General features: G+C 44.1%; 4 protein-coding genes and 1 long non-coding RNA gene across 9 annotated transcripts in view; 3 read left to right on the forward strand and 2 right to left on the reverse strand.

Moving 5' to 3' along the window:
• Nucleotides 1-1445: 1445 nt before the first annotated feature.
• Nucleotides 1446-21724, forward strand: agpat4 (1-acylglycerol-3-phosphate O-acyltransferase 4 (lysophosphatidic acid acyltransferase, delta)). 3 transcript variants are annotated; one of them, XM_029685400.2, is made up of 9 exons: nucleotides 1446-1541; nucleotides 6855-7032; nucleotides 14622-14791; nucleotides 14991-15152; nucleotides 15497-15650; nucleotides 18415-18517; nucleotides 18735-18810; nucleotides 20045-20243; nucleotides 20785-21724. In XM_029685400.2, exons 2-9 carry the CDS (start codon nucleotides 6855-6857, stop codon nucleotides 20865-20867), a joined length of 1125 nt encoding a protein of 374 aa, XP_029541260.1. In that variant the 5' UTR covers nucleotides 1446-1541; the 3' UTR covers nucleotides 20868-21724. The 3 variants fall into 3 exon arrangements, with proteins under 3 accessions (XP_029541260.1, XP_029541261.1, XP_029541263.1); XM_029685401.2 differs by having other exon boundaries at nucleotides 1448-1541; nucleotides 6789-7032; XM_029685403.2 differs by having other exon boundaries at nucleotides 1452-1536.
• Nucleotides 19621-120840, reverse strand: LOC115144388 (mitogen-activated protein kinase kinase kinase 4-like). Of its 3 annotated transcripts, none has more exons than XM_029685397.2 (28): nucleotides 120566-120840; nucleotides 79131-79339; nucleotides 73359-73948; nucleotides 72582-73241; nucleotides 71546-72067; nucleotides 61779-62042; nucleotides 61341-61493; nucleotides 54877-55034; nucleotides 54606-54722; nucleotides 52929-53028; nucleotides 52556-52639; nucleotides 52045-52329; nucleotides 51631-51780; nucleotides 50810-50971; nucleotides 49813-50025; nucleotides 49639-49717; nucleotides 49275-49368; nucleotides 43988-44131; nucleotides 42050-42150; nucleotides 41656-41739; nucleotides 41121-41312; nucleotides 40807-40877; nucleotides 40544-40660; nucleotides 33162-33321; nucleotides 31636-31755; nucleotides 30122-30228; nucleotides 23405-23584; nucleotides 19621-22538 (listed from the first exon to the last, which is right to left on the reverse strand). In XM_029685397.2, exons 1-28 carry the CDS (start codon nucleotides 120838-120840, stop codon nucleotides 22518-22520), a joined length of 5412 nt encoding a protein of 1803 aa, XP_029541257.2. In that variant the 3' UTR covers nucleotides 19621-22517. The 3 variants fall into 3 exon arrangements, with proteins under 3 accessions (XP_029541257.2, XP_029541259.1, XP_029541258.1); XM_029685399.2 differs by lacking the exon at nucleotides 120566-120840 and adding an exon at nucleotides 120271-120444; XM_029685398.2 differs by lacking the exon at nucleotides 43988-44131 and having other exon boundaries at nucleotides 120566-120829.
• A 1564-nt stretch (nucleotides 120841-122404) lies between these two features.
• Nucleotides 122405-140633, reverse strand: LOC135561232 (uncharacterized). Its single transcript, XR_010459341.1, has 3 exons — nucleotides 140542-140633; nucleotides 136872-139211; nucleotides 122405-122800 (listed from the first exon to the last, which is right to left on the reverse strand). It is a non-coding gene; the product is annotated as an uncharacterized LOC135561232 (long non-coding RNA).
• Nucleotides 140634-142325: 1692 nt separating this feature from the next.
• kcnk1b (potassium channel, subfamily K, member 1b) lies at nucleotides 142326-176326 on the forward strand. The gene is made up of 3 exons (XM_029685404.2): nucleotides 142326-142894; nucleotides 147321-147716; nucleotides 172970-176326. Exons 1-3 carry the CDS (start codon nucleotides 142540-142542, stop codon nucleotides 173239-173241), a joined length of 1023 nt encoding a protein of 340 aa, XP_029541264.1. The 5' UTR covers nucleotides 142326-142539; the 3' UTR covers nucleotides 173242-176326.
• Nucleotides 176327-204327: 28001 nt separating this feature from the next.
• Nucleotides 204328-244633, forward strand: part of LOC115125331 (zinc finger matrin-type protein 4-like) — a 224209-nt gene continuing 183903 nt past the window's right edge. The window contains exons 1-2 of the mRNA XM_065002590.1: nucleotides 204328-204418; nucleotides 227196-227300. Coding sequence (XP_064858662.1) covers nucleotides 227196-227300 — 105 coding nt within the window. The 5' untranslated portion in view covers nucleotides 204328-204418. The remainder of the gene's footprint in view (nucleotides 204419-227195; nucleotides 227301-244633) is intronic.

Genomic DNA, 244633 nt, shown 5'->3' on the forward strand with positions numbered 1-244633 from the left:
GTCCATAATTAACCTATGCGGCTCTGGATCCATTGTCTTACTTACTACTGCAACAACTTGTGTCAATTATTTGCCCATAAGGCTCTGGTCAAATGTAGTGCATTAGTTGTGGGGAATAAAGTGCCCTTTGAAATGTATTCTGCCTGTTGAGCCACACCCTGCCTATTGGAAATAATTTCTCCATCTCATTCCAGTTAATCAAACGAAGATGAGATGCTGTGACTATAATTGATGTAGTAAATGACTTTCCTTGTCAATGACTTTATAAACTTCCTTTATTGTGTATGTGTGTCCCTTTTGAAGGTTTAATAAAACCTTCATTCAGCCAAGAAATCCATATTTTCATTGATGTAATATTCAACAGACTGAAGAGTCATGTACCAATGAGATGAATTAGTTGCATTGCAGTTGTGTGTGGTGTTGTTGCCATTCAGCATCATCTGGCCTTGGTATCATCTAGCCTTGGTATCGAATAACTTATAACTGACAAAATACTTCAGCCATAGCAAATCATTGTTGAAAGAAGTCACAGTTCCTGTTTGCGCTAATCATTATTTGACTTGCTGTAATATGGAGACACAGAGTGTATAAAAGCATGCATTCAAGAACCTATGGTCAGATGGAGAAGTAGAGAAAGTGCCAGTGGAGGCAGCAACAGGCAGGTAGAGGGGAGCTAGGTGGGCCAGGCCCAACCAGGTGTCAGGCCAGGGTGTCCTCAGTTGCAGTCTAAGTGCCTCAGACCCTCCAGAAGGGTTAGTTAGAGCATGGCTAAGATCATAGTACACCACATGCAATGGGGGTATTGGATAATCAATAGTGTTGCTGTGGACACTGGATAATCTAACACACACCTGTTTAACCTTGCTGTGATACTGTAGACTTACTTATGTTACTTTTCTGAGTCAATTCAGGTAGCATTCAATGTCCTGTGTTTGTGTTAACCATGTCAGCCAGCTTTGTAAATAAAGAGATGTGCAGTGTCTGTGGATCCTTTCCCCTTTAATGCATTTGTCATGTCAGCCAGGCCCATATTTTCAAAGAAACACAATTTATTTCAGTCTCTAGCTGAGAAAATGTATGTGTCTATTGATTCAGTCCTTGTTTCTTTTTCACTTATTGTTACCTGGTAAATAACCAAGAACCATGGAAACCAGATGAACCCAATAATTTAGGTAGCCTAGTAAATGATGCGCCCCTTTGGTATGTTCTATAGGGAACTGTCTGGGAGTCGTTTCCTGTTTACTACTCAAATATATTTGACTCAATAAGTCTAAAACGAAATGAACTGCAATACACTGGTCTGAAATATATTAGCATAACTAGTCTACACAGAACAAAAGCGGACCCATTGTAAATTGAGAGTCTTTTTTTGTATCCCAGTGCAACATGCCTAGCTCTGCCCACTGGGGCGTGGCTTACCGAGCACTCTTTGAAATGAGCGCTCGCAACGCCGTGTTCCAACTGATCGAGTTATCTCAACACATCGGTAGTATCTGGGCCGCGTTATCGCCACAAAATAACCAAAGCCTGGGACAAGTAAGGTAACACACTTTTATTCATGTAATCTAAACGTTTTTTTCACACTGTCTTATTATTAGGTTACTCCTGAATGTTCTTATTTTTCGTATACTACAAATAGTATACATATAGTTCCTTGGTCAGAATATTGATTATAAATTAAAACCTAGTTTGTTAGATTTCAATCAATGAAAAAAGCTTTGTGATTTTGAACTATTAACTTAGTGTTATCATAACCAAAAATAACCTGTTGGGGAGACTCAAATATGTTGGCTGTCGTTTTAAATTATATTTTTTCTAAATAATTTTGCTCTTATGGAATGCTATTCATTGAGCACTTCAGATAGAAACCAAGTGCTATTTGGAATCAGAAGATGTCATGGGATGCATTTGCTTAGAATGAGAATGAGAAACAATTTTCCTCTCCTGTCCTGACATTTCCACAAAAGCATAGGTGCGATTTGACAGGCTACTGTACACCAGCACTCCCCTGAAGTAAATTCCTCCATACTAGATTGTATTGTATTGTGGTGCAGTCAGGTAGGGCCAGCCAGGCCAGTCAGCTCTTGGTACACTGTAGTAGTTCCCATGGAGTAACCTAGCAGGGTGTGTCATCAGCATAGTATAATTATCAGATAGCCAGTCAGACAATGTTTACCTGCCAGCACAGTTGTCTGCCTAGAGTTGTGCCCAGTCCTGTTGGGAAGTTGGCTAGTGGAAGACAGTTAGATTAGATTAGAGGTGTTCCACCTCAAAGAGCACAAGAAATAGGACTTCAACACCCACTATCTCGGATAGTTCTGACGTTGTTTCTGTAGTTACTAACAGATACGATTAGCATTTCTGAAACTTTATTTTGTTGAAATATAATTTGATCTCTGAGAAATTAAGATATTTGATTGCACCCAAATTGGCCATTTTAATGCCAATTAAATGCCATTTTTTATTGGTTTCAGATATTATTCAATAAATATAGTACTCAACATCCCATTTGAACCAAACTTCTTCCTACCAATGACTAAGACATGAGGAATAAATCAAAAAATGGTCAAAAGCCACCCACGGACCACCCACACCCCACTTTTATCCATTTTGCTGTTGTCTTTTATTTATTAAATAGATCACATTTTCCTTTGTAACTTTGGGTTGAAAACCAATAGATATGGCTCATTATGAAAATAAATTGTTTGGTCACAATTCAAGCCAGTCCTTTATGAAAGCTGTTCAGTTAATAGGAGGTTCAACACCTGAGGAAGTGGACACACAGAACACATTAGATTGCTAACTTTAAATACAATACCCACTGCTAGTAGCCATGTATTCATCCAACAGTAAATGTAATGTCCTAAAAAAGACTTTGACAGTAGACTACTACCCATGATACCTATAGGCCTATGCCCTCGCAATGGCCAATGCACATTTTGCGCACGCAAAGCTCCATATCTCCAAGCCATATCAAATATCTTTGTTGTAAAATAGTTGCTATTGAGTTGAATATTGAGAGTTGAGAAATCCAAATTATATCTAATAGAAAGCTGAGACCCTCCTCTCTAAGACCCGTTTAAATAAAAAAACGAACCATACAGTATATAGACAAAAACAATAAACAACTTAACATAGCATGCTAGCAGACAATAGACTTTCAGTCATTGTGCTAATGCTAGCTAGCATTGGCTCAATAAACTACCTCTAACTTGCTTCTTTTATTTATTTTTTTACAACAAACAAAAAAGATACATGGACAAAAAACATTAACAACTTAACATTACATACATTTCCACAAACATGAATGACATCACACTTGTTCAGACCCACATGTTCCCACTGTATCCACACCCATTCTTTCTAATACTTGTAAGACTCTTCCCCATATGATTTCAAATTGTGTTATGATGTTTTTGTCTGTAGAAAGATTATTATTAGATTCAATATTTAAATAATAAAGAATATGATTATTCTATTCTCTTAAGTTTGGAGTATCATTTGGCTTCCAGTATTTAAGTAATAGCTTCTTCAATATAAGTGTTGAAAAGAATATTGTCCAACCCTTTGTGTATCTCAATGCACCCCCATTAGCCATGTCTTGAAATATGCGGATAGACGGATTAAAAGTACATTTACATTGTAAAACTTCTGACAGACTGTTTTCTAACACTCCCAGAAGACATGAATTATTGAGTCATTGTTAGTTTTCCACTTAAGACATGACATTGCTGTTTTGCTGTAGACTTTGTGATTGTTGTCTCTTGTATAATACATTCTATACATTAGTTTATACTGGATTAAGCATACATTTTCTTTAACTGTAATTTTGTGCATTATGTTCTAACACTCCCTCCATCTTGTGCCAATATCAGTTCCAAAGCTGTGTTTTTCATTTGCATTTTGAAACGTTATAGCCTACAATCAGAACACATTTTTCTCTTGAGTTCATGGGGGGAGAGGAGAGTGGCTCACTTAATCCAGCAGCAGGCTCCAGTAAGGGCACAGGGGCTGGGCAGACACTTTGATTACAGGAATCAGGAGGATAATGCACTTTACTCTTTGACCAAATCATGGTTTTCGGATCAATAGGAAGTTTTAAGTGAGGTAGAAAGAGCATATTTTAAATTGTCACATTTATAGGCACCATTTCTATTTTTTAATATACATGATCTTAGCTGTCTAACTGATGACAGACGTGGAGCAGGTCTCTTGCTGACGTCCCATGTTGATAGGTGGCTGGTCGTTGCCCACTGTAACAGAGAAATATGTATAACAGAGAAATTGCACAAGTAAGGTAACACAAAAAATAAATAATGAGCTTCCGGCCATGTCACCTTTTTTCATTCTTTTACTTTTAGATAAAATTATATTTTTGTGTCAATTTCAAGCAGCCCACCCCCCCAAAAAATGGTCCAGCCCATCAAGGCATTTGCCAGATGGCAAATCTGCCACTGGACCTTTATGGATTGTGGTGACAGGCCTACATGTCTCCTTTTAGATCAGTACAGTCTTTCTTTCGTAGACCTCAATGACTTCTATTCAGCCAAGATGGGAGGAAGGGAGAGAGATCAAGAAGTGGAATAAAAGGAGCTTTATTTTTCAACAGCCAGCTCTTTGGAGGGCAGTGAGCGCTTCACTGTGTCAGTCAGGGTCAGGATAACACAACTCTGCCAACTGTAGTGGAGCGAGGATGGGGGACCTTTGCCCCATTAACCATCCAGTGACTAGCTTTTGTAATTCACCTTCTGAAATATTGAACTTCAACTATTTGAAGTGGCCAGTGAGACTAAATACTGTGAATAAAATAACATTTGAACTTACTCAACTGGTTGTCTGGGTGGTTGGTTCTCCTACCTCTGGGGAATTTGAGACCACATATCCACAGGTAGGCCTAAGTATTATTAAACAGACTTTTCAAAACTCTGGTAGTGCATTCAGATTTCTGTCAGCTGAAGCATGCGCACATGATGTAAATACATGTGAGCTATGCATGCATAGTAGTTGAGCAAGGGTGATCTATAGTGTAACTTTCAGTCATCAGTATCTCATTAATGTGTATCCTTGAGACTTGTCTGTACAACCTGGTCTCAGAGCATTTAGTATTATTCTGTACGTAAATCCGAAACACTCCATTTAGTATGATATGTTACGTTTTGTGGGGTATGTATTTAGTTGTGGATGTCCATCACCAATTTTGTTTGTTAGGGGGTTAAGTTTAGGAGTTAGGTTAAATGTTAACGTCAGCTTGACAAAGGAGCTGATCGGGGACTACAGGAAACAGAGGGCTGAGTATGCCCCCATTCACATAGTTGAGATGGTTGAGAGATTGAAGTTCCAGGGTGTCTACATCACTTAATTTATTTATTTTTATTTACCCTTTAATTAACTAGGCAAGTCGGTGAAGAACAAATTATTATTTACAATGACAGCCTACCCAGGCCAAGCCCTAATCCGGACAACGCTGGGCCAATTGTACGCCGCCCAATCACGATTGGTTGTGATGCAGCTTGGAATGGACACCTCTAGCACTGAAATGAAGTGCCTTAGACCGTTGCACCACTCAGGAGGCCACTAAAGACCCATCATGGTCCAAACACACCAACAGTCGTGAAGAGGGCACAACAACGCCTCTTCTCCCTCAGGAGGCTGAAACAAAAATATTTGGCATGGGCCCTCAGATCCTCAAAATGTTCTACAGCTGCACCATTGAGAGCATCTTGACTGTCTGCACCATCGCTTGGTATGGCAATTGCTCGGCATCCGGCCGCAAGGTACTACAGAGGGTAGTAGTGCGTACGGCCCACTACATCACTGGGGCAGAGCTCCCAGTGATGGGAGCATGCATCAGCAACCACTGCTAATGAAGTCACTGAAACCCTTTACAAAGAGTTGCAGTCTGTTTTGGAATGGGTGGCCAGTAATAAACTGGTCCTGAACATCTCTAAAACTAAGAGCATTCATTGTATTTGGTACAAATCAATACCAAAGTTCAAGACCTCATCTGAATCTGGTAATGAATGGTGTGGCTGTTGAACAAGTTGAGGAGACTAAATGACTTGGCATTACCTTAGATTGTAAACTGTCATGGTCAAAACATAAGGATTCAATGGTTGTAAAGATGGGGAGATGTTTGTCCATCATAAAGATGCTCTGATTTTTTGACACCACACTCCAAAAAGCAAGTCCCGCAGGTTCTAGTTTGATTTTATCTTGATTATTGTTCAGTCGTGTGGTTGAGTGCTGCAAGGAAAGACCTAGTTAAGCTGCAGCTGGCCCAAAACAGAGAGACTGACTGCATCACTTCTTCTTTATAAGAAACATTAATGTGTGGAAAATGTCATTGTTTTCATAGTCAACAGCTCTGACACACACACTTACCCCACCAGACATGCCACCAGGTGTCTGTTCACAGTCCCCAAATCCAGAACAAATTCAAGAAAGCGTACAATATTATATAGAGCCATTATTGCATGGAACTCTGTTCCATCTCATATTGCTCAAGTGAACTGCAAACCTGGTTTCAAAAAACAAATAAAGCAACACCTCACGGCACAAGGCCTCTCCCCTATTTGACTTAGATAGTTTGTGTGTATGTATTGATATGAAGGCTACGTGGTGCCTTTAAAAAATATATATATTTGATGGAGTTCTTTCCTTTAGCTGTTCTTGTCCATTAATGTTCTATGTTATGTAATGTTTTGTGTGGAACCCAGTTAATGCAACAGTTGATGGGGATCCTAATAAAATATCAAATACCTCCGTTCCCCTCCCCTGAATGCATTCAGTTGTACAACTGACTAGGCATCCCCCTTTCCTCTTCCTTTCCCTTCCTCCCCACTTCTCTCCTCTAGATGGGTCTGGTACAGTGGTTGAAGGGCCAGTTCTTGTGTCATCTGGTCATCTGCTATGGGTTCTTTGTCAGCGGTCTCCTGATCAACCTATTACAGATCTGCACTCTGCCCCTCTGGCCAATCAACAAGCAGCTGGCCAGGAGGATCAACTGTAAGCTGGGATACTCCCTCACCAGCCGTGAGTAGGATCTATTCTACTGTTCTTTACTTCCACTGTTCTTTACTTCTACTGCAGGCCTTCTCTTGGCCTGAAATACAACCTGAATATCGCTCTCTTTCCCTATTGTTTCACTTCACTGATTTAAAGGGGCAATCTCAGGCTCAGACACGAGGTATGTGGCAGGAACCCCAGACAATCACAGATTATAAAGGGAAAGCCAGCCACGTTGCAGACACGGACCCCTCACTTCCGGACAAACTAAACACCTTTGCCCTCTTTGAGGAAAAAACGGAGCTGCGGAAGTGGGCCACCAGCTCTAACGAGGACAGTGAGCTCTCGTTCTCCGTGGCCGACGTTAGTAAGACATTTATGCGTGTTAACCATTGCAAGGCTGCTGGCCCAGACGGCATCCCAAGAGCATGTGTAGACCAGCTGGCTGGGTTGTTTACGGATATATTCGATATCTTCCTATCCCAGTCTGTCGTCCCCACTTGCTTCAACATGTCCACCATTGTTCCTTTACTCAAGAGAGCAAAAGTAACTGAACTAAATGACTATCGCTCAGTAGCACTCACTTCTGTCATCATGAAGTGTTTTGACAGGCTAGTTAAGGATCATATCACCTCCACCTTATCCGGCACCCTAGACCACACTACAATTTGCATACCGCCCCAACAGATCCATGGGTGTGCACTGTCCTATCCCTTCTGGACAAGAGGAATACCTACGTATGTAAGAATGCTGTTCATTGACTTCAGCTCAGCCTTCAACACCATAGTGCCCTTCAAGCTCATCAATAAGCTCGAGGCCCTGGATCTGAATCCCACCTTGTGCAACTGGGTCCTGGACTTCCTGACCGACCTACCCCAGGTGATGAAGTTTGGCAAAAACACACTGATCCTCAACACGTGGGCCCCACAAGGGTATGTGCTCAGCCCCCTTCTGTACACCCTGTTCATCCATGACTGCATGGCCATGCACATCCCCAACTCCATCAAGTTTGCTGACGAAACAAAAGTGGTAGGTCTGATTACCAACAACAAGACCGCCGACAGGGAAGAGGTGAGGGCCCTGGCGGAGTGGTGCCAGGAAAACAACCTCTCCCTCAACGCCAACAAAACAGAAGCTGATTGTTGACTTCAGGAGGCAGCACGCCACCATCCACATTGACGGGGAGCGGGTGAAATGCTTCAAGTTCCTCTGTGTGCACATCACTGACAACCTGAAATGGTCCATCCACACAGTGTGGTGAGAAGGCGCAACAGTGCCTCTTCAACCTCAGCAGGGTGAAGAAATTTGGCTTAGCCCCCAAGCCACAGACTGTTCACCCCGCTACCATCTAGAAGGCAGAGACCATACATGTGTATCAAAGCTGGGACAGAGAGTCTGAAAAGTCAGCTTCTATCTCCAGGCCGTCAGACTGTAAAATAGTCACCTATAGCCGACCTCCGCCCAGTACCCTGCCCTCAACTTAGTCACTGTTCCTAGCTGGCTACCACCCAATACAATACCCTGCACCTTAGAGACTGCTGCCCTATGTAGTCATTGAACACTGATTTAATAACGGGGTGGTATGAGCCATAAATTCTGATACCACAGGTATGACAAAATGTTTAGTTTTGCTGCTCTAATTATGTTGGTAACCAGTTCCTGTTTTGATGTCTTTACTATTATTGCAGACTGATGAGAGAAAAATAAATTACCTGGACTGATGCATTGCACACAGACTTATACACAAAGCCCACAGATCGCAATACCCTGCTATGTGCGGATAGTATGCATCATCTTCCCCTCAAGAATGGTCTACCATATAGCCAGTTGTGCAGGGTTAAACGAACCTGTGGCCACCAGACAGATTTTGACAGCAATGCTAAAAAAAATGACAGAAATTGAAAATGAGAGGCTACAAGGACAAAACTCTTGATGCTGCAATGATGAAAATAACTCAAAAACCAAGAGAGGAATTACTAAACTCAAACAAAGAAGAAAAACAACACAACTGTCTTTTGCACCAAGTACACCAAGAGTTCAGAGAAAATGAACGCAATCCTGAAAAAGCACTGGCATATTCTACAATTGCACACCTCTTCAAGGATCCCCACTGGTGGTCTATAGGTGTGGTTGCTATATTGGAGATCGCTTGGTGAGATCTGACCTGCCCCCTGAGCCCACTCAGACACTCAAATCAAATCAAACTTTATTTGTCACATACTTACTATGAAATGCTTACTTACAAGCTCTTAACCAAAAGTGCAGTTCAAGAAGAGTTAAGAAAATAGTTACCAAATAAACTAAAGTAACACAATAACAATAACATATACCGAGTCAGTGTGCGGGGGTACAGGTTAGAGATAATTTGTACATGTAGGTAGGGGTGAAGTGACTATGCATAGATGATAAACAGCGAGTAGCAGGGGTCAATGTAATAGTCCGGTGGCCATTTTATTATTTGCAGTATTCTGGCTTGGGGGTAGAATTTGTTATGGAGCCTTTTAGTCTTCGACTTGGCGCTCCGTTACCGCTTTCCGTGCCATAGCAGAGAAAACGGTCTATGTCTTGGGTGACTAGAGTCGCTGACAATTTTATGGGCTTTCCTCTGACACCGCCTATTATATAGGTCCTGGATTGCAGGAAGCTTGGCCCCAGTGATATACTGGGCCGTATGTACTACCCTCTATAGTGCCTTACGGTCAGATGCAGAGCAGTTGCCATACCAGGTGGTGATGCTACCGGTCAGGATGCTCTGGATGGTGCAGCTATAGAACTTTTGGAGGATCTGGGGACCCATGCCAAATATTTTCAGTCATCTGAGGGGGGAAAAGGTTTAGTTGTGCCCTCTTCACGACTGTCTTGGTGTGTTTGGACCATGATAGATCGTTGGTGACGTGGACACCACGGAACATGAAACTTTCGACCTGCTCCACTACAGCCTCGTTGATGTTTCCTGTAGTCCCCAATCAGCTCCTTTGTCTTGCTCACGTTGAGGGAGAGGTTGTTGTCCTGGCACCAAACTGTCAGTTCTCTGACCTCCTCCTTATAGGCTGTCTCATCGTTGTCGGTGATGATGCCTCCCACTGTTGAGCAAACCTCATTAAGCAAACTTAATGATGGTGTTGGAGTCGTGTTTGGCCACGCAGTCGTGGGTGACCAGGGAATACAGGAGTGGATTACGTACACACCCCTGAGGGGCCCCAGTGTTGAAGATCAGCGTGGTAGACGAGTTGTTGCCTATCCTTACCACCTGAGGGCGGTCCATCATGAAGTCCAGGATCCAGTTGCAGAGGGAGGTGTTCAGTCCCATGGTCCTTAGCTTAGTGATGAGCTTTGTGGGCACTATAGTATTGAACGCTGAGCTGTAGTCAATGAACAGCATTCTCTCACATAGGTGTTCCTTTTGTCCAGGTGGGAAAGGGTAGTGTGGAGTGCGATTGCATCACCTGTGTATCTGTTGGGGCGTTATGCGAATGGGAGTGGGTCTAGGGTATCTGGGAGGATGCTGTTGATGTGAGCCATGACCAGCCTTTCGAAGCACTTCATGGCTACCGTCATGAGTGCTACGGGGCGGTAATCATTTAGGCATGTTACCTTCGCTTCCTTGGGCACAGGGACTATGGTGGTCTGTTTGAAACATGTAGGTATTACAGACTCAGTTGAAAATGTCAGTGAAGACACTTGCCAGTTGGTCTGCGCATAAAGTACACATCCTGTAATCCAATTGGCCCCACGGCTTTGTGAATGTTGACCGGTTTAAAAGTCTTGCTCACATTGGTTACCGAGAGCATTATCACACAGTCATCCAGAACAGCTGGTGCTCTCGTGCATGCTTCAGTTTTGCTTGGCTCAAAGTGAGCATAAAAGACATTTAGCTAGTCTGGTAGGCTCGCGTCTCTGGGCAGCTCGCAACTGGCTTTACCTTTGTAGTCCGTAATAGTTTTCAAGCCCTGCCATATCTGACGAGCGTCCGAGCCGCTGTAGTAGGATTCAATCTTAATCCTGTATTGATGCTTTGCTTGTTTGATGGTTCATCTGAGGTCATAGCAGGATTTCTTATAGGCGTCCGGATTAGTGTCCCGCTCCTTGAAAGCGGCAGCTCTAGCCTTTAGCTCGATGCGGATGTTGCCTGTAATCCATGGCTTCTGGTTGGGATATGTACGTATGGTCACAGTAGGGATGATGTCGTCGATGCACTTATTGATGAAGCCGATGACTGAGGTGATGTACTCCTTAATGCCATTAGATGAATCCCGGAACATATTCCAGTCTGTGCTAGCAAAACAGTCCTGTAGCGCAGCATTCGCGTCATCCGACCACTTCAGTATTGAGCAAGTCACTGGTACTTCCTGCTTTAGTTTTGGCTTGTAAGCAGGAATCAGGAGGACATAATTATGGTCAGATTTGCCCATCTCTGCAGGGGAGAGCTTTATGTGAGTCTCTGTGTGTGTGGAGTAAAGGTGGTCTAGAGTTGTTTTTTTTCTTTCTCTGGTTGCATGTGACATGCTGGTCAAATTTTTGTAAAACTTATTTAAGTTTGCCTGCATTAAAGTCCCTGGCCACTAGGAGCACCGCTTCTGGGTGAGCATTTTATTTTTTGCTTATGGCCTTATAGAGTTGGTTGAGTGCGGTCTTAGTGCAAGCATTGGTCTGTGATGGTAAATAATAATAATCACAGTAGTTGTCGAGGGTGCAACAAGTCAGCACCTCATGAGTAACTGTCAGTTGGCTTTTCATAGCCGATCGTTAAAGAGTATCTCTACCGCTCCTGCTGTCTCTAGAGAGTTGAAAACAGCAGGTCTGGGACAGGTAGAACATCCGGTGAACAGGTCAGGGTTTCATAGCTACAGGCAGAACAGTTGAAACTGGAGCAGCAGCACGGCCAGGTGGACTGGGGACAGCAAGGAGTCATCATGTCAGGTAGTCCTGGGACATGGTCCTAGGGCCCAGGGCCCAGGGCACAACAACGCCTCTTTTCCCTCAGGAGGCTGAAACAAAAAGATTTGGCATGTGCCCTCAGATCCTCAAAATGTTCTACAGCTGCACCATTGAGAGCATCTTGACTGTCTGCACCATCGCTTGGTATGGCAATTGCTCGGCATCCAGCCGCAAGGTACTACAGAGGGTAGTAGTGCGTACGGCCCACTACATCACTGGGGCTGAGCTCCCAGTGATGGGAGCATGCATCAGCAACCACTGCTAATGAAGTCACTGAAACCCTTTACAAAGAGTTGCAGTCTGTTTTGGAATGGGTGGCCAGTAATAAACCAACCCAGACAGGATGACCACATCAGTGAATCAACCCACTCAGGTGACGCACCCCTTCCAGGGACGGCATGAGAGCGCCCCAGTAAGCCAGTGACTCAGCCCCTGTAATAGGGTTAGAGGCAGAGAATCCCAGTGGAAAGAGGGGAACTGGCCAGGCAGAGACGGCAAGGGCGGTTCGTTGCTCCAGAGCCTTTCCGTTCACCTTCCCGCTCCTGGGTCAGACTACACTCAATCATATGACCCACTGAAGAGATGAGTCTTCAGTAAAGAATTAAAGGTTGAGACCGAGTTTGCGTCTCTGACATGGGTAGGCAGACCGTTCCATAAAAATGGAGCTCTATAGGAGAAAGCCCTGCCTCCAGCTGTTTGCTTAGAAATTATAGGGACAATTAGGAGGGCTGCGTCTTGTGACCGTAGCGTACGTGTAGGTATGTACGGCAGGACCAAATCAGAGAGATTGGTAGGAGCAAGCCCAGGTAATGCTTTGTAGGTTAGCAGTAAAACCTTGAAATCAGCCCTTGCTTTGACAGGAAGCCAGTGTAGAGAGGCTAGCACTGGAGTAATATGATCACATTTTTTGGTTCTAGTCAGGATTCTAGCAGCCGTATTTAGCACTAACTGAAGTTTATTTAGTGCTTTATTCGGGTATCCGGAAAGTAGAGCATTGCAGTAGTCTAACCTAGAAGTGACAAAAGCATGGATTAATTTTTCTGCATCATTTTTGGACAGAAAGTTGAGACGACTGTACTACCATCAAGATTCATTGTCAGGTTCAACAGAAGATCTCTTTGTTTCTTGGGACCTAGAACAAGCATCTCTGTTGACACTGAGATCCTGCTACTACAAAGGGAGGCTTACTGAATATCTTGTCTAAAAACATTGACCCCTATTGGTAGAATATTCACTGATCTCAGGCCACAATTATCTCTTTGAATAGGTCTTATAAATGGTTATATTCTTTCTACAGTTTATCAGCATACTCCCAAAATGTTCCCCCAGTTGATGATGCTTATTATGCATTATGGTTGAACCAAAGGATCACATCTAACAATTGTTTTTTAATGAAATAGGAAACTTAAATATAAAATGTGAAACTGTATTAAACAATAATGTATAGGGCTTCCCGGGTGGCGCAGTGGTTAAGGGCGCTGTACAGCAGAGCCAGCTGTGCCACCAGAGACTCTGGGTTCGCGCCCAGGCTCTGTCGTAACCGGCCGCGACCGGGAGGTCCGTGGGGCGACGCACAATTGGCCTAGCGTCGTCCGGGTTAGGGAGGGTTTGGCCGGTAGGGATATCCTTGTCTCACCGCGCACCAGCGACCCCCTGTGGCGGGCTGGGCACAGTGCACGCTAACTGAGTTTGCCTCCGACACATTGGTGCGGCTGGCTTCCGGGTTGGATGCGCGCTGTGTTAAGAATCAGTGCGGCTTGGTTGGGTTGTGTATCGGAGGACGCATACCTTTCAACCTTCGTCTCTCCCGAGCCCGTACAGGAGTTGTAGCGATGAGACAAGATAGTAGCTACTAAAAAAACAATTGCATACCACAAAATTAGGGAGAAAAAGGGGTAAAAAAAAAAAGAATCTATGTTGATGCTAATATTTGCAGAAATTCAATTGTGTCTATGTATACGATATCACACATAATTGAATTTCTGTAAATAATATTAGCATCAACAAACTGTTTTTTTAACAGTTTCACTCAATTAATTCTAATTCCCTTAATTATGACACACCCCTCACTATTGTCACTATTTGTCTACACAATCTGGTTCAAGCATTCATGACATTACCCTGAAGGCACAGTGATGCGGAAATATTGGTGATTTACCTAATAAATTACAGGGTGTTTATATATAGTGTGTGCAACTCTATTTATTTTTTATAGCTTGGAGCCATACATTTTTTTTTACACCTGCAAAATATGTGTACGCCACCAATAAAATTGGATTTCATCTGCAGTTCAAACAAAAACAAAGTGGACACCCCGCCATTGGGATGGTAAAAAGCTGAGGGATGGCAGTTCATGACCATCCATGAAATCAAAATGATAGTTTCAACCATCTTTTGAGGATATACTGTTTGTTTTGGTGGGGATCGACAGTTGAACTAAGCTCGAGGTATTTATGTTATATTCTTCAAGAATCAATGGGTATGTATCACCCATTTAAAAGTAGTAAAAAATTGTACCAATTGCAGATTGCCCCTAAGTGCACTGATGCTGCAGGAGGGCTATGCTCTCTGCATTGCAGTTATTGCACAATGTTAAAGTCACTGTACCTGCTGACAGTGGTATATATATATTTATTATTATTTACACTTTTCTCTGTTATGCTACGTGTATTCCTCAGAATCTGTGGCTCTCTTAGAGTGGTGGTCTGGCACTGAAGTCACGCTCTACACAGACCCAGACAACTACCAACTCTACGGTAAAGAGAATGCCATCGTCGTCCTCAACCACAACTTTGAAATAGACTTTCTGTGTGGCTGGACCTTCTGTGAACGATTCGGGGTCCTTGGGGTAAGAGAACAGGGCGCTTTCTCGATTCATCGATCTCAGATTCCTTGCATTCTCTCTCCTTGGACCTTCTCATCCAATACTGTTGAGAAGGAGGTGAGGAAGGTGGGAAGCAAGGAATTGCTTGAGAAAAGACCCAGATTTTCTGAAGTTCTTTGATGCCCTCTGTACTCAAACACATTAACAATCTTTCCCTTTCCAGGCCTCCAAATGTTTAGCCAAGAAAGAGTTGTCGTACCTGCCTGTGATTGGCTGGATGTGGTACTTCCTGGAGATGGTGTTTATTAAGAGGAAGTGGGAGGAAGATAAGAGCAACTTTGTCCAGAGTCTTCAGAACCTACGGGATTACCCTGAGAACTTCTGGGTGAGCCATCAATCAACCAACCAACTAGTAAAGTAATTGATCAATCAGTCAATCAGTAATGACACTTAATAGTCCAAAGTTGATTAAGACATGTATAGTTCATGAGAGGATGTGATGTCTTTTTAAATTCCTTATTCCAGCTTTCTTCACAACTAACATGAGTATGCAGTTTGGTTGTTCTAAAAGATTGCATTGATTGACACAATCAATAGTATGTCACGAGTCTAGGAAGGATAATAATGTGAGAATATAATGATACTCACCTTGTAAACATGAGCATGCAGGTTCGTTGGTAAATCTAAACACAGTTTTGATGCTACAGTGAATCTCTAATTGTGTGCCAGTTCTTGCTCCACTGTGAGGGAACACGCTTCACAGAGGAGAAGCATCGGGTCAGTATGGAGGTGGCAGAGAAGAAAAGCCTGCCCAAACTCAAACACCACCTCCTGCCCAGGACCAAGGGTTTCTGGGTAGCCGTCCAGAACCTCAGGGGGACAGGTGCGGAACCCTGTAGAGCTCCAGAATGACCAAACGCTACACGTCAAACTCATGAGCAGAGTTGGGGAGTGACTAATTACATGTAATCTGATTACATTAAAAACTGTAATCAGTTAGGGTTCCAACAAAAATATTGTAATCAGATACTTAAAAAAAAACTGGATTACTTCTTGGATTACTGTTAAAATCCGCAAGGATGTTAGTGAAAAAATGAATTGACAACTTTCTGTTTTCTCAATGATATTCAATTCAGCATTTAAAAAAGGTGCAAGTTTAAGTTTGTTCCACCTGGGTGAGTCTGACCACAAGTCAGAGACTACTATGATGATACACCAAATGTGTTTGGTGGATCCTTTTTGTCTTCTTTGAATGGAAAGTAATCCAAAAGTAACTGAAAGTAATCAGATTGTTACTGATTGCAATTTTGGACAGGTAACTAATCTGTAACGGATTAAATTTAGAAAGTAACACTACAGCGGAGTATTAGGGACAAGTGAAGAGAAAAAATAAGTAAGTGATGGGTGGTGGTACTGGTTTGCACAGATAGTACTTTAAAAACTTGAAATACTTTCACAATAATGTTTAAATACATTTTCGGGAATATTCAAAATACAATTTTGTCAATATTTTAATTAGAAAGTAGCAATATTTTGAGAATAAGGGGCAATATTTAGAGAATAAAGTCGCAGTTGTATATGGTTATTAATTGCATGCCTTCCTGGCTCCCTGTTGCTGTGCGCACCACTGTTGAAATGCCTGAGATGACTGGTGAAACTACACTTTAAAATTGGCTTTAGTAACAAGGAAATCCTTGCTCTTTTAGAACATAATAACCACATTATTATAAGTATTAGAACCTGGAAGAGGTTGTGCCATGGTGGCGTGCACAGCAACAGGGAGTAAGGCAGACATGCAGTTAACCAAATCCCCTACTATGATCCCCTACTATAATCCCCTACTATAATATACAGTCGTGGCCAAAAGTTTTGCGAATGACACAAACATTAATTTTCACAAAGTCTGCTGCCTCAGTTTGTATTGATGGCAATTTGCATATACTCCAGAATGTTATGAAGAGTGATCAGATGAATTGCAAAGTCCCTCTTTGCCATGCAAATTAACTGAATCCCCCCAAAACATTTCCACTGCATTTCAGCCCTGCCACAAAAAGACCAGCTGACATGTCAGTGATTTTTCTCGTTAACACAGGTGTGAGTGTTGATGAGTACAAGGCTGGAGATCACTCTGTCATGCTGATTGAGTTCGGCTTCACAGGCAAGGATATTGCTGCCAGTAGGCTTCAGGGCGCCCAAGAAAGTCTAGCAAGCTCCAGGACCGTGTCCTCAAGTTGATTCATCTGCGGGATCGGGGCATCACCAGTACAGAGCTTGCTCAGGAATGGCAACAGGCAGGTGTGAGTGCATCTGCACACAGAGAGGCAAAGACTTTTGGAGGATGGCCTGGTGTCAAGAAGGGCAGCAAAGAAGCCACTTCTCTCCAGGAAAAACCTCAGGGGCAGACTGATATTCTGCAAGGTACAGGGATTGGACTGCTGAGGACTGGGGTAAAGTCATTTTCTCTGATGAATCCCCTTTCCGATTGTTTGGGGCATTCGGAAAAAAGCTTGTCCGGAGAAGACAAGGTGAGCGCTACCATCAGTCCTGTGTCATGCCAACAGTAAAGCATCCTGAGACCATTCATGTGTGGGGTTGCTTCTCAGCCAAGGGAGTGGGCTCACTCACAATTTTGCCTAAGAACACAGCCATGAATACAGAATGGTACCAACACATCCTCCGAATGCAACTTCTCCCAATCATCCAGAAACATTTTGGCGACGAACAATGCCTTCTCCAGCATGATGGAGCACATTGCCATAAGGCAAAAGTGATAACTAAGTGGCTCGGGGAAAAAAACATCGATATTTTGGGTCCATGGCCAGGAAACTCCCCAGACCTTAATCCCAGCATGCCAGGGCGGAATGCAGAGGTCTTGAAAAAGAAGGGTCAACACTGCAAATAGACTCTTTGCATCAACTTCATGTAATTGTCAATAAAAGCCTTTGACACTTATGAAATGCTTGTAATTATACTTCAGTATTCCATAGTAACATCGGACAAACATATCTAAAGACACTGAAGCAGCAAACTTTGTGGAAATTAATATTTGTGTCACTCTCAACTTTTGGCCACGACTGTACTACTATAATCTTGAAATATAACTGCAATATTATATCTTATATCTGGAAATATAACTGTAATATTATTAACTTTATTTAAAAAAATTGGCTTTATTCTTTAAATATTGCCAATTTATTCTCAAATGATCGCCGCTTTATTCTCGAAATATTGCTACTTAAGTACTATCCGTGCAATTACCACCACAAGCAAAAAAAGTATCTTCACTTGGCCCTAATATGGGGGCGGCAGGTAGTCTACTGGTTAAGAGAGTTGGACCAGTAACCGAAAGGTTGCTGGTTTGAATCCCAGAGCCAGAAAGGTGTGAACATCTGATGTTCTGCCCTTGAACAAGGCAGTTAACCTGTAGCAACAACTGACCCCCGGGTGCCGATAATGTGGACATTGATTATGGCAGCCCCCCGCACCTCTCTGATTCAGAGACATATTTCAGTTGAATGCATTCAGTTGTGCAACTGACTAGGTTAATACTTCCGTACAACCCTGCTCATGAGTGAATATCTAAGTAGTATTTGTTTATATTTTTTAAATATATTAAAACATATATTTTTTCTCTGTTACCCCTTTAGTTGCTGCTGTGTACTGTTGTACATTAAATTTCAGAAACAACGAAACTCCAACCTTGTGGGGGGTTCTCAATGGGGAAAAGTATCATCCAGATTTATATGTAAGGTATGGATAATATGAATTCCTTTTAAACCTGCAATTTCTATCGCAAGTTGGGCAAGTGGTATGAGTGGGACCTGGAAGGGCCAATGGTTAGAGGCATAACTCACTGATCTCAAAGCCCACATATTGTCTTATTGGACTGTTTGTTTTTACTGGACCATAAAGTTATTTTGAATTGGACAGCTAAAATAAATGTTTTCTTCTACATTTCTGTCTCAAGGAGAATCCCACTGGAGTCCATACCAGAGGATGAGGCTGAGTGTTCTGCCTGGCTTCATAAACTCTACCAGGAGAAGGTGGTGTTCTTATTGGGGAGAGGGATTACAATTCACTAACTATTGGTACAAGGTGCAGTTTGCATCTATTTGTTCATTAAGGGATACAACACAAAGGACCAAGTTAAACTCTCTTAATTTATACTTTATCTTCATGTCAGTACCTACTCTTCACCCTTAAATTATAACTTTGTTCTGTCGCCAATGTTTAATTCAAACATTACACCAAGCACTTTCTTCGATCACTTGCATAATCTGACCCGTATGTACATTAACTGATGAAAAATGGCCCTTTGGCCCGTTAGATTCATTTTGATTTGATTATTATAGTGTCATGCGTCTTTAATGATGCCCAGCCCAAATGGATAAGATTAGATGGTGCTTTGTCTGTTAGTCACAGATGTGTACTACGTACAGACATTCCCACTCCTGTTGAGCAGTTAGCAGGTGGAACTGAGTGAGTTTCCAATACTACAGTACATTGTACAGGCAACCCAATTATGGGCAAATGATCTGACTTGTCAAAAGATCAGAATTGGGCTGACTTTGTAAACACAGCTATAGTCATATTCACAGTACTCATGCTTTGAACAGGTTGCCACTGCAGTTGTCTGCATTTAATGATTGTGGTCATTCTATAAGAAGTTCCTATTAAACTATTAAAAAGACTATTGGAACTAAGACAGTTTATTTCCTGGTTCTAGTGTGAGTAGGTAGTCAACCTTTATGGATAGTGGTGACAGGCCTACGTCTCCTTTTGTATCAGTAGTCGTTCCTTTGTAGACCTCAAAGACTTCTATTCGTCTAGGAAGGAGGGAGAGAGAGATGAAGTGGAATGAAAGGGTTGCTTTATTTTTGAGCAGCCTGCTCTTTGGAGGACAGCAAGCACCAAGGACAAAGCTGAAACTCTCTCACAATATCTTAATGTCAGTACCTACTCTTCACCCATACATTGTTGTTCTGTCCCCAATGTTTAATTCACAAACATTGCACCAAACACTTGCACAATCTGACCCGTTTGTACAGTAACTGATGTAAAATTGCCCTGGTTAGATGAGATTAGATAGTACTTCATAATACTTAATTGCACTGTTAGAGATCCACTAAAAAATACACGATATATACAAGATCAGAGACCTACAGTTCATAAAACACACCCCTCCCGTCCCACTTTTTTTATGGTCATGGCTGTGAAGCCAGTTGTCTATGCTCCTGTTTGTAAGATAATCGATGTGGTCATGTATTGTTGTTCCAGGACAAGTTCCAGGAGGACTACAGCCAGACAGGGTGTTTCCCAGGCCCCAAAGTTACCCCACCATGCAGGCCCTGGGCCCTGATCAACTGGCTGGGCTGGACCTGCCTTCTCCTATACCCCCTCTGCCTCCTCCTGGTCCAGCTGGTCAACTCTGGGTCTATTCTCACCATCATGGCCACAGTGGCTTTCTGCGCTGCAGGTGGGTGTTATTGGAATATTTGATCAACTAGTGGCCCCCCGAGACAAATGTGCTGCAAAAGTCACCAACCAGGATAACTTTGGCGATAAGGGTCTCTATTCAATCCGTGCCACGAAAGATCTGCGTTGTAGTGTGATTGACATTTTAAAAGGTAATTTACAGTTGGACCATCATATGTAGTGTTTACCTTGAATGCAGTCACGTTGCCTTCAAATTGCACTACAATAGATGTTCCGTGTTACAGATTGAATTGATCCCAAGGTGTACTTATTTGTACCTTCTCCCTAAACTTAGCTATTAACCATCTAATCTTTGTCCAAATATTTGAAAGGCAGCAACCAAGTCTGATACTGATCAAGAGCTTGTTCCTTACTCTTGGAAAGTAAATTATAATATTGCATGTCTGTAAATGCATTGGTACTAGCCCTCATCTCACAAATAATTCCATTGACAAACATCTACACTGGATGCTGTAACCACAAAGATGTCATATGGCCCTCAGCATACAGTATGTTCAAGTCACTTTCTTCTCTATTCTCAGTGTCATTTGGTGTGCGCTGGATGATTGGACAGACGGAGATTAAGAGAAGCTCCAGCTATGGGGTCCCACTGAACAACAAATGAGGGGATGACCTTTTTAAAACTTCAATTTACAATTGCAAGATTTCTTTCCAGCACCAGAGAGTCACTCACATTACTAATCTGAGAACTACAGCACAGTTCACTTCAAACAGTTGAGAATTCATCCCAAGAAATACTTGGTAACTCGTCAGGGAAAGCATTGAAGTCAATTGGTGCTGAAGTCTCATGTGGCCGTCTTCATCTTGTCGATACATGGGAATGTACTGAACCTATACAAAGCACAGATACGTTCAGGGCATGCATCCAGCATCTTTGTTGTTCAAGATGTATGACTAAAATTGGCACTGTTGTGACTTTGTTAAATGCACTTTTATTAGTTGTGATTTGATATGGACTCAATTGACAATGTTTATTTGCAATAAAATAAGGACCAAAGAACGAAAGCTGTAAAACGCACCAGAGACCACTTTAGATTGATGCAGTGTGTATGTGCAATCCATTCTATTATAAAGCTCCTGTTATCATTACAATGCCATGTTTGATTAATCTAACCTTAGGTCATGACACAATTTATTAAAAAAAGATTTATTAATATCGTTTGTACATAGCAAACACAAAGAGCAGAGGACCAGAATGTGTGTTCTCAGCAGCAGGGAGTGAGCGCGCAACTTTTGTCTTCTCTCATTGGTTGGATATGCGCCAGCTGTCCAACTGACCATCAATCCATGCCTGAAGCCTATAGGATCATGCCCACATCCCTGCACCCAAATGGCACACTATTCCCTATATAGTGCACTACTATTTACCAGGACCATAAGTGCATAGGGTGCCATTTGGGATGCACTATAGGCTTAAGCCCCACATTACCATTGGAATCCTCTCCTTACAAAAAATATATTTTAAAATAAAATCTTTCCTTCCTGGGCTCTCTACAGCCTTTGAGTGTTAATTTGCATGGAAATAGTTTCTTACAGTTGCAGCATCCCCTGCTTCTGTGCAATGAAGCTCACCTCATGAAACAAGGAAAGGCAAGACAATATCTGCCTCGACCAAACCTGGGGCAAATTCAGAAGGGCATAACATACATGCCTTGACATTTCTAGCTGCAATGTTCCACAACATGTCTACTGAACGAGACCCAGATATCTGAATTCCTCCCCTTACTTGTCCCCGCGTAGTCACTGAAAGGGGAACAGTAAAAAAAAAAAAAAAAAAGTGACAGCTGTATTTCCCCCCCCCCCCCATCTTATCTTCACCAGTGAGAGAACAAGATGTGGCTATATTTATTACTCAAGCTTTACAATATTGTTTATACAAGGAAGGATCCAATCCTATTATTATAGTATGTACAATGCAATACATTCCCCGCTATCCCCTTCCAGAAAATGCATGACCTGTCACCCGACTACAGGGTCATGTTCATTAGGACACAACGTAGCCAAAACAATTCAAAGACAAAACTAAAACAAGCCGTTCTAATTGAACACGACCCAGGTGATCCATCTGAAATGTCCTAAGAGTTCCTCAGTTTAGCTCCATGTGCCTGCAGTTATCATTTCCTGTTTCCTATGTTCACAAGCCCCTCTCCTTGTGTCCAAAGCCCCTCTATCTGGCTGTGTCGAGTCTCTGGCCAACATCATGTACAGTAGTGCTATAGTTTGTAAACGTGACAGCCACAGGGTCCGTTCCCCCTCACTCTTCATCTGTGCAAACCTAGGAATAAAAGACAGATGAGCTGTAGGTTAGTTTTCACATGTGATCTCCAATTTCCCCTTTAATCTAGACTACAATTTAATTTTTTTTTTTTTTTAAACCTTTATTTAACTAGGCAAGTCAGTTAAGAACAAATTCTTATTTTCAATGACGGCCTAGGAACAGTGGGTTAACTGCCTTGTTCAGGGGCAGAAGGACAGATTTGTACCTTGTCAGCTCGGGGATTCGATCTTGCAACCTTTCGGTTACTAGTCCAACGCTCTAACCACTAGGCTACGCTGCCACCATGTGACTGTCTGCATACATGCACTCTTCCCTTGCACTGAACTGTATGTGCGTGTGTTTATGCATGTTTTGCCAATCTGGTACACAGGGGAAAAAGCTGATTTCAGAGTGATTGAGGAGCTAAAATATTAACACACCACCATGCTTCTCAAAAAGATTTTGTAGGTAATTATAAGCACAAAGTTGAATAAAGATAACATGAAAGTACCTAGAGGTGGGACTAAAAACCAAAAATGATCAACACCAACCATACACAGGCATTTTGCTGACATGGTTCATTACGATAAGTAGCCTATACTAGAGAACAGTGAGGTTTTAAATGTAATACTATTGCTAATATGGGTGATTGTTCATGGAACAATAGATGGCTACAACCATCAAACTAGAAATAGTAGTTTAAAGGATAATTGAACAAAAACTGTGGTGCAAATTCACGTTAAGCTTATTTATCGTTATCGCATCAATTCAGGCAATTTATCACAATATGGATTTTTGTCCGTATGCCCAGCTCGAATAGTACCTCGACGTCCAATGTGTTCTATTCATATTTTTTTTGTAATGAAATATGTAATGTTTCTGACCTTGACGAATGGGTGGTCTAGCAGTGTACTGGCAGTCCAGCGTTGTTTGGGCTCGCTCTCCAGACAGTGACCCAGGAAATCCTTCCCCTCTGTGGACAGCTTCTCTGGGATGGGGGGCTTGTGGCCCATACCCACCTTGTACATGATCTGAAAGTTGTGCTCGTACTCGTGCCACGGCCTCTGCATGGTGGGAGAGGGGAGGAGACATCAGACTCGAGATTATTCAAAACACAGACGTTTCTTTTCAAACTGCTTAACTGCAGGCAAATGCACAGGGTTTAGATTCTATATTTTGATGAGAAATCATCATAGCCTACATACAAAAGAGTTTGGGAGGGACAGAGGATTGAAGAGGGACACAGAGACAGTGTGAGAAAAGAGGACATGCAGTCAAGACATTTGTAAACAACCTTGAATACCTGTAAAATAATGGATTTATACTTCCCCCGAAGCATTCACATAGTGATCATAGTAATAATCATAGTAATAGTGACAAGTAGTGGTTGTAGTAGTGGTAGTAGTGATACCAGTGGTAGAAGTAGTAGTAATAGTAGTTGTGATCATAGTAAGTGACAGTAACAAGTGTTTGTAGTAATAGTAGTAGTAGGGATGTTAGCAGTATGGGTAATAGTAGGAGTAGTAGTGATAGTAACAATAGAAGTGGTTGTAGTAGTAGGGATGTTAGCAGTATGGGTAATAGTAGGAGTAGTAGTGATAGTAACAATAGAAGTGGTTGTAGTAGTAGGGATGTTAGCAGTATGGGTAATAGTAGGAGTGGTGATCATAGTAATAGTGACAGTAACAATAGAGGTGGTTGTAGTAGTAGTGGTGATCATAGTAATAGTGACAGTAACAATAGAGGTGGTTGTAGTAGTAGTAGGGATGTTAGGAGTAGTAGTGGTGATCATAGTAATAGTAGTAATGCTAGTAGTAGTGGCAGTGCTACTAGTAGTGGTAGTAATAGAAACAATAGTGGTGATAGTAGTAGTAATAATAAGTGGTAGTGATAATAGTGGTGACAATAGTAGTAGTACCAGAAGTAATGATAGCAACAAGCGGTTGTCGTAGTGGTGGTAGTAATGCTAGTATTAGTGGTGCTACTAGTAGTGATAGTAGTAGTGACAGTTGTGATAATAGTAATAGTGACAGTTGTAATGGTTGTAGTAATAATAGTAGTAGTGACAGTTGTAATGGTAGTAGTAGTGACAGTTGTGATAAGTTGTAATGGTAGTAGTAGTGACAATAGTTGTAATGGTTGTAGTAATAATAGTAGTAGTGACAGTTGTGATAATAGTAAAACAGCAGTAGTAGTGGTGATAATGGTAGAAGAAACAAGTGGTTGTAGTGGTGATAGTATAATAATAATAATAATAGTGGTACTAGTGATAGTAGTAGTACCAGTGCTACAAGTAGTAGTGGTGATAAGTGGTAGTGATAACAGTAGTAAACTCAGCAAGAAAGAAACGTCCTTTCACTGTCAACAGCGTTTATTTTCAGCAAACTTAACACAAGATTCAGACAAACTGAACAAGTTCCACAGACGTGTGACTAAAAGAAACTGAATAATAACACAGAACGAGCAGTATGGCTGGTGGCATGCTGAAGGGTCATGTGGTACCCTTCCTGCAGGTTCATCCTGATATGAGGGAGGATGTCGTCTTCCCTGTAACGCACAGCATTGAGATTGCCTGCAATGACAAGCTCAGTCCAATGATGCTGTGACACACCGCCCCAGACCATGACGGACACTCCACAATTCCGCTCCAGAGTACAGGCCTCGGTGTAACGCTCATTCCTTCAATGATAAACACGAATCCAACCATCTCCCATGGTGAGACAAAACCGCGACTCGTCAGTGAAGAGCACTTTTTGCCAATCCTGTCTGGTCCTGCGACGGTGGGTTTGTGCCCATAGGCAACGTTGTTGCCGGTGATGTCTGGTGAGGACCTGCCTTACAACAGACCTACAAGCCTTCAGTCCAGCCTCACAGCCTATTGCGGATAGTCTGAGCACCGATGGAGGGATTGTGCGTTCCTGGTGTAACTCGGGCAGTTGTTGCCATGATGTACCGATCCTGTGCAGGTGTTGTTAAACGTGGTCCTGTCTCCCTGTAGCGCTGTCTTAGGCGTCTCACAGTACGGACATGGCAATTTATTGCCTCCTTGCAGCATGCCTAAGGCACGTTCATGAGCACTTTCATGCAAATGAGCATCCTGGGCATCTTTATTTTGGTGTTTATCTGAGTCAGCAAGGCCTCTTTAGTGTCCTAAGTTTTCAAAACTGTGACCTTAAATGCCTACCGCCTGTAAGCTGTTAGTGTCTTAATGAACATGCACCTGTGGAAAGGTCGTTAAATGTTTATGGTTCAATGAACAAGCATGGGAAACAGGGTTTAAACCCTTTACAATGATGAAGGTCTGAAGTTATTTGGATTTTTTACGAATCATCTTTGAAAGACAGGGTCTTGAAAAGTGGACATTTAGTTTTTTGCCGAGTTAAGTAGTGATAGCGGCAGTAGCAGTAGTGCTAGCAGTAGTAGTAGTAGTAGCAGTGATAGCAGTAGCAGCAGTAGCAGCAGCAGCAGTGATGGCAGCAGCAGCAGTAAGTGATGGCAGCAGCAGCAGGTAGTGATGGCAGCAGCAGCAGGTAGTGATAGCAGCAGCAGCAGGTAGTGATGGCAGCAGCAGCAGGTAGTGATGGCAGCAGCAGCAGGTAGTGATGGCAGCAGCAGCAGGTAGTGATGGCAGCAGCAGCAGGTAGTGATGGCAGCAGCAGCAGGTAGTGATGGCAGCAGCAGCAGGTAGTGATAGCAGCAGCAGGTAGTGATGGCAGCAGCAGCAGGTAGTGATGGCAGCAGCAGCAGGTAGTGATGGCAGCAGCAGCAGGTAGTGATGGCAGCAGCAGCAGGTAGTGATGGCAGCAGCAGCAGGTAGTGATGGCAGCAGCAGCAGGTAGTGATGGCAGCAGCAGCAGGTAGTGATGGCAGCAGCAGCAGGTAGTGATAGCAGCAGCAGCAGGTAGTGATAGCAGCAGCAGGTAGTGATAGCAGCAGCAGCAGCAGGTAGTGATAGCAGCAGCAGCAGCAGGTAGTGATAGCAGCAGCAGCAGGTAGTGATAGCAGCAGCAGCAGGTAGTGATAGCAGCAGCAGTAAGTGATAGCAGCAGCAGTAGTAGTAGTGATAGCAGCAGCAGCAGTAGTGATAGTAGTAGTGATAGCAGCAGTAGTAGTGATAGCAGCAGCAGTAGCAGTGATAGCAGCAGCAGCAGTAGCAGTGATAGCAGCAGCCGCAGTAGCAGTGATAGCAGCAGCCGCAGCAGCAGTAGTGATAGCAGCAGCCGCAGTAGTGATAGCAGCAGCCGCAGTAGTGATAGCCGCAGCAGCAGTAGTGATAGCCGCAGCAGCAGTAGTGATAGCCGCAGCAGTAGTAGTGATAGCCGCAGCAGTAGTAGTGATAGCAGCAGCAGTAGTAGTGATAGCAGCAGCAGTAATAGTGATAGCAGCAGTAGTAGTAGTGATAGCAGCAGCAGTAGTAGTAGTGATAGCAGCAGCAGTAGTAGTAGTGATAGCAGCAGCAGTAGTAGTAGTGATAGCAGCAGCAGTAGTAGTAGTGATAGCAGCAGCAGTAGTAGTAGTGATAGCAGCAGCCGCAGTAGTAGTGATAGCAGCAGCCGCAGCAGTAGTAGTAGTGATAGCAGCAGCCGCAGCAGTAGTAGTAGTGATAGCAGCAGCCGCAGTAGTGATAGTAGTAGTAGTGATAGCAGCAGCCGCAGTAGTGATAGCAGCAGCCGCAGCAGTAGTAGTAGTGATAGCAGCAGCCGCAGCAGTAGTAGTAGTGATAGCAGCAGCCGCAGCAGTAGTAGTAGTGATAGCAGCAGCAGCAGCAGTAGCGATAGCAGCAGCAGCAGTAGTGATAGCAGCAGCAGCAGCAGTAGTGATAGCAGCAGCAGCAGTAGTAGTAGTAGTGATAGCAGCAGCAGCAGTAGTAGTAGTAGTGATAGCAGCAGTAGTGATAGCAGCAGCAGCAGTAGTGATAGCAGCAGCAGCAGTAGTAGTAGTAGTGATAGCAGCAGCAGCAGTAGTAGTAGTAGTGATAGCAGCAGCAGCAGTAGTAGTAGTGATAGCAGCAGCAGCAGTAGTAGTAGTGATAGCAGCAGCAGCAGTAGTAGTAGTGATAGCAGCAGCAGCAGTAGTAGTAGTAGTGATAGCAGCAGCAGCAGCAGTAGTAGTGATAGCAGCAGCAGCAGTAGTAGTGATAGCAGCAGCAGCAGCAGTAGTGATAGCAGTAGCAGTAGTAGTGATAGCAGCAGCAGCAGCAGTAGTAGTAGTAGTGATAGCAGTAGTAGTAGTGATAGCAGCAGCAGCAGTAGTAGTAGTGATAGCAGCAGCAGCAGCAGTAGTAGTGATAGCAGCAGCAGCAGTAGTAGTGATAGCAGCAGCAGTAGTAGTAGTGATAGCAGCAGCAGTAGTAGTGTGATAGCAGCAGTAGTAGTAGTAGTGATAGCAGTAGTAGTAGTGATAGCAGCAGCAGCAGTAGTAGTAGTGATAGCAGCAGGAGCAGTAGTAGTGATAGCAGCAGCAGTAGTAGTAGTGATAGCAGCAGCAGTAGTAGTAGTGATAGCAGCAGCAGTAGTAGTAGTGATAGCAGCAGCAGTAGTAGTAGTGATAGCAGCAGCAGCAGTAGTAGTGATAGCAGCAGCAGCAGTAGTAGTGATAGCAGCAGCAGCAGTAGTAGTGATAGCAGCAGCAGCAGTAGTAGTGATAGCAGCAGCAGCAGTAGTAGTGATAGCAGCAGCAGCAGTAGTAGTGATAGCAGCAGCAGCAGTAGTAGTGATAGCAGCAGCAGTAGTAGTAGTAGTGATAGCAGTAGTAGTGATAGCAGTAGCAGCAGTAGTAGTAGTGATAGCAGCAGGAGCAGTAGTAGTGATAGCAGCAGCAGCAGTAGTAGTGATAGCAGCAGCAGTAGTAGTAGTAGTGATAGCAGCAGCAGTAGTAGTAGTGATAGCAGCAGTAGTAGTGATAGCAGCAGCAGCAGTGATAGCAGCAGCAGCAGTGATAGCAGCAGCAGCAGTGATAGCAGCAGCAGTAGTAGTGATAGCAGCAGCAGCAGTGATAGCAGCAGCAGAAGTAGTAGTGATAGCAGCAGCAGCAGTAGTAGTGATAGTAGTAGTGATAGCAGCAGGAGCAGTAGTAGTGATAGTAGTAGTGATAGCAGCAGGAGCAGTAGTGATAGCAGCAGGAGCAGTAGTAGTGATAGCAGCAGCAGTAGTAGTAGTAGTGATAGCAGCAGCAGCAGCAGTAGTAGTGATAGCAGCAGCAGCAGTAGTAGTGATAGCAGCAGCAGCAGTAGTGATAGCAGCAGTAGTAGTGATAGCAGCAGCAGCAGTAGTAGTGATAGCAGCAGTAGTAGTAGTGGCAGCAGCAGTAGTAGTAGTGGCAGCAGCAGCAGTAGTAGTAGTAGTGGCAGCAGCAGTAGTAGTAGTAGTGGCAGCAGCAGTAGTAGTAGCAGTAGTAGTGATAGCAGCAGTAGTAGTAGTGGCAGCAGCAGTAGTAGTGATAACAGCAGTAGTAGTAGTGATAGCAGCAGTAGTAGTAGTGGCAGCAGCAGCAGTAGTAGTGGCAGCAGCAGCAATAGTAGCAGCAGTAGTAGCAGCGGCAGCAGCAGTAGTAGTAGTGGCAGCAGCAGCAGTAGTAGTAGTAGTGGCAGCAGCAGCAGTAATAGCAGTAGCAGTAGTGGCAGCAGCAGTAGTGGTGGTCGTAGTAGTAGTAGTAGTGGTGGTCGTAGTAGTAGTAGTAGTGGTGATCGTAGTAGTAGTAGTAGTGGTGATCGTAGTAGTAGTAGTAGTGGTGATCGTAGTAGTAGTAGTAGTGGTGATAGTAGTAGTAGTAGTGGTGATCGTAGTAGTAGTAGTGGTGATCGTAGTAGTAGTAGTGGTGATCGTAGTAGTAGTAGTGGTGATCGTAGTAGTAGTAGTGGTGATCGTAGTAGTAGTAGTGGTGATCGTAGTAGTAGTAGTGGTGATCGTAGTAGTAGTGGTAGTGGTGATCGTAGTAGTAGTAGTGGTAGTGGTGATCGTAGTAGTGGTAGTGGTGATCGTAGTAGTAGTGGTGATCGTAGTAGTAGTGGTGATCGTAGTAGTAGTGGTGATCGTAGTAGTAGTAGTAGTAGTGATCGTAGTAGTAGTAGTAGTAGTAGTAGTGGTAGTGGTGATCGTAGTAGTAGTGGTAGTGGTGATCGTAGTAGTAGTAGTGATCGTAGTAGTAGTAGTAGTGGTGATCGTAGTAGTAGTAGTGGTAGTGGTGATCGTAGTAGTAGTAGTGGTAGTGGTGATCGTAGTAGTAGTAGTAGTAGTGATCGTAGTAGTAGTGGTGATCGTAGTAGTAGTAGTAGTAGTGGTGATCGTAGTAGTAGTAGTAGTAGTAGTGATCGTAGTAGTAGTGGTGATCGTAGTAGTAGTAGTAGTGGTGATCGTAGTAGTAGTAGTAGTGGTGATCGTAGTAGTAGTAGTAGTAGTGATCGTAGTAGTAGTGGTGATCGTAGTAGTAGTAGTAGTGGTGATCGTAGTAGTGGTAGTGGTGATCGTAGTAGTGGTAGAAGTAGTAGATATGCTAGAACCAAGGGGGGAAACAAGATGGATGGTATGAGGACCATTGTGGTTAAATATCAGCTCAAAGTTCCCCTTGAGTGCAGAAGAGAGAGTGTGTGTGTGCATTCTTACTTTCCCAGTCACCATCTCTATGAGGACACATCCCAGACTCCAGATGTCAGCTGCTCGTCCATGGCCTTCGCCCTTTGCCCTGGTAATGACCTCAGGTGCCATATATGCTGATTAAGAGAGTAGGAAAACAGCAGGTTAACTCAACTAGGCAAGCAATGATCTTTTGAACTTACCAATGCACAGAAAACATGACATTCTCCATTCTTGAGTAGACATTGACAACTGTACAGCAGGGAGATACAACAATGACAAAGGAGCACAGGGATGGCCACAGACTCACAGGGATGGCCACAGACTCACTATGAAAACAAATGACCCAGGCTTTTGTAAACTCACATTTACTCATTTACTCTTGTGAGTACTTTCATCAGAAGAGAAATAGTGACCCTGCTGGTGCCAACGGGTGGTGACATCACATTTAAATTTGAGTAATTTACACAGGTGAAACTTCTTCAGGGACCCCCTTATAATCAGAACACAACTTGAGTAAAATAAAAATAGCATACAAGGAGTTTTACTTCGGCAGTGCATGGCTGGACGAATCAAGTCTCAAGCATAGGTCTCGAGCCCTGAGAAGAAACATTTTAAAGGCCCGCCTCTTGGCATTGGAGAGAACATTTCAAGCTAATTTCCTGTAATTCTACAATATTTTGTCATGGGCAGAGTTTGTTGTTGTTGTTGCAGATAAAGCTAGTATCCTGCAATTCTAAAAAAAAAAAAATGAGGCAGAGAACAAACTTAAGTTTAAGCTTAAAGTACAGTGCATTTCTGTAATTTTGGGGGAACAAGAAGTATTGAGTTGAAAAATATTTACCTGGTGGATTGCTGTGGATACCAATATCCCCGTGAGACTTCCAGGCTCATGTTCAAGGTAATAATTCAAACAAATATATATTTGGAGATCTGGCCTTCAGAACCCGATTTAAGCTCTTTTCCAGAGCGACTTACAGTTAGTTAATTACAGTTAGCTAGGTGAGAACAAGCACATTAACACGGTCAATGCTATCCAGGGTCCTCAAGACGTCTCTAACCTAAACAACAACTCCCAGCTTTACCCGAACACTAAATATTTTAAATGCCAATTTAAAAAATGGGTTAGTGAGGTCCCAAGGACCCTGGATAGCATGGACCGACCATATTACTTATCAGTCATAGTAAGTCAAAGCTGCTGTCAGCAAAGTGCAGGTGTTAGTGCAAGGAAGGCAAGGGTGTTTGTATATTAATCATTATAAACTGGGTGGTTTGAGCATTGAATGTTTATTGGCTGACAGCGGTGGTATATCAACACATTTATTTTTACTGCTCTAATTACATTGGGAACCAGTTTAAAATAGCAATACGGCATGTTGGTTTTGTCTAAGAACAGCCCATAGCCGTGGTATATTGGCCTTATACCACACCCCCTCTGGCCCCCAAAAATATACTTTTTTTTGTGAAGAGGTAGGTTGTCAGACGTTATCAGGAAGATGGACATTTAAAACGGAAGTACTATTTGATTTATGTGGCTCCCTCACCTGCCGTGCCCATGGTGCTGTTAACCTCTCCGGGCATGGTCTGTGCGTTGTTCAGCTTCACAGAGCAGCCAAAGTCCCCCAGCTTGATCAGGCCGGACGACGTCAGGAAGATGTTGGCTCCTATGGTAGAGAGGGGGAACGGTAACAAAGAATTATGATAGCTTTAAACCCCCAGCCAATTTCACTGATGCTAAAATACATGACCTGATTAATAAGGTGCCTGGCATAGCCCTGCCATTGACTTGAGAGACAGAGACCATAGCACTCACATCTGTAGCCATGAAATGCTTTGAAAGGCTGGTCATGGCACACAACACCGCCATCCCAGACACCCTGGACTCCAATTTGCATACTGCCCCAACAGATCCACAGATGATGCAATCTCTATTGCACTCCACATTTCCTTTTCCACATGGACAAAAGAAACACCTACGTGCAAATGCTGTTCATTGACTACAGCTCAGCGTTCAACACCATAGTGCCCTCAAAGCTCATCACTAAGCTAAGGGCCCTGGGACTGAACACCTCCCTCTGCAACTGAATCCTGGACTTCCTGAAGGGCCGCCCCCAGGTAGTGAAAGTAAGCAACACATCCGCCATGCTGACCCTCAACACGGGGGCCTCTGGGGTGCATGCTCAGTCCCCTCCTGTACTCTCTGTTCACCCAAGACTGCGTGGCCACGCATGACTCCAACACCATCATTAAATTCACCGACTATATGACGCTGGTTGGCCTGATCACAGATGAGACAGTCTCTATAGGGAAGTCGGTGACCTGGCAGTGCGGTGCCAGGACAAATCCTCTCCCTCAAGGTCAGCAAGACAAAGGAGATCCACAGATTGTGGACTACAGGAAACGGAGTGGCGAGAACGCCACAATCCAGACGGGCTGTAGTGGAGTGGGTCGAGAACTTCAAGTTTATTGGTGTGCACATCATTAAGGATCCCAGGAGGCTGAAAAGATTTGGCATGGGCCCTCAGATCAAAGGTTTTTAGCTGCACCCCTGAAAGCATCTTGACCGGCTGCATCACCGCTTGGCATGGCAACTGCTTGGCATCCGACTGCATGGCACTAACGAGGGTAGTGCGCATGGCCCAGTACATCACTCGGGCCGAGCTCCCTGCCATCTAGGACATCTATACTACGCGGTGTCAGAGGAAGGCCCTAAAAATCTCTAACCTCTCTCTGCTACCGCACAGCAAGTGGTACTGATGCAACAAGTCTGGAACCATCAGGACCCTGAACAGCTTCTACTACCAAGCCATGAGACTACTAAATAGTTACCTTCAGATCTTCTGCATTGGCCCTTTCTGCACCAACTGACTCATCACATATGCTGCGGCTGTTCATTACTGCTACTATTATTTCCCTCTGCATTGTTGGGAAGGGACCGTAAGCATTTCACTGTTAGTCTACACCTGTTGTTTACAAAGCATGTGAAACTAAATTTGATTTGACTAGACCAACAGTATGCTAGAGAGAAAGAGACGTCTCCTCCAGAGAGAGGTGCTGACTGCTAACTGACCCTTGATGTCTCGGTGCACAATGCCGTGTTCGTGGAGCACGTTGATGGCCGTGGTGGTCTGTTTGCTGTACAGCCTGATGACGTGTTCCTGTAGGCCAAGCCTGGACACCTCCTCCAGGGTCCCTTCATCACAGTACTCCATGAAGATGTACATCTCCTCCTGGTGGGGACACACACAATCAGACAAATACCATTTATGTAGCACGTATACAGTTAATGCATACATCCAAACTGATGATAAAGCCCATTCATACATGGTTTCATCTCATTCTTACACAGACTAACTGAAATTGAACTGAACTTTGAAATTTTCCCAAAGTTCGCTGGCTTTTCAGAAATTCTGGTTGTAGGATTCCCTCTTAATTCGGGGAACCTTGAACTAGAATTTTGTAACCCATACATGCATGCGCTTACCCAGTCTCAAGAAAATAACTTTTTGGCTCACCTGCCAAGCATATGTTTTAACCGGCCAAAATAATGAATTGCCTTTTTGTGTCACATGTACATTTCACTGAGATAATAAGTTATGTTGAATACAAACTTAAGAGACCAGAGCAAAATTTGAAACAAAATTATTTTAATATATTGATCAACGGTTAATCAAGTCAAGTTTATTTGTAGAGCACATTTAAATACAACTTAAGTCTTGAACTCAAAATTCTACTGAAGTATTTGCTATTAAATGTACTTAAGGATCAAACATAACAGTACATTTGAAGGTTTTGTAAACCTATCAGATGCTTAATCATTTAAATAAACTTAAACCTCAGACTCCTCCCTCTCTACTACAATCACCCTCTTTTGCACGGTCCATGAAGTCTGGCCTCCTACTCCTGACAGAGTCCTGGTGCCACAGCATCACAGCTTTTATCGGATCATACTCCCTGATCTCTAGAAAGGACAGCTGGACCATAAGATCTGACATTGTATCAGACTTTAGGTTGGACCGCCAATCGGTTTTCACCTGTTTCATGGTATTAAAACCTCTTTCACATTCAGCTGTGGAGGCAGGGAAGGACGGGACCAGGACAACCAATGCCAGCTAATCAGGGCAGGACTGCTGATGGCTACTGTTGACCCCAAACCAGGACATCTTCTGCAGGGGACTGGGGCTCTTGGTACATCAGCACTTTCAGGACAGTCCACTGGTCAGGGATCCTTTCAACATGGATACCAGAGGTCTCCAGGACAAGAAGTGGTTCACCAGGGTGTCCAGTGTCTCCAAAATATAGAATAATTGTATGCATTACAACAAGCACAATGCAGTTTTAATTCTCAAACTTAAAACATTTGTACCTGAACCCAACCACCCTGTAATACAAAACAAAGTAACCTGCTGCTTAATCTCCCGACTCTGGGCAGTTGGTGAAGCTGACCAGCTTGGTGGCACACAGGACCACTACACTGGTGAAGCTGACCAGCTTGGTGGCACACAGGACCCCTACACTGGTGAAGCTGACCAGCTTGGTGGCACACAGGACCCCATACACTGGTGAAGCTGACCAGCTTGGTGGCACACAGGACCCCATACACTGGTGAAGCTGACCAGCTTGGTGGCACACAGGACCCCTACACTGGTGAAGCTGACCAGCTTGGTGGCACACAGGACCCCTACACTGGTGAAGCTGACCAGCTTGGTGGCACACAGGACCCCATACACTGGTGAAGCTGACCAGCTTGGTGGCACACAGGACCCCTACACTAGTGAAGCTGACCAGCTTGGTGGCACACAGGACCCCTACACTGGTGAAGCTGACCAGCTTGGTGGCACACAGGACCCCTACACTGGTGTCCTGGAACCTGTCAGTCATACTCTCCACTAGCGTGTCAAGTATTTTGTCCTGTGATGTAACGAGGGTCTTGCTCTCACCTCTGACCAGCAAAATTCCCTCATCTCTGTTGGTCATTGTGGCCTTCATCATGGGCCCTTCTCTGACGATAACAGGCTCATCTTACCATCCTTTCAGAATTTTCCTCTCTTAAGGTAAGTAGTTCTTATTGCAGCTTAACTAAACATACCTGGTTTTGTACTTAAGTAATGCCTGTGTTGAGCACAAGGAGCTGCAGACAGGCTGCTGTGGTGAACCTCTGCAGACAGGCTGCTGTGGTGAACCTCTGCAGACAGGCTGCTGTGGTGAACCTCTGCAGACAGGCTGCTGTGGTGAACCTCTGCAGACAGGCTGCTGTGGTGAACCTCTGCAGACAGGCTGCTGTGGTGAACCTCTGCAGACAGGCTGCTGTGGTGAACCTCTGCAGACAGGCTGCTGTGGTGAACCTCTGCAGACAGGCTGCTGTGGTGAACCTCTGCAGACAGGCTGCTGTGGTGAACCTCTGCAGACAGGCTGCTGTGGTGAACCTCTGCAGACAGGCTGCTGTGGTGAACCTCTGCAGACAGGCTGCTGTGGTGAACCTCTGCAGACAGGCTGCTGTGGTGAACCTCTGCAGACAGGCTGCTGTGGTGAACCTCTGCAGACAGGCTGCTGTGGTGAACCTCTGCAGACAGGCTGCTGTGGTGAACCTCTGCAGACAGGCTGCTGTGGTGAACCTCTGCAGACAGGCTGCTGTGGTGAACCTCTGCAGACAGGCTGCTGTGGTGAACCTCTGCAGACAGGCTGCTGTGGTGAACCTCTGCAGACAGGCTGCTGTGGTGAACCTCTGCAGACAGGCTGCTGTGGTGAACCTCTGCAGACAGGCTGCTGTGGTGAACCTCTGCAGACAGGCTGCTGTGGTGAACCTCTGCAGACAGGCTGCTGTGGTGAACCTCTGCAGACAGGCTGCTGTGGTGATGGTGAACCTCTGCAGACAGGCAGACAGGTTGCTATGGTGATGGTGAACCTCTGCAGACAGGCAGACAGGTTGCTATGGTGTGTTAGTGTGTCATGCAGGAAGCCACAGAAGCAGACAACAGCCTCTCTCGTAGGACTGTAGTATTTCCTGGCCTTGGACTGCTGGACACCTCAGACATTTTGGACATCAGCAGATTGTTCTTTATGCATTTCAGATTCAAAGACACACAAATAGACAATTGCTGTCCAAAAAAAACAACTAAATTAGACATGACATTTTATCAGTGCATAAAGCATTGAAACACGATGTTACCAATTGTAACAGTGTTTGTTGTTATTTACAGGACATTACATATTGATGACTTTTGGAGAACTTAACATAGCAATCTAGAGCCACTACCTGTTCCAGGTGCTGGACATTACATATTGATGACTTTTGGAGAACTTAACATAGCAATCTAGAGCCACTACCTGTTCCAGGTGCTGGACATTACATATTGATGACTTTTGGAGTACTTAACATAGCAATCTAGAGCCACTACCTGTTCCAGGTGCTGGACATTACATATTGATGACTTTTGGAGAACTTAACATAGCAATCTAGAGCCACTACCTGTTCCAGGTGCTGGACATTACATATTGATGACTTTTGGAGTACTTAACATAGCAATCTAGAGCCACTACCTGTTCCAGGTGCTGGACATTACATATTGATGACTTTTGGAGAACTTAACATAGCAATCTAGAGCCACTACCTGTTCCAGGTGCTGGACATTACATATGGATGACTTTTGGAGAACTTAACATAGCAATCTAGAGCCACTACCTGTTCCAGGTGCTGGACATTACATATTGATGACTTTTGGAGAACTTAACATAGCAATCTAGAGCCACTACCTGTTCCAGGTGCTGGACATTACATATTGATGACTTTTGGAGTACTTACATTTACATTTAAGTCATTTAGCAGACGCTCTTATCCAGAGCGACTTACAAATTGGTGCATTCACCTTATGACATCCAGTGGAACAGTAGTGCATCTAAATATTTTAAGGGGGGGGGGGGGGGTGAGAGGGATTACTTTATCCTATCCTAGGTATTCCTTAAAGAGGTGGGGTTTCAGGTGTCTCCGGAAGGTGGTGATTGACTCCGCTGTCCTGGCGTCGTGAGGGAGTACTTAACATAGCAATCTAGAGCCACTACCTGTTCCAGGTGCTGGACATTACATATTGATGACTTTTGGAGAACTTAACATAGCAATCTAGAGCCACTACCTGTTCCAGGTGCTGGACATTACATATGGATGACTTTTGGAGTACTTAACATAGCAATCTAGAGCCACTACCTGTTCCAGGTGCTGGACACACCCCATGTAACCTCGCAGGAAGTGGTCCAGTGCACGCAATAGGTGTCCTACCCATCGGGTCCCGCCAATTCTGGTGGGCACCAGTGGTGTGCCCCCAAGAGCCTGGAAGCTGTTTACCAGGTTTTCACTGTTCAGTGGGCTGGTATAGAGCCCATTGGGGAGGTATTCTACTTTCTGAAACATCACGTTGGACCGGATGGCATCAGAAAAGGTCAATTGAAGGTGGTGTGCCATACAGTGGATGCCAATGATGGCCCTGTCCCCCTTCAGCCGGATGACCACACCATCCTTGGCTCCGGTCATCACAGCAGCTCCTTCTGTTCCCAGAGCGAATAACTTGCTCCCCCACTCATCACACACTCCCTCCACGATGGCACTGACCGCCCCACTCATCACACTCCCTCCACGATGGCACTGACGGCCCCACTCATCACACACTCCCTCCACGATGGCACTGACGGCCCCACTCATCACACACTCCCTCCACGATGGCACTGACGGCCCCACTCATCACACACTCCCTCCACGATGGCACTGACGGCCCCACTCACACACTCCCTCCACGATGGCACTGACGGCCCCACTCATCACACACTCCCTCCACGATGGCACTGACGGCCCCACTCATCACACACTCCCTCCACGATGGCACTGACGGCCCCACTCATCACACACTCCCTCCACGATGGCACTGACGGCCCCACTCATCACACTCCCTCCACGATGGCACTGACGGCCCCCTCACACTCCCTCCACGATGGCACAGACCGCCCCACTCATCACACACTCCCTCCACGATGGCACTGACGGCCCCACTCATCACACACTCCCTCCACGATGGCACTGACCGCCCCACTCATCACACACTCCCTCCACGATGGCACTGGCCCCACTCATCACACTCCCTCCACGATGGCACTGACGGCCCCACTCATCACACTCATCCACGATGGCACTGACGGCCCCACTCCCTCCACGATGGCACTGACGGCCCCACTCATCACACACTCCCTCCACGATGGCACTGACGGCCCCACTCATCACACACTCCCTCCACGATGGCACTGACGGCCCCACTCCCTCCACGATGGCACTGACGGCCCCACTCATCACACACTCCCTCCACGATGGCACTGACGGCCCCACTCATCACACTCCCTCCACGATGGCACTGACGGCCCCACTCATCACACACTCCCTCCACGATGGCACTGACGGCCCCACTCATCACACTCCCTCCACGATGGCACTGACGGCCCCACTCATCACACACTCCCTCCACGATGGCACAGACCGCCCCACTCATCACACACTCCCTCCACGATGGCACTGACGGCCCCACTCATCACACACTCCCTCCACGATGGCACTGACGGCCCCACTCATCACACACTCCCTCCACGATGGCACTGACGGCCCCACTCATCACACTCCCTCCACGATGGCACTGACGGCCCCACTCCCTCCACGATGGCACTGACGGCCCCACTCATCACACACTCCCTCCACGATGGCACTGACGGCCCCACTCATCACACACTCCCTCCACGATGGCACTGACGGCCCCACTCCTCCACGATGGCACTGACGGCCCCACTCCCACACTCCCTCCACGATGGCACAGACCGCCCCACTCATCACACACTCCCTCCACGATGGCACTGACGGCCCCACTCCCACTCCCTCATCACACGGCCCCACTCATCACACCCTCCACGATGGCACTGACGGCCCCACTCATCACACTCCCTCCACGATGGCACTGACGGCCCCACTCATCACACACTCCCTCCACGATGGCACTGACGGCCCCACTCATCACACACTCCCTCCACGATGGCGTTGCTTATGTGTGCCACGTCTGCCTTCTCCACCGACTTGATGCCAACAAACTTGACTCGATCTTGCCCTTATGACAGAACTGTCTGTGGAGCCATCTGACATGGAGAGAAATGTGGTGTTTTTCATATTCTCTCTGATGTTGTTTCTCTCCACCTCTGCAATATGGTGCATAAACTCTTTGGCCTGCTTCTCGTTTCTATATGTTGAGCCCACAGCGATTCCTTGGTCTTTCATCTAAACTGCAAAAATCAAACATCAAATTAATTATATAGTTAAATATACAACCATATTATCCAATATAGCTGGCAGATGATTGTGCTAAATTAGCCTTCTACCCTTTGTTTACTTCAGGATCAACACTATAAAGGCTGGTAAAGTCAATTGTGTCAATGCTTTAAAATGTAAACAGCATTTGGAGACAAACATTAAAATAGAATATAACAGAGCCATAGGAAAGCATGGAGATCCATGTCAGCGTCAGTAGGCCTATAATGTTATGATATTTATACACTATTTGGATGTGAACCAAAGCTTATCAAGAGCTGAGAAATAACCTACAATACTGGACCACATCTGCTAAATAGACTTGAAAAAACTAGCTACAGAAGTATTAGTCAAGCTACAAGAGTAACAACATTTTCACTTACTCACACATCCAGTTGAAGTCAGAAAGTGGTCTCGTCTTCTTGCCAATGGCATGTACAGTCCTAAACAGTATCTTCATCTTCGTGCTGGTCTGCTCTGACATTCCCATTAGCGCCGTCACAGAGGGTGTCAAGAGGAGAGGCTCCGGGACACGATTTAGTCCGGGACACGATTTAGTCCGGAACACGATTTAGTCCGGAACACAGACACGTAGGCAATGTGACACTTGCTGTGTTCATGGTCACGAATGTTCTCCAGCTTCATTGTTTTATTTCTTGATGACAAATGAGTTGTTTCTGCTTTTATCTTTAGCATACTGGTGACACACAGAACGCCTCAGCATCATACTGTAGCCAGCCTCTTGAAACCACGATCTCCAATCCTCCATTTTTCACAAAACGTTCTTTTTTAATGTGATTTGTCCTTTTCGTCTGCGTGTTTTCATTTCAAAGGTTGGCTTACTTCAGGTAAATGTCGCCACATAACAGCTATTTAATGAACAGTAGCTAGCAGCAGACCCGTGGCAAGTGAGCGATGTCGAGTAGCTGATGTACCGTGCGGTAAACAGTGAAACTAGGAGCACTAGAGACAGTCTGTGGCTGGCAAACATAATTTCCTCCGAGCCATCATGCCAGATATTATTACATTACTATTTTGGTACAAACATTTACCCGCCAGTGTGGCAGATAGCCTTCTGAGATTTACTCGCCAAACAGAAGTGTTCATTTCAACCCTGCTCTTACCCGATGCAGCTCAACACCAAAGTAGCGGACCAGGTTGGGGTGTTTGATGCCCTCAAAGATCTTCAACTCATCTGCTGTCTCCTTTATTGTCTTATGGTCATTCGGCTGGAACCGGATCTGATCAGGAAAATAAACATTACCTTCAATTCAGGGCCTTCTCCTTTAATAATAAATAAAGGTAAGCCCGCACATGTTATATGCTGCTAGACTCTTGCACCAACATTCATAACACTACAAAAGCCTTTGAGGTCATGGCCACCTACCTCCTTCATAGCCATCAGTTCTCCAGTATCCACATTGATGCAGGTGTACACCTTGCCATACTGGCCCTCGCCTGTAGAGGGAGACAAGTCACAGGCGATCAAACACCATGGGAGTGACATAAACCAGGGCCTACTCCAGGGAAAAATCGGAAATGGCAACATATTTCCTTTATTGTGCATAACTGTTGGCTAGGGCCTCATAGGCAATACAGAGGATAGGGTTTCATTCCGGGGAGATGGGTTCAGTGGAGGCTCTGGCTAAAAGTAGTGCACTATAAAGGGAATAGGGAGCCAATGGGGTGTACAGTACATACCTATCTTGTTGCCCCTCTGCCACTTGAAGGTGACCTTGCGGAGGCCGACGTTTATGACGTTGTCGTAAGACTTGGGGGTGTGGCACACCTGGCCAATGATGTTCCTCTGCTTCATGACCGCGTAGCGGTTGTCCTCGAAGGAGCGTATGGAGCGACGTACAGCTTCCATGGGGCTCTGCCTGGCTGCCGTGTCTGAGGGATATGGAATACCGTGTTCGGAAGGAGAGACAGAAACAGACCAGGACACTTTCTCAATTGTCTTAGGGTAAAGGTGGGGAATGGGAATTGCATAGAACAGACCCACTCTATTCTGGAGCGGTTTAGAGGTTAAGTGCCTTGATCAAGGGCACAAAGGCAGGAGATTGCACCTAGCAGTCATCCCGACACAACTTTTGGTTTGAACTTGCAACCCCTCTCTACCCCCCTCATCAAATCAAATCAAATTTTATTTGTCACATACACATGGTTAGCAGATGTTAATGCGAGTGTAGCGAAATGCTTGTGCTTCTAGTTCCGACAATGCAGTAATTCTCACCTTTTGATTGACTGATGAAGGTGCGGAGCTCCCAGCTTCTCCTGGCCGTGCTGCTGGGGTCTCCTCCCTTAGGATAGGAGGGTTCTGATGTGTGGGAGTGAGTGAGAGCGAGGAGAATAGACAAGACAAGCAGCAAGATGGGAGCCATGTCAAGTTAGAAAAACCATACACAGGTTAAGTGACTACTCCTACTTTCCAATCCAGATACATTTTATTTCATCCTTGTTCAGTCGTATAGACTGAATTATGCTATTTGGTATTTTATTAGGATCCCCATTAGCATGAAACATGACATAATACAGAACATTAATAGACAAGAACAGCTCAAGGACGGAACTACATCAATTATGCAGAATGCAGTTACATTAAGACAATATTTTAAACAACTCAATACCTTCCCTGTCATCAGTGGGACTGGAGTGTCGGCTCAGAGACTTGAACTGCAGCTCGGCCGCTACAGACGACAGCCTGTCGTTCTCGTGGAGGTTGGCCCCTCTGCACAGGGAGAGGCAAGCGCAGTACAATTTAACTAGGGTCAACTACAAAGGAATCAATATACCCGAGTTGTCAGGCATCAGAGGGGTATACTACAAAGCAGAATCAATGAGTTAGCAAGCTAACTTTGATAAGCAACCAGAAATAACTTGATTTTCTGGTTCATAAAAAAAAGGAAAGCTTAGATGCGTTTGTTGAATCAATTAAACATTAAACCATGCCCATTTCAAGCTTATCTTACTAAAACAGTAAAAGGTGTATGAGAATATTTAGGCAAGTTGAACCCCTAACTCCTTGATCCTGGTTTGAAGTACAGCCCTCCGGTCCCAGACTAGGCTGGTTCCAGATCAGTTAGTGCCTCCTATGGTTATTGTGATGCCATGATAGTGGCGAGACCGCTCATCCAGATCTGGGACCAGTGGTCAACCAATATCAGTCCCCCCAAAAATGTAAAGTCTTCTTAATGAAGATAGTCCTCTCGCTTTCAGAGGGAGGTTTGTGATTACTGAGCTGGCGGAACATGACATACATACAGCTCATAATAATGTCCAGAACAGTGAATGAAATGACACACAATGGAAACCATGTATTTGATACCATTCCAGAGATTCCTCTCCAGACATTACCACAAGGCCATCCTCCCCAACTAAGGTGCCACCAACCTCCTGTGTTCTACATCCAAACCTCTCAACCCCACCACCATAGAAATAGAACCCTAGATGATATGTCTATGTGCCCATCAAAGCTGACCTTCATACTAAAGGTTTAAAAGATCAAACACAGACAGGTCAGATGTCAGAACGCATGCTTTCATCCCAATAGGACTGACACCAAAGGAGAAAAATATTATGAAGAGCGAGCCATCAGATGCTTAGAGCAAGGCCACACTATTAATGTGGATTAATAGCAGAGTAACTCTCACACTGCAGGTTGATGTTTATTGTCATGAGTGTCATCCTAGAGGCAGAACTGAGCAATTTCCCCTTAGGCCAGCTGCAAAGTCAAAATTGTCTACATTGTAAAAATCCATTAACAACAAAAAAAAGTGCTTTGTCTTAATTTAAGGTTAGCAGTGTTGTTAGGAGTAGGGTTAAAAACTGAATGGATGACTTTTGGGCTGTGTCAGCTAGTGACCACTGCAGAGCTGCCTCCAGAACAAGATTCATGATAAAAAAAACACTAACCTGATCTCGCCCTATTTTCTCCTCTCCATGAGGTAGCTAGCATGCTGTTGTGTTTCCATCTCTCACACTAAGAGAGTTGGAGAAAATGTGTATTGTGTTGTGTGACACTGGCTAGGTGGACAAAACAAAAGTGTGGATTAAGGTCTCTCCACATCCGTAGACTGCATTCAGAGTTAGGTAACACATTTGAGCGAAGTATCCCTTTAAAGGATGGCCCTTATAAAAAAAAGTGTAGTTTTCATATTGTGTTAAATAGCAGTCTTTTCAAATCAATGCAGATTTCTGTCATAGGCAAAACAAAATGGCCAAAGCCAATACATCTGGATGAGCATGCAGAACATGCTACTCAAGGTTCGCTCCAAATAGAGACGGCATGACAGGGGTGCAGGGTAAACCACAGGGAGCATGACCACCTGAACCTCCGGTGGAATATTTTGGAAGTGGGATATGGGATATCAGCCTGCTGCTGGGGTGCCCTGGGTTGACAGTGGGTGGTCCTTACAGAGAACCCGGTTGGAGGATTCCCCGCTTGCTTATTCCCTCATGATTCCGGGATCCTACAAACAGGATTTCTGGGAAAACCTGGGCACATTCGCAAAACCCTGGTAGTACTTGGTAAGTACTGAAACTTAGGGGGGGGGGGTTGGGGCTACCTGACGTCATTGGGGGTGGACCCAGGTGCTTTGGATGGGCAGTGTTCCCCGGGGGCAGGGCCTGGGGCCTGAGGGGCGGGGACTGGGCGGGGGCCGGTAGGTAGACACAGCTGGGTCCGTAGGTCGCAGGGGAGACTCCTAGAGCTGTGGTGGTGACAAAAACACACTGAGGATCTCTGGGAAGCGCCTTGGAGATGAGGGTTTGTGTCAGATACAGGGGCACTCATTCTCAACACAAATGCACGCACACACACACACAAGCAATCACACACTCACTCTGTGTAATACCCTTTCTAGCGAATAGGAATGAGCATTTGACATTTTTTTAACTGTACGAATAGTCGCAGGATTTCTTTTCTTCAAGTTCTCAAATACTAAAAAAAAATATATATTTTTAGAACACAAGGCCCGCACTGGAAAGAAATGTGCTTCCTATGCCAACAGTGCAAGACAATGCCTAATTTAGCATAACCATTACAGATAACTAATTGCTAAATTGCACCATATACAGTGCCTTCAGAAAGTATTCACACCCCTTAACTTTTTCCACATTTTGTTGTGTTACAAATTGGGATAAAAATTGATTTAATTCTTCTTTACAATCCACAAAACATTTTATTTAACTAGGCAAGTCAGTTAGGAACAAATCCTTATTTTCAATGAAGGCCGATTGTGCGCCGCCTTATGGGACTACCGATCGCAGCCGGTTGTGACACAGCCTGGGAACGAACCAGTCTGCAGTGATGCTTCTAGCACTGCATATTTACCCATTATTATTTTTTAAACTCTTCAAGTTGATAGTCATATTACTGCTAGACAGCCATTTCGAAATCTTGCCATGGATGTTCAAGCTGATTTAAGTCAAAACAAACTAGGCCACTCGGGAACATTCGATGTTGTCTTGGTAAGCAACTCCAGTGTATATTTGGCCTAGAGTTTTAGGTTATTATCCTGCTGAAAGGTGAATGTGTCTCCCAGTGTCTGCTGGAAAGCAGACAAACAGGTTTTCCTCTAGGACTTTGTGCTTAGCTCTATTACATTGCTTTTTGTCAGCCCAAAAACCTCCCTAGTCCTTGCTGATGAAGAGCATATCCATAACATGATGCAGCCACCACCATTCTTGAAAATATGAAGTGGTACTCGGTGATGGTAGATTTTCCCCAAACATAAAAAGTGCAATTTGCCACATTTTTTGCAGTATTACTTTAGCGCACTGTGCAGAGTTCCTTCTCGCTCTAGGTTAGTATTGTGGAGTAACTACAACAGTCATCCATCTTCAGTTTTCTCCTATCACAGTGATTAAACGGAGTTTGGAAGGACCCCTGTATAGTGATTGGATGTATTGATACAGCAGCCAAAGTGTAATTAATAACTTCTCCATGCTCAAAAGGGATATTCAGTGACTGCTTTTATTTTTACCCATCTACCAATAGGTGCCCTTCTTTGTGAGGCATTGGTCTTTGTGGTTGAATATGTGCTTGAAATTCACTACTCGACTATGGAACTATACATAATTGTATGTGTGGGGTACAGAGACAGGGTAATCATTCAAATCTGGTTAACCACTATAATTGCATACAGAGTTCATGCAACTTGTGTCTTAAGCAAATTTTTACTCCTGAACGTATTTAAGCTTGTAATAACAAAGGGTTTGAATACTTACTGACTCAACATTTCAGCATTAAAATGTATTATTTGGTACAAATTTCTTAAAACAAAATTTCACTGTGTGGTATTGTGTGTAGAATAGAGGCACAAAATGTGGAAAAGGTCTGGGGGTGACTAATTCAGTCAAGCAAGTGCCATTTAAGATTCAATTATTGAAACGAATATCAACTGGTTGTATCATGGAACACAATCTGCATAAACATATGAACCTGTTAATTTAGCTCTTATTTCCCGAGCCCTTATCAGGCAAGACGCCCAATTTACAGTCAAAAAACATGTAATAAAATCAATTGTGAAAAAACGTTTGCCGCTTTGAAGGGATGTGCATCTTGCGTCTGGAACAGTTATTCTCAAAGGAGTGATCATTTGAAACGGTTCTCAAATGGCGAGAATCATTTTTTTATGATGAATTACGGCAACGACATCTGTGAATTACGAGTAGGCCTGGGCTTACCGATTATCAAACAAATGTTTTTGTGTCTTTTCACTGTGGAACCTGTGTAGATTTAGGTGGTTATAGCTAGGCTAGCCAACTCTAAATGGCACCAGCAATTCACAAAGTAGCCTTAAGCGGTACAAAGGGACAATTACTCCAGAACTGCAGCTCGTTGATGGAACATATTTCCTACTTCAATCAACCAGTCCATTTTGCATTTGTTGATAAAAAACTGTTGTCATTTGGCAAGGAAAGTAGCTTGTGTCTCCCATCATTTAGAGACATTTACTTCTGTAGGCCTAACGGGAGCTTGTGTATCCCATCATTTAGAGACATTTACTTCTGTAGGCCTAACGGGAGCTTGTGTATCCCATCATTTATAGACATTTACTTCTGTAGGCCTAACGGGAGCTTGTGTATCCCATCATTTATAGACATTTACTTCTGTAGGCCTAACGGGAGCTTGTGTATCCCATCATTTATAGACATTTACTTCTGTAGGCCTAACGGGAGCTTGTGTATCCCATCATTTATAGACATTTACTTCAGTAGGCCTAACGGGAGCTTGTGTATCCCATCATTTATAGACATTTACTTCTGTAGGCCTAACGGGAGCTTGTGTATCCCATCATTTATAGACATTTACTTCAGTAGGCCTAACGGGAGCTTGTGTATCCCATCATTTAGATATGTTTTTAATAGACATTTATTTCAGTAGGCCTAACGGGAGCTTGTGTATCCCATCATTTAGAGACATTTACTTCTGTAGGCCTAACGGGAGCTTGTGTATCCCATCATTTATAGACATTTACTTCTGTAGGCCTAACGGGAGCTTGTGTATCCCATCATTTATAGACATTTATTTCTGTAGGCCTAACGGGAGCTTGTGTATCCCATCATTTATAGACATTTATTCCTGTAGGCCTAACGGGAGCTTGTGTATCCCATCATTTATAGACATTTACTTCTGTAGGCCTAACGGGAGCTTGTGTATCCCATCATTTATAGACATTTATTTCTGTAGGCCTAACGGGAGCTTGTGTATCCCATCATTTAGAGACATTTATTTCTGTAGGCCTAACGGGAGCTTGTGTATCCCATCATTTATAGACATTTATTTCAGTAGGCCTAACGGGAGCGTGTGTGTGCACTCAGCATGCATGTGTATAGAGAGTGGACAGAACGCAATTGAGTGAAAGAAAGAGGGAGAAAAGGGACTATAGGGAGAAGAACGGTATGATGCTTGGCTTGGTATCTTTTTTGTTGTGCCCCTTCAAATGCACATTTACAAATGGAACACAAAGCAAATTAACGTGGTCTTCAAGAATAAATCTATTTTTGGGGGGTTTCACTTCACTTCACTTGCCCTTTCAAGCAGCCACAAAGCACGTTCCACCAAATAGTTTTACAGTATTTGAAAAAAATGACATCTCTGGTTGAAGATCAAGCTTTGACATCTGTTCAAGCACTTGAGTCCTCAATTACTCATGTCCATCCCTACTAGCCAAATGTGTTACAAGTTACACATAACACACACATTTAAAAGCCATCAATTACTGTACAAGAGCAGAGAACATGAGGAATATTAGAACATGCAGGAAAACATACTGTACATACATTACACACATTATAAAACAACATTATAATAAGTGGTACAGTGGGGCAAAAAGTATTTAGTCAGCCAATTGTGCAAGTTCTCCCACTTAAGATGAGGCCTGTAATTTTCATAGTAGGTACACTTCAACTATGACAGACAAAATGAGAAAAAAAAATCCAGAAAATCACATTGTAGGATTTTTAATGAATTTAAGAGGCTCCTCTGTCCTCCACTCATTACCTGTATTAATGGCACCTGTATTAAAGACACCTGTCCACAACCTCAAACAGTCACACTCCAAACTCCACTATGGCCAAGACCAAAGAGCTGTCAAAGGACACCAGAAACAAAATTGTAGACCTGCACCAGGCTGGGAAGACTGAATCTGCAATAGTAAGCAGCTTGGTTTGAAGAAATCAACTGTGGGAGCATTTATTAGGAAATGGAAGACATACAAGATCACTGATAATCTCCCTCGATCTGGGGCTCCACGCAAGATCTCACCCCGTGGGGTCAAAATTATCACAAGAACGGTGAGCAAAAATCCCAGAACCACACGGGGGGACCTAGTGAATGACCTGCAGAGAGCTGGGACCAAAGTAACAAAGCCTACCATCAGTAACACCCTACGCCGCCAGGGACTCAAATCCTGCAGTGCCAGACGTGTCCCCCTGCTTAAGCCAGTACATGTCCAGGCCCGTCTGAAGTTTGCTAGAGAGCATTTGGATGATCCAGAAGAAGATTGGGAGAATGTCATATGGTCAGATGAAACCAAAATATAACTTTTTGGTAAAAACTCAACTCGTCGTGTTTGGAGGACAAAGAATGCTGAGTTGCATCCAAAGAACACCATACCTACTGTGAAGCATGGGGGTGGAACCATCATGCTTTGGGGCTGTTTTTCTGCAAAGGGACCAGGACGACTGATCCGTGTAAAGGAAAGAATGAATGGGGCCATGTATCGTGAGATTTTGAGTGAAAACCTCCTTTCATCAGCAAGGGCATTGAAGATGAAACGTGGCTGGGTCTTTCAGCATGACGATGATCCCAAACACACCGCCCGGGCAACGAAGGAGTGGCTCCGTAAGAAGCATTTTAAGGTCCTGGAGTGGCCTAGCCAGTCTCCAGATCTCAACCCCATAGAAAATCTTTGGAGGGAGTTGAAAGTCCGTGTTGCCCAGCAACAGCCCCAAAACATCACTGCTCTAGAAGAGATCTGCATGGAGGAATGGGCCAAAATACCAGCAACAGTGTGTGAAAACCTTGTGAAGACTTACAGAAAACGTTTGACCTCTGTCATTGCCAACAACGGGTACATAACAAAGTATTGAGAAACTGTTGTTATTGACCAAATACTTATTTTCCACCATAATTTGCAAATAAATTCATTAAAAATCCTACAATGTGATTTTCTGGATTTTTTTTTCTCGTTTTGTCTGTCATAGTTGAAGTGTACCTATGATGAAAATTACAGGCCTCATCTTTTTAAGTGGGAGAACTTGCACAATTGATGGCTGACTAAATACTTTTTTGCCCCACTGTAAATGGTTCTTAGTGCTTCACTGTAACCACGAACTTCCACCGACCTGAAGCCCTCTGCATTGGGGATGAACAGGTGGGGGTTGGGGGGGTCGCTATGGCAACGAGGGACCTTCACTGGTCGAGGACTGTTCCTGGGGGCTGAGTGGAGAACAGAGAAAGGGTCAACAAGGCCAAGCTATCCGACTAAATCCATACTTCAGTTCTATTTCTACACAGACATGTTTACCACTTAGACCCAACAGAAGCTTAAATCTAAAGCCACTTACAGAACAGTGAGTACACATTTGTTGTTATGTGCATGTGATCCATGCTTAGATTGAACCCACAACCTTGGCATTGCTAGTTTCACACTCTTACCAACTGAGCCACACAGGACCACATATTTGTTCAGATGAGCCAGGGTCTTACCTAGGTACAAGCCACTGACTGGGCTGTGAGGCTTCCCGATCACATGACCAATGCACTCATTCATCAGAGCTTGCAAATTCTGCAGAGGGAATGATTTCCATCATCACAATACCATTCCACAAAATACAAAATCAATCAATAAAGTAATCAATCAAATAAGTAGTATGGTTTTACCAGGAAGTCGTCCTCTGGTAAAGCAGAGATGAAGGCAGGTTCAATGGCTTGGAGGAAATCAAAGCCTTGAGTGGCCCAGCGGGGTCTGGTTCCCCGGCCACTTTCACACTTGGTGAGGACGTAATTCATCCACTTCCTGGCGAAGGCGATATAGCATTCCCCAATCCGCTGACGGAACTCCCCCGACATCAGACGCACCACCTCCTTGTGGTACTACGGAGAACAAAAGTATATTTAAAGGTGCTCTTCACTTGACCAGTATAACATCTACATCAGAAAAGGAGAACCACGACACTCTTCCTCGTGGTGCTACTGTGAGGAACAATATGGCAGTCTGTTGGACTCTGGTTTAGGGGTTAAACTGGTTTCGGTGTTAGACTGGTCAGCCAAAAACACAAGGAGGACCAAGCCACTCTTGCGATTACCAATTTTGGTGGCATGCTCAATAGAACGGATTGTATTTGGTTGTCTGCCTTCCTCAGTAAAGTTGACATTAGTCTAACCAGATATCTGCTGACAGTTAACCCCAGTTTACAGCTTCCCACTGTACTAACACAACCCTCCAAGACAGAACATTTATCAGTTGCAACACTGTCTAGAAAGACAGACCGCTTTACAATCATTCCCATAAACAGTTTAATTATTTTTCCATACTTTTTACAACACTAGGGTTACTGAGGAAATATTTATATTGCAGGCCTAAAGCAAGACTCCAAAGGCCGACCTAAAGTAACCCCCCACCCCCATGTGGCCACCAGTCACCTATAGTTGCATCATGGCCGACTAATATAACCAATATCGCTAGTTAGCCCACTGCTCCCCTCCACCCCTACAGCCACCATTGACACCTAACCCCTGCAGACCTCGAAGGCGAAGTTATATCCCTTGATCCTGGCTTTTCTCTAGTACTGCTGCAACCTGGCCGACATTGATATCGCTAGGTAACATCTTCATCATACTGCCCACCCCCAACGACCCAGAACCCTTGAGCTCTAACCTCGAAGGCGAAGTTGTATCCCTGGATCATGGCCTCTCTGTAGTACTGCTGCAGCGTGGCTGATTCAGATTCCTCCACCTCGGCCTCAAACTCTGACGTGAACATGAACTCCACCCGGTCAATGGCCGTGTTGATCTTTCTACAGAGCTGTAAGGCTTCGTTCTGTGTGTGTGTGGGGGGGGGGGGGTAGACGAGCGAGTGAAGAAGAGGGAATGAGAGAGCAAGAGGAAGAGATAAAGACGGAGATAGTGAGTGTGTGTGCGTGTGGGGGTCTCGACTCCCTCTCCAAGTAAAGAAGAAAGAAACCCTTTGAGGGCTGCTTCAACCACAGCCTTGCCACACAGGAAAAGCCTTATTGAGAAGAGAGGAAGCTAACAGCTTTTGAAACCAGGCCTCCAATGTGAGGAAGTATAGGAGACAACAGTCATGGGCATGACTTTTGGTTTCACAGCAGTATAAACATGACATTTGTGCAAAGTAAATGTGGTATTGGAACTGACCCTGTATTTTGCTTATTACTTCCTTGTGCTCTTATTTCTATTTCTCCTGTGTTTTAATTCTACCTTGAATTACTTGTAATGCTACACTGTTAATGATCACTGCATTGTTGGTTTAGAGCATGTATGAAATGCATTTCACTGTACTTGTGACATTAAAAAAGTGACATTTGAAGTCCTCTTGTGCACTGCACCCGGGCCCCAATAGCAGCTCAATAAACTTGGGCTTAATAGTGGATCTTCTACAGTAAATGAATTGTAATTCAGGGAAACTTAGAGCATTTAAAGTAAATGATCAGAGTGAATAAATATAGTGGATGGTACCTTGAGTTGCTCCAGGGAGCGGGCGATGAGGGGCTGGCTGGAGGTTTGCTCCCTGCTTAGGGTGAGCAGCTCGTCCATACTTTGCTGGAAGGTCTTACGCTGGGCCACAAGGTGGGCTGACTGCATCACTATCAGGAGCAGGTTCTCCACCTGAGGAGAAAGAGAGTCAGGACGGAAAGACATGGTAATTCTGTCATTAGCATCATGTGTGCTCCTCGTAAAAACATAGTACAGCAACCTTATCAAGAGGCTGAGGCACTTGGTGGTAAGCGTCTTGGTTAAGGTGTTGAGATGACAGTTGGCGGGACCAGGGTTTGAGTCCTGGTCCGGCTACCCTCCACATTCACTGCAATATCTAGCTCTTCAAAATACACAAAGGAAGTATCACTTGGATTAACTACATATCCCACCCACCTTCATGGCCCGTAGCGTGTCCACAGTCTCCATCTGAGGCACCAGTTTGACCAGCTTCCCATCCCAGTGCCACTGAACCCCGGCCTGGCCTGCCCCCCCAGGCGGGTCCCCTGCTCCATGCTTGCTCATCAGCAGGTAGGCCTCGTCCTCTGCCATCATCTCGTCGGGCTCCTTACTGCAATCCTTACCGGCTGCTGCGTTTAGAAGCTGCAGGATGAGGTCACGCTGGTGCATCAGGGCACATGGGACAAACACCTCCAGCTCCTCCAGCCCTGGGATCTGGACCTGCAGACAGACACAGACCGGTTAGCTTGTTCATCCATCAAAGAGGAAGGAAAATTCAGGTAGCAAACAAATTCCAATTGAATTGAAAACGCAATGAAGAACATTGGAGTTGGAATTTCACTTTAGTTCCTGAATGGATATTGACCATGGGTTGAATACATGGGGAGGAAAGAGAAGAAAAATAGCACGGAGGGTGATAAGGAACTAAATGTGTCATTTGAAGCACCTTGACATAATTTCTCTCCTTGAGGGCCTCCAGGAGGCATGGCACCCCACTGGTAATGCTGAAATCAGCAGCAATCTCCAGGTCCTGCAGAGAGAAAGAGGGGCCCAGAGAGAAGGGAGGGGGGCAAAGAGAGATAGAGGGGCACAGATATAGGAGAGAGAGAAAGAGAGAGAGAGAGAGATCAGAGCACTCTGAACACCCAATTCTTTTATTTTGATACTTCCTATATTCAACCTGGGAAGTCACATTGAGATGGACATCTATTTTTCAAATGAGCCCTGACCAAGAAGCTACATACATTTAGTAACTTACAAAATACAATATTTCCCAAATAAAAATGAACAGGAGGCAAACTGGGGGCAGCGTCTCTCACCTTACGGAGCATTTTGGCAAATCCCAGAGCTTTGGATGCCCTCTCTCTAGCCTCGTGGAACAGCTCCTTAAGTGACCGGCTCGTCTCAATTACCGACCGGCTAGAACGACAAAAAAAACTGCTTAACATGAGCCTCTTACAGCAAGATTACCTTATTTTCCCAACAGCGGGAATTTAATTGAAAAACACATTCTGGTGCAGTCGGAAAGTATTCAAACCCCTAGACTTTCTCCTCGTTGTCACGTTACGGCTTTATTCTAAAATTAATTCAATAAAAACGTTAAATCCTCAAACTTCACACAATACCCCATAATGACATTTTTGCAAATGTAAAAATAAAAACAGAAATATCACATTTAAGTATTTAGACCCTTTGGTAGTGATTACAGCCTCGACTCTTCTTGAGTATGACGCTACAAGCTTGGCACACCTGTATTTGGGCAGTTTCTCACATTCTTCTCTGCAGATCCTCTCAAGCTCTGTCAGGTTGGATGGGGAGCATTGCTGCACAGCTTTTTTCAAGTCTCTCCAGAGATGGGTTCGTCCAGGCTCTGGCTGGGCCACTCAAAGACATTCAGCGACTACTTGTCCCGAAGCCACTCCTGCATTGTCTTGGCTGTGTGCTTAGGGTCATTGTCCTGTTGGAAGGTGAACCTACTCCCCAGTCTGAGGTCCTGAGTGCTCTGGAGCAGGTTTTCATCAAAGCTCTCTGTACCTTTCTCCGTTCATCTTTCCCTCAATCCTAGTCTCCCAGTGCCTGCCGCTGAAAAACATTCCCACAGCATGATGCTACCACCACGCATTACCGTATGGATCGTGCCAGGTTTCCTCCAGGCGTGACGCTTGGCATTCAAGCCAAAGATTTCAATCTTGGTTTTGTCAGACCAGATCATCTTGTTTCTCGTGGTCTGAGTCTTTAGGTGCCTTTTGGCAAACACCAAGTGGGCTGTCAAGTGCCTTTTACTGAGGAGTGGCTTCTGTCTGGCCACTCTACCATAAAGGCCTGATTGGTGGAGTGCTGCAGAGATGGTTGTTTTTCTGTAATGTTCTCCCATCTCCACAGAGGAACTCTGTCAGAGTGACCATTGGGTTCTTGGTCATGTCTCTCCCAATTGCTCAGTTTGCCTGGGCGGCCAGTTCTAGGAAGAGTCTTGGTGGTTCCAAACAACTTCTATTTAAGAATGATGGAGGCCACTGTGTTCTTGGAGATCCTCAATGCTGCAGACATTTTTTCGTTACCCTTTCCCAGATCTGTGCCTCGACACAATCCTGTCTCGGAGCCCCACGGACAATTCCTTTGACCTCATGGCTTAGTTTTTGTTCTGACATGCACTGTCAACTGTGGGATGTTATATAGACAGGTGTGTGCCTTTCCAAATCATGTCCAATCAATTGAATTTAACAAGGATCCTCCAATCAAGTTGTAGAAATGTCAAGGATGATCAATGGAAACAGGATGCACCGGAGCTCAATTTCAAGTATCATAGCAAAGGGTCTGAATACTTAAGTAAATAAGGGTATGTTATTTATTTTCAATAAATTCACAAAAAAAAAATCTAAAAACCTGTTTTTCTTTGTCATTAAAGGGTATTGTGTAACGTAACTAAATGTGGAAAAAGTCCAGGGGTCTGAATACTTTCCGAATGCACTGTATGTGAAACATAAAACAAGACACACCGGATCTCATCTGAGACTGTACTGTCGTCGGCACTTTCCCAGAATTCATCACCACTCTTCTGCAGGCCCGTGTCCAGGAAGTCCCCTGTGGACTTGAGCAGCATCCCAGCAATGTCACTGTGAGAGAGAAGAGGAAGGGAATATTTAGCTAAGTGGCGCTAACTAAATACAATGTGGAAGAGGGAGTGAGTTGGATGCTCCCAAGGAGAATAGACGCTTAAAATTAGATGGAGAAACAATGAATCAATGAACAAAAAAATCAAACACTTACCAGAAGAGTTTCCCAGACTGAGCCTCCCCTCGTCTGATGTAGGGAGTGATGACCTTCGAGAAGTTCCACTCCTCCTCTAGAAGGTTCTTCAGGCTGTGTGAGGCCTGGGGAAGCTGCTGCAGCATCTGGATCCAGCTGTGCATGTAGTCAAAGTACACCTGCAGACAGAGAGATATCTCTACTGATTAAACAGGTAGGTGTGCAGCAGGGTTTTCATTAGCCGGTAACAGCAGGATTTTGACTGATAAAAAAAAAATGAATAGCCGATAAATAAAATTGCCGCCAGCCAGTCGATGTAAATGCATTTGTCCGGTCATGCTTATCGGTGTATAGGTTCATTTACAACATTTAGTGGAATTAAATTGGCCAGTGTATTTTCATGAGTTATTATGGGTCTTATTTATCATACGAGCACAGCATACAGATATGGAGCCTAGAATGAGCGGAAACATCTGTCAGACAGCAGGAGAGCTGTTGCTACAGTTACGTGAATCATGCTTTTATAAGCCCAATCTTTACGCAACCATTTTAAATGCAAGCACCTGTTAATTTTTGGGGGATGTCCACGATTAAAGAGCTACTATTTTTATTTCTCAACTGGTAATTGAAGCACACTTCCCATTAACCATTCAAGTGCGTAGGCAACGGAAGGCAAGCTTCAGTTGGTTTGCAATCCAAGCTTTTAACTTCCTATTATGAGGCATGTTTCACCTTTCTTCAAAGTAGCCTAACAAAAATACAACTAAAGACTTACATATGCCATTGAAACAAGTAGCCTCTCTCTCAGTAGAAACCATTACACTCAACGGAACGACTTGATTAGTGTAGTGTCAACAACGCAGACACTGCCAGCTAGCCTACATAGTCAACAACGCAGCCTCTGCCAGCTAGCCTACTTCAGCAGTACTGTATCATTTTAATCATTTTAGTCAATAAGATTCTTGCTACGTAAGCTTAACTTTCTGAACACTCGAGACAGTGTAGTCCACTTGTCATTCCAATCTCCTTTGTATTAGCGTAGCCTCTTGTGTAGCCTGTCAACTATGTGTCTGTCTATCCCTGTTCTCTCCTCTCTGCACAGACCATACAAACGCTCCACACCGCGTGGCCGCGGCCACCCTAATCTGGTGGTCCCAGCGCGCACGACCCACGTGGAGTTCCAGGTCTCCGGTAGCCTCTGGAACTGCCGATCTGCGGCCAACAAGGCAGAGTTCATCTCAGCCTATGCCTCCCTCCAGTCCCTCGACTTCTTGGCACTGACGGAAACATGGATCACCACAGACAACACTGCTACTCCTACTGCTCTCTCTTCGTCTGCCCACGTGTTCTCGCACACCCCGAGAGCTTCTGGTCAGCGGGGTGGTGGCACCGGGATCCTCATCTCTCCCAAGTGGTCATTCTCTCTTTCTCCCCTTACCCATCTGTCTATCGCCTCCTTTGAATTCCATGCTGTCACAGTTACCAGCCCTTTCAAGCTTAACATCCTTATCATTTATCGCCCTCCAGGTTCCCTCGGAGAGTTCATCAATGAGCTTGATGCCTTGATAAGCTCCTTTCCTGAGGACGGCTCACCTCTCACAGTTCTGGGCGACTTTAACCTCCCCACGTCTACCTTTGACTCATTCCTCTCTGCCTCCTTCTTTCCACTCCTCTCCTCTTTTGACCTCACCCTCTCACCTTCCCCCCTACTCACAAGGCAGGAAATACGCTCGACCTCATCTTTACTAGATGCTGTTCTTCCACTAACCTCATTGCAACTCCCCTCCAAGTCTCCGACCACTACCTTGTATCCTTCTCCCTCTCGCTCTCATCCAACACTTCCCACACTGCCCCTACTCGGATGGTATCGCGCCGTCCCAACCTTCGCTCTCTCTCCCCCGCTACTCTCTCCTCTTCCATCCTATCATCTCTTCCCTCTGCTCAAACCTTCTCCAACCTATCTCCTGATTCTGCCTCCTCAACCCTCCTCTCCTCCCTTTCTGCATCCTTTGACTCTCTATGTCCCCTATCCTCCAGGCCGGCTCGGTCCTCCCCTCCCGCTCCGTGGCTCGACGACTCATTGCGAGCTCACAGAACAGGGCTCCGGGCAGCCGAGCGGAAATGGAGGAAAACTCGCCTCCCTGCGGACCTGACATCCTTTCACTCCCTCCTCTCTACATTTTCCTCTTCTCTCTCTGCTGCTAAAGCCACTTTCTACCACTCTAAATTCCAAGCATCTGCCTCTAACCCTAGGAAGCTCTTTGCAACCTTCTCCTCCCTCCTGAATCCTCCTCCCCCTCCCTCCCCCTCCTCCTCTCTGCAGATGACTTCGTCAACCATTTTGAAAAGAAGGTCGACGACATCCGATCCTCGTTTGCTAAGTCAAACGACACCGCTGGTTCTGCTCACACTGCCCTACCCTGTGCTCTGACCTCTTTCTCCCCCTCTCTCCAGATGAAATCTCGCGTCTTGTGACGGCCGGCCGCCCAACAACCTGCCCGCTTGACCCTATCCCCTCCTCTCTTCTCCAGACCATTTCCGGAGACCTTCTCCCTTACCTCACCTCGCTCATCAACTCATCCCTGACCGCTGGCTACGTCCCTTCCGTCTTCAAGAGAGCGAGAGTTGCACCCCTTCTGAAAAAACCTACACTCGATCCCTCCGATGTCAACAACTACAGACCAGTATCCCTTCTTTCTTTTCTCTCCAAAACTCTTGAACGTGCCGTCCTTGGCCAGCTCTCCCGCTATCTCTCTCAGAATGACCTTCTTGATCCAAATCAGTCAGGTTTCAAGACTAGTCATTCAACTGAGACTGCTCTTCTCTGTATCACGGAGGCGCTCCGCACTGCTAAAGCTAACTCTCTCTCCTCTGCTCTCATCCTTCTAGACCTATCGGCTGCCTTCGATACTGTGAACCATCAGATCCTCCTCTCCACCCTCTCCGAGTTGGGCATCTCCGGCGCGGCCCACGCTTGGATTGCGTCCTACCTGACAGGTCGCTCCTACCAGGTGGCGTGGCGAGAATCCGTCTCCACACCACGTGCTCTCACCACTGGTGTCCCCCAGGGCTCTGTTCTAGGCCCTCTCCTATTCTCGCTATACACCAAGTCACTTGGCTCTGTCATAACCTCACATGGTCTCTCCTATCATTGCTATGCAGACGACACACAATTAATCTTCTCCTTTCCCCCTTCTGATGATCAGGTGGCGAATCGCATCTCTGCATGTCTGGCAGACATATCAGTGTGGATGACGGATCACCACCTCAAGCTGAACCTCGGCAAGACGGAGCTGCTCTTCCTCCCGGGGAAGGACTGCCCGTTCCATGATCTCGCCATCACGGTTGACAACTCCATTGTGTCCTCCTCCCAGAGCGCTAAGAACCTTGGCGTGATCCTGGACAACACCCTGTCGTTCTCAACTAACATCAAGGCGGTGGCCCGTTCCTGTAGGTTCATGCTCTACAACATCCGCAGAGTACGACCCTGCCTCACACAGGAAGCGGCGCAGGTCCTAATCCAGGCACTCGTCATCTCCCGTCTGGATTACTGCAACTCGCTGTTGGCTGGGCTCCCTGCCTGTGCCATTAAACCCCTACAACTCATCCAGAACGCCGCAGCCCGTCTGGTGTTCAACCTTCCCAAGTTCTCTCACGTCACCCCGCTCCTCCGCTCTCTCCACTGGCTTCCAGTTGAAGCTCGCATCCGCTACAAGACCATGGTGCTTGCCTACGGAGCTGTGAGGGGAACGGCACCTCAGTACCTCCAGGCTCTGATCAGGCCCTACACCCAAACAAGGGCACTGCGTTCATCCACCTCTGGCCTGCTCGCCTCCCTACCACTGAGGAAGTACAGTTCCCGCTCAGCCCAGTCAAAACTGTTCGCTGCATTGGCCCCCCAATGGTGGAACAAACTCCCTCACGACGCCAGGACAGCGGAGTCAATCACCACCTTCCGGAGACACCTGAAACCCCACCTCTTTAAGGAATACCTAGGATAGGATAAAGTAATCCCTCTCACCCCCCCTTAAAAGATTTAGATGCACTACTGTTCCACTGGATGTCATAAGGTGAATGCACCAATTTGTAAGTCGCTCTGGATAAGAGCGTCTGCTAAATGACTTAAATGTAATGTAATGTCTCATGCTCTTTGTTTTCAAATCAACTTTCTTTCACTGTCCAGTAGCCAAAAGTCCACAATCCTAGCCATATCAGTAATACATGCCAGTTGTTGCATCTTTAGATCACCCCTCGTTCTAAATTTCAAAAATATATTTTCATCTCCGTCACATGAAACTGCTTGCATGTGCTTTGCGCTTTTGACAACGGTGTTTTGCAACTAATTGCATTAAGGAACAAACATTTGCGTGTAGCCTACTGTCGTGTGTGCATTGCTGCGCTTATAGTTAACATAAAATAGTTGATCAACATTTAAGCTTAACATTCTGATCTGTTGCATCAGCCTTAATGATTTAAAACATTTTTTGGGATGTACTGGTTGAATGAATTTGGGATCAATCACCCCACAACTGTCCCAGAGTCTGTTCGGAATAGGCAATGTATTTTTCCGCACAAAATGACAAGCTGACCAATAGAATAGGTAAACTTTCCTACTATGGGGATAGTAGATTGAAATAGACTAGTGATTTTTGCTGTCCGTTATTAGTCTTGTTTGCTGAAGAAAAGTAACTGTGGACAGTTTTCCAACATCGTTCAAGTGTGCATCAGAATTTGGTAAGGAGGATGCACACCGTTGCATGTGTTCTGTTAAGTTGAATTACCATAACATAAGTGATTTCTATCATTCTGAGCACCGTGGCTGGACGCCCTAATCAGGTTATGCATATGGGTCGGTAAAGTTCTCAAACGTCCGGTAAATTAAAATGCTGCTGGTCAAACGTCCGGTAAATTAAAATGCTGCTGGTCAAACGTCCGGTAAATTAAAATGCTGCTGGTCAAACGTCCGGTAAATTAAAATGCTGCTGGTCAAACGTCCGGTAAATTAAAATGCTGCTGGTCAAACGTCCGGTAAATTAAAATGCTGCTGGTCAAACGTCCAGCTCCACATTTTCCTAACAGAAACCTGGTGCGCATGTAGTCAAAGGGATGAATGTACAGTGATCAACCAGCAGGTAAGTGGATATGTTGCCTACTTACAGGTGTACCATGTTATTCATTGCATAGCTGCATGCAGCAGGTAGATTCCTCTCCAGTTTGAGACCGTGCCAAGTCATTTGATAAGCAAATCAAGTTCCTAAATGTATGTTCTGACAATTGCTTTGCATGGTTTTTCCACAGTATGATTGTCACCTGTCTGTGAGATCACCACCATTATCCTAACACAAATTCCTCCTATAATATATACCATCCTTCCTATGGCATTGTGTGGTATTGCGTACTATTTGTCAGCAGATGGCAGAGATACATACTGGGGAATACCTTCATCCTCATTTCTGTCATTCTGATTGTATTAGCCTCACTTCAGGGCAGGGTTGTGATATTCCTAAAGTAAAGCCTGTTTTTCTGCAGCAGCTGAGTGGTGGCAGAAGGTAGTAGACTAGACTTTGACCCGGACAGTGCTGTGGTGGTGACCCTTTTTAGAATTCAGGAACATTGTGTTTTCTTCGGCTTTTATCACCCACTACCGGCCGTCTGTCCAAGGAGACAGACCGCGAGGAAAGGAAACGCTGCAGCCTAAACTCCTGATAAGTAATCAGTGATTGACTGATGCCAATTCCTACCACACCCCTGGCTGCCATGTGCTGATTCAGCTTGGTGGTTGCTGGTTAAAGCGCTCTTACCCCAGAGATAAGCGCACACTGTTCTCAAGCAGATTTACCAGGTGCTAGTATAACCCCAAGCCTGGGTCCTGGCCAGGCACCCAGAGAGACACAAGCCACTTCCCTACAGTACGCCTGTCTAGTCTTAACCCACACACTCAGGTTGAGTAGGACGCAGCCTCTAACTTCACCCTGGTGAAAGGATGATGATGTAAAAGTTGTGCTCTGAGACTTTAGTAACCTCTGGGTAAATCTACACCCGACAGACAAGTGACCTCTAACCTCTGGGGTAATCTACACCCGACAGACAAGTGACCTCTGTAACCTCTGGGGTAATCTACACCCGACAGACAAGTGACCTCTGTAACCTCTGGGGTAATCTACACCCGACAGACAATAGTGACCTCGGTAACCTCTGGGGTAATCTACACCCGACAAAGAAGCTAAATTGTCTCTGCGCGATGGACACACTTAAATCAAAACATATCAGTGGTTTAGGGTAGTTTTCCAACACATCTACTATAGATTAGTACTCCCTAGTTTGTTTTACCACCAGCATCTGGGGAGGTCCTCTTCAAACTTGTCTATGTTATGTAGCAGTGATAATGCATTTGAGACCTTTCATAAGCATGTATGACTCACTTATCATTTTTGTGGAAAGAGGAATTTTGCAACCCTAATCCTGACTCAGTAGGTCTGTCTTACCACCAGCATTTTGTGGAGGTCCTCCTCGAATTCGTCTATGTTGGCATTGGTCTGGAGTCCCTGGGGGTCTGTTACCACCCCCCTCAGCATGTACTGGTAATACTGCTTCATCAGGAGACCACCTTTCAACACCTCCTTACATTCACGCACCAACTACAGGACAGATGGAGACAAAGGTTAGCATGGGCATCAACTGACATGTAGCCTACCTTACTGAGCCAAACCGAGCTGTACTAGGCTGGACTGGTTATGCAGCCACCACAGATGCTGAAACTGTGCTTTAAAGGACAATGTGAAAAGAACATATCTGGGCCAGCGCAGTGCGGTTCAGGTCAGCCCTACAGTGTGAATCAGGCAATAGAGATGATCACTATTCACCTCTCATATTCAGAATGAGCAAGGCAGAGTGGGAGAAACAGAGAAAGTGTGCCTGCTGACCTGTTTGATGCTGAGCAGTGATGGCTCCCCTGCAGGCCTCTGTTCCAGTCTCAGCTTAAGGCACTCGTGTATCACGTTCAGCAGGACGCGGCACAGGACCAGGAAGGCAGGTCGGAATGAGGGCAGGTCCATGTCCAACAGCTCCTCCCAGGAAACTTGGTCCGCCCCAAGCTCCGGGCCCCCGGGAGTGCTGCAGGAGGACAGGTGGCGGGACAGCTCCGGTAGGTAGTCACTGTACAGCATGGGGTCTGGGAAGTCCGTGAACTACAGAAACAGACATGTTAGCATGTCTAAACTAAAGCGTGAGAGGGACAGCTCCAGTAGGTAGTCACTGTACAGCATGGGGTCTGGGAAGTCAGTGAACTAGAGAAAGACACAGACATGTTAGCATGTCTAAACTAAAGCGTGAGAGGGACAGCTCCAGTAGGTAGTCACTGTACAGCATGGGGTCTGGGAAGTCAGTGAACTAGAGAAACAGACATGTTAGCATGTCTAAACTAAAGCGTGAGAGGGACAGCTCCAGTAGGTAGTCACTGTACAGCATGGGGTCTGGGAAGTCAGTGAACTAGAGAAAGACACAGACATGTTAGCATGTCTAAACAAAAGCGTGAGAGGGACAGCTCCAGTAGGTAGTCACTGTACAGCATGGGGTCTGGGAAGTCAGTGAACTAGAGAAACAGACATGTTAGCATGTCTAAACTAAAGCGTGAGAGGGACAGCTCCAGTAGGTAGTCACTGTACAGCATGGGGTCTGGGAAGTCAGTGAACTAGAGAAAGACACAGACATGTTAGCATGTCTAAACTAAAGCGTGAGAGGGACAGCTCCAGTAGGTAGTCACTGTACAGCATGGGGTCTGGGAAGTCAGTGAACTAGAGAAAGACACAGACATGTTAGCATGTCTAAACTAAAGCGTGAGAGGGACAGCTCCAGTAGGTAGTCACTGTACAGCATGGGGTCTGGGAAGTCAGTGAACTAGAGAAACAGACATGTTAGCATGTCTAAACTAAAGCGTGAGAGGGACAGCTCCAGTAGGTAGTCACTGTACAGCATGGGGTCTGGGAAGTCAGTGAACTAGAGAAACAGACATGTTAGCATGTCTAAACTAAAGCGTGAGAGGGACAGCTCCAGTAGGTAGTCACTGTACAGCATGGGGTCTGGGAAGTCAGTGAACTAGAGAAACAGACATGTTAGCATGTCTAAACTAAAGCGTGAGAGGGACAGCTCCAGTAGGTAGTCACTGTACAGCATGGGGTCTGGGAAGTCAGTGAACTAGAGAGACACAGACATGTTAGCATGTCTAAACTAAAGCGTGAGAGGGACAGCTCCAGTAGGTAGTCACTGTACAGCATGGGGTCTGGGAAGTCAGTGAACTAGAGAAACAGACATGTTAGCATGTCTAAACTAAAGCGTGAGAGGGACAGCTCCAGTAGGTAGTCACTGTACAGCATGGGGTCTGGGAAGTCAGTGAACTAGAGAAACAGACATGTTAGCATGTCTAAACTAAAGCGTGAGAGGGACAGCTCCAGTAGGTAGTCACTGTACAGCATGGGGTCTGGGAAGTCAGTGAACTAGAGAAAGACACAGACATGTTAGCATGTCTAAACTAAAGCGTGAGAGGGACAGCTCCAGTAGGTAGTCACTGTACAGCATGGGGTCTGGGAAGTCAGTGAACTAGAGAAACAGACATGTTAGCATGTCTAAACTAAAGCGTGAGAGGGACAGCTCCAGTAGGTAGTCACTGTACAGCATGAGGTCTGGGAAGTCAGTGAACTAGAGAAACAGACATGTTAGCATGTCTAAACTAAAGCGTGAGAGGGACAGCTCCAGTAGGTAGTCACTGTACAGCATGGGGTCTGGGAAGTCAGTGAACTAGAGAAACAGACATGTTAGCATGTCTAAACTAAAGCGTGAGAGGGACAGCTCCAGTAGGTAGTCACTGTACAGCATGGGGTCTGGGAAGTCAGTGAACTAGAGAAACAGACATGTTAGCATGTCTAAACTAAAGCGTGAGAGGGACAGCTCCAGTAGGTAGTCACTGTACAGCATGGGGTCTGGGAAGTCAGTGAACTAGAGAAAGACACAGACATGTTAGCATGTCTAAACTAAAGCGTGAGAGGGACAGCTCCAGTAGGTAGTCACTGTACAGCATGGGGTCTGGGAAGTCAGTGAACTAGAGAAACAGACATGTTAGCATGTCTAAACTAAAGCGTGAGAGGGACAGCTCCAGTAGGTAGTCACTGTACAGCATGGGGTCTGGGAAGTCAGTGAACTAGAGAAACAGACATGTTAGCATGTCTAAACTAAAGCGTGAGAGGGACAGCTCCAGTAGGTAGTCACTGTACAGCATGGGGTCTGGGAAGTCAGTGAACTAGAGAGACACAGACATGTTAGCATGTCTAAACTAAAGCGTGAGAGGGACAGCTCCAGTAGGTAGTCACTGTACAGCATGGGGTCTGGGAAGTCAGTGAACTAGAGAAACAGACATGTTAGCATGTCTAAACTAAAGCGTGAGAGGGACAGCTCCAGTAGGTAGTCACTGTACAGCATGGGGTCTGGGAAGTCAGTGAACTAGAGAAACAGACATGTTAGCATGTCTAAACTAAAGCGTGAGAGGGACAGCTCCAGTAGGTAGTCACTGTACAGCATGGGGTCTGGGAAGTCAGTGAACTAGAGAAACAGACATGTTAGCATGTCTAAACTAAAGCGTGAGAGGGACAGCTCCAGTAGGTAGTCACTGTACAGCATGGGGTCTGGGAAGTCAGTGAACTAGAGAAAGACACAGACATGTTAGCATGTCTAAACTAAAGCGTGAGAGGGACAGCTCCAGTAGGTAGTCACTGTACAGCATGGGGTCTGGGAAGTCAGTGAACTAGAGAAACAGACATGTTAGCATGTCTAAACTAAAGCGTGAGAGGGACAGCTCAGTAGGTAGTCACTGTACAGCATGGGGTCTGGGAAGTCAGTGAACTAGAGAAACAGACATGTTAGCATGTCTAAACTAAAGCGTGAGAGGGACAGCTCCAGTAGGTAGTCACTGTACAGCATGGGGTCTGGGAAGTCAGTGAACTAGAGAAAGACACAGACATGTTAGCATGTCTAAACTAAAGCGTGAGAGGGACAGCTCCAGTAGGTAGTCACTGTACAGCATGGGGTCTGGGAAGTCAGTGAACTAGAGAAACAGACATGTTAGCATGTCTAAACTAAAGCGTGAGAGGGACAGCTCCAGTAGGTAGTCACTGTACAGCATGGGGTCTGGGAAGTCAGTGAACTAGAGAAACAGACATGTTAGCATGTCTAAACTAAAGCGTGAGAGGGACAGCTCCAGTAGGTAGTCACTGTACAGCATGGGGTCTGGGAAGTCAGTGAACTAGAGAAACAGACATGTTAGCATGTCTAAACTAAAGCGTGAGAGGGACAGCTCCAGTAGGTAGTCACTGTACAGCATGGGGTCTGGGAAGTCAGTGAACTAGAGAAACAGACATGTTAGCATGTCTAAACTAAAGCGTGAGAGGGACAGCTCCAGTAGGTAGTCACTGTACAGCATGGGGTCTGGGAAGTCAGTGAACTAGAGAAAGACACATGTTAGCATGTCTAAACTAAAGCGTGAGAGGGACAGCTCCAGTAGGTAGTCACTGTACAGCATGGGGTCTGGGAAGTCAGTGAACTAGAGAAACAGACATGTTAGCATGTCTAAACTAAAGCGTGAGAGGGACAGCTCCAGTAGGTAGTCACTGTACAGCATGGGGTCTGGGAAGTCAGTGAACTAGAGAAACAGACATGTTAGCATGTCTAAACTAAAGCGTGAGAGGGACAGCTCCAGTAGGTAGTCACTGTACAGCATGGGGTCTGGGAAGTCAGTGAACTAGAGAAACAGACATGTTAGCATGTCTAAACTAAAGCGTGAGAGGGACAGCTCAGTAGGTAGTCACTGTACAGCATGGGGTCTGGGAAGTCAGTGAACTAGAGAAAGACACAGACATGTTAGCATGTCTAAACTAAAGCGTGAGAGGGACAGCTCCAGTAGGTAGTCACTGTACAGCATGGGGTCTGGGAAGTCAGTGAACTAGAGAAAGACAGACATGTTAGCATGTCTAAACTAAAGCGTGAGAGGGACAGCTCCAGTAGGTAGTCACTGTACAGCATGGGGTCTGGGAAGTCAGTGAACTAGAGAAACAGACATGTTAGCATGTCTAAACTAAAGCGTGAGAGGGACAGCTCCAGTAGGTAGTCACTGTACAGCATGGGGTCTGGGAAGTCAGTGAACTAGAGAAACAGACATGTTAGCATGTCTAAACTAAAGCGTGAGAGGGACAGCTCCAGTAGGTAGTCACTGTACAGCATGGGGTCTGGGAAGTCAGTGAACTAGAGAAACAGACATGTTAGCATGTCTAAACTAAAGCGTGAGAGGGACAGCTCCAGTAGGTAGTCACTGTACAGCATGGGGTCTGGGAAGTCAGTGAACTAGAGAAAGAACAGACATGTTAGCATGTCTAAACTAAAGCGTGAGAGGGACAGCTCCAGTAGGTAGTCACTGTACAGCATGGGGTCTGGGAAGTCAGTGAACTAGAGAAACAGACATGTTAGCATGTCTAAACTAAAGCGTGAGAGGGACAGCTCCAGTAGGTAGTCACTGTACAGCATGGGGTCTGGGAAGTCAGTGAACTAGAGAAACAGACATGTTAGCATGTCTAAACTAAAGCGTGAGAGGGACAGCTCCAGTAGGTAGTCACTGTACAGCATGGGGTCTGGGAAGTCAGTGAACTAGAGAAACAGACATGTTAGCATGTCTAAACTAAAGCGTGAGAGGGACAGCTCCAGTAGGTAGTCACTGTACAGCATGGGGTCTGGGAAGTCAGTGAACTAGAGAAACAGACATGTTAGCATGTCTAAACTAAAGCGTGAGAGGGACAGCTCCAGTAGGTAGTCACTGTACAGCATGGGGTCTGGGAAGTCAGTGAACTAGAGAAACAGACATGTTAGCATGTCTAAACTAAAGCGTGAGAGGGACAGCTCCAGTAGGTAGTCACTGTACAGCATGGGGTCTGGGAAGTCAGTGAACTAGAGAAACAGACATGTTAGCATGTCTAAACTAAAGCGTGAGAGGGACAGCTCCAGTAGGTAGTCACTGTACAGCATGGGGTCTGGGAAGTCAGTGAACTAGAGAAACAGACATGTTAGCATGTCTAAACTAAAGCGTGAGAGGGACAGCTCCAGTAGGTAGTCACTGTACAGCATGGGGTCTGGGAAGTCAGTGAACTAGAGAAAGACACAGACATGTTAGCATGTCTAAACTAAAGCGTGAGAGGGACAGCTCCAGTAGGTAGTCACTGTACAGCATGGGGTCATGGGGTCTGGGAAGTCAGTGAACTAGAGAAACAGACATGTTAGCATGTCTAAACTAAAGCGTGAGAGGGACAGCTCCAGTAGGTAGTCACTGTACAGCATGGGGTCTGGGAAGTCAGTGAACTAGAGAAACAGACATGTTAGCATGTCTAAACTAAAGCGTGAGAGGGACAGCTCAGTAGGTAGTCACTGTACAGCATGGGGTCTGGGAAGTCAGTGAACTAGAGAAAGACACAGACATGTTAGCATGTCTAAACTAAAGCGTGAGAGGGACAGCTCCAGTAGGTAGTCACTGTACAGCATGGGGTCTGGGAAGTCAGTGAACTAGAGAAAGACACAGACATGTTAGCATGTCTAAACTAAAGCGTGAGAGGGACAGCTCCAGTAGGTAGTCACTGTACAGCATGGGGTCTGGGAAGTCAGTGAACTAGAGAAACAGACATGTTAGCATGTCTAAACTAAAGCGTGAGAGGGACAGCTCCAGTAGGTAGTCACTGTACAGCATGGGGTCTGGGAAGTCAGTGAACTAGAGAAACAGACATGTTAGCATGTCTAAACTAAAGCGTGAGAGGGACAGCTCCAGTAGGTAGTCACTGTACAGCATGGGGTCTGGGAAGTCAGTGAACTAGAGAAACAGACATGTTAGCATGTCTAAACTAAAGCGTGAGAGGGACAGCTCCAGTAGGTAGTCACTGTACAGCATGGGGTCTGGGAAGTCAGTGAACTAGAGAAAGACACATGTTAGCATGTCTAAACTAAAGCGTGAGAGGGACAGCTCCAGTAGGTAGTCACTGTACAGCATGGGGTCTGGGAAGTCAGTGAACTAGAAAGACACAGACATGTTAGCATGTCTAAACTAAAGCGTGAGAGGGACAGCTCCAGTAGGTAGTCACTGTACAGCATGGGGTCTGGGAAGTCAGTGAACTAGAGAAACAGACATGTTAGCATGTCTAAACTAAAGCGTGAGAGGGACAGCTCCAGTAGGTAGTCACTGTACAGCATGGGGTCTGGGAAGTCAGTGAACTAGAGAAACAGACATGTTAGCATGTCTAAACTAAAGCGTGAGAGGGACAGCTCCAGTAGGTAGTCACTGTACAGCATGGGGTCTGGGAAGTCAGTGAACTAGAGAAACAGACATGTTAGCATGTCTAAACTAAAGCGTGAGAGGGACAGCTCCAGTAGGTAGTCACTGTACAGCATGGGGTCTGGGAAGTCAGTGAACTAGAGAAACAGACATGTTAGCATGTCTAAACTAAAGCGTGAGAGGGACAGCTCCAGTAGGTAGTCACTGTACAGCATGGGGTCTGGGAAGTCAGTGAACTAGAGAAAGACACAGACATGTTAGCATGTCTAAACTAAAGCGTGAGAGGGACAGCTCCAGTAGGTAGTCACTGTACAGCATGGGGTCTGGGAAGTCAGTGAACTAGAGAAAGACACAGACATGTTAGCATGTCTAAACTAAAGCGTGAGAGGGACAGCTCCAGTAGGTAGTCACTGTACAGCATGGGGTCTGGGAAGTCAGTGAACTAGAGAAACAGACATGTTAGCATGTCTAAACTAAAGCGTGAGAGGGACAGCTCCAGTAGGTAGTCACTGTACAGCATGGGGTCTGGGAAGTCAGTGAACTAGAGAAACAGACATGTTAGCATGTCTAAACTAAAGCGTGAGAGGGACAGCTCCAGTAGGTAGTCACTGTACAGCATGGGGTCTGGGAAGTCAGTGAACTAGAGAAACAGACATGTTAGCATGTCTAAACTAAAGCGTGAGAGGGACAGCTCCAGTAGGTAGTCACTGTACAGCATGGGGTCTGGGAAGTCAGTGAACTAGAGAAACAGACATGTTAGCATGTCTAAACTAAAGCGTGAGAGGGACAGCTCCAGTAGGTAGTCACTGTACAGCATGGGGTCTGGGAAGTCAGTGAACTAGAGAAACAGACATGTTAGCATGTCTAAACTAAAGCGTGAGAGGGACAGCTCCAGTAGGTAGTCACTGTACAGCATAGGTAGCATGGGGTCTGGGAAGTCAGTGAACTAGAGAAACAGACATGTTAGCATGTCTAAACTAAAGCGTGAGAGGGACAGCTCCAGTAGGTAGTCACTGTACAGCATGGGGTCTGGGAAGTCAGTGAACTAGAGAAACAGACATGTTAGCATGTCTAAACTAAAGCGTGAGAGGGACAGCTCCAGTAGGTAGTCACTGTACAGCATGGGGTCTGGGAAGTCAGTGAACTAGAGAAAGACACAGACATGTTAGCATGTCTAAACTAAAGCGTGAGAGGGACAGCTCCAGTAGGTAGTCACTGTACAGCATGGGGTCTGGGAAGTCAGTGAACTAGCTGGGAAGACAAACATACAACACAAAAAAACTAACACACAGAATACACAGACAGGTTAGCATGTCGGCAAACTACAGAGGGCTGAGCAAGGTGAGGATAGTGTAATTCAGAGTTTTCAAAACCTCTGCTTCAGTATTAAACTGGTTAACTGGCCAATTCAACTGGTCACCTGTGAGGTAAAAAGTCAAAATATTCCTGAAAAGAGCCGTGTAGATTCCTAGCTAAATATCTTTCTGTTTACAAGTTGAGTATGCGGTGAATGTTTTTTTTCAGCCAGCACACTGATGTTGGTTTCACAGATAAATGACAACCTCAGCGAGGGGAAGAGGGGCCCCAGGGATGGTGACTCAGCCATCCTGTATGTATATGGGTGGTTGTGTGTGCACACTGGATCTCTACACATGACCACAGCTGAGAGAGCACTGAGATAGTCTAACACATGAACTAGTCAGTTGGGCTCTGAAATGGCACATTATCGGCAAAGCACCCTGCAGTACAGTGGCTGCTTAGTTGGAAATCAATTTAACTAATTATATGTGAATGAGGTTCATTTGTGAAAAAAATAATGATTTGCATTCATATTTGCTTTGCAAAAACGTGTCTAGCTTTCAACTCGACAGAAAGCAAACATGAACAAGCTCCATTAAGCCCAATTAAAAATCCACCAGGGATTCATGATTAAAATGCATATAGGCCTGTACAATCCAATTAACCATGGTTATTTTCAAGGTGCATAACATGTATCAAGTACAAGCACTTCCCTCTCATTTCGCAACCTCACAATAGCCACAGTGCAGCTCTGCGAACACAATATCCAAAAACAGAGCCAGGGCAAGCTAAGCTGAACAAGGTGGACTAGTTATGCATCCACCATAGTTGTTGGAACCTGGATAGAAAAGACAGTGAAAACAAAATCTCTGAGCCTGCACTGTATGGTTTGGTTGGGCATGAATGTGAAAGGGGTTTTCAAACCTCTGCAAGGGGACCCCCAGACATATCACAATATTGTTGTAGCCTTTAACTAGCTAACGTGATTCACCTTATCAAGGGCTTGATGATTTGTTAAGTTGATTCAAGTGTGCTAGCTCTGGAATAGATAAAATACATGGAATGGCTGTGGACTCAGCAGAGTGGTTTGAAAACCCCTGCCATATTGGACAAATGAGAGAGACTAGACACAGAGCAATCTAAGCTCTCATGTGAATTTATGACAACCTTTCGACCACTCAGGTCTTCTTCGGATCTCAAAACATAGTGGAAGTTGTCATGTCAACAATTAACCACATAGGACAGCGTTTGTCATGTCAAAACGTAATTCTGCATTTTTCACAACAAAAAAAGACAACACATAAGAAATATCTTGCTGCGTTTTGTAAACGCAGATTTAAAATGCTTCTCATTGTAATTTCTGCTCAGCATCAGACTAATTCTGTGCTTCAGTTACACTTCTCCACTCAGATGAGAATTCACGAAACAGGCATTCTATCAGCAGACAGAGCTCTGACTGATGTGTAGCTACGTTTATCCTGTACTTCTCAGTGTGGCCAGCCTAGTTCTCTGGTAAAATTAAATATTAACTTCAAGCAAAACATCAGGAAATGTAGCTGGCTACATTCTTTCTATGATAAAAGACATAGGATGGCCGTTTCTGCAAAAAATACTTGCTTTTTCATTCTAAGCTCATTTACTTGTGGCTGCTAGCCGAATAGCGTTGCATTTCTGTTGTCATCTGATGTTTTCTGCTGAATGTGACGCACCAAGGTATTTTCTGTGAAAGAAAACTACAATTGCAGATCCCTGATCATTCTATTGAAGCAAAAAAACACGACTTTCAATATAAAATGCAGATGAAAGATTTTTTGAAAGTCTGTTATTTGAGTCAGCTGTGCAGTGCTAGGGCAAAACATGCACCCATTGGGGTCAACAGGACAGTTTGAGAAATACGGACATAGGAACATATATGACAATGCGCAGAGTCACTCCCTCTAATTTCCTTTTTATCATTTGAAATAAATCACCTGCTCAAAGACATTGGATGTTCATATGTAACCTTCTCCTATATAAAACCATATGACAGCACTCTCTTACCTCCTGTGCAGGCGTGTGGCTGAGCAGGGCTGCCCGGGACCTCTGGAGGGAGGGGTCCATCAGCTTGTGTAGTCTCAGGATCAGTTTCCTCAGCCCCATCTGTTTCAAGGCCTTATCTACAAAGGGTCTGAAGATGGCTGTAGGGCAGTTCATCCCTCCTGTCCCTGTGCCCCCCGATACCACCTCCGTAGTCCCTGTCCCATCCTCAGATAGTAGTAACTGGGCAAATTTAGGAGTCAAACAGGGGGAGAGTTCATCTTCTCCCGGCTCAGTTGTCGTTTCACCCCCTCTGGGTTCATCAGTTTCCCCCTCCTCCCCCACTAGGTCCCTGTCCTCTCCGTCGCTGTCACCGGCAGTGAAGGTTGCCGTGGAGTCATTCTCCTCGTCTTCTTCATCCTCGTCTTCCTCGTCATTGCCACGGGAACAGCGTGGCGAGGGGATCTCGAAGACGGGCCAGCCGATACGGGAAAGGTCCCTGAGGCCGAGGACAGTCGCCATAACACAAAGTTTCTGGTTCAGATCCTAAGTGAAAATATAATAAATATGCCATTTTGTAGATGCTTTCATACAAAGCGACTTACATTTTCGTATTGGTTGGCCCAGCAGGATCCTAGTGTTGCAAACGCAGTGTACTACCAACTAAGCAAGCCAGGAACACAGAAAATAGTTCATTGTTTTTCTAGTGAGAGGACATAATTTCTCCATGTATTGGCTCTCTACTAGGGTTGCAAAGGGCTGGAAACTTTCCAGGAAATTGAAAAAGTTTCCACCTCTGAATATTCCCCAAAATGTGCAACATTAATTATTTAAGTTATTACATTTTTAGTTATTTCTTTGAATGTACTTCTTAAGCTCTTTTTACATCAGCAGTTGTCACAAAAAAAAGGTAATGTCAGCTTTTTTGCTGACCCCAAAGTGCTATATTTATAAAGTTTACTGTGAGTGCTTACTGCCCTTTTCTAGTCATTCTGTCACTTTACCGCCCCTCTCCTGTTATTGTGAACACGTGTAAAACCTCAATCAATCCGGTCCCTACCTGTGTGATGTTGAGCCAGAGACAGAGTGCCTGCACCCTGCCCTGGAAGTCCCTGGCTGCGTACTTCTCATAGTCCTTCTGGAGGGTCTGCAGGGACGGGTACAAAGCCTCCACCGACTCCAGCAGCTCCATCACCCGCTTAACCTGCTCGAAGGCCAGCCGCTGGCGCTGGAGGTGCTCCCTGCACCCCGCCCCGGAGCCCAGGGGCGCCGCTGCGTCTACTACCGAGGAAGGGCAGGCGCTGAAGCCCCATGGGTCAACTGAAGCAAAGTGATTTTGGTTCGTCTCTGGGGCTCCAACAGCAGCAGGCTGGTTAAAATCCCTCTCCTCCCCAGAAACAGTCTCTGAGGCCTGGGTTGAAGACCTCTGTTTGGGACCCTGGTCTGGGCCTCCACAGCAAGGCTCTGTTAACACTAGTGTCCTCTGGGCTCCCTGGCCGGGAGATGCCCCTGATCCAACCATACCTGGTTGTCCTACACACACCCCCAGGGTCAGTTGTCCCAGGCCCACGGTGCTGGGGCTCAGGCTGTGGTAATTGACCTTAAAGTGGAGCACCTTGTTGATGATGTCTGGGATTGCTTGTCGAGCCGTGAACAGGAACAGATCCTGGTCGTTGACGGAGCGTCTCGCGTGCCACGCCTGGAGCTCCAGCCACACCACCTGGAGAGATGGAGGAAGGGATGAGAGCGAGAGTCAGGACACATAAAAGTGCAATATACGATATACATCACCAGAAGATAGCATTAATAATCAATTCATAAGTCAATCCATAGCTACCTCGTTGTTCTGGCCCATGAAGGCTGAGTTCTCCAGACCTCGCTGCTCCTTCTCCTTCTTCTTGGACGACATGGAAGTCAGCTTCAATAACAACCTCAGCGTCTCAAAGAACTTCAGTCTATCTGCAGGGCAGTCTGTCCTTGAGGTCTGGCGGTGGGTGCGGTGGGCCATGGGGTGGGGGATAGTGACAGGGAGCTTGCCGCTGCCGCACCCCAGCGATAGGTAGGGTTTCCTGGGGTCCATGTTCAGGGCTGAGCCTCCACCGAAGGGGCTGGAGGTCTTGGAGAGCGGGTCCAGCATGAAGGAACCTTCAAAGGTCTTCTTGTGGTCTCTCTCGCTGGAACGCAGGGTGGCGCGTTGTCTTTTACCCTGCTTATAATTGTGTTGGTGCTCCTCGGTTGCTTTGTTTACGTTTATTTGGATCCCCTCAGAAGGGTCGGTCTGTTTCTTACCCAACTTGTAGTTATGTTGCTCATCCTCTGGGGGGTCCTTCTCTCTGTCTCGCTCAGCCCCCTCTCTAGGCTTGTAGGGGTTAGGCTCACTCTCTCTCTGGGGCTGGGATGGACTGGAGGGGGTTGGCTGATTGTCTACTGAGATACAGAAAGAGGAAAAATCTATACTTATTCTAACCAATACAATAACAGAACCTTTACCCCCCCCAAGAAAATATACATGCTGTGGTTACTTTACTCACTGCTACTTGCTCATTCCAAACACTATGTTGGTTTGTATTTGTATGTATTAAGGATCCCCATTAGCTGCTGCCAAGGAATAGAGTTAGTTCCATGTAGCCATGGTTCTACATATTACTGTGCGCTTCCCAAAGTCCGTTCTTGACTTGGGGATTGTGAAGAGACCTCTGGTGGCATGTCTTATGGGGTATGCATGGGTGTCCGAGCTGTGTGCTACTTGTTTAAAAAAACAGACACCTCTGCGCATTCAGCATGTCAACACTTTTCACAAAAACAAGTAGTGATGAAGTCACTCTCCTCCACTTTGAGCCATGAGATTTACATTAGCTCTCAGTGTACATTTAACACATAACTTGAGGAATGGCAAGGAGTTGTATACCAGTTAATACTATAGAGAATTGGTTAGGTTACTAATGTTAGCTCATCTGATGTTGTAACGTTAGCTGTCTGATTTAATTAGCCAGCTAATTTTAAAACCATAAACTCAATTATTTGATCAATTAAGTTGGCTAATGTTGCTCAACATTTCTCTGGCTTGCTAACTGAGAATTCGATCCAGTTAGCAAGATACTTAATGATAACAATACTTGTTCCACCACACTTTGTTTTTCGGTTACAGCTCATGAAGTACGCTTCATAACCTTCTCACCTTGTCTCCATGCTCAGACTTCTCACCTACCTCTTCGTTATCGTTCAGGAGATGCGCTGCTGTAACTGGCAAACTGCCTTTCCACTCTCCCACTGTCTTTCCAGAGCGCCCCCTGATGCTGTAAATAGCAAATAGGTTGTCTCTTCTCTCTTCAGACGCGTGCTGCATTCTGTTATGTGAACGATTGGCTGAGCCTTGGATACAGCCAGTATTGCTCCAAACACGAGTCACTCGTTTGCTTACAGCCAGTAGTGATCAAAGCGCACCCGCCCCCTCAAACTTCTCATCGGATCTACACGAATCACATAGGTCACCTATTTTGGATTCAAAACGGCGAAAGGTGACTCGTTCGCATCCCTGCTTGTTGGTAGTTGTTAAAAAGTCAGGGCAGTGCTTTATTATTGACAGACTTCTCATCTTAGCTACTGTTATATCAACGTGTTTTGACCATGACAGTTTACAATTCAGAGTTGCTCCAAGCAGTTTAGTCAACAACTTGCTCAATTTCAGTATTATTTATTACAAGAGTTGGTGAATGATTTGTCCCAAATACAATGGGGAAAGGGCGATACCTAGTTAGTTGTCCAACTGAATGTGTTCAACTGAAATGTCTTCCGCATTTAACCCAACCCCTCTGAATCAGAGAGGTGCGGGGACCTGCCATAATCGACATTCACGTCCTCTGCACTCAGGGAACAGTGGGTTAACTGCCTTGCTGAGGGGCAGAACAACAGATTGTCAGCTCAGGGATTCAATCCAGCAACCGTCCGGTTACTGGCCCAGCACTAACCACTAAGCTAACTTCCGCCCAATGCTTTTAGTTAGAGGTTAGTCCTAAATATTTCTATCTTGCCACCCATTCTGAAACAGCAGCTCTTTGTTAACTTTCCAGTGATTTTACTAGCTGACGTGTATAGTGTTGAGTCCTAAGCATACACACTGGCTTTATTCAAGGCCATTGGCGTGCCATTAGTAAATTAGTGGAAAAAAAATATACGTTTTAAAAAAAGGGCCTAGACAGCTGCCCTGGGGAATTCCTGATTCTAATTGGATGCTTCCATTATTTATTTGTCCACATTTATTTTTCCAGCAGCAGACTATGATTGATGTCAAAAGCCACACGGAAGTCTAACAAAACAGCTCTTACAATCTTTTTATCATCAATTTCTCACAGCCAATCAGTCATTTGTGTAAGTGCTGTGCTTGATGAATGTCCTTCCCTAGAAGCATGCTGAAAGTCTTGTCAATTTGTATACAGTAAAATAGCAAATATATCTGGTCAACCCACACATTTTCCTCAAACGTTTACTAAAAGGGTTGGTAGCAGGCTATTTGAGCCAGTAAAGGGGGCTTGACTATTCTTAGGTAGGGGAATGACTTTTGCTTCCCTCCAGGCCTGAGGGCACACACACCTTCTAGTAGGCTTAGACTGAAGGTAAGGCAAATAGGAGTGGCAATATTGTCCGCTATTATCCTCTGTAATTTTCCATCCAAGTGGTCAGACCCCGGTGACTTGTCATTGTAGATAATAAAACATATTTTAAAAAACACCTCTACAAAATTACAGTGGATGTCTTTCATAATTTGGTCAGATATACTTCAATGTGTACTGTCAGTTTTTTTTTTTTTTTAAGTAGTTGGCAATATCAGTGGGTTTTGTGATGAATGAGCCATCTGATTCAATGAATGATGGAACTGAGTTTGCCTTTTTGCTCAAATTTTCATTTAAGCTTTTTACTAGCATTCTTTATATAATGTTTATCTAACCGTTTATACGGTCATTTTCTTATTAGTAAGTGGAATAAGCAATTTCATAAATGTATCAAGTGCAGCATCTGGTTGCTCCTCATTACACACCAAATATTCTTTACAGTTACATTAACGTATTTATATCTTTGTGCATGCTTTAGGGTTGAGTGAGATTTTTTTGAGCAACGCGCACATTTTGTAACATGATACCCTCACCGGTCCATGTGTTTATAGACCCTCAAATAGCAACATACACAAGGGGCCGATGCAGTGATTTCCTTCTTGCGGTCTTCCATTTGGTAAAGCAAAGAAGAATCACATTTAAAACATCACCAATGTTAGCTAATTTCAATGAAAACTAATTGCATATTTGAATAATAGCTACATGTAATGAAAGTTAAGGTTTGTTTTACATTACCTCGTTCTGTGCCTGCCAGTTGGCTTGCTAGCTAGCTATCGGACTAAAAATAGCTTCCCACATCTCCCCATGTGAAATAAGCAGATATATCATTACAGTTGAAGTCAGAAGTTCACATATACTTAGGTTGGAGTCATTAAAACTTGTTTCAACCACTCCACACATTTCTTGTTAACAAACTATAGTTTTGGCAAGTCGGTCAGGACATTAGTGGATGACACATTTTTCCAACAAATGTTTACAGACAGATTATTTCACAGTATCACAATTCCAGTGGGTCAGAAGTTTACATACACTAAATTGACTGACTTTAAACAGCTTGTAAAATTTCAGATGATGTCATGGCTTTAGAAGCTTCTGATAGGCTAATTGTCATAATTTGAGTCAATTGGAGGTGTACCTGTGGATGTATTTCAAGGCCTACCTTCAAACTCAGTGACTCTTTGCTCGACATGGGAAAATCAAAAGAAATCAGCCAAGACCTCAGAAAAACAATTGTAGACCTCCAGAAGCCTGGTTCATCCTTGGGAGCAATTTCCAAACGCCTGAAGGTACCACGTTCAGCTGCACAAACAATAGTACACAAGTATAATAACCATGGGACCACAGCCGTCATACCGCCCAGGAAGGAGACGAGTTCTGTCTCCTAGAGATGAACGTACTTTGGTGTGAAAAGTGCAAATCAATCCCAGAACAGTATCTATATCCACAGTAAAACGAGTCCTATATCAACCTAACCTGAAAAGCTGCGAAGCAAGGAAAAAGACACTGCTCCAAAACCACCATAAAAAAAAAAAAATCCAGACTTCGGGTTGCAACTGCACATGGGGACAAAGATGGTACTTTTTGGAAAAATGTCCTCTGGTCTGATGAAACAAAAATCTAACCGTTTGGCCATAATGACCATTGTTATGTTTGGAGGAGAAAGGGGAGGCTTGCAACCCGAAGAACACCATCCCAACCATGAAGCACGGGGGTGACAGCATCATGTTGTGGGGGTGCTTTGCTGAGGGGGGACAGGTGCACTTCACAAAATAGATGGCATCACGAGGCAGGAAAATTATGTGGATATATTGAAGCAACGTCTCAAGACATAAGTCAGGAAGTTAAAGTTAAGTCGCAAATGGGTCTTCCAAATGGACAATGACCCCAAGCATACTGCCAAAGTTGTGGCCAAATTAATTAAGAACAACAAAGTCAAGGTATTCGAGTGGCCATCACAAAGCCCTGACCTCGATCCTATAGAAAATGTGTAGGCAGAACTGAAAAAGCATGTGAGAGCAAGGAGGCCCATCAACCTGACTCAGTTACACCAGCTCGGTCAGGAGGAATGGGCCAAAACTTATTGTGGGAAGCTTGTGGAAAGTAACCCGAAACATTTGGCGCAAGTTAAACCATTTAAAGGCGACGCTCCCAAATACTAATTGAGTGTATGTAAACTTCTGACCCACTGGGAATGTGATGAAAGAAATCATTGCTGAAATCAATCACTACTATTATTCTGAAATTCCAAATTCTTAAAATAAAAGTGGTGATCCTAACTGACCTAAGACAGGGCATTTTTTACTAGGATTAAATGTCAGGAATTAAATGTCAGGAATGAAAAACTGAGGTAAATGTATTTGGTTAAGGTGTATGTAAACTTCCGACTTCAACTGTAAATAATATGCCTTGGTAAATATAGTCTTTACTTGCCAGTGTAATCTACAACATTATATCCCAGTTTAATATGCTGCTTGAATGTATTAGTTACCATATCAGCTAAAAGTAGAATGTAATGTTTTGGTCGCGGAGAAGCACATCTCGCAGTGGTTTTTACAAATAGCCAGCCTGGAATCACTAGTTATTCTAATGAAGTTACATTGTTATTTGAATAGTAGCTGAGATTATATTTGCTTATCAATGCAAGAGGCTACTTTGATGCATAGCCTATAGATCAAGGAACCAAGCAAGCTTCATTGCCTACACAATGCCCCCACAGCTACTCAATGAATAATACAGCGCGTTACAATTTTCATGTGGCACAGAAGTATGTCGAATGTTGGAACGCACTACAAGGACCCACTTCTTTTGTGACAAAAACACTGCACTCTGCAGGGTCCGTCTACGTAGGGTATAAATTGTCCTTAACAGGTAGATTGGGTTAATGTTTATCTGTCACGTTTATCTGCAAACAAGGCGTTTGCCTAACATGTTTATCACACGATACCCCTGTCCCCTCGGGACTCTGTGACCACTGCCTCCATCTTATCCCCCCAACTTACTCTTGTTAGGAGAGTGTCCAACGGGGGAGCGTCCAGCCGACCTGGCCTGGCTGTTCTTCTGGTGTTTCCCCGACATGCGTTTCATCTGCCGGGAGGTGTAGGGGGGTGATGTGCCGTACAGAGCTTCCTCTTCCTCGCTGGGCTCGTACCAAAAGTCTTCCACCTCGCAGCTCTGATGCGCCGAACCATCTTTTGAGGGATTGACCTGCCTGTGGGAAAGAGTAGGGTTATGTTTAGTGTGGATTCTATGGAAACTAATCTAGTATCTGCAATGAAAAACCTCCTGTGGAGATGAGGGGTGTGGTGAGTGAAAAGAAAATCTGAAAAAAAAGTGTGGGAGATAAAAGGTGGTCACGCCAACGAGCGGTAGGCCTTTCCCTGTTATTCTAATAGGCTATTCGTACATCTGGCACCATCAGCCTTCAGATGCTTGTAAAATGGCTTTTGCAATGTCAAATAATAGACTTTATTGGTTGAGTGACGAATGTATTTTCCTGGGGCATTGTTACCAAATGTGCTCTATAAGATGGTTTAAACAGAGTAGCCTACCGGAGTGGACACAACTCAGATCCAACTAGCGATAAGGGTTCAGGGTCACCGTAAGAAATAGTTTTGTTAGTTCTGCTTTAAACAGTCAGCGTATTTGGTCATTTTTACATGAACAGGGTAATTTCATAAAGGACAGCATTAATTTCACATTCATTGGTAGGCGTGGGAGAATCTCTCCATAAAATTCCAAACAGTCTAAACCATTTGCTTTCGAGACAGGGGTAAAATCCAAAACTGCAATATATTAACTGGCTCAACTTAGAGAAGTAATCTCAGACAGCTCCAGCTCAGATGTCCAGCTCATGAGCACCAATCAGCAGCAGATATTTAGAATGTGTTCATGCAAAAAACAATATTGTATTGCATCAATTTGTTCTCCTAGTTAAACCAAATCGCAGCAAAACATTTAAAACTAAAATGTATCATATGCCATGCATCTAGACTAGGGGTGCACGATATATCGGTGAACATATCGGAATCGGCTGAAATTTTCAAAAAATGCCAACATTGGCCCAATGTCTACTTTAATGCCGATGTGCAAAACTGATGTCAAAGCTGACGTGCATACATATATAAAACGTAGGTACATGATGTAATGTCACAAAACAAATACAGCGCTACACTTGCAACACAGCATTCCAAACCCAGCCCACAATGTCTGCTGTGTGGATCGAGCAGCCATTTGAACGAGTAAGAACATTTCAGCAAGACAACTCAAAAAGGTGAAATCCATTAAAAAACGCCAAGATAATGGAATTTATTGCCCTTGACAAATCAACCGTTATCTGTCGTGGATGATGTTGGCTTTCGCGGACTGGTTGAGTACCGGTACACACTACCAAGTAGGCGCCATTTTTCAGATGTTGTCCTTCCTGAATAACACAGTCATTTTGAAACTCACATCCATGAGCTACTTTGCTATGGGTGTCACTGCGATTAGCTTCACGACTGACATTTAGACCAGCGATGTCAGCCCCATGAGCATTGAATCTGACAGCACAGTGGATTGACGAGGACTTTGTACTGAGGAAAGCCGTATTGCATGCTCAAGAATGTGCTGGTTCTCATACTGCTGCTGCCATTTCAATGGCATTTCAGAACATGTTTGAAATATGAACACTCCTTGCTCCATTCAAAACAACTGACTCGAGAAATAAGCTCAACTGCGTCTGTAGCAGACGTGATACACTTTCATGGCATTGAAACGCCTGCTCAACAACACAGACCGTCAGGTTAACTTGGTAAAGTAATCTACTGGAGGCTGTGAAACAAGTGATTTGGTGGCATTCTGAGCCTCTGTCGCCACCATGCTCGATGCTAGGTACAAATGACTTCGATGCAGACAAGAAACAGTGCTTATGTGAAATGTTACAGATACAGCTGGACACTGACACAGTGAGCACCGAGGAGAAGAGGCCCACGGACAGACCACGCTGAAACTTCGCTGCTTGACATGTATGATGAAATCCTGGATGACACTGAATAAATTAACAACAAAACAGAACAGCAAGTGAGTGAAATAAAAAGGTTTTAATTATGTTTTACTGGTAATGGGGACATACGTAAATGCCAACAAAATAACCTTGTGGTTAATTTGTGTGTGTGCGCTATTTAACTGTACTAGAATGCTTAAAAAGGCAGCTACATTTAAATTTTTTGGCAAGCAAAATATCAGATATCGGTATCAGCCAAAAATGTCATTTCGGTGCCTCCCTAATCTAGAAGTATCGAATCGTTCATGAAAGGAGACAAGCACATTCCCTAAGGGCATCTGCATGCTTCCATGCCAAAACAGTTGGGTAGAGTGTGTGCATATATTGTGACAGATTTCTTGAGTTATAGTGGATACATTCTGACTATTTCAAGGCATTGTATTCTGGCTACGGCATCTCAAAAATGGACAAACAGTACAGTTGCAGCTTTTTCCCCCTCATTTCTCAAGCAAAGGTCATTCAAGGGAGTATGCGACACAATTGTTTGGTTCGGCTAGGCGCTGGCCGAACTGAAACATGCTAACGCTTTAAGAGTTAGCAATGGTTCACTTAACTACCATCAACTTCTTTCCAGCTGTGTCAAATCAGAGGGCCTGTTGTCCAGACCTTTGGCAGTCTATGGGGGTGCCACAGGGTTCAATTCTTGGGCCCTCTTTTCTCTGTATACATCAATGGCGCTCTTGCTGCTGGGGATTCTCTGATCCACCTCTACGCAGACGACACCATTCTGTATACTTCTGGCCCTTAACTACCCTCCAGATGAGCTTCAATATCATACAACTCTACTTCCGTGGCCTCTAATTGCTCTTAAATGCAAGTAAAACCAAATGCATGCTTTTCAAAAGTTTGCTGCCCGCACCCGCCCGCCCGACTAGCATCACTATTCTGGACGGTTCTGACTTCGAATATGTGGACAACTACAAACACCTAGTTGTCTGGCTAGACTAAACTCTCCTTCCAGACTCATATTAAACATCTCCCAACCAAAAAACAAATCTGCTTTCTATTTCGCAACAAAGCCTCCGCCACTCACGCCGTGCCAAACTTACCCTAGTAAAACTGACAATCCTACCGATCCTCGACTTCAGCGATGTCATCTACAAAATAGCTTCCAATACTCTACTCAGCAAATTGGATGTAGTCTATCACAGTGCCATCCGTTTTGTTCCCAAAACGCCTTATACCAACCACCACTGCGACCTGTATGCTCTAGTCGGCTGGCCCTCGCTACATAATATTCGTCGCCAGACCCACTGGCTCCAGGTCATCTATAGGTCTATGCTAGGTAAATCACCACCTTATCTCAGCTCACTGATCACGGTAACACCCACCCGTAGCACGCGCTCCAGCAGGTATATCTCACTGGTCATCCCCAAAGCCAACACCTCCTTTGGCCGCCTTTCCTTCCAGTGACTTGAACAAATTGCAAAAAAACAAAATAGCTGAAGCTGGAGACTTAGATTTCCCTCACTAACTTTAAACATCAGCTATCTGAGCAACTAACCGATCGCTGCAGCTGTACATAGTCCATCTGTAAATAGCCCACCCAATCTACCTACCTCATCCCCATATTGTTTTTATTTACTTTGCTGCTCTTTCCACACCAGTATCACTACTTACACACCATCATCTGCTCATCTATCACTCCAGTGTTAATCTGCTTAATTGTAATTACTTTGCTACTATGGCCCATTTATTGCCTTACCTTCTCACGCCATTTGCACACACTGTATATACTATTTTTTTCCTCAATTGTGTTGACTGTACGCTTGTTTATTCCATGTGTAACTACTGCTTTGCTTTATCTTGGACAGGTCACAGTTTTAAATGAAAACTTGTTCTCAACTTGCTTACCTGGTTAAATAAAAGGTGGGGGAAAAAACTGCACACAGAGACCTACAAATGGTATCCATGAGTTCATCTTACTCTGGGTAAGTAGATTTTTTACTGCCATAATGTCTAACTATCCCTTTAACTGCAGAGGTGACTGACTGTCTGTTCAAAGCACATCTTACTGATGAGTGGTTTGACTAGGACGCCTATCTGGTCTGGAGCCTTCCGGGTGGCAGCCACCACTGGCTCCAACAGTAGAAGTTCTGCTGTATCAATAGCAGTGCTGTGTATGACCAGAGGGCCAGACATACACAGGATAATGGGCTGTGGTGGGCTTTCAGTGTTCACATCCCCACTCCCCAGCCAGTCTTTCACTAATATAAGGTAAACATGATTATTGCACTACATAGGTAATGGAATGGCACCATATTTCCTACATTAGGTAATAGGGCACAATACCAGATTTCTGGGGGCTTTGTACCCCCCCCCCCCCCCCAAGAGGGCCGCCAGGCAGACAGACCCAGGACAATTGTTTATGGGGGTTCACATTTCACTACTAGGAACATCACTGTTCTGGCTGAGCACGAGCAGAGGAAATAGTAGCCCTGTATACACCAGTAGGGATGTATACCAATTCTCCACACTTTTGCTTCGATACTTTCCTAAATGGATTTAACAATGGTGAAATGTAACAATGCTGGGAAAATAAACTCTCCAGCCAATACTTACAAGTCTATGGTGTTAAAGGGCACTCCACAGTTAAAACAACAAAGCAAAGTCCCTACCACTGTTTCAGTAAAAGGCTGTGGGATGGCGCTGGAGAAATGGAACCAGTCAACTTCATAGAACTATGGATGCAAGGACTGACCATCCATGATATGAAAGTTTTCACAATGTTTTGAGGCTATAAAGTGTTCGTTTACATTTACTGTAGGGCATTCCCCCGGAAAGGTATTTCGCTGAGACTCAGATTTTTCACTAACACTAGCACCGCTGAACCTCGAGGGACCCCCTTGAAGCTAATGAGCAGTAATTCGGGCTCCAAAATTATAACAGTGTAATTAATACATTTAATTTACAGTGCATTCAGAAATTCAGACCCTTCACTTTTTCCACATTTTGTTACGTTAGAGGCTTATTCTAAAAATATATTAAATTTTATATTTATAAATTTATATTAATTTTGCCCCATTCTTCTCCGCAGATCCTCTCAATTTCTGTCAGAGCGATCATCGTGTTCTTGGTCACCTCCCTGACCAAGGACCTTCTCCCCGATTGTTCAGTTTGGCCGGGTGGCCAGCTCTAGGAGTCTTGGTGGTTCCAAACATACAAATATTGTATCCATTGTAGATTAAGGCAGTAACATATCAACATTTGGAAAAAGGGTGTCTGAATTCTTTCCGAAAGCACTGTATGCCATTGCAAAATGTATAATTTGGTTGCATTTATGAAGGTCTTAGGTAATAGTAGAACACAAAACATTATTTTGTAACAATAGCATTTTCATTAATTTATGTTACTGCTTCAGTCAGCTGTTCTAGCACGCTCTACTGGTGTTTTTTGCCATGCAGCTTTGCCCCCATTCAGAAGGTTCTAACTAATTTAGTTTATTATAAGTAAAGGTCACACCAGTCAATATATGTTAGGCAGTCAGCAGCCTCTATTACGGGACGTTCAGAAGGACTCCTAGCAAGGCAGGGCAGAAGTCGGATAAACCCCCTTTGCTCTCCTGCTACCTTTTATTTCGTGGACATTTCCTTTGCCGTTAATTTGATTGTGCGTGTATCTACAAGTAAGTGCCGTAGCTCTGTAAACAACAAGGCAAAAAGAGCTATTGCCTATGGCTGTTTATAATGACCATTTATGTTGAGCTTGTTAGCTAGCTCGGACTCCCGCTAGCGGTTCTCATTCAGAATGCATTGGTATTTAGCATGCTTATTAGCGATGTTAGCGGTTTTAGCATTAGTTATTTGTGGTGCTAGGCTAATTTCTATTCGTGTAAATTCCTCATGCTCTTTGTTATATAGATGTACCTACACTCTTGTACTGTTCATTTACCTACGTTCAGCATGTTTACAAGTTCCCTAGCCTTTGTAGGTTATTGCCATGTGACTAGGCCTTATGCTGTAGTGTATAGCATGCGCTGTTGGACTTTGGCTGCGCTAGCTTGTACAGTCTTTATTCCTATTATGGCAGTGTTCTTGCCTAAGTTCTTTCTCCTCTTTCCTTTTAGACCCATAATTAATGTCAGTTATCACTGGATAGGATTCTCAGTTATCTGAACCATGAGTGGTCAGATGTGTGTGAATGTGGACATCTTCCATTAAACCCGCCTCAAGCTGGACAGCCGCCTCATCCTTGTTCTGACCAGAAATTCTGTAGTGGTTGCTACCAGTATTAAGTCAACACGTAAAGGTTTCTTATTACAATCATGGTCCTTTGATTCTCTACAACCCTACCCTTATTGTTCATGGTCCTTACGAGCTGGATACAACAGTGAGTACTAGAGCCCAAGGATGCCAGTTAACAGAGAAGAGCCTCCACAAGATGGTAAGTTTGCGCCGACTGGATCACCCGCCACAATATCTCACTGATTACAACTACTACGGCAAAGAGTCGAGGCACAGACTACCACACACATCCACTCCTACGAGGGAGAGCTGCTAGAGGGTTCTATTGAGAAATCGAGATGTGACATACTCCAGTCAAAGTGGCCGCCTACCCCTTCAATGACTCATCACCGGTCCAACTTGCCACCAGGCTGACCAGCAGAAGAGGACAGAGCATCAGCCTTTTCATTGGTTGCTAATTCAGAGTTCCCACCACAGGCTAACCTCAACCAGAGATTGCCAAAATTAGCATCAAACTTATATCGGATATTATCAGGATCAGCGTCGAACCTGCCCCAGAGATCACCGGGAGCATGGAACTATGGTGACAACCAGAGCGGACACACTGCGTCTACACAGCCAGTGTGACGAGATTGATGCGCTAAAGTAGTCAGAAAGATTGATGGCTCCTACAGTCCACTTTAGCTAGTACTTACCTGATGGACACTGTCAGTTAGCACCTGACCATCTCAGTCAGTCCGTCCACAGTTCTTTCTTCTTACAACTGCAAGCGGTATTAGAGGGGGAGAACGGAGGTTCTGCGGCGCCAGCGCGACCAGCTCAGCAATGCCAGATATCAGAAGATGCTCGAGACACTTTGCCCTTCCACCTTAGCACCGATCTCAGATCCGACCTCTGCTGTGGAGTCCCTCACAGAGGTGCTACAGCTTTCTCCAGGGCCAGAGGAGCTACCAGAGCTCACCCAGAGGGAGCACCCAATCGTCTTCCAGCTGAGTTAGTAGTGGGGCCTAATACACCCGCTCCTACCATGGAGCCTCAGCTATACACTCCCACCACTGTGCTTAAACCAGCTCCTGCTGCAGAGTCTTAACTGGTCTCCACAGCAGTCCTACGGTCTACTCCAGATACAGAGGAGCTACTTGAGCTCACCCTGGGGGAGCACCCCACTGTGTTCCAACCAGCTCCTGCCTCACATTCTCAACTGGTTCCCATAGTGATGCCATCACTGTCTCCAATGACAAGAGGTTCTGCTGACCCATTCTGGACCCAAGACCAATACTCACCTCCCTGCCTGGTTGCGATCAGTAAAACCTACAGCCTTCCTCAGGGACAAACGAGCTCCCTGAGCTCATCCTGGATGAGCGCCATACCACTGTGCTCCTACTGAGCCTTCTCCAGGGACGGCGGAGCTGACACCCTGAGAGAGCACCCTATTCCTACTCCAGTAGACACCGCCAAATGTTAGTTGGTCCATAATGTGGGAGCCCTGCCTGCGGCTGCTGTGCATGCCAAGTCCACTCAGACCTCTTCGGTCCCGGTCTGGTGGGACCTGCCTAACCCTACCTTCGACATCCAGCCTGCTGTTGTCCAAAGAAATCTCCAAGCTCCTCCCTGGGAGCCACCGCCCTGGGAGCCCCCTTTGCTGCAGTGGCTTGGTCCATGTCCGCTGTCCAGACCCTCCTGACGTCCCCATGGGGGGGATCCTCCTGACATCCCAGTGGGGAACCCGCCTGTCCAAGGTGTTCAGTGTCCTGTCGTAGGAGACGCTAAAGCCTCTGCTCTACTAGCCCCAGTAGGTCCAGATCATATTAGCCTTCAGTTCCCTTATCACCTAGTGGTTTCACAGTTTCCTGCTATGCTAGGCCCACAGTTTCCTGTATGAGTATCAGAGCTCTTTTTCCAGATAGGTCTAACTTCCCCTAGCTCACAATCTACAGCCCAGTAAGGCCCCAAGTCACTAACTCTGTTTTTTTCTACTGCTCAGGTGTGCATTTATCTGTCCGTCACTGCTGTGAAGATATAGCCAACCTCAACTCCTGTTGCTGATGGGGCGGCCTCACAATCTGCATTGCGGAGGCCCTCGTCGAGCTCTGGGGACCTGCGGTCAATAGACCCGAGACCTTGGTCGAGACCTGCAGTCAAACATCTACCGTCTGTCGTGCTGAGACCTTTGTCAAGCTCGGCTGCCCAACCTCCTGATCCTGGTCCCTTTGCCTGGGTCCATCCCTTCCAGTGGCCACCCATTGCTGCTCAGTGGGTCCAGCCACCTAAGTAGCCAGTCCCAGGGTCCTTGTTGAGCTCTGCCGTGTCGGCGCTGAGGTCTCCAGTCCTGGTGTCCTCAGTTGACAATGTACCGGGGTCAAGAGGACTCCTCCTGCTCCTCTAGGGACCTTACAGGCCCTCATTGCTGAGGTGCTCCTGGGCAGGGGGAGCGCCACCATCTTATCCTGTTGGCTCCCCTCTTCCAGAACTGCCTCACAGCCTGCACTAGCCCCGTGCCATTTACCCTGGTCTGGTAACCTCAAGCAACTTTGTGACGGGAAAGCCGCCTGCACCAAGAGACAAGACTTCTGTTGGACCAGTCGCTTGTCTGGTCTACGTCTCTCCTGGATGACCACAAGTCTTCACATTATCCCTGTCAGATGACGACTGTCTGCCCTTTGTTGTCATTGCCAGAACAAAAAAAAGTTCTAAATAAATTCCTCAAAAGTATATAAATAAAAAATAAAATACATTTTAAAAAGAGTCAAACTACACACAAAAAAATAACGCACAATAAGATTTTACTGAGTTAGTCAATTGAAATACATTTCATTAGGCCATAAACTATGGATTTGGGAATACAGATCTGCATCGGTAGGTCACAGAACTTTATTTTAATTTTAAACTAGGGGCGTGCATCAGAAAATAGTATCTGGTGACCACCACTAGCCTTACGCAGCGCGACATCTCATTCTCATAGAGTTGATCAGGCTGTTAATTGTGGAGAGTAGTGGGACAAAATTCCATTTCAATGGCTGTGCGAAGTTGCTGGATATTGGCAGAAGCTGGAAGATGCTGTTGTACACGTCAATCCAGAGCATCCCAAACTTGCTCAATGCGTGGCATGTCTGGTGAGTATGCATGTCTGGTGAGTATGCAGGCCATGGAAAAACAGGGACATTTTCAGCTTCCAGGAATTGTGTACAGATCCTTGCGACATGGGGCCGCGTATTATGCCGAAACATGAGGTGATGGCGGCAGATGAAAGGCACGACAATGGGCTACAGGATCGCATCACGGTATCTGTGCATTCAAATTGCCATTAATAAAATGCAATTGTGTTCGTTGTCCGTAGTTTATGCCTGACAATTCTATAACCCCATCGCTACCATGGGGCAATGTTCACAACATTGACATCAGCAAAGCGCTCGCCAACACAAAGCCATTCACGCGGTCTGGCATCTGCCCAGTAGTTGGAAACAGGATACATCCTTGAAGAGCGCACTTCAGCATGCCAGTGGCCATCGAAGGTGACCATTTGCCCACCGAGGTTGGTTACGACGCAGAACTGCAATAAGGTCAAAACCCGTGTGAGGACAATGAGCACGCAGATGAACTTCCCTGAGTGTTTCTGACAGTTGGTGCAGAAATTCTTCGATTGTGCAAACCCAGTTTCAGCTGTCCGGGTGGCTGGTCGCAGACAATCCCGCAGGTGAAGAAGCCCAGATATGGAGGTCCTGGGATGTCGTGGCTACACGTGGTCTGCAGTTGTGAAAAACCTGGAAAGAAAACCTGAAGAACCTGAAACTTATGTGGCATTGTGTTGTGTGACTAAACTTCACATTTTACAGTGGCCTTTTTATGGCCCCAGCACAAGGTTCTCCTGTGTAATGATCGTGCTGTTTAATGAGCTTCTTGATATGCCACACCTGTCAGGTGGATGGATTCTCTTGGCAAAGGAGAAATGCTCACTAACAGATGTAAACACATTTTTGCACAATAGAGAAATAAGCTTATTGTGTGTATGGAAAACTTCTGGGGTCTTATTTCAGCTCATGAAACCAACACTTTACATATTGCGTTTATGTTCAGTATACACTACCGGTCAAAAGTTATATAAGAAAAATAAGTGAAATGAAGGTGAAATTCACAGTTATGTCTTAATGTACTCTGAAATTAAAGCATAGAACAAATAAACAATTATGGAATCTTTTTATTTAACAAAATGTAATCTACATTTCTGACACAAAGTAGCCACCTTTTGCAGACATAACAGCCGAACACACTCGTGGCATTCAACACTTCTTTCTACAATGAAAATCAGATATTGTTCAGAAAGTTCTTCAACACTGTTGCACTTCTAGGTTGCTTTACTTTCACAGTTTGGGATGAACTGGGCAGAAGTGGTAGCCGTTTTGGTTTAGGGTGCCACTCACTTTGTGCAAGTCGCTGACTCTGGATCCAGCAAAAGAGCCCCAGACCATCACACTTCCTACTCTGTTTGACAGTTGGTGTCACACACACACACTGAGGAACCATCCTTTCGCCTACTTGGCGACGTACAGAAACCCTGTGTGATGAGCCGAAGACTTCAAAGATTCATCGGTCCATAAGACCTTCTTCCAGTCTTCAGTAGTCCACTGGTGGTCCTTCATGGCCAAGGCAAGCCTCTTTCTTATTTTACCGTCTTAGCAATGGTCCAATCTAAGGGGCACCATTTCCATTTTTGAAAAAATAACATCCAAAAAGTAAACGGGCTATTTTGTCAGGACAAGATGCTAGAATATGCATATAATTGACAACTTAGGATAGAGAACACTCTAAAGTCTCCCAAACGTATTGTCTGTGACAGAACTGAACAGAACTGATATTGCAGGCGAAAGCCTGAGAAAAATCCAATCAGGAAGTGACTCTTATTTAGAAACCTCTGCGTCCCTTTTGAGCAGTGAAAGGGATATCAACCAGATTCCTTTTTCTATGGCTTCCCTAATGTGTCTAGTGTCACAATACAGTTTCAGGCTTTTATTTTGAAAAATTAGCCTTAACGTCAACATTGCGTGAGTGGTCAGCTGAAGTCTCTCATAGTGTTTTGTGCGTAGAGGACAAATACGGCCATTGTTTCCCTCTCTCCTACTAAGAAGCCACTAGTCCCGGTTGATAGATTATCAAATAGATATTTGAAAAACACATTGAGGATTAATTATAAACAACGTTTGCCATGTTTGTCGATATTATGGAGCTAATTTGGAATATTTTTCGGGGTTGTCGTGACCGCAATTTCTGGTCGATTTCTCAGCCAAACGTGAAGAACAAACGGAGCTATTTCGCCTACAAAAATAATAATTTGCTATCTAACTGGGAGTCTCGTGAGTGAAAACATCCGAAGCTCATCAAAGGTAAACGATTTCATTTGATTGCTTTTTGTGACCAGGTCGCCTGCTGCTAGCTAGGCATAATGCTATGCTAGGCTATCAATAAACTTACAAATGCTTGTCTTGCTTTGGCTGTAAAGCATATTTTCAAAATCTGAGATGACAGGGTGACTAACAAAAGGCTGTGTTTCAATATATTTCACTTGTGATTTCATGAATAGGAATATTTTCTAGGAATATTTATGTCCGTTGCGTTATGCTAATTTGTGTCAGTTGATGACAACGCTCCCGGACCCGGGATGGGTAGTATCTAGAGGTTTTTAATGCCACTCGACCTGTCTAACCTGCAGCATGAAGTCACAGTTGAAACAGAGACTTGCTTACTCCGACCAGTGTTAAGCTACGCTTAAACATTTACTGAAAAAGTATGGAAACAGAATTAACGTAAAACTTTTTACTCCGTTACCAAACTTTGTATCTGCAGAGTACTTCCTGTGAATGTTTTTTTGTAATATTTTCAGTGAAAATTAAAAGTAGTCATTGTGCATAGAGTTCTATGGTTTGTTAAACTTTGAAATCAATGTTGTTTGATATACATGTTAAAGTGAAAGGGTCTCAGTGGAATTCCGTTACCGTGAAACTGGCCTCAACTAACTGCAGATTGCTCTCCTAAATCAATGACGAGGCGTGAACAAGTGCACATTTCAGAAGAAAGGCTAGTAAAGTCCATCTGCTGGATTGGGAGGGGGTGCAGCCATACGGCACCAGGTCAAAGTTGAAAAAGGTTAACCTAAAGATCACATAAAGCCACCGGCTGGCTCACTTGCCCTCTGGTGTGTAAAAAGCAATGATGCTGACAATGTTATGGGGTGACAGCAGTAACGGTCTCCAGACTAAAATTCTGCACCTCAAAAACATCACCAAATTCTGCCATTAGGTAAACTCAAAAAGTTATTCAAATTCATTCAATGTAGTGATGTCAAAAGGTTGAAACGCTGGACACGTCAAGCAACTGAACATTGGACTACTAGGCCATATATAATCTAACACTCAGTAGCCTGTTTTGTCTGTGCCAGAGATAGGCTGATTGAGGTCATACTGACTGACTGCAGTAGGGGTGTGTGTGTGTGTGTGTGTGTGTGTGTGCGTAACCAACCAAGCTCTCTAAACACTTCCACACTTCTTTGGTTAAAGAAACTAAAAGAAAAAAACCTAAATGAACAACGCAGGAGGGTGCACATGTCTTCAAAGATGACCCTGCCAGCACAGCTTTGTCCCTCTAAACCTTTTAGGAAGGGATTTTAATAGGACGGGAAAGAGGAGGTAAAAACAATAGAGGGGAAATGGGTCCTAAACATCCGCACTGCAGTCCATCTGTCTGGTCGACCGCAACGCCATGTGCCTCTCCATTGATCAACTGATTAAAAGACATTCCCCCACACGTGTGTGTGTGTGTGTGTGTGTGTGAGTTGATTGGGTGCAGTGGGGCATTGGTGGATCGCTTTCACTAATCCGACAATTAGTGGGCAAAGCCTTTCAATGAGAGATAAAGAGACGCATGGAGAGAGGGGGAGCGCGCAAGCACACACAAAGAGCCACAGGGACCCACTGCCCATCTGCCTCACCAAGAGACACCCCCTCCACACACACTGACCCTTCTCTACATCTACACACACACACTTCGTTCTGTTCCCAGGGAGAAACCAAGGACATCCAGACCGACACCTGCTGCAAGCCATTGGGCTTCCTATATGCCAGAACAGTGTGTGTGTCAGATGTGTCCAGATGCATGCTCTTAGCATATGGGTTTAAAAATAGAAGTGGTGGGAGAGTAGATCAGTCTTAATCTAATTCCAAACAAAATTGTGATAATGACGTTCAACATGCATATCGCAAGACTGCCATTAACTTTTTTTGACAAGGTTAACACAACAACAAAAAATTGAGTACGGTACCTACTCCAATGAGATGCACTAGACTGCGCTCGTTCACTCTAAATATACAAAGGACGCTGACAAATCACAAGCGCGATCTCACTCTCTGCATGGCATGTACATGCTGGTCAATCACAAGCATCCCCACTTAGAGTGAGCTGTTAGATGCTGGTGAGGAGAGAAAGAGCTTCAGAGTGTCAGAAAAAGGGTTGCAAAGGGTTGGAAATTTTCCAGGAAATCTTTGGAAATTTTCAATGGAAGTTAACCTCTTCAGTCGACCCTCTACTTTTTTGAACATTCTGTTAAAAATCGCGCAACATTTCAGCGCCCTGCTACTCATGCCAGGAATATAGTATATGCATTTGCTTAGTCTGTGTGGATAGAAAACACTCAGACGTTTAAAAAACTGGTTAAATCACTGCTGTGGCTTTACCAGAACGGCATTTACATCGAAAAGCACAGGAAAAACTGATCACTGAAAATGGGGAAAATATATCCATGCGCTACTTGAACCCATTGATAAACGTGAACCACAATTAATTGACTGAGGTTGCAGTACCTACAGCTTCCACACGGTGTCTAGAGTCTTGTCATTTCCCTTCGAGTTTTTTCTTGGTCAAACACATGCAGGGCACCGTATCTCCTATGGTCTAGGACCGGATATTTTCGTTGAGTTTCTAGCCGGACATTTTTCCAGACGGACAGCTAATGATCTTTACATCGCCTCCTGATGAATTTTATCGCTTATTAACGTTTACTAATACCCAAAGTTGCATTACAAACGTATTTCGAAGTGTTTTGTGAAAGTTTATCGTCGACTTTTTGAATTTAAAAAAATGACGTTACGTTTTGAAACGATGTTTTTTTCGTTTATCACACAGTCTACATATAACGATATCTAGGCTTTATATGGACCGATTTAAATCGAAATAAAGACCCAAATAGTGTTTATGGGACATCTAGGAGTGCCAACAAAGAAGATGGTGAAAGGTAATGAATGTTTTCTATTTTATTGTGCGGTTTGTGTAACGCCGAAATGCTAATTATTTTGTTTACGTCCCCTGTGGGTCTTTTGGGGTGTTGCATGCTATCAGATAATAGCTTCTCATGCTTTCGCCGAAAAGCATTTTAAAAATCTGACTTGTTGCCTGGATTCACAACGAGTGTAGCTTTAATTTGATACCCTGCATGTGTATTTTAATGAACTTTTGAGTTTTAACTAATACTATTAGCATTTAGCGTAGCGCATTTGCATTTCCAGAGCTCTAGTTGGGACGCAAGCGTCCCGGGTAGAAGCAACAGGTTAAGCCTGGGAATTTTGCCTAAATTCACCAAAAACGTTAAACTTATAACAGTGAACCTTTGCGGGATACATAAGGCAATTCTAGGTCTTGTGGCATATTTTGGTCAAACTATCCCCAATTCAATGGTATTGCAACCCTCTGCATGCACAGTGCATTCTTCCATCACATGGACAGCTGATTCTCAAGATCTTGCACACTAATGAGATGCTATTGAGCCCACACCACTACACTGTCTGAGCCAAGGACTACATGCTTTCTGGTAAGTTTTGATTACAATACTGGGTGGGGTGAATATATCTTATATGATACACATTTTTTGTTAACTAGTAAATAGTAGCCTACAGCAAAGTGATTAAATCATTTCTAACTTAACAATTTCTGCGAGTTTTTGCTACCATGTGGGTTTTAGCTTCCTTGATCATGCTAACTGAGGAGTGTTAATTCACCTGTTACCATACATGTTTCATTTTAAAAACATGTACAGTTGAAGTTGGAGGTTTACATACACTTAGGTTGGAGTCATTCAAACTTATTTTTCAACCACTCCACAAATTTCTTGTTAACAAACTATAGTTTTGGCAAGTCGGTCAGGACATCTACTTTGTAAATGACAAGTAATTTTTCAGACAGATTATTGCAATTTAGTCACAATTCCTGTGGGTCAGAAGTTCACAAACACTAATTTGACTGCCTTTAAAACGCTAGGAAAATTCCAGAAAATTATGTAATGGCTTTAGAAGCTTCCGATAGGCTAATTGACATAATTTGAGTCAATTGGAGGTGTACCTGTGGGCGTATTTCAAGGCCTACCTTCAAACTCAGTGCCTCTTTGCTTGACATCATGGGAAAATCAAAAGAATTCAGCAAAGACCTCTGATTTTTTTTTTTTTTTTTTTTAGACCTCTAGAAGTCTGGTTTGTCCTTGGGAGCAATTCCCAAGCGTCTGAAGGTACCACGTTCATCTGTACAAACAATAGTACACAAGTATAAACACCATGGGACGTGCAATCTTCATACCTCTCAGGAAGGAGCCGCGTTCTGTCTCCTAGAGATGAACGTACTTGTGTGAAAGGTGCAAATCAATCCCAGAACAGCAAAGGACCTTGTGAAGATGCTGGAGGAAACGGGTACAAAAGTATCAATACCCACAGTGAAACGAGTCCTATATCAGCAAGTAAGAAGCCATTGCTCCAAAACCGCCATAAAAAGCCACACAACGGATTGCAACTGCACATGGGGAAAAAATACCATACTTTCTGGAGAAATGTCCTCTGGTCTGATGAAACAAAAATAGAACTGTTGGGCCATAATGACCATCGTTATGTTTGGAGGAAAAAGGGGGATGCTTGCGTGTCGAACACCATACCAACCGTGAAGCACGGGGGTGACATGTTGTGGGGGTGCTTTGCTGCAGGAGGGACTGGTGCACTTCACAAAATAGATGGCATCATGAGAAGGAAAATTACGTGGATATATTGAAACAACATCAAGACACCAGTCAGGAAGACAAAGCTTGGTCGCAAATGGGTCTTCCAAATGGAAAATGCTTAGAAGATGTGGCAAAATGGCTTACGGACAACAAAGCCACGGTATTGGAATGGCCATCACAAAGCCCTGACTTCAATCCTATTGAAAATGTGTGGGCAGTACTGAAAAAGCGTGTTTGAGCAAGGATGAGGGCAAGGTTCTTGGCAATCTGGCGAAGTACACTTCCAAGCAAGGGCTTTGGGATGGAGATGCAATATGGCAGTCGTGCCAACCTCTCATCAGCCACCTGGTGGAGAGGACTTTGTGGATCTGAGGCTCTTTCCCCACGATCATCCTCCAAATCCAACCAACATCAGCCACCTCAGATCGCAACTGGTCCTTGTTTGGGAACACACACTTACACCAAAGCACGCAATAGGATGACCAAAACAAGGGTTGAAAAATTGGTGGCCATCCAGACACATTTTTGGCTTTTTGAGCCTGACAACGGGCCATCCTCAACAAGGTTGGGTTGTGACAGTGAAGATGAGGCCTCAGAGTCTGACTGACGGTCAAGAGGTGGACATTGAGGAGGTCCAGGGAGAAGACATGGAAGCCTGAGAGGAAGACAACCAAAGCTTTAGTTTCTAGACTATCATTTTAGACTTATATTGAAAACGTTTTTAGGAGATGCGATGGAACAATATTAATTAGCATTTATTTTCATAAATGAAATGAACCACCTGGGACCTGAATAAGGAGCAGAAACTGTGTGTAACGATAACGGTGCAAATGTGTTAGTCATCGCATTGAATGTCTGGACTAGATTTAAAAATCAGTAGGCTGTGTGTTACATGTTAAGGCACTTCCACTTATAATTACACTATTATAATCTTCCGATTCCATCTGTAGCCTATGGCTGCCTGAATAAATATTTAACTTGGGTAATTTAATAACTCAACACGTGTTTTAACCATGTCTGATGAAATAACCAAGTTCTCACTGACGTGTTTGAGAATCGAAATTCATAATCACACTTACAATATCCCCCCCAAAAAAAATGAGTAGGGATGAACGATATATCCGTGTGTGAACATGTCGGAATTGCCCGATATTAGCTGAAAATGCCAACATCAGTATCGGCCCGATGTCTAGTTTAACGGCAATGTTAAAAACAGATTTCAAAACTACCGTGCATACCTATATGTAGGTACTTGACGATGCCACGGACAATTGTGCTACACGTGCAACACAGCATTCCTAACCTAGCCCACAATGTCTGCTGTGTGAATCAAGCAGTCAAGTCGAGCAGTCATTTGAAAGAGTAAGAACATTTCAGCGAGAACTCAAAAAGAGTTGAAATCCTTAAAAGCCAAGATAATGGAATTCATTGCCCTTGACAATCAACCGTTATCTGTCGTGGATGATGTTGGCTTTCGCTGACTGGTTAAGCACCAGTACACACTACCAAGTGTGCTATTTTTCAGATGTTGCCCTACCGGAGTTACACAGTAATAACATCACTGCTATTAGCGTCACAACATACATGCTATGGAACACCGTTTGAGTCTGTCTAAAAAAGATACAATAGTACTGTCAAAGCTGTACAAAAAAACTATAACAAACACACCGGCCACAAACGATGTGTTTACAATACCGCGTTGGAATTAATGCATAATTTGTTCGACCGCAACTTCTGGGGTAGCTAGCTTTAGCTTAGCACCAATACAACCAACCTGAAAACGATGACCAGTAGAAACTGCAATCATTTTCATTATTATTCATTATTTAGGAATCCTTGTGAGTAAGTATTAGCTAGGTTGCCACTTGTTGTTCGCCTACTGAAATTGAACTTCAGGTCATGAAAATAAATAGCTAGCCATTTACTTAACCCTATTTCCCAAAGCTAACGTTATAAGCAGCAAGCTAGCTTCATCTGGCTAGTGAGGCTCGAACGGACTGGGTAATGTGTTGTGAAGCTAGCCACAATAAAGATTAGGCACAATAGTGGATTTTGCGGTTTGCCTTCAAAATAAAAGTATGACATTGACAGTGATGCAAATGAAAACAAATAGAATTATGCCATACTTTTATTTTGAAGGCTAACCGCAAAGCCCACTATTGCGGCTAATCCTTATTGTGGCTAGCTTCACATAGATGGGTCCAACCACCATCAATCAAGTAAGTAGTGTCTTATAAATTAGGGTTATTTTAAATGACACCTAGCTACTGAAACAGATGTCATTTTGCTATTTTTGGGGGGGAAGAACATTGTTTGCATCCATGAGCTAGCTAGCTTTCCTTCTTCATGACCAGCATATGTATCGATTAATCATTGTGACATGAAATACGAGTGAGTGTAATCAGTGTAATAATTACATTAATGTATAAACGTGTTAAATTATCATATTCAGGTCCTGATTGGTCAAAGTGTTATTTGACGTGCATCTCTTTTGACACACAAAGAGCCAAACGGCGTTCCATAGAAATCCTGGTTGAGAACAAAACGACAGAACAACGTAACAGCACAGCAAGTAAGTGAAAGAAAAAGGTTTGGATTATGTTTTACTGGTAAGGGGGACATGCGTAAATGCTAACAAAATAACTTTTTGGTCAGTGTGGTGTGTGTGTAACCTTTATTTAACTAGGCAAGCCAAATTCTTATTACAATGACGGCCCGGACGACGCTGGGCCAATTGTGCGCCGCCCTATGGGACTCCCACTCACGGACGGGGATACAGCTTGGATTCGAACCAGGGACTGTAGTGACACCTCTTGCAGTGAGATGCAGTGCCTTAGACTTTAGCTTTGTCCATGTGTGTGTTAACTATTTAACTGTACTACAATGCTTAAAAGGGTGCAAAACATTTAAATATCGGTTATCGGCATCGTTTTTTTGTCAAGGAAAATATTGGATATCGGACAAAATGTCATATCGGTGCATCACTAATAATTAGCAATTAGATATTGTCCAAATCATGCAGCTCTAATCTGTATCACACCTTTGATGCATATTCATGGAATTAAACAGTCATTTAAAAACAGGACAGTCAGATTTTCATATTATAACTCAGAACGTAATATCATAGGATATCTGTGGACAGTGTAGAGCATATACATTTTTTTATACAATATCGTGACGCATAGTTTTGACAGTATAGCAATATTATTTTTGCGCTAGATGGCTATAACTGCACCAAAATGTCAGTATCTTTTCTTCATTAGGTTATTCTCCCCATCTTTCAAAATTAGGGAGCCAATTGGTTCATCACTTTTAATGGCTGATCAGAACTCTTTCATGGCTTTCTTGTCCCTCTGCAGACAGAAGGGGAGCAATATGTTTGGAACATCAAAACGCAATGAAAAAGTCACCGTCTCGAATTGCAATACTTAAAAAAAAAATAACAGTGTTGGCACCTAAGTACCGTTATCGTAAGGTCCTGGCAATTCCAAGCCCTATTGACAGAGCGGTGCCGCTTTCTGGCTACAACTTGAGGATTTTACATGTTGTGGTGGTAGTCTGCAAAACAGTGGGTCGCACGAGCTGAATTAAATGTAAAAGGCTTAGAAAATAAAAAGCTTGAAGTACGCTCAGTGCTCCGTGGACATTTCAGATTTGTTTTTGTGAAAAAATCTTAACAGGAATTTCGCATTAATATGAAACGCATATACTAAACTATGAAAATACTATATCTGTCTCAAATCGATATCCATCTTACCTCTATTGTTATGTCCATTGGATTAGAGAAGAAAAAAATGACGAGTTCAACAGTGAGCCTATCAGTTAATTGTCGCACAGCATCCAACCAAGATAAGCAAGGGTATTTTCTAGATATGACCACTTTCTGGTCTTTTTCCTCCCTGATTTAGTCACCCTAATTTTGGCCATCCTAAAAGGCTAAAATCTCAAATGACTTAATGGATTATTATTGAGACATGAGGTTTGGAACATCTGTTTTCTTAATAGTATCTACACAATTAACATTATTTTACCAATTGGTTCATATATACGTTTGACTGGACACCTTAGTGTTATTTTCATTGAATGTTAAACAAGTCCACGTAGACATGAGTAGGCCCACGTAAGCCTTTTTGAAACAGTAGGCATTAACTAGATTCCATTTACTACTTTCTATTACAAAAGACCATTAGAAGAAACTGTTCTCTGGAATAGAAATCTACCCCCATATGAAATATTGCAATAAATCACAGTTCATTATTGTGAATTATGACAACTGCCAAATATCTGTGCAACTAGGCATAAACTGTTTCTTGGATTGCCGATACATTCGCCACTACATGCAAATTCTCCCTCTACCTAGGTTTAGTATGTGTCTGGGAGTTAATGCTAGCAGTTGTAGCCAAATTAAGCTTGCAAGGGTGTGTACACTTTTCTCAGTGTATGTCATACATGTGGAGTGTGTGTTTAAATAAGGTGCAGCAGTGCTAGGCAGTCCAGACTGATGACTCAAACCTTCAGGAATGACAGACCGAGGAACAGGTGACGTCACTTGTTTATTTGGTTGCTATGAGACTCAACTGCCCCAACTGTCAAGAGCGCATAAATTCCGCTTCCGAGCAGTCACCCCTCTTCTCTTCCATCTCTTCTCTCTGCAGAATGCTCTCGCTGCTCCAATGATATGGGCAGCGACCATGTAAAGCTTTAACATTCAGAAGTGCGCTGGTTATCAAGTATTATTTATTTTTTTTAATTGAGAGATGAGCTCGATTTTTTCCTGACCGCTTGCATAATGACGCATTTCTCACACAACTGTTTTACCCTCGCCTGAATGATCTGAATCTAGAATTACAGGGACTCTGCAACTATATTCAATATGCAGTACAAAATTGAGGCAAAGAAACTATTTTCTGTCTGCATTAACCAGGACAACACATAGGTCTTTCCATCATTGTATGATTTGCGTGCAAATGAACTCGAGCCAGTCGGACAATGTCAAATGTCATACATCGAAGTACCCGACTGAGCTGGGTGCGCAATTACACAGGTACAGTGGGGCAAAAAAGTATTTAGTCAGCCACCAATTGTGCAAGTTCTCCCACTTAAAAATATGAGAAAGGCCTGTAATTTTCATCATAGGTACACTTCAACTATGGCAGACAAAATGAGAAAAAAAAAATCCAGAAAATCACATTGTAGGATATTTTATGAATTTATTTGAAAATTATGGTTGAAAATAAGTATTTGGTCAATAACAAAAAGTTTCTCAAAACTTTGTTGATATACCCTTTGTTGGCAATGACAGAGGTCAAACGTTTTCTGTAAGTCTTCACAAGGTTTTCACACACTGTTGCTGGTATTTTGGCCCATTCCTCCATGCAGATCTCCTCTAGAGCAGTGATGTTTTGGGGCTGTTGCTGGGCAACACGGACTTTCAACTCCCTCCAAAGATTTTCTATGGGGTTGAGATCTGGAAACTGGCTAGGCCACTCCAGGACCTTGAAATGCTTCTTACGAAGCCACTCCTTCGTTGCCCGGGCTCTGTGTTTGGGATCATTGTCATGCTGAAAGACCCAGCCACGTTTCATCTTCAATGCCCTTGCTGATGGAAGGAGGTTCTCCCTCAAAATCTCACGATACATGGCCCCATTCATTCTTTCCTTTACACGGATCAGTCGCCCTGGTCCCTTTGCAGAAAAACAGCCCCAAAGCATGAGGTTTCCACCCCCCATGCTTCACAGTAGGTATGGTGTTCTTTGGATGCAACTCAGCATTCTTTGTCCTCCAAACACAACAAGTTGAGTTTTTACCAAAAAGTTCTATTTTGGTTTCATCTGACCATATGACATTCTCCCAATCTTCTTCTGGATCATCCAAATGCACTCTAGCAAACTTCAGACGGGCCTGGACATGTACTGGCTTAAGCAGGGGGACACGTCTGGCACTGCAGGATTTGAGTCCCTGGCGGCGTAGCGTGTTACTGATGGTAGGTCATCCTGTCTGGGTTGGCGCTCCCCCTTGGGTTGTGCCATGGCGGAGATCTTTGTGGGCTATACTCAGCCTTGTCTCAGGATGGTAAGTTGGTGGTTGAAGATGTCCCTCTAGTGGTGTGGGGGCTGTGCTTTGGCAAAGTGGGTGGGGTTATATCCTTCCTGTTTGGCCCTGTCCGGGGGTGTCCTCGGATGGGGCCAGTGTCTCCTGACCCCTCCTGTCTCAGCTTCCAGTATTTTATGCTGCAGTAGTTTATGTGTCGGGGGACTAGGGTCAGTTTGTTATATCTGGAGTACTTCTGTCCTATTCGGTGTCCTGTGTGAATCTAAGTGTGCGTTCTCTAATTCTCTCCTCTCTTTCTTTCTCTCTCTCGGAGGACCTGAGCCCTAGGACCATGCCCCAGGACTACCTGACATGATGACTCCTTGCTGTCCCCAGTCCACCTGGCCGTGCTGCTGCTCCAGTTTCAACTGTTCTGCCTTATTATTCGACCATGCTGGTTATTTATGAACATTTTTACATCTTGGCCATGTTCTGTTATAATCTCCACCCAGCACAGCCAGAAGAGGACTGGCCACCCCACATATGCCCTCTAATTCTCTCTTTCTTTCTCTCTCTCGGAGGACCTGAGCCCTAGGACCATGCCCCAGGACTACCTGACATGATGACTCCTTGCTGTCCCCAGTCCACCTGACCGTGCTGCTACTCCAGTTTCAACTGTTCTGCCTTACTATTATACGACCATGCTGGTCATTTATGAACATTTGAACATCTTGGCCATGTTCTGTTATAATCTCCACCCGGCACAGCCAGAAGAGGACTGGCCACCCCACATAGCCTGGTTCCTCTCTAGGTTTCTTCCTAGGTTTTGGCCTTTCTAGGGAGTTTTTCCTAGCCACCGTGCTTCTACACCTGCATTGCTTGCTGTTTGGGGTTTTAGGCTGGGTTTCTGTACAGCACTTTGAGATATCAGCTGATGTACGAAGGGCTATATAAATACATTTGATTTGATTTAAGCTTTGTTACTTTGGTCCCAGCTCTCTGCAGGTCATTCACTAGGTCCCCCCGTTTGGTTCTGGGATTTTTGCTCAACGTTCTTGTGATCATTTTGACCCCACGGGGTGAGATCTTGCGTGGAGCCCCAGATCGAGGGAAATGATCAGTGGTCTTGTATGTCTTCCATTTCCTAATAATTGCTCCCACAGTTGATTTCTTCAAACCAAGCTGCTTACCTATTGCAGATTCAGTCTTCCCAGCCTGGTGCAGGTCTACAATTTTGTTTCTGGTGTCCTTTGACAGCTCTTTGGTCTTGGCCATAGTAGAGTTTGGAGTGTGACTGTTTGAGGTTGTGGACAGGTGTCCTTTATACTGATAACAAGTTCAAACAGGTGCCACTAATACAGGTAACGAGTGGAGGACAGAGGAGCCTCTTAACCTGCTGTTGCGACTCTAGGGGCAGTATTTTCATTTTTGGAAAAAAATGTTCCCGTTTAAAATGGGATATTTTGTCAGGACAAGATGCTAGAATATGCATATAATTGACAGCTTTGGATAGAAAACACTATCGTTTGCAAAACTGTAAAGATATTGTCTGAGTATAACAGAACTTATTTTGCAGGCGAAAGCCTGAGAAAAATCCAATCCGGAAGTGCCCCATATTTTGAAAGCGCTGCATGCCAATGAGTCCCCATTGAGCTGTGAATGGGCTATGAACCAGCTTACGCTTTCTACGTATTCCAAGGTGTCTAGAGCATTGTGACGTAGTTTTACGCATTTATGTTGAAGAATACCCGTAGGGGGCTACATTGCGCAAGTAGTCACATGATGCTCCCGGAGAAAATCTGGCGTAAAGTACAGAGGTAGCCATTGTTCCAATCGCTTCTGAGAAATCAGTTGTCCCGGTGGATATATTATCGAATAGATATTCTAAACAACGTTTGCCATGTTTCTGTCGATTGTATGGAGCTAAATTGGAATATTTTTCGGGGTTGTCGTGACCGCAATTTCCGGTCGATTTCTCAGCCAAACGTGAAGAACAAACGGAGCTATTTCGCCTACAAAAATAATATTTGGGGGAAAAAATGAACTTTGGCTATCTACCTGGGAGTCTCGTGAGTGAAAACATCCGAAGTTCAAAGGTAAACGATTTAATTTGATTGCTTTTCTGATTTTCGTGACAAGGTTGCCTGCCGCTAGCAAGGCATAATGCTATGCTATCGATAAACTTACAATTGCTTGTCTAGCTTTGGCTGTAAAGCATATTTTGAAAATCTGAGATGACAGGGTGATTAACAAAAGGCTAAGCTGTGTTCCAATATATTTCACTTGTGATTTTCATGAATAGGAAGATTTATGTCCGTTGCGTTATGCTAATTAGTCCTGTTCACGGGATGGGGTGTCACTAGAGGTTAAAGAAGTTACAGGTCTGTGAGAGCCAGAAATCTTGCTTGTTTGTAGGTGACCAAATACTTATTTTCCACCATAATTTGCATATAAATTCATTAAAAATCCTACAATGTGATTTTCTGGATTTTTTTCTCTCATTTTGTCTGTCATAGTTGAAGTGTACCTATGATGAAAATTACAGGCCTCCCTTTTTAAGTGGGAGAACTTGCACAATTGGTGGCTGACTAAATACTTTTTTGCCCCACTGTACTTTCCCGAAACGGACGACACACACACAACTGTATTCGTTATCCCTGTCACGCCCTGCCTCCAGTCCACTTACCGATATCTGAAGAGAGCCTCATCAAAATTGCAACAAGCGGTTCTGTGAAAATTTATATCAGAAGCCACTGACAGATATCTGGGTACGGCTGTGCTCAGAGTGTCCTGCCTTGGCAAATCACGCTGTTAAAACCTCTTGAGTGTAGGGGGCAGTATTTTGATATTTGGATGAAAAACGTACCCAAATTAAACTGCCTATTTCTCCGGCTCAGAATCTAGAATATGAATATATAATTGTCAGATTAGGATAGAAAACACCAAAGTTTCCAAAGCTGTCAAAATATTGTCTGAGTATAACAGAACTGATATTGCAGGCGAAAACCTGAGGAAAAATCAAACCAGGACGTGGCTTCTATTTTGAAAGCTCCATGTTCCATGCCTGCCTTCGCTCCATTTAAAGGGATATCAACCAGATTCCTTTTCCCATGGCGTGAACAGTCTAGACAGTTTCAGGCTTTTTGAAAAATGAGCGAGAAAGATCACATCGCGTCATTGTATGGCTGGGTGTCAGCAGCGTTTTGTATGCGCAACAGCTTGGTGCAACCATTCTCTCACTCTCTACTATTGAAAAAGCTATTTTCCCGGTTGATATATTATCCATTATATTGTAAAAACAACCTGAGGATTGATTAGAAAAAACGTTTGAAGTGTTTCTACGAACATTTCTGAACATAACGCGTCAACCATATGGAGGTATTTTGGATTTAAAAATACATATTTATGGAACAAAAGGAACATGTATTGTGTAACTGGGAGTCTCGTGAGTGCAAACATCCGAAGATCAAAGGTAAGCGATTTAATTTATTGCTTTTCTGACATTCGTGACCAATCTACTTGGCTGCTAGCTGTTTGCAATATTTTGTCTACTGATAGAGATGTGCTTACATAAACGGTTGGTATGCTTTCGCCAAAAAGCTTTATTGAAATCTGACACCAGGTGGATTAACAACAAGCTAAGCTGTGTTTTGCTATATTGCACTTGTGATTTCATGAAAATTAAATATTTAGTCATTTAACTTCTTGGATATAGGGGGCGCTATTTTAATTTTTTGATGAAAAACGTTCGTTTTAACCTAGATATTTTGTCACGAAAAGATGCGCGACTATGCATATAATTGACAGCTTTGGAAAGAAAACACTGACGTTTCCAAAACTGCAAAGATATTGTCTGTGAGTGCCACAGAACTGATGTTACAGAAAAAAAAACAGATAAAAATTACAATCAGGAAGTGCCGCATTTTTTGAAACCGCCTCATGGCAATGACTCCTTATATGGCTGTGGAGGAGCTAGGAGTCAGCTTACCTTTTCCACGTGTTCCCCAAGGAGTCTGCAGCATTGTGACTTATTTGTAGGCATATCATTGGAAGATTGACCATAAGAGACTACATCTACCAGGTGGTCGCTTGGTGTCCTCCGTCGCAATTATTGTGTAATCTCCAGCTGCAGTATTTTTCCGTTTGCCTCGGATGAGAAACCGACTGCCAGGAATGATTTTTCATCGAATAGAATTGTGAAAAACACCTTGAGGATTGATTCTAAACAACGTTTGCCTTGTTTGTCGATATTATGGAGCTAAAAAAGTTTGGCGTTGTGTTGACTGAATTTTCGGGTTTTTTTCTTAGCCAAACGTGATGAACAAAACGGAGCTATTTCTCTTACACAAATAATATTTTTGGAAAAAAATGAACATTTGCTATCTAACTGAGAGTCTCGTCATTGAAAACATCCGCAGTTCTTCAAAGGTAAATTATTTTATTTGAATGCTTTTCTTGTTTGTGAAAATGTTGTCTGCTGAATGCTAGGCTTAATGCTATGCTAGGCTATCAATACTCTTACACAAATGCTTGTGTAGCTTTGGTTAAAGCATATTTTGAAAATCTGAGATGACAGTGTTGTTAACAAAAGGCTAAGCTTGCTAAATATATTTATTTCATTTCATTTGCGATTTTCATGAACAGGAAACGTTGCGTTATGGTAATGAGCTTGAGGCTATGATTACGCTCCCCCGGATACGGGATTGCTCGACGCTAGAGGTTAATTAGAATTTGGCGCTCTGCAATTAAGCGGTGGTTGACGAAAATGATCCCGCTAACAGGGTGGGTGTATCAATAAGTTAAGACAGACGCCCTTTGCAACCACGTACCAATATGAGAGTGTATTCTTCCCCCTCACTAGCATGAAAACTAAATACAGGCACAGACTGTGTGTGGAAAATGATTTAAGACAGACTCTCTCCAATACAACCCAACATTGGGTTATGTGCATCCTTTCAAGCACACCCTTCTCATTAACCTGTGGTGCATTATTCACAATTTGATGAACAAATGAGCTTTTATATGCAAGATGACTAAATATAGAGCTAAATTATATTTTTATTTGTGCCCTGGTCCTATAAGAGCTCTTTGTCACTTCTCACGAGCTGGGTTGTGACAAATTCACACTCATTCTTATGTTTAAAAAAAATGTGTCGGATAGTGTGTGGCGCTGACCCTCGTGCTAGAGGGGGTACGCAGCTGGCGGTTGAATGTTTGAAGGGGTACGGGACTATAAGACATTTGGGAACCACTGCTCTACAGGAATGATGGAGTCCATCCAAATGATTTTGGTGCCAGGACCCTCTCCTCACATTTCAAAGCTGCGTTGAGACAGGGCATCTACCCACAGTGCTCAGAAGGACAGAAATCACATTTAGATTACGGTAACTCATATTAAAGAACATGCGTCGAAGATGAAATGACGTACGCCATTACTGCGCACTTTGAAGATTTACTGTCCACATTTACTTTTCCTCAGCCAACAAGACAACTAACAAACAGCAAAATCACTAGCTTATGCATAGGGCAGCGCATGAGTTTCCAGTTGGGGAAAATCACATTTTCACCATAAAAAATGCACCATCACCACATTTGCAGTCTTAAAGAGTATGTAAGATATCACATTACAAATAGTAGGCCGAGTAGAGTGGATAGTGATTGTTATATTATTTAGGCTAAACTATCACCGTTCACAAAAAAAATTAAAAGACTTGCATATATGGCTGAGTACATTTTAAAAAGCGTAGAGCAGTCTCAACTTGTAGGTCACGACCGGAGGTTTTGAATGGGTTGCAGGTGTAAAACAATATATTTATGGAAAAAAAGAAACGCAGTCTGAACTTAAACCAGGTAGAAGATGTATAGAAATAATCATTAATAATTTAATCTGACATTTAATTCTTCAATAGAGTTATTAACCGAGCTATTTTTAGTTGATTTTGTAGTTTCAAACCAGTGAGTTTATTAACATTCTTAATCAAGAATATGGGAAACATTTAATTAACAATGAAAGGTGGGAATGTTGTTCCCTTGTCATATAATTGCTACATTTACTATCAATATAGCATAAAAACATTTTTTCCAGAATATTTTTTGCGATGCGAATATTGGGCCAAGACAGACAATCTGGTTCAAAACCAGTTAAGAACCTTCAGCGCCTGGTTTACAGACTATATCAGATACACTTCTCTTTGCATAGGAAAAACACATTTCATGCAAAACTATTCTACACTTTATGGCTGGATACATTAAACAGAACATGATTTAAATAAGACAAATTATAGGTTAGCCTACTCTGCAGACACTGACAAACAGATCAATAAAAATGTCCATATAAATTGGCCTACAAAAAGGGGAGACAAATAAAATATGACATTCATCTAAAGCTGGAGGAGGAAATAGTCTAAAAACAAACTTAATAGCACTGACCGGGGACATAGCTGATGCTCTCCACTGGTGCCAGTAAGATACTGTAGGCTATAGACCTAGTGTTGTTCGCGCAATTCAAATGAGAATTTTGATACTAAAAGACATTAATATTTTCATTGTCTTCTCTTTACAGTTGCAAATGAGAACCTGTTCTCAACTAGCCTACCTGGTTAAATAAAGGTGAAATAAAATAAATTTAAAAAATAAACAGCAATAGCCATTTGCTTTCCAAACTATGTATTCCCGTGATTGAATTTTGAAATAGTGATATGCCTGGCTAGGCCTCTACTTTTCAGACAGTCACAACTCATGCATCTATTTGGTGTGCACGCTGCCTTTCCTTTCCGACTGTAGGCAATGCAACAAAAAAAGCTTGGAGCATTGAAGAGCTGCTGGCAAACACAGGAAAGTGCTGTTTGAATGAATGCTTATGAGCCTGCTGCTGCCTACCGCCGCTCAGTCAGACTGCGCTATCAAATTAATTATAATAACACAGAAATACGAGTCGTAGGTCATTAATATGGTCAAATCCGGAAACTATCATTTCGAAAACAAGACGTTTATTCTTTCAGTGAAATACGGAACAGTTCCGTATTTTATCTAACGGGTGGCATCCAGCAGTCTAAATATTCCTGTTGCATTGCACAACCTTCAATGTTATGTCATAATTACGTACAATTCTGGCAAATTAGTTTGCAATGAGCCAGGCGGCCCAAACTGTTGCATATACCCTGACTCTGCGTGCAATGAACGCCAGAGAAGTGACACAATTTCACCTGGTTAAGATTGCCTGCTAACCTGGATTTCTTTTAGCTAAATATGCAGGTTTAAAAATATATATACTTCTGTGCACAGATTTTAAGAAAGGCATTGGTGTTTATGGTTAGGTACATGTTGGAGCAACGACAGTCCTTTTTCAGCGAATGCGCACTGCATCTATTATATGCAACGCAGGACACGCTAGATAAACTAGTAATATCAACCATGTGTAGTTATAACTAGTGATTATGATTGATTGTTTTTATGAGATGTTTAATGCTAGCTAGCAACTTACCTTGGCTTCTTACTGCAATCTCGTAACAGGCGGGCTCCTCGTGAGGCAGGTGGTTAGAGCGTTGGACTAGTTAACCGTAAGGTTGCAAGATTGAATCCCTGAGCTGACAAGGTAAAGATCTGTCGTTCTGCCCCTGAACAAGGCAGTTAACCCACCGTTCCTAGGCCGTCATTGAAAATAAGAATGTGTTCTTAACTGACTTGCCTAGTTAAATAAAGTTTAAATAAAACGTTCAAAAATATGTAAAAAAAAAAAGGCAAAATCTGCATCCAACATGACCGTTTGTTATGAAAACTTGAAATCGGCCCTAATTAAAATCGGCCATTCCGATTTAAAATCGGTCGACCTCTAGACTGAAGGGTGCAATTGAGCTTTTCTTTTTTTATTCTATGCAAGTTACCTATGCTATTACTATTCCTTTGTTGCATGCATCTGTAGCTCCTCAACATCATTCTCTGTAAAAACCAGCAGAATGACAGCAGAATCTGAACCAAAAGGAAAATAATACAACAAAAAGAAAACAGAACAGGACAAACCTGACCCCACCCTGCTCAGGAAACAGTGTGACTGATGCCACCCGGACAGACACATTGGACCCCAAACACACAGTGCACAGCACAGCCCCACACCTGTGCATGCATGCAGTGCACACACACACTACATGTTTGGATAACATGAAGAATGAGCTTGAACCCTGGGCAAAATCATTTTGCAAAAAGGAACAGTCATCATTTGTGTGCTACATGCTGCGCAATACTTATGACAACACTGAAACAGAACACTGCAACCCCTGAGACCAGCTGTTAATCTAGAACAGCACGGCCTGGATTGGAATGCCCTGCCGCTGCTTTAGATCCATGGGAGAACAGAGGGTCTAAACTGTGCATCCTCTGGACTCACAACACAAAAACATTAGTACACTTACAACCCAAGTCCATCCAGAGCTAGGCCTAGTCAACATCCTGCAACCACAGCCTTGGCAGACAATACGATAATTAAAGTAAAACTATGGAAAGCTTGCCCTACCCGCTAACACCGACCTGTGCTAGCCAAGGCACAATGTAAACAGACAATCATGTAATGATGATGGCCTGAATAACATGGTGGCATGACACGCAACCAGTCTTTTTCACACATGCACAAACAGGTGCAGCAGCTGTTTATGAGAGAGAGACAGATAGGGTTAAAGAGAGAGACACAAGAAAGAAAGAAATAGCGAGAGTGAGATGGTGAGATAATTTAAAAAATACCAAGTGTCAGCCAAAGTTTATGAGTGCTAGCCTGGGGGGTTCCAGTGTGTTGCATTAATGAGTTCTAGCCACAGGTTCCTCATGCTTCGGGCAATGAGGCTACTATCCTCTCCTCTACGCAGGACTACACCACATCCTGAAATCCCTGGAATGCATGCGAGAGTGCCTGAATGTTACTTGCCAAATAGCAAGAAAGCTCTGACAAAAGATCTGTCCTGTTCCTCCTTGCAATGGTTGGCATGAGAAGTTAGTGAGTGCTGTGCATGCATTTTTAAACATGTTTGCAAATCATCTTGTCTTACACAGTCAGCGACAGGGGTGACCTTAACTCGAGCAGGCAGACAGTGTTGCACAATCATGTTCCTTGTTGTTTGTTTGTCTCTCTCCCTCTATGTTCTGCACATGCCAAACAGAGAGGGGGTTGCGTCCCAAAGGGCACCCTATTCCCTACATAGTGCACTACTTTTGAACAGGACCTAAAGGGAATCGGGTGACATTTCCCCATTTGGGATGCAGCCAGGGACTCTAGAGGGGGGAGGAGAGGGCAGCTTTGTTGGAACTTGGAACTCTACTATTGACAATATGACATCATTGCTATAATATTCAAGCCCAAAGCAATCCCAGTTCCAGCCTTTGAGGTTTCCCCCGCTTTTCCGGAAAAACATTGGTCAAAACCAGAGGGCCCTCCAGTAAGTGCCTTGCCTGCAGGGCATGTTTATGTCTTAGTCCAAAATGTCACCCTATTCCCTATATAGTGCACTGCTTTTGACCAGAGTAGTGCACTATAAGGGTAATAGGGAGCAATGTGGGATGCAGCAAATGAGTTAGGACAAAAATACAATGAGCCTGCAGTGCACAAACTGATTCCTGGAAGAGAGGAACTTCAAGTTCCCCAGTCCCCACCCATACGCTGCAGCTGCATAACCATGAGCAGGGTAAGTATACCTATTAAGCCCACCAAAATCTGAGTTGACATTTCTTACAAAAATGAGAGCAGTATGTTAGAAAAGTGGATATAAAATGAAAGATTAATCTCATGTTTTAATGAGACAAACATTTAAATCTCTTGAAGTTATGACTTTACTTACGTGTTTTAATAAATGTGTGAGAAGTCCGGACTGGGCTTAATGGGTTCTGACTGTACGCCTTAAACCCATGGGTGTTCCAAATACGCCCACCTCTTAAACATTCAATGTTGAAAACTTACAAACTGACACTTCTTATATAAAATTACATTATATGAATCACCCCTAAAATAAAATGATCATTGCTATTCATCATGAAAGTAGCACTTAAAACAGGGGGTGTCCAATTGTATCCACAGAGAACAAAGTGAACTTGGGCTTTTGTTCTTGCTGACCAGTACACGCCTGATTCAACTAATCAGACTTCAATCAAGACATTAGTCGAGTCAGGTGTGTTATTGCTTAGAACACAAACCTGCACCCACACTGGCCCTCTGTGGATAAGAAGCCATGCAACAAAGACCAGAACACCACTTTAGGAATTATCTGAAAGCTAATTCACATTTGCAGTACTGCTATTCTTGTTAATTAGTACAACTCATCTTCCTAAGGCATATCTGAAGACAGTTTCAATCTCCCACTCTGTGTATTAAATAAAGTACAGGTGGACCAAACAGATTCACCTGGATGAATGAAAGACAGGAGTAGTCTCCCAATAGTCTTCTTTGCATTTTTATCCACCACCTGTAGGTTTTTGTTTCTCTGATATCCCTCAACCCTATATTTCTGCATCAACATTCTGAGCACAATGATTGCTAATTGTTTCGAATCTTGGTAAAGGCACCATGGGTAGATGCACCATATGCATAATGGTAGTTTGTGTGTTTTAAATCTACTTAAAATCTGAACAAAAATAATTTATGCTCATGTTGATTGAATATTAGGGATATCAAATTATCCTAGAGTTTCAATGCATACTGGCCTTAATTGGAGCAACAGTGATTTGTTGAAGAAGAGAATAGCAAAGTCTACTCATAAAATATTTGAAACCAATGGTTTGGGGGTATAAAGATTAGAGGTCGACCGATTAAATAGGGCCGATTTCAAGTTTTCATAACAATCGGAAATCTGTATTTTTGAGCGGCGATTTGCCGATTTTTTCCCACACCTTTATTTAATCTTTAACTAGGCAAGTCAGTTAAGAACACATTCTTATTTTCAATGACGGCCTAGGAACGGTGGGTTTAACTGCCTTGTTCAGGGGCAGAAAGACAGATTTTCAACTTGTCAGCTCGGGGGATCAAATCTTGCAACCTTACAGTTAACTAGTCCAACTCAATAACGACCTGCCTCTCTCTCGTTGCACTCCATAAGGAGACTGACTGCCTGTTACGCAAATGCAGTAAGCCAAGGTAAGTTGCTAGCTAGCATTAAACTTATCTTATAAAAAAACAATCATAATCACTAGTTAACCTCTTACCTCTACCTGGGACGCTTGCGTCCCAACTAGAGCTCTGGAAATGCAAATGCGCTACGCTAAATGCTAATAGTATTAGTTAAAACTCAAAAGTTCATTAAAATACACATGCAGGGTATCAAATTAAAGCTACACTCGTTGTGAATCCAGGCAACAAGTCCGATTTTTAAAATGCTTTTCGGCGACAGCATGAGAAGCTATTATCTGATAGCATGCACCAATACACTACAACAGAAAAGCACAGCAGGGGACGTAAACAAAATAATTAGCATTTCGGCGTTACACAAACCGCACAATAAAATAGAAAACAGTCATTACCTTTCACCATCTTCTTTGTTGGCACTCCTAGATGTCCCATAAACACTATTGGGTCTTTATTTCGATTAAATCGGGCCATATAAAGCCAAGATATCGTTATATGTAGACTGTGTGATAAACGAAAAAAACAGCGATTTCACAACGTAACGTCATTTTTTAAAATTCAAAAAGTAGACGATAAACTTTCACAAAACACTTCGAAATACGTTTGTAATGCTACTTTAGGTATTAGTAAACGTTAATAAGCGATAAAAATCATCCGTAGGCGATGTACATTCATTAGCTGTCGTCTTGGAAAAAATTTCAGGAGAGAGCTCTTCCGGAATGATCTGGGCGGAGACTGAGGTACGTCGTGCCCCTCTTTCGGTTCAACCAAGAATCAAAGAGGATTAAATTCACAAGATACTCGACTGCATGGGGATGCTGTGGGAGTTGAATGCTCGGTCTTATCTAATTCGGCTCACTGTTAACAATTGCTGGAAGTGGCGCAATGATATTTATTTCCATTTTCTGTGATCAGGTTTTCCTGCGCTTTCCGATGTAACGCACGTTATGTAATAGCCACAGTGGTGATTTAACCAGTTTTAAAAACGTCCGAGGGTTTCCTATACACACATTCTAACCATATGAACGTACTATATTCCTGGCATGAGTAGCAGGGCGCTGAAATGTTGCGCGATTTTTAACAAAATGTTCAAAAAAGTAGAGGGTAGGAGCAACTAGTTAACTACACATGGTTGATATTACTAGATATTATCTAGTGTGTCCTGTGTTGCATATAATCTGACTGAGCATACAAGTATCTGACTGAGCGGTGGTAGGCAGAAGCAGGCACGTAAACATTCATTCAAACAGCACTTGTGCATTTTGCCAGCAGCTCTTTGTTGTGCGTCAAGCATTGCACTGTTTATGACTTCAAACCTATCAACTCCCGAGATGAGGCTGGTGTGACCGAAATGAAATGGCTGGCTAGTTAGTGCTCGCTAATAGCGTTTCAAACTTCACTCGCTCTGAGCCTTGGGGTGGTTGTTTCCCTTGCTCTGCATGGGTAACGCTGCTTCGATGTGGTGGCTGTTGTCGTTGTGTTGCTGGTTCGAGCCCAGGGAGGAGCGAGGAGAGGGACGGAGGCTATACTGTTACAATGGCAATACTAAAGTGCCTATAAGAACATCCAATAGTCAAAGGTTAAGGAAATACAAATGGTATAGAGGGAAATAGTCCTAAAATTCCTATAATAACTACAACCCAAAACTTTCTTACCTGGGAATATTGAAGACTCATGTTAAAAGGAACCACCAGCTTTCATGTTCTGAGCAAGGAACTGAAACGTTAGCTTTCTTACATAGCACATATTGCACTTTTACTTTCTTCTCCAACAGTTTGTTTTTGCATTATTTAAACCAAATTGAGCATGTTTCATTATTTATTTGAGGCTAAATAGATTTTATTGATGTATTACATTAAGATAAGTGTCATTACAAATAAATTTTTATTTTATTTAAAAAACGGCCGATTAAATCGGTATTGGCTTTTTTGGTCCTCCAATAATCGGTATCGGCGTTGAAAAATCATAATCGGTCGACCTCTAATAAAGATTCACTAGACTACAATATTATGCAAAGTTAGGATTGATCATATTTAATGATATTGCTTTGTCATTTACATACTGTACCCTTTAAGCCCACCTGAGATAAATGTCAAATTTAACAAAAATGTATGTATAGCAATACAACGTTCATTTAACAGTGAAATTAGAAAAGCATTCAAAAATCCCTGAAATCTATTCACTGAGTGGTGTTGGTACTGTGAGACTGACATGACGGCACAACTGCTTGCATGGGGAAAACTATTTTCAATTGGCAAGAAAAAGTAATGAATGCTCATGAAATATGCTGTCATGTTTTTACATTAGCACATGAATATCTTCATTTTAGATAAAGTATGATCACTTGAGAAGGTACTAAAAATGTTTATCGGAGGGTAGCCTCAATGCCAATTGTTTTTTTTGTTTTTTTTGCAGCTTTGAAATTGTCAATAACTTAAAACATCTGATTGGCTTAAAATTGTAAAAAGTTGTAGATAACCATTTGAATTAGTTGAAACAGCAGAAAATATTTGTTTTCTAGTTTACTTGAATCCAAAGATGGAAGTGGGCTTAATGGGTATGCTTACTCTACATACCAAAATGTCACCCTATTCCCTCTTTAGAAGAACCGATTGGAGTCCTCTTTAACTAGTTGCTCCTACCCTCTACTTTTTTGAACATTTTGTTAAAAATCGCGCAACATTTCAGCGCCCTGCTACTCATGCCAGGAATATAGTACGTTCATATGGTTAGAATGTGTGGATAGGAAACCCTCGGACGTTTTTAAAACTGGTTAAATCACGACTGTGGCTATTACATAACGTGCGTTACCATCGGAAAGCGCAGGAAAACCTGATCACAGAAAATGGAAATAAATATCCTTGCGCCACTTCCAGCAATTGTTAACAGTGAGCCGAATTAGATAAGACCGAGCATTCAACTCCCACAGCATCCCCATGTTGTCTAGTCTTGTGAATTGAATCATCTTTGATTCTTGGTTGAACCGAAACAGGGGCACCACTTACCTCCGGTCTCCGCCCAGATCATTCCGGAAGAGCTCTCTCGTGAAATTTTTTCCAAGATGACAGCTAATGATTTTTACATCGCCTATGGATGATTTTTATCGCTTATTAACGTTTACTAATACCTAAAGTAGCATTACAAACGTATTTCGAAGTGTTTTGTGAAAGTTTATCGTCTACTTTTTGAATTTTAAAAAATGACGTTACGTTGTGAAATCGCTGTTTTTTTCGTTTATCACACAGTCTACATATAACGATATCTTGGCTTTATATGGCCCGATTTAATCGAAATAAAGACCCAATAGTGTTTATGGGACATCTAGGAGTGCCAACAAAGAAGATGGTGAAAGGTAATGACTGTTTTCTATTTTATTGTGCGGTTTGTGTAACGCCGAAATGCTAATTATTTTGTTTACGTCCCCTGCTGTGCTTTTCTGTTGTAGTGGATTGGTGCATGCTATCAGATAATAGCTTCTCATGCTGTCGCCGAAAAGCATTTTAAAAATCGGACTTGTTGCCTGGATTCACAACGAGTGTAGCTTTAATTTGATACCCTGCATGTGTATTTTAATGAACTTTTGAGTTTTAACTAATACTATTAGCATTTAGCGTAGCGCATTTGCATTTCCAGAGCTCTAGTTGGGACGCAAGCGTCCCAAGTAGAGGCAAGAGGTTAAAGTGAACTCTCGGGTAAACTCTCGAGCTAAAGAACTCAATTTTCTTTGTATTCACACTGCCATTGGTTTGAATGAGGACTCAGCTCTTTTGACAGTTCAAAGCCATTTCATCAGAACGTATTATCGGACAGCTAGATATACCAACTTACATTTTGGAAGCTAATAGATTGCATTTAGTTCAAATATGAGACAATTGTAAATCAGAAGATACTATAAACATGTAAATATTGTAAAATAATAAATAGCAGAAGAATAACTGCTGATTAAATAATGTTATAATTGACAAATGTAAACCCAATATCGGTTACTGCCCTTTAAGAGCTATAACAGATTTTGTACCATACAGTATGTTGTGATTCTCACCAAATACATCGTCTTCTCACACTATTCAAAAACCACAATCGAACAAAAGTCTTAAAGATCAAATCAAATTTCTGTTCATCACATGCGCCGAATACAACAGGTACACCTTAGTGAAATGCTTACTTACGAGCCCCTAACCAACAATGCAGTTAAACAATAAAATACAGATTTTTAAAAAGTAACAAGTAATTAAAGAGCAGCAGTAAAAATAACAAGACTATATAAAGTGGGGTCACATATTGCAAACAAATAATCTGAACCAGAAACTACACAAACTCAGAAAAAAAAAGAACGGTGCCTTTTTCAGGACCCTGTCTTTCAAAGATAATTTGTAAAAATCCCAAGAACTTCACAGATCCTCATTGTAAAGGGTTTAAACACTGTTTCCCATGCTTGTTCAATGAACCATCAACAATTAATGAACATGCACCTGTGGAACGGTCGTTAAGACACTAACAGCTTACAGACAGGAGGCAATTAAGATCACAGTTATGACAACTTTGGACCCTAAAGAGGCCTTTCTACAGACTCTGAAAAACACCAAAAGAAAGATGCCCAGGGTCCCTGCTCATCTGCGTGAATGTGCCTTAGGCATGCTGCAAGGAGGCATGAGGACTGCAGATGTGGCCAGGGAAATAAATTGCACTGTCTGTAATGTGAGATGCATAAGACAGCGCTACAGGGAGACAGGACGGACAGCTGATCGTCCTCGCAGTGGAAGACCACGTGTAACACCTGCACAGGATCAGTACATCCGAACATCACACCTGCGGGACAGGATGGCAACAACAACTGCCCGAGTTACACCAGGAACGCACAACCCCTCCATCAGTGCTCAGAATGTCCACAATAGGCTGGACTGAGGGCTAGGTTAATTAGCTTGTCCTGCGTTGCATATAATCAATGCGGTGCCTGTTAATTTATCATCAAATCACAGCCTACTTCATCTTTCCCAAAAGGGTGATTTATTAACAAAAGTGCATTCGCAAAAAAAGAACATTGGCTGCACAAATGTTCCTAACCATAAACATCAATGCCTTTAAAATTAATACACAGTAGTATATTTTGTTAAACCTGCATATTTTAGTTAAAATAAATGCATGTTAGCAGGCAATATTAACTAGTGAAACTGTGTCACTTCTCTTGCATTCAGTGCAAGCAGAGTCCAGGTATATGCAACAGTTTGGACCTGTTGGATCGGAGGGTGAGGGCCATTCCCCCCAGAAATGTCTGGGAACTTGCAGGTGCCTTGGTGGAAGAGTGGGGTAACATCTCACTGCAAGAACGGGCAAATCTGGTGCAGTCCATGAGGAGGATGCACTGCAGTACTTAATGCAGCTGGTGGCCACACCAGATACTGACTTACTTTTGATTTTGACCCCCCCAAGTTCAGGGACACATTCAATTTCTGTTAGTCACATGTCTGTAGAACTTCTTCAGTTTATGTCTCAGATGTTGAATCTTGTTATGTTCATACAAATATTTACACATGTTAAGTTTGCTGAAAATGAACAGTTGACAGTGAGAGGATGTTTCTTTTTTTGCTGAGTTTACTTGGGAATTTCTGTGCATCCTTGACAATTGCTAATCAATATCTAAGAACAGCACTTTTTTCCCCCTGCTAATCTGCACATCATTATCTTCTCCCTTTTGGGACACCAATATGAGGGTTTATGGTAGGGGGAAAGGTGTTGCAGTAGTCTAGTGTGGGGGTTTATGGTAGGGGGAACGGTGTTGCAGTAGTCTAGTGTGGGGGTTTATGGTAGGGGAACGGTGTTGCAGTAGTCTAGTGTGGGGGTTTATGGTAGGGGAAAGGTGTTGCAGTAGTCTAGTGTGGGGTTTATGGTAGGGGAACGGTGTTGCAGTAGTCTAGTGTGGGGGTTTATGGTAGAGGGAACGGTGTTGCAGTAGTCTAGTGTGGGGGTTTATGGTAGGGGGAACGGTGTTGCAGTAGTCTAGTGTGGGGGTTTATGGTAGGGGGAAAGGTGTTGCAGTAGTCTAGTGTGGGGGTTTATGGTAGGGGGAACAGTGTTGCAGTAGTCTAGTGTGGGGGAACAACAAGCGAACCTGGGGAGCTTTGTGTTCACGTTGTCCTAAAAAAGGGAACAGGACTATGGAATTCAAGCGAACAGAAAGACCACCTCTCGAGATAGTTCGGTTCATGTTGGGGCTCTTTTGAGGGGTCTGAATTATTTGAGTGTTCACACCGCACACAAAAAAAAACATTCACAAAACACACTGAGTTCACAAAACTTGCCTGAAAGGGACCAAGTGTGAAAACAACCTAACTGCCATGTTGAGCTTGACAATGAGTGCAATGGAGTTGGAAAGAGCACAAAGAGATGTGGGACCTGGCTCGTCTGACAGCAGCAGTACAGTAACTAGATATTTAAGTCTGCTTGTGCTTGCAAATGAGACTTGGATTGAAAACACAGCCAACCAGTATGATCAAAGTGATGACACAGACAATCAAGAACCACACTAAAGCATTGAACACATTTTAGCACTCTGAACATCATTCTATCCATTTAAATTCAGTCCCCCGTGCAGTGTAGGCCAGGCACTCTTGCATGCCTCAAGGGAGAGAGACATAACATTGGATTCCAGAGAATCTGTCGCCAGGAGTCAGGGGCAAACAAACCCGATGACGTCGTGTGGGGTCAAAAGAGAAGCACATAGAACAAAAACATTCCACTAAAATCAGCTGGAAGCAATAACTCAGAAGCCGTTTTCTAGTGGAATACAGAGCATACACATTGACTGTACATGCAATCCCTGGTTAACAACAAATGGCATCTGAAAAGCTTAAGGCAGGAAACAAGTTAACATCTCCCGAACAAAGAGCAGGCATCATTGTATATCCTGCAATATTAATACCTACTAGCTCAAGCTTGGAATTAATATTTTTCCCCCTGGTGATTTGCAATGTTTACATAATGATCACACATACAACAGCAAGCACGAAATTAATGGGTGTGTAATTTAGCATATAATATAAATGTTCAATCAATCTAAGCAATCGGTGGTCTATTGTAGCTAGTAAGCTAACCATGTTCCACAAAAAGGTTTTTAAACTTCATAAGCGTTGTTAGAACGAGATCATGTTCATGTGCCAGTGTTGGCAGCACATAGCTATGTGCTTGTCCTACTGTGCGGAGAACAGTCTTGAATTCTAGGAAAGCTAAATAATATATTCCAAAACATGAGTAGTTTCCCCATCTTCTCAGTTCAAGTCATTGCTAAAATAAAAAGCATATCAGCCTAGCCACTGAATTCTTACTTTTTGGGCTGCAAGTACAACACTTTATCATAAAATGCATGCCCCAACAAATATAACTAGTTATGACGTGGAGCCTAGCGTAGTAAGTTAGCGAACTGCCTAGCTAACGTTAACTGGTTAGATAGCTACTATAACTAGCTAGCTAACGTTGGCTAACAATTCATGAAAATTATTAAAACATTTCCATTTCATTTCATGTTTCAAATAGAGTTCTATTGAAGTTCGTGCATACCGTACATATAGAAAATGTTTCCACAATCCTGACGAAAGCTAATAGCTACCAGCCTTTGCAAGAAAGAGCAATGTTAATTTGCAACTGACAAAACCGAATTAACTCAACGACCCGTTAAAGTAATGTTCGCCACATAGCTAGCCTAGCAAGTTGCTAGGTAGCAGCCTTTCGATGTTGCAAATCGAATGCCAAGTCAAAGATAGTTAGTTACCTCTTTCAAAAGGTAAGCGTTTCCTCCATCCCTCCAATAATTCCACAACACATAGAAACACAGTGCAAAGTTATATTTCAGAGAACAGATGTATCTCCCAAAAACTTTTCAACTTTTAACGCTGCAAAAACATTGCAACTGCACGCAAACCACTATGTGACAGTAGGTTGCCTTTAGACGCACAAGCGCGCCAATTGACCCGCGTGGGTTGTCACATTCAGCTCACAAAGTGGCAGCAGGCGAAGCCCCGGCTGTGTAGTTTCTTTTCACGAAGAAGCACTGATTATTCGCCTACCTGCTAGGTTCGCTATTATCCGGAGGCTCCATAGCAGGTCGGGGAATGCTCGGTTCTAGTGGTGCATGGGACCACCCATGACCATGCAAGTTTAATAGTTGTTTGCACGTTTTCCTTTTGCAAAAGCTGGGCGAAAGGTGTCTTTCTGTTAAGATTTTTTTTCGCCTGCAGAATTGGGGCTCGCCCGGGTGTGCGCTGTCGCCATCTTTCCAGCAGTCAGGAGGAGTGCTACGGCAACCCGTACAGTTCATCCGTTCAGCAGTCAAGTCACACATTGAACAGCGAGACAGATATTTCACCGGATGTGTAAATGAAGCATCGTTTGGCGTTTCCAGTTACTACCAAATATGGTGATGAGAGGAAGCCCAGTGGCAGGCAGTGGTAGAAGATTATCAAGGGAAATAGATTTTGACCGATATTCTGCAAATGTCCTGATTGATGAAACATTTGATCTCCATACAGTTTTCTGTTTCCAAAACTAGAATCTGCAACAAACAGAGTGAACTGTGTTTTGTAGACTTTACCCTTTGCCAAAGTTTACAAAAACATTTGTTATCGCATAAGCGCACATCACAAAACAGGCGTTCCCTAACGGAATTATGCAAATAAATGCCAGAACACGCTAATAGGATCTCAATAGCTCGTGATCTCCTTGCTTGTTCTACCCACTATCCTTAATTTGCTCCCATTGGAAACGATAGGCTCTGGTCTATCTTGGGTTATTTATAAAAAATCTTTGACAAAGTGGTGACGATGCTTCTTCTTCGAGGTTTAATGGCAGACTACACCCTACTGGTGCATTGTCGCCACCTACTGTACAGTGAAGTAAAACAAAAATTCAATTTCTGGAAAGTAAAATAAATAAATTCATAGTTCAAATCAAATTGTATTTGTCACATGCTTAGTAAACAACAGGTGTTGACTGAAATACTTACTTATAGGCCCTTCCCAACAACACAAGCTCAGGTGCCTTTGAGGGCAGAGCATTCATCGACAGGGTTCCTTGTAGTGCCTCCGAGTCCCAAAAAACTTTCAGACGCACTCTCTGTTTGCGCCGTGCAGTTGATAACCAAAGCAATAATCTCTACAAAGTCCACCTTCTTAACATGCAACATGTCAGGATCCCTCTGTTGAGGGAATAATCATCTCTGGTGTCCAGTGGCAGATTTAGGTATGTGCGACATGGGCAGCTGCACAGGGTGGCATCTTGCCCGGGGCGGCATGGGGCGCCTGCACAAAAAAAATTGCAATAGTGATATTTGCGCGATCGGTTCGCTATCGCTCATTTGCACGTCACGTCAATGATATCATGTCACCGTGTGGGACTATGGGTCAATTAACCTTGTCGGAGTGGGCGCCACGATTCTAGTTCGTGAGCTAGTCAGGCTACTGTCTAGGAAGGTCTCCCTCTCAGGAGTACGAGATTCCGGGGGTAGGTTGACCTCAGGTCTCCCCACTGGAAGTCCGAGGTAGGGGGAGCGGTGAAATCTATCAAATAGAGCACCTCTAACTTTGTACAGTACTAATGCAGTTAGTCAAATCAGCCGCACTACGAAATGCTACCAAATAAACCACAATTCCTTCATAATACTGTGAATGTATAGATTCACAGACATATTGTTGCATTTTTTTTCTGGTTTATGCAAAATTGTTAAGAATAATATAAAAGCAGTCTGCACACCACCAAGGTGAATTGGTTTAGTCTTGACTCTTGGTTGACAGTGTTGGGGGATGGGTAATGTATTGATGCTCGAGTGCCAAATCAACACACATGGATCATTTTATTTATTTTATTTCACCTTTATTTAACCAGGTAGGCAAGTTGAGAACAAGTTCTCATTTACAATTGCGACCTGGCCAAGATAAAGCAAAGGCAGTTCGACACATACAACAACACAGAGTTACACATGGAGTAAAACAAACATACAGTCAATTATACAGTAGGAAAAAAAGTCTATATACAATGTGAGCAAATGAGGTGAGATAAGGGAGGGAAAGGCAAAAAAATACAATATAGCAAGTAAAACACTGGAATGGTAGATTTGCAGTGGAAGAATGTGCAAAGTAGAAATAGAAATAATGGGGTGAAAAGGAGCAAAATAAATAAATAAATACAGTAGGGGGAGAGGTAGTTGTTTAGGCTAAATTATAGATGGGCTATGTACAGGTGCAGTAATCTGTGAGCTGCTCTGACAGCTGGTGATAAGAAGAGGTCTAAGCCATCAGGTGTCCAGTCTAGGAAAAAGAGGAGAGAAGAAGAGGAGAAACGCACAAAAGATAAAGGTATGCAGCTATGTCATCTCTTTATGAGTATAATATTATGCATGTAATGAAATAGGCTAGTATAACACTTATGTTTGCTAGTCTATGTTGCTTGCTATGCTATTACACATAGGGCGACAATATTCTGTTTTCTGTCCAACTAGCTTACATAACATTGGATATAATTTCACACAGTTTCATCATGATAATGTGTGTGGCCTGCAGTAAAATGATTACAACCTAACTAGCACGTTATTGATTTGGTTGACTTTCATTGAGGTGACATCATAAAGGTTTTCTGTGATTGTATTGACTAGGTCCTGAGCTCAGTAAGGGGGATTTCCAATGCTGTAGGCTAACTTAAAAGATGTCTATATTATGCAAATATTTTGTATCTTTTGTGATATAACAAGTATTTTGGGGTGTCTTATGCCTAGAATTAGCCAAGGAGGTTGTATGGTTCATGTGGTTCCTATTCTGAAAGTTAATTGTGCAACAAATGTATTTAGGGTGTCAGACTCACATACTGTATTTCAATGCAAATTCAGGGGCACTTCTGAAATATTTTGGAGCACCGTCTGGCACTGGCCAGGATGAGGAGCCATCCACCTCCTCAGCCACACAGGCCTCTTCAGAAATTATCTCGAAGCGTCAGGATATCAGGTAGAATAACAACTCAATGTTTATATCCCAGGACAAATTAGCTAGCATCAGCAAGCTAGCTAAATAGGACAAATTAGCTAGCAAGTGCAAGCTATCTAGCTAAATTACCATTCATGTTTAATGCTTTTCAACCTGTTCCCAAATTAATGACATTGGTTCAGAGTTTGTTTTGATATTTTAAGCTGCGTGTCGTGATCGCGTTTGGTGTAGGGGGACGAAATATATTTATGCACGATAGCGCACGATGGAGTACGCGCACAGCCGGTTTGGGTTCCGTGTCAGGGGACACACAGAAACACTGTACTCTCCATCAAATTTTAATTTCCTCAAAGAGGTTGAACTGATGGCCCAATTTGATGTAGTCATGAAAGAGCACCTTAACCTTGTCCAAAAGGGACCGTGAGTCATACCACCAGCTACCTTGGCCACCAAATACAGAATTAACTTATTGATTTGTTGAGCAGCAAGGTCAATTCAATAATGGTGAGTGACATCAAGCTGGCAAAATCATTCTAGATTGCACCTCAGATGTCAGCCACACTGTACAGTTGTCAGTTGTGATTAGAATTGTGTTACTGAAGGAGGAGCCCCACATAAAGGAACATTTTATTGGGGTTTTGGCAGCAGAGGAGTCCACGGGCCAATATTTGGCATCCCTGATTCTCAGATTAGAGGAGCTAAGTGCAGACTTTGTTTAAGTAACAATGTTAATTACAACAACAGGGACAGGCAAACGACAGGTCAAGGCAGGCAGGGTTCGGTAATCCAGAGTAGGGGCAAAGGCACCAGATGGCAGGCAGGCTCAGGGGCAGGCAGATTGGTCAGGCAGGTGGGCTCAGAGTCAGGACAAGCAATTGTCAAAACCAGGAGGGCGAGAAAAGAGAGACTGGGGAAAATCAGGAGCTGAGAAACATAACACTGGTTGACTTGACAAACAAGATGAACTGGCAACAGACAAACAGAGAACACAGGTATAAGTACCCAGGAGACAATGGGGAAGATGGGCGACACCTGGAGTGGGTGGGGACAAGCACAAGGACAGGTGAAACAGATCAGGGCGTGACAAGGACACTCTTATGATAATGGGGCCAACATGAGAGGCAAAAACAAAGGTGTCCAAGCCAGACTCCTGGAATTGAATCCAAGAGCTCTGTTTGTGCCATGTGGGGCTCACACATTGAACCTGGTTGTGGCTGATGCTGCTAAAAGTTCTGTCGATGCCACAGGTTACTTTGGCATCTTATACAAATGGTACACCTTGTTCTCAGCCTCCACACAGCGATGAGCCATCCTGAAAAAACATGTGGACATCTCTTTGAAGATGTGGACTGAGACAAGGTGGGAGAGTAAAGTTAAGAGTGTCGAGCCACTGAGGTGTCAGGCAGCAGCGGTGAGAGAGGCACTGATTGAGGTGAGTGATCAAACCAAAGACCCTGTGATAAAGATTGAGACCCAGTCCTTGTCAGAGGAGGTGGGATCATACCGCTTCAGCATCTGTACAGTGGTGTAGTATGACATCTTGAGCCAGATCCAACATGTGAGCAAGCTGATACAGTCTCCCAGTATGCATGTGGATGTTGCAGTCAGTCTTCTCAGAAAGACATAGAGAGGTCTCTACAGGTCAACAGGCTTTATGACTGCACAAACATCAGCCAAGGATATTTGCGAGGCTATGAATGTAGAAGCCGTTCTACAACAAAAAAGTCTGAGGTCCACAAAGCAGGACATTTCATACGGATCATTTGATGAGCCTGTTATGCAGGTGAGTGAGGACCCAAAAGCGATTTAACAGAAACAGAGTCTTTTAATGTCCAAACAGGGAAAACATAAATCCTCAATCTTTACAGGAGATGTCCAAACAGGGAAAACATAAATCCTCTATCTTTACACTGCAGGTCCCTCCGGGTAGGCGCGGGCCGTAGAGGACAGAGACACCTGCTCACACGCAGCATCTGATGAAGAGGCACATTACGACAGGACGGGACAAGGGCAAAGCAAACAAGAATCCGACAAGGACAGAAGCAGAAACAGAGAGAGAAATAGAGACTTAATCAGAGGGCAAAAGAGGGGACAGGTGTGAGAGAGTAAACGAGGTCGTTAGGAGAATGAGGAACAGCTGGGAGCAGGAACGGAACGATAGAGAGAGAGAAAGTAACCTAATACGACCAGCAGGGGGAAACGAAGAGAAGAGAAAGCACAGGGACAAGACATAACATGACAGTACCCCCCCACTCACCGAGCGCCTCCTGGCGCACTCGAGGAGGAAACCTGGCGGCAACGGAGGAAATCATCGATCAGCGAACGGTCCAGCACGTCCCGAGATGGAACCCAACTCCTTTCCTCCTGAGAAATACGGAACGGACCAATGAACCGCGGGGTCAATTTGCGAGAAGCTGTCATAAGGGGAAGGTTACGAGTGGAGAGCCATACTCTCTGACCGCGACAATACCTAGGACTCTTAGTCCTACGCTTATTAGCGGCTCTCACAGTCTGCGCCCTATAACGGCAAAGTGCAGACCTGACCCTCTTCCAGGTGCGCTCACAACGTTGGACAAAAGCCTGAGCGGAGGGGACGCTGGACTCGGCGAGCTGGGACGAGAACAGAGGAGGCTGATACCCGAGGCTACTCTGAAAAGGAGATAGCCCGGTCGCAGACGAAGGAAGCGAGTTGTGAGCGTATTCTGCCCAGGGGAGCTGTTCTGCCCAAGACGCAGGGTTTCGAAAGGAAAGACTGCGTAAGATGCGACCAATCGTCTGATTGGCCCGTTCTGCTTGACCGTTAGACTGGGGGTGAAAACCGGAAGAGAGACTGACGGAAGCCCCAATCAAACGGCAAAACTCCCTCCAAAATTGAGACGTGAATTGCGGACCCCTGTCCGAAACGGCGTCTGACGGAAGGCCATGAATTCTGAAAACATTCTCAATGATGATTTGTGCCGTCTCAAAATGACGTTTTCGTCTTTTGAGCTTCTAGTCATGAAATCTATGCAGCCTACTCAATCACTTTTTATAGCTACTGTTTACAGGCCTCCTGGGCCATATACAGCGTTTCTCACTGAGTTCCCTGAATTCCTATCGGACCTTGTAGTCATTGCAGATAATATTCTAATCTTTGGTGACTTTAATATTCACATGGAAAAGTCCACAGACCCACTCCAAAAGGCTTTCGGAGCCATCATCGACTCAGTGGGTTTTGTCCAACATGTCTCTGGACCCACTCACTGTCACAGTCATACGCTGGACCTAGTTTTGTCCCATGGAATAAATGTTGTGGATCTTAATGTTTTTCCTCATAATCCTGGACTATCGGACCACCATTTTATTACGTTTGCAATTGCAACAAATAATCTGCTCAGACCCCAACCAAGGAACATCAAAAGTCGTGCTATAAATTCACAGACAACACAAAGATTCCTTGATGCCCTTCCAGACTCCCTCTGCCTACCCAAGGACGCCAGAGGACAAAAATCCGTTAACCACCTAACTGAGTATCTCAATTTAACCTTGCGCAATACCCTAGATGCAGTTGCACCCCTAAAAACTAAAAAAATGTCTCATAAGAAACTAGCTCCCTGGTACACAGAAAATACCCGAGCTCTGAAGCAAGCTTCCAGAAAATTGGAACGGAAATGGCGCCACACCAAACTGGAAGTCTTCCGACTAGCTTGGAAGGACGGTACCGTGCAGTACCGAAGAGCCCTTACTGCTGCTCGATCATCCTATTTTTCTAACTTAATTGAGGAAAATAAGAACAATCCGAAATTCCTTTTTGATACTGTCGCAAAGCTAACTAAAAAGCAGCATTCCCCAAGAGAGGATCACTTTCACTTTAGCAGTGATAAATTCATAAACTTCTTTGAGGAAAAGATTATGATTATTAGAAAGCAAATTACGGACTCCTCTTTAAACCTGCGTATTCCTCCAAACCTCAGTTGTCCTGAGTCTGCACAACTCTGCCAGGACCTAGGATCAAGAGAGACGCTCAAGTCTTTTAGTACTATATCTCTTGACACAATGATGAAAATAATCATGGCCTCTAAACCTTCAAGCTGCATACTGGACCCTATTCCAACTAAACTACTGAAAGAGCTGCTTCCTGTGCTTGGCCCTCCTATGTTGAACATAATAAACGGCTCTCTATCCACTGGATGTGTACCAAACTCACTAAAAGTGGCAGTAATAAAGCCTCTCTTGAAAAAGCCAAACCTTGACCCAGAAAATATAAAAAACTATCGGCCTATATCGAATCTTCCATTCCTCTCAAAAATTTTAGAGAAGGCTGTTGCGCAGCAACTCACTGCCTTCCTGAAGACAAACAATGTATACGAAATGCTTCAGTCTGGTTTTAGACCCCATCATAGCACTGAGACGGCACTTGTGAAGGTGGTAAATTACATTTTAATGGCAACGGACCGAGGCTCTGCATCTGTCCTCGTGCTCCTAGACCTTAGTGCTGCTTTTGATACCATCGATCACCACATTCTTTTGGAGAGATTGGAAACCCAAATTGGTCTACACGGACATGTTCTGGCCTGGTTTAGATCTTATCTGTCGGAAAGATATCAGTTTGTCTCTGTGAATGGTTTGTCCTCTGACAAATCAACTGTAAATTTCGGTGTTCCTCAAGGTTCTGTTTTAGGACCACTATTGTTTTCACTATATATTTTACCTCTTGGGGATGTTATTCGAAAACATAATGTAAACTTTCACTGCTATGCGGATGACACACAGCTGTACATTTCAATGAAACATGGTGAAGCCCCAAAATTGCCCTCGCTAGAAGCATGTGTTTCAGACATAAGGAAGTGGATGGCTGCAAACTTTCTACTATTAAACTCGGACAAAACAGAGATGCTTGTTCTAGGTCCCAAGAAACAAAGAGATCTTCTGTTGAATCTGACAATTAATCTTAATGGTTGTACAGTCGTCTCAAATAAAACTGTGAAGGACCTCGGCGTTACTCTGGACCCTGATCTCTCTTTTGAAGAACATATCAAGACCATTTCGAGGACAGCTTTTTTTCCATCTACGTAACATTGCAAAAATCAGAAACTTTCTGTCCAAAAATGATGCAGAAAAATTAATCCATGCTTTTGTCACTTCTAGGTTAGACTACTGCAATGCTCTATTTTCCGGCTACCCGGATAAAGCACTAAATAAACTTCAGTTAGTGCTGAATACGGCTGCTAGAATCCTGACTAGAACCAAAAAATTTGATCATATTACTCCAGTGCTAGCCTCTCTACACTGGCTTCCTGTCAAAGCAAGGGCTGATTTCAAGGTTTTACTGCTAACCTACAAAGCATTACATGGGCTTGCTCCTACCTATCTCTCTGATTTGGTCCTGCCGTACATACCTACACGTACGCTACGGTCACAAGACGCAGGCCTCCTAATTGTCCCTAGAATTTCTAAGCAAACAGCTGGAGGCAGGGCTTTCTCCTATAGAGCTCCATTTTTATGGAACGGTCTGCCTACCCATGTCAGAGACGCAAACTCGGTCTCAACCTTTAAGTCTTTACTGAAGACTCATCTCTTCAGTGGGTCATATGATTGAGTGTAGTCTGGCCCAGGAGTGGGAAGGTGAACGGAAAGGCTCTGGAGCAACGAACCGCCCTTGCTGTCTCTGCCTGGCCGATTCCCCTCTTTCCACTGGGATTCTCTGCCTCTACCCTGTTACGGGGCTGAGTCACTGGCTTACTGGGGCTCTCTCATGCCGTCCCTGGGGGGGTGCGTCACCTGGGTGGGTTGATTCACTGTTGTGGTCGGCCTGTCTGGGTTGGCGCCCCCCTTGGGTTGTGCCGTGGCGGAGATCTTTGTGGGCTATACTCGGCCTTGTCTCAGGATGGTAAGTTGGTGGTTGAAGATATCCCTCTAGTGGTGTGGGGGCTGTGCTTTGGCAAAGTGGGTGGGGTTATATCCTTCCTGTTTGGCCCTGTCCGGGGTGTCCTCGGATGGGGCCACAGTGTCTTCTGACCCCTCCTGTCTCAGCCTCCAGTATTTATGCTGCATTAGTTTATGTGTCGGGGGCTAGGGTCAGTTTGTTATATCTGGAGTACTTCTCCTGTCCTATTCGGTGTCCTGTGTGAATCTAAGTGTGCGTTCTCTAATTCTCTCCTTCTCTCTTTCTTTCTCTCTCTCGGAGGACCTGAGCCCTAGGACCATGCCCCAGGACTACCTGACATGATGACTCCTTGCTGTCCCCAGTCCACCTGGCCATGCTGCTGCTCCAGTTTCAACTGGCCTGGGCCCTAGGACCATGTCCCAGGACTACCTGACATGATGACTCCTTGCTGTCCCCAGGCCACCTGGCCATGCTGCTGCTCCAGTTTCAACTGTTCTGCCTTACTATTATTCAACCATGCTGGTCATTTATGAACATTTGAACATCTTGGCCACGTTCTGTTATAATCTCCACCCGGCACAGCCAGAAGAGGACTGGCCACCCCACATATGCTCTCTCTAATTCTCTCTTTCTTTCTCTCTCTCGGAGGACCTGAGCCCTAGGACCGTGCCCCAGGACTACCTGACATGATGACTCCTTGCTGTCCACAGTCCACCTGACTGTGCTGCTGCTCCAGTTTCAACTGTTCTGCCTTATTATTATTCGACCATGCTGGTCATTTATGAACATTTGAACATCTTGGTCATGTTCTGTTATAATCTCTACCCGGCACAGCCAGAAGAGGACTGGCCACCCCACATAGCCTGGTTCCTCTCTAGGTTTCTTCCTAGGTTTTGGCCTTTCTAGGGAGTTTTTCCTAGCCACCGTGCTTTTACACCTGCATTGTTTGCTGTTTGGGGTTTTAGGCTGGGTTTCTGTACAGCACTTTGAGATATCAGCTGATGTACGAAGGGCTATATAAATAAATTTGATTTGATTTGATTTGATTTAGCAGAAGGAAGCTTAGCGAGGGGAATAAAATGAGCCGCCTTAGAGAACCTATCGACAACCGTTAGAATAACAGTCTTCCCCGCTGATGAAGGCAGACCGGTAATAAAGTCTAAGGCGATGTGAGACCACGGTCGAGAGGGAATGGAAAGCGGTCTGAGACGGCCGGCAGGAGGAGAGTTACCGGACTTAGTCTGCGCGCAGTCCGAACAAGCAGCCACGAAACGACGCGTGTCGCGCTCCTGAGTGGGCCACCAAAAACGCTGGCGAATAGAAGCAAGCGTACCCCGAACGCCGGGGTGGCCGGCTAACTTGGCAGAGAGAGCCCACTGAAGAACGGCCAGACGAGTAGGAACGGGAACGAAAAGAAGGTTCCTAGGACAAGCGCGCGGCGACGGAGTGTGAGTGAGTGCTTGCTTTACCTGCCTCTCAATTCCCCAGACAGTCAACCCGACAACACGCCCCTCAGGGAGAATCCCCTCGGGGTCGATGGAGGCTACTGAAGAACTGAAGAGACAGGATAAAGCATCAGGCTTGGTGTTCTTTGAGCCCGGACGATAAGAAATAACGAACTCGAAACGAGCGAAAAACAGCGCCCAACGAGCCTGACGCGCATTAAGTCGTTTGGCAGAACGGATGTACTCAAGGTTCTTATGGTCAGTCCAAACGACAAAAGGAACGGTCGCCCCCTCCAACCACTGTCGCCATTCGCCTAGGGCTAAGCGGATGGCGAGCAGTTCGCGGTTTCCCACATCATAGTTACGTTCTGATGGCGACAGGCGATGAGAAAAATACGCGCAAGGGTGGACCTTATCGTCAGAATGGGAGCGCTGGGACAGAATGGCTCCCACGCCCACCTCTGACGCGTCAACCTCGACAATGAACTGTCTAGAGACGTCAGGTGTAACAAGGATAGGAGCGGATGTAAAACGCTTCTTGAGGAGATCAAAAGCTCCCTGGGCGGAAACGGACCACTTAAAGCACGTCTTGACAGAAGTAAGGGCTGTGAGAGGAGCTGCCACCTGACCGAAATTACGAATGAAACGACGATAGAAATTCGCGAAACCGAGAAAGCGCTGCAGTTCGACACGTGACTTAGGGACGGGCCAATCGCTGACAGCTTGGACCTTAGCGGGATCCATCTGAATGCCTTCAGCGGAAATAACAGACCCGAGAAATGTGACGGAGGAGACATGAAAAGCGCACTTCTCAGCCTTCACATAAAGACAATTCTCTAAAAGGCGCTGGAGGACACGTCGAACGTGCTGAACATGAATCTGGAGTGACGGTGACAAAATCAGGATATCGTCAAGGTAAACGAAAACAAAGATGTTCAGCATGTCTCTCAGTACATCATTCACTAATGCCTGAAAGACAGCTGGAGCGTTAGCGAGACCGAACGGCAGAACCCGGTATTCAAAGTGCCCTAACGGAGTGTTAAACGCCGTTTTCCACTCGTCCCCCTCCCTGATGCGCACGAGATGGTAAGCGTTACGAAAGTCCAACTTAGTGAAAAACCTGGCTCCCTGCAGGATCTCGAAGGCTGAAGACATAAGGGGAAGCGGATAACGATTCTTAACCGTTATGTCATTCAGCCCTCGATAATCCACGCAGGGGCGCAGGGTCCCGTCCTTCTTCTTAACAAAAAAAACCCCCGCTCCGGCGGGAGAGGAGGAAGGGACTACGGTACCGGCGTCGAGAGCTACAGACAAATAATCTTCGAGAGCCTTACGTTCGGGAGCCGACAGAGAGTATAGTCTACCCCGGGGGGGAGTGGTACCCGGAAGGAGATCAATACTACAATCATACGACCGGTGAGGAGGAAGGGAGGTGGCCCTGGACCGACTGAAGACCGTGCGCAGATCAGGATATTCCTCCGGCACCCCTGTCAAATCACCAGGCTCCTCCTGTGAAGAGGGGGCAGAAGAAACAGGTGGAATAGCAGACATTAAACACTTCACATGACAAGAGACGTTCCAGGAGAGGATAGAGTTACTAGACCAATTAATAGAAGGATTATGACACACTAGCCAGGGATGGCCCAAAACAACAGGTGTAAAAGGTGAACGAAAAATCAAAAAATAAATGGTTTCGCTATGATTACCAGAGACAGTGAGGGTTAAAGGTAGCGTTTCACGCTGAATCCTGGGGAGAGGACTACCATCCAAGGCGAACATGGCCATGGGCTCCCCTAACTGTCTGAGAGGAATGTCATGTTCCCGAGCCCAGGCTTCGTCCATAAAACAGCCCTCCGCCCCAGAGTCTATCAAGGCACTGCAGGAAGCTGCCGAACCGGTCCAGCGTAGATAGACCGACAAGGTAGTACAGGATCTTGAAGGAGAGACCTGAGTAGTAGCGCTCACCAGTAGCCCTCCGCTTACTGATGAGCTCTGGCCTTTTACTGGACATGAAATGACAAAATGACCAGCGGAACCGCAATAGAGACAGAGGCGGTTGGTGATTCTCCGTTCCCTCTCCTTAGTCGAGATGCGAATACCCCCCAGCTGCATGGGCTCAGCACCTGAGCCAGTGGAGGAAGATGGTAGTGATGCGGAGAGGGGGGAAACGGATAACGCGAGCTCTCTTCCACGAGCTCGGTGACGAAGATCTACCCGTCGTTCTATGCGAATAGCGAGTTCAATCAAAGAATCCACGCTGGAAGGAACCTCCCGGGAGAGAATCTCATCCTTTACCTCCGCGTGAAGACCCTCCAGAAAACGAGCGAGCAACGCCGGCTCGTTCCAGTCACTGGAGGCAGCAAGAGTGCGAAACTCTATAGAGTAGTCCGTTATGGATCGATTACCTTGACATAGGGAAGACAGGGCCCTGGAAGCTTCTTTCCCAAAAACTGAACGATCAAAAACCCGTATCATCTCCTCCTTAAAGTTCTGATACTGGTTAGTACACTCAGCCCTTGCCTCCCAGATTGCCGTGCCCCACTCACGAGCCCGTCCAGTAAGGAGAGATATGACGTAGGCGATACGAGCTGTACCCCTGGAGTACGTGTTGGGCTGGAGAGAGAACACAATATCACACTGGGTGAGGAACGAGCGGCATTCAGTGGGCTCCCCAGAGTAACACGGTGGGTTATTAATTCTGGGCTCCGGAGACTCGGAAGCCCTGGAAGTAGCCGGTGGGTCGAGGCGGAGATTGTGAATATGTTTCGAGAACTTGGGCGGCCAGGGTCTCAACGGCATGTCGAGCAGCAGACAATTCCTGCTCGTGTCTGCCTAGCATCGCTCCCTGGATCTCGACGGCTGAGTAGAGAGGATCCGAAGTCGCTGGGTCCATTCTTGGTCGGATTCTTCTGTTATGCAGGTGAGTGAGGACCCAAAAGCGATTTAACAGAAACAGAGTCTTTTAATGTCCAAACAGGGAAAACATAAATCCTCAATCTTTACAGGAGATGTCCAAACAGGGAAAACATAAATCCTCTATCTTTACACTGCAGGTCCCTCCGGGTAGGCGTGGGCCGTAGAGGACAGAGACACCTGCTCACACGCAGCATCTGATGAAGAGGCACATTACGACAGGACGGGACAAGGGCAAAGCAAACAAGAATCCGACAAGGACAGAAGCAGAAACAGAGAGAGAAATAGAGACTTAATCAGAGGGCAAAAGAGGGGACAGGTGTGAGAGAGTAAACGAGGTCGTTAGGAGAATGAGGAACAGCTGGGAGCAGGAACGGAACGATAGAGAGAGAGAAAGTAACCTAATACGACCAGCAGGGGGAAACGAAGAGAAGAGAAAGCACAGGGACAAGACATAACATGACAATACATGACAGAGCCTTTCAGCGATGCCCTGAAGAAGCTGGATGGGACATTTTCCAATGTCATCGTTGATGCTGCAACCTCAGCCCTTCAGGAAAGATTTTCCACATTGGAAAATGTGGGGGAGAAGTTTGGAGTGCTGTCAACCTTCCAAAGTCTCTCAAATGAGGAGCTGACAGAGCAATGTGAGGTCCTTAGTATGACACTGCACCATAAAGAACACTCAGACTTGGATGGCAGAGAGCTTGCACAGGAACTGAAGAACTTGCCTGACTTGCCATCGAAGACCATGACCCTGCTTGAGCTGCTGATATTCATGCACGAAAGGGAGCTCTCAGAAATATATCCACATTTGTGGACTGCTCTCAGAATTGGTCTTACTCTTCCAGTGACCATAGCTGAAGCAGAGAGGAGCTTTTCAAAGCTGAGGCTCATCAAATCCTACCTGAGGTCCACTATGTCACAGGAACACCTTAGTGGCCTTGCTGACATCAGTATTAACCATGCAATTGCTGGGCAGATTTCTTATGATGATGTAATTGATGACTTTGCATCAAGGAAGGCAAGAAAGGTCAGGGTTTAGATGGCAGTTGTACAATTTAGTTTGTGTGTTTCTTGTTTGAAGTGCAACAGTATAATAATCAAATGATCTTCTTTATAAGTGTGTTATTGTATTTGTGTATTTATGTGATATAGAATTTGTGCAATTTAGTTTTATTTGTGTTTTTGTTAGCAATATGGTAATAGTGTAATAATTCAATTCTCTTTTTTGTTTGTATTTATACACTACAATTTCTTTCTATTTGTCTTTGTTACTTCTTTTTGATATTTATGAGTGTTATTTTGGTATATATATATATACAGTGGGGAGAACAAGTATTTGAAACGGTTTTCCTACTTACAAAGCATGTAGAGATCTGTAATTTTTATCATAGGTTCACTTCAACTGTGAGAGACGGAATCTACAACAAAAATTCAGAAAATCACATTGTATGATTTTTAAGTAATTAATACAGTGCCACCGACAAGGCCCGCTACCAAAACATGCGGGCTCTCCTTCACCACAGCCAACGTGAGTATAACATTTAAATGTGTTAACCCTCGCAAGGCTACCGGCCCAGATGGTATCCCTAGCCTCGTCCTCAGAGCATGCGCAGACCAGCTGGCTGGTGTGTTTACGGACATATTCAATCAATCCCTATCCCAGTCTGCTGTTCCCACATGCTTCAAGAGGGCCACCATTGTTCCTGTTCCCAAGAAAACTAAGGTAACTGAGCTAAACGACTATCGTCCCCCCGTAGCACTCACTTCCGTCATCATGAAGTGCTTTGAGAGACTAGTCAAGGATCATATCACCTCCACCCTACGTGACACCCTAGACCCACTCCAATTTGCTTACCACCCAAATAGGTCCACAGACTACGCAATCGCAATCACACTGCACACTGCCCGAAACCATCTAGACAAGAGGAATACCCATTGGGGGAAGTAAGCAAATTGTGTAAGAATGCTGTTCATCAACTACAGCTCAGCATTTATCACCATAGTACCCTCCAAACTCGTCATTAAGCTCGAGACTCTGGATCTCGACCCCACCCTGTGCAACTGGGTCCTGGACTTTCTGACGGGACACCCCCAGATGGTGAGTGTAGGAAAACAACATCTCCACCCCGCTGATCCTCAACACTGGGGCCCCACAAGGGTGCGTTCTCTGCCCTGTCCTGTACAGCTTCTATCTCAAGGTCATCAGACTATTAAACAGCCATCACTAACATTGAGTGGATGCTGCCAACATACGGACTAAAATCTCTAGCCACTTAATAATAATACAAATGGATGTAATAAATGTATCACTATTCACTTTAAAAAATGCCACTTTATATAATGATTACATACCCTACATTACTCATCTCATATGTGTATACTGTACTCTATACCATCTACTATATCTTACCTATGCCATTTGGCCATCGCTCATCCATATATTTATATGTACATATTCATATTCATTCATTTACACTTGTGTGTATAAGGTAGTTTTTGTGAAATTGTTAGATTAATTGTTAGATATTACTGCATTGGCCGGAACTAGCATTTCGCTATACTCGCATTAACATCTGCTAACCATGTGTATGTGACCAATGACATTTCATTTGAATCTCCCAACCTCATAACTAGCTACCAAGAACCCATTTCAGGCTATCAATCAAGTTACAGTAGCTAGCTTGTCTATCTTAGCTGGCATACCAGCTAGCAAGGTTGGTAGACTTTAGAAAAGCAAGCAACAACTAAATGAAATGAATAAGACTCACATTCCTTTCAATATTTTACCCAGATTTTAGCAGAGATGCAGAAAAGCACAGCTGGTTTCTTCAAAATAAAAAAACACCAGTCAGGAGGATAGAGACAGCTCAAGAGGTATGCAGACAAATACACATTATTATTATTATTATTTTTTTTACATATTATATTTTACATATTATATTATATATATATTTTTTTTTTTACATGATTATTTCTCTAGATTGCAGGAAAAATCTGTTTCAGGTGTTATAAAAATCCCTCCAAATTACCCCCAGCCATCCACACGTACTTAGTGCCCTCAGATTTTTGGGGTGCATGATGCCCCTACTGGTGGACATGCGCTCATCATAATGATGTAGTTAGTAGGGTAGTGTACATAGCCTGCAGATGGAACATTAGAATGTGAACTCACCTGGTAAAATAGATACAGCATGTAGTAGGCACATCAACTAGGCTGTTGTGGAACATGTCGAGAGCTTCAAGTTCCTGTGTGTCCACATCACTAAGGAACTGTCATGGTTCAAACACATCAACACAGTCACGCAGAGGGCATGGAAATCCCTCTTCCCCCTCAGTTGGCTGAAAAGATTTGTCATGGTCCCTTAGATCCTCAAAAAGGTATACAGTTGCACCATTGAGAGCATCTTGACTGGCTGAATCACCACTTGGTATGGCAACTTCTTGGCATCCGACAGCAAGGCACTACAGACGATATGCATACGGCTTAGTACATTACTGGGGCCGAGCTCCTTACCATCCAGGACTTTTATACCAGGCGGTGTCAGAAGAAGGCCCTAAAAATTGTAAAAGATTCCAGCCACCCAAGTCAGACTGTTCCCTCTGACTCTGCATGGCAAGCGGTAGCAATGCACCAAGTCTGGAATCAACAGGATCCTGAACAGCTTCTACCCCCAAAGTATAAGACTCCTAAATTGTTAATTAAATAGTTAACCAATAGCTATCCAGAATATCTGCATTGACCCTTTTGGCACTAATTTCTTTTGTTAATCAATCAATCAATCAATCAAATGTATTTACAGTTGAAGTCGGAAGTTTACATACACCTTAGCCAAATACATTTAAACTCAGTTTTTCACAATTCCTGACATTTAATGCTAGTAAAAATTCTCTGTCTTAGGTCAGTTAGGATCACCACTTTATTTGAAGAATGTGAAATGTCAGAATAATAGTAGAGAGAATGATTTATTTCAGCTTTAATTTCTTTCATCACATTCCCAGTGGCTCAGACGTTTACATACACTCAATTAGTGATTGGTAGCATTGCCTTTAAATTCTTTAACTTGGGTCAAATGTTTTGGGTAGCCTTCCACAAGCTTCCCACAATAAGTTGGGTGAAATTTGGCCCATTACTCCTGACAGAGCTGGTGTAACTGAGTCAGGTTTGTAGGCCTCCTTGCTCGCACATGCTTTTTCAGTTCTGCCAACAAATTTTCTATAGGGTTGAGGTCAGGGCTTTGTGATGGCCACTCCAATACCTTGACTTTGTTGTCCTTAAGCCATTTTGCCACAACTTTAGAAGTATGCTTGGGGTCATTGTCCATTTGGAAGACCCATTTGCGACCAAACTTCAACTTCCTGACTGATGTCTTGAGATGTTGCTTCAATATACCCACATAATTTTCCTGCCTCATGATGCCATCTATTTTGTGAAGTGGACCAGTCCCTCCTGCAGCAAAGCACCCCCACAACATGATGCTGCCACCCCCGTGCTTCACGGTTGGGAGGGTGTTCTTCGGCTTGCAAGCCTCCCCCTTTATTCTCCAAACTTAACGATGGTCATTATGGCCAAACAGTTCTATTTTTGTTTCTTCAGACCAGAGGACATTTCTCCAAAAAGTACGATCTTTGTCCCCATGTGCAGTTGCAAACCGTAGTCTGGCTTTTTTATGGCGGTTTTGGAGCAGTGGCGTCTTCCTTGCTGAGCAGCCTTTCAGGTTATGTCAAAATAGGACTTGTTTTACTGTGGATATAGATACTTTTGTACCTGTTTCCTCCAGCAGCTTCACAAGGTTTTTTGCTGTTGTTCTGGGATTGATTTGCACTTTTCGCACCAAAGTACATTCATCTCTAGGAGACAGAACACGTCTCCTTCTGACCCACTGGAATTGTGATACATTGAATTATAAGTGAAATAATCTGTCTGTAAGCAATTGTTAGAAAAATTACTTGTGTCATGCACAATGTAGATGTTAACCGACTTGCCAAAACTATAGTTTGTTAACAAGAAATTTGTGGAGTGGTTGAAAAACTAGTTTTAATGACTCCATCCTAAGTGTATGTAAACTTCCAACTTCAACTGAATAAAGCCTGTTTTACATCAGCAGATGTCACAACGTGCTTATACAGAAACCCAGCCTAAAACTCCAAACAGCAAGCGATGCAGATGTAAAAGCTCTGTGGCTAGGAAAACTCCCTAGAAAGGCAGGAACCTAATAAGGAACCAGGCTCTGAGGTGTGGTCAATCCTCTTCTGGCTGGGCCGGGTGGAGATTCTAAGACTACACTCTAAGAAAAAAAGGCGCTATCTATCTTTGGCTGTCTCCATTTGAGAACCCTTTGAAGAACTATTTTTGGTTCCAGGTATATCTCCAGGTAGAACTTTGGACAGCCAAAGAACGCAAGCAGAACAGTTGAAACTTGAGCAGCAGCATAACAAGTTTGACTGGGGACTGGGACAGCCAGGAGTCATCAGGCCAGGTAGTCCTGAGGCATGGTCCTAGGGCACAGGTCCTCTGGGAGGGGAGAGAGAGATATGGGAGAATTAGAGGGAGCATACTTAAGATCACACAGGACACCAGATAAGACAAGATAATTTCACCAGATATGACAGACTATTGCAGCATAGATACTGGAGGCTGAGATAAGGTGGATCGGGCCACTGTGGCCTTGTCTGACGATACCCCGGACAGGGCCAACCAGGAAGGATATAACCCCACCCACTTTACCAAAGCACAGCTTCCACACCACCAGATGGATATCAACAGACCACCAACTTACTACCCTGAGACAAGTCTGAGGGGGCGCAAGACCAAACAGGAAGATCACATCAGTGACTCAACCCACTCAAGTTAAGTACAGCAACAACAACAAAAAACGGTCACGACGCACCCCTCCTAAGGACATCAAAGAGCACTAGTGACTGAGGTCATGTAATAGGGTCAGAGGTAGAGAATCCCAGTGGAGAGAGGGGAGCCAGGCCAGGCAAAGACAGCAAGGGTGGTTTTGTCTCATCACATACTCTGCTGTTACTGATATGATCTATCCCGTTGCCTAGTCACTTTATCCCTACCGATATGTACCTATCTACATCAATTACCTCGTACCCCTGCACATGGACTCGGTACCTGTACCCCGTGTATATAGCCAAGTTATTATTACTCATTGTGCATTTATTCCTTGTGTTATTATCTTTCTATAACTGCTCTATCCTTTGTGTTATGTTTTACTATTTCTGTTTCTGTTTTCTGCATTGTTGGGAAGGGCCTGTAAGTAAGCATTTCACTGTTAGTCTACACCTGTTGTGACAAATTCAATTTGATTTGATCTATTTATTTTGAAAGAGAAAATATTCGGTCTAATAGGTTGTTAACTTAGTAGAGAGAAAACATTACACAATACAGGATCTGGAAAGGAGCCTAGCCTACTTGGCAACTGGCCTTTTATCCTTGTTCAAATGAAGGTTATAATGTCAGACAGTTGGGGAGTGGAATGAGATGGTTTGGCGATTATGTGTGAAAGACACACACACACACACACACACACACACATACATACATGCAGCCTATAGGAAGAGGGATGTGACAGGCTACAGCCTACTAAAATAATGAAGTTGTCCCTGCCAATGTCAGTCATTCTCTTTGGGTAGGTTAACACTAAAAAAAAAGCCAACCCCCCAATTTCAATTTCAGCAATAGCATCTAATTTTAGCCAAAATGTGTGATTTCACTACGCCCTTGGCTTTCTCGTTGACCGTCTGTTAATTTCGATAACAATAGCTATAGCCAAAGAGGTGCTATAGACTAGCGCTCTACGCCCGAGTGTCTCTCTTTCAATGCGTTTCACCTGGGAAGAGATAAGAGGCACATTCTCTCCGCCGCCACATCATCCTCCTCTCAGCAGCAGCTCGACCCTTCTCCGTGAAAGTGAACTGAATAGACAAGAGTAGGTTAGTATGGAAAGAGAGGCTATACAGGCACGCCTGGTGCTCACATGGATGACGTATGTCGCGCAGTGGAAAGTCGTGGGTGGATTCGGTTCAGTCAGTCAAGCTTGTTAAAGCTGGCAACAGCGGCGGCATTGTGCTAGTTATAAAGCAAAGTTGTGTTTATATCGATGGGGAAATAACTTGGGAGTATTGGTCACCATGTCTAATTTGTTCCATCCCACTTGTAATAGCGGCGGCATTGTGCTAGTTATAAAGCAAAGTTGTGTTTATATCGATGGGGAAATAACTTGGGAGTATTGGTCACCATGTCTAATTTGTTCCAATTACTTGTAATAGGCTATTGATAGTAACCATCTGGATGTTACCGGGATAATCTATACTGGTCAATGCTAGGGAGAGTTTGTGCTGCAAACCAACAACACAGCAACACGGGTCACCGTGTCCTTAACTCCCACTTGCTGCAGTAAATAGAGGGAAGTACTGCAGCTTTACTGAACAAAAATATCAACGCAACATGTAAAGTGTTGGTCCCATGTTCCATTGGTCGCAAAAAAGGATCTCATAAATGTTGCATACGCACAAAAAGCTTATTTATCTCAAATGTTGTGCACAAATGTGTTTACACCCCTGTTAGTGAGCCTGACAGGCGTGGCATATCAAGAAGCTGATTAAACGGCACGATCATTACACAGGTGCATCTTGTGCTAGGGACAATAAAAGGCCACTCTTAAAATATGAAGTTTTGTCACACAACAATGCCACAGATGTCTCAAATTTTGAAGGAGCATGCAATTGTCATGCTGACTGCAGGAATGTCCACCAGAGCTGTTGCCAGATAATTTAATGTTAATTTCTCTTCCATGAACCACCTCCAACGTTGTTTAAAAAAAATATTTGGCCGTATGTCCAACTGGCCTCACAACTGCCGACCATGTATAACCACGCCAGCCCAGGAACTTCACATCTGGCTTCTTCACCTGTGGGATCGTCTGAGACCAGCCACCCGGACAGCTGAGGAAACAGAAGTATTTCTGTCTGTAATAAAGCCCTTTTGTAGGGAAAAACTCATTGTGATGGTCTGGGACTGGCTCCCAAGTGGGTGGGCCTATGCCCTCCCATGCCCAACCATGGCTGCACCCCTGCCCAGCCATGTGAAATCCATAGATGAGTGTTTAATGTGTTGCTGCCCTGCTATGTTGTCATTTTAGGTCTCTCTTTATGTAGTGTTATGTTGTCTCTCGTCATGATGTGTGTTTTGTCTTATATTTATATTTATTTATTTTTAATCCCAGCCCCCATCCCTGCAGGAGGCCTTTTGCCTTTTGGTAGGCAGTCATTGTAAATAATAATATGTTCCTAACTGACTTGTCTAGTTAAATAAAATAAAGAATTCATTTCAATTTACTGATTTCCTTATATGAACTGTAACTCAATAAAATCGTTAATTGTTGCATGATGCGTCTATATTTTTGTTCAGTGTTGATATTGGCTACACTATCTATCAGGCCAGGGTGACAGCTAAAACATATTTATTGTAGTGATTTTCATCGAAAATGTAGCCTATAAGTACCGCATTATTAACGTCTAACGTAGCTAGCTGGGAAGGGCTCATCAGGAAGACAGATTTAACTGACTGAACCGAATCTGTTCGTCTCCACTCGACTCTCGCTGCACAACAACGTCATCAATTTGGGCACCAGGCGTGTCCATTTAGCTTTCCCAACAGACAGACGGAAAAAACGATTGTCATCATAAGCTTAGCTGTTGCTAAGGACAGCGCGTGTGAAAAGAAACTAGAAGACATTGTAACATTTGTGGTGTCTAGGCTATTCATTGTTTATGACAAGGATATCAACTGTAGCCCATCAACTTGTCGATTCGAGAACTCTTGGAAAATGCTACAATCTCTAACTAGCAATTCGTGTGTGCGATTGATCGAAAGTCACAAATCGACATGGTATTTTTTGTTTTTAGTCCTGGGCTATATTCTGTATCTTATATTCGGAGCTGTTGTCTTTTCCTCGGTGGAACTGCCTTATGAAGACCTTCTACGCCAGGAGCTCCGAACCATCAAAAAACAGTTCCTCCAAGAAAACCAATGTCTTTCGGAAGAACGCCTCGAGGAGTTTTTGGAGAAGGCGCTCGAGGCCAGTAACTATGGAGTGTCCATTCTCAACAACGCATCGGCAAATTGGAATTGGGACTTCACCTCTTCGCTGTTTTTCGCCAGTACTGTATTGTCTACCACAGGTGAGTCAGTCAGTGGCCCATTTTTAAGTGTAGACTACTGCTTTTCAGCCATCTCTCGATGGAACGCTGAATGACATACGGGGCTTGAAGGAGGTGATGCAGCCTCCGCGTCAAAAACGCGTTCTGCGTCGGCGCATCGCCCCCAGAAATGAATAGGTGCAATTCAGAAATGTGTTTCTTTTAATAGGTCTATTTTCAGAAAAATAAGGGAGTTGCTTGTTTACGTAGTCATGTCTAGTGGTAATATAGTTGATTATTGTCATACGCGTCTTGTTAGGTAGGCACACGACATTCCTGAAAGCAGGTTGGCATTTTTGTTGTTGCCTGTGAGACTGAAATGTACCCTTTCGCGACACTGTACACCCAAGTAACTAACACCTGCCTACGTTACCCGAGCTCAGCATTCTGCCATGATAATACAGTATGCCCTCAATGTCTGTCTGCCTGCTCGTCTGTGTTTATGCATTGAGCAAGGGCACGTTCTTTCTCACACACTGAACACATTTATCCTTTAAAAAAGCCTACAAACCTGGGTCTGTAGTTTTTGACACTCCCACCAATGTTTACCGACTTTAAAAGACAACAATGTCAATTCCGTTTGAGCCTAACTTTTCAAGTTACAACAGATGTAATTTTATGTAGGCCTAACATAAGTAATGTTTAGGGATGGGATACCAACATTACATGCTTCAGATCAGACCGCAAAGGCGTTTCTTTTGAATAGGTGTTACGTATAACAGCCTCCTTATCATATAGCCTATTGTGTAAAAGGCCTACATTAGTTACATGTCTCTGTAGAACTTTGGTCCTAACCCAAGTGATATAAAGACGCTCAGAAGTTATCTTTGACTGTGCATCCAACATATAGGCCATTTTGAAATTGGTTATCTGAGTTGATGTTGCACCTTAGAGTCCCAGGTGATACATAGCCTTTAGTGTGTGGTCCCATGTAAATAGAACAGAGCCACAAGGATAGGCCTAAAGCTGGGAAATATGGGTGTGCCGATTGCAGACAATCCGGTTTGGCAAGATTAGGCACCCATTGTCATTTAATACTTCCATGACTCAAGTCTCCAACCACAGTTCCTTCTCAGTCACCTTTTCCTCACACAGGCATCTGTCATTTTTTAAATTGCAACAATGAAACACAAGAAAATATACAATAGTCACAATACAGCCCGAGAGATCCATGAAAAAGTAAAGCACAAGGGGAGCTATGGTGTCGAGGTATTCATTTCACAGGTGGTATAGAAGAACTCTCAGTTCGGGTCCTTACAATCCACCACGTTGCTTCTTGACAAGAAGCTATGGTGGTAGTAGTAGTAGCCTATTACTGTAGTAAAGAGGTGGTTTAGACTTGCAATAACTTTCTTTTCTCAGAGGGGAACTTACTTTTTGGTGTCAGGTCAATCGTCCAGGGTAATACTTTATAACCGTTCATCACATTACTTGATAGATACTTTTACTGCAGGATAACATTCCTGACAAAAAAATGTAATACGTTTTGACATAGTAAAGATATCAATGACAATGTATCATGGTAGGCCATCTCTGACATAAAGTAGCTTAGTTGAGTTCCCAATCTGCATGGTTGTGTTGGAGGGCCATTGCATTTAAACCACTCATGCTAGGAACACTAGCTACATGCTAGCAACACTTGCTACATAAAACATGCTACATTCTCTTTTCTTTTAATGGCACCTTCTCGTGTCCGTGCCATGAGCTACAGAACAGAGTGCTCAACCCCCTCTGCCGTCATGGCTATGCTGGTTTGCCTGTCTACACGAGATAATATTGTGTTCTGTTGCTCCTTCCTATTGTTGTGAACAGCTCTAAAACCAGCAATAGACGATTGTCATGACTACTGCCTTGTAGATGTGGAAAAAGATGATAATGTTGGAAGAATATAAGGCTTTACCAAAGAAACAAATACTTAAGCTACTGACAATAGATATCTTGTTTTGTGGTTCAGAAACCGATTAAACAAAAGGAAAGGGTGCAGCTCTTCCTTTTGTCTAAGCAGTTTGCTGAAAATCTGTGAAGTTTTCTCTAAAGGGCAGCACTTTCACTAATTGGGTGTGTGTGTAATAGAGGTCGACGATTAATCGGAATGGCCGATTTTTAATTAGGGCCGATTTCAAGTTTTCATAACAATTGGTACAATCTGTATTTTTGGATGCCGATTTTGCCTTTTTTTCACCTTTATTTAATCATTATTTAACTAGACAAGTCATTTAAGAACACATTCTTATTTCAATGACTGCCTAGAAACGGTGGGTTAACTGCCTTGTTCAGGGGCAGAACGACAGATCTTTATCTTGTCAGCTCTGGGATTCAATCTTGCAACCTTACGGTTAACTAGTCCAAAGCTCTAACCACCGGCCTCTCATTGCACTCCACGAGGAGCCTTCCTGTTACGCAAATGCAGTACGCCAAGATAAGTTGCTAGCTAGCATTAAATTGATCTTATAAAAAACTATCAATCAATCATAATCACTAGTTAACTACACATGGTTGATGATATTACTAGTTTATCTCGGGTGTCCTGCGTTGCATATAATCGATGCAACGTTGGGGGATGATTTAACAAAAGCGCATTTGCGAAAAAAGCACAATCGTTGCACGACTGTACCTAACCATAAACACCAATGCCTTTTAAAAAAATCAATACACAGAAGTATATATTTTTAAAACTGCATAGTTGGCTACAAGAAATATAGGTTAGCAGGCAGGGTAGCCTAGTGGTTAGAGCGTTGGACTAGTAACCGGAAGGTTGCAAGTTCAAACCCCTGAGCTGATAAGGTACAGGTGCCATTCTGCCCCTGAACAGGCAGTTAACCCACTGTTCCTAGGCCGTCATTGAAAATAAGAATTTGTTCTTAACTGACTTGCCTCGTTAAATAAAGGTAAAATAAATTTTAAAAATATTAACCAGGTGAAATTGTGTCACTTCTCTTGCGTTCATTGCACACAGAGTCAGGGTATATGCAACAGTTTGGGCCGCCTGGCTCATTGCGAACTAATTTGCCAGAATTTTATGTAATTATGACATAACATTGAAGGTTGTACAAGAATATTTAGACTTAGGGATGCCGCCCGTTTGATAAAATACCGAACGGTTTTGTGTTTCACTGAAATAATAAATGTTTTGTTTTCGAAATGATAGTTTCCGGATTCGACCATATTAATGACCAAATATATTTCTGTGTGATTATAATTAAGTCTATTATTTGATAGAGCAGTCTGACTGAGCGATGGTAGGCAGCAGCAGGCTCATAAGCATTCATTCAAACAGCACTTTCGTGCGTTTTGCCAGCAGCTCTTTGCAAGCACAGTTTATGACTTCAAGCATATCAGCCTAATGGCTAGTGTAACCGATGTGAAATGGCTAGCTAGTTATCGGGGTGCGCGCTAAATGAGTTCCAAACGTCACTCGCTCTGAGACTTGAAGTAGTTATTCCCCTTGCTTTGCAAGGGCCACCGCTTTTGTGGAGCGATGGGTAACGCTGCTTCGAGGGTGGATGTTGTCGATGTGTTCCTGGTTCGAGCCCAGGTAGGGTGAGGAGAGGGACGGAAGCTATACTGTTGAACTGGCAATACTAAAGTGCCTATAAGAACATCCAATAGTCAAAGGTATATGAAATACAAATGGTATAGAGAGAAATAGTCCTATAAATACTATATTAACTATAACCTAAAACCTCTTACCTTGGAATATTGAAGTCCCATGTTAAAAGGAACCACCAACTTTCATATGTTCTCATGTTCTGAGCAAGGAACTCAAACATTAGCTCTTTTATATGGCACATATTGCACTTTTACTTCTCCAACACTTTGTTTTTCCATTGTTTAAGCCAAATTGAACGTTTCATTATTTATTTGAGGCTAAATTGATTTTTATTTGTGTATTATATTAAGTTAAAATAAGTGTTCATTCAGTATTGTTGTAATTGTCATTAAAAAAATGAAGAAAAAAAATCGGCCTATTAATCGGTATCGGCTTTTTTTTTTGGGTCCTCCAATAATCGGTTGAAAAATCATAATCGGTCGACCTCTAGTGTGTGACAGTATAGCTTCCGTCCCTCTCCTCGCCCCAACCTGGGCTTGAACCAGGGACCCTCTGCACACATCAACCACAGTCACTCACAAAGTATCGTTACCCATCGCGCCACGAAAGCTGCGGCCCTTGCAGAGCAAGGGGAACAACTACTTCTAGGTCTCGGAGTGAGTGACGTCACCGACCGAAACACTATTAGCGCGCACCACCACTAACTAGCTAGCCATTTCACATCGGCCACATGTGCAATGGGCATATTTTTGGCTTTGTTAAGAACCAGAAATCCTTTTAAATGTGAGTTTTCTATAGGCTACATTTCCATTGCTCATTATCTCAACTAACCTGTCCATGTCCCTTTGTTTCAACCAGGATATGGCCACACCGCTCCACTCTCCGATGGAGGCAAAGCCTTCTGTATCGTTTACTCTGTGATCGGCATCCCCTTCACCCTCCTCTTCCTCACCGCCGTGGTCCAACGCATCATGGTCTTCAGCACGCGCCGTCCAGTCATGTACGTGTCGACCCGCTGGGGCCTGTCCAAGCCTCTCGTAGCCGTGGTCCACGCCACACTCCTCGCCATCCTGGCTGCTTCCTGTTTCTTCCTCATCCCGGCGGCCATCTTCTCCTCCCTAGAGGAGAACTGGAACTTCCTGGAGAGCATCTACTTCTGTTTTATATCACTAAGTACCATCGGACTGGGAGATTACGTACCAGGGGAGTCCTTCAACCAGAGGTTCAGACAGCTCTATAAAGTCGGAATAACTGGTGAGTTGGTATTGTATTTATTTTTTAAGAACATCAGAGGGGTGTACTACTAAGCATGATCAAGGAGTTAGCTAACTTTGATAAAGAACCAGAAATAACTGGACATTGTATGTTCAGCTGTTTGAAGCTGATGTGAAAGACTCAAAAATGAAAATTAATGGGAAGTATAGAAATAGCTCACATAGCACAGATCTACTACTTCTTAAACATGATTTCAATAAGAATGATATGTCAAAATGAATTTGGTCGGGTTGCCCAGAAGGTTAAATATTTCAGCTTTAAGAAAGCTAAGCTTAGAAATGTTGTTTGAGTAAATTAGACCATGTCCATTTCAAGATGATATAAAAATAAATGTTTTCCAATATTTAGGCAAGTTAGCTGGCTAACTTTTTGATCCTGCTTCGTAGTATACCCCTCTGTTTAACGCCATTGTTTGTCAACAATGTCTTGGTGCTGAAGCAATACATTGTTTGTTTAATATCATGTTGATGTCATGGACTGTCAGACAGTCCTTACATCCATAGCTTAATCTACGGATTTGAGAGAGGTTACATTTCTCCAACTGTGTCCCTCAGCTCTATAGTGAAAAAAGTGGTGGGGCTGCTGTTGACCGAATCTCAGATTCATCGCTTTAAAGTTTGATGAATGATACCATATTTGGTTGCCTTTGATTTAAAGCAAACAAACATCCAGACAAATATAGAGAGAGCAACAACATCTCGAGGCTCTGAATTCTCTTGGACAGTTTCTCATTCTGTTTAGAAGCTTCAGGCTTAAGACATCTTGAGGCTAAGAATGGAGAAAAAGACTGATTTGAACTTAAAAGGGTGTTCTGTATATTTGATGTGAATTACCTTCAGTACTTCTGGCATGTTTTGTTAAGTTTGACTCTGAGAATCTTCACATATCTTTCCTTAAAATTATCTTTCTCGATCAGTATAGTTGGTAACATTGGAAACAAGGGAAAGGCTTGGCAAAGCCTATTGTGTTGATGTCTAACTTCATGTAGTGTATCTACATTTTAGTTCAATAATGATTATGATCAGTGAGGGGAAAACCAAAACCGTTCCACTTCATGCTGCTAATTGTGATCAGCAGCTCACTCCCCCTAGTGGTAAGATTAGGTCACAGCAATAGAAAAATGGATACTGTAAGGTTATGTTTTCCATGCTAAGAATCATCACTGGCTCATTGAGAGTTAGAGAAGAGGAGGAAAGGAGAACTGCAGATGGTCTATTCAGTAGTGTTTGTGTGGGGGATTGTGGGAGCAGGGGGCATTGCATTCCAGAATGTGTTTGTAGCAGACTGTTTTGAAGGAACTACTACTCCCTCCTGTCACTAGACAGACACCTCTCACTGACGTAACTGTTTCTCTCTATATCATGCTGCATGACATACTGTTAATAATACTATGCCCCTGGGCCCCACCCACTCACTTATCTCTCCTACTCCCCTTAACATTGATTAATTTATTAGGATCCCTATTGGCCGGCACCAATGGCGACAGCTAGTCTATGACGCAAAATGAAAAAGATATTACCGTAATTGCTGGACTATTAAGCGCACCTGAATATAAACCGCACCCACTGAATTATAAAAAAATATGTATTTTGTACATAAATAAGCCGCACATGTCTATAAGCCACAGGTGCCTACCGATACATTGAAACAAATTAACTTTACACAGCCTTTAAACGAAACACGGCTTGTAACAAAAATAAATAGGCTTTAACGAAACACGGCTTGTAGCAAAAATTAAAACAGTAGCCTACCAAGAAAGTCATTGGTCACCATCTTCCTCCTCCTGTGCACTGAAACCACTGAAGTCATCTCCTTCGGTGTCGGAGTTAAATAGCCTCAGAATTGCTTCATCCGATGTTGGATCGTTTTCATTGTCGCTCTCGTCACTTTCATCTGGAGGCTGAACAAGGAGCGCCACCTTAAATACACGATTTACACTGTCGAGTGGCTGCAAATACTTTGGGCCATCTGCTTTTCTTCCCTCTGAAAGCTTTTGTTGTCTTTCTGCGCTGAGTCAGTTCCTCACGCTGCTGTTTCCAACATCTTATCATCGACTCATTAAGGCCAAGCTCCCATGCAGCAGCTCTATTTCCTTTTCCAACAGACAGATTTATCGCCTTCAACTTGAAAGCTGCATCATATGCATTTCTCCGTGTCTTTGCCATGATGAGGGTGACAAAATACCGTAATCAGAATGATGGGAAGTTTGAGCGCGCTCGATTTAATTCACATTATGTGACGGTGCTCAGTTTTTTGGCGGCATGAATCTTGTGAAAGCGGGAAAATTCCATAAATTAGCCGCGTCATTGTATAAACCGCGAGGTTCAAAGTGTGGGAATAAAGTAGCGGCTTATAGTCTGGAAATTACGGTAGTTTACATGATTGTATTTAAGTGTGTGTGTCGGTGCTGTGTGTAAGCTGACTGCAAACTATTTGGAATTTCCAACACAATGTTTCTTTCCTCAACTCTTAGCCAAGAGAGACTGGCATACATAGTATTAATATTAGCCATCTAATTACTTTGACGAGCAAGACGTGAAAACCCTTCTGAGTTCTATTAGATAGCACTGAATCCACGATATGGCAGAGATTGAAAAGCCATAACACATACAATACCAGTCAAAAGTTTGGACACATCTACTCCAGGGTTCTTCTTTACTTTTACTATTTTCTATATTGTAGAATAATAGTGAAGACATCAAAACGATTAAATAACACATGGAATCATGTAAACTCAGCAACAACAAAAAAACAGCCCTTTTTCAGGACCATGTCTTTCAAAGATAACTCGTAAAAATCCAAATAACTTCACAGATCTTCATTGTAAAGGGTTTAACCTCTCTAGGGTATGTGGGACGCTACCCACCTGGCCAACATCCAGTGAGATTGCAGAACGCCAAATTCAAATACAGAAATACTTACTATAAAATTCAGAAAACAAAACATATTTTACATAGGTTTAAAGATGAACTTCTTGTGAATCCAACCACGGTGTCAGATTTAAAAAAAATACTTTACGGCGAAATCATACCTTACGATTATTTGAGAACATAGCCCAGTAGACAAATCATTACAAACCGTAACCAGCCAAGCAGAAGAGTTACACAAGTCAGAAATAGAGATAAAATGAATCCCTTACCTTTGATCTTCATATGGTTGCACTCAGAAGACATTCATTTACTCAATAAATGTTCCTTTTGTTCGATAGTCTTTTCATATCCAAAAACATTTGTTTTGTTTGCTTTTTCTTCAGTAATCCACAGGGTCAAAACAGGCAGACAAAAAAAATCCAAATTGTATCCGTAAAGTTCATAGAATCATGTCAAACGATGTTTATATTCAATCCTTAGGTTGTTTTTAGCCTAAATTATCTATAATATTTCAACCGGACAATACCGTCATCAATATAAAAGGAAAACAAGAAATGCACTCTCTCGGGATTGTGCATGAAAAAGCTCTGTGACACGTCAGGGTCCACTCATTCAGACTGGTCTCACCCCCTCTTATCAGAATACAAGCCTGAAACTATTTCTAAAGACTGTTGACATCTAGTGGAAGGCATAGGAACAGCAATTTGAGTCCTAAATCAATGGATACTGTAGTGGCATTGAATAGAAAACTACAACAAAAAAATAATCCAACTTCCTGAATGGATTTTTCTCAGGTTTTCACCTGCCAAATCAGTTCTGTTATGCTCACAGACACAATTTGAACAGTTTTGGAAACTTTAGTGTTTTCTATCCACATCTACCAGTTATATCATAACTTCTGGGCCCGAGTAGCAGGCCGTTTAATTTAGACATGCTTTTCATCCAAAATTCCGAATGCTGCCCCCTACCCTAGTGAAGTTCACCTGTTTGGGTTAGGCGTGCCGCTAGCGAGACACCTCAACAACATCCGGTGAAATTGCAGAGCATGAAATTCAAATTACAGTATTGTAAATATTTACCTTTCATAAAATCACAAGAGTAATACATCAAAATAAAGCTTTTCTATCCAAACCATCCGGCTGCTGGATTAACAAAATTAACAAAGTTAAGCTTTATTTTGATGTATTGCAGTTGTGATTTCATGAAAGTTTAATATTTATAGTAATTTATTTCATCAGAAGTTGTCGAAATGGGACGTTAACTTCTAACGGATCAGTGGGACGCTAACAGTTGTGCCTTGCTAAAAGTTCATTTGTGGAATTTTCTTAACTTCTTAATGCATTTAATCCAATCAGTTGTGTTGTGACTAAGGTAGGGGTGGTATACAGAGAGCCCTATTCTGTTGAAGTCCAAGTCCATATTATGGCAAGAACCGCTCAAAGAAGCAAAGAGAATTGACAGTCCATCGTTACTTTAAGACATGGTCAGTCAATCCAGAACATTTCAAGAATTTAAAGTTTCTTCAAGTGCAGTCGCAAAAACCATCAAGCGCTATGATGAAACTAGTTCTCATGAGGACCACAACAGGAAAGGAAGACCCAGAATTACCTCTGCTGCAGAGGGTAAGTTCATTACAGTTACCAGCCTCGGAAATCGGCAATTAACCTCACCTCAGATTGCAGCCCAAATAAATGCTTCAGAGTTCAAGGAACAGACACATCTCAACATCAATTGTTCAGAGGAGACTGTGTGAATCAGGCCTTTGTGGTCGAATTGCTGCAAAGAAACCACCACCACTACTAAGGACCCCAATAAGAAGAGACTTGCTTGGTCAAGAAACACAAGCAATGGACATTAGACCGGTGGAAATCTGTCCTTTTGGTTTTGAGTCCAAATTTTAGATTTTGGGTTGCAACCATTGTGTCATTGTGAAATGCAGAGTAGGAGTCTGATGGCCTGGAGATGGAAGCTGATTTTCAGTCTCTTGGTCACAGCTTTGATGCACCTGTACTGACTTCTGGATGATAGCAGGGTGAACAATCCGTGGCTCGGGTGGTTGATGTCCTTGCTGATTTTTTTTGGGGGGGGGGCCTTTCTGTGACATTGCGTGCTGTAGGTCTCCTGGAGGGCAGGTTGTGTGCCCGCTGTAATGTGTTGGGCAGACTGCACCACCCTCTGGAGAGTCCTGCGTTTGTGGGCGGTGCAGTTGCCGTACCAGGCGGTGATACAGCCTGACAGGATGCTCTCAATTGTGGATCTGTACAAGTTTGTGATGGTCTTAGGGTCCAAGCCAAATTTCTTCAGCTTTCAAGACAAATTTCTTCATTTTAAGATCTTCAGTGATGTGTACGCAGAGGAAATTTAAGCTTTCCACCTTCTCCAATGCGGTGCCATCAATGTGGATAAGGGTGTGTTCTCTCTGTGGACTTCAGGAAACCAGCAATCGGCTCCTTCATTTTTGTTGACGTTGAGGGTGGTTATTTTCCGGGCACCACTCCGGCAGGTTCCTCACCTCCGCCATAGTTGGTAATCAGGCCTACAATGTTTGTCGTCTGCAAACTTGATGATTGAGTTGGAGGTGTGTATGTGTGGCCACGCAATCATAGGTGAACAGGGAGTATAGGAGGGGGCTGAGCACCCACCGTTGTGGGGCCCCTGTGTTGAGGATCAGTGAAGTGGAGATGTTGTTTCCTACCTTCACCCCCTTGGGGTGGCCTGTCAGGAAGTCCAGAACCCAGTTGCACAGGGCAGGGTTCAGACCCAGGGCCCTGAGCTTAATGCTGAGCTTGGAGGGAACTGTGGTGTTGAATGCTGAGCTATAGTAAATGAACAGCATTCTTACATAGATATTACTCTTGTTCAGATGGGATAGGGCAGTGTGCAGTGCAATGGCGATTGCATCGTCAGTGGATCTATTGGGGCGGGATGCAAATTGAAGTGGGTCTAGGGTGTAAGGTAGATGTGCTGCTTAACTAGCTTCTCAAAGCACTTCATGATGACAGAAGTGAGTGCTACGGGCAATAGTCATTTAGTTCAGTCACCTTTGCTTTCTTGTGTACAGGAACAATGGTGGCCATCTTGAAGCAAGTGGGGACAGCTGACTGGGATAGGGAGAGAATGAATATGTCCGTAAACACTCCAGCCAGCTGGTCTGCAAATGCTCTGAAGACTCGGTTAGGGACCTCGGTGTCTGAAGTGGCTGGTTTTACCTTTTGTAATCCGTGATTGTCTGTAGAACCTGCCACATGCGTCTCGTGTCTGAGCTGTTGAATTGCGTCTCCACTTTGTCTCCGTACTGACGTTTTGCCTGTTTGAATGCCTTAGAGCACATATGTCAGAGTCAAGGCCCGCGGGCCACATCCGCCCGCAAGAAGGTTTTTTACGGCCCCTGGGATGATCTTGATTTATTATTAGAACCGGCCCGCAGCAAGCCGGCAGCCCGCAGATCTTTTACACGCACCAATACTACATTTCCCACAATGCAAAGGTGACGCACCGAGCAGTAGGCTGCTTCATTTCAATATTTATTGGCACAGCAGTCGTCAGCATCACAGTAAAATTAACTTTCAGATACCCATCAAAAATGGCAAAACGGAAGGTGGATACTGAGAACCGGGGGTTTCAAACAAGGTGGGAGTCGGAGTATATGTTCACGAAGGTAGCTGGAAAACCTGTGTGTCTTCTGTGTGGAGAAAGTGTGGCGGTACTGAAAGAGTATAATCTGAGACGACATTATGAAACGAAACACGCGGACAAAAACAAGAATATGGACATGGAACAAAGGCTACAAAAGGCAGAGGAATTAAAACGAGGCCTCAAATCTCGACAGGCTCTGTTCAAAAAAGCCAAATCACAAGGCCAGGCTGCTGTCAAGGCCAGTTTTATTTTGGCAGAAGAGATCGCTAAATCAGCCCGGCCATTTACGGAGGGGGATTTCATCAAAAACTGCATGATTAAAGTTTGTGACGAAGTTTGCCCAGAAAAAGGCAACTCTTTTTAAATGTGAGTCTGAGCAGAAACACCATTGCCGAGAGAGTAGACCAGTTGTCCATCAATCTAAAAGAGCAGCTTGTGAAAAAGGGAAAAGATTTTATTGCATATTCCTTGGCTGTGGATGAGAGCACCGACATTTCTGACATTGCCCAGTTGTCAATTTTCATCCGCGGAGTGGACTCCAACCTAAGCGTGACAGAGGAGTTTTTGGCTTTACGTCCTATGCATGGCACAACTACGGGGCATGATTTGTATGAAGAGGTGTCAAGATGTGTAAATGAGATGGAGCTGCCTTGGGAAAAACTCGTGGGTTTGACAACCGACGGAGCACCTGCGATGTGTGGACACAGGAGCGGACTGGTGGCGAAGATACGGAAAAGATGCAAGAGGAAAACGCGACAGGTGAGCTGACAGCTTATCATTGTATCATACACCAGGAAGCGTTGTGCGGTAAAGCCTTGAAAATGGAGCATATAATGAGCATCATCACGCGCACAGTTAACTTTATCAGAGCCAAAGGTTTGAATCACCGCCAGTTCAAGGCATTTCTGACGGAGTTAGAAACGGAGCATGGTGATTTGCCTTATCACACAGAGGTGCGATGGCTAAGCCAGGGAAAGGTGCTTCAAAGATGTTTCGAGCTTCGTGAGGAGATTTGTCTGTTCTTGGACAGCAAAGGGAAAGACACAACACAACTCCGAGACGAAATGTTTCTGTGTGAAATGGCTTTTCTGTGTGACATTACGAGTCATCTGAATGCAATAAACTTGCAGCTGCAGGGTCGGGATCGTGTCATCTCTGATATGTACAGTACAGTGAAGGCATTTAAAACCAAACTGACTCTGTGGGAGACGCAGATGCGGAAAGAAAATTTGAGCCACTTTCCCAGCTGCCAGACCATGAAAGAGAAGCTCTCTACCAGTGCGTTCCCGAGCACACAGTTGGCTGATAAAATAGGTATGCTTGCCGCTGACTTTCGACGCCGATTTGCTGACTTTGAAGCACAAAAAGCAGGTTGGAACTGCTCGGTAACCCATTTGCTGTTGACGTGGAAAGCTCACCACCAAACCTCCAAATGGAGTTGATTGACCTCCAATGCAATGATGCACTGAGGGCAAAATATGCGGCAGTGGGTGCTGCGGAGTTCGCCCGTTTCCTCCCGGCACAATGCCCCAGCTGCGCATCCAGGCTGCTCAAACGTTGTCTATGTTTGGCAGCACATACCTGTGTGAACAACTGTTTTCTTTGATGAACCTGAACAAAACATCACACAGAAGTCGACTTACTGCTGAACACCTCCACTCAATTCTGAGGATTTCTTCAGCTCAGAGCCTTACCCGAACATTGATGAACTTGTGGAAAAGATGGGACACCACCAAGTATCACCCTCAACCTCAAACAAGTGAACATTACTGTGCAATCACATATTTAGAGTTTTTACTCAGTTCAAGTTTAAAAGTTAAAATTTAATATTTGTTTTCACTGCATGTTACTTCTCCTTAAACAAAGTGTTGTTTTGATTAATAGATTTTTGCACTTTATTTTTTTGTATTTCAATCCAATTATATTTTAAAAATATTTCAGTTGAGTGGATGATAGAAAATTGCTATTATTGTTTTTTCTTTGAAGTAAATTTAGCCCACTTTTGCTAAAATAGAAAATATAGTCTACTGATGGTGCCTTGAATACCGGTTTCTTTCATTTAATGTTCATGTTATGGGGATATTTATATAAAGGAAATTTGTCTTTTGTGTCTGTTGAAAATTAAAGATTACTGACAGAGCCATAAGAAAATATTGCTTTATTTATCTGATCATATTGTAATATATTTGTTAGGTTTTCAGTAGGTTCAATTAGGTTCACTAGACTATATGCGTCATTTAAAAATTTTTCAATGAACATTCGAACAGTCCGGCCCTCGTCTTGTAGCTGATTTTTTTATTTGGCCCTCCGTCCATTTGACTTTGACACCCCTGCCTTAGAGGGAATACAGATGTACTTCCTGATGAACTCAGTCACTGTGTCCGTGTATACATCAATGTTATTCTCAGAGGCCACCCGGAACATATCCCAGCCTGCGTGATCAAAACTATCTTCAAGTATGGATTCTGATTGGTCCGACCAGCGTTGAATAGACCTTAGCACCGGTACTTCGTGTTTTGAGTTTCTGCCTAATAGGAAGAGAAGCAAAATGGAGTCATAATCTGATTTGCTGAAGGGAGGGCGGGCGAGGGGCCTTGTATGCATCCCGGAAGAGAGAGACGCAGTGGTTGAGTGTGTTCTCAGCACAGGGAATACAGTCATTTTTTTTTCTTTTTTTCCCCCCACCTTTATTTAACCAGGTAGGCAAGTTGAGAACAAGTTCTCATTTACAACTGCGACCTGGCCAAGATAAAGCAAAGCAGGTCGACACATACAACAACACAGAGTTACGCATGGAATAAAACAAACATACAGTCAATTATACAGTAGAAAAATAAATCTATATACAATGTGAGCAGGTGAGGTGAGATGGGAGGTAAAGGCAAAAAGGCCATGGTGGCGAAGTAAATACAATATAGCAAGTAAAACACTGGAATGATATATTTGCAGTGGAAGAATGTACAAAGTAGAAATAGAAATAATGGGGTGCAAAGGAGCAAAATAAATACACTAGGTGAAGAGGTAGTTGTTTGGGCTAAATTATAGATGGGCTATGTACAGGTGCAGTGATCTGACAGCTGGTGCTTAAAGCTAGTGAGGGAGATGAGTGTTTCCAGTTTCAGAGATTTTTGTAGTTCGTTCCAGTCATTGGCAGCAGGGAACTGGAAGGAGAGGCGGCCAAAGTAGGAATTGGCTTTGGGGGTGACCAGAGAGATATACCTGCTGGAGCGCATGCTACAGGTGGGTGCTGCTATGGTGACCAGCGAGCTAAGGGGGGACTTTACCTAGCAGAGTCTTGTAGATGGCCTGGAGCCAGTGGGTTTGGCGACTAGTATGAAGCGAGGGCCAGCCAACGAGAGCGTACAGGTCGCAGTGGTGGGTAGTATATGGGGCTTTGGTGACAAAACGGATGGCACTGTGATAGACTGCATCCAATTTATTGAGTAGGGTATTGGAGGCTATTTTGTAAATGACATCGCCGAAGTCAAGGATTGGTAGGATGGTCAGTTTTACGAGGGTATTTGTGGCAGCATGAGTGAAGAATGCTTTGTTGCGAAATAGGAAGCCAATTCTAGATTTAACTTTGGATTGGAGATGTTTGATGTGAGTCTGGAAGGAGTGTTGATTGTGTTGATAGAACATCGCTAGCGTTTTCCTAAAATTTGCTTTGTTATTAAAATCCCCAGCTACAATAGATGCGGCCTCAGGATATGTGGTTTCCAGTTCTTTGAGGGCCGTCATGGTATTGGATTGAGGGAGGATTAACACGGTTCTGACGATAACCGGAGAGAATTCTCTTGGGACGCAATACGGTTGGCATTTGATTGTGAGGTATTCTAGATCGGGTGACCAGAAGGACTTGAGTTACTGTATGTTATCACAATCGCACCATGAATGGTTAATCATGAAACATACACCCCTGCCTTTCTTCTTCAAGGAGAGTTCTTTATTCCTGTCTGCACGATGTACTGAGAACCCAGATGGATGTATGGACGGGGACAGTATATCCTGAGAGAGCCATGTTTCTTTGAAAGAGTATGTTACTATCCCTGATGTTTCTCTGGAAGAAGATCCTCACCTTGAGCTCATCTACTTTGTCCAGAAACTGAACATTAGCGAGTAATACACTCAGAAACAGTGGATGGTCCCCCCCCTCCTGAGTCGAACTAGAAGTCCACTCCGAATACCTCTTCTTCGCCGGCGGCTTCTTGGAGCAGCCTCTGGGATAAGATCAATTGCCCTGGGGGGTGCGAACAAAGGATCCAATTCGGGAAAGTTGTATTCCTGGTCGTAATGCTGGTGAGTTACCCCCGCTCTGATATCCAGAAGTTATTTCTGGCTGCATGTAATAACACAAAAAAAACATTCTGGGCTAATAATGTAAGAAATAGCACACAAAAACAAAACACTACAAAGTTGTTTAGAAGCTAGAGCAGAGCTGTTGGGGCCATCTTGCTAATTTGTACATAGGGGTAAAGTGACAAGTAGCAACATTGTAAAAACAAAGGGTGGGGGTGTCAATGCAAATTGTCCGGGTGGCCAAATAGTCCGGGTGGCCATACTCCCGCCGTCTTTCGTCTTTGTCATGGTAGCAACATAGTTGTTACTCCTCGCACTTCCAGACAGAGCAGGGCCCAGGGAAGATTGACAACAACAAAAACATCAGGGATCGAGACAGCCACAATCTGCGGTCCCAGCTACAATGACTAAACGCGTCGTGGGCTGCGTTCAAGCCCTCAAGAAAACCCTGCTAGCTTAATAGGCAGCTAGCTAGGCACCAAACAGCTCCTCAGACCCGGCCTTGGTTGGCTGGATCACTGGACAGTTAGTCGCAGGATCCAAACTCAAAAGGTAGCTTAGCTAGTAACTCAACTTTTTCAATCGACTTTCCAAAACACCAAACCAAGCTCTCCCTCTTACCACCTTCAACAAGAAGTGACGTGCGCCAGAAAGGAAGTGACAAGGCTTCCCCTTCTAAGGTCACCTCCAGGATTGGTAACTACGAATGTATATTTCACCAGCCACATTGGCGGGTGGTCACAGAGCATTTGGGGAACATTTTATTTAAATGTTTTAATCCATAGCCTACATGTAGAAGTTACAAGAAAGGCTACTAAAGTGTGACCTTGTCCTCGTTTTTTGGCCAGTTACATCGTGTTGTTCACATGCTAGGTTGTTTTTCAATATACGTTTGCGTTTGCTGCACCTGTCTGCTGCTAGGAAGAAATCACTCTGATTTTCTCCATCACAGGCAAGCAGTTACCACAGTAACGGACCATCCCTTTAAGAGCCAGCTGATCATTTATCACACAATAATTGTGCTTGATTGAGCATGGATCACTCCCAAAATAATGTTGTTTTTTTGCTCACTTTTTTTATTGAACACAATGGTGTATAGGTACTTTGTAGAAAATAAGTATGCGATTCTTATATAAACATAAAAGACATGTGTATATAAACACAAGGACATGCTGCTCTCCGGAGACCAGGCTCAAATCCCCGTCCTTTGCGTGAAGAAAAGGCAGAGATGGAGGGAGAAGGTCGGGGTGCTGTGTTAGGATGTGAGTAAATCGCCATTACCATCGGTTCTATTGGCCAACGTGCAATCACTGGAAAACACTCGCTATACGGTCGAGACTATCCTACCAACGAGACATTAAAAACGGTTAAGCCACTGAGTCGTGGCACCGATAATATAGAGCTGGCTGTGTTTTCCGTGCATCAGCAGGACAGAGCAGCTACGTCTGGTAAGACTAGAGGCGGGGGTGTGTGTCTTTGTCAATAACAGCTGGTGTGCAATAGTCTAATATTAAAGAAGTGTCTGTATTGCTCGCTTGAGGTAGTGTGGTCTACAGCTTATCATGAGGTATCCTATCTACCAAGAGTTCTCATGTATATTATTCGTAGTCGTCTATTTACCACCACAAACTGATGCTGGCACTAAGACTGATGCTGGCACTAACCAGAGGACGCTTACAAAGCTCGACTTCCGTTTGGCAAATCTGACCATAATTCTATCCTCCTGATTCCTGCATACAAGCAAAAACGAAAGCAGGAAATACCAGTGACTTGCTCTATACAGAAGTGGTCAGATGATGCAGATGCTACGCAACAGGACTATTTTGCTAGCACGGACTGGAATATGTTCTGTGATTCATCCAATGGCATTGAGAAGTATACCACCTAAGTCACCGGCTTCATAAATAAGTGCATTGACGAAGTCATCCCCACAGTGACAATACGTACATATTCCAACCAGAATCCATGGATTACAGGCAACATCTGCACCGAGCTAAAGGCTAGAGCTGCCGCTGTCAAGAAGCGAGACACCAATCCGGACGCTCATAAGAAGTCCCACTATGCCCTAAAACGAACCATCAAACAGGCAAAGAGGCAATCCAGGACGAAGACTGAATCCTACTACACTGGCTCTGACGCTCGTCGGATGTGTCAGGGCTTGCAAACTTCGAGGCAAGCAACACTGAAGCATGCATGAGAGCACCAGGTGTTCTGTAGCCGATGTGAGGAAGACCTTTTTAAACAGGTCAACATTCACAAGGCCGCGAGGCCAGACAGATTACCAGGGCGTGTACTCCGAGCATGCGCCGACCTCTCCCTGACCGAGTCCGTAATACCTACATGTTTCAAGCAACCACCATAGTCCCTGTGCCCAAGGAAGAGAAGATAACCTGCCTAAATGTTTACCGCCCTGTAGCACTCACGACGGTAGCCATTAAGTGCTTTGAAAGGCTTGTCATGCCTCACATCTACACCATCATCCAGGAAACCCTAGACCCACTCCAATTCACATACCGCCCCAACAGACCCACAGATGTCTCAATCTCACGCCACACTGCCATTTCCAACCTGGACAAAAGGAACACCAATATGAGAATGCTGTTCATTGACTACAGCTCAGCGTTCCACACCATAGTGCCCACGAAGATCATCACGAAGCTAAGGACCCTGGGACTAAACCCCTCCATCTGCAACTGGATCCTGGACTTCCTGACAGGTCGACCGCAGGTGGCAAGGGTAGGCAACACACCTAACACGCTGATCCTCAACACCGGGGCCCTTCAGTGGTGCGTGCTTAGTCCCCTCCTGTTCACCAACGACTGCGTGGCTAAGCACGACTCCAACACTGTCATTAAGTTTGCTGACGTCACAACAATGAGACGATGAGACGGTCTATAGGGACGAGGTCAGAGACCTGGCAGTGTGATGCCAGGACAACAACCTCTCCCTCAATGTGAGCAAGACAAAGGAGCTGATCGTGGACTATAGGAAAAGGAGGGCCGAACAGGCCCCCGTTAACATCGACGGGGCTGTAGTGGAGCGTGTTGAGTTTCAAGTTCCTTGGTGTCCACATCACCAACAATCATGGTCCAAACACACCAAGACAAGTCGTGAAGAGGGCACGACAACACCTTTTTCCATTTCAGGAGACTGAATTCTTTTGTCATGGGTCCCCAGATCCTCAAATTTATACAGCTGCACCATCGAGAGCATCCTGACCGGCTGCATCACCGCCTGGTATGGCAACTGCTCGGCCTCCGACCTTCAGGCGCTACAGAGGGTGGTGCGTACGGCCCAATACAAAACTGGGGACAAGCTTCCTGCCATCCAAGACCTACTAGGCGGTGTCAGGGGAAGGCCCAAAAAATTGTCAGACTCCAGTCACCCAAATCATAGACTTTTTCTCTCTGCTTCCGCATGGCAAGCAGTACCGGAGCGCCAAGTCTAGGTCCAAAAGGCTCCTTAACAGCTTCTACTCCCAAGCTATAAGACTGCTGAATAATTAATCAAATGGCCACCCAGACTTTACTTTTTATTTTTTACTTTAGTTTATTTTCTTAACTCTATTCCTTGAATTGCATTGTTGGTTAAGGGCTTCTAAGTAAGCATTTGGGCGCAAAAACATTTTTACCTGTTGGTTTATCTGTTCAGGGTTTCTGACACTCCCAGGTTGATCAGAAGCTGGTCTGGTTCAATTAGTCTCCAGAAATTCAGAGGATCCCAAACATTCCACATTTCCAATTTTGCACGCCCAATTTTTCCGTTTTTGATTTGTTGAAAAAGTTTGAAATATCCAATAAATGTCGTTCCACTTCATGATTGTGTCCCACTTGTTGTTGATTCTTCACAAAAAAATACAGTTTTATATCTTTATGTTTGAAGCCTGAAATGTGGCAAAAGGTCGCAAAGTTCAAGGGGGCCGAATACTTTCGCAAGGCACTGTACCAAAGGTGTTTGATGGGGTTGAGGTTAGGGCTCTGTGCAGGCCAGTCAAGTTCTTCCACACTGTTGTTGACAATCCATTTCTCTGGACCTCGCTTAATGCTCGGGGGCATTGTCATGCTGAAACAGGAAAGGGCCTTCCCCAAACTGTTGCCACAAAGTTGGAAGCACTGAATCGTCTAGAATGCCATTCGTATGCTGTTGCGTTAAGATTTCCCTTCACTAGAACTAAGGGGCCTAGCCCGAAACATGAACAACGGCCATAAACTATTTATTCCTTCTGCACCAAACTTAACATTTGGCACTGCATTGGGGCAGATTCAGCCATCAGACTGCCAGATGGCGAAGTGTGATCAATCACTCCATAGAACGCGTTTACACTGTTCCAGAGTCCAATGGCGGCGAGCTTTATACCACTCCAGCCAACGCTTGGCATTGCTCATGGGGATCTTAGGCTTGTGTGCGGCTGCTCGGCCATGGAAACCCATTTCATGAAGCTCCAGATGAACAGTTCTTGTGCTGATGCTGTTTCTAGGGGCAGTTTGGAACTCTGTAGTGAGTGTTGCAACCGAGGACAGACAATTTGTATGCGCTTCAGCACTCAGTGGTCCCGTTCTGTGAGCTTGTGTGGCCTACCACTACACGGCTGAGCCGTTGTTGCTCCTAGACATTTCCGCTTCACAATAACAGCAGTTACAGTTGACCCGGGGCAGCTCTAGCAGGGCAGAAATGTAACAAATTGACTTGTTAGAAAGGTGGTGTCTTATGACGGTGCCACGTTGAAAGTCACTGAGCTCTTCAGTACGGGCAATTCTGCTGCCAATGTTTATCTATGGAGTTTGCATGGCTGTGTGCTTTAAAAAAAAAAAGTTATACACCTGTCAGTGTGTAGCTGAAATAGATTAATCCACTAATTTGAAGGGGTGTTCACATACTTTTGGCCATGTAGTATACATTAGTTAAGAATCGCAGGTCACAAAAAAATATATTAAATTAAGCTAGATACCCCATTACTTAATAGTAATACATTTAGTTGTTTTTGAAACATTTAGAAAGCATACTCCTGTTTTTGTGTAATTATGGAGAAAATAATATTTTGGCTCTGAGAAAATCTGATCACCTCTCTCCTAGTGTTGCTTCCTCTTCTAAGTTCAGCGGCTGCCGTGTCAGCAGATGTCTCGTCACAAAACTAAGACCGTCGCCGAACCGAAGACTGTTCAGCAGAGTTGTTCGAGGAAGGAAAGAGCGGAAGGTGCCACAACTCTCATTTGAGTGTTTTACCTACCGTAATTTCCGGACTATAAGCCGCTACTTTTTTCCCAAGCTTTGAACCTCGCGGTTTATACAATGACGTGGCTAATTTATGGATTTTTCCCGCTTTCACAAGATTCATGCCGCCAAAAAACTGAGCACCGTCACATAATGTGACGTAAATCGAGCGCGCTCAAACTTCCCATCAAGGTGGCGCTCAGTGTTCAGTGGGAGGCTTGGATGACAAGTGGGGAGAAATCCTTCACTAAAACGGGCCGCATGCGAAGAGCTACTTATGGTCAAGTCTGCCAGTGGGTCCTGACCGCGTGGAGCATTGTCAAAAAATCCACTGTCATCAACGGGTTTCGAAAGGCTGGACTGCTGCGTGTTGAAGAAGGCAGCATGAGCTCAGCGGGGATCCAACATCGGATGAAGCAATTCTGAGGCTATTTAACTCCGACACCGAAGGAGATGACTTCAGTGGTTTCAGTGCACAGGAGGAGGAAGATGGTGACCAATGACTTTCTTGGTAGGCTACTGTTTACTGCTATTTGTTTTATTTTTGTTACAAGCCGTGTTTCGTTTAAAGGCGGTGTAAAGTTCATTTGTTTCAATGTACCGGTAGGCACGTGCGGCTTATTTATGTACAAAATAAATAAAACATTTAATTCAGTGGATGCGGCTTATATTCGGGTGCGCTTAATAGTCCAGAAATTACGATACTTATTTTCTGATTTTATTTGAGCTATTTGTAGCTTGTAGTGTGTGTGTGTGTGTGTGTGTTTTCTATCCCAGTTCACTATTCTCCCTGTAGACTTTACAGACACACCCCACCCCTTGGCTGCAACCTTTCTAAATTAGTGTACACAACCCATGTGGAATTCCTGGTCTCTGGCAGCGTTGGAACTGCCAATCTAAAGTCAAAAACGCAGAGTTCATCTCAGCTTATGCTGCCCCTCCGTCTCTTGACTTTTTGGCCCTGATGGAGACCTAGATCACCCCAGAGCGCACACATACTCCAGCTGCTCTCTCTTCATCTCACTATGTTATCCCACATAGTCCGAGAGCATCTGGTCATCGCAGTGGTGGCACAGTGAGATTAGTAGGCGAACAGCCTCATTTCTCCTAAATGGAAATTTTCTCTTTTCTCCCTCACCTGTCCATCTCTTCATTTGAATTACATACAGTCACATGTCCACTCAAGTGTAACATAGATGACAATAGTCACCCACCAGGTGCGCTTAGATTTGGCTCTTTTTAAAAAATTGTTATTCCTCAATGAGCTTGACACCTTGATAAACTCATTTTCTGACGATGGCTCACCACTCTTCGTACTTGGCGACTTCAACCTCCAGACGTCTGCTTTTCGATGAATTTCTTTCAAATTCCCCTGCTTGCCTCTTTTTAACTCACCCTTTCCCAGTCCCCTCCCACTCACAAGGCAAGTAATACGCTCAACCTCATCTTTACTAGAGGCTGTTCGCCTACTAATCTCACTGTAGCCCTCCATGTCTCTGATCACTACTTTGTTTCCTTTTCTGTCTCTTTTCTGTCCTCCAACCCTAGCCACAGCCCCTATCCAGATGGTCAAAAGCTGTCAATCTTTGCTCTCCTCTTCTATCCTCTCTCCATTCTGCTAAATCCTTCTCCCTCCGGTCTCCTCCTGCCTTTTCAACCCTACTCTTCCCTTTCCGCATCCTATGACTCACACTATCCCCTTTCTGAGACTAGTGAGGTCCAGCCGCCTGACAACATGCCCGCTCGACCCCATCCCCTCCTCCCTTCTTCAGACTATATCTGGAGACCTTCTCACTTCCCTCATCAACTCATCTCTGACCACTGGCTGTGTCCCCTCTGACTTCAAAATGGCCCAAGTCGCTCTACTCTTCAAGAAACCAACACTTGACTCTGACGTCAGAAACTGCAGACCGGTATCCCTTCTTTCTTTCTTTTCTTTCCAAAACATTTGAGCGTGCTGTCTCTGACCAACTCTCTCTCAGGTTATCGTCACTAATATCGTTCTATCTGAATTCAAGACTGGTCACTCAACTGAGACTGCTCTTCTTCATGGAGGCTCTCCGCACTGCCTCTGTTCTCATCCTCTTAGATCTCGGTGTCGAAGGCAGCAGATAGAACCATAATTTCTTCTTTTCCACCCTCTCTCAGGGCTGGTCATCTCAGGCACCGCACACTCTGATTACAGGCTGCTCCTACCAGGTGAATTTGAGAGGATCTGTGTCTGCACCACGTACTCTCATGACTGGTGTCCCCCAGGGCTCGTTTCTAGACCCTCTTGGTTCCGTCAATGATATGGTTTCTCCTATCATTGCTATGCGGATGACACTTAACTTCTTATGGCTGGGTGGCAGTATTGAGTAGCTTGGATGAATAAGGTGCCCAGAGTAAACTGCCTTCTACTCAGGCCCAGAAGCTAATATATGCATATTATTAGTAGATTTGGATAGAAACCACTCTGAAGTTTCTAAAACTGTTTGAATGATGTATGTGAGTATAATAGAACTCGTATGGCAGGCATAAACCTGAGAAAAAATCCAACCAGGAAGTGGGAAATCTGAGGTTTTCAAGTCTTTGCCTCTCCAATATACAGTGTAAAATTTGAACCAATTGCACTTCCTAAGGCTTCCACTAGATGTCAACAGTCTTTAGAACCTTGTTTGAGGCTTCTACTGTGAAGGGGGAGCAAATAAGAGCTGTTTGAACCAGGTGTCTGGCAGAATGTCTTGAGCTAAGTCTCGTGCGGCAGCCGTGAGGGTGAGCTGCGTTCCCTTTCATTTCTAAAGACAAAGGAATTGTCCGGTTGTTATCATAAATCTTCAATAATGTTCCATCTTAAAGATTGATTATATACATCGATTATATACATCGTTTGAGATGTGAATTTGGATTTGTGAACTAAACGCGCAAACAAAAAGGAGGTATTTGGACATAAATGATGGACTTTATCGAACAAAACAAACATTTATTGTGGAACTGGGATTCCTGGGAGTGCATTCTGATGAAGATCATCAAAGGTAAATTAATATTTATAATGCTATTTCTGACTTCTGTTGACTCCAACATGGCGGGTATCTGTATGGCTTGTTTTGGTCTCTGAGCGCTGTACTCAGATTATTGCTCAGAGTTTTTGAAATCTGACACAGCGGTTGCATTAAGGGGAAGTAGATCTTTAATTCCATGCATTACACTTGTAATTTATGAATAGTATTTAGTATTTATAGTAGTATAGTATTTCTGTAAATTTATGTGGCTCTAAGCGAAACATTACTGAACATAACGCGCCAATGTAAACTGAGATTTTTGGATATAAATATGAACTATGAGTGCCATCTGATGAAGATCATCAAAGGTTGGTGATTAATTTTTTTATCTCTTTCTGCTTTTTGTGACTTCTCTCTTTGGCTGGAAAAATGGCTGTGTTTTTCTGTGACTATGCGCTGACCTAACATTGGTATGGTATGCTTTCGTCGTAAACCCTTTTTGAAATCGGACACTGGTGGGATTAACAACAAGTTTAGCTTTAAAATGGTGTATAATACTTGTATGTTTGAGGAATTCTATTATGAGTTTTCTGTTAGAATTTGGCGCCCTGCACTTTCACTGGCTGTTGTCAAATCGATCCTGTTAACTTCTTACGGCTGAAATCTCGTTAACTACTTTTCTCCTTCCCCCTTCTGACACCCACATGGCAACACGCATGCCTGGCAGATATCTCCGCTTGAATGTTGCCCTGCCTCCTCAGCCTCGACAAGACTGAGCTGCTCTTCTTCCTGGGATGGCCTGCCCACTCAAAGACTTCTCCATCATGGTTGACTCCATGGTGTCCCCATCCCAGAGTGATAAGAACCTTGCCATGACCTTGGACAACACCCTGTCATTCTCTGCAGATATCAAAGCAGTTCATGCTCTACAACATCTGTGAATATGACCCTACCTCACATAGGAAGCGGGCTCAGGTCCTAAGCATTGTCATCTCCCATCTGGACTACTGTGACTTTCTGTTGGCTGGGCTCCCTGCTTGTGCCAACAAACCCCTGCAACTTATCCAGAATGCTGCAGACTGCCTGGTTTTCAACATTCCCAAGGAAGCTCACATCCACTACAAGACCACGGTACTTGCTTACCGAGCAGCAAGAGGAACTGCCCCTCCCTACCTCCAGGCTATGCTCAAAACATACAGCCCAACCTTAGTACTCCATTCTACCACCTCTGGTCTCTTGGCCCTCGCAACCCTACCCGGAGGGCAGCTCCCGCTCAGCACAGTTCCAAGCTCTTTTCTGTCCTGGCACCCCAATTAGTCCCTGCGCATCTTCTGAAAACATCTGAAACACTACCTCGTTAAAGATAATCTTTAAAAAGTCCCACAGCACCCCTTTTGTGAACTAACACGCACATTTTGTTTTATCTTACTAGCTTTGACTTTGCTGAGAGCTACTTTGAGGAAAAAATGTACTTACTGTGATATGTGGTTGTCCCACCTAGCTTTCTTAAGATGAATGTACTAAGTGTTAGTGTTTAAATACTGGAGAGTTGAGACCAAATCTCAGCACCCCCTCTTTCCTTGTTTTACTGGGTCACATGGTGGTGCACATGCGTATTGAATTGGGTCAGAGGAAGTGCAATCAACCCTACCATTCCTCTGAGTTTGGTTTTAACATCTCCAGGACACCCGTTGACCACCATTTCCTTCCACATGCTGAGTGTGGTATCAGTGTGATCGAATGGTTCTTCGTGGACCGATCTCCATGTGGTCTTAGCCCTGTCCAGGTATGCTGCAGGTTGCTCACCTGGGTTGATTGTAAAGGAGGATAAGGTGGCATGGTTTCTTTCTGTAGGGTATGCTCTCCGTAGAACTTCCCATAATCTGGTACGGAAGTGGTCTATGGGCAGTGTTGGGGCCCGCCATCCAAGGTCAGCTGCTGTCATGAGGGCCTCCATGGTTCCGTGGTCGGTGGCTCTTGCTAGAAGTGCTTTCATGTCTCCTAGGCAGAGTTGCAGGCCTGACGTAAGTGTCTGCAGTTGAAGTAGCCACGCTGAAGCTCCTCCATGTAGGCTAGGCATCTGTTCCATCAGTGTTGTTAAATCAGTCATTTTCCAGGGCTGGTACTCCAAAGTGTGTGCATCACCTGGTGTCGGTCGCAGGGGGTACTGTCCTGCCATCTCTTGCTCTCGCTCTCTTCTATCAGCGGTTCTGGAGGACCGACGGAGAATTTCGGACCCCATTGATTCGGTAACTTCGGTTTCTGTTCCTCTCATTATGCCTTCCACACGGTAGGCTCTCTCTCTGTTGTTATCTTGGTTAGCTATTAGCTCCCTGAGTTCCTTAACTTGAGCTATTGATGATTTCAGCAGCTCCTGCATCTTAGTCACGTTTGGAGCTCCCATCGGAGCTGGGGTGAGCACCATGTCAATTTCTTCTTCGTTTTCGATGTTCTGATGACAGTCCTCCCTATCCGTCTGATAGAAGTGGTTTGAATCTAATCTTGTTTGTAGGTGATTTTGTCCCTTTGAGTATGGCGGGGGCTGAACTGCCTCCATTGTCAATTGTGGATATAGTGAGGGAGAAGCGGCCTCAGGGGGAGCCGTGGGCAAGTTCTCAGGCAGAGCTTTAACATCCCCCGATGCCACAGTAGCCACGCACATCATGTCTGGTGTGTTTTTTTTCTTTCTGGGCTGCACCCTCCTACACTCCTCTATAGCCCATGTTCCTACATTCAATTCTGCTTCTGCCCGCTTTCTCTCTCTAGTCCCTTCCTTCTTGAACCAATGAGCTTTGTTCCTCTCTGTCTCACTTGCCGTTGCTTTCCCTACGTCTTCCAGTAGCTTTTTCTGCATATCTTGGAGATTCCCCCGCTAAAATAACCTGCTTGTGTCCATTTTAACCGGAATCCTTTCCACACTTTCTCCACTTTCTCATACTGTTCTTTACCTCCCGCTCCATGAATTATACTCTGATCTAAATAATCACTGAATCCGAGTTTGGGCGTGGTGGCTGCAGACATTTTTATCCAATTCGTCTGATAATGTGTATAATGCGTTTATCTAGGTGTTACGAATCCCTTTTGGCCCGACAGTCTAGGGGGGATGGTAATGAGACCCGTAACATAACTCATGCAAATTATTATTGTGACAAAGTAAAAGTGTGAACGAAATAACCACGACAACAGAAATCTACCGTCAAACTCCAGGTTTATTTATAAACACACGGTAATGGGGGGAGCAGGAAAAGGGGCTGAGCTGGACCCAAGGAAAGAAACAATAAGTATTCAAAAACACCCCTAAGCTAGACTAGCCTACTTTAACAACAGCTAACTAACTAACCAAAAATACAGTGGGTGGTCCGCCCAGTTCTAACTAGTGTATTTAACAAAGTTCACCTACGGGTAGTGTATGCCCATGGGCGACTTGTCTTGGTTTCCCCCTTTTACCACCAGCAACAAACAAACACCATAACCAAAAACAATACTCACAGGTGATGACAAAGTGCTATGAGGTGCTTAAACAAAAGAGAGGTTACGACACAAAGCGAGAGTGAAACACAGAGACCTACAGACATGGCATTTACAGAGAGATTGCTCTCTAGAACAAACAAATGATGGGGTTTTTAAACCATGGGGAAGGAACTGTGATCGGGTAGGAAATAGGAGGAGGTGTGTCTTCTGATTGATGATTGATTGTTGACTGATTGGGGAGTGATGATTTTCACCTGTGAGGGGAGAAGGAGAGAAAAGAAACACACACACAGGATAACTATATCCGTAACACTAGGTTTTAGTCAGTCCTTTGTGTAGCTTATTTCTATCTTTGTATACTCAGCCCGTCCCTGATCGAGAACAGGGATGTACTGTAGTGCTGGCTCAGACTTCTCCCATGCGCCCCCACCCTCTCACAGAAAGATCTTATCAGTAACGTGGTGGCATCCACGTGTGTGCTTCTCCGGCATCTAATTTGAATTTGTTCAGCGATTTATTTAGGTATTTTCTAGAAATGATTCGGTGATTTCCTTTTGGAACAATATATTAGTGAAAATATGCGGTTCTATAACAATTGTCAGAGTAATTGTAAACTTTAGAAAAATAGTTTATTTTTGTTTGCGAATCATTTAAATACTTTCTGTAAATAATTCAGTAACTTCCTTTATGAACTTATATCAGTAAATTCAAGCGATTCCATAACAATTGTCAGAACAATTTTAAACTTTTGGCAATATCAACAGCAATGAAAAAAGCGAAAATCAGTGTTTTAGCCCGGCGGCTGTCAATCAAAGTTGCACGGCCATTCGACTACTAAGGTAGTTTTGTCTATCAGCACGTGTGCATAATAGCCCAGTTACGTATCCCAACCTAGCGGTTTACTCCGCGACAACCGTTTCTCTCAATTTAATTTCCCCGGTCTCAAAATCTCTTGTCAACTCTGGTTATATTATGTTATTGTTTGATGTGCAATGGTCACATCATTCCCGATCTCTGTCTAGTGGAACGCCAAACTTACATATCCTATATCTACTCGACTACACCTCTTACATAACCTGTTAAATTGTAGACAGCTTTTTAATAGGGCATTTTTCATGCAGATTCATTCAATCCAACCACACCTCAACAATACCTATTCGTTATCAATAGGACATTTTACATGCAGATTCGGTTCATCTATCATTGAACTATAACCACACCTCCACAAGACCTATTCGATAGTACACAACGTATCAATAGGACATTTTACATGCAGATTCGGTTCATCTATCACCACATTCATTCGTATGAAATTCTCATTGAATTTCCAACATTCATAATCGTGTCCGTTACATGTTAAAACACAGCCTCTATTTATTCCCAGGAGGAATCTAACACATTGGTCAATCACGATTCACACATTCCTATTAAAATAACACAGTATAGGCCAATTATTAAATAAAAAAATCTTTCAAAACAAGATATCTTTAATCAATGCCTTCTTATGTAAAAAATTATTTGGCAACGATTCATACTCACGCCCAGTACTTTCTGATCAAAATTTGGTTTAGGCTAAGATACAATATGCAGATTTCGATTTAACAGGCTTTGCTTACCTTTTAGTAGAGCGCTCTGATCAGATTTCCTGAGGCAAGATGAATGGCTGATTTTCTCCTGGTTCGGTCACTCATCCGTCTGATTCGAACCGGATGATTTGTCTCGCCTCTCACACCAATTTATCATAGATCGAATTCAGGAATAACCATCCTCATGCTACCAAGTTTGTTAGTGTTTAAATACTGGAGAGTTGAGACCAAATCATGGATGCTGGACAGAGTGGAATCAGGTGTATCAAAAGGCTGTTTATTGGTCAAAGATATCTTGCTTTACATCGTGCACGGATCTAGTTCATATAACCCGATGAGGGGTCAGGTGAAAAAGAGGCCTTATACAAAGGTTACATTCATTTTTATGCATATAATAAAGTAGGTGGAGTCTTGTCGTTTTGGTCTTCTGACTGGTCACAAAGAGTTGGAGGCGGGCCTTGCTCTAGCCAGAGCGGGCCCCATTGGTGCATAGCAGAGTCTTGTTCTCTGAGCTCCCTTTGACCTGGACTGAGATGGGGGGTAAGGTGTGTGTGTTCATGCAAGAAGGTATTTGTGTGTCAGGAAATCTGATACAGGAGAGCAGAGGGGGTCGTGAAAGAAGAGAACAGAGGGGGTCAGTTTTATGGCTGGGTGTATGTGTTCTTGCGATGGAATGTCTTTGTTTCCTGGGGTGGTAAGACAACAGAGCTGAGGGGATAGTATTAGGGGGGTAGTGAGCTGGTTCCTATTTTAGCAGGGGTAAGTAAGATGACTTGAGTCAGGCGGTTTGGCTTGGCGCTGTATAATATATGAGCAATGTGTATGAATGTATACTGTGATATGTGGTTGTCCCACCTAGCTATCTTAAGATGAATGTACTAAGTCGCTTTGGATAAGAGCATCTGGTAAGGTCACATCCTTTCTCCGTCTCAGCTAGTGTTGGTTTAACTAATCTCTCCCTCTCAATTCAATGAGCATCATTGGCATGAAAGCCATGAGTAAATATTGCTAAAAATGTTATTTTAATGAAATGCAACATCACTCTCTCCGTCTCTGCCGCCCCCCTCAGTCTACCTGTTGCCCGGCCTGATTGATGCTGGTGGTCCTGGAGACCTTCTGTGATTGATAATGGTTCCTCTAGTAACCCCTTGTCTGTATTATTCCTTTTCTCTCTCCAGTCTACCTCCTCCTGGGCCTGGTTGTTATGCTGGTTGTCTTGGAGACCTTCTGTGAGCTGCAGCAGCTGAAGACCCTGAGGAAGATGTTCTATCTGAAGAAGGAGAAACCACAGGACCGCCTGGCAATACTGGAGCACGACCATCTGTCCTTCACCTCCGTGTCCCACCAGTCCAACTCCACCTCGCTCAAGGGGGACAAGACTAAGGATGTACCCTTCGTTAGTGTCCCCGTGCTGGCCTCGCCTGGTGGAGATGACCCCATGATCAACTAGAGGGGGGGAAATAGTTACAAATGTTGTGGTGAAATAGGCAAGAAAATAGGGAAGGAAAAGGAGCGTACTGAAGGGGGGATGGTGAAACCAAGTTTGCATCCCATTTTGCTATCCTTCTTTTGAAGTGTACACTGCCTATCATGAATTTTCTAGGTGAAACTTTAACGTTAGCTGAAACTCTCTCCCCAGTGAATGCTTACACCAATTCAATGTGTTTTAATGAAAAGGGTAGAGAATTGGGATGCAACCTATGGGAGGGTGATACAGAGGACTCTCGTAGAAGGATATTTGTGACTACATTATAACTTAAGCTTCAGCATAAGGATGATTTTAAAAACAAAAGCTCAACTTCAAACCATTGTTAGTAATGTTGAAATTGAACGATTGTCTTTTAGCCCTTTACCATCCATGAGAAACTTAACTATCACTCTCTTAATGATGAAAAATGAGCATATTGTGCTATACTGCATTAACAAGATCTGTATTCACTGACATAGGAAAAACTTAATATAGCCTTCATATGTATAACTGATATGTACGCTGGTTAACTTAATGATAAGGGAAACGCCTGCTATAGCTTCGTTCATTGTCAAAGTCCTCGCTCAGCATGGCTGTTCTATCAGCTGTTCTCATGGATGGAATAACATTTAAGCACATACTGTATCTATAATGCATTATGAACTCGCTCATCGCAAGTTATAAGGCAGTCGTAATACATAAGCACAGATATGGGCTTCATAGAACTGACTTGACAATAGCACATTAGGGAACATTTAATGGGACATCCACCTTGTAAAATGTAACTGAATATCACATTGTGCCGTAATGTGTCTGTATACATATACCGTAAGTACTATTTTACAGGAGTTTAATGGAACGCATTTATTCAGGTTAACTGTATCAGGTATACAACAGTAGCACATTTCATCGCTGTGTATTAATTACAGTAAGACATTTGTTTGACGCTAGTTTAAAAGTACAACTTGCAATGTTATTTTAAGGTAGTTAAATGTTTCATGTCTCGCGCTGTACTGTGTATTTATCATGTTGATTCGTCTAAAAGAAAGGGATTTACTGTGTAATATGTGGTTTATTGAACGTTAGTGACAATTTATAAAAGCTTTTTTTTTACTTCAAGGGGGAACAAGAATGAGGCAGACCCCAAGCAGGGTACGCTGCTAGAAGAAATGCTGCTATTTAAAACAAAAAAGGTTCAGTTGCTCATATCATGTCCCTCAAAGATTATGTATAGAACCACAAAGCACCCTTCATTTTTTTTGTTGCAGTGTATTTTCATAAATAATTTGAACACAGCAGGTTACTGTTCATCTTATGTGACACCACTCGGAAATGGGAAATTACTGGGTTGAACATTTTGTATGAAAATAATTGGTTCTGAAAAGTACAAAAGTAATTTCCCGTACCTCAGATTTAAAGCTGCAATATGGAACGTTTTGGGCGACCTGACCAAATTCACATATAAAAATAAGTTCTAGATCTTTAATTGAAAGCAAGTCTAAGAAGATTTGTTCTATGTGTGCTATTTCTATGCTTCCCGTTAAGTTTAGTTTTACTTTTTGGATTTGTACACCAGCTGCTTATAGCTGAAAATAAACATTTTGCTTATGGAAATGATACATCATTTCACACTGGTTTAGATGGTACAATGATTCTCTTCACTATACTTGCTTGTTTTGTCACCATATAAACTGAAATTAGGTGTACTATCTGAATTTTGCCAACCAAGAAATGGGGGATCGATTTCTGCACAGTGCATCTTTAAGTGAGAGGACAAAGAGGGTTAACAACTGAATTCATAAGTAATGTTAGTAGGCTGGCAGTTTGTATAAAACTTAAGGACTGCTCTGTGACACAAGACATTATTTGATACTGCAATTTCTATTTAAAGATGAGAATATGAACTGTTTTTGAACCAAATTTTAAAAGAGGTTAGTATTTTTGGAGAATGTAAAGTGGAGTGTTTACAAATGTGTATTTATGATTTATGCAGATGATGATTTCAAGTAAAGGTACTCCATGAGAGCGTCATTGTGAGAGAAACTTGAAGATAGGAAACACTGATTGACAGACAGGACCGCTTTACAGTGCAATGCAGTCAAACCTCAAACTGATTTTCAATAGCTGCATAATGAGTTATCTGACATATATTGTCCAAAGATCTACAAAAAATGTACTATATTAACATTTAAGGTAAGATGACCATCAAGGAACATTAATTGATTTGCTTGTACATATTTTTCCTGACTTAATGTCATCCTGTATTTGGAAATAATTTGCTTGTAGCCTACAGTACCAGCTGATTTGCTTGTGTACATACTGGTAATATTATTTCTACAGATTTTAGGATCTTAATTTGATTACCCTTTTGTTTCAGAGAATTTGAAGAGCCAAATATAAATGAGCTGAAAACCCACACTAACACATGATTATATTAACAGTATTGCACTTTTTATGTAGCTTACTTTTTTCCAGCTAATAGCCTAACCACCGATCAAGCAACATTATGGACTAAACGTTCAAATCCTGTTGCTGCAGGATTATTTTGCTGTGACAATATAGATCAAATTAAGATCCTACATCTGTAGGACGGACTAGCCTATATCATACACTACTCAATCATACTATATGAGTACATTTTTCAGATGGGACAGACTTCGTTTATAGCACCAAATCCTACCTGATTGTATTGTACAAGACAGGAAACTGCTGTCCATTCTTGAGAATGTAGACGTTTCATTTTCAACATATGGTTATGTTTTATAGATCATCTCAGAACGTTTCAGGGTTTTTGTTTTGACTGTAGTTCTTTCCACAAAACTCTTCTACATCGCACAATGACAATGAGTAGAAGCCTTTAACATTGTCAAGAATGTTTTGTTTTATTTAACATTGTCAAGAATGTTTTGTTTTGAATACCAGTTTAGCAAACAGAGGAATTGTATGTAATCGTGTTGGTACTTTTGTTAATTGGTCAAAAGGGAGAATGACCAATCTCCCCCTGGCTAAGGGGACTTGACAGTTGCAGTGATATTTTTACTGTTATAAATATTTTGTCTGAAATGCATTGGTCTATTCTTTAAATGATTTATATATATGCCACATTGGTCTTATAGCACACAAAACTGTCGAAGTCCTTGTCAATCCTTGTCAGTGTTATTGTGTGGTGCATGCGCTATTTCAGTCGCCTGTGTATCTGTGCAATAACAACACCTGTATATTATTGTGCTCTGTCTAGTTTCTCATAGAAATAAATGCAGATTTAGACTCCCATAATGCAGCGTGGAAATGGACTGTTAAATTGTTTGAAAGCTATTGCTCTATTTTCAAACCATTACATATGTAGAGAAACACCAACATGCTCTCGTCATGACTTCTTTATCACCGTGCTACGATGATTGTCATTGCACTCCACTCTGACATCTACATAAGTGATAATACCCGAGAAGCCGGTGTTTAGAGGATATATTAGCACGGGTGTTGTTAGGTCAGATACGAAGTCGAGGACCCGCAAACCTGTTTAGAGGATATATTAGCACGGGTGTTGTTAGGTCCGAGACTAAGTTGAGGGCCGGCAAACCTGTTTAGAGGATATATTAGCACGGGTGTTGTTAGGTCCGAGACCAAGTCGAGGGCCGGCAAACCTGTTTAGAGGATATATTAGCACGGGTGTTGTTAGGTCCGAGACTAAGTTGAGGGCCGGCAAACCTGTTTAGAGGATATATTAGCACGGGTGTTGTTAGGTCCGAGACTAAGTTGAGGGCCGGCAAACCTGTTTAGAGGATATATTAGCACGGGTGTTGTTAGGTCCGAGACCAAGTCGAGGGCCGGCAAACCTGTTTAGAGGATATATTAGCACGGGTGTTGTTAGGTCCGAGACTAAGTTGAGGGCCGGCAAACCTGTTTAGAGGATATATTAGCACGGGTGTTGTTAGGTCGAGACTAAGTTGAGACCAAGTCGGGTGTTGTTAGGTCCGAGACTAAGTCGGCAAACCTGTTTAGAGGATATATTAGCACGGGTGTTGTTAGGTCCGAGACTAAGTTGAGGGCACGGGTGTTGTTAGGCAGACCAAGTCGAGGGCCGGCAAACCTGTTTATATGAGGGCCGGCAAACCTCGCCAATATATCCTCCAAACACCGGCTTCTCGGGCATTATCACTTTTATACAACATATTCAAATATTGATTGACATTTTCATAAAAATGTTATTTTGATTATTTCTATTTCATCCTTCCACAAGATATCGTCCCAACCCAAATCTAGCGTTGCTACCTAAGCCGGCTGGTCGTTCGTTTCATCGGGTCGGTTGTCAGAGACGCAACCCAGTCGTTCAGTCTTTTTGTTCTGAATCTATGGACGCGACCCAGTCGTTCGATCTAAATGTTCCATTGCCATACTGGCTGACAATTTTCTTATCCCTTGCTTGCTAGCTAGCCAACCACGGCTAACTTACAGTCACGTCAAAAAGTGCAGCCAGAATAACAGCAAAGTAGGTGCTTTTGCATAAGCTGTTTTTTTAGTGATTTATTTGGATACAGACATAATGATATAATGAGCCGTGATTTCACCTGGCAAAGAAAATGTGCTCACTCATCAGGACACTGTTGTTCAGAGGAGCAAGCCAACAACACAACTAACACAATCTTCAAACTGAAAGCTGGAAAGACTGCGAACTAGCTGCACTTTGTGTGTATATATATTATATCCATAAAAAATTATGCCAGCTGATTCATGATTGACTGGCTAAGAAACGCTGCCTGCCTGTGTCTCGTCCCGACACGTACAGTTCAGAGGTCTGGATTTATGATGATAAAGTTAATAACTTTCACTGCATCATTCAAAACATAATGTAACTCATTCTCTTGCTGGCTAATGCCTCTCTGTGAATGATACAGTGGGAATACTTTATGTGGACAATTAATCATTTCACTCTCCCAGGCATTGATGCAGCTCCATCCATGCACACATGAACACAGAATTTCCAATCCAAACATCCTCACTTGTAGTTCTCCCCGTTAGCTTCTAGCAGAACAGAATGTGCGCATTAATTGCCGAAATGTCTCTATCGCACAAACGCAATCAACTGGGCTTACCCACTGACTTCAGTCGATTCGTCCAACTGCAGAGAAAATGGACAGAAATTATAATTTTTCAACCATATCAACGCCCATGTCGTCGATCCTACGGTAGAACATGTTATTTGACAATGATACAGTCTTCAGTGCATCAGCTGCTGTCTTATCAGTCATAATTTATGTGAGGATAACAGCAGCAGGCACTCTGGAAGCGAGGAGCAAAGGATCACGGACACTTGGCACAAGCAGAGGATCAAACTTTGTGCCAACGGGTGGGCAGAGTCCAGGTAGACAGAGTAATGTGCACACACACAAACTAAAGTAAAAACGTGGGTCCATAAATATAAAATAACTAGAGATTTCACACCGGTGACCAAAATTGTTTTCCTGCCTGTTAAAATGTAAGTATACGGCTTAACTTAAAACCTCTTAGAGCTACCCCCTACTTTTTTCAATTTCCGCCTGAAGACATACCCAAATCTAACAGCCTGTAGCTCAGGCACAGAACCAAGGATATGCATATTCTTGGTACCATTTGAAAGAAAACACTCTGAAGTTTGTGTAAATGTGAATTGAATGTAGGAGAATATAACACAATAGATCTGGTTTAGATAATACAATGAAACAAACCATATGTTTTTTTAATTGTTGTATCATCATCTTTAAAATGAACAAGATAAAACAAACATTCAGATGGGGACAATTTCAGTGAAAAACATAAGAGGGCAACAGTACTTGTGCAAGGTTTCAGAATGATAACTTCCAAAATGAGTGTGCTACATGACATTTATCATGAAGTGACCCAGGTGTTCCACACAAGTAGCCCAAATGTACCCAAGTGGCCAAATTGGTGAAGTTATACATTTTGAATGGAATAACTATATACAAAATACCAAAATGGTATTCTAACACACGCCCCCCAAAAAATGGAGAGAAAAAAATATATACATTTACAAAATAATACTTTCAATATTTGGAAGACCCTCAGTCCTCGACACAATATTATGCTGCTGATGCCAGGTGCCATAGCACACCCATGCCTGCAGAAATAAATTTGGGCAGATGAACACCACTTGTGGCAGGAGCTGGATGAACCAACTTCAGTGGGAGATGGACACCTTGGCACTGGGGGCTCCCATTCGGAGTCAGTGTCACTGTGAAAGAAAATGTTCAGTTAGAATAGTTTCACATATGAGCCCTGTATCAACAGGTATAATAAACAGATATATATAGAGTACAGGGAACATAAGGTTGAATATATTATTATAGACCTGCTAGATCTACTGTCTCATTTATATTATGACATTTCAGCTAGATCTACTGTCTTTATTATTTTACAACAGACCAGCTGTATCTACTGTCTCCATTTCACTTTGGCCATTGTTGTGGGCCTGCCCTCCCCTCAACAGCCTCAAATAGGCTATTTCATTTCACAAATAATATTTTACATTATTAATTTTAAACAACGGCATTAGCATGAGAAGAACTTACCAGTCCAAAACGATGTCCTCTCCGTTCAAAGAATATTCCTCCATTTGGGAATCGCTAAATTAATCGTCCTCGATCAATTTATTCTAAAATTGTGTGTACATCTGTATATCTAGACTTATATTTAGCTATCCCTGACTTAGTCGCCATACTGATTGATATATAAACAGCTGGATATGCGCTTTACCAAAACAATGCCGTGCGCAACATGCGTTGCTCCTTCCGTTATGAAACTTCAATGGCGAATTACCCTCTTTACGCCAGAGTTTACTACATAGGTTGGTTTTCCAACACATAAACATTACATATTGCCGTTTACCTCAGCTCATTGGCTATCTACCCAGCTAGATTTCAAGACGATCAGTGGTCATTGGGTTAAAATACAGTCAATCAACGAAACAGCGGGCAAATCATTGGTGCACAATGATGTCATTACTTGTTGTCTTCAAATCGGTTTCTTTCAGTCAATACGTCCCGCGAAATGACCCATCAGGTTTGGTTGTGTTACAAACAAACCAGTTGATTGCAATGAAACCAAACATGACTGGAAAAGTCAGGTTTTGTGTGTGTATTTACCTGGAATGTGGCGTCGAAAATGGAATGAGACGGAATTCACGACACAAGCGGTTCACAAAATGTTTCGTGTTAGGCTATAAAAATTGATTTGATCAAACAATAGACCATTCATTGTGTAACAATGAGCATTGGGATTGCAAAGAGAGGAAGATCGTCAAAGGTAAACAATTTATTTTATTGCAGTTGGTGATTTTGTTACGCCTGTGCTGGTTGAAATAGTTGTTTTTTATGGGGCTCTATCCTCAGATAATCGCATCGTATTATTTCGCAGTAAATCCTTTTTAAAATCTGACAACGCAGTTGGATTAGCAAGATTCTAGGCTTTCGAAACATGTGAGACACTTGTATTTTCATTAATGTTTAATATGAATATTTATGTAGCGATCACCGTATGTTGTCGAATTTCATCCCGCTACCGGGTTCCTGTGCACAGAGAGGTTAACACAGTCACAATACATATACTCACTAAAACAATACAAAATATCAATACAATACATCCAATAATATATCATTCTAATGACAACAACACTATCATCATCATCTATCATCGTCTTACATATGAGGAACCACAGATAACTCGTGTACAGGTTTGGATAGATTTGAGCCATGTTTTCAATTTAAATTTTAAAGTACAATAATCAGTGCAGCTTCTCAAGTCCATGGGCATTGCATTCCAGTATATTGTAGCTCTAACAGAGAAGATTTTAACGTGTCGAAAAGGGACAACGCAATCCCCTCTAGTTACTGCCCTTGGAGGTGCTTTCCTTGAGCATGATATGCCGGCATAGAGGTGGAGGGGCAAGACCATCCAGGATCTTAAAGACAAGGCTTGCATCTACATACTGCTTAAAGATATCCAGACTAAATAAATAATGTTTGTAAATTATATGACAATGGTAGTAACGGTTTGGTTTGTTATCAAACATCTTAGGTGTTCGTTTGTAGAGGGATTCAATTGGTTTCAGAATAGTAGCTCCTGCTTGTGACCAGCTTGTGAGGCAAAATCTCAGATGTGAGAAGATCATAGCATGCATATATAGTTTTGTGGCTTCCAGAAGAAGGCAATGTCTTATAAACCTAAAGTTGGATAATCCATATTTGACCGTGTTAATCACCTTCTTCACGTTTCTTAAATGTCAAGTTGGAGACCAAAATGACACCAAGATACCTGAAGTTAAACACAACTTTCAGATTTTCTCCATTAACAAGAACAGCTCGCTGAGAAGAATCAATGGATTTCTTGGAGAAGTACATACAAACACTATTGTTGACATTTAAATGAAGGCAATAATTAGTAATCCATTTAAAAACATGTACCATAGCTTCAGTTAACAGCTAGTTGTCTATTTTTGTGTACATACAGAACTGTATCGTCTGCATTCATCTGCATGTTAACTTGTGGGAGATCATTTATATATAATGGTAAACAGAAGGGAGCCTAATATTGACCCTTGTGGGACCCCAATGTTATAGTAAAGAGACTCTGACTGAGTGTCCCCCAAACAAACCCTTTGACTTCTGTTTGCCAGATAAGAATACATCCAACTAATGACGTCAGTGGACACAGTAAGGAAAGATAGTTAGGATACGAGGACCTAATGATTCACAGTAACAAAAGCCTTTTTAAGATCCAAAAAGACTGACTTCACCACCTAGGTCCAGATTAGATTTAACTTCTTTGGGACTGGGGGGCAGTATTGAGTAGCTTGGATGAATAAGGTGCCCAGAAAATAGCAATTGGCTGTTTTGGTAGAATTGTAAGTTCTGAATCCAAATGGCATTTGATGTATTGAGTTGCCCTGAAGGAGGTGATCAGTCAGATGATCAGCCACCCATCTTTCAGTTACTTTTGATAGCATTGGAAGAATGCTTATAGGTTGGTAATTTTCCACCAGTGTTGGGTCACCAGATTTTAAAACGGGTATCACTGCAGCAGACTTCCAAGATTTGGGGAAGAACCCATATTTGATGGACAGATGAACTTCTCTGGGATATTTACAGAAATACTCACAATAAACATTGCTAAACGATACAAGTGTTATGCATGGAATTTTAGATCCACTTCTCCTTAATGCAACCACTGTGTCAGATTTCAAAAAAACTTTATGGAAAAAGCACACCATGCAATAATCTGAGTACAGCGCTCAGACACAAAACAAAACAAATCCGCCATGTTGTGGAGTCAACAGAAGTCAGAAATAGCATTATAAATATTCACTTACCTTTGATGAACTTCATCAGAATGCACTCCCAGGAATCCCAGTTCCCCAATAAATGTTTGTTTTGTTCGATAAAGTCCATAATTTATGTCCAAATAGCTCCTTTTTGTTCGCGCGTTTAGCCCAGTAATCCAAATTCATGAGGCGTGACACTAGGTCCAGACGAAAAGTCAAAAAGTTCTGTTACAGTCCATAGACACATGTCAAACGATGTATAGAATCAATCTTTAGGATGTTTTTAACATAAATCTTCAATAATGTTCCAACCGGAGAATTCCTTTGTCATTGCAGAAATGCAATGGTCGCTCTCACCTGTGCGCGCGTGATCAGCTCATGGCACTCTGCCAGACCTCTGACTCATTCAGCGCTTATTCCCCCCTCCTTCACAGTAAAAGCCTCAAACAAGGTTATAAAGACTTTTGACATCTAGTGGAAGCCTTAGGGAGTGCAATATGACCCCATAGACACTGCATATTCGATAGGCAATGAGTTGAAAAACTACAAACCTCAGATTTCCCACTTCTAGTTTGGATTTCTTCTCAGGTTTTTGCTTGCCAAATGAGTTCTGTTATACTCACAGACATCATTCAAACAGCTTTAGAAACTTCAGAGTGTTTTCTATCCAAATCTATGCATATTCTAGCTTTAATGGCTGAGTACCAGGCAGTTTACTCTGGGCACCTTTTTATCCAAGCTACTTAATACTGCCCCCCAGTCCCAAATAAGTTAAGGCCCTTAGCTGCCCTGAGACTACGATTGCAAATGATCTTTTGGCTAACCCCGGCACATTTACATGGATGTTGCATTATTGTAATATTGATGTTGATTAATGTGCATTGTCCCCTATAAATAAATATATATATATACAATTACTAAATGCTGAATTTTCCTTTGATATAGATAGAGTGAGACTGAGAGATGGGCTCTCTCTCTCTCTCTCTTTCTCTCTCGTCTTTGTAGAGAAGTACACCTCAGGCAGTGATATCTTACTGTACAGTTAGTCATATAAATCTAGCCATTATTTCCATCTTGTCAATTGTGCTTTTCATGTCAATTTTCTTTGTTCCTAGTTACGGAACGTACGGTTATGAATATCACAACTGTTCCTTGAAGGAAACGAGGTATAACGTAGCATGGGGATTCAACGATCAATCATATTCCCCTAAAGAAAACTGAAATCGCACCTAAAGGTCCAACCAATTCCGAGCCCGCCCTCAGAAGCCTTGTTTCCTGGCGATAATACCGGGACGAGCATTAATTTCCTCAATTCAGTATTGCTCTTTAGCGAGCCCAAATCACCTGATTGTGTAGGTCCAAAATATGTAATACCTCATTCCCTCCTTCAGGGAACAGTAGTTATATTCATAACTGTACTTTCCCTTTCAGTTTATCACTCATTATAACATACTATGGGGACAAACAATCACACCCCAAGCCAGGTCAGAGGGTACCAAACTAGGAGGCCCGTGGCACCCCAGGCACGCACAGGTTCCACTGGCTCCAAAAAGGGATTACAGAAGCCACCCTTTTTCCCCAAAACGTACCCGAGAAGCATGAACTGTCAAAGCCTCATGAGGCCTGAACTGTCAGAGCCCCATATAGGGAACAAGAACCTGCTGCAACTTGGCTATGCGCACTGACAAGCTGCCACTGCAACCCAAGTCCATAAACCCCACGGTTCCAAGAATAATACTTACCTTGCGAGCCTGAAATGTCAGAACTTGTAAGAGGAACTGCAAGCCCAAAACACCTGTCGTGACTTGGTAAAGTGCACATGTGCGCTGCATAGCATCAACCAGAGTCAATGAACTACAGCAGCACAAGGCTAAAACCCACAGAAAACTGTGGTAACCCTTATAATGAGCACTTCACATACTGCTGAAGTCCAAGCCTCAAACCCACAGGGAATAGTGGTAACCCTTATAATGAGCACTTCACATACTGCTGAAGTCCAAGCCTCAAACCCACAGGGAATAGTGGTAACCCTTATAATGAGCACTTCACATACTGCTGAAGTCCAAGCCTCAAACCCACAGGGAATAGTGGTAACCCTTATAATGAGCACTTCACATACTGCTGAAGTCCAAGCCTCAAACCCACAGGGAATAGTGGTAACCCTTATAATGAGCACTTCACATACTGCTGAAGTCCAAGCCTCAAACCCACAAGGAATAGTGGTAACCCTTATAATGAGCACTTCACATACTGCTGAAGTCCAAGCCTCAAACCCACAGGGAATAGTGGTAACCCTTATAATGAGCACTTCACATACTGCTGAAGTCCAAGCCTCAAACCCACAGGGAATAGTGGTAACCCTTATAATGAGCACTTCACATACTGCTGAAGTCCAAGCCTCAAACCCACAGGGAATAGTGGTAACCCTTATAATGAGCACTTCACATACTGCTGAAGTCCAAGCCTCAAACCCACAGGGAATAGTGGTAACCCTTATAATGAGCACTTCACATACTGCTGAAGTCCAAGCCTCAAACCCACAGGGAATAGTGGTAACCCTTATAATGAGCACTTCACATACTGCTGAAGTCCAAGCCTCAAACCCACAGGGAATAGTGGTAACCCTTATAATGAGCACTTCACATACTGCTGAAGTCCAAGCCTCAAACCCACAGGGAATAGTGGTAACCCGGATAAATATGCAACCTGCCCACTGCCTGAAACAGTGTGGCTCAAGAACATTATGAGCCACACTGGGAAACAGTTATGTCCTAGCGATAAAACCTCACAAAGCTATGTCGGGAACCCCAACTCGCTGCAGCACAGATATCACCAATATATCAACAAGCAGCCGCCACACCTCTAGTGGAGTGAGCACACACACTGCTAGGCAGCCCTTGTCCTTCGCTGTCGTACACCAGGGAGATAGCCTCCACAATCTAATATGAAAGATGCTGTTTCAAAAGTGCCCTACCCCTAGCTGAATTAGCGAAACAGACAAAAAGCTGGTCACATATGTGGATATCCTTAGTCCTATACATATACACTGAACAAAAATATAAATGCAACATGCAACAATTTAAAAGATTTTACTGACTTATATAAGGAAATCAGTCAATTGAAATACATTCATTAGGCCCTAATCGATGGATTTCACATGAGTGTGAATACAGATACCTTAAAACAAAGGTAGGGGCGTCAATTAGAAAACCAGTCAGTATCTGGTGTGACCACTGTTTGCCTCGTGCAGCGCAACATACTGTATCTCCTTCACATAGAGTTGATCAGGCTGTTGATTGTGGCCTGTGGAATGTTGTTCCACTCCTCTTCAACGGCTGTGCGAAGTTGCTGTATATTGGCAGGAACTGGAACATGCTGTCGCACATGTCGATCCAGAGCATCACAAACGTGCTCAATGGGTGACATGTTTGGTGAGTATGTAGGCCATGGAAGAACTGGGACATTTTCAGTTTCCAAGAATTGTGTACAGATCCTTGCTACTTGGGGCCATGCATTATTGTGCTTAAACATGAGGTGATGACTGCGGATGAATGGCACGACAATAGGCCTCAGGATCTGGTCACGGTATCTCTGTGTTTTCAAATTGTCATTTATAAAATGCAATTGTATTCGTTTCTTATGCCTGCCCATACCATAACCCCACCACCTCTATGGGGCATTCTGTTCACAACGTTTACATCAGCAAACCGCTTGGCCATATGACCCCATACACACTGTCTGACATTTCTTTATTTTACCTTTATTTAATTAGGCAAGTCAGTTAAGAACAAATTCTTATTTTCAATGATGGCCTAGGAACAGTGGGTTAACTGCCTTGTTCTCAGGGACAGAATGACAGATTCTTACCTTGTCAGCTCGGGGATTCAATCTTGCAACCTTTCGGTTACTAGTCCAACGCTCTAACCACTAGGCTAATCTGCCCAGTACAGTTGAAAACAGGATTCATGCATGAAGAGCACACTTCTCCAGCATGCCAGTGGCCATCGAAGGTGAGCATTTGTCCGCTAAAGTCGGTTACGATGCCAAACTACAGGTCAGGTCAGGTCAAGACGCTGGTGAAGATGATGAGCACGCAGATGAACGTCTCTGAGATGGTTTCTGACAGTTTTTGCAGATATTCTTCGGTTGTGCAAACCCAGTTTCATCAGCTGTCCGAGTGGCTGGTCTCAGATGCTCCTGCAGGTGAAGAAGTTGGATGTGGAGGCCCTGGGCTGGCGTGGTTACATGTGGTCTGTGGTTGTGGAGGTCCTGGGCTGGTGTGGTTACATGTGGTCTGCTGTTGTGAGGCTGGTTGGGTGTACTGCCAAATTCTCTAAAACGATGTTGAAGGCGGCTTATAGTAGAGAAATTAACATTCCATTTTCTGGAAACAGCTCTGGTGGACATTCCTGCAGTCAGCATGCCAAATGCACACTCCCTCAAAACTTGAGACTATCACATTTGATGTATTACCCAGATGCAGACAGTGTCGAAGAAACAAACGTTTATTTCTAATACAAGGGCAGACAAAGGACAGGTCAAAGGCAGGAAGGTGGCAATAATACAGAGAGGGTGCAAAGGGTCCATAACAGCAGGCAGTCTCAGGGTCAGGGCAGGCAGGGGTCAATAATCAGGTAAGGTACAGAACAGCAGGCAGTCTCAGGGTCAGGGCAGGCAGGGGTCAATCATCCAGTAAGGTGGGGTAAGGTACAGAACAGCAGGCAGGCTTAGGGTCAGGGCAGGCAGGGGTCAATAATCAGGTAAGGTGGGGTAAGGCACAGAACAGCAGGCAGTCTCAGGGTCAGGGAAGGCAGGGGTCAATAATCAGGTAAGGTGGGGTAAGGTACAGAACAGCAGGCAGTCTCAGGGTCAGGGTAGGCAGGGGTCAATAATCAGGTAAGGTGGGGTAAGGTACAGAACACCAGGCAGTCTCAGGGTCAGGGCAGGCAGGGGTCAATCATCCAGTAAGGTGGGGTAAGGTACAGAACAGCAGGCAGGCTTAGGGTCAGGGCAGGCAGGGGTCAATAATCAGGTAAGGTGGGGTAAGGTACAGAACAGCAGGCAGGCTTAGGGTCAGGGCAGGCAGGGGTCAATCATCCAGTAAGGTGGGGTAAGGTACAGAACAGCAGGCAGTCTCAGGGTCAGGGCAGGCAGGGGTCAATAATCATGTAAGGTGGGGTAAGGTACAGAACGGCAGGCAGGCTTAGGGTCAGGGCAGGCAGGGGTCAATAATCAGGTAAGGTGGGGTAAGGTTCAGAACGGCAGGCAGGCTTAGGGTCAGGGCAGGCAGGGGTCAATAATCAGGTAAGGTGGGGTAAGGTACAGAACGGCAGGCAGTCTCAGGGTCAGGGCAGGCAGGGGTCAATAATCAGGTAAGGTGGGGTAAGGTACAGAACAGCAGGCAGTCTCAGGGTCAGGGCAGGCAGGGGTCAATAATCAGGTAAGGTGGGGTAAGGTACAGAACAGCAGGCAGTCTCAGGGTCAGGGCAGGCAGGGGTCAATAATCAGGTAAGGTGGGGTAAGGTACAGAACAGCAGGCAGTCTCAGGGTCAGGGCAGGCAGGGGTCAATAATCGGGTAAGGTGGGGTAGGGTCAGGGGTACAGAACAGCAGGCAGTCTCAGGGTCAGGGCAGGCAGGGGTCAATAATCGGGTAAGGTGGGGTAAGGTACAGAACAGCAGGCAGTCTCAGGGTCAGGGCAGGCAGGGGTCAATAATCAGGTAAGGTGGGGTAAGGTACAGAACAGCAGGCAGTCTCAGGGTCAGGGCAGGCAGGGGTCAATAATCAGGTAAGGTGGGGTAAGGTACAGAACAGCAGGCAGTCTCAGGGTCAGGGCAGGGGTCAATAATCAGCAGGCAGTCTCAGGGTCAATAATCAGGTAAGGTACAGAACAGCAGGCAGTCTCAGGGTCAGGGCAGGCAGGGGTCAATAATCAGGTAAGGTGGGGTAAGGTACAGAACAGCAGGCAGTCTCAGGGTCAGGGCAGGCAGGGGTCAATAATCAGGTAAGGTACAGAACAGCAGGCAGTCTCAGGGTCAGGGCAGGCAGGGGTCAATAATCAGGTAAGGTGGGGTAAGGTACAGAACAGCAGGCAGTCTCAGGGTCAGGGCAGGCAGGGGTCAATAATCAGGTAAGGTTGGGTAAGGTACAGAACAGCAGGCAGTCTCAGGGTCAGGGCAGGCAGAATGGTCAAAACTGGGAAGGATTAGACAACGGGAGCAAGAAACAGGCAGGAGCAGGAGAACAAACGCTGGTAGGTTTCACAAACAAAACGAGTTGGCAACAGACAAACAGAGAACACAGGTATAAATGCACAGGGGATAATGGGGAAGATGGTTGACACCTGGAGGGGGGTGGAGACAAGCACAAAGACAGGTGAAACAGATCAGGGTGTGACAGAGACATTTTAGAGTGACCTTTTATGGGATCTTTTATTTCAGCTCATTAAACATGGCACCAACACTCTGATTTTTGTTCAGTGTACTTGTGTAAAGCATACACCGGACACAGGCCAGTCAACCTCTGTTGTTCACTGGAAGCAAATGGAGGAGGTGAGAAGGGGAACAGCTCGAATACCCGGCACCTGTAAGACATAGGCAAAACCTTGGGAGCACAAGCTGCATAAGCAGGTAACATCACTTTGGAGTAACCATCGGTGAACTCCAAACAGAAGAGTGTACTGATCGCACGCAAAGATCCCCAACGTGCTTAGCCGACACCAAGGCCATGAGCAGGGCAGTCTGGCAGAAAAGGACCTTCACATCCACAGACTCCAATGGTTCAGATGGAGGCTCACACAGAGCGTTCAGGACCAAAGCCAGGTCGGTACCATAAACTTAGATACTGGTCTTTGTCGATGCACGCCTTTCAGGAACTGTACCACCAGAGAATGACACCCGGGGTAGAGTCGTCAATCAATTCATTACACGCTGAGATGTCTGCTATATAAACCTTCAATGTGGAAAAAGAAAGGCTCTGCTTAAAAATCTCTTGCAAGAACATCAAAATGTCCACCAAATAGCTCTGAAAAGGAGAAGCTCATTTAACCTGACACCAACTGTATAGTCATAATCACATTCAAGAGTAAAGAGTAAACCCCATCAAATTCAACCTTCAGGGGCCAAACCCACAGATCCCATGTCTGTGGTTGTCGGTGCCAAACTCTCCTGTGTGGCTGGGACAATAGATCCTCAAGACTGTCAGAATGGCAGGCTAAGAGCCTAGTTTTCTGTGACATTTTTTTGTGGCATAAAGCATGGACAGGAAGTGCTGACAGGAGGCCCCACTCACACACCCACACACAGAGCACAGAGGAGAATGAAGGTTGAGGGAAACTGACAATGACCATAGAAAATAAGAAAAATAAATGAATTGGAATTTAGAAGCAATAAAAATGATAATGAAATGTTGAATATGTTAAATGTTGGAAACATTGGGGAATGTTAAAGGGTGACTGAAGTAATATAGTAAAATGGTTTAGGATGAGATGTTTGCTTGTTTTAGGGTACATTTGGACTATGTCTATCGGGTTTGTAGGAGATTGATAGTGAAATGTTATAATGAAATAATAGGATGATGGGATGTTGAACGTTAAAGATGTAACTGGAGTAATAAGTTAGATTAGAATTGAGTGAAATTATAATATTAAAGCTTGATTTGAAGAGAATAAGAAGTGTTAATGTTTCAAACTAGTAGTGATAATGATGTTTAGTTAGAGGTATATTAAAGATGCAATATGCAGAAATCGCTCCACTGTTTCCTGGTTGATAAAATTATAATAGTTTGCCTAATTTCAGGTTGTGACTAAACAAGCAATTATAGTGTAGATAATCATTGTACCATCTTAACCGCTGTGAAATACATTTTACAAAACCAAAAATTTTGCATTTTCAGCTGTTTGAAGCTGGTATACAAACCCAAAGTAAAAAGTTGCAAAAATCCAGCTTTAACATGGGGAAGCATAGAAATAATGCACATAGAACAGATCTACTGCTTCTTAGGCTTGCTTTCTATGAGAATGACAGATCAATGAAAATTGCATATCTGTAACTCACGTGAACTTTGTCAGGTCGCCCAAAAAGTTACATATTGCAGCTTTAAGGGTGCTAGCTTGACCTATAATAACCCCATGTCAGACTAGTAAGGAGAGACCCAAAAGGAGTGGTCAGGAAAACCTGGTCATACGTGGCTCGGATCATTATGAGATGAGGCTTGTATCATTTGGTATTGGAACCTGCATCATTCTTGGTGGGTTAGGGGTTACTTGCGTCACAGCTCGCTAGAGCCTGGTTTTAGAGAGCATAGGGTGTGGTTAGTGGTTGGCTGACAAAGCCCCTTTAAGGGTCAGGAGCGAGTTTGCAGGTGCAAGATTTTGTAGAGGGGTCAGCAAAACCACAAGGGTTTTAAGGTGAGGAGTAATGAGGTAGGCCATTAGAGCAGCTGATGTTAACCATAAGTGCATCATTAGGACAAGCATTAGGATATAAAAGATGCAGCAATTGTTTGTTCGGAAGAGTCTATTTTGGTTTGCTAAATGAACCCATTGTCTGCTGAATAAGAATTTAGCTGTAGCTTTTTAGCTTATATATATTTAGATTTGTATTATTTCTTTAAAATGTTAAAGTAAAGTTCTAGAAGGAATCCTTAAGGTTACCTTATTGATAGAAGTTATAAGTAGCTATTAGAATTTTGGATCACCAACTGAGATACTGATCATCCTTAGGGGACAAAATACTGTTTATAGTTGTAGAAGGTAAGAGACCGTTTTTCTTGTTATTAAATGCTGTCTTCTCATAAAATTATATTAGACAAAAAATATTGCATATTGGCAGCAGGGGTTTAGATAAGGGCGCTGGAGGTATCTAATCCATGGTTAATTTTTGCTTATCATAATTGCTTGTGTGATTATTAATTTGTGATATTTATTGATTGAGCTGGGACCTTTTATGACGGTTTCTGGAATTTTGAACAACCCCTGTGTCATAAATGAGTCATACAAGTGCATGTCGTTTTACTCTACGTTTCTGAAATTGACTTGATTGATTGAGGATTTAGCTTGACACAACACAGAACTCCCCGCGCTCAACAGGAGAATGATCTCTGCCAACCAGGGTTGTCTGGGCCAATGGGAAGCCACCAGAATCAACAACAGACCCTCCTAATGGACCCTCTCCATGGTGGCATGAATCAGGAAACGCATAGAGCGACAGGAAATGCTCACTGCTTCAACAAGCAGGGCCAGGTTTAGGAGAGAGAGTGTCACACCCTGATCTGTTTCACCTGCCTTGTGCTTGTCTCCACCCCCCACCAGGTGTCTCCCATTTATCCCCATTGTCCCTTGTGTTTTTATACCTGTGTTTTCTGTTTGTCTGTTGCCAGTTCGTCTTGTCTCGTCAAGCCTACCAGCGTGTTTTTCGTACTACTCTTTTCCTTGTCGCTGTTTTCTAGTCCTCCAGGTTCCGACCATTGCTGCCTGCCTTGACCCTGAGCCCACCACCTGCCATACCATTCTGCCTGCCCTGACCTCGAGCCTGCCTGCCATCATGTACCAATCAGACTCTGTCCCAGTTTACAAACTTCTGCCTGTCCTCGACCTGTCTCTTGCCTGACCCTAGTCTATTAATAAATATCTGAGACTTGAACCATCTGCTTCTTCTGTCTGCATCTGGGTCTCACCCTGTGTTGTTATAGAGAGAGACCCCCCCCCCCGCTTGTTGATGTACGCCACCGTTGTCCTGTTGTCGTACCTTACCAACACATGCTGGCCCTCCAACATCAGAAGGAAACGCCTCTGCTCTAGAAAAACAGTCAGTAGCTCTAGGTAATTGATATGCAGTGACCTTTGCGCTGTTGACCAAATCCCTCACAGTGTCCCTGTCCCAGTAAGGATGCATCTGTTGTGATCACCCTGTGGACCAATACCCGACCATTGAGAACCCCCTGCAACAGCAGTCACGGGTCCTTCCAAGGAGTCAACACCCTTAGGCATGACAGGGAAACCTTGAACAACCGATAGTAGTGGAGAGATGCATCCAGAAGCGTTGCAATCACCCAGAGCCGAAACAGAAGTCCCAGAGGCACCACGGCTATCATATAGGCCATCAGACCCAATAACCACAGGCAACACTGTAAAGGCACCGAATGCCCCAGCTGAAACTGTGCCAGACAGAGCCGGAATGTGACCCTCCTCCGTTGGGACAAAAACGCATGATTCAGAACCGAGTCCAGAACGAGACCCAGAAACTGAATGCGCTGAGCCGGATTCAAACAACTTTTCTTGTGATTCACTGTTATCTTCAAAGACAGAATATGGGAAACCAGCGTAGAAGTGTGGAGCTCAACCTTTCCCTCAACTCCACTACGACCAGCCAATGGTTCAGATAGGCCAATACTCTGACCCCTGGCACTGCACTGGAGCCAAGTCGGGAGTGGGGTTGGTAATAACAGGCACCTGGGGTTGTCAGGTGCCTGTTATTACCAAGATCCAAAACATCTAGAGGGATGAGTACTCTCTCCCCACTAACAGACACCTAAGTCGAAGCCAAATCTCATAGTCTTTGTGTGCTTGAAAAGTTTGTAAATTGCATGAGACCTTCTTCCTTCAGGATAGCTGAAGAGCGAAGAATGGAGGAAATTAATGCGAGCCCCGGTATTATAGCCAGAAAGGCAGGAATTCTGAGGCATTCATTGGCCCATTGGGCGTGATTTCAGTTTTCAGGTGAACATGATTGTCCGTTGACTCCCCATAGTATATTATACCAAGTGACCGACTGAAAGGGAAGTCAGTCTCTCTCTCTATCTGTGCATGGGACAGGTGCCTGTTATTACCCTGAATTATAGGTTCACCGACTACCGGAATCTTCAGTAACTTTGGTAATTAACAGATCATCTATGGTAACTTTGATAATTTATGCTTAAATAACTTTGAAAAAAATTATTAATATACTGTATACTATTAATGGTGTATATCTGTGTCTATATTGTCCATGATACCTGCATCGTTCATTTAATTTACTTTGCCATCATTATTACCTATTCTAACCATGTTATCATTAATACCGTTGTGTTATGAAAACCATGAGGACTACTTTTACAGCTTATCCTTTGCCTCCTGCCTGCCTGTCCATGAGACAGAACCCTACTGACGTTCCTCCAACTCCTCCAACTACATAGACCAAAGACAGCTATTTTTTTAGCCTTAAATTATTGTTTTAACACAAAGCTTTGGGTAGAAGTTGCCTTGGCCTTTACCAGAGGGCGTATTAGGAGAAACTCACATAATAACATAGATGATGTAGGGAACTCGGAGAAGTACTCTGGTTCCACCTAGTGACGACAACCTCATCCTACTTCAACAAGGAAGTCTATCTGACTGTCCAGCAGATGGTAGCAGATACCAACTCCAGACCAAAGATGAGCATTGACAAAAGAAGAGGAGGTTGCACCAACGTTTGTGGATCGATGGGGAGGGGGGGGTAAATGAATGAATGAACCCGAACAAATTAAGTGATTAACAAATGATATATATATATATATATATATATATATATATATATATATTCAATATCTCCCAAAGACACTGCAATTCAATTCAGTCGCCTATTCAGTAGCCTATTCATTAGCCTATTGCATAGCTTTGATATAAATCACCAAATGGTAACTCTGCAAATAATTCTACATAATTCAGTACTGCACATTGTGGATTAAAAACTGCTGTTATATGTATTCAAAGGCATACATCCGGGTGGTATTGTGTTCTCTCCCATAAATCGTAGGTCAAAGTTCCACCTGATTCAGGGTTAGTTACAGGGTCAGAGTTTTCATCTCTCTAATGGTTAGGATTAAGGTTAAGTAAGAATTGTGTGAGCCAAAACGACCCATAGGGCATCTAGCATCTCCTGTTTTTGTAGCGTGACACAGTTTGATGTAGAAGTATACCCCTGGACAGGACATTAGGTTAGGATTAGGAGTAATCCCAGATTTGTGATTAGGGGAAACTTTGTGCATTATATTATTAAAGTACCGTATGATATCATGGCAGTACAGTTTTGTATCCATAAGGCCATAAGGTTCTCGTCAAAGTAGTGGACTATATAGAGAATGGGGTGGCATTTGGGGCACCTTTGATCCAAACGAGAGCCAGGTAGAGCTGAGACCTGGTACCTTTGCTTATGGGAATTATCTAATGAAAACTTGTCCACTTCTAATTTAAGGGCCAAAAACACGAGCAGCAAAATCAGACAACACCATAGCAGAATAGTTTGCCAATTCAATTATTCAGCCTGTCATATTGTAGGCGGGAAAGGGATACGAGAAGCATTCAAAATGTGAGCACGGCATAGGGAGAGAAATATGCATGCTGAGTCATTGTAGGGAAGACAGAGGGTTCATTTAACAGGTAGGGCTACATTATATTTACAGTACATGATCCATGGCTCATTTCTGGATGGGAATATTATTTTTGCACTATGCAGAAACAGCTCCACCATTTCCTGGTTGCAAAAAAATGGAATAGTTCATCTAATTAGTTTATGTGTAGAAAATCATTGTACAATCTAAACCGCTGTGAGATATTTTTTCCATAACCAAAAATATTGTACAGTGGGGAGAACAAGTATTTGATACACTGCCAATTTTGCAGATTTTCCTGCTTACAAAGCATGTAGAGGTCTGTAATTTTTTTATCATAGGTACACTTCAACTGTGAGAGACAAAGAATCTATAACAATAAAATGCAAATTAATTACTTAAAAATCATACAATATGATTTTCTGGATTTTTGTTTTAGATTCCGTCTCTCACAGTTGAAGTGTACCTATGATAAAAAATTACAGACCTCTACATGCTTTGTAAGTAGGAAAACCTGTGAAATCGGCAGTGTATCAAATACTTGTTCTCCTCACTGTATATTCAGACGTTTGAAGCTCGTGTACAAAACCGAATGTAAATTATGCAAAAAAAATCTACTTAAAAAATGGAAAGCATAGAAATAACAGACAGAACAGATCTACCTCTTCTTAGACTTGCTTTCATTGAAGAATGACAGATCTATAAGTCACATTTCTTCATATGTTTTTTTTATTTTCATTCGTTTTGGAGTAGAAAGGGTGTCTGCTAAGAGGAATTTATTATTAGCACAACAGTATCATGTGGTCTTGTGTGGATCAGTTTGTAAGAACATGGGGTCAGCCTCATTATGGGGTCAGATCCTATAAGGAACACAGACATAGAAATGTAGGATATGCACTCACTGTCATATAAGCCACTTTAATAAAGAGTGTCTGCTCAGAGGCATCCCACTGGGCTCAGACGTCAGTTCAATGTCTAGTTTTGATTTACATTTGGTTGAGTTGTTAGCTAACATGAATTCAATGCGAAATCAACAAAAAATGCCACCGTGTAATTGGATTTAGGTTGCAAGTTGGGTGAAGAAAATACAAAAATCACTTATGTTGATGACTTTTTGCAAATCCAAACAGTTTTCCACATTGATTCAATGTCGTCACATTGTTGTTTTGTTGGTTGAAATGACATGGAAACATTGTTTATTCAACCAGTTTTTGCTCAGTGGGATGTGTTATTATATTACCATGACAGTATGTGGTCCTATGTGGCTAAAATGGATTAAATAAAAAATGTTCCTCATCTATCTACACACAATAGCCCACGCTCACTCACTATTAAAAATGTGTAGTTTTATTAGACCAGTTTAAGATGGGGAAAACCTTCCAGAAGGACAACCATCTCTGCAGCACTCTACCAATCAGGCCTTTATTGGTAGAGTGGCCATAAAGCCACTCCTCATTAAAAGGCACATGACAGCCCATTTTGAGTTTGCCAAAAGGCACCTAAAATACTCTCAGACCATGAGAAACAAGATTCTCTGGTCTGATCAAACAAAGATTGAACTATTTGGCATGAATGCCAAGTGTCACCTCTGGAGGAAACCTGGCAGCATCCCTACGGTGAAGCATTGTAGTGGCAGCATCATGCTGTGGGGATGTTTTTCAGCGGCAGGGACTGGGACACTAGTCAGGATCGAGGAAAAGAGGAATGGAGCAAATTACAGAGGGATCCTTCATGAAAACCAACTCCAGAGCCCTCAGGACCTCAGACTGGGGTGAAGGTTCACCTCCCAACAGGACAATGACCCTAATCACACAGCCAAGACAATGTAGGGGTGACTTTGAGACAAGTCTCTGAATGTCTTTGAGTGGCACAACCAGAGCCCGAACTTGAACCTGATCAAACATCTCTGGAGAGACCTGAAAATAGCTGAGCAGCGACACTCTCCATCCAACCTGACAGAGCTTGAGAGGATCTGCAGAGAATAATGAGAGAAACTCCCCAAATACAGGTGTGCCAAGCTTGTTGAGTCATACCCAAAAAGACTCGAGGCTGTAATTGCTGCCAAAGGTGCTTCAACAAAGTACTGGGTAAAGGGTCTGAATACTTATGTAAATGTGATATTTCATTTTTTTAAATGCATTTGCAAAAATGTCTAAAAACCTGTTTTTGCTTTGTCATTATGGGGTATTGTGTGTAGATTGATGTCAATTTAATCCATTTTAGAATGAGGTTGGGGCCTGGATACTTTCCGAATGCACTGTAAATGTAGTTCTCTACTCCCCAACACTGATCATGTTTAATGCTACTGTAGATCGTGGCACAAACCAGGACAGACTTAACTCTGCCTGACTTCTCAAACCGTACTGCTGTAACTCAACTTTACAATCAGTTGCTAAAAAAAAGAGGTCAGGGGTCACATACTGTCTCAAATTAAACGTGCTAACACAGTACTAGGTGGCTGATATAGGGTTGGAACTATTCACAGTATGTCATTTGAACTTTCTTGTACATAATGCATATTCATTTTAAAGAGAGACTTGGTTGGACATTGGCAGTACACCATATATCAAATAGCATTTAATGAAATGACAAATGTATTAATTTTAACGGGTTATATTTTACTTTCAGGGTGGATGCTCAGGCTGTACATTTTATTTCAAAATGAAAGTGCTGAGGGTCTGGTTGTTGACAAATGCAACAAGAGATCGACAGATTAATCGGCATGGCCGAATAATTAGGGCCGATTTCAAGTTTTCATAACAATCGGTAATCAATATTTTTGGATGCCGATTATGGCTGTTTACATTGCACTCCGAAGAGACTGCGTGGCAGACCTCTTATGCGAGTGCAGCAAGGAGCCAAGGTGAGTTGCTAGTTAACATTAAGCTTATCTTATAAAAAACAATAAATCTTAACATAATCACTAGTTAACTACACATGATTGATGATATTACTAGTTTATCTAGCTTGTCCTGTGTTGCATATAATCAATGCGGTGCCTGTTAATTTATCATTGAATCACAGCCTACTTCACCAAACGGGTGATGATTTAACAAGCGCATTCGCAAAAAAAGCACTGTCGTTGCACCAATGTGTACCTAACCATAAACATCAATGCCTTTCTTAAAATCAATACTCAAGTACATTTAAAACCTGCATATTTAATTAATATTGCCCGCTAACATTAATTTATTTTAACTAGGGAAATTATGTCACTACTCTTGAGTTCTGTGCAAGCAGAGTCAGGGTATATGCAGCAGTTTGGGCCGCCTGGCTCGTTGCGAACTGTGTGAAGACCATTTCTTCCTAACAAAGACCGTAATTAATTTGCCAGAATTGTACATAATTATGACATACCTTTGAATGTTGTGCAATGTAACAGCAATATTTAGACTTAGGGATGCCGCCCGTTAGATAACATACGGGACGGCTCCGTATTTCACTGAAAAAATAAACATTTTGTTTTCGAAATGATAGTTTCTGGATTTTACCATATTAATGACCTAAGGCTCATATTTCTGTGTGTTTATTATATTATAATTAAGTCTATGATTTTATATTTGATAGAGCAGTCTGACTGAGCGATGGTAGGCAGCAGCAGGCTCGTAAGCATTCATTCAAAAAGCACTTTCCTGCGTTTGCCAGCAGCTCTTCGCTGTGCTTCACGCATTGCGCTGTTTATGACTTCAAGCCTATCAACTCCCGAGATTATGCCTATAAAGAACATCCAATAGTCAAAGGTATATGCAATACAAATGGTAGAGAGAGAAATAGTATTATAATTCCAATAATGACTACAACCTAAAACTTCTTAACTGGGAATATCGAAGACTCATGTTAAAGGAACTACCAGCTTTCATATGTTCTGAGCAAGGAACTTAAACTTTAGCTGTTTTACATGGCTCATATTGTACTTATACTTTCTTCTCCAACACTGTTTTTGCATTATTTAAACCAAATTGAACACTTTTCATTATTTATTTGAGACTAAATTGATTTTATTTATGTATTATATTAAGTTAAAATAAAAGTGTTCATTCAGTATTGTTTTAATTGTCATTATTACAACTATATATATATATATATATATATATATATATATATACACACACACACACTCAGCCGATTAATCGGTATGGGCTTTATTTGGTCCTCCAATAATCGCTATCGGTATTGAAAAATCATAATCTGTCCACCTCTAAATGAAACCATGTGATACGTTTCTTAGTTTTATTTCTGCCTCTTGGCTGAATGTGTTAACGCCTCAAGATTCTGCAGACAAAATGGAAGTTACTAAAAGCACCTTTAAAATGAAGTAAACATGTCCGCTGTGGTCTTTATGCTGTCCTCCTCCCTCTGGTTTCATAGACAAATAGTCACAGTTGAGATGGCGCTGGTCTCTTCCCACAGCCTCTGTATTTCTGATCAACAGTCAGGTAAGTGGCACTTTTTTTTTTGCATCTCGAATGGCACCCCCTTATTCCCTACACCCTATTCCCTAGTGTGATTTAGTCACTTCTCTCCTCCCTCGGAGTTAACTGGTCACAATGAAGAGCTGTAAATTACAACAGTTGCTGCGCCCCCCACACACACACACACACACAGTGGTGCGTGCATATGTATTCACCCCCTTCGCTATGAAGCACCTGAATAAGATCTGGTGCAACCAATCACCTTCAGCAGTCACATAATTAGTTAAATAAAGTCCACCTGTGTGCAGTCTAAATGTCGCATGATCTCAGTATACTACACCATGTCCGGGCAAGTAGAAATTCTGTTTGTGAGGAAAAAAGTTAACGTTGGACCATGTCATAGCCTACGAATAGTACCCACAGTTTTACCCGACGAACTCCAGGCCCAAGAAAAGACACGTACGGAGTTTGCCACACCACTTTTGAAACTGGGGTGCCACCTCTCTCTGTCACACACACACACACACACACACACACACACACACACACAGAGAGATATGTGCTGATGCTAAAGAAATCATATATGTATCTCTGGATTAGCTTCACCTGTTCTCAATAAACACTGCTCATAAAAACAGGACATGGACGAACACACCCACGCACAAACACAGACCTAACATTAGACCTCTCCTTTGGTGAGAAGGTGCACTTGATACTGGATATAAATCCATTGCAGGATCTCTCCCTCTATGATGCTTGGCTACTCTCTGTTTGTCTCTCTCTCACTCTGTCTCTCTTAGTACCCCATCTCCCCCCCCTCTCTCTCCCCCTACCCCATCCTTCTCTCTCTCTCACTCTGTCTCTCTTAGTACCCCATCTTGCCCCCCCTCTCTCTCCCCCTACCCCATCCCTCTCTCTCTCTCACTCTGTCTCTCTTAGTACCCCATCTTGCCCCCCTCTCTCTCTCTCCCTACCCCATCTCTCTCTCTCTCTCTCCCCCTACCCCATCCCTCTATCTCTCTCTCTCTCTCTTGGTCTCTCACTCTCTCACCCTCTTTTCTTTCTCTCTCTCGCCCTCTTTTCTCTCTCTTTTTTTCCCCCTCTCTCTGGTAGTGTCCGAAAACCTGACCGTGCGTTATAAATAGTAAGCTTTTTCGGTATACAAACATATTATGTTTTAAATTTAGCTTTAAGGGTCCAATTCAGACATAGTAAATCTATGCCTTTGCTATGCACTTCTCAATAGTTGGTATTCAGACTTACCTTATACAGGTGCGCAACATTTCTACTTAATAGTATGTTCTAAATAGTATGCTGCACGATTAGTACACAGTACAGTGCCTTGCAAAAGTATTCATCCCCCTTGGCGTTTTTCCTATTTTGTTGCGTTACAACCTGTAATTTAAATAGATTTTTATTTGGATTTCATGTAATGGACATACACAAAATAGTCAAAATTGGTGAAGTGAAATGAAAAAAATAAATAAAAATGTAAAACTTAAAAGTGGTGTCTGCATATGTATTCACCCCCTTTGCTATGAATCCCCTAAATAAGATCTGGTGCAACCAATTACCATCAGAAGTCACATAATTAGTTAAATAAAGTCCATCTGTGTGCAATCTAAGTGTCACATGATCTGTCACATGATCTCAGTATATATACACCTGTTCTGAAAGGCCCCAGAGTCTGCAACACCACCAAGCAAGCGGCACCACCAAGCAAGCGGCACCACCAAGCAAGCGGCAAGGAGCTCTGCAAACAGGTCAGGGACAAAGTTCGGTAGAAGTACAGATCAGGGTTGGATTATAAAAAAATATCAGGAACTTTGAACATCCCACGGAGCACCATTAAATCCATTATTAAAAAATGTGGCACCACAACAAACCTGCCAAGGGAGAGCTGTCCACAAAAACTCACGGCCCAGGCAAGTAGGGCATTAATCAGAGAGGCAACAGAGAGACCAAAGAGAACCCTGAAGGATCTGCCAAGCTCCACAGCGGAGATTGGAGTATTATAGAGACGTACCCAAGAGACTTGCAGCTGTAATTGCAGCAAAAGGTGGCTCTACAAAGTATTTTCTTTGGGGGGTGAATAGTTATGCACGCTCAAGTTCAGTTTATTTTCTCTTACTACTTGTTTGTTCCACAAACAAAATCTATTTCATTTCCAGGTTGTAAGGCAACAAAATAGGAAAAATGCCAAGAGGGTGAATACTTTGGCAAGCCACTGTATGTCGTCTTAAAAAGTAGTGTGCAAGACACAGCCTCTCTGTCTCTCATCTCAGAACCGCTATACGTTTATACAACACGCTAGAACAGATCAATGTTGTTCAGGTCAGCTATATAGAGACAAGGTCAAGTGATATTTTATCCTTCAAAAGGTCTCTGTTCACTCACTGACCCACTTACACACTGAAACACGCTCTCTCCTCCCCCTGGCCTCCTTCCAGACAAAAGTGCATTGATTGTGACTTGTAAACATTGTAAAGCTCTGGAAATGAACATCGATCTGTGTTTGATAGTTAAATTAGCTGTTTCCTATCTCCTTAAATCTCTCTCTCTGTCTGTCTCTGTCTCTCTCTGTCTCACTCACTCTCTCTCTCTCTCACGGATTCCCCCGGTACTGCTACTCATTCCGTGCACCAGCTCCGGAGGTCTACGTCACCAGCCTTCTAGGCATCACTGAACTGGATCATTACCACCAACCCCGGACTGTCTAATCTCATTACACACACCATTCCCCCTGATTAGCATGTGTATATATATGTGGCCTCTGTTCCCCATTGTCCTTGTTGATTATTGTTCCATGTCCGTTGGTCTTGTGAGGACCTGTGCTCTGTTGTATCAGCTTTCGTGTTACTGCATGTATGAATGTATCAACCCCCACTTAACCTTAACCCCTAACCCCTAACTCCTGTACCTAAACCTAAACCCTAATTCTAAACCTTTCCCTAAACCTAACATCTAAGCCTAAAATAGTATTTTTCCTTGAGCGGACTGGTGAAATGTCCCCACTTTTCCTTGTTATACTATGTTTGTGAGGACTTCTGGTCCCCACAAGGATAGTTAAACCAAACGCACGCATACACACACACATACACACACACTCACCACTCACACACAGCAGCCAAGCCCCTTAAGCTTGTCTGTTTTCTGCATGGATGACACTTAGTGTAGCACCGTGACTTTCTCTCTCCATCTCTCAAGCTCTCTCTCTCTCCTCTCTATCCCTTTCCCCCTCTCTCTCTCCCTCCTTTCCTCCCTCTCTCTCTCGCACCCTTTTTTCTTCCCTCTCCCTCTCTCTCTCTCCCTCCCCCTACTCTCGCTCTCTCTCTATAACTTTTCCCTCTCTCTCTCTCTCCCCCTTTTTTGCTCCCTCTTCCTCTCTTTCTCCAGACCAGTATTGGCTCCAGACGTCCAGTCTGCCTTGGCTGGTGGTTTGATAAATTGTCCTCTATCTCATCTCTGTTCATTGTCAAGTGTGTGTGTGCTTCTCTGCGTCTGTGTGTGATTATGTGTCCGTCCTTGCTAGTGTGTTATTCTACATTCATTGCCTATGTTTTGAAGTGTTTGGGTTCCTCTCAGAAGGTTGCTGTCACTGCGTTCCTCTTAGAAGGGTAAGTGTTTGGGTTTGCTGTCACTGTGTCTCTAAGAATCTATAAGCATGTAACAGTCCCACATTGTTAAAGCAGAATACACATCTATACTGTTTGAAAAGACAGTATGGAGAAATGATAGAAACAGCATGGCGATCTATCACTACATTTAGTAGAAATGACAGGGGAGGAATATATGTTTAATAACTAGGCAAGTCAGTTAAGAACATATTCTTATTTACAATGATGGCCTACACCAACCAATCCTGGACATTGCTGGGTCCATTGTGCGCTGCCCTATGGGACTCCCTATCACAGCCAGTTGTGATACAACCTGGATTTGAACCAGAGTGTCTGTAATGACACCTCTAGAACTGAGATGCAGTGCTTTAGACCGCTGCGCCACCCTGGAGCCCGTCATATTGAACATTCACTGTCAGTGAAAAAACAAATGTTCAGTCAGCCCAACCCCTCTCCTATAATTCTTTATTTGTGCGTAATGTTTCTTATATTTGATTGTGATTCAGAGTCACTGGGATCAGCATTTTTTTTTTTTTTACCAAGAACTCTTTTTTTTTTTCTAAATGAGAAAATCATCACTGCATGTACCTATACGCCCACATTTGACTGATAATACAATGAAGATACATATTAGGCATTGCACATGTAAATTGCTTAGAAATTATATTTTAGAATTCACCCAATTCAACCCCCCACCCTCTCTCTTTCTCTCTTTCACTCCCGCTCTTTCTCTGCCCCGTTGTTTCTCTCTCTCGCTCTGTCTCAAGGTGCCCTGAGCATGGACAAATTGAAACAAGTTTGACAGACACAGAGCTCACATTAACAGCATAAACATTAATAACACATAGGCAGCTGTTTATCAATGTAATTCATTATTTATGACCAACGTTTATTGAAGCTTTATGCAGGTTGACAGATAGGTAGGTAGTTAGATAAATAGAAACATTTTTACTCTTGGGGTGTCAGAGCTTGCCATTGCGCATTCTATGGCGTGACACTTCATAGTTTTTTTTCTTTCTCTTTTCTCTCTCTCTCTCTCTCTCTCTCTCTCTCTCTCTCTCTCTCTCTCTCTCTCAGAGTAGCACTTTATGTAAGATGATACCTGCGCGTGTGGGTGCACTGTACTCTAGCCTATTAGCTCGAGCTCCCTCTCCTGTTCCGGTTACCCGGTGAATGATATCAACAGAGCGTTTTGCCTGTTCCCTACTGAGCGAAAGAGCACGCTTGAAAGGAGAATAACATCAAACCGCACAACTGAACGACAGCCAGAGCGCATGGAACCAGGGAAAATATAGGCTACCCACAGCAACGGCGAGAGCACATTGACAGGACAACGGGAGGACTGTTTATTCAAGTTGGACGGATGATTTAGCGAACACAATTGAGTAGACTGCCCGGCGGATGATAAGCGTCCGGGACCGGTGCTGTCGATTGTGCGAGGAGGCAAGTTAACGTTACCGGAGGAAGAAGGTGAGTGAGAGTGAAAGTTTCAGATGGTAGTCCAATTGATTAATTCGCCTATAGTATCTACTAGAATATACAGCCATGGGTCTGAGGTAGTGGGCTACGTAATTTTTAGCATCATGTTAACAGTTATTTGTAAGTGGTTGGTTGGATTGGCTTACGGTTTAGGAATTGTTGAATTTGTACAACGTTGGATCGGTGAGCTTGTTGGTCATGATAATACCGTAAATCACCATAGGCTATGACAGTGGTGACGGTCTTGGCTCAGTCCGTTAGTCATACAGCAGGTGTCTGTTTGACGAGCAGCAGACTATTTTCAGTTGAAATCAATGTCACTGACACCAGTAGGATTTGATTCATTACATGTATCACAACACGGGCCTATGTTTGGAGATATGAGGGATGCGGTTTTATATAGGTCTATCTCACATGGTGAGTAAGTTTGGCACCCGATCTAGAACCGAGATTGTGATGATGGACTCTCCAATTTGACTTAACGCTGAGCTGTTGCTCTCTGGGTGGAATGAAGTTGCCCAGTGATCTTGTGTGGTTGAAATCCGTAATATATATAGGGATACAGAGAGGGTGCACTTCTAAACTCATGTAGCCAAGCCTACCCATCTTTTTTTACTGTGCGATAGGGTTTACCCACCTATTAGTAGGGAGGGCAAATTGAAAGGGCAGCTGCAAAGTCACTATTAGTTGATCTCAACGTCCATCGGAATGGCAAACTAGCACGTGATAGCCGTTGATATACTTTTTTCGTTGTCCGATATATATACTTTTTCCCGGTGTCCAGGTGGAACTGCAAAAAAACAGAACATTTCAGAACAATATTACATTTAGCTTTTCCCTTTCCATTTTGTCAACCTCCAATCAAAATCCAACACTTCAAAATGTTGGTGGCTGTTCTGCATGCAGGTTGTCCTCTAATCAGAAGCCGACTATGCTCAACTCCATCGTAAATCGTGGAGTTAAGTTTAATCGGCAATCGAACCAGTGATGTCCAGATTCCGTGTGGTTTTTGAGTTGTGTTCGTTTCAACAGGGCACAAAACTAGATTAACCACAAATAGATGAGTGATTAATTGCATATGCTTATGCAGTTTACAGTGCCTTTGGAAAGCATTCAGACCTCTTGATTTCCCCCCCACATTTTGTTAGGTTACAGCCTTATTCTAAAATATATTCAATTGTTTTTCCCCCTCAGCAATCTACACACAATACCCCATAATGACAAAGCAAAAGCAGGTTCTGACATTTTTGCTAATTTATTCAAAATAAAAACTGAAATATCACATTTACAAAAATATTTAGACCCTTTACTCAGTACTTGAAGCACCTTTGGCAGTGGTTACAGAATCGAGTCTTGGGTATGACGCTACAAGCTTGGCACACCTGTATTTGGGGAGTTTCTCCCATGCTTCTCTGCATATCCTCTCAAGCTCTGTCAGGTTGGATTGGGATCGTCACTTCACAGCTATTTTCAGGTCTCTCCAGATATGTTCGATCGGGTTCAAGTCCAGGATATTCAGAGACTTGTCCCGAAGCCACTCCTATGTTGTCTTGGCTGTATGCTTAGGGTCGTTGTCCTGTTGGAAGGTGAACCTTCACCCCAGTCTGAGGTCCTGAGCGCTCTGGAGCAGGTTTTCATCAAGGATCTCTCGGTACTTTGCTCCATTCATCTTTCCCTCAATCTTGACTAGTCACCCAGTCCCTGCCGCTGAAAAACATCCCAACAACATGATCAACACCATGCTTCACCGTAGGGATGGTGACAAGTTTCCTCCAGATGTGACGCTTGGCATTCAGGCCAAAGAGTTCAATCTTTGTTTTATCAGACCACAGAATCTGGTTTCTCATTGTCTGAGAGTCTTTAAGTGCCTTTTGGCAATCTCCAAGCGGGCTGTCATATGCCTTTTACTGAAGAGTGGTTTCCGTCTGGCCACTCTACCATAAAGGCCTGATTGGTGGAGTGCTGCAGAGATGGTTGTCGTTCTGGAAAGTTCTCCCATTTCCAAAGAGGGACTTTAGAGCTCTGTCAGGTTCGTGGTCACTTCCCTGACCAAGGCCCTTCTCCCCCTATTGCTCAGTTTGGCCGGGCAACTGTGTTCTTGGGGACCTTCAATGCTGCAGTATTTTTTTGTACCCTTACCCAGATCTGTGCCTCGACACAACCCTGTTTCTAATTCTACGGACAATTTCTCCGACCTCATGGCTTGGTTTTTGCTCTGACATGCACTGTCAACTGTGGGGCCTTATATAGACAGGTGTGTGCCTTTCCAAATAATGTCCAATCAATTGAATTTACCACAGGTGGACTCCAATCAAGTTGTAGAAACATCTCAAGGATGGTCAATGGAAACAGGATGCACCTGAGCTCAATTTCGAGTCTCATAGCAAAGGGTCTGAATATTTATGTAAATAAGGTATTTCTATTTTTTATTTTCAATACATTTGCAAAATATAATAAAAACCTGTTTTTATTTTGTCATTATGGAGTATTATATGTAGATTAGGAATGGTTTTTATCTAATCCATTTAAGAATAAGGCTGTAATGTGGAAAAAGTCCAGGCGTCTGAATACTTACCGAAAGGACCGCATAAGGTGCTCATTTAACAAAAATAGCCTGCAATACAACTACAAATCCGATAGCTATTGTGGCACATGTATGTGTAGATAGCAGGCTACATTTTGTGTTTCTGTTTTCAATATATCACAAACTGTTTCTGCATATTGATTATTGATTTGGGCAATTTATCAAAAGGTCTTGACAATATGAAGCAAATCAAATCAAATGTATTTATATAGCCTTTCTTACATCAGCTGATATCTCAAAGTGCTGTACATAAACCCAGCCTAAAACCCCAAACAGCAAGCAATGCAGGTGTAGACGCTAGAGGTCGACCGAATATGATTTTTCAACGCCGATACCGATTATTGGAAGACCAAAAAGCTGATACCGATTAATCGTCCGATTTAAATATAAAAAATTGTGATAATGACAATTACAACAATACTGAATTAACACTTATTTTAACTTAATATAATACATCAATAAAATCTATTTAGCCTCATCAACCATGTGTAGTTAACTAGTGATTATGATAGTTTTTTATAAGATAAGTTTAATGCTAGCTAGCAACTTACCTTGGCTTAATGCATTCACCTAACAGGCAGACTTCTTGTGGAATGCAACGAGAGAGAGGCAGGTCGTTATTGCGTTGGACTAGTTAACTGTAATGTTGCAAGATTGGATCCCCCGAGCTGACAAGGTGAAAATCTGTCGTTCTGCCCCTGAACAAGGCAGTTAACCCACCGTTCCTAGGCCGTCATTGAAAATAAGAATGTGTTCTTAACTGACTTGTTAGTTAACCTCTTGCCTCTACTTGGGACGCTTGCGTCCCAACTAGAGCTCTGGAAATGCAAATGCGCTACGCTAAATGCTAATAGTATTAGTTAAAACTCAAAAGTTCATTAAAATACACATGCAGGGTATCAAATTAAAGCTACACTCGTTGTGAATCCAGGCAACAAGTCCGATTTTTAAAATGCTTTTCGGCGACAGCATGAGAAGCTATTATCTGATAGCATGCACCAATACACTACAACAGAAAAGCACAGCAGGGGACGTAAACAAAATAATTAGCATTTCGGCGTTACACAAACCGCACAATAAAATAGAAAACAGTCATTACCTTTCACCATCTTCTTTGTTGGCACTCCTAGATGTCCCATAAACACGATTGGGTCTTTATTTCGATTAAATCGGGCCATATAAAGCCAAGATATCGTTATATGTAGACTGTGTGATAAACGAAAAAAAACAGCGATTTCACAACGTAACGTCATTTTTTAAAATTCAAAAAGTAGACGATAAACTTTCACAAAACACTTCGAAATACGTTTGTAATGCTACTTTAGGTATTAGTAAACGTTAATAAGCGATAAAAATCATCCGTAGGCGATGTAAATATCATTAGCTGTCGTCTTGGAAAAAATTTCAGGAGAGAGCTCTTCCGGAATGATCTGGGCGGAGACCGGAGGTAAGCGGTGCCCCTGTTTCGGTTCAACCAAGAATCAAAGATGATTCAATTCACAAGACTCTAGACAACATGGGGATGCTGTGGGAGTTGAATGCTCGGTCTTATCTAATTCGGCTCACTGTTAACAATTGCTGGAAGTGGCGCAAGGATATTTATTTCCATTTTCTGTGATCAGGTTTTCCTGCGCTTTCCGATGTAACGCACGTTATGTAATAGCCACAGTCGTGATTTAACCAGTTTTAAAAACGTCCAAGGGTTTCCTATCCACACATTCTAACCATATGAACGTACTATATTCCTGGCATGAGTAGCAGGGCGCTGAAATGTTGCGCGATTTTTAACAAAATGTTCAAAAAAGTAGAGGGTCGACTGAAGAGGTTAAATAAAGGTATTAAAAAAACATATATATATTTTTTAAATAATTTTTATTTTATTTTTTAAATCGGCAAATTGGCACCCAAAAATACCAATTTCCGATTGTTATGAAAACTTAATCGGTCGACCTCTAGTAGAAGCACGGTGGCTAGGAAAAACTCCTAGAAAGGCAGCAACAGCATAATGTTCAGTTAATGTTTCAGACATATAAATGGAACTTTCAACATTAATTTCCAATAGCATTCTACTCAATCAGGTAAAAACGCTATGTGATCACCACAAATCATGAAAACGGGTATGATGTGCCTTTTTGCGTTAGGTTTCTCTGTCGTGTTGCATTTGATCCCACGAGTTGGTCTGATACCAGCTTAAGCATCTGCAGTGCTCTCACACACTTACTTAAACAGCCACGCAGGCATGCAACTACACACACAGAGGGAGAGAGATGCATCTGTCACTAAGCCAGCTACTGAAACAGCTGTAGAGTCAACTTTTTATCTGGAGAGATACAGAGATACACCTGCCGGCTAAATCCTTAGGCTCAAAAATTCATAGAAATGTGTGTACACAGCTCTCATGACCTGAAGTGCTAGTCCCACACGCACAATTGCTTGGAAGCACGCAGGAACACACGCACGCACGCACGAACGCACACACACACACACACACATACTCAAACAGATATGCTGCTTCACACAAGGACAGCCACTTTAACAGCAGTAGAGAAATAAGTTTTGTTTTGTTTTCGTGATTTATTTTTTAAATACAACTATTTGAATCTACTTTCGCCCAACTGGTACCTAAGTAATTGATCCAACAGTCACTTCTGTGTTTATTGACTTATGCCCTCCTGGTTAGGATTCTCCTGGCTGCAGTTTGGCTGTCGCTGTTATTGTGGTGCTGAACTTGGGGACGCCGATTCCTTTGCTGTCCACATTAGTGGTACTGACTAGCTGCTCTCATGCAGTACTTTAGCATCGGACCTTTTACTCTTGTGGCAAACAATCTGAGCACTTTTCTAGTTTCGAGGCCGGTTTCCCAGACACAGATTAAGCCTAGACAAAACTCTTTCAGTGGAGCAGCATAGCTTTAGTCTAGGTTTTGGGAGTAAACAACACTCCCACTGTAACGTCGTTCTTCGTTTGTGGAAAGAGAGTCGGACCGAAATGCAGCGTGGTGGTTACTCATGTATTTAATGAAGAAATGACGATACATGAAATAACTATTGAAGACAAAACAACAAACGGAACGTGAAACCTATTACAGCCTATCTGGTGCACACTACACAGAGACAGGAACAATCACCCACGAAATACAACGTGAACCCAGGCTACCTAAATACGGTTCCCCATCAGAGACAACAAGAATCACCTGACTCTGATTGAGAACCGCCTCAGGCAGCCAAGCCTAACTAGACACACCCCTAATCATACGCAATCCCAAATCCTATAAAACCCCAATACGAAACACAACACAAAACCCATGTCACACCCTGGACTGACCAAAATATATAACGAAAACACAAAACATATTGACCAAGGCGTGACACCCACTTGACTTTTTTCCCCCCTTACTTGCTCTGAATTTGCTGATAGCTACTTTATTGAAGAACGATGCACTTACTATGACTGTGATATGTGGTTGTCCCACCTAGCTATCTGAAAACGAATGCAGTAACTGTATATTGCTCTGGATAAAAGTGTCTGGTAAATGACAAACATGTAGGTGTTTAACTTCTCTAGGGTAGGGGGCAGCATTTGGAATGTTGGATGAAAAGCGTTCCCAAATTAAACTGCCTTCTATTCAGGCCCAGAAGATAGGATTTGCATATAATTAGTATATTTGGATAGAAAACACTCTAAAGTTTCCACTGTGAGTGTAACAGAACTGATTTGGCAGGTGAAAACCTGAGAAAAATCCATTCAGGAAGTTGGATTATTTTTTTGTTGTAGTTTTCTATTCAATGCCATTACAGTATCCATTGATTTAGGACTCGAATGGCTGTTCCTATGCCTTCCACTAGATGTCAACAGTCTTTAGAAATTGTTTCAGGCTTGTATTCTGAAAAATGAGGGAGTAAGAGCAGTCTGAATGAGTGGACCCTGCCGTGTCACAGAACTTTCTCATTTCGCGTGACCGAGAGAGAACCTTTCTTGTTTACCTTTTATATTGAAGAAGTTATTGTCCAGGTTGAAATATGATCGATTATTTAGGCTAAAAAGAACCTGAGGTTTGAATATAAACATCGTTTGACATGTTTCTATGAACTTTACGGATACAGTTTGGATTTTTTTTGTCTGCCTGTTGTGACTGCGTTTGAGCCTGTGGATTACAGAAGAAAACGCGTGAACAAAACGGAGGTTTTCGCATATAAAGAGAGACTTTATCCAACAAAAGGAACATTTATTGAATAAATGAATGTCTTCTGAGTGCAATCATATGAAGATCATCAAAGGTAAGTGAATAATTTTATTTCTATTTCTGACTTGTGTAACTCTTCTACTTGGCTGGTTACTGTTTGTAATGATTTGTCTGCTGGGGTATGTTCTCAAATAATCGTACGGTATGCTTTCGCGTAAAGCATTTTTAAAATCTGACACCGTGGTTGGATTCACAAGAAGTTAATCTTTCTAGCGCAGGCGTTCCGCTAGCGGAACCCCTCGACATTATTCCGCTGAAAAGGCAGTGAGAGAAATTCCAAAATATATTTTTTTAAATATGTAACTTTCACACATTAACAAGTCCAATACAGCAAACGAAGGATAAACATCTTGTTAATCTATCCACCGTGTCCGATTTCAAAAATGCTTTACAGCGAAAGCACAACATATGATTATGTTAGGTCATAACCAAGTCAAAAAAACACAGAGCCATTTTTCCAGCCAAAGATAGGAGTCACAAAAAGCAGAAATATAGATCAAATTAATCACTAACCTTTGATGATCTTCATCAGATGACACTCATAGGATATCATGTTACACAATACATGTATGTTTTGTTCGATAATGTGCATATTTATATCCAAAAATCTCAGTTTACATTGGCGCGTTACGTGCAGTAATGTTTTGATTCCAAAACATCCGGTGATTTTGCAGAAATACTCATAATAAACATTGATAAAAGATACAACTGTTATTCACATACTTAAAGATAGACTTCTCCTTAATGCAACCGCTGTGTCAGATTTCAAAAAAACTTTACGGAAAAAGCATAATCTGAGAACGGCGCTCAGAGCCCAATCCAGCCAGAGAAATATCCGCCATTTTGGAGTCAACAGAAGTTAGAAATAACACTATAAATTTTCCCTTACCTTTGATGATCTTCATCAGAAGGCACTCCCAGGAATCCCAGTTCAACAATAAATGACTGATATGTTCCATAAAGTCCATCATTTATGTCTAAATAGCCACTTGTTGTTAGCGTGTTCAGTCCAGTAATCCATCTTCATGAGGTGCGAGCACTTTGTCCAGACATAAACTCGAAAAGTTCTGTTACAGGTTGTAAAAACAAGTCAAACTATGTATGGAATCAATCTTTAGGATGTTTTTAACATAAATCATCAATAAGGTTCCAACCGGAGAATTCCTATGTCTGAAGCAAAGCACTGGAACAAGTGCTCTGTCGGGAGCGCGCGTCATGAGCCTGAGACACTCTGCCAGACCACTGACTCAAACAGGTCTCATGAGCCCCTCCTTTATAGTAGAATCCTCAAACCAGTTTCTAAAGACAGTTGACATCTAATGGACGCCGTAGGAAGTGCAACTTGACTCCATAGACACTGTGTATTTGGTAGGCCAAGCTTTGAAAAACTACAAACCTCAGATATCCCACTTCCTGGTTAGATTTTTCTCAGGTTTTCGACTGCCATATGAGTTCTGAAATACTCACAGACATCATTCAAACAGTTTTAGAAACTCCAGAGTGTTGTCTATCCAATACCAATAATAATATGCATATATTAGCATCTGGGACAGAGTAGGAGGCAGTTCACTCTGGGCAAGTTATTCATCCAAAAGTGAAAATGCTGCCCCCTATCCCCGCTAGCGTCCCACATATCCTAGAGAGGTTTTAATTAACCCAAACATGTGTTAGGTCAAGCAGCCTGTGGAGGTATAGAGCCAGCCCTGTGGGTGTGTTTGGTGAAGTTAGAATTTTCCAGTTTAAGGGTTAAGGTTAGGATTGGGGAGGGGAAACTGATCCTAGATCGGCACCTACGGGAGTCTTATCCTGGAGCGTACTCCTGGATGTACACGATTGACTACTATTGACCAACAGGTGAAACCGACTGTATATATTGTTTGTAGTCTATTTATTTGTCAACAAAAGGGTTAGAATGTATTTCACAGCCCTGATACCCCCATTTGATAAATTCACCTTAGTCAATTAGGGGGGAGAGGACAGCAACAGAATAGAATAGAACAGAATAGAATAGAACAGAACAGAACAGAAATGTTACATCTGCTCCTGCCACACCCTCTACTTTTCATCCTGGACCTCCCTAACCTGCCACCACTCCCCCAGTGCTCTCTCTCTCTATCCCTTTCTCTCTGTGTGTATGTGATTGTGTGAGTGGAGACCAGGTGTGCTGGAAGCAGAACAGATTCCTACCAGCTGCAACCTGTTCCATAATCAAGAACCGTACAAATACTCAGCCCTGCCACTTCCACGCTGCCAGATTGTAGCCTTTACTCAGTTAGTCTGCATTTCTATCTGTTTGTTCCTGCATAGATTTTGTTACCCTGTTGTGCCTGTTTTCCCTAGCCTCACGCTGCTTTTTCCCTCCGCTACAGTCCCGTTTGCTTTGACTCTGGTACTTGTCTCCAGTCCCTCGTCTCCTCAGTCCTGCTTCTCTGCCCTGGATCTTCGCTCTACTGCTTCATTGGATTCCACTCCAGACCTGCTTACCCGGCTCCTAATCTCCTTGCACTCAGCCTCAGTCCAGATTCCCTACTACCCACCCAATACTCCCTTGGACTGCACCCATCTCCTCTCCTGCTTTTCAATAAAAATATTGGTTACCTGTCCTTGTATCCTCATATGAGTCTGCATTTGAGTTCCCCTGCTCCACCCCGCGTAACCAGAACAGAAAATACTAGAATACAGTATAATAGGGGTCTTGTTAGGGATTAAATATGATAGGGGTTAACTGTAAAGCATGCCCTCACGTCTATCATCCAGTGCCTTTACTTTTCTATCTCTGTCAATATGCCTTTTTGCCCTTTTAAACTTCTTGGGGAGTCCTCCGTTTTCTATAGTTGCATATTTTCTACCTGGTCAGGCATGATAACGAGTGCAAAAGAGGGTAGACATACGCAATTTTACTCTGTTCTTCCACTTTCTTCATTCAAAGCCAATTATATCAATGCATTTTATCCTTTCAAACGCTCAGACACGTCTAGGAAAGGCCTTGGTTTGTGCATGATTACATGTTCTCCACGGGCACATTATGTATCTGTCTCTCCCCCCCTTCTCTCCCTTCCACTGTGCTGTAAGTCAGGTGTGATGGACAGTAGAGGGGTTACACAGCCATCCCTGCTCTCCACTGATGAACCACAGAGGGCCAAGGATACATTATCACGCACGCACACACACACACACACACACACACACACACACACACACACACACACACACACACACACACACACACACACAGGGACAAACATACACACCCGAGGTGCTAGATTGCGAGGGACTGTGGAGAGAATCTGATTACCCGACTGGCATAATTACCGTGGCCTAGATGTATAATCAGGGTAGGGATCTTGTATTTGAAAAGTGTCTGCCACACGCACACACACACACACACACACACACACACACACAGGGCTGGCACAATTATTGTGTAATCGTGTAATCGGCGATTATGGATGAAGACCGTCATGAAAATAAAAAACAGGCCATAACCGTAAAACATACACCACACACCACACACACACTGAGACACTAACACACACAGTCAGACCGGCCAGTAATCTTGTTCTTGAAAAGTGTCTGCTGTCATTATCATACTGTTGCTCTCATTACTCTAACTGGTGTCCCACCTACTGTTCATGTGTCTGCAGCACTCTCATTTGTCTAAGACTGCTCCATGGCAACAAGCAGCATCTTCTGTCTGACTCTATCACACACAGCGTGGGGTGACCTTTTATGCGGTGTGTTTGTGTGTGTGTGTGTATTTGTGTGTGTGTATGTGTATGTGACCTTTATCTCTGTGTATCTACATTAATTGCTTCTTTCTGGCTAATGGGGAGCAAGGTGCTACATCTCTCTGTCACTAAAACAACACTCATCCACGCATGCACGCGCACACACACACACACACAGACACACACACGGTACCGTACCTGCAAGCTTGAGTTTCACTGATTTATGATATTTGATATAAAAAATAAGTAAAGGGCATAGTGGTACATTTGAAGTAGTACTGTATTTTTAATCTGAAACTTTTAGACCCCTTGACTTTTTCCACATTTTGTTACGTTACATCCATTCTAAAATGTATTCAATTGTTTTTTACCCCTCATTAATCTACACACAATATCCCATAATCACGAAGCAAAAACAGGCTTTTAGATTTTTTTGCAAAAAATATAAAACAAATGAAATATCACATTTACATAAGTATTCAGACCCTTTACTCAGTACCTTGTTGAAGCACCTTTGGCAGCGAGTACAGCCTCAAGTCTTCTTGGGTATGATGCTACAAGCTTGGCACACCTGTGTTTAGGGATTCTCTCCCATTTTTCTCTGCAGATCCTCTCAAGCTCTGTCAGGTTGGCTGGGGAGCGTTGCTGTACATCTATTTTCATGTCTCTCCAGAGATGTTAGATCAGGTTCAAGTTCGTGGTCTGGCTTGGTCACTCAAGGACATTCAGAGACCAAAAAAGTGTTAAACAAATCAAAATATATTTCATGTTTGAGATTTTTCAGAGTAGCCACCCTTTGCCTTGATGACAGCTTTGCACACTCTTGACATTCTCTCAACCAGCTTCGTGAGAAATGCTTTTCCAACAGTCTTGAAGGAGTTCCCACATATGCTGAGCACTTGTTGGTTGCTTTTCCTTCACTCTGTTGTCCAACTCATCCCAAACCATCTCATTTAGGTTGAGGTCAGGTGATTGTGGAGCTTAGGTCATCTGATGCAGCACTCCATCACTCTTCTTCTTGGTCAAATATCCCTTACACAGTGTTTAACACTTTTTTGGTTACTACATGATTCCATGTGTTATTTCATAGTTTTGATGTCTTCACTATTATTATACAATGTAGAAAACAGTCCAACTAAAGAACAACCCTTGAATGAGTAGGTGTGTCCAAACTTTTGACTGGTACTGTACGTTCCAACAGAACAAGGACCCCAAGCATACAGCCTAAGCAATGCTGGAATGGCTTCATAACAAGAATGTGAAAGTCTTTGCTCGGTGGCAGGTAGCCTAGCGGCTAGAGTATTGGGCCAGTAAACAAACGTTTTTTAGCACTACACAGCTGATTCAAATAATCAACTAATGATCAAGCTTTGATAATTTGAATCAGATGCGTAGTGCTAGAGCAAAAAACTAAATATGCTCCCCTTGGCGTCCCTAGGACCGAGTTTGGGAAACGGTGCATTATGGGGTATTTCACAGCAAAATGTGAAATGAGTCAAGGGGTATGAATAATTTCTGTAGGGACTGTATCATACAAAAATGGATGTAGCAACTGCAGATTGCCCTTTTAAGGCATTATAAATGTGGTTTATTTCTCTCATTACTCCTACCATTAGAAAGGCCTCTTAGTCCCATTGCACACGTATAAAAGCATGCACAAATGCGAGGACACACACACATACACACATACACACACTCTCCAACAGTGATGGAGTGAAGAGGGGAGGCAGAGGATGGAGGGATGTTTAAAGAGAGAAAAGAAGGAGAGAGGACTTTGATAGAAAACCTCCAGGCTTCACTACCACCTGCTGTTTTCTCTCTCTCTCTTTCTCTCCCTTTTTCTCTCTCTATCTCTCGCTCTCACATGCTCTCTCTCTCTCTCTCTCTCTCTCTCTTTCTCCCTCTTACAGCTAAGGCTCTGAATGTTGCTAGGGACATTGTTTTGTATTGGAGGCTATACTGAGTTCTTCGTCTTTCAAAAAATTTGTGCAGTCCACTTTTTAACGTGCAGTACTTTTTCAATTCAGGGTATTACCTCAACTAGATAAGCACCCCTCATGTCCTACATCATTTTTTTGGTGGTGTCTGCAAACTTTTATTTTCCATTTTTCAGGTTCACAAAGTGAACACGTTTGGGAACCACTGTTTGCAATGATATGGCCAGTACAGTATTTCACACCATTTAAGGGGAAAGTTGTTTTGTGCGGTACAGATACTGAGTGTGTGAACCTCCGCAGAGGAATAAAGCAGCGTATCTCAACACTCTCTAAAGAAACACGGCTTCTTCTACCCTGAGTAGCCACTTACTGTTATTAATATGAAATATTTAATATCTATTAATATTTAAATGTGGTGAAAAAAAGACCCAAACTTTTCCCATTTATCAGAGAGAACAAAAGGGACATCCGGTGTGTGTGTGTGCATGCGTCTGCCTGCGTGCGAGTGTGTGTGACGGTTTAGTCAGGAGTTATCTGTTGATGTGGTCTTGAAACAGAATACTATTATAGTCCATTCAGTTTCCAGATGCCCAAGGCCCCAGGCGGACTTCTCCTCTTCCACTTCTCTTTTAGTTGTTATTTAACCAATTCATTGAGCAATCTTTGCTGATGGTGCGACAATTAGCATGCACAGTGCCTTCGGAAAGTATTCAGACTCCTTGACTTTTTCCACATTTTGTTACATTACAGCCGTAGTCTAAAATGGATGGGGAAAAAATGTCGTCATCAATGTACACACAGAACCCCAAAATGACACAAACGAAAACAGGTTTTTAGAATTTTTTGCTAATTAAAAAAAATAATAAAACGGAAATACCTTATTTACATAAGTATTCAGACCCTTTGCTGTGAAACACAAAATTGAGCTCAGGTGCATCCTGTTTCCATTGATCATTCTTGAGACGTTTCTGCAATTTGATTGGATTCCACCTGTGGTAAATTAAATTGATTGAACATGATTTGGGAAGGCACACTCTGTTATGTCCGTCGTCGGAATAAGACCAAAACGCAGCGTGGAAAGTGTACATCTTACTTTATTTTAGATGAACACCAAAAACAACAAAATACAAACAAACGTAAAGTTCTGTAGTCTCCACCGCAACTACGCAAAAACAAGATCCCACAAACTCAGGTGGAAAACAGGCTGCCTAAGTATGATTCCCAATCAGAGACAGCGATAGACAGCTGCCTCTGATTGGGATCCATACCCGGCCAACAAAGAAATAGAAAACTAGAATGCCCAACCAAATCACACCCTGACCTAACCAAATAGAGAAATAAACAGGCTGTCTAAGGTCCGGGTTTGACACACTCCTGTCTTTATAAGGTCCCACAGTTGACAGTGCTTGTCAGAGCAAAAACTAAGACATGAGGTTGTAGGAATTGTTTGTAGATCTCCGAGACAGGATTACATTTTTTATTTATTTAACCTTTATTTAACTAGGCGAGTTAGTTAAGAACAAATTATTATTTACAATGACGGCCTACCGATAGGCAAAAGGCCTCCTGCATGGACAGAGGCTGGGATTGAAAATAAATAAATATATATATAGGACAAAATACACGTCACGACAAATGAGAGACAACACTACATAAAGAGAGACCTAAGTCTCGGATGATTGTGTCGAAGCACAGATCTGGGGAGTTTTCTGCAGCATTGAAGGTCCGCAGGAACACAGTGGACTCCATCATTCTTAAATGGAAGAAGTTTGGAATCACCAAGACTCTTCCTGAGCAATCGGGGGAGAAGGGCCTTGGTCAGGGAGGTGACCAAGAACCTGATGGTCACTCTAATAGAGCTCCAGAGTTCCTCTGTGGAGATGGGAGAACCTTCCAGAACCATCTCTGCAGCACTCCACTAATCAGGCCTTTATGGTAGAATGGCCAGACGGAAGCCACTCCTCAGTAAAAGGCACAAGACAGCCCGCTTGCTCTGGTCTGATGAAACCAAGATTTAACTACAGTATTTTGCCACGCGTCACCTCTGGAGGAAACCTGGCATCATCCTTACGGTGAAGCATTGTAGTGGCAGCATTCTGCTGTGAGGATGTTTTTCAGTGGCAGGGACTGGGAGACTAGTCTGGATCGAGGGAAAGATGAATGGAGTACAGAGAGATCCTTGATGAAAACCTGCTCCAGAGCACTCAGGACCTCAGACTGGGGTGAAGGTTCACCTTCCAACAGGACAATGACCCTAAGCATACAGCCAAGACAACACAAGAGTGGCTTTGGGACAAGTCTCTGAATGTCCTTGAGTGGCTCAGCTAGAGCCCGGACTTGAATCTGATCGAACATCTCTGGAGAGACCTGAAAATAGCTGTGTTTCTCTCTCACTAGCTATCTAACTCTTCTTTCTCTCCATGTTTCTCTCTCACTAGCTACCTAACTCTTCTTTCTCTCCATGTTTCTCTCTCACTAGCTACCTAACTCTTCTTTCTCTCCATGTTTCTCTCTCACTAGCTACCTAACTCTTCTTTCTCTCCATGTTTCTCTCTCACTAGCTATCTAACTCTTCTTTCTCTCAATTTTCTCTCTCACTAGCTACCTAACTCTTCTTTCTCTCAATTTCTCTCTCACTAGCTATCTAACTCTTCTTTCTCTCCATGTTTCTCTCTCACTAGCTATCTAACTCTTCTTTCTCTCCATTTTTCTCTCTCACTAGCTATCTAACTCTTCTTTCTCCCCATTTTTCTCTCTCACTAGCTATCTAACTCTTCTTTCTCTCCATGTTTCTCTCTCACTAGCTACCTAACTCTTCTTTCTCTCCATGTTTCTCTCACTAGCTACCTAACTCTTCTTTCTCTCCATGTTTCTCTCTCACTAGCTACCTAACTCTTCTTTCTCTCAATTTTTCTCTCTCACTAGCTACCTAACTCTTCTTTCTCTCCATGTTTCTCTCTCACTAGCTACCTAACTCTTCTTTCTCTCCATGTTTCTCTCTCACTAGCTACCTAACTCTTCTTTCTCTCCATTTTCTCTCTCACTAGCTACCTAACTCTTCTTTCTCTCCATGTTTCTCTCTCACTAGCTACCTAACTCTTCTTTCTCTCCATTTCAAATCAAATCAAATCAAATTGATTTATATAGCCCTTCGTACATCAGCTGATATCTCAAAGTGCTGTACAGAAACCCAGCCTAAAACCCCAAACAGCAAACAATGCAGGTGTAAAAGCACGGTGGCTAGGAAAAACTCCCTAGAAAGGCCAAAACCTAGGAAGAAACCTAGAGAGGAACCAGGCTATGTGGGGTGGCCAGTCCTCTTCTGGCTGTGCCGGGTAGAGATTATAACAGAACATGACCAAGATGTTCCAATGTTCATAAATGACCAGCATGGTCGAATAATAATAAGGCAGAACAGTTGAAACTGGAGCAGCAGCACAGTCAGGTGGACTGTGGACAGCAAGGAGTCATCATGTCAGGTAGTCCTGGGGCACGGTCCTAGGGCTCAGGTCCTCCGAGAGAGAGAAAGAAAGAGAGAATTAGAGAGGGAGCATATGTGGGGTGGCCAGTCCTCTTCTGGCTGTGCCGGGTGGAGATTATAACAGAACGTGGCCAAGATGTTCAAATGTTCATAAATGACCAGCATGGTTGAATAATAGTAAGGCAGAACAGTTGAAACTGGAGCAGCAGCATGGCCAGGTGGACTGGGGACAGCAAGGAGTCATCATGTCAGGTAGTCCTGGGACATGGTCCTAGGGCCCAGGCCAGTAGAAACTGGAGCAGCAGCATGGCCAGGTGGACTGGGGACAGCAAGGAGTCATCATGTCAGGTAGTCCTGGGGCATGGTCCTAGGGCTCAGGTCCTCCGAGAGAGAGAAAGAAAGAGAGAAGGAGAGAATTAGAGAACGCACACTTAGATTCACACAGGACACCGAATAGGACAGGAGAAGTACTCCAGATATAACAAACTGACCCTAGCCCCCCGACACATAAACTACTGCAGCGTAAATACTGGAGGCTGAGACAGGAGGGGTCAGGAGACACTGTGGCCCCATCCGAGGACACCCCCGGACAGGGCCAAACATTTGTCTCTCTCACTACATTTACATTTACATTTAAGTCATTTAGCAGACGCTCTTATCCAGAGCGACTTACAAATTGGTGCATTCACCTTATGACCTCCAGTGGAACAGTAGTGCATCTAAATCTTTTCAGGGGGAGGGGGGGTGAGAGGGATTACTTTATCCTATCCTAGGTATTCCTTAAAGAGGTGGGGTTTCAGGTGTCTCCGGAAGGTGGTGATTGACTCCGCCGTCCTGGCGTCGTGAGGGAGTTTGTTCCACCATTGGGGGGCCAGAGCAGCGAACAGTTTTGACTGGGCTGAGCGGGAACTGTACTTCCTCAGTGGTAGGGAGGCGAGCAGGCCAGAGGTGGATGAACGCAGTGCCCTTGTTTGGGTGTAGGGCCTGATCAGAGCCTGGAGGTACTGAGGTGCCGTTCCCCTCACAGCTCCGTAGGCAAGCACCATGGTCTTGTAGCGGATGCGAGCTTCAACTGGAAGCCAGTGGAGGGAGCGGAGGAGCGGGGTGACGTGAGAGAACTTGGGAAGGTTGAACACCAGACGGGCTGCGGCGTTCTGGATGAGTTGTAGGGGTTTAATGGCACAGGCAGGGAGCCCAGCCAACAGCGAGTTGCAGTAATCCAGACGGGAGATGACAAGTGCCTGGATTAGGACCTGCGCCGCTTCCTGTGTGAGGCAGGGTCGTACTCTGCGGATGTTGTAGAGCATGAACCTACAGGAACGGGCCACCGCCTTGATGTTAGTTGAGAACGACACTAGCTACCTAACTCTTCTTTCTCTCCATGTTTCTCTCTCACTAGCTACCTAACTCTTCTTTCTCTCCATTTTTCTCTCTCACTAGCTACCTAACTCTTCTTTCTCTCCATGTTTCTCTCCCACTAGCTACCTAACTCTTCTTTCTCTCCATGTTTCTCTCACTAGCTACCTAACTCTTCTTTCTCTCCATGTTTCTCTCTCACTAGCTACCTAACTCTTCTTTCTCTCCATGTTTCTCTCTCACTAGCTACCTAACTCTTCTTTCTCTCCATTTTCTCTCTCACTAGCTACCTAACTCTTCTTTCTCTCAATTTTTCTCTCTCACTAGCTACCTAACTCTTCTTTCTCTCCATTTTTCTCTCTCACTAACTATCTAACTCTTCTTTCTCTCCATGTTTCTCTCTCACCCACCCTCTCTCTCCCCTCCTTCTCTGTCTCTCTCCCCTTCCCACCCTTTCTCTCCCCCTCCCTTTCCTCCTCTTCCTCTCCCTCTGTCTCTCTCCCCTTTCCACCCTTTCTCTCACCCTCCTTCTCTGTCTCTCTCCCTTCCCACCCTTTCTCTCCCCCTCCCTTTCCTCCTCTTCCTCTCCCTCTGTCTCTCTCCCCTTCCCACCCTTTCTCTCCCCTCCCTCTGTCTCTCTCCCCTTCCCACCCTTTCTCTCCCCCTCCCTCTGTCTCTCTCCCCTCCCTCTGTCTCTCTCCCCTTCCCACCCTTTCTCTCCCCTCCCTCTGTCTCTCTCCCCTCCCTCTCCTCCTCTCCCTCTCCCTCTGTCTCTCTCCCCTTTCCACCCTTTCTCTCCCCCTCCCTCTGTCTCTCTCCCCTTCCCACCCTTTCTCTCCCCCTCCCTCTGTCTCTCTCCCCTTCCCACCCTTTCTCTCCCCCTCCCTCTGTCTCTCTCCCCTCCCTCTCTCTCTCTCTCTCTCTCTCTCTCTCTCTCTCTCTTTCGTCTCTCTCTGTCTCTCTCCCCCCTATCTAGTCATTCATCTCGTCACAGATTGCCTTCATAAATGAGTCAGTCTACCCAGACAGAGCTCCATGCAACATGTTATACCCACAGGGGGAGTTGAGATATTTTGGCAGATTATGAAGTTTGTGACATCATCTTAATTAACGAAGAGATTAAATGATAATGGTTCTTGCCTGTCAATCGAGAGTCAATGTAAGTTATTTAACTACATAATATGAGAGATGCTTTGATTGGCCTGTATTCTGTCAGGAGTAGAATGATGCTTGTCATTGTTTTCAACTTCACCTTTCTCACCTTCACGTCTCTCATACGTGTTTCCATCACTACGTTACTGCATCTCATCAATGGAGCAAACAATTATCATTTCGATCAAAAAGATTCTGACTTGAGGGACTTTCCCTCTGTCGCTTTCTGGTGGAAGCAATGTTCAGAACATTGCAGGTAGAAATGTTATGTATAGAACAGACATGTCTACCTCATTTCCTATTCTAGTGCATGACAGAGAATGTATGTTCTAAACAGCATCTATATGAATATATATTCCCCCCCAGGTGTTAAGGATAATACCTTGGAGTGCTGTAGCTAAGCGTTAATGAGTCGACCAAAGGTTCAATTAGATAATGAGGATCTATTTTATTCTCTTCTATTCTATTTTAACAAGCTGCTTTAGTTTATGCGATTGTCCACTCTACTGTGATGAGAGCTAAGAGAAGTGAAGGGTTAATTGTTTGTGCGTGAGTGCGTGTGTGTGTGTTTGTGTGTGTGTGTGTGTGTGTTTAACTATATGTGTGGGTACCAGAAGTCTCCACAAGAATAGTCAACTGACAACAAATTTGACCAACTGGGGACATTTTGTTGGTCCCCACAAGGTCAAATGCCATTTCTGGGTTAAGGGTAGGGTTAGGGCATAGGGAAAATAGGATTTTGAATGGAACTGAATTGTGTGTCCCTACGAGGTTAGTTGTACAAGGCTGTGAGTGTGTGTATGTGTGTGTGTGTGTGTGTGCAGTAGCTAGTTGTGCATTGAGGTTGAGTGTGTGTGTGTGTATTCGCTGTCTTTCTCCATTCCCTACATACAGTTAGACTAGTGCCTGTCTCAGTCTTTGTCTCTAATGGCACCCTATTCCCTATGCAGTGTGACACTCTATTCCCTATGCAGTGTGACTCCCTATTCCCTATGCAGTGTGACAACCTATGCATTGTGACTCCCTATGCAGTGTGACTCCCTATTCCCTATGCAGTGTGACACCCTATGCAATGTGACTCCCTATGCAGTGTGACTCCCTATTCCCTATGCAGTGTGACTCCCTATGCAGTGTGACTCCCTATTCCCTATGCAGTGTGACACCCTATTGCCTATGCAATGTGACTCCCTATGCAGTGTGACACCCTATTCCCTATGCAGTGTGACTCCCTATTCCCTATGCAGTGTGACACCCTATTCCCTATGCAGTGTGACTCCCTATTCCCTATGCAGTGTGACATCCTATGCAGTGTGACTCCCTATGCAGTGTGACTCCCTATTCCCTATGCAGTGTGACACCCTATTGCCTATGCAATGTGACTCCCTATGCAGTGTGACACCCTATTCCATATGCAGTGTGACACCCTATGCAGTGTGACTCCCTATGCAGTGTGACTCCCTATTCCCTATGCAGTGTGACTCCCTATGCAGTGTGACACCCTACTCCCTATGCAGTTTGACTCCCTATACTGTGTGACACCCTATTCCCTATGTCGTGTGACACCCTATTCCCTATGCAGTGTGACTCCATATTCCCTATGCAGTGTGACACCCTATGCAGTGTGACTCCCTATGCAGTGTGACTCCCTATTCCCTATGTAGTGTGACACCCTATGCAGTGTGACTCCCTATTCCCTATGCAGTGTGACAACCTATGCATTGTGACTCCCTATGCAGTGTGACTCCCTATTCCCTATGCAGTGTGACACCCTATGCAGTGTGACTCCCTATGCAGTGTGACTCCCTATTCCCTATGCAGTGTGACTCCCTATGCAGTGTGACTCCCTATGCAGTGTGACTCCCTATTCCCTATGCAGTGACACCCTATTGCCTATGCAATGTGACTCCCTATGCAGTGTGACACCCTATTCCCTATGCAGTGTGACTCCCTATTCCCTATGCAGTGTGACACCCTATTCCCTATGCAGTGTGACTCCCTATTCCCTATGCAGTGTGACACCCTATGCAGTGTGACTCCCTATGCAGTGTGACTCCCTATTCCCTATGCAATGTGACACCCTATTGCCTATGCAATGTGACTCCCTATGCAGTGTGACACCCTATTCCATATGCAGTGTGACACCCTATGCTGTGTGACTCCCTATGCAGTGTGACTCCCTATTCCCTATGCAGTGTGACACCCTACTCCCTATGCAGTTTGACTCCCTATACTGTGTGACACCCTATTCCCTATGTCATGTGACACCCTATTCCCTATGCAGTGTGACACCCTATGCAGTGTGACTCCCTATGCAGTGTGACTCCCTATTCCCTATGCAGTGTGACACCCTATGCAGTGTGACTCCCTATGTAGTGTGACTCCCTATGCAGTGTGACATCCTATTGCCTATGCAGTGTGACTCCCTATTCCCTATGCAGTGTGACACCCTATGCAGTGTGACTCCCTATTCCCTTTGCAGTGTGACACCCTATGCAGTGTGACACCCTATGCAGTGTGACTCCCTATGTAGTGTGACTCCCTATGCAGTGTGACATCCTATTGCCTATGCAGTGTGACACCCTACTCCCTATGCAGTGTGACTCCCTATGCTGTGTGACACCCTATTCCCTATGTCGTGTGAAACTCTATTCCCTATGCAGTGTGACACCCTATGCAGTGTGACTCCCTATGTAGTGTGACTCCCTATGCAGTGTGACACCCTATTGCCTATGCAATGTGACTCCCTATGCAGTGTGACACCCTATTGCCTATGCAGTGTGACTCCCTATGCAGTGTGACACCATATTCCCTATGCAGTGTGACTCCCTATGCAGTGTGACACCCTATTCCATATGCTGTGTGACACACTAATCCCTATGATGTGTGACACCCTATTCCCTATGCTGTTTGACACCCTATTCCCTATGCAATGTGACTCCCTATGCAGTGTGACACCCTATTCCCTATATAGTGTGACACCCTATGCAGTGTGACACCCTATTCCCTATGCAATGTGACACCCTATGCAGTGTGACACCCTATTACCTATGCAATGTGACTCCCTATGCAGTGTGACACCCTATTCCCTATGTAGTGTGACACCCTATTCTCTATGCTGTGTGACACCCTATTCCCTATGCAGTGTGACACCCTATTCCCTATGCAGTGTGACACCCTATTCCCTATGCTGTGTGACACCCTATTCCCTATGCAGTGTGACTCCCTATGCAGTGTGACACCCTATTCTCTATGCAGTGTGACTCCCTATGCAGTGTGACACCCTATTCCCTATGCAGTGTGACACCCTATTCCCTATGCTGTGTGACTCCCTATTCCCTATGCAGTGTGACACCCTGTTCCCTATGCTGTGTGACTCCGTATTCCCTATGCAGTGTGACACCATATTCCCTATGCAGTGTGACACCCTGTTCCCTATGCTGTGTGACTCCGTATTCCCTATGCAGTGTGACACCATATTCCCTATGCAGTGTGACACCCTATTCCCTATGCTGTGTGACACCCTATTCCATATGCTGTGTGACACACTAATCCCTATGATGTGTGACACCCTATTCCCTATGCTGTTTGACACCCTATTCCCTATGCAGTGTGACTCCCTATGCAGTGTGACACCCTATTCCCCATGCAGTGTGACACCCTATTCTCTATGCTGTGTGACACCCTATTCCCTATGCAGTGTGACACCCTATTCCCTATGCAGTGTGACACCCTATTCCCTATGCTGTGTGACTCCCTATTCCCTATGCAGTGTGACACCCTATTCCCTATGCTGTGTGACTCCCTATTCCCTATGCAGTGTGACACCCTGTTCCCTATGCTGTGTGACTCCGTATTTCTTATGCAGTGTGACACCATATTCCCTATGCAGTGTGACACCATATTCACTATGCAGTGTGACACCCTATTCCCTATGCAGTGTGACACCCTATTCCATATGCTGTGTGACTCCCTATTCCCTATGCAGTGTGACTCCATATGCAGTGTGACACCCTATTCCCTATGCAGTGTGACACCCTATTCCATATGCTGTGTGACTCCCTATTCCCTATGCAGTGCACTATATTTGATTAGAGTCACTATATGGGATAAGGGTGTAATTTGATCAGTCACTATAAGGGATAAGGGTGTAATTTGAACAGAGTCACTATATCCTGGCAAGAGGGCGTATTGCTTTATTCTAAGTATGTTTTTTCTGTGTGTGTGTGTGTGTTTCTGTGTGTGTGTGTGTTTCTGTGTGTGTGTGTGCGTGTGTTTGTGTGTCTAAAGATGAAGTCGGCTGGGGTCGTGGAAGGAGGACTGTTCACAGAGAGTTACTGCAACATCTGTAATGCCCAACTCATCTCCGAGTCGCAACGCACTGCACACTATGAGGTGAGTCTACATCACGATCACACGCATACATGCAGGCACACGCGCACGTGTGCACACTCACACACACACAGAGAGCGAGGAAGAGACCTGAGAGAGAGGAGGAGGGCAGGGGGTATGAGTGTGGGGTAATCAAGAGGGGAGAGTGTGGTGCAGGGAGTTGCATTAGAGGGAGAGACCCTATTCCCTATGCAGTGTGGAGTGCTGCTAGTGGGTGATAACCTGCCAGTCATGCTGCTCCACTGCCCCTGTTAGATCTTTCCCCTGGGAGTCAAATACCATCCTCTCCCTGCCTGACTCCCTGCCTGACTCCCTGCCTGACTCCCTGTCTGACTCCCTGTCTGACTCCCTGCCTGACTCCCTGCCTGACTCCCTGTCTGACTCCCTGCCTGACTCCCTGCCTGACTCCCTGCCTCCATGCCTGCTCCTCTGTCCATCACATTGCAGGTGTGTGTGGGTGTATGTCTAGTGCATCTCAGACTCAGACCCAGGCCCAGCATTACCTGTCAATGTTTTCCCTCTTATCTCCCTCCCACCCACCCTCTCCTCTTTCTTTCTGTCTTCTCCATTATCACTTTCTACATATTCATTTTCTACATGTTTCTTTCACAATCCACCACTCATTCCTCTCTCCCTCTTCTCTACCACTATGTCTCTCCCTCTCTTCTCTACCACTATGTCTCTCCCTCTCTTCTCTACCACTATGTCTCTCCCTCTCTTCTCTACCACTATGTCTCTCCCTCTCTTCTCTACCACTATGTCTCTCCCTCTACCACTTCTCTCCACTATCACCACTCTTCCTCTCTTCTCTACCACTATGTCTCTCCTCTCTTCTCTACCACTATGTCTCTCCCTCTCTTCTCTACCACTATGTCTCTCCCTCTCTTCTCTACCACTATGTCTCTCCCTCTCTTCTCTACCACTATGTCTCTCCTCTTCTTCTACCACTATGTCTCTCCCTCTCTTCTCTACCACTATGTCTCTCCCTCTCTTCTCTACCACTATGTCTCTCCCTCTCTTCTCTACCACTATGTCTCTCCCTCTCTTCTCTACCACTATGTCTCTCCCTCTCTTCTCTACCACTATGTCTCTCCCTCTTCTCTACCACTATGTCTCTCCCTCTCTTCTCTACCACTATGTCTCTCCCTCTCTTCTCTACCACTATGTCTCTTCTCTACCACTATGTCTCTCCCTCTCTTCTCTACCACTATGTCTCTCTTCTCTACCACTCTTCTCTACCACTATGTCTCTCCCTCTCTTTCTACCACTATGTCTCTCCCTCTCTTCTCTACCACTATGTCTCTCCCTCTCTTCCCTCTTCTCTACCACTATGTCTACCACTATGTCTCTCCCTCTCTTCTCTACCACTATGTCTCTCCCTCTCTTCTCTACCACTATGTCTCTCCTCTCTTCTTTACCACTATGTCTCTCCCTCTCTTCTCTACCACTATGTCTCTCCCTCTCTTCTCTACCACTATGTCTCTCCCCTCTTCTCTACCACTTCTCTCCCTCTACTACTATCAGTCTCTTCCTCTCTTCTCTACCACTATGTCTTCTCTACCACTATGTCCCTCTCTTCTCTACCACTATGTCTCTCCCTCTCTTCTCTACCACTATGTCTTCTACCCTCTCTCCCTTCTTCTACCACTATGTCTCTCCCTCTCTCCCTCTCTACCACTATGTCTCTCCCTCTCTTCTCTACCACTATGTCTCTCCCTCTCTTCTCTACCACTATGTCTCTCCCTCTCTTCTCTACCACTATGTCTCTCCCTCTCTTCTCTACCACTATGTCTCTCCCTCTCTTCTCTACCACTATGTCTCTCCCTCTCTTCCCACTCTCTCCCTCTCTCACCACTATGTCTCTCCCTCTTCTCTACCACTATGTCTCTCCCTCTCTTCTCTACCACTATGTCTCTCCCTCTCTTCTCTACCACTATGTCTCTCCCCTCTTCTCTACCACTATGTCTGTCTCTCCCTATGTCTCTTCTCTACCACTATGTCTCTCCTCTCTTCTCTACCACTATGTCTCTACCACTATGTCTCTACCACCTCTCCCTCTCTTCTCTACCACTATGTCTCTCTTCTCTACCACTTCTCTCCCTCTTCTCTACCACTATCTCTTCTCTACCACTATGTCTCTCCCTCTCTTCTCTACCACTATGTCTCTCCTCTCTTCTCTACCACTATGTCTCTCCCTCTTCTCTACCACTATGTCTCTCCCTCTCTTCTCTACCACTATGTCTCTCCCTCTCTCTACCCTCTCTCTCTTCTCTACCACTATGTCTCTTCTCTACCACTATGTCTCTCTCTTCTCTACCACTATGTCTCTCCCTCTCTTCTCTACCACTATGTCTCTCCCTCTCTTCTCTACCACTATGTCTCTCCCTCTCTTCTCTACCACTATGTCTCTCCCTCTCTTCTCTACCACTATGTCTTCTCTACCACTATGTCTCTCCTCTCTTCTCTACCACTATGTCTCTCTCCTCTCTTCTCTACCACTATGTCTCTCCCTCTCTTCTCTACCACTATGTCTCTCCCTCTCTTCTCTACCACTATGTCTCTCCCTCTCTTCTCTACCACTATGTCTCTCCCTCTCTTCTCTACCACTATGTCTCTCCCTCTTCTCTACCACTATGTCTCTCCCTCTCTTCTCTACCACTATGTCTCTCCCTCTCTTCTCTACCACTATGTCTCTCCCTCTCTTCTCTACCACTATGTCTCTCCCTCTCTTCTCTACCACTATGTCTCTCCCTCTCTTCTCTACCACTATGTCTCTCCCTCTCTTCTCTACCACTATGTCTCTCCCTCTCTTCTCTACCACTATGTCTCTCCCTCTCTTCTCTACCATGTCTCTCCCTCTTCTCTACCACTATGTCTCTCCTCTCTTCTCTCCACTATGTCTCTCCCTCTCTTCTCTACCACTATGTCTCTCCCTCTCTTCTCTACCACTATGTCTCTCCTCTCTCTCCACTATGTCTCTCCCTATCTCCCTTCTCTACCACTATGTCTCTCCCTCTCTTCTCTACCACTATGTCTCTCCCTCTCTTCTCTACCACTATGTCTCCCTCTTCTCTACCACTCCCTCTCTTCTCTACCACTATGTCTCTCCCTCTCTTCTCTACCACTATGTCTCTCCCTCTCTTCTACCACTATGTCTCTCCTCTCTCTACCACTATGTCTCTCCCTCTCTTCTCTACCACTATGTCTCTCCCTCTCTTCTCTACCACTATGTCTCTCCCTCTCTTCTCTACCACTATGTCTCTCCCTCTCTTCTCTACCACTATGTCTCTCCCTCTCTTCTCTACCACTATGTCTCTCCCTCTCTTCTCTACCACTATCAGTCTCTCCCTCTCTTCTCTACCACTATGTCTCTCCCTCTCTTCTCTACCACTATGTCTCTCCCTCTCTTCTCTACCACTATACCACTATGTCTCTCCCCTCTCTTCTCTACCACTATGTCTCTCCCTCTCTTCTCTACCACTATGTCTCTCCCTCTCTTCTCTACCACTATGTCTCTCCCTCTCTTCTCTACCACTATGTCTCTCCTCTCTTCTCTACCACTATCACTCTTCTCTACCACTTTCTCCAGCCCTATGTCTCTCCTCTCTTCTCTACCACTATGTCTCTCCCTCTCTTCTCCAGTCACTATGTCTCTCCCTCTCTTCTCTCCCTCTTCTCTCTCAGCCCACTATCAGTCTCTCCCTCTCTTCTCAAACCAGTCTCTCCTCTCTTCTCTACCACTATGTCTCTCCCTTCTTCTCTCCTCTTATCTACCACCAGTCTCTCCCTCTCTTCTCTACCACTATGTCTCTCCCTCTCTTTCTACCACAGCCCTCTACCAAATCAGTCTCTCCCTCTCTCTCTCTATCTCTCCCTCTCTTTCTACCCAGTCTCTCCCTCCATATCAAACCAGTCTCTCCTCTCTCTCTACTCTATGTCTCTCCCTCTCTTCTCTACCACCAGTCTCTCCCTCCTTATCAAACCAGTCTCTCTCCTCTCTCTACCACTATGTCTCTCTCTCTTCTCTACCACTATGTCTCTCCCATCTCTACCACTATGTCTCTCCCTCTCTTCTCTACCACTATGTCTCTCCAGCCCATATCAAACCAGTCTCTCCCTCTCTTCTCTCACTATGTCTCTTCTCTTCTCTCCAGCCCATATGTCTCTCCCTCTCTCTACCACTATCGTCTCCCTCTCTTTCTCCAGCCCTATCAAACCAGTCTCTCCTCTCTCTCTCTCATCGCCCCTCTTCTTTCTCCAGCCCATATCAAACCAGTCTGCTCCCTCTCTCTCTCATCGCCTCTCTCGTCTTTCTCCAGTCTCTCCCATATCAAACCAGTCTGCTCCCTCTCTTCTCGCCACTCGTCTTCCCTCAGTCCTCAAACCAGTCTCTCCTCTCTCATCGCCACTCTTCTTTCTCCAGCCCATATCAAACCAGTCTCCCTCCTCTCTCATCTCTCTCTCCACTCTTTCTCCAGCCCATATCAAACCAGTCTCTCCCTCTCTCTCTCGCCCTCGTCTTTCTACCCAGCCCATATCAAATCAGTCTGCTCCTCTCTCTACCACTCATGTCGCCCTCTTCTTTCTCCAGTCCATATCAAACCAGTCTGCTCCTCTCTTCTCTTCCAGCCCATATCAAACCAGTCTCTCTCTCTCTCACCACGCCCCTCGTCTTTCTCCAGCCCATATCAAACCAGTCTCTCCTCTCTCTCATCGCCACTCTTCTTTCTCCAGTCCATATCAAACCAGTCTCTCCCTCTCTCTCTCTACCTTCTCTACCAGTCCATATCAAACCAGTCTGCTCCCTCTCTCTCTCGCCCTCTTCTTTCTCAGCCCTACCACTTTATGTCTGCTCTCTCTTCTCTCATCGCCACTCTTCTTTCTCCAGTCCATATCAAACCAGTCTGCTCCTCTCTCTCATCGCCCTCTCTTTCTCCAGCTCTTCATATCAAACCAGTCTGCTCCTCTCTCATCAGTCTGCTCTCTTTCTCTCTGCTCTCTCTCTCTCTCATCCCTCTCTTTCTCCAGTCCATATCAAACCAGTCTGCTCCTCTCTCTCTCTCATCGCCACTCTTCTTTCTCCAGTCCATATCAAACCAGTCTCTCCTCTCTTCTTTCTCCACCCATATCAAACCAGTCTGCTCCTCTCTCTCTTCTCTCAGCCCATATCAAACCAGTCTGCTCTCTCTCTCTCTCCACTCTTCTTTCTCCAGTCCATATCAAACCAGTCTGCTCCTCTCTCTCTCTCATCGCTACCACTCGTCTTTCTCCAGCCCATATCAAACCAGTCTGCTCTCTCTCTCTCTCATCGCCACTCTTCTTTCTCCAGCCCATATCAAACCAGTCTGCTCCTCTCTCTCTCTCATCGCCACTCGTCTTTCTCCAGCCCATATCAAACCAGTCTGCTCCTCTCTCTCTCATCGCCACTCGTCTTTCTCCAGTCCATATCAAACCAGTCTGCTCCTCTCTCTCTCTCATCGCCACTCGTCTTTCTCCAGCCCATATCAAACCAGTCTGCTCCTCTCTCTCTCTCATCGCCACTCTTCTTTCTCCAGCCCATATCAAACCAGTCTGCTCCTCTCTCTCTCATTCTCTCTCTCATATCAAACCAGTCTGCTCCTCTCTCTCTCATCGCCACTTTCTCCAGCCCATATCAAACCAGTCTGCTCCTCCTCTCTTCTTTCTCTCCATCGCCACTCTTCTTTCTCCAGCCCATATCAAACCAGTCTGCTCCTCTCTCTCTCTCATCGCCACTCTTCTTTCTCCAGTCCATATCAAACCAGTCTCTCCTCTCTCTCTCATCGCCACACTCGTCTTTCTCCAGTCCATATCAAACCAGTCTGCTCCTCTCTCTCTCTCATCGCCACTCTTCTTTCTCCAGTCCATATCAAACCAGTCTGCTCCTCTCTCTCATCGCCACTCGTCTTTCTCCAGTCCATATCAAACCAGTCTGCTCCTCTCTCTCTCTCATCGCCACTCGTCTTTCTCCAGCCCATATCAAACCAGTCTGCTCCTCTCTCTCTCTCATCGCCACTCGTCTTTCTCCAGTCCATATCAAAACAGTCTGCTCCTCTCTCTCTCATCGCCACTCGTCTTTCTCCAGTCCATATCAAAACAGTCTGCTCCTCTCTCTCTCTCATCGCCACTCTTCTTTCTCCAGTCCATATCAAACCAGTCTGCTCCTCTCTCTCTCTCATCGCCCCTCGTCTTTCTCCAGCCAATATCAAACCAGTCTGCTCCTCTCTCTCATCGCCCCTCTTCTTTCTCCAGCCCATATCAAACCAGTCTGCTCCTCTCTCTCTCTCATCGCCCCTCTTCTTTCTCCAGCTCATATCAAACCAGTCTGCTCCTCTCTCTCTCTCATCGCCACTCTTCTGTCTCCAGCCCATATCAAACCAGTCTGCTCCTCTCTCTCTCTCATCGCCCCTCGTCTTTCTCCAGCCCATATCAAACCAGTCTGCTCTCTCTCTCATCGCCCTCGTCTTTATCCAGCCCATATCAAACCAGTCTGCTCCTCTCTCTCTCTCATCGCCCTCGTCTTTCTCCAGCCCATATCAAACCAGTCTGCTCTCTCTCTCTCATCGCCACTCTTCTTTCCCCAGCCCATATCAAACCAGTCTGCTCCTCTCTCTCATCGCCCCTCGTCTTTCTCCAGTCCATATCAAACCAGTCTGCTCCTCTCTCTCTCTCATCGCCACTCTTCTTTCTCCAGCCCATATCAAACCAGTCTGCTCCTCTCTCTCTCTCATCGCCACTCGTCTTTCTCCAGCCCATATCAAACCAGTCTGCTCCTCTCTCCCATCGCCCCTCGTCTTTCTCCAGCCCATATCAAACCAGTCTGCTCCTCTCTCTCATCGCCCCTCGTCTTTCTCCAGCCCATATCAAATCAGTCTGCTCCTCTCTCATCACCCCTCTTCTTTCTCCAGTCCATATCAAACCAGTCTGCTCCTCTCTCTCTCATCACCACTCTTCTTTCTCCAGCCCATATCAAACCAGTCTGCTCCTCTCTCTCTCATCGCCACTCTTCTTTCTCCAGTCCATATCAAACCAGTCTCTCCTCTCTCTCTCTCATCGCCACTCTTCTTTCTCCAGTCCATATCAAACCAGTCTGCTCCTCTCTCTCTCTCATCGCCACTCTTCTTTCTCCAGTCCATATCAAACCAGTCTGCTCCTCTCTCTCTCTCATCGCCCCTCTTCTTTCTCCAGCTCATATCAAACCAGTCTGCTCCTCTCTCTCTCTCATCGCCACTCTTCTGTCTCCAGCCCATATCAAACCAGTCTGCTCTCTCTCTCTCTCATCGCCCTCGTCTTTCTCCAGCCCATATCAAACCACCAGCCCCTCGTCTTTATCCAGCCCATATCAAACCAGTCTGCTCCTCTCTCTCTCTCATCGCCCCTCGTCTTTCTCCAGCCCATATCAAACCAGTCTGCTCCTCTCTCTCTCATCGCCACTCTTCTTTCCCAGCCCATATCAAACCAGTCTGCTCCTCTCTCTCATCGCCCTCTTCTTTCTCCAGTCCATATCAAACCAGTCTGCTCCTCTCTCTCTCTCATCGCCACTCTTCTTTCTCCAGCCCATATCAAACCAGTCTGCTCCTCTCTCTCTCTCATCGCCACTGTCTTTCTCCAGCCCATATCAAACCAGTCTGCTCCCTCTCTCCCATCGCCCTCTCTTTCTCCAGCCCATATCAAACCAGTCTGCTCCTCTCTCTCATCGCCCCTCGTCTTTCTCCAGCCCATATCAAATCAGTCTGCTCCTCTCTCATCACCCCTCTTCTTTCTCCAGTCCATATCAAACCAGTCTGCTCCTCTCTCTCTCATCACCACTCTTCTTTCTCCAGCCCATATCAAACCAGTCTGCTCCTCTCTCTCTCTCATCGCCACTCTTCTTTCTCCAGTCCATATCAAACCAGTCTGCTCCTCTCTCTCTCTCATCGCCACTCTTCTTTCTCCAGTCCATATCAAACCAGTCTGCTCCTCTCTCTCTCTCATCGCCACTCTTCTTTCTCCAGTCCATATCAAACCAGTCTGCTCCTCTCTCTCTCTCATCGCCCCTCTTCTTTCTCCAGTCCATATCAAACCAGTCTGCTCCTCTCTCTCTCTCATCGCCCTCGTCTTTCTCCAGTCCATATCAAACCAGTCTGCTCCTCTCTCTCTCTCATCGCCACTCTTCTTTCTCCAGTCCATATCAAACCAGTCTGCTCCTCTCTCTCTCTCATCGCCACTCTTCTTTCTCCAGTCCATATCAAACCAGTCTGCTCCTCTCTCTCATCGCCCCTCTTCTTTCTCCAGTCCATATCAAACCAGTCTGCTCCTCTCTCTCTCATCGCCACTCTTCTTTCTCCAGTCCATATCAAACCAGTCTGCTCTCTCTCTCTCATCGCCACTCGTCTTTCTCCAGCCCATATCAAACCAGTCTGCTCCTCTCTCTCTCTCATCGCCACTCGTCTTTCTCCAGTCCATATCAAACCAGTCTGCTCCTTTCTCTCTCTCATCGCCACTCGTCTTTCTCCAGCCCATATCAAACCAGTCTGCTCCTCTCTCTCTCTCATCGCCACTCTTCTTTCTCCAGCCCATATCAAACCAGTCTGCTCCTCTCTCTCTCTCATCGCCACTCGTCTTTCTCCAGTCCATATCAAACCAGTCTGCTCTCTCTCTCTCTCATCGCCACTCTTCTTTCTCCAGTCCATATCAAACCAGTCTGCTCCTCTCTCTCTCATCGCCCTCTTCTTTCTCCAGCCCATATCAAACCAGTCTGCTCCTCTCTCTCTCTCATCGCCCCTCTTCTTTCTCCAGCTCATATCAAACCAGTCTGCTCCTCTCTCTCTCATCGCCACTCTTCTGTCTCCAGCCCATATCAAATCAGTCTGCTCCTCTCTCTCTCTCATCGCCCCTCGTCTTTCTCCAGCCCATATCAAACCAGTCTGCTCCTCTCTCTCATCGCCCCTCGTCTTTATCCAGCCCATATCAAACCAGTCTGCTCCTCTCTCTCTCTCATCGCCCCTCGTCTTTCTCCAGCCCATATCAAACCAGTCTGCTCCTCTCTCTCTCTCATCGCCCCTCGTCTTTCTCCAGCCCATATCAAACCAGTCTGCTCCTCTCTCTCTCTCATCGCCACTCGTCTTTCTCCAGTCCATATCAAAACAGTCTGCTCCTCTCTCTCTCTCATCGCCACTCGTCTTTCTCCAGTCCATATCAAAACAGTCTGCTCCTCTCTCTCTCTCATCGCCACTCTTCTTTCTCCAGTCCATATCAAACCAGTCTGCTCCTCTCTCTCTCTCATCGCCCCTCGTCTTTCTCCAGCCCATATCAAACCAGTCTGCTCCTCTCTCTCATCGCCCCTCTTCTTTCTCCAGCCCATATCAAACCAGTCTGCTCCTCTCTCTCTCTCATCGCCCCTCTTCTTTCTCCAGCTCATATCAAATCAGTCTGCTCCTCTCTCTCTCTCATCGCCCTCGTCTTTCTCCAGCCCATATCAAACCAGTCTGCTCCTCTCTCTCATCGCCCCTCGTCTTTATCAGCCCATATCAAACCAGTCTGCTCCTCTCTCTCTCATCGCCCCTCGTCTTTCTCCAGCCCATATCAAACCAGTCTGCTCCTCTCTCTCTCTCATCGCCCCTCGTCTTTCCAGCCCATATCAAACCAGCTCTCTCTCTCTCTCATCGCCACTCGTCTTTCTCCAGTCCATATCAAAACAGTCTGCTCCTCTCTCTCTCTCATCGCCACTCGTCTTTCTCCAGTCCATATCAAAACAGTCTGCTCCTCTCTCTCTCATCGCCACTCGTCTTTCTCCAGTCCATATCAAACCAGCTCCTTTCTCTCTCTCATACTCGTCTTTCTCCAGCCCATATCAAACCAGTCTGCTCCTCTCTCTCTCTCTCATCGCCACTCTTCTTTCTCCAGCCCATATCAAACCAGTCTGCTCCTCTCTCTCTCATCGCCACTCTCTTTCTCCAGTCCATATCAAACCAGTCTGCTCCTCTCTCTCTCATCGCCACTCTTCTTTCTCCAGTCCATATCAAACCAGTCTGCTCCTCTCTCTCTCTCGCCACTCTTCTTTCTCCAGCCCATATCAAACCAGTCTGCTCCTCTCTCTCTCATCGCCACTCGTCTTTCTCCAGTCCATATCAAAACAGTCTGCTCCTCTCTCTCTCTCATCGCCACTCGTCTTTCTCCAGTCCATATCAAAACAGTCTGCTCCTCTCTCTCTCTCATCGCCACTCTTCTTTCTCCAGTCCATATCAAACCAGTCTGCTCCTCTCTCTCTCTCATCGCCCCTCGTCTTTCTCCAGCCAATATCAAACCAGTCTGCTCCTCTCTCTCATCGCCCCTCTTCTTTCTCCAGCCCATATCAAACCAGTCTGCTCCTCTCTCTCTCTCATCGCCCCTCTTCTTTCTCCAGCTCATATCAAACCAGTCTGCTCTCTCTCATCGCCACTCTTCTGTCTCCAGCCCATATCAAACCAGTCTGCTCTCTCTCTCTCTCATCGCCCTCGTCTTTCTCCAGCCCATATCAAACCAGTCTGCTCTCTCATCGCCCCTCTCTTTATCCAGCCCATATCAAAACAGTCTGCTCTTCTCTCTCTCATCGCCCCTCGTCCAGCCCATATCAAACCAGTCTGCTCCTCTCTCTCTCTCATCGCCACTCTTTCCCCAGCCCATATCAAACCAGTCTGCTCCTCTCTCTCATCGCCCCTCGTCTTTCTCCAGTCCATATCAAACCAGTCTGCTCCTCTCTCTCTCTCATCGCCACTCTTCTTTCTCCAGCCCATATCAAACCAGTCTGCTCCTCTCTCTCTCTCATCGCCACTCGTCTTTCTCCAGCCCATATCAAACCAGTCTGCTCCTCTCTCCCATCGCCCTCTTCTTTCTCCAGCCCATATCAAACCAGTCTGCTCCTCTCTCTCATCGCCCCTCGTCTTTCTCCAGCCCATATCAAATCAGTCTGCTCCTCTCTCATCACCCCTCTTCTTTCTCCAGTCCATATCAAACCAGTCTGCTCCTCTCTCTCTCTCATCACCACTCTTCTTTCTCCAGCCCATATCAAACCAGTCTGCTCCTCTCTCTCTCTCATCGCCACTCTTCTTTCTCCAGTCCATATCAAACCAGTCTGCTCCTCTCTCTCTCTCATCGCCACTCTTCTTTCTCCAGTCCATATCAAACCAGTCTGCTCCTCTCTCTCTCTCATCGCCACTCTTCTTTCTCCAGTCCATATCAAACCAGTCTGCTCCTCTCTCTCTCTCATCGCCCCTCTTCTTTCTCCAGCTCATATCAAACCAGTCTGCTCCTCTCTCTCTCTCATCGCCACTCTTCTGTCTCCAGCCCATATCAAACCAGTCTGCTCCTCTCTCTCTCTCATCGCCCCTCGTCTTTCTCCAGCCCATATCAAACCAGTCTGCTCTCTCTCTCTCATCGCCCCTCGTCTTTATCCAGCCCATATCAAACCAGTCTGCTCCTCTCTCTCTCTCATCGCCCTCGTCTTTCTCCAGCCCATATCAAACCAGTCTGCTCTCTCTCTCTCATCGCCACTCTTCTTTCCCCAGCCCATATCAAACCAGTCTGCTCCTCTCTCTCATCGCCCTCGTCTTTCTCCAGTCCATATCAAACCAGTCTGCTCCTCTCTCTCTCTCATCGCCACTCTTCTTTCTCCAGCCCATATCAAACCAGTCTGCTCTCTCTCTCTCTCATCGCCACTCGTCTTTCTCCAGCCCATATCAAACCAGTCTGCTCCTCTCTCCCATCGCCCCTCGTCTTTCTCCAGCCCATATCAAACCAGTCTGCTCCTCTCTCTCTCGCCCCTCTCTTTCTCCAGCCCATATCAAATCAGTCTGCTCCTCTCTCATCACCCCTCTTCTTTCTCCAGTCCATATCAAACCAGTCTGCTCTCTCTCTCTCATCACCACTCTTCTTTCTCCAGCCCATATCAAACCAGTCTGCTCCTCTCTCTCTCTCATCGCCACTCTTCTTTCTCCAGTCCATATCAAACCAGTCTGCTCCTCTCTCTCTCTCATCGCCACTCTTCTTTCTCCAGTCCATATCAAACCAGTCTGCTCTCTCTCTCTCTCATCGCCACTCTTCTTTCTCCAGTCCATATCAAACCAGTCTGCTCCTCTCTCTCTCTCATCGCCCCTCTTCTTTCTCCAGTCCATATCAAACCAGTCTGCTCCTCTCTCTCTCTCATCACCCCTCTTCTTTCTCCAGTCCATATCAAACCAGTCTCTCCTCTCTCTCTCTCATCACCACTCTTCTTTCTCCAGCCCATATCAAACCAGTCTGCTCCTCTCTCTCTCTCATCGCCACTCTTCTTTCTCCAGTCCATATCAAACCAGTCTGCTCCTCTCTCTCTCTCATCGCCACTCTTCTTTCTCCAGTCCATATCAAACCAGTCTGCTCCTCTCTCTCTCTCATCGCCACTCTTCTTTCTCCAGTCCATATCAAACCAGTCTGCTCCTCTCTCTCATCGCCCCTCTTCTTTCTCCAGTCCATATCAAACCAGTCTGCCTCTCTCTCTCATCGCCACTCTTCTTTCTCCAGTCCATATCAAACCAGTCTGCTCTCTCTCTCTCTCATCGCCACTCTTCTTTCTCCAGCCCATATCAAACCAGTCTGCTCCTCTCTCTCATCGCCCTCGTCTTTCTCCAGCCCATATCAAACCAGTCTGCTCCTCTCTCTCTCTCATCGCCACTCGTCTTTCTCCAGCCCATATCAAACCAGTCTGCTCTCTCTCTCTCATCGCCACTCGTCTTTCTCCAGCCCATATCAAACCAGTCTGCTCCTCTCTCTCTCTCATCGCCACTCGTCTTTCTCCAGTCCATATCAAACCAGTCTGCTCCTCTCTCTCATCGCTCTCTCTTTCTCCAGCCCATATCAAACCAGTCTGCTCCTCTCTTCTCTCATCGCCACTCGTCTTTCTCCAGTCCATATCAAACCAGTCTGCTCCTTTCTCTCTCTCATCGCCACTCGTCTTTCTCCAGCCCATATCAAACCAGTCTGCTCCTCTCTCTCTCTCATCGCCACTCTTCTTTCTCCAGCCCATATCAAACCAGTCTGCTCCTCTCTCTCTCTCATCGCCACTCGTCTTTCTCCAGTCCATATCAAACCAGTCTGCTCTCTCTCTCTCATCGCCACTCTTCTTTCTCCAGTCCATATCAAACCAGTCTGCTCCTCTCTCTCTCTCATCGCCCCTCTTCTTTCTCCAGCCCATATCAAACCAGTCTGCTCCTCTCTCTCTCTCATCGCCCCTCTTCTTTCTCCAGCTCATATCAAACCAGTCTGCTCCTCTCTCTCTCTCATCGCCACTCTTCTGTCTCCAGCCCATATCAAATCAGTCTGCTCCTCTCTCTCTCTCATCGCCCCTCGTCTTTCTCCAGCCCATATCAAACCAGTCTGCTCCTCTCTCTCATCGCCCCTCGTCTTTATCCAGCCCATATCAAACCAGTCTGCTCCTCTCTCTCTCTCATCGCCCCTCGTCTTTCTCCAGCCCATATCAAACCAGTCTGCTCCTCTCTCTCTCTCATCGCCCCTCGTCTTTCTCCAGCCCATATCAAACCAGTCTGCTCCTCTCTCTCTCTCATCGCCAGTCTTTCTCCAGTCCATATCAAAACAGTCTGCTCTCTCTCTCTCTCATCGCCACTCGTCTTTCTCCAGTCCATATCAAACCAGTCTGCTCCTCTCTCTCTCTCATCGCCCCTCGTCTTTCTCCAGCCCATATCAAACCAGTCTGCTCCTCTCTCTCATCGCCCTCTTCTTTCTCCAGCCCATATCAAACCAGTCTGCTCCTCTCTCTCTCTCATCGCCCTCTTCTTTCTCCAGCCATATCAAACCAGTCTGCTCTCTCTCTCTCTCATCGCCACTCTTCTTTCTCCAGCCCATATCAAACCAGTCTGCTCTCTCTCTCATCGCCACTCTCATCGCCTCAAACCAGTCTGTCTTTCTCCAGCCCATATCAAACCAGTCTGCTCCTCTCTCTCTCTCATCGCCACTCGTCTTTCTCCAGCCCATATCAAACCAGTCTGCTCTCTCTCTCTCTCATCGCCACTCGTCTTTCTCCAGTCCATATCCAGTCTGCTCCTCCCATCGCCACTCGTCTTTCTCCAAATCAAACCAGTCTGCTCCTCTCTCTCTCTCATCGCCACTCGTCTTTCTCCAGCCCATATCAAACCAGTCTGCTCCTCTCTCTTCGCCTCTTTCTCAGCCCATATCAAACCAGTCTGCTCCTCTTCTCTCTCATCCGTCTTTATCAAATCAAACCAGTCTGCTCCTTCTCTCTCTCATCGCCACTCGCCTTTCTCCAGTCCATATCAAACCAGTCCATCTTTCTCCAAATCAAACCAGTCTGCTCCTCTCTCTCTCATCGCCACTCTTCTTTCTCCAGTCCATATCAAACCAGTCTGCTCTCTCTCTCTCTCATCTCTTCTTTCTCCAGTCCATATCAAACCAGTCTGCTCCTCTCTCTCTCTCATCGCCCCTCGTCTTTCTCCAGCCCATATCAAACCAGTCTGTTCTCTCTCTCATCGCTGTTCCCTCTTCTTTCTCCAGCCCATATCAAACCAGTCTGCTCCTCTCTCTCTCTCATCGCCCCCTCTTCTTTCTCCAGCTCATATCAAACCAGTCTGCTCTCTCTCTCTCTCATCGCCACTCTTCTGTCTCCAGCCCATATCAAATCAGTCTGCTCCTCTCTCTCTCTCATCGCCCCTCGTCTTTCTCCAGCCCATATCAAACCAGTCTGCTCCTCTCTCTCATCGCCCCTCGTCTTTATCCAGCCCATATCAAACCAGTCTGCTCCTCTCTCTCTCTCATCGCCCCTCGTCTTTCTCCAGCCCATATCAAACCAGTCTGCTCCTCTCTCTCTCTCATCGCCCCTCGTCTTTCTCCAGCCCATATCAAACCAGTCTGCTCTCTCTCTCTCATCGCCACTCGTCTTTCTCCAGTCCATATCAAAACAGTCTGCTCCTCTCTCTCTCTCATCCAGTCTTTCTCCAGTCCATATCAAAACAGTCTGCTCCTCTCTCTCTCTCATCGCCACTCTTCTTTCTCCAGTCCATATCAAACCAGTCTGCTCCTCTCTCTCTCTCATCGCCCCTCGTCTTTCTCCAGCCCATATCAAACCAGTCTGCTCCTCTCTCTCATCGCCCCTCTTCTTTCTCCAGCCCATATCAAACCAGTCTGCTCCTCTCTCTCTCTCATCGCCCCTCTTCTTTCTCCAGCTCATATCAAATCAGTCTGCTCCTCTCTCTCTCTCATCGCCCCTCGTCTTTCTCCAGCCCATATCAAACCAGTCTGCTCCTCTCTCTCATCGCCCCTCGTCTTTATCCAGCCCATATCAAACCAGTCTGCTCCTCTCTCTCTCTCATCGCCCCTCGTCTTTCTCCAGCCCATATCAAACCAGTCTGTCTTTCTCCAGCCCATATCAAACCAGTCTGCTCTCTCTCTCTCTCATCGCCACTCGTCTTTCTCCAGTCCATATCAAAACAGTCTGCTCCTCTCTCTCTCTCATCGCCACTCGTCTTTCTCCAGTCCATATCAAAACAGTCTGCTCCTCTTCTCTCTCAGCCACTCTTCTTTCTCCAGTCCATATCAAACCAGCTCCTCTCTCTCTCTCATCGCCCCTCGTCTTTCTCCAGCCCATATCAAACCAGTCTGCTCCTCTCTCTCATCGCCCCTCTTCTTTCTCCAGCCCATATCAAACCAGTCTGCTCCTCTCTCTCTCTCATCGCCCCTCTTCTTTCTCCAGCTCATATCAAACCAGTCTGCTCCTCTCTCTCTCTCATCGCCACTCTTCTGTCTCCAGCCCATATCAAACCAGTCTGCTCCTCTCTCTCTCTCATCGCCCCTCGTCTTTCTCCAGCCCATATCAAACCAGTCTGCTCCTCTCTCTCATCGCCCCTCGTCTTTATCCAGCCCATATCAAACCAGTCTGCTCCTCTCTCTCTCTCATCGCCCCTCGTCTTTCTCCAGCCCATATCAAACCAGTCTGCTCTCTCTCTCTCTCATCGCCACTCTTCTTTCCCCAGCCCATATCAAACCAGTCTGCTCCTCTCTCTCATCGCCCCTCGTCTTTCTCCAGTCCATATCAAACCAGTCTGCTCCTCTCTCTCTCTCATCGCCCCTCGTCTTTCTCCAGCCCATATCAAACCAGTCTGCTCCTCTCTCTCTCTCATCGCCCCTCGTCTTTCTCCAGCCCATATCAAACCAGTCTGCTCCTCTCTCTCATCGCCACTCTTCTTTCTCCAGCCCATATCAAACCAGTCTGCTCCTCTCTCTCTCATCGACCCTCGTCTTTCTCCAGCCCATATCAAACCAGTCTGCTCCTCTCTCTCATCGCCCCTCGTCTTTCTCCAGTCCATATCAAACCAGTCTGCTCCTCTCTCTCTCTCATCGCCACTCTTCTTTCTCCAGCCCATATCAAACCAGTCTGCTCCTCTCTCTCATCGCCCCTCGTCTTTCTCCAGCCCATATCAAACCAGTCTGCTCCTCTCTCTCTCTCATCGCCCCTCGTCTTTCTCCAGTCCATATCAAACCAGTCTGCTCCTCTCTCTCTCTCATCGCCACTCGTCTTTCTCCAGCCCATATCAAACCAGTCTGCTCCTCTCTCTCTCTCATCGCCACTCTTCTTTCTCCAGCCCATATCAAACCAGTCTGCTCCTCTCTCTCATCGCCCCTCGTCTTTCCCCAGCCCATATCAAACCAGTCCGCCATACAGTATGAATGTAGTCTTTGTGTGACTGTGGAGATTGGAGAATACATTTATGCTTGCTATGGAAGTCAAGCCTCCTTAGAAATAGGCACACAAATTATGGGTATTAGCTGGGACTGAATGTGACTGCTTGGCAATGTAACGAGATATCAGTGTGGGTTTATGGATACCTATGACACACACTCACTCACACATACATGCATTCACACCACACACAGTCAGACACACACACATGCACACACACGTAATCTATTTCACAGTATGTACCCAGTGGGTACCCAGTAATTTTCACTGCTCTGCATTAATGTGAAGGTTATCAGCTTCAAGGACATTCCGCTGTCATTACACATACAGCTATACTGACAGTATAAATCACACACACATACAGCTATACTGACAGTATAAATCACACACACACACAGCTATACTGACAGTATAAATCACACACACACATACAGCTATACTGACAGTATAAATCACACACACACACAGCTATACTGACAGTATAAATCACACACACACACACAGCTATACTGACAGTATAAATCACACACACACACAGCTATACTGACAGTATAAATCACACACACACACACAGCTATACTGACAGTATAAATCACACACACACACAGCTATACTG

This window comes from Oncorhynchus nerka, linkage group LG16 (genome assembly GCF_034236695.1).
Source record: "Oncorhynchus nerka isolate Pitt River linkage group LG16, Oner_Uvic_2.0, whole genome shotgun sequence".
NCBI classification, from domain to species: Eukaryota; Metazoa; Chordata; class Actinopteri; order Salmoniformes; family Salmonidae; genus Oncorhynchus; species Oncorhynchus nerka.

What these genes read in the sequence shown, in the direction of transcription:
- agpat4 (XM_029685400.2), top strand. Translation starts at nt 6,855, where the DNA reads ATGGGTCTGGTACAGTGGTTGAAGGGCCAGTTCTTGTGTCATCTGGTC. An exon ending in ATAAACTCTACCAGGAGAAG is followed by an intron (nt 18,811 to 20,044) that starts GTGGTGTTCTTA and finishes TTGTTGTTCCAG; the next exon opens with GACAAGTTCCAGGAGGACTA. An exon ending in AGTGGCTTTCTGCGCTGCAG is followed by an intron (nt 20,244 to 20,784) that starts GTGGGTGTTATT and finishes CTCTATTCTCAG; the next exon opens with TGTCATTTGGTGTGCGCTGG.
- LOC115144388 (XM_029685397.2), bottom strand. Translation starts at nt 120,840, where the DNA reads ATGTGTGACTTGACTGCTGAACGGATGAACTGTACGGGTTGCCGTAGC. An exon ending in TTGCCAAAATGCTCCGTAAG is followed by an intron (nt 52,640 to 52,928) that starts GTGAGAGACGCT and finishes TTCTCTCTGCAG; the next exon opens with GACCTGGAGATTGCTGCTGA. An exon ending in TAGACCACCCATTCGTCAAG is followed by an intron (nt 22,539 to 23,404) that starts GTCAGAAACATT and finishes TTTTATTCCTAG; the next exon opens with GTTTGCACAGATGAAGAGTG.
- kcnk1b (XM_029685404.2), top strand. Translation starts at nt 142,540, where the DNA reads ATGCTACAATCTCTAACTAGCAATTCGTGTGTGCGATTGATCGAAAGT. An exon ending in TACTGTATTGTCTACCACAG is followed by an intron (nt 142,895 to 147,320) that starts GTGAGTCAGTCA and finishes TGTTTCAACCAG; the next exon opens with GATATGGCCACACCGCTCCA. An exon ending in CTATAAAGTCGGAATAACTG is followed by an intron (nt 147,717 to 172,969) that starts GTGAGTTGGTAT and finishes TTCTCTCTCCAG; the next exon opens with TCTACCTCCTCCTGGGCCTG.